Source organism: Micrasema longulum, unplaced genomic scaffold, assembly GCF_059751315.1.
Source record: "Micrasema longulum isolate JH-2025_06_02 unplaced genomic scaffold, ASM5975131v1 h1tg002336l, whole genome shotgun sequence".
Taxonomy (NCBI): Eukaryota; Metazoa; Arthropoda; class Insecta; order Trichoptera; family Brachycentridae; genus Micrasema; species Micrasema longulum.
Genome location: NW_028279486.1, coordinates 115,099 through 359,107, shown reverse-complemented (window position 1 = coordinate 359,107; position 244,009 = coordinate 115,099). Strand labels below are relative to the sequence as shown.

The 244,009-nt window shown below is 31.3% G+C and overlaps 6 protein-coding genes and 1 long non-coding RNA gene across 15 annotated transcripts; 4 read left to right on the top strand and 3 right to left on the bottom strand.

Annotated features, from left to right (window-relative positions):
• The first annotated feature begins 11,460 nt into the window (after positions 1-11,460).
• LOC148272424 (uncharacterized) lies at positions 11,461-14,691 on the top strand. The gene is made up of 3 exons (XM_088240061.1): positions 11,461-11,669; positions 11,794-13,527; positions 14,229-14,691. The coding sequence occupies exons 1-3, from the start codon at positions 11,649-11,651 to the stop codon at positions 14,475-14,477; spliced, it is 2,004 nt and encodes a 667-aa protein (XP_088096187.1). The 5' UTR covers positions 11,461-11,648; the 3' UTR covers positions 14,478-14,691.
• A 12,123-nt stretch (positions 14,692-26,814) lies between these two features.
• LOC148272423 (heat shock factor protein-like) lies at positions 26,815-46,894 on the bottom strand. Of its 4 annotated transcripts, none has more exons than XM_088240057.1 (10): positions 46,636-46,894; positions 45,290-45,745; positions 43,653-43,850; positions 42,588-42,801; positions 41,873-42,075; positions 41,300-41,694; positions 40,718-40,786; positions 36,839-36,944; positions 34,915-35,002; positions 26,815-27,204 (listed from the first exon to the last, which is right to left on the bottom strand). In XM_088240057.1, the coding sequence occupies exons 1-10, from the start codon at positions 46,738-46,740 to the stop codon at positions 27,005-27,007; spliced, it is 2,034 nt and encodes a 677-aa protein (XP_088096183.1). In that variant the 5' UTR covers positions 46,741-46,894; the 3' UTR covers positions 26,815-27,004. The 4 variants fall into 4 exon arrangements, with proteins under 4 accessions (XP_088096183.1, XP_088096184.1, XP_088096185.1 ...); XM_088240058.1 differs by having other exon boundaries at positions 26,870-27,204; positions 41,873-42,057; XM_088240060.1 differs by lacking the exon at positions 26,815-27,204 and adding an exon at positions 31,982-32,172.
• An 8,766-nt stretch (positions 46,895-55,660) lies between these two features.
• Positions 55,661-61,364, top strand: Sc2 (trans-2,3-enoyl-CoA reductase Sc2). Its single transcript, XM_088240056.1, has 5 exons — positions 55,661-55,772; positions 55,854-56,215; positions 58,907-59,123; positions 59,645-59,837; positions 60,656-61,364. Exons 1-5 carry the CDS (start codon positions 55,767-55,769, stop codon positions 60,781-60,783), a joined length of 906 nt encoding a protein of 301 aa, XP_088096182.1. The 5' UTR covers positions 55,661-55,766; the 3' UTR covers positions 60,784-61,364.
• LOC148272420 (cilia- and flagella-associated protein 57-like) lies at positions 61,081-78,184 on the bottom strand. Of its 5 annotated transcripts, none has more exons than XM_088240053.1 (22): positions 78,020-78,184; positions 73,935-74,084; positions 71,003-71,285; positions 67,893-68,009; positions 67,573-67,736; positions 66,884-66,999; positions 66,653-66,758; positions 66,400-66,535; positions 66,117-66,321; positions 65,798-66,015; positions 65,565-65,713; positions 65,075-65,489; positions 64,857-64,997; positions 64,522-64,662; positions 64,296-64,439; positions 63,910-64,141; positions 63,596-63,789; positions 63,085-63,181; positions 62,588-62,757; positions 62,332-62,514; positions 61,778-61,972; positions 61,081-61,673 (listed from the first exon to the last, which is right to left on the bottom strand). In XM_088240053.1, exons 1-22 carry the CDS (start codon positions 78,034-78,036, stop codon positions 61,545-61,547), a joined length of 3,702 nt encoding a protein of 1,233 aa, XP_088096179.1. In that variant the 5' UTR covers positions 78,037-78,184; the 3' UTR covers positions 61,081-61,544. The 5 variants fall into 5 exon arrangements, with proteins under 5 accessions (XP_088096179.1, XP_088096177.1, XP_088096178.1 ...); XM_088240051.1 differs by lacking the exon at positions 78,020-78,184 and adding an exon at positions 75,554-75,709; XM_088240052.1 differs by lacking the exons at positions 63,085-63,181; positions 78,020-78,184 and adding exons at positions 62,842-62,938; positions 75,554-75,709.
• On the top strand, positions 64,894-67,076 carry LOC148272421 (uncharacterized). Its single transcript, XR_015824849.1, has 2 exons — positions 64,894-64,952; positions 65,450-67,076. It is a non-coding gene; the product is annotated as an uncharacterized LOC148272421 (long non-coding RNA).
• A 5,819-nt stretch (positions 78,185-84,003) lies between the features above and the next one.
• LOC148272419 (uncharacterized) lies at positions 84,004-128,349 on the top strand. Of its 2 annotated transcripts, none has more exons than XM_088240064.1 (5): positions 84,004-84,538; positions 123,502-123,611; positions 125,157-125,331; positions 126,617-126,836; positions 127,257-128,349. In XM_088240064.1, the coding sequence occupies exons 1-5, from the start codon at positions 84,360-84,362 to the stop codon at positions 128,232-128,234; spliced, it is 1,662 nt and encodes a 553-aa protein (XP_088096190.1). In that variant the 5' UTR covers positions 84,004-84,359; the 3' UTR covers positions 128,235-128,349. The 2 variants fall into 2 exon arrangements, with proteins under 2 accessions (XP_088096190.1, XP_088096191.1); XM_088240065.1 differs by lacking the exon at positions 84,004-84,538 and adding an exon at positions 118,484-118,524.
• A 558-nt stretch (positions 128,350-128,907) lies between these two features.
• LOC148272418 (HEAT repeat-containing protein 3) lies at positions 128,908-139,326 on the bottom strand. Its single transcript, XM_088240062.1, has 8 exons — positions 139,111-139,326; positions 138,765-139,016; positions 137,466-137,574; positions 136,866-137,378; positions 135,302-135,557; positions 132,928-133,210; positions 129,930-130,229; positions 128,908-129,319 (listed from the first exon to the last, which is right to left on the bottom strand). Exons 1-8 carry the CDS (start codon positions 139,249-139,251, stop codon positions 129,206-129,208), a joined length of 1,968 nt encoding a protein of 655 aa, XP_088096188.1. The 5' UTR covers positions 139,252-139,326; the 3' UTR covers positions 128,908-129,205.
• Between the last annotated feature and the right edge of the window lie 104,683 nt (positions 139,327-244,009).

Sequence of the window (244,009 nt, the reverse complement as noted above, 5' to 3'; positions counted from 1 at the left end):
TGACTTATGACCTGTCATTGGCTGTTTAAGTGACCGCATTATACACTTTGTAATATTCACTACTCTGCCTTTGTTTAAACATTCATTTTTATAAACCACCTGGTCCAAGAAGTACAAAAATTAAAAAATATTTTCTAACGTTGCCTGGTAGGTGAAATAAATTGGTCAGATTAATCTCACACGCATCAGGTTCTTTAAATTCACGATAAGTCAACATATTGAAAAATTAAAGAAATATGCATATTCAAACATAGGCAGAATTTTGAATAATACAGTGTGTAAAATGGCCACTTAAACAGCCAACGACATGTCTTAAGATCTGTTGATGCTTATACTTCCATATTCCCTTCTTATTTATGTTTTTCATATCTGTTGTAATATGTTCATACTGATAACTTCCTAGAGGGGGGATTCTACAAACATTTGGACTAACTCAGCATAATATTAAATATCGTAATTCCTTTCAAAAAATAGTTTATTTAACATTTTACTCGTACACAAAACATACATAGAAATACGTACCTAAAGGTAGGATTACACTTTTCACTTTTCATTACACTTTTCTTGTGTTTTGTATTGAGGTCTCGTATGTCGTGATGGCGAGTTGAGGTAGGATTACATTGTTGTGTCTTGTTGTGGAGTGGTAAGGTGTGTTGAGGGCTCTCCTCTTGTTTTTATACATCATTCATTGTGTTTGCTTAGCTTGCTTAATATGGTTGCGTAGCCGTGAACAGTGACTCAATACGCAAGAGCATTGCAATTCTGGCCGTATAAAATACATAGAAGTGATATGCGCCAGGTAGCTCCTCAACACACTACTCAACAACATGACATAACAATATAATCTTGCCTTGATTAACTTGATTGTGCCTGTGTAACATTTATCTACTCCTAATCATCTAATAAATTATTCTAAAATTGAACTTCTTCCGAAATAAACATAATTACTGACAACTTAATACGCTGAATAAAATATATCAAACGTAATTACTACTTTTAAAATGCAAGTACCGAAAGCCCTTAATTCGTAATTTTTCCACCTGAATTTGTGTACAACCCCCATCTCATTGAGCCATGGGTACATCTCAGGAAAACGTCGCCGGTAATTTGAGAAGGGTTTGGAGGGGGTAGACTAATCATTTGACAAGGGTTGATGAAAATATTTCATAGTTATACAGATGAGTTAACGCATTAAAAGTATGCTATATATATATTTTTTAAATGCTAATTTCCAAAATGCACTTTATCTTGTAAAAACATAATTCGACGTTGGAAAAAGTACAATCCTCGTCTTTTGTTTGTGTTAAATGTACGTTAATTTGATGACAATATAAAGATAAATCTAAACGTGACCTTAAAAATGAAGATATATATTTTTTAATTAATTAATTCATATGTTTAATATCCAAATTCAACATTTTATAAAAGAAATACATATTTTGGTTCAAAAAACAAAATAAATAAAACGAAACAAAACACTTCACCAAAAAAGAAAAAACCTAACATGTAATATGTTAAATAAGCATAATCTAAATGTTTTTAAATAAATAAAGATAGGTATGTAATGCCAAATTTAATATTGAAAAAATGTATAAAACGTAGTGAAGTTTTGAGTTCCTTAATATATGGACATTCACATATATTGTAATAAAATAAAAATCTAGTAAAAAAATAATCTAGATACGCTGAACTCGGTGCAAATGCAGTGCCCTTTGCAACGTTGGAAGCAGATAGGGAAATGTTTTTTATGCTTTTTAACTTTTTTAGAATATGCGGGTTTATTTCTGTATTTCTTCCAACCAACCTAAAATAATTACATTGTCGTAAAGTAATTTGTGATTAAACCCTATTAAATTATTATGATTATGATTTTTAAACACAATAATACACGTTTTAGTAGATAGTATATACATATTTATAAAATTAACATTTTTCACTATAGTTTATCAAAAGATTAAATATTTTTAACCTACTAAAAGTACAAAAGCAAAAATATATATATTTTTTAAATTCGTATTTTATTAGTGTATACATATATTTGATGAACAATACGTAACGTTACAATATTTTGAGTGTGTCCAAATGTTTGTAGACAAAAATTAAAATATTGTAATAAAATCAACTGGTCTAAGAAGAAGAATGTTGAATTAAATACCTGGTAAAAGAAGAAGTATAAAAATTGGAAAATTGTTTTCAAGCGTTGCCTTGTATGTGAAATAATTCGATCAGATAAATCTCTTCACAACAATAAAGGTGTGAGCTCTTTGACTTCACTAAAATCTACAGATATAATAATTGAAGGAAAATGGATGTTCAAACATAGGCAAAGTGAATGCTACACAGTGTGACTACTAAAAGTTAGTGACTACTTAAACCAGCCAAAGACAGGTCATAACCCCTGTAAATGCCTAGACTTCCATATTTCCTTATCTAATATGTTCTCCTGTTGTAATTCGTTAATACGTAATGTCTTTTTTGTGTAAATGTTTATGCTTTTTAATATTATTTTTCACTGTTTATAGGCCAAATAGGGGAAGCTGGTCGAAGATGGCATACTTCAAAAAAAATGATTTTAATATAAATTTAACTAAAACATCTTGTAGTTGATTATCGTAAACTGTTATATTATGTATAAGAACACTATACAATAATAATATTTTTTTTAAATAAATATTAACTAAAGTTAACTCCACTTGAAAAACCATTTTACCCAACCTCCAGGGATAAGATGGCATACTAATTTTATTTTGGTAAAAAATGCAATTATTAGGAACATTATACTTCTTAAGCATTTTTTTTACATTAGTCTTTTACCACAGCGAACTTACGCTTACGGGGGGACAAACATCACAAACGTTTTCTGTAGCCCAATAGATACCGCATGACACCACAAACGGCAGAGCTGGTAGCAAAGCCTCCATTCTAGATATCCAAAATAACTAGAAGGCTCTAAGAAATAAATGCAAGCACCTTCATCTTCGGAGTCAATCTGACCTTTTTTTGCTAAAGGACGATGATACACGGATTCGTTTACATCGGATGCTAAATGGCACACTCGTATGCCTCGTAGGTACATATTGTTTAAAATAATATGTATATTATTTTAATCATTAACTAATATATTAAAACTTTTCATTATAATATTAATTTAGTTTCACGGTCATTAAATAAAATTCTAAGTTTTCTTCTATCTTACGCTGATTAACCACGAAAAGAATTAAAACTTCTACGCCACGTGATTTTGAAAGAGCTGGTTTAAAAGAAACATACATGGTTTGACTCCAAATCTCTTTCGCTTCTTGGTGCCAGACTAGTTCTGACAAGAAACCATTTGAGGACACAACCCCGACAACTAATTATGTATTATATCCAATAAGAATTATGACTACCATGCCATTTCAGGTACTATGCCATCTCAGACCACCTATCCCTAAATAAATAATTCAACAGTTCCTACCCCAAGTTTTTTATGATAATTTTTCAAGTAATGAATCATTACTATAAAATCATTTGCTTTTTACATAGATAAGGAAACACAGAAAAGAGAAACACGGGGAAATCATAAACACTGAACCAATTTCAGTAAGATGAGATTGAAATTCGCAAAAATTTCCAATCTCGCTGCCTTTGAGGACATCATTAATCTAGACGTAACAAACTTTATTACTCTATGGTAATTAAAGTGAGCGAGCAAGAGTGTCTATGGCTGTGCCGCTCTGACGTCACACGCTGGCATTTTTAGAGCGCGCCCCGCCGGGGAGTATTCCCCGGGGGGCCACTCGACCCCTGCCCCCTCGCCCCCGCACCCGCCCTGGCCCACCTGGGGCCCCGAGGACTGGCGTAAAGGTTTAAGTGTCTTCTCTCCTGAATTTAAAACTGACGGTCGGTCAAAAGTTCACGGCTAAACAGAACTGCGATAAATTATATTACAAAAAAAGATCAGAACTTTTCATTTCTATATTTTGTATGATCTGTGTCCAGGTGGATGAAGAATACAGTTCTGTGTATGAAATAGAACCAAAACTCTGGACGAGTGCTTTCGACTCGATGGCTGCTCTCAGGTAAAAATCCTGGCTGAGGAAATCGAGTGGAGATAAGTCCGCGTAGTGGTTGACATGTTCGCCCACCATTCTTGAGGTCCAGAATTCGATTCCTGGCAGGGTCGACGTGAAATATTGACGGTTAAGGTTTTTTCAAACTGCAGCATTTCATTGTTTCTGGAATGGCACCTGATGCGTAAGACTGATCACCTTACTTGCATGTAACAGATGATCGAACTATGCCGCATTCGGTTTACCAATGCAGTCCTCTATATACTACTGGGGGCGGAAAGGGGATGATGATCATGGTATTTTTTATCTCATAATTATCATCATTCCCTTTCCGCACCAAATGGTGCATTAGGCACTGCATTGGTACACGAATCGCAGCGTATCTTGATCATTTTTTGTAACATGAAGGAAGGATGATCAGTCTTACGCTTCAGGTACCGGCCCAGGGCATATATTCTAATAATTCATAATATTCTACTGTGAAAACACCTTTTTAAATTAATATTTAATAGCAACCATATCGGGAATCGAACCCGAGACCTCTTGCGTGGCAGGCAAATGTGCTGACCATTACACCACGAAGCCGACAAATATTTTATTTAATAAAAAAAAAATCTAGGAAAAGAACATTTTTTTTCTTATGAATTACACAAATATTATAAATGTTTTTAAAACATATTAAACAATGTTAATCGGGTTGTGGTAGAGCGGGGTACGAACCTTGAACCCCCTGATTTATGATTCCGTGGCACTACAACGAGACCACACGTTATCAACATACGCTTAGTTATATTTGTGTAATCATCACTTCCCTATCCGCACCGAATTGTGCATATAGCACTAATTGCAGCGTATTTTGACAATTTGATACACAAAGGCAAGATGACCAGTCTTACGCTTCAGTTTCATTACAGGGATCATTAAATATTACGGTACCCTGCTTGATGGAATCGAACCCGGAACCTGAAGCATGGTAGGCAAAAGCTCTAACCAGTAGACTACGAGCTCTCTTGTCTCCACTCGATTTATTTTTTCGGGATTTATATTTGAGAGTTAACCAGCTACTCGAAAACACTCACCCAGGATTCTGATTCGACTTCACTAATAGAACTGTAATTTTCATTTCTCTCGGACCCGGAATATTTGTATTCACAAATTCACATTCCTATAAGGAACTGGGCCCCGATTACAATGGGAAGTTAACAGAGTTATCTTCGACTGTCTATAAAGAAAAATCTATGTTTGTGGGCGAAAATAAGTATATTTGCATAAACATTTTCATCGGTCACATATAATTGAACATGTTTAAAAGAAAAAAAATGTATGCATATTCTTCTTTTCGTACAGAAAAATAAATTTCATTTTGTAGATAAAATTGAAATTAATCGGGGTTAATCCCATTGTAATCGGGGCCCAGGAAAGCGTAGTATTGCACTTATCTTCAGGAAAAAACATATTATTATTACATCAATAACACAACTTCAGGGTATATTGTTTTTTTTTTGTCATATTATCTACTAGTAATACCATTACGCCACTTATCCGTATGGGTAGGCAGAAAAAATTACCACATGCGTCGATCATCAAAAAATTACCATATTATAGTCAGCATTCGCATAATAACAATAATCAATTAACCTTGTATATTTATATGTTTATTTAAACTTTTGTAAAATTTAAATACATTTTTACACATTTGAATATGCCTAATCATCTGGTGACATAATCATTTATTATATCCACAATTTCTATCACGGACCTTTTCTTAAATACCTATCATTTTAATGCAGGTACTTATATCATTTAAATAATAATAAAAAATAAGTTTAATGTCGTCGGCATACTGATAAACCCTCTAAATTTTAAAATTTTAGAAAGCTTATTAAAAATGCTTCAAACTGAAAAAAGTTTAAACTGTCAGTAGGGCCACATCTTGCTAGAGGGTATGATTATGGGCAACACTATGGACTAGTCCAACTCGTTAGCGTTCACGTCGCGGACCCTGGGCAATGGGATCTCACCCATAACGGAGTGATCGCGGTAGGTAACGAGAGAATGAAAGGCAAATTTCTGGAGCCTCAAAACCAACCAGCTTAGGGAAGGTAACCCCGACAGAAAAATCCACCAGAGAAGGCAATGGCAACGGATCACTCTGGTCATCTTTACCCAGGAACCACTATGGCGAGTACATCCAATAAGCAGTTGTCCTGTCTGCGGAATATAATGGTAGCGCAGGACCGAGATGCTTTCTCTGTGGTAATCGCCAACGTCGGGGGGACCTGACAAGGCACCGCAAAAAAAGAACAATTAAAAATGCAGTTATATGTCTTTTTCGGAGCTTTATCAACTTTTATGTAAATCCTCCAAGGTTTAGTTTCAAAGTTATTAAAGAAACCATTTAAAAGAACTAAGATCGTTTCATGAGTATGTTAGTGTGTAGTATGTATCATGTCCAAAATATAGTGAAAAGACTTGTTGAATCAGACATTCAAATTGATTTTTCTTATTATTGTCAATAATGCATTTAGAGGGTTATACCAGTATACCGACGATATTATACCGCATAAATTAAAAAACGTTTTTAATCGATGAAAAAAAGTATTATTTACTATCTGTTCGTATTTTCATTTGCCGATAACATTTATATGTTTTTTTTAAATTAAGTACCTACCTACTTGCGTTGAATGACATTATTGTTTTGTTTACAAACAAATACCAATGCCTTTTGGTCACATTAAAATTGATAATTATTTATGAATCATTATTACATTTATGAAACAAAATGAAATGTCAACATAATAAAAGTAATTAAACTCACGTTTGAGAGACCTAGGTTTCGCCTGTTTTCGGCGGGACATACCTCCCGCCTTCGCTACCCACGTGGGTGCCAGACTGTCAATCCTCCCAACTTTCCACGTAAATCTGACAGCAACTTCTTCAATCCTTCACCACTTCACTACATAATCAAAAACAATGAAAACCAATAGCCAAAAACTGCACAACGACATCAAATAATATGTAAAATACCGGGAAAACCGCTATCTTCCCGCGCGAATACGATGAAATGTCAAACTTTCCGGGTTCGTTTGTTTTCAGGCGGCACTCGCTTGTTTCGAAGGAAATTTTGAGAATTTGAAATACCCCAACGTGAAGGGTAATGCCGTCCGCCCGCGCGGCACAGGGCGCACTGACGGGAGTCGGGAGTTCGGGAGTAGCGCCCAACAAGTGGGACGGAATTGACGCGCGTGCGTTCCATTCATGCGACCCTCGTCTTGAACAGATGATGCTTAGAAAAGTTTCAAATTTCCTTTCGGTTGGTCGTACACGAGAGCGCGGTGTATTGGCCATTAAAAAGGCGGGAAATTGGTTACAAAAATATAATTCGGATTTCCAATAAGAATCTAGGGTGAGATAGGTTTGTGTAATGGAGAAAAACATGTTTATCGGATGTTTATTGTTTAATGGCTTATTTTAATATAATAATTTCTACATATTTATATTGATCGTCAAATCCTAAAATTATAATACTATGGCAACATACATAATGATCAAATGGCAGACTTTTCGCCAAAAGAAATCTCTTCCAGTCAATCTCAAATAACAACCTATAACATAAAGTACAAAGCATTGTTAGGTAGGTATCTAAATAAACACATGTACTGTTCTTTCAAATATTGAATAGCCTTTGTTTATGTGAGTGTAACAGAAGGTTTTCAGTGTACAGACTTAATAGCGTAATAGCCTATATTAATGTACTGGTGTCTGTAAATTAAAAATTTGAAAGCACTGTACCTACTCGCTAACATGATTTTAGCAAGTTTTTGCGTCCTAATGATTACTTTCATACTTATATTACCGTAATTATTTTTATTTTGCCAAAGTAAACTGAATACTCGTGTTTGAAAATGAGAGTCAATTTGTGGTAAAGCGGAAAACAAACTTCAAATCTTTTACTTTAAACCCCACTTCGTAATACTAGATGCCACAGAGCCACAACACGCCTCAGCACTTCTTTTTCTTTTTTTAAAGGAATAACCCTATATTCGAAATTCGGAAAATAGTAAATGTGGAAATTATGAAAAAATTAACACAACACCCAGATCAATATTTTTCTTGCATCTTGCGAGAATCGAACCGGCGACGCTAGTTTCACAATTAGCCGACCGTGCCACGACGCCCTGGTTAGGCGGCTTCTTCTTCATCCTTTCAATAGAACCTATGGATCTATTTGTACCGCTGTTTCCTCTTGGGACGCCGACTGCAACTATCGCACTACCTCTTCGGGGATCTGCCTGGGAGTCTGCTTCCTTCGGGGTTCCCTTGAAGTGCGATGCGTGGAAGTCTGTCCTCCGCCATTCAGTTGACATGTTCACTCTAGTACCGCCTTCATTGTCTCCCCCATCTTACAATATCTTCCGTACCGCACGTGCTCCGAACAGCAGGATTTCTCATGCGATCTCGCAGCGTGTTTCCAGTTATAAATCTGAGAGTTCGCATCTCAGAACTTCTCAGACAAGATTTTGTCTAGCAAGTGTCCGCCATTGCCTTTATTCCGTAGGCGGCTATTGAACTAACGTGTAACACATGTTTTGTACATTCTCATTTTACTGTCTAGTCTCATGTGCCTACTCGTATTCCTCCACACGGTATTACCGGGGCATTGTGATATTGCTGCAGCCTGCACCGCGAATTAAGGAGTCAGTACAAAGTATAAAAAATATATTTAAAAATCAATTATACTTAATATTGTAAACAATAATAATTATTGTGAACAATATTAATTACAAATAAATAAATAGACCAAAACATACAAAAATATTACTTATACCACCATACGTGGAACATGGTGCAGCATACGTTGTTCAAAAAATATATATAAAACATATTCCAATGGAAATAGAAAACTTAAAAAAATTTGTAAATCTCATGTCCATGGATACCCTTTTTCATAAACATACTCCCCAGCGAATACGAATTCGTTATAGTACGATTTTACAAAATCCACCATTTGCCACAATGTTTTATATTCAAGGTGAATGAAACGGTCTTATTTTAGAAAATAAATTATCAACGAGGACAATTATTTCCACAGAAAAAGAGACAGCTTTAGGATCTAAAGCCTAAAAAAATCTTCAAACTCTTCTTCGGCTGGATAAATTTATATGAAAATGATATGGAAGAAGACATCAATGTGGAAATTAATATTGGAGGCATAATTGAAGATGTTAGTCGAACAGAACGAAGGGCTTGAAGGTTCTGAAGTTGAAGATATTTAAGTCTTTTGGAAATCCACGATGAGCCAATGACGAACGAAGAACTGGAAGAAATAAATTGCAATAATAATACGAGTATTTGCCAAGAAATTAACGTGGAATCGGTTCCCGTTCAAAAACAATTGACCTTAAAATTACTCGAAAAGGCCCTTTCTTTCCACAATCAATGTCTTTGAGTTAATAAATAATAATGTGCGTTTTCGTTGTTTAAATTGTACTTTTGTTACAGATGACCCCGTTGAGTACGAAATTCGTTGAGTACGATTTCGTCAGGAACTCGTATTTTTATTCTGTCACAATTTCGTTTCGTCGGTTCGTTCGTATCTCATATATCCATCTCACTCTAATTCAATTAAAATCGTATTCCGCTCTCATAAGCGGGAGCTTATGCGATTCGAATGAATTTGCAAAACGAAATAATTAGAGAATAAGGCCTCTGTACCTAAATATTTTTTGTACATTGAGTAGATATTATTTAACAAATACGTGACTCGTAGCATATTATCTATCTATTTGAATGTTATTGTATTATTTCTAAACCTTTAACACCTATAATTATTGTAGAGGAATTATTGTGGAATGTGAAAATTTACACAGTGTGTAAAGTGGTCATTAAAACCAGTTAACAACATTTCGTAAGCTTTGTAAATGCCTAGATTTCCACACTCCCTTTGGTTTCCACAATGGTTTCTTTGTTGAGATATGCTGTTGAAATAATATAATAGGTATCTTAAAATTAAATTTTAAGAGAGTTCAATTACAGTACCTTTTAGTTTACAAAAATCTGGACACACTTAAAACACATATTTTCAATAATTGTAGCGTTTGACAAAAAACATAGTTTTAAATTAATTCATTTTTTGGTTTTAAATTTCAGCTCAAATAAATATTTTTTTTATTTATACAGAAAATCTACGCTAAAAGGGATTATTCCTAATTATTTATAAACAAATAAATTATTAAGCAGGTACTTAACTACCTAGGTATTCGTGTATTTTTTCGTGCGAGTAATTTTTCAGTATTGTCATCATCATTATACTCCCATACACATCCGACGGTGCATAGGGAACCACATTTTTAAATCAAATGCAGTGCATCTCGATCACCTTTTATATGTATAACGATAAAATAATCAGTCTTATGCTTCTGGTGCTAGCCCAGGGACAATGAAATATTGCATTGTAAAACCACATGTTAAAATATTTCATGTCGACCTTGCCAGGAATCGAACCGGGACTCAAGTATGGTAGGCGAACGCGCCAACCACTAACTTATTATCTTCACTCAATTTCTATTTTCAAAATTATTAGCTGAGGGTTAATCGAAACACTCGTCAGAATTGGGGTTTTATTTTGTACACCCAACTGTATTATTCATGGTACCCGGACACGGAAAATAAATAAATGCATTTTACCAACTTAATGTTTTTTTTTTTAATTAACGCTGTTTTATTGTGGCACTTAAACCGGAACATCAAAATAATTTATATTGGGTTTATACTTAAATACCATAAAGATAATTTTAAAATACTTATTTTCAATGAACATATTTACTCAAATTAATTTTGGTACAGTAACATATATTATTTTCTTATAATAACCACACAAGTATATCTCGTTGTTTACGAATCCCACGGTGACAAGGGATATTTTATATTTTTTGTTCGGTAAGTTATTAGAGCATATCTAAGAAAATAATCTGAGCTGGCTTGAATAATATACGGTAAATGCCTTGAGTAATAACACGCCACTGGCTAAAAAGTCGCCCATGAGGAGATAAACCACTATATGATTATTAACCACGAAGTTAGCTACAGCTTACAGCAATATAATGGGCCGTGGGTACTCGACTCGAGAATTCCAAACATAAACTTAAACCATTCGTTACAAGTTTGTTGTTAAACTAAAAACCAAACTAAAACCAATCCAAAAGTTTAAAACGCTTTTTTTCTATACAATGAGCTGATGGGCTTCTCTTTTGAATTATTACTCTGACGTAAACGAATTGTATTTTTTTTAATCCTTTAAATTTATAATAAATATCTCAGCTCCCTCTTTAAAAAAAAGTTCTTACTCTTTGTCTAAGTGGCAACTAAATATATAACTTATCAACCTTAAAACATGTTTCTTTAAGTTATGTCATGTGTCATGTGAAACATGACAGGTAGAGATGATGTTGAATGTCAGTTTTTTTGTCATTTAACCGGATTACGTGAAGTTTACCGTACTTATAAGATTGTATTAATAATGAATCGTCGTTTATTTACATTTACACTGTGATAGTGCTAATCTCAATTATAGTTAAACAAATCTATTCAATAAACATGATGGATATTCCAATTGAGGTAAGTACAACAATAAATTTCTTTGAAATTTGCATTTCTCGATTCTTCAAGGTAACCTCATTTGATATGATATTGTCACAATACTTTAAAATTATTTACATACTACCTCCTCTTTGTTTTTCAGGTACTTGTTTACTTATTTAAATATTTACCTCATTCAGATAGACTATCTGCAAGTCAAACTTGTAAGTTGTGGTATGAAGCTATATGCGACAAAGCATTTACCAACAAGCAAGTTATAAAATTTGCAAAAATAGCTCTTCAAAATGACTGCTATCCTTGTAATATATACAGCTCTAATTACATTCGCACATTTACTCATTTTTCCTTCGAAGAAATGGATATGTCAAATCCAGTTACCGAGTTTTGGAATGAAAATGGCGGTAATATAAAATCCCTGAAATTCGACCAATGTGACATGCAAGAAAAGGTATTTGTTAATATTGTAAATAGTTGCCCAAATTTAGAAGAATTGACGATCTGCTACTGCAGAGAACTTTTTATGTCCGCTAGGCTTTTTGAAGACTTGAACGAAAATTGTCTCAAGAGACTTAAAGCTTTGAACTTGCCCACTAATCGGTATTTATCAGACGCCCTATTTCACAGATTACTTTCTACTATTGGCATTGGCTCCTTGCAGGAACTAGACGTATCAGACTGCCCGGTCTCCTTTCACCCCGGATTATATAAGAAATTTTACCCATTCGGAATGTCTCAAGATGGAACCAAGACTCCTTCCGAAAGTGTTCTAACATTTGTCTACATACTGAAAATTTTGGAATCAAATTCTTGCAGCATTAAAAAACTAACTTTTAATAAAACCCTTATAGATGGAGGTGCTCTTAAGGCGATTTCCGAAATACCAGATTTAAGGTTGACGCATTTGTATATAAACCAATGCGATCAATTGAACCTCGATGGGTTTATGTTCTTAGCTCTGCATCAACAGCACTTAGTTGAATTGGATATTGGAAAATGTTCTAGAGTGACTGACAAAGTCCTCGTAGCCATACGAACTTATTTAACTAATTTAAAATTTCTGCGTATCAATGCTTGTAAAGATATAACTAATTTGGGAGTTTCCGAATTGTGGTACTTAGAAAAGTTAGAAAAGCTTGATATATCTGAAAATGAAAATATTACCGGTGATGGTATCCAAAATGGATTGTGCCGAGAAATTAATTACCACCTACTTGAATTGAACATAAATTCTTTAGACCTGGAGGAAGAGACTGTTATTTTACTGTCGGAAAAACTACCTAATTTAATATATCTAAATGCTAATTACTGTTTCGCTTCCATCACAGATTGTACCGTTCAATTAGTTTTTGAAAATCTTGTATATCTTCAATCTCTGCATATATTGAAATCTCAGGTGTCAGATGTAGGTCTCACCGGAATGGGCATAAGTCAAAAGCTTTCTACATCAAAGTTGCCTCAAAAAGGTAACACGTCTTCAGAAAAAAACATCCATCAAATATCTCTAAGATCTCGAGCGGAAGAAGAAATCGTTAGAGACGCAAGGAGAAAACAAGACGTCCAAATCATGTGCGAAAATATCCTTGATGAAACAGTTCGCGGATTTTCAATTTCCCGGCTTAAGAACTTGACCAATTTGGACATCAGTGCGTGTAATAAGATAACTGATGTGAGCCTTATGTATGCATTTAACTTCGTCCAATTGAAATATTTAAACCTCAGTGAATGCCAACAAATAACACACATAGGACTGGACAATTTAGCCACTAATTGTCCTAGTTTAGAAGTCATTGAACTCCGTAATTGCTTTAACACTAGAGATGAAGGTGTCAAATTTCTCGCTTCAAAATTACACAGACTGAAACATCTCAACTTAAGTGTGAGTATCTACATACAAACTAACACTATTATAAATAGGTACATAATACTTAAACAAATTTTTCTTTTACTTCAAATTCTCTATTACTACTTTTAAAAATGTATTCAAATTGAAAGCGCCCTTTTATTTGAAAAATTCGGTATATGGTTTTATAAAATGCAAAACACAAAGATTTTTATGCAAATATTGATTATATGTATAAATTTAGTGTCTTAAATTTTTATCATCCCTATTACATCGTTAATATATTATGGAATATAATGAAATAAATCAACCGTACATTAAACTCAACATGACATAAATAATTTTAAAAAATTAGATGAGTATATACTTATACTAAACAAATAAATTAAAAAATTTAAGTATTTTTAATGTCTGCAATATTTTTTTTGGTAGTAACAAAAGTTATTGAAATATCTCTACTATGTAATAGTACAAAGAAAAACAATATGTATTTTTTTACTTTACCTTCTTTTGTTTCTCTAATTTCATTAGTTAATGCAATCCAAATTGAACATCCGCATGTCAGTTGCGTAAATGTATATTGGTGTGATAGAAAATTTAATATTACTTTGCCTTCAATAATATTTTATAACTGTATGAATTATATCTGAAGTATCTTTACTGCATATAAATTATAATTTTATTTAAGTGTCTAAGGATATAATTATACATTATTTATACCCATATCTTGTTTACAGGGATGCAATCTCCTTACAGATGGCAGTCTTTTTGCAATAAGAGTATATTGCAAATGTCTTCATTTCTTAAATGTACAGGGATGTCGCAATATTTCTCCAGATGTTGCTAATTCATTGTCCTGCATACCTACACTTCATACAGTCCTTATTTCTAAACCAGGCCCTTATGTAAACGAGGGTCAGAAATACAGTGTACCATCTCCTCCGTCACTTTCTATATTTGCTAAATTTAAAAGGCGAATGTTTTAAGCTTTAAATATATGTTTTAATAGTAGATTTGCTATCCTTTTTTCAAAGTTGCTCATCACTATTTTAATATTATAAATGTATATTGTAGCTATGCTATGTATTGTTGCTATAAACAAGATTTATGTGTATTATTTTATGAAAATTAAAATTAGTAAATAAGAATGTAGACTAAACATAATCATATTGAATGATTAAAAAAATATATTACATAAAAGTTTTAATCTTCTTCTGACGATCATCACTGTCATGCTTACCAACAGGACACCATTTTATTATTATAGTCTATTTTAAAAAATGTAATAAAATATGTTAGTGTTTATAGATAATTTACTAGATTTATCAAACAAAGGGTCCATTAGTGATGAAACTGATAGTGGTTTGGCCCAATACCGGATATTAGGCAAGCTCCTAAGCCGGATAGCCAGATATCCGGCTGCCGGATTTTGAATTTTTTTCATAGTTAAAAACACAACTTTTAATGGGCATAAAATAAAAAGGGGTTTAAATGTTTTCGTGATATTTTTTAATGACTAACTTATTAATCAAAGAGTTGCATGTCAATATGATTTGTAAGTTTTTTAATTAAATAATTGTAATGGTTTTGGGTAGTTTCACCCGTTGTGCTTTATTTATTTTATGTAAATATATTTATAATGAAAAAATCATTTTTAATAAACATTTTTTATTAGCCTGTTAAATTCCTTTTCTAATATTGAACACTGACGAACTTTTTTATAAAAAAAAGATAATTTCTCAATTAACGAGGATTACTTCCTTTTTTCCAAACACGCCCGATATCCATAAATCAATTTAGTGGCGTTGATTTCATGCAATTTTTGCAGTTTAATGAATATTAGGTATCCGCCCTATATTGAGCTACTATCCCGTATCCGGCCAGATATTAAAATTACGCCAGATACCAGATAGTTGCCAAATATCTGTTTCATCTCTAGTGTTCATTTATTTATCTTCAGAAGTTGATCTTGAGTTGATGATGCAAACGTAAGCTACGACAAATGAGATTATTCAGTAATCAGAGATGATCCTCTAGTTTTCTCTTATTTAATTGTGCTTGTTGGAAAGACTTCCACTCACATAGTATTACAGATAATTATTTTTATACAGTACATAGTTGATAAAAAAACATGAAACATTACTAGTTTCCTTCAAAGTATTATGTTAAAATACACTCGTGATGTGATTATGAATAACTATCAGCTGATCGATCAATTTAGTCAACTCAAATCTCCCCCATTCATTATCTCATAGCAGATGGAGCAATAATTGTGATATGTAGAAAGTTTATTAGTAAATATATCAATAAAATAATAAAACATCTTACAATGTAATATTTTAAAATTATTATTATTTTTTTTAAATTCATGTTGCTTGTGCCTCAATTATTGGGTTTTAATTTAAATGAATAGTATTTATGAAATAATAGTTATCTAGACTAAGCTGTACATAGAATGCAAATATTTTTATGAATCTATGACACATTTATTCAGAACTTACCTAATTTTCTGTGATATTTTAGTTCCCATATTTTATTTTCCTAGTATTCTTAGATGTTCATCAAGTCACTTAATAGCTTTAAGATATAATTATACAACATTGTATCTACTTAATTATTCACATACTTTGTTGGGACAGTAGTTTTAATAATGTTATTTTATTCCTCTCGTAATGTATTTTCAAATGAACAAAATCTTTCTTTTTGTGAAATAAGAAGTAAAACTAGTGAACTGTGATAGTAAAAAAATTATAAAAATACGTGACAAATCCATAAGCAAAAAGTCCGACTTTATCAATCCAACCGCTTTTATAGAAGTAAGATTTTAAAAGGTGTAGATGAATATTCTTGATATCCATTAAATGATCTACAGAGCAACTATTAAAATATTTATTAAGATTATATTCATATATATAGGTAGTTCTATGTTGATTTCCTTGCATATTCAGTTTTTCTAGGCTGTTGCAAAAGTGCATAATATATTTGAAATATTCATAGCTATGATTTTTTATAGTAGTTATTTATGATGTATTTTCGTAATTTCTTTATTAAAATAATTGTGAAAAATATTTATAGATATATAAGCCAAAAAAAAAGAAAAGATAACACTGAATATTTTTTAATTACATCATTTTTTAATGGTTCGTGTCCAGTTCTTATTGAAATTCTATAATCATTGTATTTTGCCTTCATTTAGTTTTTTTTTACAAATTTATTTAATTTAGCCTTAGCACGCCTCTGCAGCAAGGGAACTTATTATTTGAATACAAATTCATAAAAACGAATCTAATACAAAATCTTAGGCTTTTTTAATGCAAAATGTGGTCTTGTTAGTGGTAGCGCATTTGCTTACCATGCATGAGGTCTCAGGTTCAATTCCTAACATAAAATATTTATTTATAAAGGTGTTTTTTCACTGCAGTATTTCATAGTCCCAGGAATGGAACCTGAAGCGAAAAATCTTGCATTCATGTATATAAATGGTCGAGATTCGCTCTGATCGACTGTGAGTACCAACAAAGTGACTGATGCACCACTAGGTGTGGATATGAGAATAATAATGCAAAATGACCAAAAAAAATTTGCGTAAATCCGTTTTTTGTATATGATTTATATATTAAACTTCACCTTATTTTATGTTACCTACAAACATCAAGTTGAAAATTCCAAAAAACATACTGTATTCATAATATGTCTTAGCCGGAATATATATTAGCTAGCCGTATTACAAAACGGCTAAGTATTGTCAAAGGGCTACCTAACATCTAGCCACATTATCAATACTTGATATTCTACTATTTAACTAGCCATATTTAGCTGCTATATTGATTGATGAAAACTTTTTATCTTTTAAAGTGATCGATGTAGGTACTTTTATTATTAAATTATAATAATATTATTGTGAGCAAGATAAATACTGTTTGATCTGTACTAAACAATAATTATTGCTTATTCAGAAACATAAGATAAAACCCTAAACTACAATATGAATTTAGCATTTATTATTACATGATAATAATTTGTTTAATGTTTGTGGTATGGTTTTTCTGCCCAAAGTCATATTAAATAACATTTCCACCAACGATTACTTCAAGTAGCAGTAAAATAAAGAAAAAGGGACAATCAAATGAAACATTATGGCTGATTGTTAGGTCAGCCGGAACGAATGAAAAAATACTCATATGTAGCGTGTGTTATTCAGCCAAAATGCAATTCAGCTATTCGTCGATTGGCCCTTTTACAATATGAAGCCATTTTGTAATATGGCTAGCCAATATATATTCTAGCTGCGCGTTATTATATACAATGTGTTTGCAATAATAGCAGAAAAAGGAAAACTCTTTTCCGACAGATATCTTCTCAGTAATTATTACTAATACCATGTTTTTTATTACCTCTCAAACTCTCAACATAGAAATGTATGGATAGCCAGTTCATTAAAAGGCCAATAAATTTGTATTATTCAATTTGGTCGACAATAATATAAGGTGCGATATTTAATCTCTATATCTAAAAGTTGGTGTTTACAATGTCAGAGCCTTTTATATTAAAATTAGATTTAATAAAATTTATAATATTATTCAATACTTAACCCATATTCAACAATATACTTATGTTTTGGTATCTATGCTTATGCGGGCTTGTGCAATACTTTTGAAATACAAATGTTTTTATTATTTTTAATCTTACAAATATTTATGATGAAATCCAATGCCCAATGTAGACAATCTGCTACATACCAGTAAGAATCAGTGTATTAAAATTATTTCAAACATGTTTATCACTCAGTGACTAGTTAATTATATTGCATACATACTAGCCATTATAATTTATATTAAAAAGTCGCCACTAGGGTAGAATTTTTTGATAAAATTTGAAACAAAAAATCAGTTGCATGTATTCTGTCAAAAGTGTAATTTAGCTTAAGTTCAAAGGGTGATTTCTTTGTTTTTTTTTTTTTTAATTTGAAGTTATAATTGTTTCCGCAACTTTCATTATTATATAAAAATATATTCATAGAATTGTTATTTCTTGTCTTCCTTACATTCTTGTATTATTTATCCTTTTAATGCTCGATGTAGCATATTGTTCACATAAACTAAAATATGAAATTAAAACTGAAAAAAATTAACTTTTTTTTTTCATTATTTTTCCCAGTACAGTAGTCCCGCTATTCCGAACACGCGTAATCCGAACGTCCGGTTAATCCGAACATGCCCTGGAACTAAATAATTATTTTTATGTTAAAAAAATATGCATTTCTAAAGGAATTATAGCTTAAAGGGGTGAAAATGAGTGCATGTTGTCAAATCAATTCAAAAACAAATTGAATATTTATTAAATACATCTCCTTTATCATTTTTGGGCTCATCATCACTTCCTCCCTCCTCACACACCGCTGATTCATGAGTGAAAGCTGCAACTATGTCGTCATCAGAGCTCTCACCGTCTGCTGACATCCATTAGTTGACGTCTGCTGCAACTGCTTCCTCGCAACCAGGAATTGTCTGCACTAGCTGCAGCAGATGTTTTCCATCATGTTCTGCTACATTGTCTTCAAACTCAAGGGTTGGCCATATTTTTGTTAAAGATTTTCTTAACATGTGGACTGTAAAGTTCTCCCAAGATTCAGCGGCCCAGTAAACAACATCCTTAATGTTGGTTCTTTTTATTTTTTCAACTAAAGGAATAGCGTCATTTTCAATCAAGTTTCGCAAAAACTGCTTACGCTACTTTAGTTTAAGTGACTGCAAAACATTCTGATCTATAGGCTCTAACAGAGGTGTAGCGTTTGGAGGTAACATCAAGTTACAATAGATGCTCAACGCAAAAAGCAGTGAGTTGCATATCGTGGGTATATTGGCAAAAAACGTTAACTTAAAAATATATTTTTTTTTTTTTATTTTTTTTTTTTTATTTTCTTTTATTCAGGAAACATACAGTACAGTTACAAAGTTTAATATTTTACACAATTGGACTTAATTCTAATGGACCAGTGAAGTTTCCATATTAAAAAGCAATTAAATCTAATGTTAATTATGAAAGTATAAAAAAGAGAAGGAAGGAAAAATATGCGGATATGACTTAATGATGCAGTTTTGTAAAAATTTTAACGCTCTACAAACTGGCAAAATACACTAAGTCGTTGAATTTCATATATCTGTAATTTTAAAAATAAATTTAAGGTCAAATTATATACCGGGTATTTTATTCATTCTTATTTATAAAAGCTCTAAATAACTTAATATTTACTTAATATAAAATTACGAAACGGAAAAATTAAAAACATGAACACTTGACATCTTACTATATTAAAATAACATATAAAAGAGTAAAATTGGAACAAAACTTAAATGCTTGAATTCTGAAAACAGGGATTTGAGAGTTGTTTTTGCCAGTATACCCACGATATGTACTGTAGTGTAATGACTGTTAGCCGTGAACTGCATTAGTGTATTATTGTATTATTACATCGATAAAGAAGTAGTCTGTTCCGAAAACGTATATCTACATACTATACGCCCCTAGTATGACACAAGAGACTCGTTCTTTCACTTCCAAATGCCTTATCACGGTTATTTCGGCTAATTCAAACAAGGTCCGGTTCCAATTAGTTCGGATTATCGTGACTGTACTGTATTTGCATCAAAAAAACATTTATAAAAATATGTTTTTAGTTAAAATTAGAAAAATTGGGCATTGAAGGGTTAAAATACTTTACATCCATCTCTATTGTAACAAATTTTTTCATGATGTTTTCTTTTGTAGTTTGTAGTACCTATATCCAGTTTGGAATTTTTCCTGAGCTTTCATCAACCTAACTAAAAAGATGTTGGTACTGTGACGGAAAAATGTATTTTTTGGCAACTGATCAATTTAAAAGTAATTTTTCTCAAAACTTCGAGACTGTGGATCAGTTCTTTTCCCCATCAAGACAACAAAATGCGGTAAAAATTATCCTGGAAAAAATATTTTATCGTTTTTTTACATCTAATGTTGCAGAAGTATTATTTGAAAGTTATATTAATTATCGACTTATTTATTTTATACACAAAAAATAATCAGAGTGATACAATGTTATACATACCCACTAAGCATTTTATTGATTTTCAAAATTGTTTTTAAAAATATATATATATTTGTAATCATGTTATAATATCTGCTTCGTTTTTTTCCCTCATTTTTCTTTCATAATACACAAGGTATTACGTAAGACAGCATACCGTTATACTGGGGAGATTAATCTGAATTTAATTATCAATACAGATGCATGAAACCAGTAGGATATTTGTTTATGGTTGTGACAGCTCCTGGCGTGATTTGTTCCCACTCCTTAATTAGGAAATTAGTAATATTTTCGACAATAGTTTGCCATTTATAATAAAAATATAACTACAGATACACAATTGAATTACTTATGAATATAGGATAAAATCAACAGAAAATTCGATTAATAGCAAATTTATGTATGTGAAAAAGTATGGGATGAAAAACAAAATTACTGCCTATATTTTTTTTCTTAATTGATGTAAAAAAAATTGTGAATCTGATTAAATAAAAGAACAGCTGTTTTTTTTTGCATTGAACGTTATATTGAAAGAAAATATGTTTTTTTAGATAAAATAATAATCTTTTAAAAACACTATTGTTAAAAAAATATTGTCGGCCTCGTGGTGTAATGGTCAGCGCATTTGCCTACCATGCGAGAGGTCTCGGGTTCGATTCCCGGTATGGTTGATATGAAATATTCATTCAAAGGAGGTGTTTTCACACCAGAATATTTCATAGTACCGGGACTGGTACCTGAAGCGTAAGACTGATCATCTTGCCTTAATATAACAATTTTTTTATCAAGATACGCTGCGATTGGTACACCAATATAGTGCCCTATGCACCATTAGGTGCAGAAAGAGATGAGATCATCAGATGATTGTTAAAAAAAATGGTTTTCACGTAACACAGGTAATACTTTTCAAAACATACATAAAAAAATATTAGTGCTGTTGGATTCCTACACATGCAAATATGATCTTTCGACCATAGTTGTTCCTAAATTTGTTTTAAAAAAATGTTAAAATCATGTTAATATTCTAACAGAGATGGCAAACTTGTTATTATCTGAGCAAATGTTCAGGGTATGATAATATGACTCAAATAAAATAAAAAGTTTGTGTTTATATATTTATTGTTGACATATTTCTAGTTACAATTCAGCCTTTACATACATGTCAGTATTTCATTAAACTTGTCCATTAGCAGGTTTAATAAAAATATTTCTCACCATTCCAACCATATAATTTACACATCGGTGTATGAATATATAAACAACTTTTATGTGCACTATGGCTAGTGCTTAACAAAATATTACTATTTAAATGTATTTTTAATACATATTTACATACAACAAAAAACATCACCGGTTTCTTAGCTATTTCATAGTCAGGTGTTATAATAAAATTACTATTACTTATGTATTTGAAGGCACTAGATGCAAAACTGGAAATCTCCAATGAAGTTACTGAGATACGTATTTGCAAAGAACAGACAATATTTTTAAGTGTGCAGCATTTCTACAGGGTGTTCTTTAAACCCTGTCACATCCGAAACCACGATGATCAGTATGGGCAAGAAGACATATTAGCATATTCAAAAGAATATTTAGAACACCGAATTTTTTTAAAAATAAAATATTTAAAAAAACAAATGGTTGCTTACTTCTGCAGGGGAGAAGCGAGGGGGGCGTGGCCATGTGGTTGATGGTGTATCTGACTCCCCCCTCCACTCTCTTCGCTTCTCCCTTGCAAACCATTGGTTTTTTTTAAATATTTTATTTTTGTAAATTTTATTCTTTCTAAAAATTTATTTTAATGTGCAAATATGTCTTCTTGCTCATACTTATCACCGTGGTTTCGGATGTGACAGGGTTTAAAGAACACCTGTATATTAATTACTAACAGTTTAAAAAACAGACATAGCTGGTCAATCTGAAAAAGGTGAATAAATCTAGTTTTGCATGTTAAGAAAGCAGTAATTTCTTAACTCGCTTGTTACAAGATAGAAGATGCATATGTAAATTTGCTAATTACATTAACAAAATGCCATAATTTGTTTCCAACTTAATGGCGTGTGTGATCGGCGGATTGTGAGATTTCTAATCACGCTTTGCCAACTCTATAAGGAATGCGAAGTTTGCAGCGTTAAGTATATACTTGAATCTGTTTTAGACGATTTAGGGACAGTTATAAAGCATCCTGTTATTTAGGTAGGTAGATTTTTACATAAACCTTATTTTAGTATTAATAACTCTTTTTAGTTTTGATGAACATTTCTATGTTTCCTTCTAGTGCCTTCATTTATCTCACTTTGTTTAAAATAAACACAACATGGCAAAAATACTCTTAGAAATTAATAAGACACTACCAAAGTGCTAAGTAAATATAAAAATGTCTAGTGAAGATAACAAGCTAACAATATTTATGCATTTTACATGATTTGTTTTTTCAAAACTCTGGTTTGACAATGACAATATTGACTATACAAAAATGGAAATTGTTATTTACTATATTATGATTAAAAAATAAATCTAATAATTGTAGCTTTATCATCTGTGTAGTTATTTTACATTTTTTGATAGATACTCTCGAATATTCAAATTTTAGTATAGTTATAAATAAATTATTTATATATTAGTTTTTTATGAACAATAACTTAATTCTAATCTAAAAGTAAAATGACGTTTTTAAACATAAAACAGATCATTATTTTACATTGTATTACATTTTAGCAACGTATCTCTTCAAATATATAAATGGTCTCCTATGCGCATTGCGTGTTATTGTAATCTTAAGATATCACATAAAATAGGAGTGTTAAGTTAGAAGTAGCAGTAGCCACTAAACGTAGTGGTTAACTGTTTCAAAATAATAAAGGACATACATAAATATCTGATAAACTAATTTTCATACAAAAAAGACTTGTGATATACGCCAATACATTAAAAATATTTTGCTACAAATGTTTTATTTTGTATTTTGTTTTTAGTTATTTTCACAAGCAACTTCCTCAGGCATTAGAACTTTAAAAGGTTTGAGTTGATAAATAAAGAAGGATGTTTTTGAGTAAAATGAAAAATTGCAGTATATTCTCAATACTTTCTTATATGTTATATTCTGTCACAAAGTTAATTGTCATAAATAGACATGGCTGCCAGATTCTGAGACAACGCATGGAATATTAAAATTATAATATATTATGTAACCCATATTATTGCGGTACTATTTTTTTTATCGTTAAATAGAAATACATATATACAAACTGTTATTTGTAGAGTATTATATTTTTCTAAGTGGTGAGGAGGTGATTTTCATAATAGAAACCATTTGTAATAAGTAAATTTCAAGAATTACTAAACTGCGGAATTTTTGAACACCATTACTAAATTTTATTAAATTAATCAATAGATTTTTTTTAAAAATGCAAGTTTGTAAAAGTATTTTATGGTAAGTATAATAATTTTATATAAAACTACATATTTTATTATTCAGTTTTAGACACAAATTTTAAAAACATTGCAGATAACACATCTTCGCTGTATATCTCCTTACTAATTGTAGTGATTGGATCTCTTTACATAAGTGACAAAATAACTTTTTATGATTTTACACATTTGTAAGACATTTGAGAATTGCCCTGTTTTTATGTTGTGTTATCAATGTGCTGTAGGGATTTCCCCATTTAAATTTGTTAACGTACAACTTGCGGTGGTGTGCATGAAATATCAAACCCATACAACTCTTTAAAATGTTAATTTTATAACTCAAGTCAATTCCAACTGTCAGCGGACGCATGCAACAAATTTTAAGAAGCCCATTAGTAAGTAATATGGTCCGTACTAAAGGACTAACTAGAACACGGATGTCGTCAGAACACTGCGAGTTCCATCACACCTGTCGCACACTGAGTAAAAATGTATCTTTATACAGATATGGATTCACTGTCAAAACATGTAGGTCTACCACCAATAGCGCTTTCAAAACAAATCAACTAACTCACTAACTACTTCACTTCGTTACTAACCAGAGAGCTACAATCACCAACCCTAAGATGAAAGATCAAAATTTTGGATTTGTAATTAAACAAAACCTAACCCAGTCAGTCTACTGTGGTGTCAAGGGCTTTCTCCAGACAGACTAGTTACTATTTATAACCAAGGATTTTGCACTCTCGGCTCCATTGTACAATCTCCTGTATTGTTAGTTGTTAACAAAGATTTTAATTTATGTTCTTTAAACATTTTAGATATTCCCGCCTGTTAATTAGGTAGTGTTGGAGCTTTTTACAGAATGGCAATTACTAACCTAACAAATCCATACATGCATAAAATATTCCCATTGATGTTTCACAAGTGGATTAAATAGCCAATTGCCTCAGTTTCCATATTATTTACAACAATGTTTTGAATTTGTCCAAATGTTTATAGACAAGAACTGGATTTAATTCCACTGGGGGTTGACCCCCTAGGGGGCTGCTAATATTAACATAATACAACAGAGATGAAGAACTTGAACAACTTCACAAACGTCGACAGATGGAAATGTTCTTCATCTCTGTTGTATTATGTCCATATTATTTTATTTTGGGTTATGATTCAAAGTAAAATTATAGCAATTCTTTTGTTTAAAATAATTATTTAAAGTTAACATTATCAAATTGAGTTCCTCAATCAACCTCTTAAATTAAAAAGGATCGAGTTGTTACAAAACAAATGTGAATTTATCATAGAATATGAGGCTGAGAGCTATCGGTGTCAGACCTATTTTTAACTATCACAATGTGAATCAAATTTGACATCCTAAGGCAATATATCACGCACAATTTTCAAAAGAACTACGGTAAAAAAATATATCAACAATCATAAACATCAACAGCATATTTATCTGCATTTGTGTATCTTAAACTTACTTTTAAGTGCCTAACAGTTAATAAAATATGTAGAATATAAAAAAGTATCTACAATTGTGAGCTCGAATTTCTATTTATCTAGAGTGTTCTGAAGAATTAGTTTCTTTTCGAGATACATTTTTTTATAGATAATCATATTAACATGTGATTTTACTCAGCAAACTCTATACATCACTGCTGTTTTTACAAAAAAATATCTTGTACAATTAAAATATACCAACTAGAAAATTTATTATTTATTTAATGAGGGCAACAAATTGATTTAATACAGACTCAAGAATTTTTGTTTAAAAACATTTCTTCAAAGATTGTGTCAAGTTCATAGGGTCCAAAATTAGACAAGAAATATAAGTAGTTTGTTTTTTTACTTCAAAATTCTTCTATTATATTTTAGTAGAAGGTATATTTTAATTAACATGGAAACTTTTAATTTATACTGCATTTTCAAATTAATATAACTTTGGTATATTTATTATTAGATATACATCGCAATATTCATTAAGTTTTTTTTTTAAAACACTTATAATATAATATATTTTATTGATACTTAGTGCCTTATACACAATGAGTTAGATAAAAGATTCTACAATTTATTTAATTTAAATGAAGCATTTTAAAACATGACAAGTAGACATATTTAAATATTGTAATAAATACAAATAATAATATTATCATTTCAACAATTGTAAATGCAGAATCGAAAATAAAAAATAATAAAAGATGTGAGATTTATTGAAAAACATGTTTGATTTTAAAACTTATAAAATTATTTTATTTGATAATGAAATTTGGATAATGTACACAAACATGTCATGAATTAAAATAATAATGTTCCAAGGTAAATTACACAAAAATCGGGCTACAAAACTTATCCACCATTATTATTAAAAACCAAATAAGCTAACGGTGTCAAGTTTACAAATTAAATATTTCAATTTGTGTACTAACACAAACAAATGTATGTTTACTTGATTCACTGATAGGCACTTACACATCGTGGACCGTAATGTACTAGACTGTTGAACGGATGCAGACTCAGATGGTAATAAAAAAAAATGTAGTTCGCTTTGCATGCGATGTATGAATATTTAAGGTAAATAATAAATATTTAAAAATAAATATGAGATATTTAGTCTCTAACTCACAAAAAAAAAAAAAAAAACATTCGAAGACTTACATAGTAAGACTCCAACTGATATTGTAATACATAACGTAATGCCACATCACCAAAAATACATTTTGTTGCATAAAAAAAAAACTTTAAAATTTAGTTAAACTACACCTTTAAATCTCTTAATGTTGATCATCATTACATTATAAGAAAATATTAATTTTAATTGTAAAATATAACTAGTAAAACTGTTTTTTTTTTAAAGATTTTATCTTTTATATTTAAAATCAATCAACTAACATTTTTATGAAAAAACAATTCAAAAATGAATTACAGATTTATTATAATATTTCTGTAAGTTATTTTTTAATAACTTTAAGTTTGCTGATAATGTTTAAATATAAGTCGAGGTGGTGTTAATGTTAATAAGGAACAAATATTTTACTTTCCCTTCGGAGAGAAATCCGGTTCTGCTAATCGAACTTGCGGTGTGTTGAGTGAAGAATCATCTGTAGGTGGGGTGACGCCTTTCTCCTGGTTTTCATGCCAATCTCCCGGCTCTGAATCGTTATCCAATGCAATGTCACCAAAATCAAAAAGATTTGTAGGTGGTACGTAAGAAATCAGCTGACTCGCCGAATCTGTAAACATAACATCACACAGATCATTAGCTCAATTGTTTACACATATATACCCAGAGTTTCAGGGTGCACAACTATCTTAGTTAATGGAAAAAATAATTTCATACGAATAATACATACAATAAATATTATATCTTTGATGTTAACATTTTTGTGAGTGTTCATCATAGGTGCCCCACTTAAAATGCAAAAAAATGTTTTTATACATTTGAACATGTTATTTGTTTACCCTGTAAAATAAATAAATTTGAACCAAATTTAGGTCCCGTGGCTAGTGGGCGAACTCACAGATCGAAGGTTCGAGCTCCACTCTACAACTTAATTCCTATTTTCTAATAGTGAGCTATTTACAACACATTTAAAATGGTCTGAAATTTTGAAAGAATGCAAATACTTTTTTCCAAAAATATACAAAAAACTGGCAAGAGCAAGCATATATAAAATTATATTTAAAAAGGCAAATACAGTTATTGGTGCATGCTCAGTTAAGGCGTTCAAAAACCGCCTGAACGTACACATAAACTTATTATGCCTCCTGTTGTATTTAAAATGCGGTATATCTAACTCACTGTATTTATTTATTAATAATTTGTTTTTTATTGTCCAAGAGCTAAAATCGATTTTCATAATACTGGAAAATATAAACAAACGACATTTTCATTAATATTATTCAAATTAAACTGGAATTGTAGGCGTACAATTGATAGTTTTTTTTTTTTTATCAAAGAGATGCCTTTCCATTTGTATCATAAAGCAAGTGCCATTATGTATTTTCTATTGTGTTGATATTTTACATGTTTAAAAAAAAATTGTTGGCCTCGTGGTCAGCGTGTTTGTCTACCATGCAAGAGGTCTCGAATTCAATTCCCATCATGGTTGATTAAATGATTTTTTAAAGGGTGTTTTCCCACTAAAATATTTTATATTTCCTGGACTGGTACCTAAAGCGTAAGACTGATCATCTTACCTTCATGAAATTGATCAAGATACACTGTGATTGGTGTACCATGCAGTGCCCTATGCACCATTAGGTGCGGAAAGGAAATGATGATGAAAAAAAATAAAAACACCAAATAGGAAACTAATCAACATTATTATGTCCAAAATATCGCAACACAAGCATATTGCGATATTTTGGACAGATACATTTTCCTAAAATATTTTTCACTAATTTAGAAATAATTACACACAAACTTTGGAAAACAGACGATCTAAATAAAAAAAACTGTTATTTCAAAATGAATGAATTTAGTTATAAATAATTCATATGAGCAGTCAAACTTGGTTTTAGTAATAACATTTAAAAAAAAACACTAATTGACAGTTATCTTAAGTATATTTTCATCATAAAAAATATTTCACAGATAAACCATAAAAATGTATTGTAAGATGAAAAAGATCTATTGCAATCCAGAAACATGTCAAATTACAAAAACATAATATACATATTAAAATGTTAAATATATATTTGGAAACCTGCTTAATAACAAACAAAAATGTTACAAATTGCAAAAATGTCAACTTAAGTATGGAAATAAAATATGGTATAGTTTTATAGAATCTATCTTTCAATGGAAATGTAGACAGTCTTCTGGTGCGTATTGTAACCAAGTTTGACGGTACTTTCATATACCATGGTAGATAGGTTTCTAGAAAATGTACTGTTATGTGAAACCGAATTATATTATGAGACTAAGAGTAGAAAGGAGGGAAACGAAAAGAGGGGTAAAGTCACAAAAAAAAAACTGAAATCAAATTAATTTTATTGGAAATTTAATTTATCGCTAGTGCAAGATGTTGTAACCTACAATTTTGGTGAATAGATTATGAATATTTTTTTTTTTATCATAATGTGCAGAAGTGGGAAAAATATTATATGCCTTAAAAGAAGTGTTATTTATTACTATCCAATATTTTGAAATTTTACATTTAAAAAAAATTGTGTCTCCTGTAAAATTTATAATTTGTGGGGGTTACAACATTTTGCAATAGGGTGAGCAAATATGTGCGAGTAAAACAATACTTTTTTTTTCAATTTATTAATTATTGGTTAGTTTTTCAGTTGAATGATACCATCTTGTCTCTCTGATTCCTTTTTATCATTTGCGCCTTCTGCCCTCTTCAAAGTCTATAATTTTAGTCATTATTCAAGAAAAAAAATTCTATACTTTTTACTAAGCCTCCCCGCAGTTTAATTAAAATATTTATTGATATAATAATCTTCATCACTCACTGCTCTCCTTGAAATTGACGTGATGTGAAAATCCTGAAGCCATTTTCAGCACCTCTGCTTTGCCAATTTATTATACCATGAGAAAACTTTAATTTTAATTTTTTGATGATTTTAAGTAATTTTTTATTTGAATTGATGATGACCAAATCTTTCCAACGTACATTTAATGTTGATGTTTTCAGTACTTTCAACAATAAGAATGTAATTTGAATACAGTGCTTAATAGAAAATTGCTTTCAAGCTTCTATGACACCAACTGATTTTGATTCAGTTAAATCTAAAATTCATTATAATCATCTTCTGATGTAGTAACTTTTAGGGATATAAAAGTATATCTACGTCCAACCAATGGCTGGATCAATGAAGTAGTGGTTGGTGGTAGAAGCGGATGTCGGGATGACTCTAATCTTGCGGGAGACCCGGAGCATTGTCTAATGATAACAGCAACTCCAAGTCCAAATTCTTATTCATTCGATGTTTTTCAACTTCTGACACAAGAAAACCATTCTCTAAATTTTCTTCCAATATGCGGAGATTTAAATATCAAAGAAAAAGCAAGAGTTTCATCATAAAATCCGCTGATGATACATTACTACGCAAAAAAACGATCTTAAGATACCTTAAATCCAGGTGCCATTTTTTTCTTGTTTCGATATGTATGTTTATATATGGCATAGTTATTATTAATATTGATTTCAGTGCAAACAATTTTTCGGTGTGTGTATAGGGTGTCCCACAAAAAAAAATGTGCTCATATATTTGTACATTTCGTTAGTTTATATTGTCAAATAAACAAACAAATGTTCATGAAAGTGTATACATAACTATAAAAATAAATCCGTGTTGTAAGTAAACTTTTTGTATGGAGGTTCTGAAAATTTCTGACTATGTTAGAGCGAAACTATGTGTTAAGAGGGTTACCTGTACTTTTTAATATTTTTTAATGAAAATATAATATCCCAACCGTCCATGGGCTATGTAGCTGCAAGACATGTTGGGACATTTATTGTACAGCACCCTTGAGGTGATTTTCACAAAAATGGTAAAGATACTAACAAAAATAATAATAACAAAAATGGTAATAATGATGTCCACAATAATAATAGCATATAGTTTTCATGCAGCATACACCATATTGGAATAAAACAATTTCATTTTACAATAAAATAATAATTATTCTATAAACAGATTTCGAAAAACAAAAATACTGAAGGCACGCTATCTATAAGCTATCACTTTGCAATCTAAGTTTCCGTAAAAATGTATACGAGTAAAAATAAATTGATCAAACATTTGTGGTATTTAATTTGACCAAATTCCTCCTGATTAAGGAAAATATTATATACCGCAACCACAGAAGAAAAGATAAACAATATAAAAAATATTTAGTCATACTTCTTCATTCGTAATGATGAATGAAAGATAAAACGGACGCCAGATTTATAAATATGAGTTGTTATTTTATTTATTTATTCATTACAACAGTAAATATATTACATAAAATAGTAACGTATCCCAAACTCCTGACCAAAAGCCCTGTGTAGTATATGAACGATCAAATATGGCAATTTTTCAAAAAACTTTATTCATTTTCCTGGACAAAGATTGAGACCTAGATTATTTTAAATAAAGTTTGTGGGTCGGTATTGTCCCTTACTTTAGCATTGTTTATACCAAAATATGTCTGTAAATATATTCCTTTTTCATATCTCTATCTTGTCAAGCCTCTAACTGTAATTTTTTTTTAAATACTGATTTTTAATACTAAAAGACTAAAATGTGTGCTAATTTTTCAAGACCCGGCTTTAATTTTAGCACACAAAAAAGCCATACTCAAAAGTAAGTTTCGAATGTATAAATAATTACAGAATATTAATTTTATCCACGGGAAAAGGCATTACATTTTTTTAAAACAATATATCTGCATGATGAAGAATGATTTGAAAGTGACAGCAAATAAATATCTCCTTCGAGCTGTAAAATATAAATCATTTTATATCCCAGTTTTAATAGTGAATAAAATGTTTTTGTTTTGCAATAGATGCACTGTTTCTTTTTGTTGATACCTTAAACTTTTGATTGCCAAAAAAAGATCTTATCTGGAATTATAAATCCTAAACGTTACATTATGCTCGCCTGTGGAATACATCAAAATAAATATTGGAAATATTTGAGCGACAGCATATTTAGCACAAAAATACAACAGCAAATAAATAGTTACTATTCGAAAGAATGAATTTTTTAGCATCTTAAAATATTAATTATCCGTGACCAGTAGTCAAAATATCGCAATTTCTCCATTACATATAGAAATATTTCATTTCAGTGAATTGCCTTTTATACTTCTAGTGATACATAGTTGCTCACTAAGCGTAATTATAAATCCTTCTTTGGCACTCAAGGGTTGATGAAAATAAAAAATAAATCTATAATTACAATTTCCATGACAATGTTGAGATTGCTGAATGTTTAATGTGTAACGTGATGAATCTTGACTGCTATGTATTCTTCCTTCAAGAATTTCAGTTTTTATCACACTTATTATTGATTGAATTTAAAATGTTTTATTATTGGTAATAATTTGATATTTAGAACAAAATAAACAATGTTTTAAATTTCCCAGTTTGCTGGTGAAAGGGAAAATTGATGCGGAGAGGACCCAAGAAACAGTTATGCAGAGGTAATGCTATTCAAAAGCCACTCAAAATCTATGAGGGGCAATTCATTGGTAGAATCTAGAAAAACAAAATACAATGTACAATTTCAAGGAACAAATTTATTGATAATTCCAATATAGGAAAATAAATTATTTTAATCCCTTACTGCACATTAACTATTATTTCTTCCATAACAACCAACTTAATAAATAAAATAGTGGTTGTTTTTCACTTTATTGCTTCACATAAAATATTTATGCAGGTGCACAAAATACCAAATTCATTCAAAATGTTCAATCACCAAATAACTAACAAATTAAGCATCTATGTATGTATATTCATTATTTAATATCACATAACAACACTTACTTGGTAACGCGGTAAAACTATTTAGTAATAATTAATCATGTCATTTAAAATCCAGTATAACACCACAATTTCTTAGTACTGAGGATATTTACTTTAATCCGAAAAATGTATATCACACCTGCTTAAAATAGAATAATATCTATATTATGTTTTACAATGCAGTAAGAGGTTAGATATCTATTTGAAGAAGCATTTCCCAAATACTGATTATTGTAATACTGGTAGTATTAAAATACTAACTTCGGGCATAGAAAACCTTTCAATTAGTGTAAATGCTCCATGTAAAAACATGACTAGTAATTAAACCATAGGATTTTAAAAACGTGTCATGACAAAATTAGCATTCTTTAATAATCGGCTTGAATAATTTTAATAAGATAAAACTCCCCAAACTTTTTCACCCAATAATGCATGGTTAAAACATTTTAATGCTTTTAAAGAAGAAGATACTACTTTTTTTTCAACACTTAGGTAAATTAATTTATATTTTGCAATTCTCTCTTAAAAAGTTATGACAATATTTTGGACCATCAGGGAACGTTTAAATAAACTAAAAATATTATAATACAGTTAACTGACTTATGTCCAAGCGACAATGCCTAAAAGTTCAATAAAAACTATTTATTTCGTTGCAATGAATTTTTTTTCTTTGATCACACCAAAAATATTTGACAGATAAATGTTTCGATAGTTGGAATAAGAAATTTAAAAATTCTTTCTAGTAAGATTACGCTAGAAATACTTTTCTAGCGTAATTGAATTATTAAAAAAAAATTACAACCTTAAGGTGCTATGATTTTGCCACTTTTAAAATTCCTTCTGAAATTTGGAACTTATGTGTAACATCAATGTGATTTATGGCTGCGTTTATATAAAAAATAAGTAATGTATGGTTTCAAATATCCGATAAAATTACATTGCATTACGTGGTGATTGCGGGCATTTATGATGGCCAATTACATTTTAGAGAAGTTTTACTATACAATGAAATGTTGATCACGACAAGTCCGTCAGAGAATGAAGGCAATTACCCACAAATTAAAATGTCACTTTCTTCGCGCTAGCAACTTGTCTATTTAATCATACGTCATTGGACTAATATGCATATCACAAAACAGGCATAGTAAAAGTTGTAATTCATGTCATTTCTTACAATTTAAATTTAATCGACTCTTAAAATCTGATTGAAGTGATCATCGGGTCAAGTGTAACATTTATCCCAAAGTTTTAACTACTAAAATGAAAGAATGTGGCCAAAAATTATTTAAATGATTATAAAACATATGAAAAACTAGCAACACAATTTCAGAAAAATTTTAGAACAGTTTTGGGCATTAAAACAAGTAAAGGATTGATCTTCATTTCTAATTAAAAAGTTCCATGACCTCTTAACGAAAAGGGTGCCATTTTTTTTCAATGTCATACACAATAATACCCATATAAAACCATGTAATGGATTGATAGATATTTCAGTGAATATTATGACAAAGAATTTACAGAGCTAATGACCTGTCATTGACCTTTTTTATGATTTTTTTTATTATTATGATTTATTTCACAGTTTTATGTTAAATAGATGTCAAAAGTTTATTTATCAATTATTATTTAATTAAAATTTTTGGTTTTTCTATTATTTGTATATTTATAATCTTATTATTATTTTTATATATAGGATTCATTGAATCTCTTATAATTGTCAATAAATAAATTTCACTTCAAAATTCACTTAAAAAGTTTTTTTCTATTTACTAAAGGATATTTTTAATTTAATATATATGTATATATATTTCTTTTGTTGATATTTTTTTTGGTATTGTAATTTCAAATATGTTATGAACAAATTTAATTTAATATTTCATTTTTCTTTATTAAGTCAATTATGTCCGCTCAACACAGGTTTTTACCTTAATAGCTGAAATGTAATCAACTCAAGTAATATGACAGTTATGTAAGATTAACCATTGTATATATGTTTAAACACTTATATTTATCAATATTTGTGTTGCAAAAGAGCTGGAACCTTCATTGAGGCGTGTGAGATTATGCTATGGGAATATGTTATATTGTGTAAAGTGATTACTTGAACTAGCCAATGACAGGTCATAAGCCCTAGACATCCACATTCTCTTCTCAAAAAGGTTCTCCATCACTGTTGAAATACTAATCAATCTTTATTAATTCATTGAATCCAATATTTGAATATAATAATTTTGACATACTGAAAATATTGTTAGATACACAATTATTTGGGAAACACTACTCAAAATACCAGAAGTCAAAGACTAATGTAATATAGGTGCTTAAATTAAGGTGCATAGGTTACATAGGCATAAAATGGGTTAGACAATACATATATTATGGCATTCATTACATAAGACAATACATATATTATGGCATTAAAAAAATATTTTAAAAAGACAAAACGGTCACCTAGTATTATATTGTACATACCGTCAATGGCTTCCTTAGATCTGTCAAGTGTAATTTCTGCTGGGTTCATAGGTGGTAAATTGTAGAAGGGCTCATCTTGGCTGAACAGCTATATTTAAAAATAAAACATTATTAACTTAGATCATCAAGCATTTATCCAAACATTCATCAAAACAAAATAATAATTAATAAGTGAAAGAGCTTTGATAATTCCATACAAGCGCATAAGTCCACAAATTGAGAGCCAAAAGAACCCACTGGCATTTATATATTTTTTTAAAACTTATTCTATCATCTCTAATCGAATGCTTTACTAAAGACCGGATTATATGCAATATAAAAAGGCTAAAATATGCATGAAAAATGCTTAAAATATGTAAGTAAAGTGCAAAAATATGCACCATAAAATAAATAAACTATTTCCTTTTTTTTTTTTTTACTAGAAAATATTAAAGCAATCTTTATTTTCAACAATGTTTGTTTTTATTAACAATAATGTATTTTCTAAATTTTCTGTTGTAAAGTTGGGCCTTCCTACCAATCAAAATATTTTTATAAATTGAGAATGAACTGAATAGGTTCCATCTTGCTAACATGATATCTGTTGACAAAACAAAGTGTCTAACAATATCTAAACAGCCTCTTAGGTGCAAACTGATTGTAGACGATAGATCCATAGAACAGGTCATGAAATTCAAGCACATTCATGAGATCCCAGAAGGACGCCGACCACCGAGGAGGAAAGTTGGATGTCTGCATCGCAGGATCAAGAATAATATGAATATCCTGTTTAACAGATCGCAAAATCTATGAAAGAAGAGAACGAATGTTTCACATCCACCGAGGTCACCGGGCAGTGCTTGAACGTAGGTGCTATATTAACGCATATTGTCTCAGGCAAAATTTCACCTGTTTCATTAATAAAACTATTGATTTGACATAAAAATGAAGTACTGTTCATTGATCAGCATAGAACAAACAATGGCCTTAATTCTCCGATGACCCGTTTTTGGCATATTGTTAACTCGAGACAAGATCATCTGGACTTTTTTGGTTTCAGTTTACAACGATTCAAACGAGCACTAAATAAATAGTCCAGATCTTGTCTTGATGTCCCTTGTGTTTGTCAATGCTTTTTTTCTTCTTTTTTGATGTTTTTAAGTGTTCTTATATTGTAATATATTTATCACTATGAATTATATAAATGGACAATGTCCGTAAATAAATAAATAAATAAAGGTTCGAAGCAAAGTTTGTTTTGTAAAATATTTTCAAACTTTTCTCTAAGTTTATGCGGGAATATCTTTGGCATTTCGGAGTTCAATTGTCTTGCACGGTTCTCTCAATGTGTTTAACTGTTAAGACCAAATTCGTACGGATGCTAATAGTGCTAAAGAGCTCATATGTACCGTGCATTTCATCGTTTAGGTCAGCTACAACAATTAAAATCTGTAAAAATAGCGCAAATACAGGTTTCTGGTAATATATGCTAAAACCTGAAATAGGCCAAATATGCAATTGCATATAATCCGGTCTCTACCGATTACTTTTGTGGTTATGCTGGCTATAGCCATCAAAATTGTGTCTCGCATTAAGGAAATTACTGGTATAGTTGTCAAAATCTTATCTCCAATTTGAAAAATGACTGCTATAGCCGTTCGTCGTAGTGAAAAGACCACTATGGCCTACGTGAAACTTAAGTAATAATGAATAAGAGTGAGTAATAGTAAATAGTAAGAATGAAAAAGTAAGTAATGCTAAGAGGAGATATTGCAACTAACTTTCATTAAAATAGATTTAAACATATCTGCTTTCAGCAGCTTGCTTAAAATTATAATAATTGTGTGCCTATAAAAAAATAGTCAGCATAAGTGCCCCAGTATGTTATTCAAATAAGATTCACTTCAACCGGTGACGTCTCGGGTGAATAATAATTAATACATACCCCTAGTAAAGTGTTGGCATCAAAAGAGTATGAATCACTGCGGAGTAATTCCTTGAGACTCTCCAAGTCTGTTTGCATGGAGTCCAGATGGTCATCAACTTCTTCACTGAAAATAAAATTGCATCAAATCAATAAATCAAATATAAATAATAATTGTTTGAAAATTTTCAATAAGAATTTGTGCATTTTACTTATAACCCAAAGTAACTAAGATGAGTATGGTTAAGTTAAATAAATATAAATTAAATCTAGATAAACCATTATCTCGAGAGACAATTAAATTCTTAGAGAAGGGAAGCTCTGTAAATAATGTCATTTCATTAGCTTCTCTAGGGATTCTTTCATGTCTGTTAAGATATCTATGGACTCTTAAGATGAATGCTACATCCCAACTTAAAACATTTTTTCCACTGCACTCAGAACATGGAAGTAAAAATACTGTCATACATATCGTACCCACATTCAGCGTGCCACAAGTCTAAATACGTCAAACTAAGAAAAACGATTTTCAAAATTTTGACAATTGCTACTTTTGACCACAAAAATTTACTCAAGATAATTATACTGTAATATACATTTAAGTTAATTAAAGAATATTTTTAATTGTTAATTTTGACAATTAATATGTCACATTTCGTATTATCGCAGTCTTGACAAATTATAAGATCATAGATAAATGTCATGTGAGAGTGCCATTATGCACTCTGAGTGCGGTTATAATAAACATTTTAGTTTAGCACAGCGTACTGCATTCCAAATTGTATGAAGTGTCATACTTGACACAAAACACAGTTTTTTATACTGATACCCTTGACTATTTATTTATTTATTTACGGACTTATTCAGTGCATTCAATAATGGCAAATACATTTCCTTATAATACATACAGGTACAATTGAAATAAAATACAACTAAAGAAAATTAAAGCTAGGACAAAAAAAATAAAAAAATTACTACCGCAAGACAAGATCTGGTCTATCATATCTATTATGACACCCTTAAGGGGTGCGTCTATGATCTATGGACTCCTTCGCTGTCACCGTTGTGTTTTATTTTTTTCGAGCTTTTTGACACTAACAAACCCCAAAGTAATACCCTGTAGCCATGCCGAAAGTTATAAAAAGTGGTATAAGAGAGACTATTCTTAAGGTTAAAGCATTTTGTGAAAGGAAACTAAAAAATAATGGGCCATTAATTCCATTTGAAAAAGTGAATGCTCCAATTGCTGCTATGATCGGTAGGTGTTGTCATACCTTAAGATTAATTATCCTACTTTTACAAAGACATTTTTTGAATACATAGATTTTGTGTAGTAAATAAAAAATAAAATAAATATATTCGTGTAAATGTGTTTTATAAATTTACTATCCATTTTTTTTTTGTAGAAATAATGTTTTTTTTGTATGTGTATTTAAACGGTCTGTTCAGAGAATTGCTCTTGAAGGAAGTAAAGCCGAGGCTTCTTCAACAAAAAAACTCCTGAAAAGAAGAGGAAGAGAAAAAAACTATCAAAATTGACAACTTTTATTACTGTGCCATCAGACAACAAATTCAAGAGTTTTATGTAGTAAAAAGGGAAGTACCTACCATTCCTAAACTTCTTATTGATCTGAGAAACTATATCAATTTTGAAGGAAGCCATGAAACTTTAAGAATGATTCTTCTGGAAATGAACTTCAAATTTAAAAAATGTCACTAAAAGAGCAATTATGATGGAACAGAATGATATCCAAGCATGGAGAGAACGGTTCTTATTCGAATTAAAAATGAAACGATTAAGTAATGATAGACGACCAGTCATATACCTTGATGAGACATTCATCCACTCATATTCAATGAAATGGCTAGTTGAGAAGCTCTTTCCAAATTTACTGGAATCATAAATTGTTGTTATGGACAATGCTCCATACCATAGCATCAAATTAAATAAAACACCAACTCACAACAACAAGATACAAGAATTGCACAACTGACTATTGGAAAACAATTTATCGTACCTACCTACAATGCGTAAACCGGCTCTTTTGGAAAGTATTAAACTTAATAAAAAGGCTCCAGAGCTGATTTGGAGCTCGGTTAAAAGAAAGGTTGCAGAAAAGAATATTGGAAGGGAAAAAGCAGAAATCCCAAAATTGATTGAAGAGGCATTTCAATCTATTACTTCAGCGGAATGAAAAGCACACTGTGACCACGTCATCCGTGTAGAAGAAGAATAGGATAAAAGAGATGATTGCCTAAAACTCGATGACCAATTCCTTTTTTCACTAAATAGTGACACTGAATCAGACTCAGACTCAATGGAAAGTGAAAGTTTTGATGATGGTGATATGTCAGGCATTCATTTGTTTGATCACACTTATAATTCATTCTTATTTTTTATTCTATACTGTATTTTATGTATATACATGATTGAATTCTATTTAAAGAAACAAAAAGCTTTAGTTATTTTCTGGAGACGTATTCTCTTAGTTGAAGGCATTTTTTAATATTCCTATAGATTTTCCATAAGATACGTCTTTCATTCAATATATATTATGCATATGTGTCTATTTTTTTTAATTTCCAAAATTCCATACAATATCTGGAACCATTTTAGTCTGGCAACCCTATAATATACTTCAGCGCCCTCCGATCACGCCAACTTATACTTGTGGGTCTGTAAGAATATTATGTGTAGTAAAAATAGCAATATATCATCTTCTGTTACCATTTTCCCTTATGTAGGGGACTAAACCCCAGCTCAAAATAATGCATTATTTTAACCTAATCTTATGGAGTGTGTATCAGTGTCGTCAGTAAGTATATTTCATATTATATATTAAATAATGAATTGTTCACTGTTGTGAACAATTCATTATTTAATAATAATTATAAACTTAACGTGTTATTTTTATAAACTTAACGTGTTATTTTCTCATTAAAATAGTGGTGGAATAAGGATGGTATTCCCATCCGAAATATACCACTATACATAAGTGTAACTTTACGCCGAGTTCATAAGTATGGCCTAAATGTCTTTCTTCGCATTCACTCATACAAGCAAGCAATTTTTTTTTTTCATTTCGAATTGATTATATTTCTTCCTCTACTAACCAAATTCTTTTTAATAAAAGCAAGAAACACAATAATAAAAACCTCCAAATTTATAAAAATATACTAGTAAAGTAAAACAAATGTGTTTAAATAATTCATATTTCATGGGATAAAATTTGCATAAATAAACACATTCGTACATCTTACTTATACCATACACCACATTAGTAATAGCCAAAATTATTAGTAATGGATTTTTTTTTTTATCAAAAACATATTTTTATTAATTTAACATATTATAAAATGTATACTTTATTTCAGATTTAATACTGTCCACCCTCAATTTATAATTTATTCACAAAGATTCACCTTATAGGAGAAAGATCTAACAATGGAGAAACATATTATTCTTTTAAATATCAAAAAGAAAGAATAACGTAAGAAATATTTGGATATGTTTTGATTGGAGGATTTTGAAATATTGATATATTATGAATATATAAAAATGTACCGCTTCACCCACACAGAATAACATAAATAAGGACAAATAATTATACCAAAATTACTGATATTTTTATTTTTAACTAAAATTTAAGAAGTTGAAAACGTAGGTTGATAATTGAAATTCTTTTTAGAAAAAAAGAAATATAAACCCAAGAGTTGGTGAATTCGTTTAATCTTGGTTTTAAAACAGAATTTATTTAAAAAAGTAGATGTGATGTAACATAATATGCACATTATGCGTGCCGACTTATAGCAGACGAGTCCCTGTAATAAATTCTTCCTAAAGCGCAACCATTGTCAACATATTATGTAAATAGAGGGTCAACTGTATTTATGAATTACTTGAGATAATGTTGTCCTGGTAGTTTCTTGGATTTTCTTTCTGGACAAAGGGATGCAAATTCCTTCCTCCTAAATATAAAAAGGTTTTCTATAAAATATCTCCACGATGCATGCTATCGATGTATGTATAATATTTTTATGACGCATAATAAATTAGATAGTTAAAAAAATGCTATGAAATTCACGCATGAGGTTAAAAAATGCAGTACTTGTATTAGAGAAAGAAACTAAATACTCTTAAATTATACATCAATTTATCTTTGATATTGTTATAAATATGTAAACTTACACTGAAATAAAAACATTAAACTTTGCCATACATACATGGCATGTGAATTTGTTGAAATTTGATTGATTTATTAATGGAAGTGTTAGTTATATTATGTTGTTTCAAAGTTCACAAATTGGAAATTGACGATATTTTCCTAGTAACGAATTTCAAACCCTAAAACCATTTGACTAAATAACTAATTTACGTATTTTATATTACAACAGACCTTTATCCCAAAACTGACTACTTGAAAAAGGAAGTTATATTAATAGATTAATATAAAAAACAGTACTTAATAAAATAGCACTTACACTGATTGAAATCTGTTCAGGGTTGGTCTTGTCTGTTCGGAATTTGCTACTGTTGCTAATGACATATTGGTCCAATCATCCTCCTCGGGATAAACAATTTCTTCTTTAATATTCTTTACCAAAGTATTGTTTTGTGTCTTTGATTCCATTTTCGTTTTCTTGCCTTTGGTTTGGGTTGCAGAAGTGTTCAGATTCAAGTTGGGATTATAGCTACCCGAAGCGAGGGTTGAAAGGTAATTCATTTCGGGAGAACCTTCATTGTACAATTCGTCGGAGGCATCCTGTAGAGCTGACAGAGCTGCTTGCTGATTAACATCGGATAATGAAACCGGCACTCCTTCTTGAGAATTTGTTTCATCATTGTCGAATATATCATTTGGAAGAGTAGGTGTTGGCTAAAATATTACAAACAATTTATATTTTTCTTACTAGGCATAATAATTTTAAAGATACACTTTTGATATGGTAATTCAAAAAGGTTATCTTTGATTAAAATTCAATAATAATTACTGAATTCAGGAACTAATATCGTATCAGTTTTGGGTAAAAAAAAGTGAAAAACATATGGCATACCTGGGTTGATGACGTTATTGTGCAGGCAGGTACAGATTTCGAATCCACAGTTTGTTTCTTTAGGTTTTTTACATTTGTTTTAAGGTGTTTTCCTTTATCAATAAACAAAGTATGCGGCATTACATTTTGAGCTTCACATCGCACATTCATGGGAATTTCTCCTGTCAACATTCTTGTATCGAACTCTGGTAAGCAATCAACATCTGAAATTAGTATATATATAATTTTACTAATTTAATTGGCATTCACTTCATAACACTTCATGATAAATCATTATGAAATAACATTTAAGTTTATTAATTTTAAAAATGCAACTTAAGTTTTGGGAGAGCTCTCCTCCCATTGACGGGTGATACAAAACTAATATTATAAAGACAGTTTCATATAACCCGAATGTGGGAAGAGCGCTCTCCCGAAACTATAGTTGCGGATCCCCGTGAATAGTTCTCGCCCTCCAAGCCCAGGTTTATAAAGAGCCTGGCTACTGTGTGGAAGTCGAGAATTTACATTTTGCTAAATCTCCCCCTCCAAGCCCAGATCCGTAAAGTATCGGGCTATTAGGTAGGGGGCGAGCTCTTTAACATCCTCAGGTTTAACCAGTGGTCCCCCGAAGATGAGGCTCATTTTATGATGTAAAGCATCACTGTGTACCATCAAATTATATAACTGTGTTAGAATAATTTTTAGATTAGGGAAGAAGCTGTGAGAAACGTACTTATATCGGGGTCATCCACATCCTCAGATTCTATGATGACTTCATTAGCTGATGAGTTGGAAAAGGCGGGGGAGGGAGAAGCGTAGGAGTGGATAGTGAGGGGGCTCTTGGGAGTGCGCGGGCTGCTCATGGACTGGGAGGCTCCACTCACTCTATGCCTCCTATTCTCCGAGTGTTCCTGTTCTGCCACCTCGTGAATCGTGGGCCCCGTCTCCTAAAACAAACCAACACAAAAATCAACCTCATCATGCTAGTACATATCATCATGATTGTAGAACGACGGATGTGCAAAAAATGCGATGCTGGCTTTCTTTTTTATTCAATATTGAAAGGGTTTCATAAAGGCTTTATATTCCAGGTTTTAAAAAAATTTAATAAATATATCTAACCTAAGTATCAAAGGTATACTTTTGTACTTATCAAGTTGAGACATAATGTGAAAAAAAAAATTAAACTGCTCTTATGTAAAATTGAAGAAAATCACATGCGTAATTGTTCTATAATCATGACGATGTAATCCCTTAAAATATTTCATTTTGATGCAATTAAATAATATAAATCCCTATAAAACCATAATATTGATATTATTAAAATTAAATATTTGAAGCAATAACTTTGTGATTTAATTTTATTACTATTATTATTTTAACTTTTTTTATTAATTTTGAATAATCTTCCATTATTGGAATGCCCTATGCTGAATAAAACATTTAACACTTTTATTATTATTTTTATGTCTCCTGCTGCTTGCCCTACTTAATTATTATAAAGATATTACGAGTCTTTTGAAATCAATTTATGCAAATTACAAGTCAAGTGCACATTGATTATTGTATTATTTGAAAGACGCAGCGCAGGTAGAAGGCGCATGCTAAAGGACTCGCGTGACTGGTTCTATAGCAGCACTCAGTCCTCGTTCAGGGCAGATGCCAAGAAAGTGAGAATTGCTGTGATGATTTTCAACCTCTATCGGGGAGAGGAAAGATAAGAAGATTTGCAAAAATCAAAACCTACCACAGTTTTAAAATCCACATCATTTTCATCCAATTCATAATCAAAACCTACCACAGTTTCAAAATCCACATCATTTTCATCCAGTTCATAATCAGGTTCCGGTTCAAGTCGAGGACTTTTAGAGTTTCTTCCTTCGTCTTCATGATTATGTGCAGCATTGTTTATCATTAACTGGTAACGCCTTTTTACACCAGATTTCAGTGGGCCATTTCGAGTAGGTTGCACAAGTGACATCAAGAACTGGATTAGCTGTAAGAAAGAATGGGCTTGTTGAGGAATTAATTGTGCAATTAATGCTCCGTTTCATACAAATAAATATTTTTAAAGATTGTATTAGCACTGCATCAATGGCATGATTTTCATTTGCTAGAAAAATATCTAAACCACAGATGATTTGACAAACTTGCAATGAAAATATCTCATTTAAACTGAGTGTTTACTAACGGGGAGTGTTTACTAACAGGGAGTGTTTAAATGTGCAGTTAAAACTGACAAATGTCTGACAGATATTTCCTATAGTTAAAAAGTTGCCAAAAATTAGTTTATTTGAAAACATTTCCTGCCATTATAAATTATTACTACTGTGGAGATAATATCACTAACCAAAAGTTTGTTTTTTAGCGTCACATATTTTTGTGGGTTGTCACATATAATATGAATGATTATATTTATCCGTGTCAAATATTAGTCAAAAAAGTTTTTTTTAAATTCAAGTGGTATAATCACATTAATTGTGTTAAGTACAGTACAGTGAAGAAGGAATAACAAATAACATTATGTCATAAACAGTGTTTACATTTGATTAAAAATTAAAAATCACAAGATAACAATTTGATCTACAAATTATTCCTGAATTAGGAAGAAAAAAAAAAAAAAATTTTTTCAAGAGTTTCCAGATATAAAAATACTTATGGCATCTTCATTTGGGTACAAAAAAAAACAAATACATATCACGATTGGTGAGTCATAATGCATAAAAAATAGTCGCCTCTGTACAATTTTGAACCATAGCAATTCTGATTCAATTATCTGCGGGTTACATTTTACCTTTTTATATTATTTATTTGTTTACTAGATTACCAAAGTTTACTTTACTAGAACCAAAGATAGCTTTTGGTACTTTCATTGATAACCTTACATATAATTATTATATAATATGGAAACTTCACTGGTCCATTAAAGTAAGGTCTAACTGTGTAAAATATAAAACTATGTAACCGTACTGTATGTTTCCTGAATGAAAGAAAATGAAAAATAAATAAATAGCTTTTCAACAATGAGATTGCAATGAATTCATTGACATATTTTTTTACAGATACCTAGTTTAAAATTTTAGTTATTTAAGTACACCAAGAACTTCATTCTAAATATATCAATATAGTAAAAAAGTAAAGCACTTATGAAGTAATTTTTTAAAACGGATTTGAGAAATATGCAAAATTACCAAGAACTCATTATGGGACAGAACTTGGAATTACCAAACCATAATAATATTTATAAAGAGTAAAGATAATAATAAAAAACAAACTAATAAAATTCAGAAAAAAAAACTATCTTAGAACAAACAAAACACTCTCCACATATCGTCCCAAATAATAAATCTCTGCAACAGAACATTCTGAATTTTTATAGCACTCTGGCATGATTTTAGCGATTCTTAAATAATAATTTTCATTAACAGTACTTACGTTATTAACAATTTGCTGTTGTTTATTGTGCTTCTGGCGCAGTAGGGCAATTTCTCTCCAAAGTGCTTCATTCTCGTGTTTCATGACACTGAAGCGAGCATCCAGGCTCTCCTGCTTTCCCTTCATCTGTTTGACATCCACAAGAACCTTGTTCATAATTTCAGGTCTTATATTTGGCTTTTCTTCCCCAAAATTGGAAATCTGCGGCTTGGGGTTCGCTATCTTCCTCCTGATATGTTCCAATAGATAAGGATGACCACAATGGAAAAATGGATGGCTGAATTCTATTTCGTCTCTCTCTGATTTCAGTCCACCGTTTTCCACGGAAGTGACTTTATGAAATCCATACATATTGAGTTGTCTTATGAAGCTCGCCATGTTGTTGTGTTTGTAATATAAAGGTAAAAGTTCTCTAGCAAAATCGGATTGATTTTGGATACTAAACATTTTTCCCCCCTGAAAAAATATTAAATGAGCTTTAAACCTAAAGACATCAGGAATATATTTACTGAAAAATTGTATAATAAATAACATGTACATGTGCTGCTAGCTCACATAAAGCGCAAGAAGACACCTGTTAATTCGAGGAAATTGATTAACATAACATTATATTGTTGAAAATATCAAGTTTGAATATCAAATTTGATATCAAGTTTATTTGTTTGAAATGTGTCCTTGATATTGATTGCCCGATTTGGTAAAATCCAAAACAACTAGCTAAATATAATATAATATACCCACACAATAAATATATTAGAATTATGAAACCAATCAATTAATTTTGATATGTGCTTTCCATTCAATTAGCGAATATACCTACAATAACAGTAGCAAAAACTTTTTTGAATTATTTATTGTCGGAGTTAAGAGTTAGTGCAGCTCTATTTACGGTTTCGTTTTGTTCAGTTTTAAATTATCAACAAAACCAAGTTTTCATTTACCTTCTGCATAGGTGTTTATACTCTCAATGACATTTATAACATGTCATTCTCGTGTAATCTGTTTTTAAATATGCATAATCCGCGTGGGATTAGTGTATGTAGAACTGCATAAACATAAATATTTATAATTTTAGTGAGATTAATTAATAACACATTTAAACGGGTGAAATATAAACATTTATTCGCAGGTTAGGTATAACACACTCATGAATTGCAGAGAAATTCTAGTACGCATTATCTGCGTGAAGGGTATAATTCGATGTCAATATCAAAAACACGCAGATTTTGGAATGAACACCGGATATGCAGATATATTCTGCTGCATATTTATTAATGTTTAAATACACAAAATGTATAGTTTTAAAGTTTCCATGACCAGTTTGGTAAACATGTTCACATACTTACAGGGGACCATGATATCAGATGATCAGTGTCAGGATCGTCGACCAATTTCCACAACTTTGCCAAAAAAGCCGGAACATTGGCACCAATTTCTACAACTGAACGCATTTTAAACGAAATTGTTTGTTTTCAACAATATAAATACAATTAGGAAAAACACCGCAGAACGCGACACATTTGGACAAATACGAAGCGATATGAAGTACGTAATAGTTGACGCAATTCTACCAAAAAATAGGCGGGTCAGGTTGACCAACATCAAGCTATGAAATTTTACTTATATAATAATAAAAATATTCTATGGAAAAAAAATGTGACGATCTCTCAGAGTAATAATGCGTGAACCTATAGAGAAGCCCTATCACTATGTTTCATAGAATGCAAGTGATGTTAGCAACAAATTGACGGCCATTTCGTTTTATTTGACAACATAAACATAACGGTTCGATCGGATGCTTTTGTAGCTGTGCTTGGCTTTGTTTGTAAATAACTTGGATATTTACATTATAATAAATAAAAATCGACTATGGTTAATTGCAGTATGTTTGGTTGCAGCAGTAGGAGGGTCAAAGGTGTTAAAGGATTCAGTTTTCACGGGTAATTGATTTCAAATATTTTCCTATAATTTACATTGATTTTTGGCATTTATTGTCCCGACACGTATATTATGTTGTTTAAAAACTTTCATTATAACAAAATATTTAATTCAGATACTATTTTTTCTCAATTTAGAGAATAAATTTGTGAATTAAAGTATGTTTACTGTTGATAATGACAGTTGATTATGGGCAATATGTCAGGGCCGCACTAGGCATCCATGTAAAGTTTGAGTTTTTATCGAGTAGAGGTCGCTTAAAATTTTACTCGAAAATAGCAACATTAACCTTGAAATCGCATCTAAAATGACATGTCCAAATTTCAGGCCGCTACGACCCGCTACGGAGATGTGACGGATAAACAAACTAACTCAACACAGGACTTTGGCTCCATGGAGTTGGGATGATTTATGTCTCAATAAATGTAACATAAGTATATTGTGAATTAAAAAATAAATACACATATATTTTCAGTTTTATAAAATAAATATAAGTGAATTATAGAAAAATACATTTAAATAACCCTGCAATGATAGTAGGTACAAATTTAAAAGTAATAACAATGCAAATTAACATCCATTTGGCAATTCTCGGCCTGAGTACGGCCCATTGTTCTGCTGTGAACTGTAGCAAACTTAATACCCAATAGTCATAGAATGGTTTTCTTACAACCTTTTTTTCTGATCAAATGAAATTATCAGTCAATTAATATATTGTCTATAATATTTTGTTAATTAGTGACATTATTATTGGATCAAAATGAAAAGTTTTTGAGTCTTTTTTATGAATTGTGGAAACTTATCTTTCACAGCTTCGAAAAAAAATATTTTACCTAGAATTTTACTTAGAATCTCATTACTTTTATTTCAGTAAAGAAATTCTTGTATCAGTCAATTTATTTCTTACGAAGACGTGAAACATATCTGGAAAATTAATTTTGGCCATATTCAACAGTGTTCAACAAGATTTCAGAAGAAGTGCAATTGAAGTGTATGATGTTCTTCTACAAGCATTTCGTCACTATCTGATTGACTGGATGAATTGCTTCACCGTTGCCGTTCGAGGACGAAGCCTCACATTTATTTCGCTCATTTTTATAAGAAAATATTTTAGGAGAAAATAACTTATAAATTTATGAAAACTCGTTCATATAAGTCATAATATTTTTTTTTATATTCCTAAATCCCGTATGTTGAAGGTAAATTCCGTCATCACATTTTACTATCGTTGGTAAACAAAATTTTCCTTCTGTTCTGGAAATACTTGCTAAAATGCTTTTAACGATGTTTACTTTATATTATCCATTGTATAGTGTTTTAAAACATATTACCCTAATTATCGTAAGAGCTTTTTCTAGTATTAAGGCAAAATATTTTTTACAGGCCCTGTCTCAAAACTTTTTAGAAAACTTCTTTTCATTCGTTAAAAAATATATATTCAACAATAATCACGTATATAAATGTATCATAATAATGGACACTCAGTGATACACAAAATTACTTTTATCATTAAATAAAGATTTTAAAAACGAATATATATCACAAAATTAAAAAAAAAAAACAGCTTCACGGTTCCACTACTAATTTCTTGGAATTTTACTTGAAATATAATGTTTGCGTATTTGATTTTACCATATAGAAAAAACCGTTAAAATTTATCAAAGGTTTCCAAGTTATTGAGAAAAATATGGACAGTATATTTGCTGATCAAAGTCGCCTTACGATTCAAATGTCGCCCCATTTTACTATTGATACTGGCTTCAATGTTGGCGAGGAGGAAAAAAGCATAGACAAAAATGCGGGTTGTTTTAATTTCCATAAATGGCATTACCAACATTAAAATAAATGCATGGTTCGTGGTGTACTGTTAGGTTGATTGGTATGATTTAATTCAATACCAACCGAATAAAATAGCTTTTCTGAGACATAGAATCTTAGAGTATATACATCTTAGAGTTCGTACATTAGAGTATATACATCTTAGAGTCCATACTATTCTAAAGTTTGTAAGAATTTTTGAAAAGGGGGCGTGGTCGTTTGTTTAGTGAATACGCTTTTCGTTTCCAGATGTTTTTTAAACAGGGTTGTCACAAATGCACGACTTTAGGCGATTTTTTAGAGATTGGTTGGGAGTAGGGAGTACAATAAAAACGTTTATTTTAATTAAGTAACAAGTTTACGAAAAACATTTTTGATAAATAAAAGTAAGCAATAATAAACATTACAAATGACATTGTTGGGTAAATAAATTAATTTAATCAACAAATATGAAATTACGTATAATAAAAAAGTAAAACTGCAGTAAAGTAAATTTATTGGGTTTGAAAATTAACCAATTTGTTAAAATCTTGTCCTACTCTGACGGCAGGTTGTAATTTACATCTTTAAAAACTGGTCAAACGGGGTTCTAATTCCAAAATATTTTCCGAATTCATTGTATGATTTGAGAACGTGGTCATAAAAATACCATTCAAAAATAGCACAGATGTATTGTCATCTCTTTTAGTTACATTCATTAAACGACAATTTCACATTCTTCCAGTGAGATAAAATGAGAAACAATTATTTCCAGATGTCGCTTGACTCGGTAAAAAGTCTTCGAGTTTGCATTTCTTGAACATTTAAAGAAATATTTGGATTTAAACGATTGAAAAAAATGTTTAATTTACTTAAATTCAATGTATAAGGTATTTGAATTACACAGAAACAAATGCGATAATAATTAATTTGGTAATGTATCCAAAATAAAACAAGTTTATTGGATTGTTATTCTACTTTATTTTTTAGAAAATATACAAAGGGTATATTGTATATATACAAAGGGTATATATACAATATACCCTTTGTAAGAACAATTTGAGAATGACGCCTCTAACATAGACTGGAAGGAGATATACGAAACGGACAATCTCGATATATGAGTCAACTCTTTAAACAGTACTATCATTGGCTTGTTTAATACCCACGCCCCTTTAAGACAAGTGAAACTGAAATATCCCCCAGCTCCTTGGCTTACCAATGACATTTTAAAATTGATGGCAAAACGCGACAAAGCTAAATCAAAACTAAAATTAATCAATTCTGTCCTTGGCTGGGAAAAGTTCCGTACACTCAGAAATCGTTGCAACCAACTATGTCGGAATGCTAAAAGAAGACATATTAAAGATTCACTTGATAATCTATCTTCCGCACGTTCTTGGAACTTCCTCCATTCACTCGGGGTGGGCAAAGCTATTTCCACTGTTGATAAAGGTAGTTCGCTGAACCTTAACGAACTAAACTTGCATTTTTCTACCCCTCCGGTGGTGATTGACGAAGCTTTAAAACGCTCTTTGTTACATGATATGAACAATACACAAAATTCTAATGTCCCTCAATTTCGTTTCTCCGTTGTCAATGAATCAGAAGTATCGCGCATTCTGCTTTCTATCAAAACTAAATCCTTCGGCAGCGATGAATTGAGTTTGTCGATAATTCATATGACTTTGCCTTTTACTTTATCTATTATTACTCATATTATTATATTTTCCCTCTCATCTGGTTACTTTCCAACCCAATGGAAATCGGCTTTCGTTATTCCACTTCCTAAAAATGGCTCCCCAGCATCCAAAAAAGATTATAGACCCATCTCCATTTTGCCTATCTTTTCCAAAGTTATTGAACGAATAGCTTACAAACAAATTAACTGTTATCTGACACTTCATAATCAACTTGATCCTCTACAATTTGGTTTTCGGGCTGGACACAGCACTACTACCGTCTTAGTTAAAATAACTGACGACATTAGACAAGCAATGAATGATAAACGTCTAACGCTTTTGGTCCTACTTGATTTTAGTAGTGCTTTTAATTCTGTTGATTTTGACCTGCTTCTCGCTAGACTTAAGTCCTTAAATCTATCTTCATCCGTGATTAATTGGTTTTCAACATATTTACGTGGCCGTCGTCAATGCGTTAAAATGGCAGATGTCTTTTCAGATTGGATTGATCTTACCGCCGGTGTGCCACAAGGGGGGGTACTTTCTCCACTTTTATTTTCCCTTTTTATCAATCCAATAACAAAAAACCTCCCCTGTTCGTACCATTTATATGCCGATGATTTGCAATTGTATATTCATTTCGAGCCTGTCGACATTGTTGAAACACAAAGAGTAATGTCACTTGCACTCGACCATATCTCTTCATGGACAAAAAAATATGGACTTCTCATAAATCCAACAAAAACCCAAATTGTACTTGTTGGTAGTAAACAAATGTATCCAAAAGTGAATTTTTCCACACTTCCTCTTTTCAAAATAGATGGTACAGAAATTCCATTCATGACTTCAGTCAAAAACTTAGGTGTTATCATTCATAAGCATTTAGAGTGGCACGATCAGGTTAACGAAGTTAGTCGTAAACTTTATAGCAGTTTGCACTCACTTAAAAGATTACAGAATTTCTTGCCAATTAATGTTAAGCAAACATTAGTCCAGAGCTTACTTCTTCCACTCCTTGACTACGCGGATGTATGTTATCCAGATGCTAACTCTGAATTGCTTGATAAGTTAGAACGATTGCAGAATATTTGTATTCGTTTTATCTTTAATCTTCGCAAATTTGACCACATAACCGAGTATCGCACGCAACTACACTGGCTCAGTATCAGGCATAGAAGAAACATTCACATTCTATCACTTCTTCACAATATTTTAAATAATCCCACTTCGCCTGTTTATCTGAGAGAGCTCATCCAACCTCTTTCACAACACGGACTATCTCTTCGTTCTAGTAACGAGAGAACTCTTTTAATACCCCGTCATCGCTCTAATTTTTTTGCCTCCTCTTTCACAGTAGTAGCCGCTCGATTGTGGAATAATCTACCCACTAATGTTAGAGACGCCCCTTCTTTATTTACATTTAAGTCAAGATTGAAATGTCACTATCTAAATATTTAAATTGTTCCTTTATCCTTCTTCTTTCCTTCCCATCCCCTCTCCTCTCTTCATAGTAAAGTGTTATTTTTTTTTATACATATATTTATTTTTGTTAATCTTTGCTTTTAATTTTTGTATAAAATTGTAAGATTCAATATGTCCATATATTTATATATTTATAATTTTCTCAAACTGAACGGTTTGGGTAGGTAGGAAGAAATTGCCTTAAGGCAATATGCCCGCCCTTATATGTATATTTATTGTATATGTATATAAAGTGTCAATAATATATAAAGGGTTTTATGGACGACCTAGAAAATAAAGTATTGAAATCCAAATTTTTCATAAAATATAATCTACTATAAGAGATTTGTTGATGATGTTTTAATTTGTTGAAAAGGAACAGATAGAACCCTGGACTCATTCGTTAGTTTTTCAAATTCACTCTGTTAAAAAAATTAAATTCACATTAGAGATCGAAAAAGATAGAACCATAAATTTCTTAGACCAATCTATTAGTCAAACATTCGAAAACAAACACAATTTTAAAATCTATAGAAAACCTACGTTTACAGACACCACCATTCATGCATCCTCAATGCACCCATGGACACATAAATTTGCAGCATACCATTCCATGATGCATGGGTTAATAAATTACCCATTAGATACAGAGTCATTCAATCAAGAATTAAATACAATAAAAACGATAGCAAAAAAAATGGTTTTAACCCTAAAATTATAGATTATATTTTTAAAAAGAAAATACATACAAATAACTTAAAATCAATTTACCCCAAAGATTAAAATAACTTAGACAAGAAATATAGCTGCATAGAGTATCTGTGAAATATTTCAGAAAAAATCTAAAAAATCTTCAGAAACAATAATATTAACGTTGCCCATAAAACAAATAATAAAATAGGGAAAAAATTTAAAAATTGTAAAGAGAATATAAATATTCTGGATAAAAATGGCATTTACAAATTAACATGCGAGGAATGCGATGCCATTTATATTGGTCAATCAGGCAGATCTTTTAATATTATATTCAAAGAATATAAAAGTGCATTCTGCAATTTGCAAAACACCTTATAAATAACAAACATAATTTAACAAACAAAAACAAACAAACCTGAACTATTACACATAGAAAATAAAGGCTATAGACTCAATCTGTTAGAACAGCTAGAAATAATAAAAAATGACAATAACCCTGCTAATATACTTTTAAATGAACAGTTAAACCTAGTTAATTCACCTTTACTTAATATTTTCAAAAATAAAAACTAAATTATTTATAATTGTAAATTTGTTATTCCATATTATGTACGAGTATAATAACTTTTTTATTTTATACCTACTAAATATATAAAAACTTGTAATGTTTCCAATAAATTAAATTAAAATGAAATAATATTATAAAATCTGAATGTATTTTACCTTAGTTGACATTAAACATGAATGAAACCTGTGTAAAACACCAATGTAGAATTTCAACAATAATTTTTAAAATAAACCTGTATAAATGAAATCAATATTTTTTATAATTATTACATTAATTTTAAAGTCATACCCTTACAAATGTTTTGAAATAATGGAAGGTTTTCCCCAATACAACCAAAATATTCCTCTAATATGAGTTTACCCTTATTGAATTTTAATTACTCTACTTATTTTGGCTTGAATCTACAAACATAAAATAGCAATTATTTTTAGTATATAAGGAAACTTTGTAAATATTTAAGTTAGTTTGTTTGAAAATGTCCTAACAAGACGAAACGCGTCACAATATACCCTTTGTATATTTTATAAAAAATAAAGTAGAATTACAATCCAATAAACTTGTTTTATTTTGGATACATTACCAAATTAAATATGGAATTCTACCAATTGTCTGCATACACAATATATGCGATAATAATTGCTCAAATGATAGTTAATGTTTGTGGGTGCATTTATGTAGAAAACTACCAAAAAACGAATTAAGGGCGTTCCTCACATATATTTTATTAAAAATTTTCGGAAAACAAGAACTGTATGTTGGTAGATGATGTAATAAGGTATATGAGAAAAATAATTTAAAAAATAATATTAAAGTCGAAAATTTCAAACCCCGTTTAAAAATGAAAAAAGGCTGACGAATTTCTTCTTTTAATAAATAATAAAAAAAAACATGTGATGTGTCGTTGATAGTTATTTAATATATATCTAATTAAATTAATATTTTAATCAAAGTTTTTATTTGTATGTAGTAATTCTTATATTATCTTCATCGAACCCATGATAAAATGTGATTTCGCTGTCACTCATCCGTGTGGAAAAATGCGGTAACGTGTTTAAAAAAAAAAAAAATATTTAAAAAGAATCATGACAAAATAAGTATAAAATTACAAATAGTTTGTACACACACATAATTAATAATAACGTTTTTACCTCTCTTAAAGAGTGAAAACTCATGTCTAAACACTCTCTAAAGAGGGAGTTTGTTTTACATTTATTTTTATAGTGTATATACATATACATACATATAAATTGATTTTTGTTTTTCACTCACACTTTCGAATAGTATTATGTACGTGTGACAAGTATGGATAAAAAACAAAATAAAAAATCAACCTCGATTTCAAAATCGGATATATGCTCATTGATTTGGTATTAAAAAATCACTTGTCTGTCAATCAACCAATAAAAGCCCGGGATTTGGGTCATGTTGCAAATAATCTGTCATTGCTGATTGTGAAATAAAAATACCAAATCAGCTTAGTTTCATTACGTAAAAGAATTGTTTTGCACAAAAGCAAAAAATTTGCCACAGACTTCCTATCCTAGTAAAAAAAAAAGTTAGAGTTATGCTAGCTTAAATTCATCTACGATGTATTATGTAACTTTATGACATGTGCAGTGAGATGTATTATGTAACTTTATTAATGTTTTTATGTAGATTTCTAGGTCGGCATAATTAATTAGCACTAAATACGTTAAACAATTATCAAAATAACAACAGAGCGTTTGACAGTTCGAAGCAATACTGCCCGCGTGCGTAAAAATGAGCATCATACAAATTCTGAAATCGACTACAAAACAAAAAATGAGGACACAGATTTTTTTGTCTCTCTTTTTCCCATTTAGAACATATTGTAAAAAATGAGTCAGCTATAATAGGCAACATGCATTGCATTGGTAAAATGTGTTGTTATCCCTCTACAGATTTATATACTCTAAGCATTGAATATTGTAAACGATATTTATGAATGAAATGATTGATTTTCAGGACTTTTATAAACACTAAAAGAGTCTTTGAAAAATCTTTTATATGTACAGTATGATAAATCCAATATTCCTCCTGAATGATAATACCCTATTATTTTCTAGGACAAACAAAAACGTCCGCCACCACTGTTAGTCATAAACAATCCCTTTGGTGATATTATTATATTATGCAAATTAATCCAAATCCAAATATTATCTGTGGTTTTGAGTTTTCGTGTCAGGTTGTCAGGTAGTCAAAGTATCTGTAGTCTGTGGTCAAAGTTCATTGGCGATGTTGGCGATCGTCACGAAATATTAAATCAAATATAAAATTTGTAATTTGTAGAAGTGGACTATTCTGCAGTCTGATTATGGAGGTATTTAACGGCTTGTAATTTGCCACTTATTTCAGCTTTCTTCACAAACATGTAATATCAAACGTGCGTGTTTGTTTTTAGGTTGAAATTATTAACTGTTACAATTCTAAACCCCTTGGACGGATTCAAGTCCACCCGGAAACCACTATTAATGATGTTAAGAAGAAAATAAGTGTGTTAAAAAATGCCCCCAACCCAGAACGTCAATCTATTCGTTTGGAAATAAAAGGAAAACCGTTGAAAGATAGCGATACTATAAAAGCAATCAACGTTTCTAATTCAGGAAAATTGTATTTGAAAGATCTCGGAACACAGATTTCTTGGACAGCTGTTTTCCTCGCAGAGTATGCAGGACCTCTCGCCGTATATTTGTGGGTTTATCAAAGACCCTGGGTCTTTTATGGAACTTCTGATGGTTCCAGTCCTATGTCAGTAGTTACGCAGTAAGTACTTGAATGAATTGAACGTAAAATCAGCCATCGCAGATTAGCTTGAACTTTGCTCAGTAGATATTAAGAATGTGTTACTAGCACGAAAAGGAACTAAAATGATTTCCAACTGTGGTGTCACTTACCTTGCGATATTAAATTAATTTAATTTCTATTGTTTTATCTTAGTCTTCAGTGCTACCCTTGTTAAAAAAATATTAAAATCTGTTTTCAATTGGATGGCATCTGCTTCTAGTGTCCATCATGATCCATCACGGGGGTTAGTAATGAATGTGGCAGAAGAAAATCAGTATTACTTATTGTGTTTCATTCCAAAAACTTGAACTCTGTTTTATAGCCCAAAGAAAGTAAGCTGTGTTAGAATAAAAAATATAATTTGTTGTTTGTATTTTATAGAAACAAAAATTATATACATTATCTTTGTTTTAATTCAATGTTTGTGCAAAAGAAAACATTTTGTGAATTCAACAGTAAACAGATTTTTTAAAGCTACATGTAAAGCTGGTATTAGATATTGCAATAAATGTTACCATAAGTTGTACCTTTTCTTATACAATTTCTTTTATTGAAAATTGTGTGTCGTATATTCAACGCCATTGTGCATGTAGTAATAAGCATATTACCCAGTACACAACGAAGCTTACAATTCATGATCATGATTCTTTTTATTCAGAGGCCTTACACTTAAACGTTTATGGTAATGCAATGTAAATAATGCATGAAATGAAATTGAGTAGTTTGTAGGTACTGTCAATGTGGCCTTGATTATACTTTATTCATTATATTGGTTTGGTATTTTGTTGACCTTTATCACCTTACACGCAACATTGCCCCTTAAATTAGTCTTCCTCTTTCAGCTTATTAAAAAAGCTCAAGATATTTTTTAAATATTTATTTTGTTTATTCATAAAATAAAAAAAGGTATATGTCGCTAAAATATCAGATAATGTATAATAATGACTGATTTTCACTCCGGTGAAATGCTATACGAGCAGTTTAGAGGTGGTAAAAAAAATGTAAATGCGGTTTTAAAACAGTGATTGCGCCATTTTCGTTATATAATACCTCGAGGGCGCTTTACAAAGTGATTATATAAAGAAATAAATTTAATTTTAACTTTTTAAATTTTTAATTTAAGCAAAACAATTTACTTTGTTATCACATTACCTTCAAGGGAGGTGTTTCCACAACGGAGTAAAATATTAAACTGAAATAGTGTCATAACCAGTTGCAACCTTTAAGACATAAAAAAAATAAAAATAATAAAACTTCACTGTTTTTAAAAAATTGTGAGCCTACACTGTTTAAAAACAACTACATTTCAAAGAAACCCTGTTTAAATTTTGCTGGGTGTTCTTTATTAAGTTTTTGACCCATCCATCCAGACTCCATTATCAAAATTTACATACAGTACTGAGGCACCTAATCAGCTCGCAATCTCTTTGAAATGCCGACCCTGCCGTTCGATCCTTTTTGATATTAATTCATAATTTGCACCTCATAAACACATATCGCTTGCTGGCAAAAAAAGTGTAAACACAAAAATCTCTGTTTTGAAAAAATTGGATTCTTATGATTTTTTAATATTTACCTTGTTGATTATGTAAAAACTCTACGAGTTTCATTATTGAAATTTTATTTGCAAATGACTTGTTTATTTATATATCATATGGCTTGATATTTTATTTTTTTAAAGTTAAAGTAAGCGATATGCCTTGAATAATGAATACCATATTTTAAACATAACACATTGACGAAGTAATATAAAAGTGATATCAAGTTTACTAAGTGGCTTAATTTTAGTGTAAGCTCCCATAGATAATTTAAGTAAAGAAGCCCGCCTAATTTAACTAACACGTGCATCCACTCCATACAATAATATTCACAGTTTGCGCTGACAATTTCTTGTAAACGCCGCTGCGGTGGTGCGCCGGAATGAAACTTTTTGATAATCATTTATGATTATTTGCAGCTCATAAACGCAATAGATGAAACAAGTTTTTTATTTATTAAAAACGATATTGATATTTTAGCATGGGTAATTAATTATTATAAATGCTAAATTAATATTAATGTAACATATAATACACATAATATCCAAATGAAAACATAATTATAGGTATAAATTAAATAAATTTTGTGAATTTAAAGGTCTCTATTTGCATTTAATAAACGTTTTTAGCTAAAAAATATTCATGTTATTCCATAAAATAAGGTTCCTATAAAATACAACAAATAATAATAAAAAAAACATTTTTTTGTTTCTTAATTAAAGAAAAATTGTTGTTTTTTTATTTATAACATAATATTTAAAGCGATAAAAGTTTTTTTTTTTTAAAGGTCTTCACGAAATAGTGAAATGGTAACTGTTATTGCTACTTTTATAAAAAAGTCAAATGCCCATCTCTAGAGCAGTTAACACCAGTTGCTCAGACATGATTGGGGATTGTTTAGCGATTTTGGATAGGCCAAAAGACATGCAATACTTTTTGGCCCCGTGGTAGTGTCGCGAAGACCAAACCAGAGGTCCGAGATTCAATCCCCGCTCTTGATTCCCATTTTCTAACACACCCTACTCACAACTGACTGAAAACAACTACCAAAATAAAATATTTGGGTAAATAGAATGTGAAAATGCTTTGATGAAAAAATATGCATTATGTAATGTTATTATTAATGTTTCAGTGTCGCAGCTGCCTGTTGGTCAATTCACTATGCGAAAAGATTATTTGAGACAGTATTTATTCATCGCTTCTCCCACGCCACTATGCCAATATTAAATCTATTTAAAAACTGTTCCTACTACTGGCTGTTTACTTTGTACGTAGCATATCATGTGAACCATCCCCTGTTCACGCCTCCCTCACAAATTCAATTTCTAGTTGGGCTATCTGGATTCTTAGTAAGTATTTATGTTTTTCATTCAATGTTAATTTGTAGCATTAATTTTGTGTTTTTTCACCATGCCACATTAGACTTTAAATTAGTTTGTGCCCACGCAATCGTAAAACATAAATTAATTTTTAATTTATTACATAGTGTTGTCCTTTAACTATTTTTTTATAGGATGACTTTAAACGATATTTTATAATTATTGCAATATGGTAGGCATTATTATTATTAGTATTATATATATTTTTTCCACTTTGAAACTTATTCTTTCGATTAAAATTATTTATTTGTTTAGAAAAAAATCTTATTAAAGGTATTCAATGTTCCAGTAATGAAAACACTTTTCCTGACTATTTGAATACCTTTCATAAAATTACGATAGAATTTACTTTCTATTTATGGAGATTTCGTAATATTGTTCATTTGCGTAGTACTTGTCTTACTGAGCAAAAACCATCAAGCTCACTTGACAGGTTTCCAACACATTTTTGTGTAATATTTAATTAGTACATATTTATTTTGATTTCTTAGCTTTGTGAACTTGGTAATCTCAGCACTCACGTATTGTTGAGAAATCTTCGCCCTGCTGGCTCTACAGTCCGTAAGATCCCAGTACCGGATGGCAATCCCTTCAACTCGTTGTTCAACTTTGTCTCTTGCCCCAATTACTTCTACGAATTTGGATCCTGGGCCTCGTTTACCATCATGACCCAGTGTATTCCAGGTATGTAATATATAATTATTATAAAAACATTAATAGAGAATATGCAATATGCGTACTTGGATTTCTAGTGTGATTTTTGATTCCAACATTTTAAAATCAGTATTAATACTGGTCATGTTTGACCACGTTTTTTCTAAAATTATGTGATTTGTAAAAATTAATCTATTCATTCTTAGAAATTATAAATACTGTAAACTTATGAAAAATTTCTGTGTAGAAAGTTTGTACAATTATTTTGGTCATTTTAAGCGCGATATTATAATGACCATTGTGAAATTAACCAAAATTTTATGAAACTATATTTTTTATAGAACAAAAATATTTGGAAATTTTTGTATTAGTAGTTTCTGTACGTGCATATGATGCATTATTTTATCATTATTATCTTTTAACCAATATTACTTTCCAATATTAATCTCAATTGCGATTAAAAGTTTCAAGTCTGCCTTCTGGTGTAATGATCAGCGTGTTTGCCTACCATGCGAGAGGTCTCCGGTTTGATTCCCGACATGGTTGATAAGAAATATTTATTTTAAACGGTGTTTTTACACTAGAATATTTCCTAGTCCCTGGACTGGTACCTGAAGCGTAAGACTGATCACCTTACTTTTATGTAATGAAAATTATCCAGATACGCTGCAATTGGTGTATCAATGCAGCGCCCTATGCACCATTAGGTGCGGAAAGGGAATGATGATAAATTGTGGCAATAAGCATCCATTTTAGATACACCACAAATACAATAAAAAGTTGCTTTGCCAAATGTGAAGTTTAGCTCAGAATAGGTGACAAATGAAAATATAAACAAATTATTTCAGCTGGAATATTCACACTAGCCGGTGTTTACCAGATGAGCATGTGGGCTTTAGGTAAGCACCGAAACTACAAGAAGGAGTTCCCCAACTATCCCAAAGGAAGAAAAGCCATAATTCCATTCTTGCTCTAAATATTCAGCACACTAGGAATTCAGAAAGGTGTGTGGATCTAGTGTTCCCATTAGAATATTGTACTCCTAATGCTACTATTATTCATAACGTATTTAAAATATTAAATAATATTTTTTGGGTGGTTGTATTAATGTGTAAGCATTATTTTATTGTTTGTTGGTTAATTTTTGGAATTGAGGGATAGTATTTTTAGTTTTTCTTTTCATCAAATTTTAAAAAAATGTGAATGTTGTTATTTAAATTTAAAAAAGGTTGTTTAAAATATTTGTTTTTTTACTTTACATTCCAATCCTGGGCATCAAATTTAAAGAGCTTCTTTTTAGCTTTAATTACCTGTTGATTTGCTCAATTAGTGGTAGAATATGATATGTTAAACTGACTAATATGCTTAATTTTCTTCGAACAAAGTCTGAATTTTTTTCTCTTGATAATTATGTACTACCTTAATGCTTTTTGCATTTAAAATATTCAGTTAAGTACATGACATGTTATTTTACATCAATATAATCTTAAATGTGTTTATTTTGGTTATTTTTTGTAATTGTTAAAATTTTAATACATTTTGTTTACACAAAAGAAACTAGTTATTTTATTTTGATTAAGTGTAACATATTTAAGTAGCATTTTCATATAAGCTTTTTCATCAATAATATGTATTCTGGGTAATTTTAAATAATTTATTAATTTGAATCATCAATTTTAATTTCATATTATATGCTGGTTATCGTAAGTTACTTATACAATGCCAATGAATAATGATTCAATTCAACTCTTCTATATCTTCAACATTCAACTGTATAGCAACATTTTCAGTAGAACGTTGACATTGTAATTTCAATAAAATGCGTTGGTTTTCTTCCCTTAGCTGCTGAATAATTGAGTCACGCTCCTAGAAATCAAACAAATTTATAATAATTTTAATTTAAAAGTAACAAAAAGATTTTTTTCTTAATAACTAACATTGTATATTAAAAAAAAATCTTATTTACTCACAGATAATTTTATTTCAAAGTCATTCATCATCTTATCATGATCCCCACAGGCTTTTTGTAAAATCAAATTTGCTTGTTTAGGGGTCTTCCTCTTTGCAGAAATACCGAGCAATGCCTTCATATCTGTACACATGACCTTAGTCTCTTTTAGCTCGGTTCTAAGTTCATTGATTTCTGCTAATAATGTACTGTTCTCCTAAAAATACAATATTTTTTACATACATATCGCCGTCGATATTGAGGGACCGTTCTCTAAGTATACTGTAGAATCTGCATTTTGCGAGGTTTACAGTAGAGCAAAAACAAACCTTGATATTTTTTTAAGAAGCTATCAGATACTGTAGAATTGCCATACATGTATCTCATCGTATTTCAATAGTCACGTGTTTGGCAATTCAACAGTATCTGATAGCTTCTTAAAAACACTAAGCTTTGTTTTTGCTCTCCTGTAAACCTTGCAAAATGCAGATTTGATAGTATACACAGGGACCGTCGATACATTTACACTCGTTTCAGAGTGCTTTTTTAGGCTGTGTGATTTTTATAGATATCTACCTCCATAATTCTCATTACTTCTCCTTTCGAACTGGATGTAGTCCCCTGTAGTTGTTGTGTGAGAGCTGCTATTCTTCTCTCTAAATGATCTCTCTGCCTAGTAAACTCTAACACAACTTCTTCTTCGATTGCTTTTTCATCTGTGAAATCCACATCTGACATATACTTTTGCTTAAGCACTGCCTGAAATCAATATGACCCAGATTATACTCGGCGTAATAACAGAGTTTAGTAAAAAATATTAAGGAATCCTCACCCTGACTGCTGATTTAAGTTTAGCAGGATCTTTGATGATGGGGGACAATCTGAACAAATCCACTTGTATTTTTTTTAGAACATTCTTGAGGCTTGTGTATCTTTCTAATTCATGTTCGATTTCTGTGTTGGCTGCCATCAACTTCTCGTTCATGACTCCTAGCTTAAATTCTTAAAAGAAATATATTTATATTCATGTTAAAAATCAGAACTGTTTGAGACTAATTTAAGGGTTATAAACCGTCAAAATTATACCAGTATGAGCCTTTTTCTTTATTAATTTCTCCAAAGATCCTTCTAAATCAGTAACTCTGCACTTTTTGTCTTCAATTTCCAATGCTTTTGGTTCTATCTATTGATACAAAAACAGACAAACTTAATTTGATGATTTTGTATTAATAATTGTTAAGTTCATATTTTTTTAACACAGATTGGACAAAAAGATTCATGAGGTATAATTTTGCGCTTTGCATTAAAATATTGTACAAGTGTACAAACCCGTGGTTGTTATAGCATTGACTAATCTTGTCTCCTCGTTCTCCATGTCTTCAATTTGTAAATCTAGCTCTTGGATTTTCCTTTCTTTTGGTGCAATCTGTATTAAAAATTATACAATCGTGAGGAAGTTCAGTACTACAGGAAATTGAATGTAAAAAATGTTTTCCTGCACACAGTAAAAATTACAACATATAATTGTACTGTGAAGTTTCTCTAAAATGTATGAAAAAAACAATATAAATGATTTTTATAAAAACAAACTACTTTAAATGACATCACAAGTTGATGGATATAGTGTTGTGATAAATTTTCAGTTTTTGGGATGCCAACCCACCAACAAGACAAATCACCTGTGAGAGTTCGAAATAATTGAAATATCACAAAACTTTCAAAAATCGTAGCGTTCCTAAAAATAAAAATACCACTGAACTTCCTCATTGAAACATGGATACATTACAACATTTAAATTTGTTTTGATTTTTTAAATGTGTTTAATACAAAGTCTTCACACCTGATTCTTCAGTTCATTTATCTTGAAATTCAGTACATATTTATATTTTTCTAATTCTTGAGTTTTAAGTACAAGTTCTCTGATGTTATTTTCCTTAGCCTCTATTGTGGCATCTCTTTCACTAATATCTTTTTTTAAGTCAGTTATGTCTTTCTCTAAATTTTGTATTATACCTTGATATTGTTTGTGTTCAGCTGAAAAAAGATTATCTTGTGAATAAAAAAAGTACTATATTTTTAGTTGCATAATATATGTCACGGGGAAACCAATAAGTGGATGGGGTAGTAGAGGAAGTACTAAATAAATATACCCACCGTGCATTAGATTGACTTGGTGTTTAAACTCCTCGATATCCCTGTGTGCAGAGTTCATTTTCTTTTTTAATATGCCAGTTTCTCCTTTGAGCCTGATGTTGTCGTCTTTTTCTCCTTTCAATTGTGCTTCATAATTCATTTTCAATTCAACAATTTCCCTATCCGCATCATTCTCGATAGAACTTTTTATGTATTCGTGTTCTTTGGCCTCTAATTTGTTTTTGTGTTCTAACTGCAACATTTTTATTGATATTTATGTCAAATTAAATACCATAAAAAAATGACCAAATCAATTGTGTATGTGTAGTAAATTATTCAGGAGCTTATCAATATGTGAATGTTAAGTAATATTTTAATGGTTGTTTTAAATGGTGCGTGAAACGAACCTCCCCGATTAAGTTCATCTTTTCTGTAAGTTGTGCTTCGTACATGTCACTCATCTCTCGTAATGCCAGCCTTTTGCTGTGTGCCAATGATTCTAACTGTTCTTCATAGTCACCTCTCATCGCTGCATTTTTGTCTTCAAGGGCCTAAATTAAATTTTAATTGATTTATGAACTGTTATGTGCACTTATAATAATACTATAATTTAAAATGATTCAGAGAACTTACCTGATATTTATTATACTCTCCGATAAGTTTGCCGTTGAATTCAGTCTCTATCTGTTCTTGTTGTTTCTCATAATCGTGCTTCATTTGAGCTATCTCATCATAAATAGTATTCATATCATGAGTATGGTCGACTTCTAATTGCTAGTAAAAGTATTTTTTATTTATTACATACAAAATTCATAATTGATGGAATGAAACAATGCCTTTAATAATGCATATGTAAATATTCATGCATCTTACTTATATTCGGTTGGTTCATTTATTGAAATTGATAAATTAAGAATACAATGTTTTGTAATATGATAACAACACTATTAGTATGCAAACTAATGTACCTCATTTCGTTCCTTCAACTCTTCGATGGCATTGCAGTATCCAGTGTGAACCTGATGTAAGTAACTCTCATTTTCGGATTTCATTTGGCGCATTTGGTAAGCATGTTCTGTTTCTATTTCATCAATCCGAGTAGACAAAACCTGTTAAGACGATCTATATTTACAATATTATATTACATGAATATGTGTCCATAGTTACGCTACAAAATACTACTTACGGCAATCGTAGTAATGTTGTTTTGTAAACTGTCCTTTTCTATCAGTATTTGTTTACAGTATTCGAAGTCCTTTTCCATGGCTATGACTTTTCCTTCAATATTGGTCAGTTTCCAAATACACAATGTAGCGTCATCAGCTACAGTTATGAGGGTTTGGTCATCGTAGGACAGAGCTAGACTAGTGATGTTATTGTTGTGCATATGGAATTCCGCAAACACAGCTTTGTCCAGTAGAGGGAACTGTATAGACGCCAAGTTACCGAGTCCACCAGTTACAAAGATCATTAGATCGGATCTAGCCAGCACCATATTATCAAGCTTACAACCTATTATTTTCAAGTTTCTTATAATATCATTGTTACTGATTTCTTTTAGTTCCCCGTCTCCTCCCACAACATATGAAGATTTACCATCACTGTAAAAAAAACATGCATCAAATTCATCTTATTTTGTCTTTTCATGATTTTTAATATTAAAAACTATTATCTACCTTCTAACTGCACAGTCGGTAAAATCATTCTTTTTTACTATTACTTCGCCAACTCTTTTAGCAGTGGTCATGCACCACTCGTAAACTGCCCCCTCAGATCCGCAAGATATCAATTTGTCATCTATGGCTGTCCATGATAAAGCATTTATCTAACAATGAAAGTAACGTTTTATAGTTTCTCTGAAGTCATAATACAATATTGCCCATTCCAAACATTTTCATGAAGAATTTACCATTTCGTTATGCCCTTTGAGATTGAACACGTTGATAAATGATACGGATGAAAATATTTGAATAACTGCACCATTCGCAGCAGCAAAAAGATGTCCATTGTCACTAAAACGGCAAAGTTTACAGTTTCGTATTGGGAACTCTCTCATTTGCTCTAAATCATCAATCAAAACAACCAAGTATTTTAACTTGTCAGAAAATCCAATGATGACAAATAATCCTGTAAAAAAAAATGAAATTGGAGATTTTACAACTAGGAAGTTCGTAATTTTCAAACACATCGACATCTTTCGTAATTTGATATTTCGATAGAATTATTACCAGTTGGATGTAAAGATAACGAGTGAATATCCTCTTGGTAAAATTTAAGAAGCTCCAATTCTTCTGTTTCATAATTCCAAATGCGAATGCTTCTATCTAATTTTCCTGATGTCATGAATATGGGTTTCCACGAACAAACTGTCAAACAATTTATGCAACCATGATGCAACTTGTGGCCTAGCTCTCTAAATGGAAGTACAGCTGTCTAAAAATAAAAGAATATTCAGTAATGATCCAATAGTCCTTTAAAAATAATATTTAAATTTGATTCCGGAATCCTTACTTGATTCATATGCTGTTCAAAAAGTCTCGCATAATATAATTGAGATTTCAACGTTGTTATCAATAAAGCATCTTGCGTGGGATTAACTGACATAAATTTTACAACATTTAAGTCGACATATGCATCTTCAGCAATTCTAAATGGCCAGAAATAAAAATCAATAGATTAACGCAATGCAGTAACTATTTTGGACATTAAACATATTATTAAAAGAATCTTCTCTATCAAACTACACATTCAGTCAGTACTCTACCTAAATTCTTCATCCATCACTTTAAATATATTTCTTTTCACCCAATCGTTTGGAGATTCTTTTTCAAACATATGGACTATTCCATTCCCACAAGAATAGGCAAAACCTGAAATTGTTTTTGATTTACATAAGAAGAGTTAAATTGTCAATACAAATTTAAAAAATAGTTTCATATTGATAAATAATGGTGTAATAATTACACTTGTCTTAATTATAAAATAGCATATTTACCTTTAGTAAATGCTGTCAAACACCTTACTTCATACTTTTCGCTCTCTACCGAGGATACTGTCTCTTGAGAAGGTTCAACTTTTATTTCTTTTGTTTGCTCAGTTTCTGGTTTTGGTCTTGAATTATGAAAATAATAGAATGCAATACATAAGGTTTGTAATTATTTTACCTATAATACAAGCAATTGAATGTTTGACTTGTTTTATTTTATACCCTTCGAAAAATATTTCTACACTTTTATGTCTATTTCCACATGTGGATAATACAATAGATAAGACAATATAGTCTCGTCCCAGTTCCGTGAACAGCCTCGACCACGCAGGACAGAATGCTGGAGCAAAATGAAAATTTGGCCCCAGTTCACACGTGAGTGCAACGAATACGAGTACACGACTGCGTTTATTACGAGTAAGTTCGCTAAAAAATGCACGGGAGCGACGCGTACACTTTGAGAAAACCGCTATTGTCATAACGCGTCAATACGAGGACAATGCGATGGTGGGGGTTATCATTGTTCAGTGGAGATAGCCTGTCTGTCTATCTCCGTGACAATGATTCGGAACAATTTTCTGTCCTACAAATTGCTGTTTACACGTGGACAATGGTCGAGTCCTGGGACAGAGCAATATTGTATTTTCCATGTGTAAATGGCCTTTTCGCAGTATGTTTTTTCATCAATTTGTACTTACTCATCTACTTCCATTAATTTCTTCATACACATTTCTGTAACTTCAAATGCTTTATAGATGCAATTAGTTCTTAACTCTCCATTTTCAACAACCATTAACATGCCAGATTTAGTACCAAATAGTACCCTGTCGGGAGTCACCCACATGCAGCTGGTTATTATAATCTATAATGTAATATAAACATATTTTATGACACAAAGTGAATATTATTGAGTTATACTCATAATACCCATTTTAAGGATTGAAAGAAGACAGCTGATAACAAAAAAGACAGATGATATGTGCAAATTAAAATGACGATAAGTATAATGTCAACTTACATTTTCAGCCTTAGTCCAGCCCCATTGCCTCCACACTGTTTCAGAAACATTCATTAATTTAAATGTATAGGGTCCTGTTATAACGACAAGTGCAGGGTCCGATGGGTTGCATGTCACCTATTGAAGTAAAGTGAAATAAAAGTAAACACAATGAATTGTGAACAGCCTATTGAAGTGACAGCAAATTTGTCGCCACAGAATGGGAAAATACGATTCGGCTCTGTATTTGTTTTGTCATTATTTTATTTATTAAATATTTTCACATAAAAACAAAACACGTTATGGATTTGAAATTCTAGTAAACAGAGAACAGTTGGCAACACGGTCTACTTTAGTCAAAATATAACGATACCACGCCAAATCGACATCTGGGCCCCGATTACAATGGGAAGTTAACATTTATCTTCAATTTTATAAGTAAAATTAAGTTTTCTATATGAAAATCAGAATATGCGTATAATTTTTCTTCTAAATATGTTCAGTTATAGGTTACCGACGAAGATACTTTAAATGTTCATGCAAATATACTCATTTTCGTACACAAATATCGTTTTTTCTTAATAGAAAGTTGAAGACAACTCTGTGAACTTCCCATTGAAATTGGGGCCGTGGAACCAAAACTTACCTTTAGTAGTCGTTAAAATTACATTCTTATCATCATCATCCCTCTTTCCGCACCCAGTGGTGCACCGAATGCGGTGTAGTTTGATCTTCTGTTACATGAAGGTAAGGGGATCAGTCTTACACTTCAGGATCAATGAAATATTGCTTTTCTAAAAACCTTAAAAAATAAATATTTCACATCCGTCCTTCCAGGAATCGAACTAAGGATGTCAAGAATCGTAGGTGAACACGTCAACCACTAAATAACGAGGCGGAATCATCTCCACTCAACTTCCTTAGTCAGGATTTTTACCCGAGAACAGCCATCAAGTTAATAGCACTCATAAAGGGTTCTGGTTCTATTTCACACACAAAACTGTATTATTCATCCGCCTGAACACAGAAACATTATTTTTTTAATGTTTTTTTATTAATATATTTTTTAAAGTACTAAAAACTATTAGGGATAGTTTCCCGGTTTTAAGACAGTAAACATAATAAAAAAATTGTAATAATTTTTTTATTATTTGTTTGGTTGCAATTTTTTATTTTACCAATTAGTATGACACTTTGGAAAATAATTGATATGCTAGTGCATCTTTTTTTAATATTTTCTAAAAGTGGAAATGTTTCTAGCTTCCCCGAGATTTTCTGATTTAAACTCATTAAACACTTTTAAGTGATATTCCCAAAGGCGTAGGAGGTATGTTCCAATCTCACAGCTTTATTAATTTGCCACCTATATAATTTTCGCTTGAGTTATCGTGACTTTCGTTTGATGTTTAATCATTTAAACTATAGCATCAGCATCATATCATCGTAGGGGTAGGCAAAGAGGAAAGCAGCCCACACCGCACTATATTTTTATACAAACCTCGTTTCCTCTTCCTATACATTCATGCACACACGCCAATTATTACGAATTTTAAAATGTCAATTTTTATTTATTGTTTCAGCATGTACACACACAGAAACACACACGAGTTTAATATTAGAACACTACCAGTTTCAGGTATTCTGAATTACCCATCATCAGGTGTAAATATCAAATGTCTATTTTTGCTGTGTCTTTCGCTTGTTTCCTTTATCTGACTACATCATTTGTGTTGTAAATCTTATGTCACTGTGCATTCGCTGTACTGCCGTCATAAGCAAAAACGCAGATAATTACAAAAGTTATATTATGAGATATGACACTTTTTAATATCTATCAAGTGAATTAAAAAAAAAAAAACTAATTTATTATAAGTAAAAACACAGTATGTCAATTGTTTCTAAAGCATAAAACCTGTGTGTGTCATATCTATACTGACTTATTGCTTATGAATCTCTAGATAAAAAAACATTGTATCGCTTTTAGCACTGAAATATTTTTTTACTGCTCATTGCTATATACAGATGGTTCGAAATGTCTTTAGAACATTAACCCATATTTAACTAATTTTGGAACTTTTGACAAAAAGCTGGCTTTTTGCTTATGAAAACAGTATACATGTCCAAACCATCTCAGTATTTTGTTGATAATGCTTTTTTTCAGTTTAAGTGCTGCAGAACAGCATTTATTCGGTATATTTTGAAATATATTAGGTTCAGTCTACAATAGCTACCCTTCGGATACCTTTCTTGTGCTTTATTTATTTATTGTTTCCTTTTTTGCATGAGCACTTGGCAAACTATTCAAACTCTTCTTAATGTTTATTTTTTGTAAAATTGTTGATACAATTTCAAGTTGCTAAAATTCCACTCGTCCATGCGCTTTGTAGCAGTAGGACGATTGGCAATCTTGCTTCAATATGTAAATGTTATCAACCATAAATTTTGGAAATGGGGTCTAGAATTTCAACAGTCCATGCGCTCAGTAGCTGCAAGACTTGTTATATTACTCTAATTTTTTTTATGAGTTTTTTTTAATGTTTTTATTTTAATATCATTCAAACACTACTTCATTGTCAAATTAAAACAAAATGTAAAAAGGGGCCAGATTACTTACCGTGCATGCGCTCTGTAGCTGCAAGACGTGCTGTAACCTAGCTCGTATATGTTAAAATTGAAATATATCATAATTGGAAAGGAGGAACTAGAATCCCAATCGTCCATGCGCTCTGTAGCTGCAAGACGTGCAGGATACTTATTTATTTTACAGCGCCCTTCAGGTGATTTTCACAAAAATGGCGCCATATAAATTATCGAACTATATGTAATGAATTACCCACTAAGTCTAGAGACTTTTCGATGGGACACAATTTTTTATATACATATTATGCGCATATAATATAGATTTATTAATTACTTTTCAAAGGGTACTATGAAGTACTAGGAGGTATTTATTTTTTCAGTTCTTTTTTCAGCTTGTCTCGGGCTTATCGACAAAGTTAAGAAAGGTATACAAAATCACTTAATTTAACTGATGATAATTTTAAGATAATCGGAGTGAGGATTCAAGAGAATTGGAAAAACATGGAATTAGAATGATGGAATTACCGAGATAAAAACATTAAGATACCCACTTGCGTAACCATTCCTGTTCCATTAGGGTTCTGCGCTTTAGTTTGGCTCTCAACTTTTCCATTTTCCCAATTGTAGTAATACAGCATCCAGTCCGGCTCTCCTGTGATAGCGACCAGATACTTGGAGTCACAGGTGAACTGGACGTCCACAAACTCCTTGCTGGTTGTCCCATCACTAGGAGTGGTCAGCCCCTTCTTTCGTTTGAGGGTTGTCAGGTCATAAATACTTATCGTAGGTTTAAAGCTATTAGCTTCAGCCCGCTCGTTCAATGCTATGTATTCACTAAAAGTAATCAGAATTAGACAAAGAAATTGCACTCCCGTCAAAAATACAAATTTGAAAATCGGATCTGTTACTGATTTTTATGATGCAACACTAAATTATAAGTGGCATGTTTTGTGATTGGTTGTGCTAAGGTCGCGATATAAAAAAAATGTTTTAATAAAAAGGCCATAGAATAAAAACAACAGTGCCCTCAATCATCTTACAAAGGTACCCAACTATTTAAACAATAAAAAAATCAATGGACGGCTGTGTACTGTAGAAATAATAAAAATCACTTGAAAATATTATAAAAATACATATAATTAATAAAACTGTAGGAAATGTGGAAAAAAAATTGAATTCATTAATTTCGTCATTTAGCATGATTTCAAAAATGATTATATTTACCTCGAAGAAACATACCAAATTAAAAACTCAATTATGCACTATTTTTAATTTTGGTCGTAATTAATGTATGGCTCACGCGAAAGTCAAAAAAATATTCTGATAGAGATTAAAAAAAAAAAAAAATTTAAACTTAATTGAAGGCATCGTTTAGAGTTTAGAGCAAGGCTGTTTACCCTTTTAACAGCCGAGCCAAACGGATGATTCAGAAATCTTTGGCGGGCCAAAGAGTTCGGCAAAAAGGTTTTTTAGGGCAAAATGATTTTGTAGTTCAGTGAGTTAATTATTTCAGTCAAACTGATTATGAAGGGATTGATAAAATATTGTATGTGTCATTTCTTACTCTCGAAGTCTTGAAATCTGCTTTCAAACGACTGCAACGGAATTTTGTAACTTGCTCATGCGGGCCATTAAAAATTCGTAGGCGGGCCACAATGTGGCCCGCAGGCCTGGGGTTGAGCAGCCATGGTTTAGAGTTTAGACCAGTGTTGGTTTAGACCAACACCGACAGTAGGTATGGGTTTAGACTAACTTATGCCAAAAAAATATGTGACACATCGTGCTACACTGTAACTTGTAGCATCGATGAACATGGTAGGTTCGAGTAGGCAGTGTAGAAATTTACATATCTTTACATATTTATGTAGGGTAATTCTAGGGGAGACCGGAGACGGTGATAGAGGAGAGATTGCCGATCAAAATATTTCCACCTTTTATTACCAGAGCGTAGTGCCCTTTTATGTCAGTCCGAATGCTGTCAACTTTGTAGCAAATCAAAAGATGAATAGAGGTAGGTATTTGAACATTGTTTTTCTGTCACTTTCTCGCAAATGCCTCCCCGATTCGGAGCGAAAAAGATAACTGCACATCGGACTGATTTTGCATAACTACAATCAACCGTTTTTAAAAATTATTTATCATTTTTGTATAAGTACCTACCGAACGTTCAAAGACGGCAGATAAAACGGGGCGCTTTTATGGGTCTTTGGATGGTCTCGTATAAGAAACAAATTATAAAAAAAAAAAAATAGAGACACACCAATGGTACATGGTATCTGAAGTGTGCCAAAAAATCACTGCTCTAGTACCATAATCCAGGGAGAAAATACGAGAGTATGTTTGTATGAAGAAAAGTCAACCCGCCTTTCCTCTTCTTAACCAAGAAAAGGCGAGTAATTAAAATTTTATTGTATGCTCATGGTCGAAATTATTTAAGAGCAATTAGTGACGAAACTGTTGACGAACATAGATATATTTACAATGTTTTACGCCTAGGTTATTTATATAGGACTATACTATAGTCTTAGCTACAATATAACCCAAATTTTTATTGTTGATTTGAATAGAAAAAAAATAGGTGGGTCATCTGCCTTAAGGAGAGGCGACCAAGTTTTTTCGAGGTGGGCTGGCTATACAATTTAAAACTGTAAATCATGGTTTTTAATTGCATGTATGTCACATACATAAATATGTGTTGTTTCTGATGCCTAACCAGTGTGTACGGGTAAGCGCGGGAAAATAGAGTCAAATGAAGGAAAATTAATGACTGGTTGGGAAACAAAAACTGTTCTGAATTTCAGTACAGTTTTTGTGCACCTAGCGAAATCAATCAGAAACGTCACCCAAATGGTATTAATAATTTATATTGCCATAAAGAAAATACAAATTTGAGTAATGTGACTAAAGGTAAATGGAAGGGAACGAATAAAGGCAAAGAAAACGCGTCCTGAGTTGTATGGCTATCTTACTTTAACTAGCTGGCCAATATGGTCATCTTAACACTAATACTAAAGGTGAGTGCCAACCGACAACCAAAAGGTGGCCGCAGTGTTTTAGAATATGTTTTTTTCGGTTTCTTAACATATCATTTGTTTGGCATCATTGCACAAACATGGAAGAATAATGAATAAAGACTTGATCAAAAATTAATTCGCTGTTTTATTTGTTATAGAGCAGAAAATATTCAATCCCAAAAAAACTACGACCGTCTCTCCTAGAATTACTATATTCCAATTAGATTTATTTTTTCCTAAAATCTACCTATATATTTTAATTAAAAATAGATTCTATTAATGAATACTACGTTCCTTACTAGGTATCAAATGTTTTGCAAGGAGTTCGAGTAAATACCTAATTGAAGGTAAACGATAATTATCAATCCATAACATAACATTATGAGGCCTGGCCCATTTTCCAGCTTTGGCTGTCAATGAATGTGTCCATAAAAACTAGGCAATGATTTAAATGAAATTTTGGTCATACCGGTTCGGCGATATTGCTATGGAGTCGATGACTTTATGTTTATCAGGTAATCTGATGAAGCGTTGGTGTTTTTGTTCATGGTCGTGCAGGATTAAGACTCCACCAGCTGGATATATTACCTCCGTGTCGTTCACATAGTGACAATTTCCCCTGAAACAGTGTTACGTCACTAAATTTTTAAAATTTTACTAGAGTCAGTGCCATCAAGTTGAATAACCAGACATATATATACACACATATGCAAATAAGGAATTATCTAGTAGGCCTTGTAAAATTCACCCTTATTTATTTATAATGGATATATTTTATAGCGAATGTTTGTGAAAATTACCTCGAAGGCGCTGTACAATAAACATGTCTAAACGTCCAGCATTATCAAATTGTGGTCTCGTGGTAGTGGTAGAGAATTCGGATTAGAAATTCGATCATCGTTTTGTACAACAATTATTGCACTTTTTTAGATAATAACATTGATTCCCAATGTTATAACATATCATAAGTCCGAAGCAACAGTCAGATGAACCCGCAAATATGTTAATACATTGAATACATTAATGTTTTCAAATAATAAAATACTGAAGTTAGATAGTTTGCCTATTTGAAAATGTAGTATGCGTAATCTACTTCAAATAATTTAATTCATTAAGACCCTTTGCAAACCTAGAAGTCCGACAATCTCTGAATTTGTTTTTCAGAGATATCTTACTAACAGCTTTGGGTTAGTGATATGTAGGTATTATCATATTTATTAACGACTACTTGAAGATTAATATTATGTATCTTTTTTGGGTGATACCGTGTATGTTGGATTTGATCCGACGTTTCGGCTACCATTGCAGGAGCCATCTTCAGGGAAAAACTGTGTGTTTTATAGAGAAATGTATGATCAAATCCAACATACACGGTATCACCCAAAAAAGATACATAATATTGATAACAGTGACCGTGAAAACCTTCGCACCTATTTTACTTGAAGATTGTGTGAAAATAAAAATATTTAGAAAAATAGTTATTTCTTTCTTGATGTTAATAAAATAATTGGGCAAAATAAAAAAAAACGGCGAGATATATATCAACAGTAAAAAGAAATAACTTCAAAATACGGCAGTAAGTAGGCTAGTTAAATAATAATATACCTACATAATAATTATATTATGTAATAATTTATTCACACGTTTGATTCGTCTAATATTTTGATTGATATAATTATTTAATTCAAACACAATATTGTTATTCACTTTATAATTTATTTATTGTGTATCACAACAGATTAGGAGGCCCAATTACAGCAAAAAAAATGTTTTTTGGTGTTCTCATCGGGAATAGAACCCGTAACCTTCTGTGCGCGGCCTTAACCAGTACACCATGGAGACTGCCAAATAACGTTTTCTGCACAAATAAGTTTAATAGGTTATTCGTTTTTGGCGTGGTTTCGGATTAATGTAATTTAAATTATCTACGTAAATACCTTTATCGTAAATTAGGTACGTTGTAAGTTTCTTTCATTAGTGCAACATAATATTATTCAGTATTTATTTAGAGAACATATCGTTTTACAGACGACATTTGCAATTCTGGAATATGGCTGGAACATATTATATTATCAAATATATGTTTACCTTATATCTGTTCTCAGCCCATAAAATGCACGTGCCTGGATGTGTGGAGGCGCCATTTGCAAAGATTTTTTTAACTACTTCTAAATATTCTTCATTTTACGTTTAGTACTTTTTTACATTCAGACATCTTGGAAAAATGAACTTATAGAAAACAGTCTTCATCGCCATAGCAATCGAGTTGTTTTCTGATTGTTTTAATCGATTCGTTGTGTATCTACTTTTCCCAGACCTTTCTTAGATTTTGTAAATCAATACCATAATTATTTGATAGTTCAATTTATTATCATGAAAGCTTTCTGTTTTTCAAAGCATATTTAATCAGTTTCTCAACACTCTAAATTCAATAAAAAATATTTAGGCATCCGGATGAAATCAACGAAAAATATTTGGGTACATAGAATTAAGATTAAGATATACTTAATTCTATGTGTGGGTAGATGTGTACAAATTTTTTTGTCCATATAATAATAATTGACTGTATGTAAATATGCAATATTTTTTAATTGATTTCTAAAGGTTGCTGTAAAATCCAGTGTGTCTTATAGTAGTACCTATCTGTATATTTTTTAACCTCTTGACTTGCTGAGTTGCAAAAGAAGCTAAAATGACTATTTTCAAATATTTTTTCATTCAGATTCTAGATTCTAAAATGCATGGCTACGATTGATTGAATATTTTTTTAGATGTTTAGATACCTAAATAATTTATTTTGTTTAAAAGTCAAACACCTCTTTGCTTGTCAATGCTAATTTAAAAACGAATTTTGATTCCCATTTTATTGCAAATGAGTAGGTATTGGTCTTAAAAAAAATAAATATTATATTATTATTGACTTCCGTAGAAGAGTCGTGCAGAATATGGAATCAAAAGCTGCAATTAACAATACTTATGGGTTAAAATAAAATGGTGTGTATAAGCACAGTTTAAAACATTTTGAATAAACAATGAGAAAATACGATCCAATGCCCATAAATTACCACATTATTTCAAATACGTCAATCTACGTAAGTTAAATGTATTTTTATTCAAATAAGTGAGCCAAAATACAGATTGCAGTCTTTTATTCTGTACTGTGCTTACAATTCATTAATCTTAGTATATCCACTGCCTACGTACTTAATACATTAATACGTATATCATTGTAATGTATATTATAATATATGGGTGTTTAGTATATTTGAGAGCTAGCTAAGAGACGTATAATACATTAAAATAATAGATTGTGGGTGCTGTTTTAAAATTAATTTATTACGTATCTCCTCTGTCTTCTAGCGCTAAAAAATAAAGAGCGTATTCGAATATCTTAAAATCACGATTAAAATTTTTAAAAAGGGCAACTCAAAGGAGTGTTTTTTTTAATGGTTTTATTTTTTAGTAGGCTATCAAACTAAGCAAAAAAGAATAAAATATAATATAAATGAAACATTAGTCAGTGTGTAATAAGTTTATGTACCTTTAATTATGTTCATGTTATTATCATATCGAAATTGGAATCTATCTACCATATTATGAAAATCCCTCTCCTCCACTCTTCCACTCTATTTCATATCTAATCTAATCCCTTAACCTTCTTGCTCTTTTTTCTCTTGTCTTATGTAATGAATTATTTTTTCTCTTTACTGTGTAACATGTTCTCTCATTATATTTATGAGAAATTTTAATTGGATGTATGTACTATTTTTTATATTTTTATATGACAACTATCGCTTTTTCTAAATAAAAATAAATAAAAAAAATATATATGTAAAGATATGATTTTTTGATGTTTTGTAATTTTGAAATTACTCCACCCGTGACGTCACGAGTTGTCGTCGGTGTAATGTAATTGATTGCTTATTGTTCACAAGAACCTTTGACATTTAAACGTGGCACTGAACTTCTTTATTCAACAGACACGTTACAGGCGCGAATAAAATGGCATTTGAATTCGTGGGAAATTTCCTATCCAGATTTTATTATCAACGGACCTTCAATGTGATATAAATTAGAACACGTGACGTACCTAGGACCCACCATGAACAGACACCAAATAATGAGGAGGGTCAGCTCTACAGGAAATTGGATGCAAAAAATGTTTTCTTACGCGCGCTAAAAATTAGAGCATTAAATTGAACCGAAAAGTTTCTTGAAAATACATGAAAAAAATAATAAAAAATAACTACTTTGACGACGTCATTAGTTTATATAAATCAACCAATGATAAGAGAGTTGTGAAAGATTTCCGGTTTACGGTAAGTCTACGGACCAGCCGGCAGAACTGACTGAGAAGAAGCAGAACAAAACTTGAGACGTCACACGCGGAGTAATTTCAGAAGAACAACACTTTAAAAAAACAAAGCGCTGGTAATAATGCGATACAAACAAATTTATTTTTTACTTAGTTTAATAGTCTATTGACAAATAAAAAAAATAAAAAAACCACTGAACTTCCTCATTAAAATGGACAAAACACATATACCGACTTACCAAAGTAATGGCGTCATTACTTAGCCTCTACGACGAAATTGAAGACTCGGTGCCAAAAAGGAAATAATCATGATGTACGAAGCCTATGTTAAAAGCAAATTGAGCGACATGATCGTCTTCTGGGAAACCGGTAACAAGACAAATATAACAACCCTACATGACCCCTACGACTGAACTGTACGAAAAAACACGCCAGTTTGACATAACATACTTGACAAAAATGAGACATAAAAAATATACACAAAATTGCAATGGAAAACATAAAAGACGTCGACATAACAGTAACCGAAAATACAGTTTTGTGCGAATTAATGGAATAAGAGTAATTTTTGTAATTTTTTACATATATCAACACTCATAAATGTCAATTTGACAGTTGTTGGACGCCAAAAATTATGACTTACAATTAATCAATCTTTTGGGAGCTCATATTGGTGTTTGTTGGTGTACTGTCTGTTGTTTTTTTACATTTTCTTAATAAAGAACTAACAGTGTTTTTGAGTTGGTTTGAATCATGGATATCACGACGAGGAAAAGGGAAAAAATTATAACTTTAAGTGATTATACATCAATGACTCAGAAGGAGATTGCAAATGAATATTTTGTGAGACAGGGAGCAGTTAGCAAGGTTATTAAGCAGAAACGAAACAGGGTCTGTTGAAGCAAAGATAATAGGGAAATGTGGAAGAAACCGGAAAAGTGTCCGAGATGAAATATCTTCAATCAGAAATAGTAAGTTAAACCCCAGAAAAACACATTGCAAACTTCAACGAGATGTGTCAGCCACTGGGGTGAGGATACATGACTCAACAGTATGAAGAAGACTAATTGAATCTGGAAGAAAAGCAGTTCGACTACAGAAGAAACAACTCCTGACGACACCTATGATGAAGCAAAGGCTCATTTGGGCTAGAAAATATACCAAATGGACTGTAGAAGACTGGAGGAAAGTGCTGTTTTCAGATGAGACCCACTTTCTCGTGCAGGGATATCGCACAAATTTGTTAGAAAAAGTGGGGATTAAAAACTTACTGTGGCTCATATTGACCAAGCGGTAAAATATCCTGTGAAGATGTTTTGGGGCTGATTATCGTATATGGGGACCGGATCGTTAATACCAATAGAAGGAATGATGAATAGCCTAAATTATAAAGCTCTATTGAAGCAGCACTTGAGTACAGAACTGAGTAAATGTTGTCCTAATGGTGGGGCTGTATTTCAACAGGACTCAGATCTTTGTCTCGTATCGAAGTGTATGCTTAAACATTTCAATGATAAAGAAATAACTCTTTTAGACTGACCTGGAAATTCACCTGACCTTAACCTTGGCGATTTGTAAATCTAGGATACAAAAAATGGACTGCACCACCAAGAAGAAGATGGTAGAAGCTGTTATTCAGATGTGGTTTCGAGATGACAGAATAAAATATAATTGCCAAAATTCAATTGATTCCATGCCGAAACGTGTTCAGGCTGCTATAAAAGCAAAAGAAGGACATAATCCTATTAAATAAAAAATATTTTATGATTGTACGTCACCTGTAACTCGTATTTTATGATTACAAGGAATTTTATTTCATTGATTAGCACAATACTGTATAATAACAACAACACCACCACAGTAAAGAAGCATTGACAAATACGGGACAGTCAAAAATACTGTACAAATAACAACGACTTACCTATCTACTACTGGTGGATTTTTAAAGCTGGCGCTTTCGCAATACCTACACAAACGCATTGTGTAGTATATGTGAATAAGCTCATGGTATGACATCGCACGACATACGCATTATGAAAATAATCTCGGTCTCCCTCGCGCTTATGAGCGTGACATACACAACTATTGCTTTGTTAGTTGCTAATTATATGGTAATAAAATATACACAGGACGCTTCTGCGTTTGTCTGAATTTCGCTGCGATTCTTAGTGGTAAAAATATAATAATATGTATTCTATGTACTCGTATATGTATTAAGCTATGGATTAAAAACACTGGCTCATAAATATATAGTTTCATTTTATCAAATCATGTATAGGTCGATTCTAGTGTTAGTCGATTCAAAAATCTTGATAATATATTAAATGTTTTTAAAAATCTTTTATGGATTAGAGCGAAAAAAACAATCACTCAAGAAACTGTCATGTATTTATTTGTTTTTAAATAAACATGTTTTTTATTTAATATTTTGAATTCGTTATAGTAATAATGAATACAGTGTAATTAAAATGCACGGTACAAATTATATTGGAGAAAATATGCACACACACTTATTGATAAACAATAAAGAAATCACATTTGATTAATATTTAATATAACCATTTTTTAAACTAACTTCCTGTAGATTTAAAATGCGTTTGTGTGAGTTTTTCAAACGCGTCAGCTTTAGTTAAACAACCAGTACTTCTTGTATTGAAGACAAATTAAAAATAAAACATTAAAAAGTACTGCTTATTCACTAAATTGGGTTGTATTTACGAATTAAACGACAACATATATATTATCTCTTAATCTGTTTTGTTTTTCACAATGGGAAGTTCAGTGTTACGGGAAATTGGATTAATAAAATGTTTTGAAAAATAGAGCATTAAATTTTACAGCGAAGTTTCTAAAAAATGCATGAAAAAAATAATAAAAATGAACTACTTTGAATGACGTCACAAGTTCTTCCGAATCAACCAATGATAGAGTATTGTGATAGATTTCCGGTTTCGAGAACTTGTAACGTCACGGGTGGAGTATTTTTAAAATTACAAAACTTTAAAAAAACATAGCAATGAGAACTTCCTCAGTCCAGTGCAGTGTAATTATACAATTTTCTCATTACACTAGAGAGACGATGACATTTTTAGGCATAGCATTACGTCTTTTTTATATATGTTTTAAACTTTTTTATATAGGTTCAATACCCGTTGGGGTTACATATATTATAAAGTCAAGTCATGTTATTTTTATAACCATTTGTAACTATTAACTATGAAACGAATAATACATTATTTGTAAATTTGCGTAGTTGTGAGTTGGCGATAATTTTCATTATTGGAGTTTGAGGACAAAGGCAAGCAGGGCAATGAGGAAATTAAGTGTTTTTATTTATTTAATAATAAATTATTAAATTAAGCTTAAAAATTAATTAAAATTGAATTTTTAAAATTTTTGTGTATCACATTGTCAGCACTATAATTTTTTAAAGTTTTGTATTTCTGAAATTACTCCGCGTGTGACGTCTCAAGTTCTCTTCCGCTTCTTCTCGATGAATTCTGCCGATGGTCCGTTGACTTACCGTAAACCGAAAATCTTTCACAACTCTCTTATCATTGGTTGATTCACATGAACTAGTGACGTCATTCAAAGTAGTTCGTTTTTAATAAAATATTTTTTGGTACATTTTCAAGAAACTTTGCAGTACAATTTAATGCTTTAATTTTTACCCCGCGTAAGAAAACATTTTAGTATCCAATTTCCCGTAGGGCTGAAGTTCCTCATTGTCTTAGTATTTTAACATACCTATCTGCAGTTTAGTTGTTAAGAACATTTTTATATCCATCGGGATCACGTTTCGTCAAGATTATTTTTCACGCTTTATTTCAGCCAATCAAGCGTAGTAAATTGTATCATACTATTCCTTTAAGAAAACAAGCTGTAATAATTATTAATTATCTTGCATATCAACATTAATAATTGCCAGTAGCAGTGTGTCAATTGAGAAATACGAGTGCTCAAAAGGAACACTTGTTATTTATCACAGTTCCAGTATTAGAATAATACCTATGTACAAATGTATAAAGGTATAAAAGTCGTAAATCAGAACTGATTAATTGATTAAACATGAAATTAATTGATTACTTAAAGGTAATGTACCTATATGAATGCTTTCATGACATAATTAATTTGGTACATAACATTAAAAACTTTTATAAACATTATAAAATTGTATCTTTAAAATAAATAACAATAAAGAAAATATATTTTATCACGTATTTTTGTAATTTTTTTAAGGTACAATATTTGCATTTTAATCATAACCCAAACATATTCTTTTTTAGGTTTTTGCCTTTGAAAACCATTGTGCTTCTTTAATTATTTATTTTATTAACTAGTGAATTTGATGAGTTTAGCTTGTGAAATATTCCATTTAAAAAAATCTTTCAGAGTGATACATTTATCTTTAATTTTTCAGGGTTTATTTTCAATTTTTTTTCATTCGTGGTCCCAAATTTTCTGGAGGCCGTTTTCAAAACATATTTTCAGCGTTTCTTTTTGGTTTGTACTTGGTACCGAAGCTTTTTTTTCAGGTCCCTCTTATGAATTTTAATGTTCAATGTATTTCATAGTCCTAACGCTCCTATATACCTGCGTGAAAAGTTTCAACGCTTATCAGTTCATAGTTTACCTCTTCGTTCTAATTCTCAAAGCACTCTCTTAATACCCATACACAATTCCTCTCTCTTCTCTAACTCATATAGTGTCCATGCCGCTCGACTGTGGAATCATCTCCCATCCACCATCAAAGATGTTACTACATTATCTCTGTTTAAATCGCGCCTGAAGAAACATCTCCTTTCTCTTCCTTAATCTCTCGTTCTTTCCTCTTTCCTCTTTTTTCCTTTTCCCCATTAAGTAATGGTATTGATTCAAGGTAATTTATACACATATACATATATTTCTATTTTTAAATATCTTTAACTTTTTCACCTTTATTTTCTTTTGAATATGTTTTAACTTGAATTATAAAAATAAAACTTTTATTTTATTGGTTGGTTGGAAGAAATTGCCATTCGGCAATAAGCCCGCCAATGTACAATTAAAATTCTATACAAAAAGTTAAATAAATAAATAAAATAATAGACCATAAGAATACTATTGCTATGCTGAATTTCCACGACGAAACTTAGTGAACAAGTTTTATTTTACAAATCTAAAAGCCTAAAGGAAACATAAAAAAATTCTTTCAAAAGTTACATGAAAAACTTTAAATACATTTTTAAATCATGAACGGAAGAAAATTATTTAGAAATCAAATTAATGCACGGCTTAAAGTAATCCATTATTTTTATCAATAAGTTATTGTCATTGCTAATTTTAATTGACTAATATCTGGTTCGTGCATTTTATTTCAATTAGGTTACATGCAAATAAAACCAAAATGTAATAAAAATACGATTTCCTTTATTAATTTATTATTTCTGTGAACCGTATGCAATTTTTAATAGAAATAAACGTTTGATCTTATGTACCTATTTATGTTACAACATAGTATATGTAAGACAGATGATGCAGAATCGTAGTGTTATTTATATGAAAATAGAAATGAGGGACTACACGTGGAGAATGCAACGCGTGGGTATCCAAAATACATTATTTTCAGTTCTGACACTAAATATAACCATGTCTACTGTCTAGTATTTTAAAATTCAACCAGAACTACGAACTCAAAATGCACCGAATTATCACGACGCTTTCTCTGTTTACTGACCTCTAAATTGCAGCGGAAAAGTGATGCACTCAAAATAGCAACCGTATTGAAAATACATATTTAGAGAAATAGTGTCTGATTGATATTTACATTCCCGACGGCTATTATTTTATAATAAATCATGATATTCGAAATACTATATTTTTAAACGCAAATTAAAATAGTTTAAATCTTGTTTATAAAAATTATTTATCCGGAAAATTGTTACAATCATATTTGCGGGTATGGCTTACATTCAAACAATCTAAAGTGAAATTTATTTTACTATTACTCGAGTTCGTGAAATAGCCAAACAGTTTTTGCGACAGCGGTTGTTTTATTTTTACTGAGGATCAATGTAGCAACCTTTCATTTGTTTGTAATAAAATGATTTATATTGGCGTAAATAAGTGCCCGATGTCTGATTTTGTCCACCCGTTCTTATGAATTTGGGTATAAAGTACCTATAGTGTTTATTTTCTTGGCGTCATGCGTCATCAGCACACCATCGGCATCGACTGTGTATTTGTCGATCGCCGCTACTGTGCCGTGCCTGCCGCGCTAAATATTACATGTACGTCTATACTGCTTGCAGAGTCGTGGAATAATTCATTCACAGTCAGCTCTTCAGTAAAAGAGCATCGAGCGACTGCTAGCGATGCGAACGATTCCGCAAATGTATACAAATTTCTGTACCTACCGAGTGAATTGAAGGTTATTGAATTCAGTGTTCTTTCGTGTTGATACAGTTATCAGGGTTCGATAAAGACAACCGAGTCTGAATTAGTAACATACTGATAACAGCTGATAACAGATAGCGAGAGGTATAGGTGTGATGTGGTGCTGTGTGCCAGTGTAAGAGGAAAGTGTTGTGAAGAGTGAAGATGACAACCTTGGGGAGGGAGAAAAAACTGTCCATCAGCATCTACGACTACCCGGAGCATCTGAACCCCTTCAACGAGGAAGACAATGTTGGGAAACTGCACTTCTGGAACATCGGGAAGAAGAAATCGCGCAGCAACAGCTTCAGCTTGACCGGTTTCAAGGACCTCAGAAACACTTGGTAATTTTTTTCCACCTTTCTTCCATACATAAGCATTGTATCAAGTTGGCATGCAATAAATAATGTACTAACAAAAAAATAGCCAAATATCATATTTTAATGCCGAAAATTTGATATGTTGAATTTTCTTACGGAAGAAAAATGTAAGTATTTTTTTACTGATTTTCTTCAGTTTCACATTTTTATAAAAAAATTATTCACATTGAAAAATTCAAGGTGTATGAATAAAAAAATTGAGTTCATTAAATCGATTTACTCGTTCGTTCAAAATTGGGGGGAAAATTATCTGATCTTTTTTAAGTAAAAAATACGTTTTTATGATTTTCTTATAGTCGTAAAAAACTGTATTACAAGTTCTGGTAGAGCGGGATTCGAACCTCTGACCTCCTGATCCGGAGTCTGCGCACTACTCACGGGACCACAACCAGATTTCGTAAATAACATAAATAATTCACAGGGGTTCCGAGTTTGTTTTATGTCGGTGAGATGACGATAGTAAGAAAATATTTGTCAGGTTTGGGTGTTCTGTTCTGTGCTGTAATTCTCACTGTTAGTTCCTACCAATTTACCATTTAGATTTTTCAACATTAAGTCCTGAAAATATACATAAAAAATTCACTATTCAATCGATAATTTGTTTCTTCTTCTGTATGTTTCTATAAAATAAATCATTATTTCGAATACTCAGATACAAAAATTTGTAGGTAGGGTCTATCTTATCACATTTATTTTTATATTAATAACTAATAACTTATCTAGATAAGGTAATAACCCTAGGGTTACATAAATGTTTGGTTTTTATTTAAGCGTATTATCATGATTGGAATTACTCGTCCAATAATTGGTATTTAATTTATTGAATTGAAAATGACATCAATAGTGCATGTTTAAGTATGTAATACAATGAGCGTTATACATTGACCCGCGTGTCAGTAACGAATCATCTAATATCTAATCCAAATATACCATAAATTTATTAACGATAACAAACTCAAGATACGAACAGAAATGCGAGTAGTCATAAAATCAAATAACTGTAATTATTGGAACTACGCTCACCCTATAATCCAAGCAACCTACATTCAACTGAGATTTATAAAAACATGTATAAATTAAAGTCAATTGTTTATTGCATATGTACAAAGTAAATTTTAATGCTATTATTTGTGTAAAAATAAATAAGTCAAGCTTAAATAAATTGTAAAATGTATTCCTCGGCACGGGTTTTTCTAGAGAGGAATACACTTTTAATTAAATTATATATATTGACGTACAATATTTGGAGTTCGTTCAAATCTTTGTAGACGGATACTGGATTCGAACTGTCTTGTAAAATAATATGTAATTGGTAATTAATTTATAGTTTCTTATCGTCTATTTATAGTTTTTAAAAATGCTTTATTGATTAAATCAGCATTCACTTTCGTAACACTTCATTGTGTTACGAGGCTATAACCACTTATTTGGGACGAATTATCTCCAAAGACGCGTAAATAAATAGACACCTTACTAGCGCGTAAAAGATGGCACTTCAATGAGTAGGTGATTGCATTTCTTGCATCACTTTGGTATATATTTGCATATATATCGTGATCTCTCTATCTCTATCTCAATGTATTTTATTTTTTAAATTTTGAGTGCAACGTAATATTTGCTTAAGTTGAGATGCATTTAGTAAGGAAATAACGTGTCTGTTTATTGTTTGTCAATAGTTATCTCTTGAAACATTACTGTAGTCGCGTTCATTAAATAATATAATAAAAGAAATAACATAATATTTTTTAATAATTTTGGAAATTCAATTGAAAGACAAATTTCCATAAATGTAATTTTTAAATACATTGAATCGATATATATTTCAACAGATATTACGATAAAGACCTATTTTTGAAAAGAGAATATGGAAGTCTGTTTAAAAGACCACTTTAAAAACTAATTTACACTTTATTTTTATTCAACAAAAGCATAAAAATACATGAAAAATTCTTTCAAAAGTCACATAAAAAACTTTAAATACATTTTTAAATCATGAACGGAAGAAAATTATTGTGACATCAAATTAATTAATAATAATTATTATAAATAATTTATTCGCATTGCTAATTTTAATTATTTAAATTAAAGTCAACTGTCAATAATAATATAATATATTTCTTTCCAGTTTAAAAAAAAATAGTCACGAACGGTTTAGAGCTTACATAAAAAACACTGAAAAAAAAAATTTTTTTATTCATTTATAAATAATTGATTTATTTAAATTTATCTCCATGGAACTAATTTCCTGTGTTGAGTTGGGACGAATTATATATTATAATAACATACAATAACAAGAACATCATTATAAAAGAACACGAAAAATATACTGCTGATTTAATTTTAAAAAGGCTGGTTGTGGACTGGGCGTGACCGAGGTTCAAACCCTGCTGTACCACAACATGTTTCCGATTTTCTAACACGGTTATTTACGACTAAAAGAAAATTGAAATACTTGGGTAAATCAAAAGAACGCAAATACTTTAATAAAATAATGTAATATAGGTACCCACTCCTTTCGAGAAGGTATATAAAAAATCAGTCGCGAACAAAAACATAAAATTGTAATTCAATTAAAATAATATGAGTAAAAACATCAGTAGTTACTAACTATGAAGCGTCTTTTAAAATAGTATTTTGTCTAGACGTTTTACTTACATGCGAGTACTTATCAATTCTCAGAACAAAGGTTGGAAACTTAATAACGTCTTATCCGCGCCAAATGGATTTTCCTTATTTTCCTTGGGTAAATGCAAGTTGTTTTTTCTTCGTAAGAACTTAAGATTAGGGTAATTTAGAGTTGATGTAAAATTACGTTATTTAGGGACTTTATTTGCTATCTACACGCTTATAATCACATTTTGCAGTTTAAAAAATATAGTCTGAGAGCAGAATGAGAGCTCAAAGTATGTTTTTTTTTAATAACGCTGTTTTTAGCGGTGGAATTTTGTAACTATTCTGCACTATTAAATAAAAAAAATGTTTTTAAAAAAAGTATTTTTATTCTTTTTTTTACCCAAATATTTCAATTTTCCGGCTAACAAATTGAAACTAGAGTAACCATGGCCCCGATTACAATGGGAAGTTAACATTTATCTTCAATTTTATCTACAAAGTAATATTACGTTTTCTTTATGAAAAGCAGAACATGCATACATTTTTTTGAACACGCTCATTTATAGGTTACCGATGAAGATACTTTAAATGTTCATGCAAATATACTCATTTTCGTACACAAATATCGATTTTTCTTTATAGACAGTCGAAGATAACTCTGTTAACTTCCCATTGAAATCGGGGCCCAGGTTATGGTAAAGCGGAATTCGAATCTCGGACTTTTGGGCGCCGATTACAATATTGTCCATAAAGTAAAATCTAATTTTCAGAATGAATTATTTTAAATTCCAGGTTACTGACAAAGATACTCAATTTTTTAAAAGATATACACATTTTCACACAGAAAATTCGATTTTGTTTCAAAGACCATTAAAGATCACCCTTTTAACTTCCCATTGTAATTTGGTTAGAAATTTACGACACTGTAACCCGACCATTTTATCTCAATGACATTATTTCTTTTATTTTCATAAATTATACAACCTATCAAATTAGTTACAGATTTCATTTTTAAAGCAAGCACTGACACGAATCTGATAATTTGATTTTTTTAAATCGGACAATAAGGTATTATATCATAAATTAGGGATATGATTTTAAATGTATCAAGTATTTAAATAATATTTTCATAATGAAGAACTTCAGCCCTACGGGAAATTGGATTTAAAAAATGTTTTCTTGCGCGCGGTAAAAATTAGAGCATTAAATTGTATGGCAAAGTTTCTTGAAAATGTACGAAAAAAAAACATTTCAATAAAAACGCACTACTTCGAACGACGCGACGTCACTGGTTCATATAAACCAACCAATGACACGAGAGATGTAAAGGATATCCAGTTTGCTTACCGTAAACGAACAAATCGGAAGAACCGACAGAGAAGAACCTCTGACGTCACACGCGGAGTTATTTCAGAAATACAAAACTTAAAAAAATCAAAGCTCTGATAATACGATACATAAAAATAAAAAAACTTTTTTTGGCTTAGTTCAATAGTCTATTAAATAAAAAAAAATATAATACACTGACATTCCTCATTGTGAACATTTAACTATAAATATGTAAAGCGAATGTTTTAATTTATAACTTTATATTTGAAGTGTTAAGGTGATTTTACACTAGAATATTTCATAGTTCCTGGATTGGCACCTGAAGTCTAATACTGATCACCTTACCTTCTTGAAACCATCAAGATACAGTGATCAGATCAGTGCCCTACCCACCATTTGGTGCGGAAGGGGAATGATTGTATTTTAAGATTTAAATTGTTAGGGTATTTTTGAATCACACATTCGTTTGAAGGCGAAACATTGAGGAAATTCGGTGCCACGGAAAATTGGATATAAAAAATGTTTCCTTGTAAATTTCATCGATACCTATAATATTTTCAGATATTTCTATTTTTTTAATTTTGTTATTTTAAATTTCTCAGCCTCTGAGGTCTTGAGGTCTCTTCTCGGTGAGTTCGGCTGATTGGTGAATTCGCTTCACGTAAACCGGAAATCTATCACAACACTCTATCGTTGGTTGATTTGGAGGATTTAGTGACGTCGTTCAAAGTAATCCATTTTTATTATTTTTTCGTACATTTTCTAGAAACTTCGCGGTAGAATAATAAAATGCTCTATTTTTTCTCTGAACTTGTCACTATGTCAAAGCATTTTAATTTAAAAAGAAACAAAAAGCAGTTTAGTTTTTAATATTTTTACGCGTATCATTGATCGATTGAAACATTTCAATATTATTAGTAACTAGTACATAATTCGTTATTACAATACTAGTCAGTATTAGGCATAGAAGAAACATTCACATTCTATCATTTCTTCACAATATTTTAAATAATCCCACAAAATCATATACAAATCAGAAAATGGTTCGAACCAGTAAGGATTATCAAATCATTTGAAGATATCGGCGACACAACTCGCAGTATTCTTGAAAACGAGCTCGTTTTCAACGATAAGTATAATTTAATTGCGTATTCATCGATGAAATAATACTCAAAGATGAATCATTTATTGAATTAGTCATTGTCAGCTCTTGTTACACCCTGTTAATTGGAATGCTGGTCTGACTTAAGCAAATCAAGGCCGATTATTCCACCCTTACAGATCCTCACACCATAGTTAGAGTGGTTGAAAGGAACATGCCATTTGCAGTAAATACTCGAATAAGCTATGGACATAATAAACAATTTACCATAATAAACAATTTCTCAACAAAAAAAACAATCTATGGGGTCACGTCTCTGGTATAGTCACTGAATAGGTAATAAGACTTAATTATCTGTCGGTTTATCCAAATCGTGTAAAAAAATCATCGCTCCAGTGTTATAATTCATGGAGAAAATACGTCTGTAAGAAGAAAATTCCGCTTAAAAATAATATTTTTGACTAATTTCTAGCAATACCGACTTCAAACATAGGATTGAATCCTTTTTTTAACGCGAAAATGGAAAATGTCACATTTTTTTTTACCTTTTGAAAGTAATAAAGGTCTAAGAAAATATTGTCTAGTAAAAAAAATCTGCTAATTATTAGTAGCATAAAAAATATTTTTAAATTTTGAATTTTGGATTTCCGCAAAAACGGTCATTCCATTGGCCACGCCCCTAATACGTCACGATTCGTGTTTATTTGTTCCCGGCCATTCAAATTTTTTTGGAACATTATCACGAATCTTGACGTCACAACTGTCAAGGCCAAAAATGTTGCGGTTTTCTAGCGACGTATTTTTTAAAAGTTTTTTTTTAAATTTATGTATAAAAATATTTCTCCACAATATCCATATTGATTTTGAAAATACAATTAAGTATTCTAAATCTATTTCACATGTTTTTATCGGTATTCGTAGGATGTAATATTTCCCTATTATGAATAATGTATTGTGACCTCATCAAACGTACCTATTTATAAATTCTCGTGACTTATTACGCGACCCTATTATAATGATGTAATTACTTATATTTATATGTAAGTTAGTAGCTAAAAATACTCGGTACATTTCCACATGTTTATTCGACCAATTAGCGCTTTCACCCTTTAATATCTTCGGACTGGTAAATATTATACAGTGTAAGGATAATTTATCTCAAACGAAATATTATCTAAAGTGGTAGGTACAGACCCTATTATAAGTAGAGTATCTAAATATGATTACAAAGAGCAAAGGTTAAATATAGTTTCAAAACAAAATGAAGGGTGCACCGTTCAATGTGTACTCGTATAGTACTGGGAAGGTCAATTGCTCACCATTTTTTATAGCCTTTCCAAATTTTCTTGTTGTCTTCTTACAAACCCCTTACCCGGCCCCACATTCTACGCATTCCTTTCCTGATCATAAATTGTTTATTAGGAAATTATTTGTGTAAATGCATTTATATTTGCAATGAGGAAGTTCAGCCCTACTGCAAATCGGATTTAAAATATTTATTCTTACGCGCGGTAAAAATTAGAGCATTTAATTTTGTGAAGTTTGTGAAGTTTCTTGAAAATGTATGAAAAAATAATAAAAACGATTTTAATAAAAACAAACTACTCTCTGCAAGACGTCACTTGTTCTTCTGAATAGACCAATGATAAGAGATTTGTGATATGTTTCCGGTTTCTGATAATCAACTGACAAATTAGCGGAACTCGTCGAGAAGAAAGGGAAGAGATCTTGAGACGTCACACGCGAAGCAATTTCTAAAATACTAAAGTTTGAAAAAATTACTAATAATACGATACACAAAAATTAAAACGTTTTTTTAACTTAGTTTAATAGTAACAAATGAAAAAAATATATTGAAACCAACTTCCTTGAACTGAACTTCCTAAAATTTAAGTATTTTTTCTTTAATGTTCAAATTTGGACCAATTTTTCACCAGCATATATATTTGTACATGAAGTTTAAATAAATAACTATAATAATTACTAATTGCATTTGTCTTTTTATTCTTATTTCTCTAGTAAATTTGCTTCTTATCACGGTTATCCGATATAATTAAGGCCGTTTGGAGCAAAGAGAGTTAACCTAAAAATAAAAAATAAAACAGTAGTTGCGTTTTCGTTAAAAGGGGTAATTTTATTTGACTTTTTATAAAATTTAGTTTGATGGAAAGGCAAATTTTTTTATTTTTTTTAATTGTTGTGCAACTGGCCATTTGTTAGTAAGTTAACTGTGGACAGTAGGCACGTAGTAGTGACGGAATAATTAGCATTGTGAATTCGTATTGAAACCTGATTAACGTCAAGAAATTAATGAAATGCTAATGACACACGGCATTTCAGTAATAACATGCAGTAGTTAGCATTTAGCAATTTAGGAAATGGGTGTAAGAACTATAAATATGTAGCTCACCAACCCGCCAACCCCAATCTGAACAAATAAATCAAACGAAAAAGCTATGGAAGACAAAAAAAGTTTGAATTTGTACATTTCTTCTGGGGAAAATTAATAATTAGAGCAAAAAAACACTTGTTATCCATTGATGTTTTTTGATAAAACTCCATAGTTAATGATTATCCCAATTTCGGTCCAAAAACTCCCAAAAATGAAGTGTTTAGCAAACTAGTTGTAAATATTTATGTTTCTGTTCCCTGTTAAAATACTTATTTGATCTTATCTCCAAAATATGTTAGGAATAGTATAAAAACTGTAAATGTTGTAAACAATTCACCAGTCTTGAAGATGCCTACTTAGGCGAATGCGCTCGTTGGTCAAAATAATAAAAAGTAAAACTAAACCAAGAAGTTTCACTGATAAGCTTTTTTTATAATTTTATCATAATCATTAACTTGTAATCGAGTTTTTTAGAGGAATATTTATCATACCTTTGCAGGTAATTAGATACAGCTACCAACCTATTGAAAAAAAATACTGGTATTTTTTTTCTATCCTCAAAGATAAATATATCATTTAAAAAGGTGTGCATTAATCCAAAACCCACTATTGCACCTTGTAAGTATATTTTTTCTGTAATGATTTAAATGTGTACTTTTATCTTGAACGCTTCTGCTACAAAGGTATGTGAACTGCCCTAATTTCTGCTAATAATTACAGGTGTAATATCTTCTGCACACAGTTTACTTAGCATACTGTTATGAAAACTATGTTATCATAATAATTATATTAGTTAATTATTTACACAGACCCGTGCATTATCTTATCAATGACGAAGTTCAGTTTTACAAGAAATTGGATATAAAAAATGTCCTTGCACGCTGTAAAAATTTGAGCGTTTAATTGTATGGCGAAGTTATTTAAATGACGTCACAAGTTTTTTTTAAATAACCATTGAAATAGCGTTGTGATAGATTTCCGGTTTCTGGGAAGTCAACCCACCAATCAGGACAACTCACCGAAGAGAACTAGTGACGTCACGCGCGGAGTAATTAAAAATGTACAAAACTTAAACAAATCGTGGCGATGATAATACGATACATAAAAAAAAATTAACAAAAAAATTGGCTTACTTGGATAGTCAAATAAAAAACAAACTACTTGGATAGTCAAATAAAAAACAAAAACAAATAAAAAATCCACCAAACTTCCCCATTGAACATCGAACCGGTTTAAACATAAAATGTTCTAAAAAAGTACGCCTGACTGCTTAATTTTTGTGTTTAAAAAAAAATATTGGTAATTTGGCGATAGTTGATAGTAGAATTTGTCAAAAGATGTTTTTATCTCGACTACAGGCAAACATATTACAGTGGGGAATTACAACACAAAACGTCCCAGTTTAAAAAAAAAATATTACGGCGCACACCGTGAATAAGTTTTTTAATTGATTTTGTGTATAAAGACGCATGCTACATTGGCGTATGAAAAAACACTCCGTGCGCAAATCGTATTTTTTAAACATAATATTATGTTGTTATCAAATTGATATTTAGTACTATTTATTACCAAGGCAGTGGCGTTTTTGATACTAAATTTCTAGTGAAGCTCAGATTTTAAGGATACGTATAATACGCGTAAATGTTAAGTAGGTACCTACAGTAAATAACACAGAACGGCCTATGTTTGTATATATATATATATATATATATATATATATATATATATATATATATATATATATATATATATATGTATATATATATATTGATAATTTATATAGCGCCATTTTAGTGAAAATCACCTAGGCATCTTTGAGCATTTTTAAATTGGTTGGTAGTTTTTTAATTTCATAATGTGTTGATATTATGCGAATTAAAATTTATATTAAGTACTGGTGAATAGCAATGATTTCTTAGTGAGGCTCAGCCTCACTCGCTTCATATGCTCCTTCGTCCCTGTACCAAGGGACTAAAAATTATAGCTTTTTAAATATCATTTGAATATAAATTTGTATTGCGTTTTGATATGCTAATATTTGTGGAATGCTGTTCATTTTTTAGTCAGTTATACGAGTACGTATGTAAACAGTATACTATAAGGAAACGATGGTCGTGAAAATCCATTTGTTCATACAGCATATTGAAAAGAACAATGGCTGGCTCATCGCTAAAAAGACATTTTTACTAATTCAAAACTAACGCGATGGTTAATTGGAATTGGACTAAATTGCAAAAAAAAAACATATGCATAGTGTAGGGTCATAGAATTAAGAATAGTCCAGAAGGAGCGTAGGATCATATTTGAATACATCGGATTGTGTCCAAATAACCCTCCACTTTGCTCCACTTTCATCGCGCACATGTCGCCGCGTAATGTTGCCAGATCGCGAAAAATATAATCATAACACAAATGTAAGATAATTACATTAAAATAAAAAATCAATTTGTTATTTTCTCTAAAATTTTATTGTACACACAGAAACATTGATTGACACAACAGGGTAGATAATTAAAGGGTCATTATTAAGATTAATTTATTTTCATAAACATTAAACATAAAAAATAAAACAAATTTTACTTAGATAAAACCGATATTTTTGTGTCATAATAAATAATATTTTATCTTTTGAAGATAATGTCGGTCAAATGTCCACCACGCCGTTGTTTAATCCGAGAGGATGAGCAAAGTAGCCTAACAAATTTGCCTACCTTGGCAACACTAACAAAATGTCTATTTTGTTTTCTTTGACAATATGACAGATGGAAAAATAATTCAATTTTTAAGCAATGCATTTGCTACTTACACGTGTATTTGCTACTTATACATGAAAGAAATGTGATCCCACCCTGTTTCTTGTTGATCCCAGATGAATTACTACATTTTAAAACGACACAACACGCCATAGTTGAATTCAAACCGGTAGTTGCTTACTGAGCGACGTCTACAAAGAAACTAATGGGTCAAAACGTAAAACTACTACTTTAAGAGTAGTTTCATCGCCTTCTGTTGGATGCGCGTATGCTGTTTCTGGACTATTCTTAATTCCATGGTGTAGGAATTGTTTTCCAAATTATTTACTTTATATGTATTATATATGAATGGAAATAAATATTAACTGTGTTTTGAGTTTCTTCAAATTTTTGTAGACAAGCACTGGATTCAACCCCCTAGAATGCTAAATTATTAATTGGTTAAACTAACTGGTATAATAAGAAGTATAATAATCGGAAAACTGTTTTAAGGTGTTTTAAAGTAAAAAACATAATCCAATATACAAAGCAATTGAAACATTACATTATTCGACAAATTTCGATTCCTGGTGAGAACACACAAATTAAAACGAGAGTTTTCTCAAGTCTGGGTATTCTGTGATGTAATTCACCACTGTAATTGGGCCTCCTGGCCTGTTGTGGCGCAAAACTAAATAAATAAAATACACAATTGTAATAATAATCAAGATTTCATATGTAAAGTAAAATTAAGGTAATTAGTTAGTTATTAATATTAGTTGTTAGTTATTAATATCTCGTTTAAAAATATTCATAAGTAAAAATTATAATTGCATTAATTTTCTTGAATTATAAAAACCTTTCTCTCAATAGTTATGAATTAACTGAGCTATAAAATATTTATTTTTTTTTTTTGCTAATTTCTATTAAATCATTATTTTGTCCAACAATGTTTTGAGAATGTCCAAACGCTTTCAGACAGGCTAGATTATCTCTGGTACTACCAGGTAAAAGAAGAAGTATACAAAATTGGAAAATTGTTTTCATGCGTTGCCTAGTAGGTGAATTGGTTCAGCCGGATGAATCTCACCCGCATGATAAAGGTTTCAGCTCTTTTACTTCACAAAAGTCAACAGATGGAAGAGTTGAGGAAATGTAGATGTTTAAACATAGGCAGAATGGTGAACGTTACACAGTGTGGCCACTCAAACTAGCCAATGATAGATCGTAAGCCCTGTAAATGCCTAGACTTCCATATTCCCTTCTTAAATATGTTTTCCCTCCCTGTTGCAACAAATTTAGTTCTTCATTTCTGTTGTAACGTGTAAGGTTGTAAGTATATATGAATATGTGAAGAGGAGAGGGATTTATGTAATATTGACAAAATATTTAAAAATTAACATGATTTTCAGTACATTTACCGTACCTAATATATTAAAAGTACCTATACATAATACCAGATTTATATTTTTTTGACGCTGATACCATAAATTTCATTCAGTATCACATAAAAAAAACAACATGTAAAGAATTAACAATGGGTCATTTTATGTTTTGTTGTTAACATTGAACCGAGACAATGCAGTCTCACGTATAGTCATAAAAATAACATTTTTAAAATAAAATTATCAATAACAAGCGATTGAATACCCTTTGAATAAATAATTAAATAAATATGTCTCAACGGTTGAGATTCTCAACTACCATTTTTTTTTTAAATTCAGGGCCCTAACTATAATGTGAAGTTTATAGATATATTCGATTGTCTATAAAGTTAAATAGAATTTTCTGCACGAATATTTTGTATGATTTTTTTAAAAACATGATTATTTACAGGGATGAAGAATCTATTTACAAAATTTATACACATTTTTCTTTAAATACGTGTCAGCATTTATTGTGTGCAACAGAGTCTCCGTTGAATGCGATAATTATGAATTATAATATAGATATTTAAACATATTGTGTGTATTATTTAAATGTCCGTAGATGGATGAAATATTAACGCAATGTTCTTTTTTCACAATAGGGAAGTTTATTGCTACGGGAAATTGTTTTCTTACGCACGGTAAAAATTAGAGAGTTCATTTGTACATCAAAGTTTTTCGAAAATGCATGAAAAAATTAATCAAAATAATTTTAATAAAAATTAACTACGGCACAAATTTTCCGAATCAATCAACGATAGTGTGTGATAGATTTCCGGTTTCCGGACAGCCAACTATCAACTATTAAAATTCTTAAATTCCACACAAGTCATGGTCAAAATAGTTTTGTTTGCAAAGATACAAACAATTATAATAATCTTCCCAATTAATAAAAACTATTTAAACTATTATATCCCTAAATAAATTTAAAGTTTTTTTTAACCAGAGTACAAACAGTATTCCTATTATAGTATGATTACTTCTGTTTTTCAGTTTATTTCGTATACATATTTTTTTCATGCTCATGTATATTCGAAATTATAATTCTTTAAATTAATAAATAACTATAATAGTGTACGCCACTCTCAAATCAAGAGCTATTCTCTTTTTTGGAAAGTTACAATTTTAAGATTTACTAAATATATAAAAGTAGATTATAATAGAAAAAAAAACACGTACCATTTTATGTTATCATATTAATAAATAAAAAATAAAATAAAGTCTGCAGAACTTACCGACGAGAATTTGCGACGTCATGGGCGGAGTAATTTTAAAATTACTGAACTTTAAAAAAAATATTTTTTTAATTGGCTTAGTTTAATAGTCCATAAAAAAAAATTAAAAAAAATAACAACTGAGCTTCCTCATTCTGCATGCATTAGATTAAGAACCCTGAACAAGTGTTTTCGACTCGTTAGCTACTCTAAAAAATCCATTTTGAATAAACTCATTTTGTTACTCGTTATTGTGTAAAATCTGGCGGAACTCAGACAGCATAAAATGAATTTTTACCCGGATCGATCTTATCTTATATACCTACTCATGTTTAATATGGAGGTGGAAATGTTTTGTTACAGATAAAAAAAATACTTTTTTTCAAGCATCCATTTAATCCTTTATTTATGATTGTAGATTGCGTATCTAAAACATTGAACGCAAAACAAATATAGCTACAATAATTTATACATATATATAAAAGGCAATGTTCGTATGTGTGTCCTCGATGCACTAAATAACTACTGGACCGATTTACTTGCGGTTTTCAGCGAAATGTAGATCTTTGCCAATAGCATTATTATAGCTAGTAAAATCTTCAATTTATTAAGTAGAAAAAAGTTACGAGCGTAAGTATTTTTTTCTATCCATTACCAGGGTTGCATTCGACTAGAATGGATATAATAAAAGTAGGGGAATATTTTATATTTTAGCGTATAAAAAAGTTATTTATTGAATGTTTACAAATAACATTAGATTTTATGGATCCCAAACAGATTATATCCTTAAATTCGTTGTAATTTCTACCCCTTAATATATTTTTACTAGATTTTTGGTAATACTAAAATAATATTAACTGACATTCGATACATTTTCGAAAATAGCATTCCTTGATTAATTAAGTTAATGAGAAGAGCACAGTTTGACATTTGCGAAAATAATCATGTATATCAAAATGAATTATTTTATGTTTTAGAATTTAATCATAAATCATACCTAAGTTCCTACTTATCAATGAACAGTTACAACATCTTTTTTCATGACAATGAAACGTCGATTTTGTCCATTTAGTTGGGCATAAAAGGTCCGAAATGAAGTTTTTTTTTTGCATAGCATCGGGGAGGCATCTTTAATACAGTAACAGGAAAACAATGTTCAAATACCTATTTTTCAAAATTCCCTGTCCCACATATCTACACAATTGATGTAATTCGAAACACAAAAATTATAAGGTCTAAATACAATAATTAATATCAAAGTTTCAATTGTGTTCATTTAATATATATAAACGAGTATATAATCAAATCTAGCAATAGCAAAGCATTGCCGGATTCAGCTCGCAATAAGTATAAAGGCAGGGCGGGATCGGCCTAAAACAATATGTTTTTGAGACCTCATATTTCAGTGGATTACTATAACACAGTTTTTAACGTAAGTTTTGTATACTATGTTAATTACAATGATTGTAGGTTGTAGAAATAGTTAAATGCCTATGAAAATTGCAACGGAATACATTTTTTTACCGATTTAATCTACAGGTATGTATATTTAAATGTTTCCCATTAGGAAGAGATAACACAATGAGGATCTTCAGCCCTACGGGAAATTCGATACAAAAAATGTTTTCTTGCGTGCGGTAAAAATTAGAACATTAAATTGTACGGTAAAATTTCATCAAAATGTACGAAAAAAATAAATTATTTTAATAAAAACGCACTACTTTGAATGATGTCACTGGTTCATATGAACCATCCAATGATATGAGAGCATTGAAGGATATCCGGTTTGGTTATCGTAAACGAACCAATCGGAAGAACTGTCATAGAACAACCTCTGACGTCGCACGCGGAGTTATTTTAGAAATACAAAACTTTAAAAATCATAGCGCTGATAAAACGATATATATAAAAAAAAATTGGCTTAGGTTAATATTCTTTTAACAAATAAAAAAATAAAAAAAGACACTGAACTTCCTCATCGTATACAAAAAATGTATTCACGCTCGGTAAAAATTCAAGCATTACTATAAATAATTGTGCGGCAAAGTTTCTTTAAAATGTATGAGAAAAATATATATTAAATAAATAAAACGAACTACTTTGAGTGACGTCACTAGTTTTTCCGAATCAACCAATGATAAGCGAATTATGATAGATTTCCGGTTTACGGTAAGTCAACTGACCAATCGGCAGAACTCACTTTATTCGTCACACGCGGAGCAATTATAAAAATGCAAAACTTCAAAAAAACATAGCGCTGATGATACGATACATAAATTATTAAATAAATTGGCTTGGTTTAATAGTTTATTAACGAATAAAAAACACAGAAGTTCCTCATTGATATGTTCCTTAATGGGGAGTGATATCTCACAATGATGTCGTTTCTATTTTTGGTTAATAAATATTTCTAAACTTAATAATAAAGTAACAAAATAAACAGTGATTTCAATGAGTGACATATAAAAAAGAATTAGGAATATCGATCTTAACTTCTTCCTTAAATATTTTATATTCTTGACTGTATTTTGTATTTTCTTTATTCATTTCCTTTATATTGACCTGTTGTTTTTAATTTGGGAATTAAGATATTTCCATCACTATTTTATTATCTGCCGGGCGGGTGACGATTACAGGCATGTGTATGAAATATAACCAGAATACTGTACGATTGTTTTTGACTCAATGACTATTCTCGGGTAAAAATCCTGAAAAAGGAAATCGGGTGCAGATAAGTCCGTCTCGAAGTGTGGTGGTTGTGTGCATTCGCCTATCATGCTTGAGGTCCCGGGTTCGATCCCTGAACCTTGCATAGACCACTGACTGAATTGATAACCACAAAATTGTGCTACAAAGTGATAGTAATAAGATTCTACTATTGTCAAATATGTTAGGCGATGGACTTTCAGAAAACAGAAATTAGTTAGGTAACTCACAAATTGATGTTTCGTTTCTGTTATGCTTAATTATAATTATATTATAGTGGTAAATATATATAGTACATACATTATACATTAATATGGTTTGTGTATTATACGCGCTCAAGTCATACACCCATCTGCTTATCGATAATCATGACAGACATCAAATTTATTTTCTACTTCCATCAATAAAACATACATAGGTATCATTTATGACGTATTAATGTTCCGAATTAATATCTACACGTATTATTTTTTCATTTAAATATCTATCTATTAATATTTTTAAATGTTCCCTGTAGGTATGTAGATGTTTTAAAATAAACTTTTTATGACAACCATGTAGGGAATCGAACCCGAGACCTCTTGCATGTTAGATAAACATGCTGACCACTACACCACGGGGCCGATGACATCTGATATTTTTAAATCATTAGTTACATATTATATTAGTCCAGATGAATCAAAAACATAGCTAAACTCCAAACTCGCAGGGACATGGCTGACGCCATTTTTATGTATAACACTTTAAATAACATAATATATTGCCCTAAGATTCTATCACTTATTAATTTTAGAGTTCCAGTAACACAGACCAAAACCCAATCTCTATTTAAAATTTCTAAATCTTACACTAAATCTTTTCAAAATTCATTTGTAAATAGAACCTGCAATATGTGTAATCACGAATTAAATTGTATTGATATTAATAACATATCTTTAACTACATTTAAAAATGAAATTTCCAAAAAAATCCACTTATGATGTTGCGCCTTAAATCCGCAGCCTATATTATGCAGGTTATGTGCAGTTCTGTTTGTAGGCACATAATAAATATACACTGCATGGTCAACTATAGTTGTATTATATACTATAATGTGCAACTGTGTGACCAATATTCAATAGTAGATATATTTTTAATAATATGCATTACATTTACATTTTTAGTAATATTATAATTTGTGTATGATTAATTATTTTATGTAATGTATAATTTTTATGTGACAACATTTACAATAACCTTATTAAGTGGAAGCCTCTAATTGGACAATATTACGATGTACTAATTTATTTAAAATATTTTTCTTGCTTTTTTATCTTTTATTTAATTTAAAACATTTTTTCAATCCAAAGTTTTTTTTTCATAACGGTTATCTTTCGAACTTTCTTTTTGACCTAAGTTTTTTTTCGTTACGGTTATTTTCTAGTAAAACTTAACTTTCAAACTTTCCTTTTGAACCCAACTTTTATTTTCTTCAGAACTGTTGTTTTTTTTTTTAAATTTAGTTTTTTACCATACAGATAGATCTTTTTATTTTTTACATGAGTTTATTTTTTATTAATGCATTCTAATACTGTAATAACACAAGTTTTTTTTTTTATTCTTTTTTTTTGTTATGATTTGTTCGCCGCTGTTATTTTATTTTGTAAAAGTTACGTCGAACCGTAAAAAATAAAAGTTATTTAAAAATACAAAAATTAAAATAATTACGAAAACATCGATTTCATTTCTAAATATTTTCTTAATGTAAGCATGAGAATCAACATGTTAAGTGATACCTTACTAAAAACTAAACATATATATATATATATATAATATAAAGGGTACAGGCTTTATAGCATGAAAAGTGACATTTATTATTTATATAATAAATGTCACTTTTCATGTGCTTTAAACTAGTAATGGCATCTGACGGCAGTTCAAATCATCCATATTTCTGTTTAATAAAATTTGACACTAAGACTATAGGTACATAAAGCGTTAATTTAATATGAATGAAAACTACTTTTGATCATATAAAATAGTATAGGCTACTTACATCAAGAAGGTTCATTTATGTTTACAAGTTTATTTTAATGCCCGAGCGAGAGGTTTCAAAACCTTTATACCCTTTAAATGTACCTAGGAAGCAAAAAAAATGTAACCATTATGTATATGTCCATATTCTCTACTTTTAAAAGTTTTCAATTCCGGTTGAAATATCCATAAATCTTGATATTACTTAAGTACTTAATGTAATATTAAAATAAAAATTTACAAGATGTATATAACTGTCCAAGAAAAAAGGTATTGAGTCGTGCCAGAACAAAATTCGAACCTTAAAAGTCGAATCTCTTATCCGGAGTCCGCAACACTACCATGGAAACTTATTGTTGCTGTACTATATTTTTAAAAATACTCCAAATAATAACGAGCTAAACATTAGCTAAATCATAGCGAAGATAATACGTACAGCCTCGCATCGTAACAATCTTTTTATTTCCACAGTGTTATTCATAGAAACATACAAATAATCCAAACAAAAACAGATAAAGTTTACCTAATTATAATGACCTAATGAAGGTAACACCTTTAGCGCTGTTTACTAAATTTCTCATAATAATAACAAATATGATGTTGATTGTGCTGCACTTAATGTGTTTAGCAATCAAGTCTCTAATAACACGATGAAAGTGTGTTAGGAAGTTTGACATTAGCTTGCAATGACGGCGTGATGATGTGTTTAAACTTGTCGTTTATGTTTTTACGATAAGCAGCAACGATGATGCCATGAATAAAAATAAACTGTTACTTCAGAGGCTTGCGGGTGTGGAATCCATTTTGGGTTTCTATTGTAGCATTGAAAAAATCATAGATACGAATATGCAGTGATCAAACATGCATGACCATAGTATTTACATATATTATTATTGCTTTAAAACGAATTAAACGCTAGAAATTTAATGTAGGTAGGTTCAGTGCGTTCTAAGGAGGGGCAGTAGACTGGCGAGCACTCGCGAGTTAGGTATTTTATACGATGCACAAAAACACGTTTTTCGTATGTAGATATTTCAATAATACCTCAAGCGACACTACGTTCGTCTAGCTCCGACGTTTATCTCAGAATTCATTTTTAAAGACTAAGTTTACGTTCGACAGAAAATAATTATTCACTCGGTTCACTCCAGACAAATTTAAATGAAAATTGCCGACAGAAAAATCAATGATAATTAAGATTGTTTAAATAAATGACAGAACAAATACCCATTTCCTACAGCTAAGCCATGTTTTAGCGTTTTTGCCCATATTTAATTATGATTATTTGTGTTCACTTATTACGAGTAGGGGAGACCGAGGAGGGTTGAAACAGTTTTTACATTGCCTATTACTTTTAGCCTAAAATATACCTACCTCAATGAACTTCATATTTGAACGTGGTCAACTTTAAACACTATATAATTTAAACAAAATAACAGTTTTAAAAAATCAGGGTCAGTGAGAAAATCGGCTAAAACTGAAAAAACTCCCTGCGTTACAATTCTCCTAGTACCGAGGTAAGTTGAAACAGAGGTCAAGGTAAGTTGTAACAGTTTGGTATTTGGAGATTATAATTGTTTTTTTTTTAAATAAAAACAATACTCTCTTTAAAAATACGATAAATTATTTAGAAAAATACGCCTGAAACAAATTTAACTGCTGTAATCAACCGTTGGTATGTTCATCAATAAAAATATATTGGTTAGGCTTTATCGTGCAGTAATAATAAATTATAGCAAGTCTTTCGTACATCTTGATTGGGCATTCTGAAACAAGAACAATTAAGAATCCGGTGTCCAAATTCACACCACAAAACATTGTAGTAATAAAATAAATAAAAGAGGAGAGTTGAAACAAGCTCTTTCAACTCTCTTAGACCCAAAAAATCAAGTCTTGTTCAGAATAATGGCGAGCTATAAAAAAACAATCTCACGCTTTAAAACTTGAATAGTCAGTGCATATTGGATATAATATCACGTCAGCGTTCACGTAATACGTATCAAATAACAGGCTATCAAAATACTGGAGAAAAACTTACTTTCGGAATATTTTTCCGTCCAGATGTCGTATACATATAACCACTCTCTGTAGACTGCTTTTGCTGACTCCATCAAGCGGCACGTCGAAAAAACAATAAATGCGCGATGTTCCCAGTTCACCATCGATCATAGATTTCTCGAAGTCGCCATTGTTTCAACTTTCCTCATCAATTTGAAAAATATTTTTATATTTTAAACAAAATAAAATAAAAATTAAATTTTAAGTAGAGATGAAGCTTCATAGAACGATGTTTTCAAATTACGTTCCGAAAAATGAGCGTTGTCGCGTTTTTAATTCTACTACGCGTTTTGCACGCGTAGTAGAGTAAAAAGACTGTCCATGCCAGTTTACTGTGAATTCAAAGCAGTATGTCGCGACTTTTTACGCTGCTTCACGTTTACTGACTACAAGTAAGGTTCCGGAACTTAGGTTGAATGGAACACAGGACGGGTGCTTAGTGCTGCAAACTTAGAATATGCATCACAAATATGGAATCCTATGTACAATGTGCAGATATCACGCATCGAAAATATTTTTTAAAAAATCGTAAAGTTCCTGTGTTTCCGGTTGAAACTTGAGTTTAAATCCGACCAGTATATTCATATATGTAAAAAACATCACCTATTGTTTCTGCAAAAACGTCGTGAAATAGCGGATATAATTTATTTACTAAAAATTGCCTCTGGTTCATTCGACTGTCCTGAACTACTTTGCAAACTTTCTATCAATGTTCCTTCCAAAGTTTTAAGAAATAACCCTCTTCTTCACATACCTCTTGTTTCATCTAATTATAGGCAAAATTCATATTTATGTCGAACTTTTAATAATTTTAATGTAATAAATAAATCATTTTACATAGATTTATTTGCAAATAATCTTAATGACGTACGGCGTTTGCTTTAGAAATAATTCGTGGTATTTTTTCTTTTATTTTGAATTTACACTAAATTACTATTCATTTTATGTTCGAGAATCTTTTTTAACTTACTGTGATGCTACTTGTGAAAACCTTTAATTGGCTTATTTGTTTTGTGATATATATATATACACGATAATTATAGCTGTTGGTTATCCAAAAAACTAAAATAAAATAAAACCTATTGCATACATATATGTGTAACAAGGAATGGAGATCATCTTTGGCTTCTCCTGAAAAAACAACAAATGGCGCATAGGATTCTATACCTCTTACGTACAGAAATGTATTGCGTATTGATCGCAGCTTATGACGAATCGGTTTTCGGACGAATGTTTTTTGTGAGCAACGGCATTTTTCCAGTACCTTCGTGTAGAATACATTTTTTCAACACTTCTGCATACTTTACTCATTATCGTCGTAGGTCTCAGGTATAGGTACAGGTTTTTCTAAACTAAAACAGTAAAGTTGTTGAGCTTGAACGTATTTTGTTTCTAGATTATATTATCTAGTGTAGTTGTATTCCGTGTGCATACTTCAATGCAAATAAAATAGTAATTTCCTACTTAGCGCGTGAATACTTTGTTCCAAGTAGTATAATCAGTGTTGTTCCTTTGTTATTTCATGTGTTTCTGTGAGTGGAGTAGGTACTTGTATCTCGTATTATGTTTATACTACTGGCCACTGACATACATGCATAATTCTCGGTCAAGTGGGATTGAATCAAGTCCAAAATACACCACTTCTGCGGAATTTTAAGTGCGCATTGTCCGTCGAATAAAGAACTCGTTCCATTTCCTTCGCTTTTCTCGTCTTGACAATGTGATAATCGTGTAAAAAATTAGGTTTCTTTTAAAATATTTTACATTCTGAGATTTTCCTCTATTCTAATTGTTTGTATTTTTATTTTAAAGCACGTATAAAAAAATCAAACCAGCTCATTTCTTCTCAAACTGCCTTTTCGGTTAGTTTAGTTATTCTAGTACTCTTTGATCAAAACAAAGTGCAGTACAGTAGTTTACTGCATTATTTAAATATTTTACGCTGAATCGAAGCATGTAAGAAAAATTCAATATACTCAGCAATTGGTGTATTAATAAGGAATTTCAGTACTACGGGAAATTGGATAGAAAAAAAGTTTTCTTAAACGCGGTAAAAATTGGAGCATGTTTGTAGTGCATAGTGCACGGCGAAGTTTGTCAAAAATGTATGAAAAAATGAATAAAATCTATCTTTGAAGTACGTCACGAGTTCTTGCGAATCAACCAATCAACTGCATCGCTGGTATGTGTTGTGACAGATTCCCGGTTTTCGGGAAGCCAATTCACCAGTCAAGACAACTCATCGACGACAACAAGTGACGCCACGTGCGTAGAAATTTTAAAATTAAAAAAACTTCAAAAAATCATAAAGATAACAATACGAAACACATTTTTATGCTTATTTTTATTGTCTACTAACAAATTAAAAAAAACACAGAACTTCCTCGTAGTAATGTACCGTCGAATCGAAGGGAATCGAACCCGAGACCTCTTGCGTGGTAGGCAAATGCACTAGACATTTAACCATGAGGCAGAAATGTATTATTAGGCCCAGTAATTGATATCTAGGTACTGTAAGTAGATACGTTTTGTAATTAAATATATAGTATTTTTGAGCATTGCTGTATTCCTAACTAAATGATTATTCAATAGTATTTTGAGTTTGTCCAAATGTTGGAAGACAAACACTGGATGACAACCAACTGGTCCAAGAGAATATTTTAGAATACTGGTCCAAAAAATATTTTCAGGCGTTGTCTAGTAGGTGAAATAATTCAGTAAGATCAATATCACCCGCATCAATAAAGGTTTCAGCCATTGACGTCAATGGTTTCAGCTCTTTAAATGAAAAAAATTCAATAGGTGGAAGAATCCAAACAAAATTCGATAGTTAAACATTAGCAAAATGGCGAATGTTACAGTGTGTTACCACTTAAACCAGCCAATGACAGGTCATAATTTATTTATAAGCCTCGTAAATACCTAGACTTCCATATTCTCTTCGCTAAATGTTATTCATCTCTGTTGTAATATGAGTATATTAAATGATTCTTATTACCTGAACACTTACGCTCATACAAATAAACACAAACACACCCTTTTACATTTATATATATATATATATATATATATAATTTTTTTGCAGTACTTAGGTATCTACATAAAAAAAAACACTTGTAAAAATAGTCGTATTACGAGTATTTGATATATTTTAAATCTTTAAAACAGCTAAATATATGTAGGGATGCAAACCAGGCTGTGGTCCCGTGGTAGTCTCGTGGATTCACGGATCAAGTTCCGAGGCTCAAATCCCAGTATGTCACAACTAGATTCCCATTTTTCCAGCACAAGTTATTTACGGCTTTCAGGAAATGGTCTGTAAAATGAAATATTTGGGTAAATAAAAGATCTCGTGTATTTCTTTTTACATTAAAAAATATATACACGAAGACAAAAACTTTTTACGCAAAAGTGCGGTAAAAAAAATAAATTTTTCAATTAACGAACCTAGAAGCTAGTACCTACCTGCATATAGGTACATAGTAGAACGCCGTTTATCCGATCTCCTGTCATCCAGATTGTTAAATATTCAAATCGTTAGTAATCAGGAAATTAAAAATAAAAGAAATATTTTTAATTTTAACTTTGCTGGACATGTATAATTAAGTTTTCAATGTGATTCCAATTCGCTGTTTCAAAAACAATGAAATCAGGCACTTATTAATCCGGATAATTGGAGTTTTACTGTATTGTTTACTGTAGCCAGAAATACAATCCTATGTAGAGGAGCCGCTGTAATGTTTCAGTAGATAAGATAAAAAGATTTTTATCGTTTGTAAATCAATAACAAGGCAATGTTATATAAATTTGATAAGGTTCTACCTAAATTTGTTGCAACAGAAAGGGAAACCATTTTGAGAAGCGAATATGGAAGTCTTGGTATTTTACAGGGATTATGACCTGTCATTGTTGTGGTCCTGTGGCCTAGTATCTCGGACTCACGGACCAAAGGTCCGTGGCTCGAATCCCGCTCTACCCCAACTTGAATCCCATTTTTTAATAGTGAGTTATTTACAACTCGTTGAAAATGGCCCTCAAAATGAAATATTTGGGTAAATCATAAGAACGCAAATATTTATTTTTTCTTAAAAAAAAAAAAATTGTCTGGTTTATTTATTTATTTTTTTGTTTTTTATACACACTCTTTATCAAAATACAATTCCATGTTCACTTTGCCCAGCTAACAAGGGTACATACCCCGTTCCAAGCTAGGCAATTACATTTTAATAAATTATAATAGTTAACAAATTAATATAGAGCACGGACAAACAAAATATAAACTTATTCGTATACACAATTTGATACATATACATACAGACATACACATATATACACACATATATATGTATATATACACATATATACACATGTACATACACACACACGTACACACATCCATGCGCATACACATACATACATTCATAAAAACATAGACAATTTATTTATGGTTGTCATCCATAAATATATATTTTTTTAAATTTTCCTCATTTTTTTTAGTTTAAGTGGCCACTTTACACACTGTGTAACATTCACCATTCTGCCAGTGTTTAAACATTCAAATTTCGTCAACTCTTCCATCTGTTGACTTTTGTGAAGTAAAAGAGCTGAAACCTTTATCATGTGGGTTAGATTTACCCGGCTAAAATAATTCCAAATAAATAACCATGAAAACTGTTTTCCGATTTTTATACTTCTTCTTATACCAGTTAGTTTAATCAACAATGAGTTCTACTAGGTTCTATCTAGTTTCTTTAAGCATTATGAAGAAATGGAAAAAGTAGTATTCGTACGCAATCAATGTAAATAGTAATATAATACACCACGATTTTACATTCTAAGTTTCTAAATATAATAATGGCATGTATAAATTATTACGAATTACATTAATTACCTATCGGTTTGGAGGTATCTACCTACATTAAATTATGTCAAAAAGTAAATATTTTAATCAATAGTGATATGAAACTGATCATGATTACAAATCTAATGTATATAATTTCAAAGATAAACAAAAATTAAGTTTATCTGTGAATAGTTATCACATAATTTCGCTCAAAATCAACTGAGCTTGCATAAATAGATAACCATGAAAAAATCAAAGAAAGGTTATGAATTTAATTAATTCAGTTTTTTTTTTTTTTAGTAAATAAATATTTGCGTTCTTATGATTTACCCAAATATTTAATTTTGAGGGCCATTTTCAACGAGTTGTAAATATCTCACTTTTAGAAAATGGGAATCAAGATGGGGTAGAGTAGGATTCGAACCACGGACCTTTGGTCCGTGAGTCCGAGATACTAGCCAGAGGACCACAACCCGATTCAAAATTTAATACACAAAAAGCAAATAAGTGTGTATATGAAACCGGGATGTGGTTCCGTGATAGTTTTGCGGAGTCACAGATCATAGTTTAATATACAAAATGTTTTTTGTTGCATTTTAAAATAGGCAGTATTTAATTTATGTCAGGTCGGATTAAGAATACAACTCTCGTTCTAGTGAAATAGAACCGGATCCTGAACGAGTGTTTGACCCATGTTTGAGGTCCTAGATTCCATGCAGGGTGGACGTGAAATATTGCTTCCAAAAGTGGTTCTTCACTGCAATATTTCAACGTTTCTGGACTGGCACTGAGCCGTAAGACTGATCACTTCACCTTTTATGTAAAAGGAAACGACGATGATTTGTGTTGTTTATTGAATTTTAAAATAGGCGCTATCTCTAATGTGTGGTCGTATCGAGTTCAGAGAGGTATGCAAGCGTGGTGTTTATTGGTTCATGAAATAACTTAACAAAGGTAATCTCGATAGCAATGAAGCGTAGTAAAGAAATTCACGACTCTGAAACAATACAACTGGCTCACATTTAAGAGCCAAGGTTATACTACATGGATGCCACAAAGCTGGACTTTATTTTGAGTACACCCAAATCCATATCGACATAGACAAATACAGGTTTTTTCCCGTTCGGGAGTTCACCAATATTGTATTTTATTTCACGATTTATTTAGAGTTCAAACGTTTTAAAATAAAATGCAAGTAAATTGTATGCGAGGAAGCAAGTTTTTATGTATTTAGCTCTCCATAATCCATACGAATTTAGTATTCAAACCACGCACACGTCACAGAGAGTCAAAAAATGCCATAAGTGAGTATAGTGAATGTTACACAGTGTGTTAAGTAATCACTAAACCAAGCCAATGACAAATCGTAAGTTTTGTAAATGTCTAGACTTTCATATTCTCAGCAGCTTCATATCTTTTGATAATGATCTAATATTAAAAATGTAAAATAAATAACGATTGATTGTGACATATACAGCTTAGCCACTCTGTTGTGCATGTAATAGTAATGTAATCTGACATACATGTAAAAGTTTTTTTTATAATAAATTTCATAAATGGTACATGTTTTTTATTATTCTTTATAAATCTACTTTTATACATCTAGTAAATGTTATAACTGTATCTCTCCAAAAAAAGAGACTAACTCTTGTGCTTGGAGAGTGACTTACACTGTTATAGTTATTTATTTTTTAGAGTTCATATAATTTTTAATATACGAGTACCTGAGAAAAAAAAACGTAGGATATATAAAGAAAAAGAGAAAATAATAATACATTTATACTAATTAAAATTTAAAGCAGTTTTTACACTTGTTCAAAAAATTTCTTTAGATTTACTTTGAATTTATTTATAAATATATTAGTTTTAATAGTTTTTAGTTCATTGGGGAGATTATTGCAATTTTCGATTTTCACCATGACTTGTGTGGAATATAAGGATTTTAATATTATTTTGGTATCTGAGTGACTTGTTCATCTCAAAATCTTTTATTTTTTCTTCTGTATAAATTTGTATAATGGAATTTATTTTATAAATAGAATCTACTTTGTGAACTTTAATGAATTTATATAGAACTTCCGTATTGAATGTTGAGGGTTTCTTTAATAGTTAATTCATCTTTATACTATTTTAAGAGGGTTTAACATATTGGCATATGCACCACCCCATCCAGTAATACCATATTGTAACAAAGATTGGACAATTGAGTAATAAGCTATTTTTAAATGATTGATTTTTAAAATATTCCTTAATCTAATAAATATGTATATACATTTTCTAATACGTTTAACTAGTTCACTAATATGGTCTTTCCATTTTAAGTTTTGGTCTATGTATAAATAGATAAATAAATTGATGTTTTCAATCCCGCCATCGAGCAATCTAGAATTTAGACGAGTATTTATATTGTGTAATAATAGAAATAAATTTACAGGTAATATATAATAGTTAGATAATAATTCACAACCCAAATTTTCATCATTCATAAGTACAAGAATATACATTTTGTTAGTTAAAAATATGTATCTCACTGACGTATAACGTATACGGTATAGTAAATGGATACGTTATTCCCATACTAGCTACATCGGCAAAGACTGCGTTGCGCTCTGAGGAAGTTCAGTGCTACGGGAAATTCGACATAAAAAATATTTTCTTTCGTGCGGTAAAAATTGGAGCACTATCGTAAATTGTACGTTAAAGTTTCTTGGAAATGTATTAAAGAAATAATAAAAATTATTTTTATAAAAAATTTGTGACGTCACACGCGGAGTAATTTTAAAATTACAAATTTTAAAATAAACTATAGCGCTGATAATACGACAAATATATTTTTTTAATTGGCTTAGTTTGATAGCCAATCAACAAATAAAATAAATTTTTAAAAACCACTGAACATCCTCATTTGAAAAAATTATATATCAAATCACAATATGCATACAAATATAATATACATGTAAGAAATAGATGCAAGAATAGCGAATAGAAATGCCATTTATAACTTTTCTTAATACTGTTTTCTTTTCTTTAAATACAATCAGTCTTATCATTACCTCTATCTTTATTATAACTCAAATCAATTTGATTATCTACACACTTATTTTATATCATTTATGAAAGATGGTGGGGTTCTATAATTGAGAATATAATTATTTGAAGAATGATACCAATGCTTACTTACAAATTGTACGTATTTTATGAATCCTCGTTGAACTTCCAAACATATTTTTTTTTAGAAACGCTCTTGTAACGTGTTATAATTATACTTCATCTACAAAAAAAATAGTTGGCAAATTGATAGAAAAAAGAATATTCACTGGCAACATCGTTAGACACAATAAAGGTATTCGAGAGTTGTTTTCATTTTAATCGTGTTAGTGTTTATTGTGACATGCTATTTGGATCGTATACACACCTATATTCATGCAAATACATACCTACATCACCCGTTTTTGTAACACTTAACCTTCAATTAAGTTTTCTTTATTCACGTATTATTTAAGGTAGCTTGTTCCATATTTCCTCCCCCATACTTCTAATCTTGCATAGCTCGTGCATAATCTACTAATATTAACAATCCTACACATGAAAAAATATTAAATCTATCTGATATACGCAAACCCACGCTTCACTCCTTATAAATATAAAATGGTGTACCGACTCCTACGTCACTTCTCTAATTGGGCAATGAACTGATGTAGCTGTACTTTTTATTAAAAATAATTTATAATATGAATTCGGTTTTCAGACAGTAAAAATTTTCGTTGAAAATAAATTATTTGGGATAGTGAGTTGGTATCTAAAATCAAAGGTTTACATTTTCATGCATTGAAGTATATAACTAGAGTAAGCATGAGCGTTCGAAATATGGTCCCTCAACCTGCTGCCAATTGGCATATGTTTGATAGAACGGACTTTAGTCTGTTGCGAGCAGTCCCCGACTACTTTTGAAATTTTGTCTCCTCGCAATTACTAAAATGCTTATATGTACGCTAAGATACTGCACAGATCGATCTGGAAATGGTATAATCTTTCACCGGTAAGCAATGTTCTTATCTTAATCAAAAAAAGTTTTATTAATATGTTCGTGAGTTGTCTCCTGTCTTTGTCCTGCTCAGTTATTTGGGCGTATAGTGAAACGACAAACAAAGGTGACGCGAATATAGTAGACCAATGTTAACAACCCGTGCTTTTTACTGTACTACGTGTTTTGCTTGCCATAGTCGAAGTGTTATGACGTGACGACACTTGCTCCCTCCGCTGGTCATTCACTTTCCTTTGGGGACGACTTTTTAGCTCGGATTTGTATGGAGTGTCATCTCTATATATATCTTGTTTTAATGTGTATTTTTGCAAATTTGAAATGAGGTGAAGTGACCCAACTGACGAAATAGTAAAACTTAAGTATTCAAAGTTTATTCTCCATGAGCTTTTGCCTATTTTTATTTTACAAAACTTTTTTGATATTTCTAATTAATATGTAATGTGATGTATTTTTTTTTAGATAGTTGTATAAATAAAATTTGAACACCTGGTTATACCTTAACTAATAAACAGTATATATATATATATATATATATATATATATATATATATATATATTTATATATATATATATTTACAAAAATACTTTTAAAAACAAAACATTGCTGTAAAATTCAGACGCTTTCCGATGACACTATCTACCTATATGGACGTTTATTATCCCACGAATCGATGCGATAGACCCAGCATCCCTTATCTCTTTTGGCAATCATTCATTCATTAACATCTAAAGTCCTTTGTGATACAGATTGTTTTGAGTTGCCTGGATTCTTGTTTTTGGGAGTCTGAAACCTTTTCTTCGCCTCGTGGGATAGCGATGAATTTCGTTATTTGGGTTCGTTATTAATATGCATGTTTTGTACATTAAGAATCGGGGAATAAAAGTTTATATATTACAGGTACTAATTACAGAAATGTAATATAAACAACGACTTTACTTTACCTTTTAAATGTCGATTGGTTCACTTCACCTGCAATGGGCTCAAATTATGAATGTATATAATGCATGGAAATGTAATATAGAAATGCTTTGATATAAGACGCGACAAAACAATGGGCTAAGAAATTCACAAATTATCATTTTTATTCGTATACTCACCTACGTTTGAAATAATATGACGATTCGGGATTGTTTTATTGGTGTAATAAGTCTACACGGAGAATCTACAAAAAAACAAAAAGTGTTATGCAAATAAAAACACCGTGGTGTAATGGCTAAGACGCTTGCCTCACGCACGGAGTGTTCCGGGCTTTTTTTTTTAAGTTTTAAAATTAATTATTGAAGTATTTGTATTTCTGAAACAACTCCGCGTCAGAGGCTCTCTTCCGCTTATTCTCGATCAGTTCAGCCCATTGGTCCATTGACGGCAAGCAAACCGGAAATCTTCCATAACACTCATCGGGTTGATTCACATGAATTAGTGACGTCGTTCAAAGTAGATCGTTTTTATCAAAATATATTTTACAAATTTTTTCGTAAATTTTCAGCAAACTTTGCCGTACAATTTAATGCTACAATTTTTTTACGCGCGCAAGAAAATATTTATTATATCCAATTTCCCGAAGGGCTGAAGTTCCTCTTTCACTTTTTTTTTCAATTTGTAAAAACGGTTCTTTATCCGTATGAAAAATATATTATACTAATTGTGATTTGGTTAAATAATACTAAAATCAAACTACATATCATAAATAACCTATGATTTTAATTTGAAATATTACATTTGATTCGAGGTTATTTTTTTGTTAAATTTATCTTTGCCAACTGCTGGCAAATAAAATATTTTCTCAATGCGAATAAAACACTTATTTTAAAGCATGACCTTTAATTGCGGCACAAATAAAGATGTGCGAGTGCATACACTTGCCTTTTTATTTAAAAATCTGAGTGCTTGGAATATCGCGGACCAAAAATAAAACCGCTTTCGTACTTTTTTAGCTCGTTTTTTTCCGGCTATTCGGACATCTTTATTTGTATGTACATAATTTGTTTGTGTAGCTGTTCCAACTTGTATTCAAAGGAATAGAAAATTACAGAAAAAACTCAGATATCGTCATCATTCATTGGACTTTGAACCCAATTCGAAATGAGTGTTTATAATAATCGATTGCGCATAATACCTTTACCTAATTATTGGGAATTTTACCAAATTAAAAAGCTTGAACGAAACGTGCTCGAACAAGCGTTAGTGTTCCGATATATTTCCAAAAACGTGTTCAGTTAGTTTCAAATATCGTTTGTTACGCGGGAAAATAGGTTCATTTGTCGATTCTGCAATAATTCGCTACAAATATCAACCGAAGTCCTAAAATTAGACGTTTATGTGATCATTGTTCGTTAGTCAGCATTGCTGGAATGGATTATAGAGATGATTTAACTCTATTCATAGCGAGGAACGAGCTCGCTGAAGGTAAAACATTTTGACACCTCGCCTAGGTGACGTTATTTCACATAGCAACTGTGATTTCCAGGGGCATGCATGTTATATTATACATAACAAAATAATTTACAAATGTACGTTTTAATGAAGAAGTTCAGACCTACAAGAAATTGGATATAATAAAAGTTTTCTTATGCGCGGTAACATTTAGAGCATTAAATTATACGGCAATGTATCTTGAAAATGTATGAAAAGAATAATAAAAAATAATTACTTTGAACGACGTGCTAGTTCATATGAATCAAGCAATGGTATGACAGTTGTAAAAGATTTCCGGTTTTCAGTAAATCGACGGACCAATCGGCAGAACTGGCCGAGAAGAAGCAGAAGAGAAATTAAAATGAAACAATCGTAGCGTCAGCGCTATTATCAGTAATACGATACATATTTTTTTAGCTTAGTTTAATAGACTATTAACAAATAATACAAAAAAAAAAAAAAACAATGAAATTTCTCATTGGAATACATAAAATAAAGACACCGTAATATTCTTAATTAATCGGCAATCAAGATGGGCATTATCGATGAATTGAACATACCTACCTAAACAAACCAACTGCAGATTGATTGGTTACTTTTTAAATAAAGCTGATTAAGACACAAGGTCATTTTAAAATATGAAAATACTTGTAAAAAAGCATGGACTCATTGTTACTATTAGGCTTTTGTCGAGAAATTTAACTGAAGACAAAAATAAAATAATTATTGTAAAAATGATTGATTGTGTCTGTCATGTACGGTCCGTTTCACACGTATCGCGCCAATCCACTCGGTCCGGAAAATCTAAGGTGGGTGGATACTTATTTATTATTTTCTTTTTTGGTTGTATTTATTTAGTTTCTAAAAAAAAATTTTGCTAAAATAAATCGAGTAGAGATTAGTCGGCCTCATGGTGTACCGGTTCGTGTTTTTACCTGTCGATTGACATATGAAATGTTTTAAAAATAATTATTAATAAATCCACCCTATGTTCTTTAATGGTACCGTGCTATGTTGAACGATCGACTTAATTAGCGGATAGGAATATGAGCTCTATTCTCTAAGTATAATTTCGTATGTCTAAAGACGACGAATTTTAACATACGAAACATAACGAAACAACATAACGAAAGCTTTAGCTTGGGGCGAAATTGATGTCTTAAATCTTCGGTATAGTAGCATCTCTCTAAGTATTACTTACAAACAATGTGTATGAGGAAGAAAGAGTTAATATTTCTCGCTTATAACTTCAATGAAATTCATTGAAATCGCAAAACATGTTGAAAAAATCACAAAATTTTAGTATTATTTATATTCACAATAAGTTTTTCTGGGTTATTATGCCGTGTGTCGTTCGTACTCTCTACCGACGTTTCGGATCGCGTTACAGCGTCCATCATCAGGGTTGATGTTGATGTTGCAACCCTGATGATGGACGCTGTAACGCGATCCGAAACGTCGGTAGAGAGTACGAACGACACACGGCATAATAACCCAGAAAAACTTATTGTGCATCTTAACGGCCGTGAAAATCTAAGAAGTTTAATTATTTATATTATTTTTCTTTTATTTGTAACTAAACACCGTTTAAATGTCACATTGTAAAATTTTAATCTTTCAATTTAATAACAATCAATAATGTTTCTCAATTTAATGAATTACGCTATATACAAAAAATAACGTATGTCAATTTTAAGGTTACCTATATAGACATCTATTCGGTATTAGTAACAAAACAAAACAAACTTTACAAATGTCAAGCATCTAACGAAATCTAAGTCAATCGAAATTGATAATTAAATATATTTATTGATATATTATTTGATTACTGTGGTGTTTTAAACTCGGAGTTTGTTATATAAGAACAAGCTGCAAATAAAAAATGTTTTCTAGGCGTCATGAGACTTTTAAAAGATAATATTTAATGTAAATAAAGAAAGGCAATTCTTAGTTATTACACCACTCACAAATTGTTGAAATTAGCATCGACATTGGTCATAAAAACAATATATTACTGAACTTAATATGCCATTGATAAAAAAATTGTAATGTGGTCTGCCATGGGCTACGATTAATGACATTCTGTCCATACAATACCCATAGAAGCGATATGCGCCAGATAGCTCCCCAACACACCACTCCACAACACGACACAATAATGTAATCCCCACATAGTTCAATGTGGCGAACACAATTATTTAGTCTATTATGAAAAAAAAGAGCATTTGAGATGATGTAACTTTCATTCAAAACGGCGCTGTGTAAATCGACCATTATTATTATTGTATTATATTTATAAAAAAACATATTATACACATAAAAACATATCTTCGTGATCTCTCCGTGATTCGTTTCCATGAAAATCGTCTACCTGCCAAGTCATAGGTTTTCCGTTCGGGTTCTTAAGAAATGTTTTTTTGAACATTGCATCTCGAGAACCTTAATATCGAAAACAACCTTAACATACCGAAAATACATAAATAAATAAAATACAAGTACGTATTCCACCGTGTGATTGGGTTAAGTTGAGATTTTTGAAAACCACATCCGTAGGTATTTATTTAATTCCTTTACAACCGTATTTTTTTTTAATTGTTAAGTAAATTTATTTGACTTTTCTGAAAAGTCAGTGCACGCCCCTGTTACATTTGTATCGATTTGCCATTATGTACCGGCCGGGAAACTTGAATAAAGATTTAGTAATGAGTTGTATAATTTGCATATAATCGATTGTGTTTAGGTATATTTTATATGTAGGTATAGGTATTTTTAATCGATTGTGGACGTTACATTCTATATTATGAAGTTACACATACCACATACTACATGCTTCGGTCACTTTGATAATATTATTAGGTGTGTACTCTGGACTTGGGCGTTTCGGGACTCGGAACAAATAGCAATATACGAGTATATAATCAGCGCAAATTATATTAGATTATTGTTTTATATATTATCTGAAGATTTAAAGATGTTCTAATTCTATAAAAAAACTCCAATTTATTGCGTCATTAGCGGTGATTTCCGAATGAATATGCATGTGACAGTTCTTCCGTATTGGTAAGCGAAGTTCATTTCTTACCATCAAATAACATCCATACTTGGGTATAATCATCATTCGCTTGCGCGTACCGAATGATACATAGGGAACTGTGAATAATACCTGGGAATCTTAAAGACTCACACCAAACATCTGCCGTTCCATGAAACGTTGTGTGATTTAATTTTTTAGAAACTCTTTACCGTAAGGGTTGTCGTGAGACTCTATAGCAGTATTTATAATTAACTATGTGTAATTTGTCGGCCTCGTGGAGTAGTGGTCAGCGCGTTTGCCTACAATGCAAGAGGTCTCGAGTTCGATTCCCGATGTGGTTGACATGAAGTATTTTTTACCTCAGAGTAATAATGCGTAACCTAGAGAGAAGCCCTATCACTATGTTTCATAGAACGCAAGCGATGTTGGTTTGTTGGTTAGCAACCAATTAGTGGCCATTTTGTTTTATTTGACAACATAAACATAACGGTTCGATCGGATGCTTTTGTAGCTGTGCTTGGTTTTGTTTGTAAATAACTTGGATATTTACGTTATAATAAATAAAAATCGACTATGGTGAATTGCAGTATGTTTGGTTGCAGCAGTAGGAGCGTCAAAGGTGTTAAAAGAGTTAGTTTTCACAGGTAATTGATTCCGAATATTTTCTCATGATTTACATTGATTTTTGGCATTTATTGTCCCGACACGTGTATTATGTTGCTTAAAAACTTTTCTTATATCAACATATTTACTTCAGACACTATTTTTTCTCAATTTAGGGAATTATAGTATTTTTACTGTTGATAATGACAGTTTATTATAGGCAATATGTCAGGGACGCACTAGACATTAATATAAAGTTTGAGTTTTTATCGAGTAGAGGTCGATTGAAATTTTACTCGAAAATAGCAACGTTAACCTTGAAATCGCATCTAAAATGACGTGTCCAAATTTCAGGCCGCTACAACTCGCCATTTCGGAGATGTGACAGACAAACAAACAAACTCAACACAGAACTTTGGTTCAATGGAGTTGAAACACAAATATTTATGTGTAAATTAATAAAAAAATAAACACAAAGATGTATTTTCAGTTTTATAACATAAATATAGGCAAATTATAGAAAAATAGATTGGAATAACTCTGCAATGATAAATACACAGGTACATATTTAAAAGTAATTATAATGCAAATTAATATTTATTTGGCAATTCTCGACTTGAGTACGGCCCATTGTTTTGCTGCGAACTGTAGATAACTTACTACCCAATAATCATAGAATGGTTTTCCTACGTTTGGGCTCCTCTCTAGGTTACGCATTATTACTCTGAGGTTTTTACACTAGAATATGTCATAGTCCCTGGACTGGCAGCTGAAGCGTAAGATTGATCATCTTACCTTCATGTAACAGAAATGATCGAGATACGTTGCGATTGGTGTACTAATGCAGTGCCCTATGAACCATTAGGTGCGAAAAGGGAATGATGCTGATGGTGTGTAGAATATTGTAATGTAAAACAACATTTTGTCTTATCGAGTATTAAACCCTTAATGATACGTCTCTCGGTATAATGATTAGCACGCACGAGGTCCCGGGTTCGATTCTCGATCGAGTATAACCGACGCAAATACATATATATTTTTTGCCTAAATTTATTTTATTTCCGCGTTTCATTGAAAACACCCACTCACATACAAAAAATAAAAGCAATATTAATTTATCTATTGTGTTTTGCGCATTTATTTATTTTAAGTGCCTTGATAATGCTAATTTAGAACCGGCTACCTAAATAAATTAGAAGTATTAGATACACTTTCGAATGAATTTGCTCGGTTGATCGATTGCGAAAATAATAAATTTAAAATCGAGGGAAAAACGTTTACTGGTCTGGCGATTACAATAGACTAGAAGACATGCAGCGGATTTTGGTAATACAGTGTTCCGGTAGGTAAAATAAGACACCCATGATGTTCATTGCATAAATACTAGAACCAAACATAACCTGTAGGTACAAGATATGCGATAAATCAGCACAATGAACGATAAAAATAAGGATATGAGTATAATCGGGCACCTACACAATGGTAGTATTTTCGGCGATAGATATTCAAAAGTCAAACATCAAAGGTGCCTCTCCGAAATTGGACAAGTTATGTTTGTGTTTGTGAGCATATCGGCCATGCGGGAGCAATACACGGCTCTACAGGCCTCATTAGGCAGACAACATATCATTTTTTACCTTTTTGAGATATTTCTTTGTCATTTTAGTAAATTTTCCACATACTGAATATTATGATTTATCACTAACAAAATTTTGAAAGTGTGTATAATCCAATGTAACATTATTTTGTGTCATCATTTTTATTCCGTTGTTCTGTAACTCAAATATTTTTTGAAAACTCTGCGTTGAAAAGATCGATAACATTTTTTTTTATAAAAAAAAAATTGTACCATAAAACAGGTTTTGTTTCTGCCTGCTCGATTATATCAACTTGTAGGGAAATTGATTCGTACCAAGTATATAATGTCAATAAGGTTAAAAATACACAAACAAATAGCGATTCTCAAGGGCAAGCACCGCGAAATATTGCTGAGCAAACATCCTAAAAAAACAATATTTCATATAGTTTTTGCTAGGAATCCAATCTCGGACCTTTAGTACCTACGGTAGGCGAATGAGCTAATCGCTTCATAACAAGGCGGTCTTGTCTCCACTGAATTTCTGTTTTAAGCATTTTTATGTGAGTGAAAAACACTCACCCTGGATTCTCATTCTATTTTACACCGAGAACGGTGTGTTTCATCCACCCGGACACAGGAAATGTACTCCCAGTAGAACTCACTGTACAAAGTAATAAATTATTGCCAATAGAGTCGCCCGTATAGAGAAAAACCGTTCTATGATTATTGACCACAAAGTTAGCTATACAGGGTGTTCTTTAAACCCTGTCACATGCAAAACCACAATGATCAGTATGGGCAAGAAGACATATTAGCACATTAAAAAAATATTTAGAACAAAGAAAACTTTTTTAAATAAAATATTTTAAAAATCAAATGGTTGCTTACTTCTGCAGGGGAGAAGTGAGGGGAGCGCGGCGCAGTGTCAGACTCCCCCCTTCCCCCACCTCGTTTCACCCCTACAGAAGTAAGCAACTATTTGCTTTATTTGATATTTTATTTCGTTCTAAAAAAATATATTTATGTGTCAATATGTCTTCTTGCTCATACTGATCATCGTGGTTTCGGATGTGACAGGGTTTAGAGAACACCCTGTATATTACAGCAATACAACGGGCCGTAGGTACTTGGGTTGAAAATTTCAAGGGCAAACCGAAACCGTCCATTACATGTTTGTTGTTAAACTAAAAACCAAACAAAAAATTTGGAACGCTTTTGTTCTATGCAATGGAGCTTAAGGGCTTCTCTAGAGAATTATTACTCTGAGACTCAAACCCATATACACATATACATAGATAATAAACGCAAACAATCCAAATATAAGGAAACAAAGAAAAATGTGTTGTTTAAGCAATAATCATAATAACTCGGGGACCTACTTTAATAGTGACGCATCGCTGGACATTGGCCATGTGAGATGTGTAAGACAGTTCCATCCATTGTGTGTCAATAGGCAATTAATCCAATGATGCACTTTACTTTGTTAAAATAACTGTATCTCTTTATTAGTACTCTGCAGCCAGTTCCCCTAGATCAGCTGCTCGATATTGTATACCAATTGAATGAACAATTTAGATCTCTTCTGTTAAGTAATTGGTAGCATTCTAAGTGCCATTCTACTCACACAATAGGGTTTTTTGCAAAACAATTTATCATTATATACCAACGAGGGTGACCATTTTGTTTTGGTTGATATAAAACAATTTTGAGATTATATTTTTCTGAGTATTCCAAATGAAATGGATAAATTAAGGAATAAACATATAGAGAAAATAAAACAAAAGACCCATTCGAGTCTTACAAATAGGTTATAAAAATATTCAATATAATGTTACCTTGTAAATTTTAATATAAAATAATGAAATTATAGGCGTTAATTTTATTTTTATTTGGGATTTTTACAGCTATTACATAAACAAAATAAGTAGAAAAATCTTAACAATGCTAAAGCCAATTAAAAAAATCCACTGTAAATATAATGACACATAATATATAAGAAAAGAAGTTTAGTAATTGTATTTGTGTGACGTTTGTATTCATGTGTATGTGAATGTGTGTATGCGTGAATGAATGAGGGAGAGGATACATGTGCGTGTGGGAATGAATGAGGGAGAGGGTGCGTGTGTGTGGGTGCATAAGTATAAAAAAATAATTGTTTAAAACTTGTAATTGTATTGAAAATGGTACAATAAAGAGCTTAGTAAAAAGTTAGAAACCTTTTTGTTAAAATTCAAATCAAGAAATGATATAAATTGTTTTTTTTTTTATGTATGTTAAATCTCAAAACCGTATTCTGAAAAAAAAAAAGCATTTTATTTTAAAATTTAACTGATACACATCGAATGAATAATGTGCGACGAGTCCTATACAATACGGTAGGTAACCACAAAATGCAGTAAATACGAAATAATGACAACAATAATATAAGGTTTGACAATACGCGAACGTTGATTCAAAACGAACACACAAATGCATATTATATGCACCTACATAATATATAAATAAGAATGACATATAAGTTTGATAGAAATGATTTGGATTATAAAAATCAGGTGTCACAAACAGTTGGCCCGCAGTACGGGGATACATAATTATATTAAAAGATCTTCTCACTATAAAACTTATATTTGTTCAGGGATAGAGAGCAACGGAGAAGAGGATGCGGACAAAGACAATTTATAGTTTAGTTAATAAGGTGATAATTCATAAAAACAGCATAAGGGATTTATGATTTTGTATCTTTCATTTTTTTGGCTTGTGGAAGATAACTGCCATCAGAAATTGTTGAAATTTTTTACTTAAAATTATTTTTTGTTTTCAGGAGTTTTAAGTCATTCACCAAAAAAGGACGCCGGGAAATTCAAGAAAAGGCGCAAAAAACATCCAGCAGTGCTACAAATAGTCCAATTGTGTATAGGAAACCTTTAAATGGTAATTATCTAAGTATCTCAATTTGTTGCAACAAAAAAGGAAAACATTGTTGAAAAGAAAATATGGATGACTAGGCATTTACAGGACTGTCCTGTCACTGTGAATAAAAGAGCCGAGACCTTTTTAATGTGGATGGGATTCATCTGGCTGAATCGAACTAGACAAAGCCGGCAACTATTTTTATACTTCTTCTTATACCAGTTAGTGTTATGAAAGTAATTACCAGTTAATGTTTTGAGTTTGTCCAAATGTTTGTAGAAAAGATTAAAGCTCTTTTACTGCACAAAAGTCAAAAGATGGAAGAGTTGAGGAAATGTGGATTTTTAAACATGAATTAATGTTGAATGTTACACAGTGTGTAGTGGCCACTTAAACCAGCCAATGACAGATCACAAGCCCCGTAAATGCCTAGACGTCCAAATTACCTTCTCAAAAATGTTTTCCCTCTCTGTTATAACAAATTTAGATCTAAATAACTCCCTAAGTAGGTTATCCAGCCTGTCTACAATAATTTGATCATACTCAAATCATTGTTGATCTTAATATCTGATTGAGTTTTACCGAATCTTTCTTTTATTAAATCAAATCTTTATAATATAATATTAAAAGTCTTTATATCATTATTACAAAAAATATATCTATAAATAATTCTGCTGATGCCTTTCATCTCCTATGCTACAAGCCATTGAGGTCCCCGGTCTTGTCCAAGAAACTTCTCTACTCATCACTGTCAATTTCCAGTTTCTGATGCCCAATAACCCAGCATTCTTTTGAACACAATTTAATTTAGGCCTACTGACACTTTAATGTTCTATTGGTTTTTTAAAAAGTAATAGTATAGATCAGCGATTGGCAATTGGCAGCCCACGGACCAGATCCGGCCTGCAATGTGCTCCATTCTGGCCCTGCGGGCCCCTGTTCAGTTCCTAAACGGACCACAGTAGTACATGAAGCCCGGCCGTCATCAAGGATTTCACTTTATTTTTTTGTAAATTAGAATTTTAGTTGGCATATTTTGTATTCAAATGTCACTTCAAATTGTATTCTTTCATCATAGCAATTCTTTAATTGCATATTGGGCATTGTTTTAAATCAGTTGCGTTTGGCTCGGATGGGCACGAGTAACATCTACAGTCACGTGGTCCACAAGGAAATGGACATATTCATATGGCCAGCCACCAAAACTAATTGCTGATCACCGGTATAGATGGTCAGTTATCTCCATCCTTGCGACATGACTGACCTGACATGCCCAGTGAAATAAGTTGCGCATAAAACAAATAGTAATAAAAATGATGGGAAGTACATTGAGTATTATGCGTTTCCAATAGGTTTATTAACAATTGAAACTGAAAGCATGGTCATGAGGAGAAGCAATAGTACAAAATAGTATTAAGAGATATAGTTAAATATGTTTTATCATGGAGATTATTTTTTGAGCATATCAAACTATAGATGCTCTCAATATCAATGGCTTACATTCAAATTTTGTTTCTAAGCTTGAATCGAAGTATAAATCTTAATTGTGTTGTCCATTATTTCCAGGTAATTCTTCAAGTGTCCAAACCTTAAATAGAGTAACAGAAAATCAGCCCCAGGCTAATAGATATGTGTACTCAGGATCAGTCACTCCTTTACCTCGAATACGAGTTCATGAGAGAGGAAGTATTTCCAATACTCAACCAAATGAAATGTATCTCTCTCCCGGAAACCAGTCACGGTAAGCCTTATTCATTTATCAATGGTATTTTTCTTTAACACTTTAACACTACCTTCTTCAATGTATATTTATTAACACTACCTTCCAGGCACAATTATCTTAACACTACACAAACCAAGCAGTACCTAATATTTACAAACGGTACTGGATTAATTTTTCGCTTAAGTGTAGTGTAATTATTAATCTTTCTCATTATTTTCCACAACATGTAAAAGACACTGTATTATTTAACTGTTTTCTGATTATTTTGATCATTTGTCAAATGAAGAAAACATCACTCTTCAGAGAAATCAGTTTGAATTTTCACTTTTAATCAGAAGAGTTTATTTCTAATAACACTGAAGTTTTGCGTGTACGCATTTTGGATCATCAGACTCAAACACCATTGAATTAAAATTACTTTCGCTGTCAAATTGTTTATTTCAATTTATTTATTTTTTTAAATTATGATTTTAAAAAAGGAGACTTAAACAGCTTCCTTTTTCAGTGTAAGGTAGCATCATTATCTTTCGCTTCCTGCATCTAATAGTGCATAGGGCAATGCATTAGTACGCCATTTGTAGCGTATCTTAATCATTTTTGTTACATGATAGTAAGATGATCAGTCTTTCACTTCAGGTGCCTGTTCAGGGACTATAAGATACTCTAGTGTAAAAACACAGTTTTAAATAAATATTTCATGTCGACCATGTCGGGAATCAAACATGAGACCTTTTGCATGGCAGGCAGACGCGCTGACCATTACACCACGAGGCAGATATACTTATTTTTTTTATTACAAACATTTATGGTTGAATAATATCACTTTTTAATTTTTTTTACATCCATCATATTCTTCCAGCAGCCTTTAATGATTTTTTTTTTCAAATGTGTACCCACACACAGGCCATGCCTTTGAGTTTTTTTTTGGTTATGTGATACTGTATTTGTATAGTTTTTTTCAAAAAGCAAAAAATTTATAATAAATTAAAAAATCTATGGCATATGCAGTGGCGTGATAAAATGGAAATGGATTTATATGATACATGGGATTTCGTCCACTTACTGATCATGGGATTTTGTCTTCATTTTTTATAACTATTAATGATAATGACAATAAATGTTTATTATTATACAATAGTAAACTTGATATTATTTATGACAGCAGCAGTTGACATAAATGCTTGTTTTTGGAGAATATTGACAACTCTTATAGCAAATAAATACCAGTTCACAAAAACTCAAAAGAACTCCCTTCTTCTTGAAGATAAATGTCAATAAGTGATGATGATTTTAACAATTTCAGAAGAACCAGTGCTCCTGGAGGCAGTGTACTGGACCATTCTCTTCCTAGTTTAAATGAATTAAAGGTGGAAAATCATGGCTCGCAGACGAGTTTACAAAGCAACACTCCATTTGAGAAGAGAACAGGATCCATCAGGGCTTCCTCGAGGAAGAAGAGACGGGCCCCTCCGCCTCCCCCTCCTCAAAGAATCAGCAGTATACCTGACACACCATGTATTGTTGTAAGTAATGCGTTTATTAAATAATTTATTTATGAAAAATACATGCATAATGTACTGAATTTTTTATTCAAATGGTCAGTTTTGACTGGAAAAATGTTTTTTTTTTCTACAAAGAAACTTCTTTTAAGTATAAATTAGTTGTGGGATTTAAAATAAAAGAAATTATTCTAATCTTTGTTACCTTGCTAATAAAGATATTAGAAATAGTCATTTTTAATTATATTTTACTTAGAATAAGTTTAGCATCAAAGAATAAAAATATTGCAATGTTTAATGAAGTCTTTATTGCATGTATATGCCAATGTCCATTTTGACGGAAAATTCATTAATGATTTTTCTCAGTATAGGTTTAATTTTGTCCATGCAAACTTAATGGTGTTTGTATTTGAAAATGATAATTATGACATTTTATTATTTAAGGTGACAGATACTGCAACCAACACAATTCACGAAACAACCACAGATGATATTGACATAGATGATCCTTCACTTAATGTTGAATTGAAAATTGTAGAGGATATTGATGGGGAAAAAAAAGAAAGTGATTCTGATAAAATCACTGCAGCAAAAACGGATATAAATGAATGTGAAAAAGAAATAGTGAAAGACAGACATTCGGTGGATACACCAATCACCAAAATTGAGCAACCTAAAGATGAGATAAACGAGTGTGTTTCTGTCTCAAAGACTGAAAACTTTAAAGCCAGTATTTCTATTGAATCTGATGACTCAGTGTTTGAACATTCAGAGAAGAAAGAAGAAATAATAAAGGAAGATATCAATTTTGTTTTACAAAAAATTTCAGTTGAGGATGATTCCCCCGAAGAATTATTTCAAAAGGTGGATATAGTAACATATAAGAAATCTATAAGTACAGATACTCAAGAAGGCGTAAATTCAGATGATGAATTAAAATGCCATAATACTGATTCAAATAATATTGAATTGGCTAACGTAAGTGAGGATAATCTTAACAACAATTTATCTGATTGCAAAAAAGCACCAGAAATCAATGCAGATTCAGATATTCAAAAGCTAAAGTGTAAAGTAATTGACTGCGAAGGAAAATACAACGTTAATCGTGCATCAGCACGTTCAGAATTCTTCCAAACGGACAAGATCAGTAATAATAAAGAAGACATAATAGAAGTCAGAGAAAAAATAGCAGAAACTAATACTAATTATCAGAGACGAACTGTTTCTGATATGAAACAATTATTTGATAATCCTAACAATAATGATTCTAAAGTTTCGTCAAGTTCTGGTCTTAACTCTCCCAATCCTATTCCAAAACCACGAAGAACTCGTTTAGAATCTAAAAAGTCAAGTTCTAGCGAATCTTACAAGGCGGAATCACCATGCTTCGACGTTGAGGAAAAGCCGACATTAAAGCTGTGAATTTGTATAATGAATATGTAACATAGTTTCATTAGCGATGAATAAGTTCTATTGCAGTTGATATAATGTAACTTTTTTAAATTCTGTGATTGAAGTAATTTATATAGATTTGTTTTTTTAATTATATAATAAATTATTACTTATTACTGGTTTATTTAATTCTCTAAACTAATGGAAAAAAAAGATAACACATAATATTATATGACAAGCCTAAGATTAAAAAAAAACAGTCCTGCTACCAAATACAAAAACAACTTAGGGACAAAGGCACTATAATTTTCTGGCACCTAAACTTTGTTTTATTTAAGCTTATTAGTAAGCACAACAAATAACACTGTTTCAAAACTCTAGTCCATAAATGGATAGCTGAAAGGACTAGAAAGGAAGCCGAGGAATATGTCTCATATCTCAGAGTATAATTACATGCATTGAAAGTATTTTCTTTTTTTCTCTTTACTTTTTATATATGTATTTTTTTTTAAATTTCATTTTCCTTGTTTTTTGAAAAATCATATTACATTAGACTAAAATTGTAAATGATGTGTACACTTATGTATAAAAAATAACAATACATTTGACACTCTGGAATGTGCCTATATGTGAGTTTTGTTAAGTTTTTAAATATTTTTTATTATTTTGGGGATAATTGAAATAAATAAATAAAACAAATACATTAATTAGTAATTAGACAATCATTATTGGTAGAAATGCTGACCTATTCCTTTTTGTTGAAATGGATTCAATTAAACAACTATGAGATATCACTCTGATACAATAAAGGTATCTAATTCATTTAAATGCATAGGAAAAAAAATTAAGAGGCAAAAACCTTATATCCATATATAAAACATGTTATCTTAAAACGATTGATTTGTATTTTGACACTGTACATGGTATTGTTATAAAGGAATTAAGAAAATTAAAATGTTTTTAATCATTTTTAGAAGAATAAACCAATTCCTCAACTGTAATCATCGTATATTTGTGATTCTTTGTTTTTTGTAATCGATAAATCTGGGCAAATTTGTAACAACAGTGCTCACAATAGCTGAGTGATCTCCCAGTGTCTTTTTTTGTTGACGAACCTAAAAAAAAAAAAATATTTAATTAAATACAGATACAGTAAAGCCTCGATTTTACATTCCTCAATTTTAAGTATTCCTGCTTTTTACAGTTAAATATTCACGTCCCGTTTTTCTCCATACATTCAAATTTAAATATTTGTGTCAAAGATTTTTACGATTTTAATCACCGCGGTTTTACTTTAAAAAGTTTTCGAAATTCATTAGATGTGTCAGAGTCAAAATTGTGTGACCAAAAAATGGCAACGGTGCCTAAACTGAAGAATAAAAGCAGAATAACAACAGTAAACCATTGACTCAAACTAAATTCAAAATGGGTGCAGTGTAATTGATAGACCTTTTGTTTTGGTGCCTAATTTTCTTAAAGGCTATTTTTTGCACTGTATTTTGATAAATTTTTCAAACAAACACACCCTTAGTGAAGTTTTATAAATATATTTTATAATCTGATCCCAATTTTGTGTATGGTTAGTTTACATTAAATCCTACATATATTATACTAAATTGTGACACGGAGTTGACACACATTGAGGAAAAAAAGGTCTCTATATAAATAAATTGCGATGCGGAAAGCTTCGAAATATGCTATAAAAAATCATTCTTAGATACTCACTTTACTTTTAAATGTTGGTTTGACTGAATTGAGTTTGTTGATAAGTCCTATTTTGTGGGCTAGAATATCTGTTTCATCTTCAGAAAACAAATCCATAACAGTGTCAATAACTTCAGCTAACAACCAACACTCGGATTCCTTGAACATTCGGTCTAGTAGAAACTCCGCAATGGTCAGCAAAATATCAGAGGAACTGTTATCAGCTCCCTTTACAAGAATCAACCCGACATTTCCAATCATCCGAGTAAGATTAGCTCGGATTTCCGAGAAGGTACAAGCTTGAATCCCTTCTAGTAGGAACTGCAAATAATAAATGGAATTTAAATTATCATTAGCATTCTTCACACTTTTTAAAAGAACATATTAATTGCAAAATCACTTAGTTTAGTCATCACCATCCTAATTTTTCCCTTTCTTCTTTTGCATAGAACACAGCATTGGTAAACAAACCGCACTGTATTTGAATCATTTTGTTACATAGAGGTAGTTTACACCACTGGACATTCACTCAGTTTACTTAAGTAAATTTTTATTGGTAAAAGTAAAAATAAGCAATTTGATGTGAAACACATAACACTGAAGTATATTAATTTTGATATAAAACATAAAAATGTAAAACATTAATAAAATATACTTTTTGATAGTATGCAGAAAAATAAAAAATATAGACGCAATACATCCAATGACTGTGAGATAATTTTTTTTATTGATTTAGAAACCTTTACGTAACTGTATAAGGCAGGGGAAAATCGTCCATGTAAGCGATCAGCTTACCATTATATTTGACTATCGATAATAATGTTTTATAGTAGTTTTAAGTATGGGAAAATGAAAAAAAAAACTTATATTTATGATAAATTAACGTCACCGTTTATATCTTCCATAAAAAATAATATAAACATCTATAAGTGCACTCAGCGCCCAGCCCAGCCCGCTCCCAGTGGGTGAAAGAAACTGGCCGATTACTTCAGCTTATTTCTTCACACAAAACCATAGAAAAAGAAGCTGTGTATATACTTCATTACTTTTGTATATGTACACGCAGATAAAAATTATGAAAAAAAAAAATAGCTTATGAATAAAAAAAAATCACCATTTGACACTGGTATAAGGTAGACACAATAGAAGTATGACACCCTTATTAAAAAATATTGTGAGCATATAACCATTAAAAGTATAAAACAATAGAAGTATGAAGACCCCAATAAAAAATATTGCGAGCATAAAAGCATTAGAAGTATGACAACCTTATCAAAAAATATTGTGAGCATATAAGCATTCTCCAAAACGAAAGCCATTTTCAGAAGTGTACATGTTTGGATTTTTTCCGAGGGAAGAGACCATTACAGGAGACTGCTGCGAGACGTTGCATAGATTTATATACTATTAAGCGTGTTGTCCAGATGTTTATTAAAATTTAGTGATAATTTTTATTTCTAGTATTCTTCAATAATATGCATGCTTTCACTTTCAATTATGTTGTATCGCAACTCAACACAGTGCTCTTGGCCTCAGAGTTAGGGACACGTTATTATTTTTTTTAAATATGTATGAATAAATAAACAGAGATAAAGTTAAGTAGTAATAGATCTTTAACCACTCGATTGGCAGACTAGCAGGACGCAAAATGTACCCCAATTGCCGAGCATTTTTAAGCCTTTTTTGCAATTGTAATTTTTATGTGAAAATGGAATATTTTGTTTTTCATTTCATTTTCATTTTTTTTTGCACCACAACAGGCCAGGAGGCCCAATTACAGTGGTGAATTACATTACAGAACAACCAGGCTTGACAAAAATCACATTTTTAATTTTTGTGTTCTCACCGGGAATCGAACCCGGAACCTTCCGTGCGTAAGTCAAGCGTCTTGACCACTACACCACGGAGGCCATAATAGCCAATGAATTGCAATTTTTGGTTGGCTTTAATATAAACAGTATATTTACTTGCAATAATATCTATATAAGATTATAATACGAAGTTCTTAATCATTACTGAAAAAAATTTAAAGACTGCATCATAAAACTGTGCATTTTTTCAATAAAAACCATTGTGGATATAGACTATCAAAAAAGTAGTAAAATAGTACAGTATTTATACAAATACTGGATAAAATAGGCTGCTTCTGGTCTATGGCGTTCATTTTCAAACCAATCTACCTGCTTGTGCTAATTTGTTTGTAAAAATCGTAATTTTGTTTCATCATATCAAGTATTATATATTCAAGAAAATATTAAGTATTAAATACATTTTGCAAAATTGCTTACATTGAATTTATTCTGCAAACTGTCACTTTATTTAAATAAAACTATCGAAATACTGAAAATGGTGGTGATTTTATTACTTGAATCTATCCCTAAATACAATCAATAATGAACAAATACTTGCATTTATCATTATTTTTATGAAAAAAAAACACTTTTATTTCTCAAAAAATCGGTTTTTAGCACTGTTATGATGACTGTGTTGTTTGATGGATGGTACTTGCTACTTAATCGCATCGCCTCGGATGTCGACATATTTTACGACAGTGGGCCTTCCCTTAGGAAAGCACTTTCTAACTTTTACATTTTGTTTTATTATTTTAATAACATAAATATCTATTGCAATTTGTGATCTATTATTGAATTTAGAATGAATTGGGTCTATTTTCTGTAATGTTCTAAATATCTGAATAAATAAATGGTAATAATTTATTCAAAGATGGTATTATAGTTTATTCAAAATAAAGAATGCAAAATCCATTTTAGCACCTAAAGTCCACCATAACAAGGAAAATAAGAAGAATTCTGCGTAATTATTTTGAAGTGCAGGTCTACGCTCCGGCACTCAATGGTTACCGAAATTGACAGCGCAGATCTGCACTCCAGCAACCGAGCGGTTAAAAGAACTCATATTCAATATGTCGAGACACATAAGTAACTCATTTAACAATATCAATATCTAGAGTTATGGGAGGTTCACTATTATATTTGTTTTATTATCTATACAGACATACCTTAATATCATGCAGAGATAATTCCTTAATGAGCGCATTGTTGATAAAGGATCCTTCTGACCCCTGAGGGTCAGCCTTGAGCCGGTCAAGAGAAGCTCTCATCACAGCGCTGGCGGACTCTAATATCTCTTCAGCATTGTACGGCTCTTGTTCTTTGAAAATTCGCTTTCCTGTGTCAATCCAGATTTTATATAATTCCTCTGGCCCTCCCAATATTTCTATTGGCAGATTAGAAATCAGATTGTTCATACACAGTAAAGATCTTGCTTGTAATATACAGAGCCTGCAAACAGACATTTTTAAACTTAAATATGGTTATGTATAGTATTTATTCTAAAGGTTGTATTGTCGCGTAAGCTGAATGTAAAAAAAAAACTTGATACCGATGCAATACATCCTATGTATACATTTCTCAAAAACTGTAAAGTCTGTAAAAACTGTAACTTCTATTCTCTATGTCAACTAAAACTGTAACCTCTATTCTCTAAGTCATCATGTGATACCTGATTTTAAGATAAATTTGAGACGCACAAATAAGATGACATTAAAACCACCATTAAAAAAATAGTTTTTCTCCTCTCCCTTCTGTAAAGTGGTATTTTTGCTAACATCCGACTTATTGCATGTACCAGTGTAGACCAGTGATAGTTTTAAGAAATAATAATCTAAATTATATGATTATTAAAATAAAACGGTCAAAAAAATATTTTTTATAATTATTTGTTTTACACCGAATCTGGGCATTATGCAACAAACCTGTATCAATTCATTTGTGTGATCCTTAAATATGGTGATTGAAAATAGATAAATAAATAAATAATTAATTAATTAAACACACAAAAAAGCACTCTAGTTAATGAATAAAAATTATCATCCCAAATATGACTGTGGGAAAAAATTATTTCAAAAAGGTGACATTATAATTTATTCTGGGTACAGAAATTTGTGCTAGAAACACAGTTTTATAAACACTTATTTAATACATTTAGTGATCATTATAAATACCAATGGCGAATGGTGATTTTATTTACAGGTAAGCTATAAAAAAATAACATACATTTGTACCTACATAGAAGGTACATAATATAATGGAAGTAATATATACTATAAATTAATATTATTCTTTGGTTCTGTGTGATACACAACTCTTGGCCATGAAATCAACTCAAACAACTTATTTTGTGATATATTATATTATATAGATATATTATCCATTACTTTAATACATAACTCATTAAAAAATAGATAAAAATAAGCATTATGAATTGTGTCGATATTAGGTATTCAATTGAAATGTCAACTGGCCAAATTGCTCTAGAAATTAATAGTGCTAAAAACGGCCGCGTCGAGCGCCATATGTCCTGCAATATGACGCATAAAAGTAATTATGGTCTTATGTCAAGAGTACCATCTCTGGAGTTTAAGGAGAGTTGAATAAGTTTCTTGGCTCACAGCAGACGCTGAGCGCGCTTTTTTATTATTTATATTTATATTAGGATATAAATACAAACGGTGGAAATGATTTAAAATAAATAGTGATTATCTATTTGTTTTTCTGCAAATAAAGTTACAGTATAACATTTTTATGGCTAGTAAAATATAATGGTAAGTTGCGCATAATCGCTTCTATACACGGTTTGCCCCTGATAAATACATATAATTAGCAAAATAAAATACACATGAATTTATTAAGCATCATTTAAAATTTTATAGTTAATAAATATACAATGATTTTTGTGTATAATATTTAAAAATTTTAAAAAAAACTAAATTTTGAAAAAAAAAATTCTAAGTCAACATGAACACGATCTCAATACAAAATCAGACTCCCATTTAGAAAAAAAGGCAAAGTCACAAAATTTTATTTTATATACGGCAGAAATATATACATATTATGAAATGGAAAAAAAATGTATGAAGAAAAAAAAAACTAAATTCAAACAGAAGGTTGAGAAATATGTGTTAAATAACTTATAAACTAAACAAACTATGGCCTAAATTCTCCAATGACCCGCCTTTGTCGTATTGTTAACTCAAGACAAAATCTGGACTTTTTTGGTTTAAGTTTACAACGATTTAAACGAGCACTAAATAAATAGTCCAGATCTTGTCTCGATGTCCCTTATGTTTGTCAATGCTTCTTTCTTTTTTTAAAAAATATTTTAAACTTTTCTTTTATTGTAATATTTTAACCTTATAAATTGTATACATGGACAATGTCCGTTAATAAATAAATAAATATGTGCATTGTTATTATTAGAGCACACACAGAATATGTTTATGTGTGCCCTATTTCAAGATTTAAAATAAATAAAATAAAATATTGTGTCAATCTGAACAAAATTATGAGATCATTAGGTGAATTTGAACATACCGTTTATAAATATCTTTTCCAGTTTCTGAATCCTCAAAAATGTTCAGTACATTTTCGGCAGGTAAAATGGATTTTCCCATGATTTTGGATACAACACCATTACTAGAAATATTTTCTGTGACTTCCACGGGTAACTTTTCAAGCGAGTAGGAAATTTCTGTTCCATTATTCCCGCAGAAGGTTGTTGCATTTTCATCCTCCAAGTCTGAATCCATATCTGATACACTTTCTGTTTCCATGTCGTCATCTTCCTGATCTAAAATTATTTTTAATATGACATGTAACATAAAAACTGCACGAAAAATACATTATTTCATTCAATTAGGGATAGGGACAAGGTTGTCAATTTTTTTTAAAGTACGAAATTAGCAAAAATTTACAAATCTGCTTTCCTTCCATACTCTTTTACTTTTATTTGCTTTTTATATATATTGAAAATTTTAATGTTTTTCTTATTATGTATTTTTGTATAATTTAATTTAGTACGTATTGTTATTTGGCATATGATTTATTGCTCCTATTCCTTATATTTCTTACTATAATTGAGTGAATTTCTAGAAAACATAACTCAATTATCATTTCAATTATGCTTTTATATCTATATATATGTATTCTTTTTCTGTTGATTTAAATCATGCTCTTATTTTGTGTTATTTTTTTTTAATACTACTATATTTTACTATTATTTTGTTGATTTTAATGATACCACTATTTTGTATATTTGATTATGTGTGATTCTTAATTTGTATAATTTATATTTTAAAAATTATTTCTGAATATCTTTTTTGCATTGTATTCTTTGGAATTTGATTATTTATTACATTTACCTTTTTTCTAGATTGTGATTCTATGTCATTATAATTTGATCTAATTAATTTTACTATGTATTTTTATTATTATTTATTGTGGCTTGACACGGGCATAGCCTAAAAAGCCTTAATAAGTTCATAAATATTTCATTTTGTAATTTTTAATGAATAAATAAATAATAAAAAATTTAAAAAAATTGTTCTGTAATTCAAAGAATGGACCTTCTACATAATATACAAATAATAAATATACATCATTTTATGAACCATTAAACTTGATAAAGATTCAGTCAACTCAGCAATATAATATGTATATATATACAATATAATATTTATATGTATACAATATCATATTTATATGTATATAAGTAAAATTCCACATTAAAAGTTATTTTTTTTTTCTTGTTACTGTTAGGAAAATGGTAAATATCCTTAAAAAAAACATATTTTCTTTCAACACAACAGGCCAGGACGGAGGTCAAATTACAGTGCAGAACACCCAGGCTTGGGAAAAATCACATAAAAATTTTTGTGTTCTCACCGGGAATCAAACCTGGAACCTTCTGCGCATGAGTTAACACCACGGAGGCCACCAAAGTTTTTTTTTTTTTACGCATTTAGATTTCATAAAACAAATAAGTACATCATATAAAGTACTTTTTAAAATAAATAAACATGTTAACCATTATAATATTATTATGTACTGTGGAGGTGCAGTATTACTACGGAAAATAATATTTTAAGTCTAGGTATACCTTCGCATGAGCATAGATTAGTCATAATTTCAATGGCTATTTGCTGTGCATCTATTAAATGCTTTATGAGGCTCAGTTGGGAATTAACTTCTTCTTTCTTTTTGTGGTTTGTGGAGTTTGTTTCGGTCTCAACTAGTGGCAATATGCTAGAAATTTGATTACAGCTTTGTCTTAAATCAACCGACAATGTGGCATTAATTGTTTCCATTATTTTATGAACACTTTCTGCCGGTAATGATTTTATGTTATTTGATTGAATATTCAGTATAATGCCAGCTGCTAATATTCGTACCAACAGAATAACAGACGTCCCTTGTTGCAGATTAAATATGGTTCTTATGGAATCTTCCCCTAACATCTTCATCTCATTAATCGCTTTTGGGTTATCTTCTGTTATGACAAATAAACAGTGAAGGATTGCAGCCACCATTTCATTACCAAAAGCCTCAATATCTAAACATCTTGTCAAGATCGATATTATATTTGAATCATTAAAATATTTCACTGCTGTTCCTAGAAACAATCAAGGGAAAATGTTAACATTAAATTTAAATTGAAAAGGCACATTGATCAGTCTGCTTTTTTGTTGAAATTATTTACCCGAGCTTTCACAAAGATTCCACAGTAAATTGACACAGTGCAAAAATGTATCAGCATCTTCATCCAGTTTGCCAGAATTAGCTTGTTTTGGAGCCCAATTATCTGCATACTAAAAATAGATATTAACATTATTTTATGAACATTCCAAAGTACAGGGTAGGGCAAAGCAGACTGAGTAGTTTTAAGGGGTTACTGCTTGGCAGCGTTCACAAACCCTACCGATTTTTAAACATTTTGTCATATGATAAAATTTAAATCTAAAAATGGTTTATCTGTTAAATTTGTAACAAATGTTTTTTTTTATGACACAACAGCACATGGTTTTTGGGTGGACAATAAATCTAGAAAGTTGAAAACCATGGCGTAAATATTTTTTTGAGGTCTGTAACTCTGGACACCCCCTTACCCTGACAGCGATACTTGGGTTGATAATGAATCTACCGATATATTTTTCAGAATCTACCAATTCTTGCTTGATGGAGGTTGGGGATGCTGCTATTCGGGCTGGAGTTGAGGTAGGCAAGTATTTTTACCAACATTCAGTTTTAGTTATTACCACGATTTGAATTGGAGTGCTTTGAGGTTTTGTCATGTGCGCGTTTTATGAAATTAACCATTCAGTTATTGCCACTCAAAGGGCTTTTTTTCGACACTATGGAATTCTGCAAGCCATTTCCATCCCTTCTGCTAACAAGATTAAATTTTAGATTCAATAATTAGAAGAAACTGGAAGTACCCTAAGAGAGAGTGGACATTTAGCACCCAGAGCAGTTAAAACCCCCGAAAATGTTGGATAGAGCAGCATTTGAGCAGTCATCAAAACACACTCATCTCGAAAGCACAAGGTTGCTTTAGGTATGTCAAACCGTTTTTTGAGGAGAATTCTTCGTAAAATTTTGTCATTTCATCCCTACAAACTAATGCTTGTTCAAGAACTGAATGTTACTGACTACGCAAATGCTAAAATTACGGTCAGAAAATTCATCAGCACATCCCTCCGAGAGCAACAACAAGAAAAACAGAATTTAATCTTTAGATAAAAATCAATACCAAAAGTAATTCAATGAAAGTGAATAACATACTCGCATACATTTTTTGGCTAAAATAATATAAATAACACTTAATATTTTGTTTGTTGGAAGAAATTGCCATTTGTCAATAAGCCCGCATTGGTACAAATATATTATGTTCATATATTATATAAATGAGGGTTTTGACAAAGAACACTGATATTAATACCAATTATTATTAATATGGTATTGACTAATTAGCGAAACTCTTGACTAAAGAATAGGATACCTTTCTGAAGAATTCAATGAGCGGCGTCATTATATCCTGCCCCACCAGGTACTCGCAAGCATCCAGGCCGAGTGCTGAGAAGTTTCTTAGTGCTCCTGACGTCACGTTCCTCACAGTTGGGGTGGTGTCCACAAGCAGAGGAGCAGCAATACGAACTATAGATTGCTCAACCAAAACACTCTCATACTCCTTAGATTCTAACAACATGGACAGTGTCTGCAGGCCGCAAAGCTTGTCTTCTTGATTTGGAGACTAAAATTTAAGAAATATTATTTAAGTAAACCGCTCAGCGTCACTTTCATGAAGTATTAATATCACATATAAAATAATACAATTTTATTTTAACCTGCAACTGTTCCTTAGCGGCTTGTATCGATAACTCGTTAGGAGTTATTTCGGACTCAATGACTTCATTATCCGTTTCATTTGAATTGCCGATTGGATTACTGTTTCTTGGTTTGTTACGATTCTTTTTTATTTTACCCATACTGAACAGATATAACGAAAGCAAACTAAATAAATAAACGATTGACGCACGTGCACAACTTTAGCTGTCAAGTATAGTTTTTCTTTTTCATCTTCTTTTTCTATTGGTCATAATGATCATCTATGGTGTAAACGTCAAATGTACAAAATGTTGAATTTTTTTACAAAGGCAACACTACCAAGTGTTCAACAATTCAAATTAGTGCGCGCTAAAATAAATATATTTTCTCGCAGTCTACAACATTTTCAGCCATTTAATTTAATGAAAAATTACCCACATGCACAAGAACAAACCATTTTTTATCTGATTGTAGGTACCTACCAATTACATAAAAATAATGATATGAATGAGAACTAAACGAAGAACAGATTAAGAATATACATAATATTTCATTTTGATTTGTACAATACAGCATTTTGATATGCTTGTTTTCTTCTGCGCTGTTTTTTAGACACACAAAGATGAAATTTTAGTTCATATGTATTACATTAAAAGTTCGATGCAGGTATTGCATACTGTAAATGAAATACGAAGCTGGAGAACTTTCAACGCTTTTAATTCGTTACCTAATTGAAACGTTAAAACTATTAATATTTTGAGTATGTCCAAACGTTTGTAAACTTATACTGGAATTAAACCATCTTGTGATTTAATCTCAAGAAATTAATATCTCAAGAGGGAAGATGAAGGAATTATTCAGGATTGTGAAGATGACTTAAAAAAAACCTCACAAAAAAGTTTACAAATTGATGTTGCCTATGAGGATGCATCAAATAATGTGAAAGGATGCCTTCTTTTAGATATATACAACTGCTTAAAATAGTGTAGATCTGGAATTCACAAATATTAAGTTGAATGGCGAATGCAACAATATGTAAAGTGATTCTCCCCATAAGTTGAATTCCCCAATAATTACTTCATCTCGGTAAGATATGTGTTTATAAAAAAGTTATTTCCTTTGTCTCTTTTGAGATTATGGTCTATAAAGCTTCTAAATGAACTTCGATTTCGAATTTCTAAGTGTCGGTTTATTTTAATTTTGCGGTAGGTAATGAAAATATTATGGTAAAATCAATTAATGCTCGCAGTCTGCAATTACCACATCAGTGTAGCTTTTACGTGGTTTACATATAAATCTTAATTATTCACTTCTAAATTTTGTATGGAATTGTTAAGACTGCAGCGAAAGTACTCTCTCCACATACCCGAAAACCGTTTTAAAGACCGATGGTCTTTCTATCCGTTTCGCTCGTGCTAAAAAATTAAATTATTTTGTCAACAATCGAGACAAATTTATTTATTTTTGAAAAATCAATCTTTGAAACCACGAATTAAATTGAATTTAACTCTACTGCTTTCATTGCCCTTTTCACTGTGAGTCTGGTCAATCATATGGAGGATTTATGTCGGAAAATTATTATTCTTTCTCATGACCAAATTGCAATTACACAGTAGAAAACAAATATTGATACACCTGTATAATCTAGTTGCAAAAATTAATTATCATTATGGTATTTCATATACATTTAACAGGATCGATTAAAATTATTATTACAAAAACTAGACTACCTTACGACCTACGTCTGAAAATATTTGACTTCATTCCATCTTCATCCATACTAATATTATAAATGCGAAAGTGTGATTGTTTGTTTGTTTGTGTTTCTTTCACGTCTCAACGGGGCGACTGATTGACCAATTTTTTTGCACAAGGATAGCCGGAGACGTGATAACCAAAATAGGATACTTATTTTCAAAAAAAAATACAATATATCAACAATGAGCAACATTATTTTAAAATGTGTTGGCGGTAGATGTCAAAAATAATCAATTCGAAATTAATCATCAATGTTCACATGCTTTATCTATGGTTAGTTTGATTTTGCTTTTTGTTTTGGTTTTATAGTAGGATTTCGGATTTTCGAACAAAGTAACGATGCCACGTCACCATAGACTAACTGGTCGTCATTTTTCTTTCATAGCGATAGTTGGAAGACCAAGCTACTCTCAACTTTCAATCCCGATAAAATATATCATTCAATCGGGACAGTTGTTATTAATAAATGAAAAGTCTTATTGATAAATGGCTCAACTAATTACCTAATTACTTTTTAAAAATCTCCCTAATATCACGTGAGCGAAATAAAAGCTAATATTTTCATTTCCTAACTTCTTTAAACTTTTCTTATCAAGTGTAACCAACACTATACCGAGTGAGAAAACAAATATCTTTCTTGTAACTCACGAGATTGAAAATTTCACATAAATTTCAAAGGAAAAAGTTTTCATTTTCACATTACTTTAAGTTATTTTGTACGAGATAAAATAATACCACATTTCCTCTAAAAATACTTACGTAGTTTCAGGATTGAAGACAAACGATACAGTTTTTTTAGTTCAATGCCACGACAGTTTATTAATAATTAGATTATTAATGATTAATTAATTAGATAATTAGTTGACAGCTTTAAATACTTGGGAGTTCACATAACTGAGGATGAAAGTATGCACAAGGAGCTCGCAACCCGCCTAGGAATTGCTGGATCAACTTTTAACATGCGTGTTGTCTGGAACTCTAGTCTATACTCGGTCAAAACGAAATGCCGATTATTCAACTCTTGTATAATGCCAGTACTGACAGTGCCAAACTTCGGAGTTTTGAGAGTAAGTGCTTGAGAAGAATATTCGGTATTAGGTGGTTCGATTTTGTAACTTACATTGAAATCCGAGAACGGACGCAGCAGCATCCTATAACGAGCATCTTGAGGATGCGGCGGTGGTCCTGGCTTGAACACGTGCTGCGCATGCCTTAGGAGAACCTAAACCCAAGTTGCCTTTTTTTTAAACCTGCGGGCTAACGCCGTCCTGGAAGGCCGTCGATGACGATCTTTCGACTTTATTCGGCGGAACTATGGGGCGCTGAATATACGTGGGAAGAGGCAAAAATACTGGCTGGCGATAGGGTCTCCTGGAGGCAACTGGTGATGTCCACATGCTCCACTTAGGAGCATATGTGGAAAAGAAGAAGAAGAACCATACTTGAAATTTGACAAAATCTTTGTTATGTGTAGACCCCCTGACCATAAACATGGATATTAGTGAATTTATATTTTTAATAGTGGTAACTACTTAAACTCTCAAAGTCTCAACGATGAACAAAATTGAGGCCTTCGAACTATGGTTGTGCAGAAGAATGCCGCGAATCTCATGGCTTGATCGTATCTTCAATGAAGAGGTTTTAAGCATCATGATAAAGAGAGGAAGTTACTGACCACTGTCAAAAGAAGAAAAGCCTCATACTTTGATCACGTATTTCGCAATGAGAAGCATGCCCTTCTCCAACTTATAATGGAAGGAAAGATAGAGGGCAGACCGGGTATGGGACGAAAAAGAACATCATGGCTCAGAAATCATAGACAGTGGTTCGAAGTGCTGGATGCAGCAGCGTTGATATGACTATCCCAAGGATTGCTATTATGAATCTTCTCACGAGGATAAAGAGTGGTTAATTTTAGGATGTTTATTTTTTGCATTCGACTACTCTTTGCTTCGTATTTTATTTATTTATATATTATACACAATCTTACATATATATACGCACACACACATTAAAGAATGTACCATAATTTAATACATAATATGATTATTATTTCGAAACTTCGCTGGTCTGTCTTTCGACTTTATCTTTATTATTTAATTTAATTATCGTTGACTGTATGTTTCTATAAAATAAAAATATAAGTGGCGAATAACCCAGGCTTGAGAAAAAACACAATTAATGATTGTATATAATCTTGCAAGAATCGAACCTGGATCTCCGGTGAGAGAGACAACGATCTAAGCCGTTACTCTACTGCCGACGTGTTAGGAAGTTAAAAACTTGTTTTTTACCTTGTTAAATCAGAGTAATAACAATTATCCTTTATAATTTCAAAGCACGACACCACCAGAACATTAACTGTAAGGGAATAGGTTAAAAAAATTAACACCGTAATGCGTTTTTGATACAAAAATAATGAACCGAAATTACAGCTGTATGAGGGCTGCATTCGGGAGAGCGTGAGGAAAAGTGGTTAAATAATATTCTAATGGAGTAGTCCTACTGAGAATGTGTTATCCACTAATATTATAATTATACTATTATTTTTATCACCCCGAGGTGTCTTACATTCCCGGCATGCGGCATCCCAGATCACGGGATTCTTGGATCTCGGCTAATTTGAAATGTGTTTTCATGCATCAGGAATATACCTTACCTAGTTTTTCGTAATGAGATATTAAATTACATTTACTATCGCATATATCTTCAAATCATGAATTATGTGGATAAATTAAATGTTTTTTTGGTTAGTTGGTTCTGACGTGTCGTTTTAATTTTGGGGAAAAGAAATATAATAAAATAATATTAAACTGCCGCATATTTCACGTCAGCGTCGTCCGCTTATACCAACGTAATATTGCAACAAAGAAAAACAACAAAAAATTGAACAAACAAACATTTTTTATAAAATTAAAGAATTATGTTTTATGCCAACATTTTTTTTGTAAAGTTAGGAAAATGATAACAGATACATGTACAAATGTTTGAAGACAGAGCTGGATTTCACTTCCTAGGAAAGTAATCAAGATTAAAATTTATTGCAACAAAGGGGGAAACATTTATGAGATGGAAAAATGGAAGTCTAAGCATTTACAGGACTTATAACAAGACATTAATTAACGAAGAAGAATATTTAAAAAAAAACGTGTTTTCAGGCGTTGTTGTCTAGTAGGTGAAATAATTCAGTCAGATAAATTTCATAATTTTTAAAATATTTTTTATTAATCAATATATTTCCATAAATGGTACAATTTTTTTTATTCTAATACAAATCTACTTTTATATATCTAGTAAATGTTAAAACTGTAACTCTCCAAAAACAGAGACTAGCTCTTGTGCTTGGAGAGAGACTTACACTGTTATAGTTATTTATTTATTAGAATTCATATATGTACATGTTGTACATATATGTACAAGTACATGAGAAAAAAAAATTATAGAATATAAAAAGAAAAATAGAAAATAATAATACATTAAAACTAATTAAAATAAAATGCAGTTTTTACACGGGTTCAAAAATAATTCTTAAAATTTACTTTCAGTTTATTTACTGATAGTTTTAATAGTTTTTAGTTAATTGGGGAGATTATTGTAATTTTTGATACCTTTGAAGACAAAGCTATTTACACCATGACTTGTGTGGAATATAAGGATTTTAATATTATTTTGGTATCTGAGTGACTTATTCATCTCAAATTCTTTTATTTTCTCTTTTGTATAGTGGAATTTATTTATTTTTATTTTTCTACTGTATGAACTTTAAATATTTTACATAGAATTTTCGTATTGAATTTGAGGGTTTCTTTAAAATTACTTTAATAATTACAAAGCAATTATTGAACCACACGTTAACTACTGTAGTAGCATTTTATTTTTATCAAACAAAGAAAACATAGATAAACTAACTGTATTACAAAATAAAGCCTTTAGAATCATTTTGAAAAAAAACAGATATACGAGGGTAAAGTCGATGGTAAATGAAATGAAATTATTAACATATAAACAAATAATATTTTACAATACAATGATATTTGTTCATAAAATTATAAACTCTAATAAAAAAACAGAATTTTGGAAAAAAATTGATCGGAACCAGCATGAACACGATCACAATACTAGAGAAAAGAACAAAATTAGACTTCCATTTAGGAAAAAGGCAAAGTCACAAAATTCAATTTTATTTAAAGCAATTAAAAAGTATTACGAAATGGAAAAAATATTTATGAAGAAAAAAACATATCAAAATTTAAAATAATGGTCAAGACATTTGTGATAAACAATTTATAAATTAAATATATTTGCAATGTTATTATTAGAACACACATAAAAATATGTAGGATATGTGTGCCCTACTTTAAGATTTAAATAAAAAAAAAAAAATATTTCTATTTTTTTAAGAGGGTTTAATATATTAGCATATGCACCACCCCATCCAACAATACCATATTGTAACATAGATTGTACAATTGAGTAGTAGGGTGTTTTTAAATGATTGATTTTTAAAATGTTCCTTTATCTAATAAATATGTATTTACATTTTCTTATACGCTTAACTAATTCCATTATATGGTCTTTCCATTTTAAGTTTTGGTCTATGCATACGCCAAGATATTTCATTTTATCTGTTGTATCTATTACTGAACATCAATGAAAATTTCAGCTATTTTGCTTCACAAAAGTCAACAGATGGTAATGTGGATCTTCCAACATAGACATAATGGTGAATGTTAAAGAGTTTTTTTATTGTGGCCACTCAAATCAGCCAATGAAACCTAGACTTCCATTTTACTTTCTTATAAATGCTTTCCCTCACTGTTCCAATAAATTTCGATAGTAGGTAAGCTAATGTTTTTGTTTTTATTCTTATTTTCTATAAATAGATAGTCGTTCGCCCTGTCCATGAACTATAAAATTAAACTTTTAATTGTTGAATTACAATATAATATAGATGGCAATACAAAACATTTGTGAAACGTCTCTTCAGAAGACTGCAATGAGATTAAATGAGCCGGGAACGCTCCTAATGGAACTGTCGTCTGCAGACAACGCAGGTAGGTTGGTAGTTGGTCTATTCAACCAGAACTCAACCAAAACCCCTCATTATCCACCTAACAAACTATTATCTTATTTCTAGATCTGGTCTCATAAAGAGAAACCATTTAGTTCATTCGTGGTAAAACTATATTTTCATGTTAGCTTTATATATTTTTTTGACAATCCGGCCTAGAATATTTATGGTCTGTATTGATCAGTTTTATTATTTTTATTTGGCCAAGAATATCCGATTAAATCATTTTTTTAAATCGTGTCAATCGAAGCTAGACTGGCAGTACATAACGTAGTTTTAGTCCCGACGAAATACGATCTCTTAAACGAATATGTGAGAAATCAATGGCAATATATTATTATGACAGGGTTACGAATGATAAGATCAGGGAGTGCAAATTTGAGACGGGTGTATTTGATAAGTCACTGAGATGGTTTTATCATACAGTACGAATGGATGACTAATAAATGGTAAAACATATATGTCGAGAATGAACGGTAATGTAGGACGAGGACGATCAAGAAACACTTGATAAAATAATCCAAAACCTTAAAAGGCTGTTTTCAACCTGATTCCCATTTTATAATAGTAAGTTATTTGACAGGCGGCCGTGGCGCAGTTGGTTAGACAGCCAACTGTGAAACTGGCGTCGCGGGTTCGATTCCCGCCAGTTGCAAGAAAAAAATATTTTCTCAATGAGGAACTTCTACGGGAAATTGGATACAAAAAATATTTTCTTGCACGCGGTAAAAATTAGAGCATTAAATTGTACCGCAAAGTTTCTTGAAAATGTACGAAAAAAATAATAGAAAATATTTTAATAAAACCGCACTACTTTGAACTTCGTCACAGGTTCATATAAACCAACCAATGATAAGAGAGCTGTAAAGGATATCCGGTTTGCTTACCGTAAACGAACCAATCGGGAGAACTTAAAAAAAAAATATATATATTTATTAAATCATACAGTTTTTTTTTGTACTCCAGGAGTAACAAAAAACTCATTTTGGGACAGAATAATATTTACACAAATGTATGGTAATACTAATAATATAGTTACAAGTAATAACTGATAAAGAAGAACCTCTGACGTCATACGCGGAGTTATTTCAGAATTACAAAACTTTAAAAAATCATAGCGCTGATAATACGTTACCTACGTACATTTAAAAAAATAAAAATATTTGTCTATTAACAAATAATATTTTTTTTAAACACTGAACTTCCTCATTGGTCTGGGTGTTATGGTGTATTTTTCATAACTTCCTTCTAAATCTTCTCTTTCCCACTTGCTGACAAGTTTCTAAAATAGAGGGGTAGCGGGTTATTTTATTCCTTAAAAATAAAAATGTATACTACTATTCTTTGAAAATGGGCCTTGAAATTAAAATATTTGGGGAAATCATAATAATAAAAATATTTACTATGATATTTTTTTAAAAATCCGCCTTATGTGTGGCGAGTGCATTCGCTTAATGCCGACGTGAATTAAATACTCTATAATTGGTGTACTGCTCTAACATGTGCAATATATAGAGATGATGATACTTTTGTCAAGTATTTACGTTAGCTCAACGCAGGTAATATTCGTATTGACAAAAGGCCGAAATACATACAGTTACCATGAAAATAATGCCCAACAAAATTTTTGACTGAAAGGTACAAAATACGATAGTCAGAATAATTCCGAACAAAATACGACGATGTCAGAACAATTCCCAACGAATTATGACGATTGAGAGGTATAACCTTGCGAAGTGCCAAGGAATGACAAATTACATTTGAATACCAGAGTAATGTTTGTTGACTGAAACGAAAGTGCGCACGCGCCCGCGGCCAATCGGCCCAAACAAAGTTTTTACTGCGGAAATTTTCATTTGGGGCGCAATACACCCCTAGTATACTCGTATAATCTACCCTCAAGTCCTTAGTAGGCGTCGCGACGTCCCGTAGAGAGAGCGTATCGCACATTATAAAAAAAGCGCTGTCGGGTTTGCTTACGTATTTGGAATTTGAAACTTCATGACAACTGTCGTACTTTAATCAACTGCATAAAAAACAACACATTTAAAAACTTTTAAAATAAAAACTCTTTTAAAAAGTAAAAATAACATTTATGTGTTATTAACGTTTAGGTACGTTTGCTTAAATATTTTTTCATTATATTTAATAATATTACTGTTTTAAAATGGTTCTCCTCGCGTTTTGAATTTTTGTGGTGCATTGTTTTTGGTTTTGATTTTCAATTTGCTACTGAAGTTTTGAAAATATTTTCCAAAATTCTGTCCATACTGAGCAGACGATTTCGGCTGAAGCGGTACACACGGCTTCAGTCTAATGAGGTGAGTTATATTTATATAATTTAAATAAACAAACAATTTTATTGTTACCTTTAATCATTAAATGTTACTGCAAAACCAAAGCTTATATTTCTTACTTAACTCTGTTTAGCGTAAAATTTGTATTTAAGTCACATATTTACATACCTGTATATTAAATTTAGTTTTCATTATAACATAACCAATATTCATAATTATTTTATTAAAGTATTGTATTGTTTATTTTCGATCTCTAAAAAATATCATTTTAAGTTTATATGTTAAGATTCATGACCTTATAAACTATAATATGTGTATGTACGAGTGTATATTCAATGTTCAAAATACATAATGTATTATTTCTTTAAAAAAACTACTTAAAAAAAGTTATTTCCAGTCTGAATACATAAAATTACTCGGTAGTAGGGTTTTTTTTAAGGTGCACGTAGGTACCTACCACGTCATACGAATTGGTGCAAAAAAAAACATTATTTGGGACTTACAACTACAAATTAATCACCTAACTATTCCATGGATACACCAGCTGTCAAATTATGTTAAGTTGTGTGTTTAAAAACTTGGTAATTTATTTATTGATGATATATATACACCAAAAGGGCTTTTGCATGATAGGTATAAAATTAATATTTAAGAGTTTTACGGTTTAATAAGCTAACATGTAGGTACTTATTTAATATACATCAATAAAAAAAAAGTGTCAAATGATATTATGCTTTTTAGATATAAAGATAAAATGCTGCATATAAGTACCTATGTAGGTACATAATTAAACGTTTTTGAATCGCTATTTTTTAAATACTGTTTTAGGGAAAATTTTGAGATTTACCGTAGGTATTATTTCATTGTAAGTAAGCAATATATAAATAATTAGAGTGATTTTTACAGCATTCGAATAATGAAAATTATTTTGATTTTATAGCCGTAAGAATTTTTAAAAAAAGGTGTAGGTACGTATTTCGTTGGGCCGGCAATATCTGTTAATTAGCTTAATAAAACTGTTAGTAAAATTGTTAAGGGGATTAATAAAACAATATACTTTTGATTATAGTTTTTTTTATTGATAACAAAAAGAAAAATACGTAACTTATTTTTTTTTAAATATCAAAATTGTGTAATTTTAATGAGAATTAAAAAATACTTTCAAGAAAGAAAATTCATCTAGATCATAGAATTAAGTATAGTCCAGAAACTGCTTACGCGCATCAAACAGCAGGCGATTAAACTACTCCTATAGTTTTATGTTTTGACCATTACTTTCTTTGTAGACATCGCTCAGTTCGCAACTCCCGATTTGAATTCAACTATGCTGAGTTGTGTCCTTTTAAAGTGTAGAAATACTGCTGGGATAAAAAAGAAACAGGATGGGATCACAATTCATGTGGTAAATGCATTACTTAAAAACTTAATTATTTTACCATCTATCAGATTATCAAAGAAAACAAAATTGACATTTTGTTAGTGTTGCCAGGGTAGTCAAATTTTTTACTCATCTAATGAGAGAACAAACGAAAATTGGACCTCTCGGATTTAACAACGCCGTGGTGGACATTTGGCCGACATTATCTTTAAAACATCAAATATTATTAATTTGACATAAAAACATCCGTTTTATGTAAAATAAAATGTTTTTATTTTTATGTTCAAAGTTCATAAATTCAATTACACTTATTTAATGTCCCTTTGCTTATATATTATTATATATTATGTTGTGTCAATCAATGTTTCCGCGTGTACAATACAATTTAAGAAAAAATAACAAATTGCTTTTTAAAAAATATAATTATCTTACATACTTGTTATGATTGTATTTTTCGAGATTTGGCAACATTTTGCGGCGACTTCACCCATGCTCGTGGCGAAAGTGGAGCAAAGTGGGGGGTGTTTTAGACACAGTCCGATGTATTCAAATATGATTCTACGCTCCTTCTGGACTATTCTTAATTCTATGATCTAGATATTGCCGGCGTAACGACGATATTCACGATTGTCAAAGGTTTGTTGGTGTAACTTGGCGAATGGAAGACCGCGTGTACGTGTGTGCGTGCAAATGAGTAACAACCAAAAATAGTGCTCACCATTGTCCATTGTTTGCCATGCTTGTTAAATCCGCAGGGAATCACTTTCATATTAAATAAGTCGTCTATAAACATGAATGCAATGCTACGAATAGTACTCACGCAAAGGTCTCCGATTTCGTTAAATGTTTGAAATATCGATAATACTGTGTTATTTAGAATTGATTGGATATTCTATTGGAAGAAATCTTAAATAGGCATTAGGTGCATGATATTCTTCCATTCCTGGTCAATTTAATGGCAGTGGGGATTCAGTATTTTTTTTGGTCAGTTCATCTTCTAGAAAACCGTCCGCGCTCGTTTATCCTCAACTGTCCCAATTACTACCAGCTTTTTGAGACTCCCCTCGTATTTTATTGCTATGAGGAAGTTCCATGTTTTTAGGCTACTAAACCTTTACTAAACTAAGCTAAAAAACATTTTTGAATTTCGTATTATTAGCACTATGATATTTTAAAGTTTTTTTTATGTGTGACATTTTAAGTTCTCTTCCGCTTCTTCGCGGTCAGTTTTTTTTTTTTTTAAATATATTTGGACTCCTGTATTTAGTAGCCTTAAGTGTCATGTACAAGGCTAAGGTACTCGGAAAAAAAAAAGTTTTTGTTTGTCTTGGAAATGGGATGTTCGATCACTGATTTTGGTTTATTACCTTTATGAGTCCAATCACCATTGTTGCAAAGTTCAAGAACAATGGCGCGTGATAACTAATTTTTACTACAGTGTGGATATCTGTTAAGGATATTCCATCTTTCCTGCATTCTGCTTCAAGATTATGGCGTTGCAAACTGAAAAATGGGCACTGAAATAACAGATCGCGGTCAGTTCTGCCGAGTGCTCCGTTTACGTTAAGTAAACCGGAAATCTTGCACATCACTCTTATCATTAGTTTATTCATATGAACTAGCGACGTCGTTCAAAGTAGTTTGTTTTTAATAATAAATTAAAAAATCGTACGTATTCAAGAAACTTTGCATCCAATTTTCCGTAGGGCTGAAGTTTCTCATTCATTAAATAAATATCAATATAATAAAGAAGAGATATATCTACGTTACACTAAATTACTATGCACACATTGACAATTTGAAATCCTCTTGGGGAGTTTTTTGATGCAGGGATCTCTTGCCCCTTTGTCATTTTTAAAATACTTTTATACGATTTATGCATTGTATTTATATTTTATGTAGAAACGGATGAACGTCAAAAAAAATATTTATGCGTTACTAAGGTAGTTCATTTTGTAATTTACAAATGTATCAATAAAATTAATTGAAATAAAAATACTTAAAGGTGTAATGTTCAAAGTCCATCAAACGTCTTTGCCCATACACTTATTGTATGAACCTTGGAATAGCTTCCCTATTCTTGATTTGTTCTTATTCAATACACCGCACCATTATAGTGATTTCACAATAAAGCGATTTTATCGAAATTGGATTAATATTTTTTATGTTAGAATAGGAATGCGGAGTGTTTTTATCAAACTCAAAACAATGCCGTTTCAACGTTTACATATTATTTATAAATGACTTGTGTATAAAATTATATTTTTTAAATAAATAATCAAGAAAATCCAATATATCAGCTCGTGTTAACAGGTTGATATGAAATAATTTAGACAAAAGTATATTTCACAATTAATTAATTTAATGTCCTAATATTAACTTAAATCTAACTATCTGTAACCTACATAATATATTTTATCGATATCAATATACTATATGCAATACACTTTTTAATAATCAACTTGTTTACTAGATACAAATTTGCAAATTAGATTGAATTTAAATAATGCTATTTTTTTCTCTTATTTCTTCATATACGAGTATATATCTGTACGCCTAAACAATAAGATCTTCGCCAAATGTAAGTAGTCTCAATATATTCCCAATGCATGAAATTTTTAGTGCCTCTTGTCATAATAAAACATTTCACTCGGCGTTTTCCCGCAAAAGGAAAAGACATGCCCTAGAATATTTTTACGATCAAATATGAGTTTATGCACCGCTCAGAAAACAGAATGAATAATTAACCCGCCCAGGTTTTACTGTCACGTATATCTGGTATAATATAATAACTATGTTTGAAGGCTTAGCACTGGAAGAAAATAATAAAAAGTACTTTATTATGTATACATTCGCTTTGAAGGAGAGAGGCGTGTAAAGAAAGAAGTAAATTTTTGTATTCTTTCTACTTCTGTAATTATTACCTATTTTAAGTACCAAAGGAACAATATACATAAGTTAATATTCCTCCCTTGAAGAACACGTTCAGTCAAAGGTGCGAGGATTATTTATCTGCTAAATTGTTCAATATGCTTCTCCAAAGAATTTAGTAGACCATAACAAAAAAACTTTCAAAATGAATTTTAAAAATGTATTCGTGATTTTTTAATAATGAAACAAAAATGAGCACTATGCAGTCTTCCTTAAAACAGGTTATTTCAGTGAGAAGAACTTAAAAAAATATTTTTAAGCAGTTTTTTCATAATGTTCCCATGTAAAATAAATACCAAAATCAAGATCTCAAATATGTATGTAAACACGCTTGGGGTAAATGAACCTAAAATATTTTTTATGGGGTAAACACCTAGAAGGAATGATTGATAGTTCACTGTCCTTATACATCCACTAATGACTGAACATAAAGACGAACTAACTTTCTTTCTCAAATAATTTTCCTTCCTTATTTTGTACTTTATTTGGCAAATGATTCTAACTATCACTTTTTACGCGCACATGTCGTTCAAACGTTCAATATTATTTAGAATTTAGATTATGCATGGTGGTCCTGTGGTAATGTCACGGACTCATGGATCAGAGGTCCGAGGTCGAAACCCCGCACTTACATAAATCACAATTGGTTTTGATTTTCTAACACAATTATTATATACGACTTTCTGAAAATGGGCACAAAATGGATATGTTTAGGTTGATAGTAGGAAAAAATAACTTTAAAAAAATAAATTGTTTATCTTAATTTTTCATGCCTAATATGTTGTCTAATATATAAAATTTATCAATCAACGGGTATAAATAATAAGAATAAGGTGTATAATATTAAAAAAATAATATATAACATTTAGTGGGACAGCCTAAACAAATACTTCAATTGAAAATATACTCTAAAATGAAATATTTAAATCAGTACACCATATAAAATATTTGGGAATAGTTATTGATAAATATTTTAAATGGACAGAACACATCGAATATATAACACAAAAAAATAGAAAACTTTCCCATATCTTCAAGTCGATACGTAACATCTTATCCCAAATTAAACTCAAACAACTAAATGTGTATGCAGTAGATAAAGAAATTGTTATTTTTGTTAATAAACTATTATTATTAAGAAGATACTTATGTACTTTATTTATTTTTATGCATCCTATTATATGCACATGTGTGACTAGTTTTAAAACTATAGTATTAAATGTTCAGTCATGTCTTAAATTAGTATAATTTTATTGATGTCAAATGTGTGTTCTGTGGCTTTGTATCATTTTAGGACAATTTCATGGTAACAATTTCAAAACTCCTCTCAAACATAACCATAATATTCGCTTCACGTAAAGTGATGGTTAAGTATTACTAAAACTATTCAATAAGTATGATAAATCCGAATTATTTAGCACCTAGCATTTTTCATTTGTTGCCAAAAGAACTCGTATTTAACATAGGTATCATGTAACAATAGCGAAATAAGCGAGTGGCTACTTGATTAAACGTTTATATATGAATAGGTATTAAACAAGGTTATTTGTGGGTATTAAAAAAAAAATCTTTCTTGCAATTTAAAAATAAAAAATAATTCATTTCTATGTATATCACTGATCTTTCCGGCTGTTAATTATATCTGTAAGTTCGCTGTTTTTATAAATTTAGGTAATATGTATTTATATAAATTTTCACCAACAAGCCACGGAAAATGACTTGATGGGATTTTGTTTTTTTGTAAAATTGAAATGTCATAAGTGTACAATGTATTTTAACGTTGATAAATAATTCAGTTAAAAAAATGTAAAAACATTTTCATATGCCAAATTATAAGGAAAGGGGGAGCGGAACAATAGGATTGCGAAATTAGGAAGTAATTGGACTCATTGGAATAATTATTATTATCCCCAAATCCTCAAAATACAAATTAAATTTTATATGTATACACTGTATACTGGAATGTTAATATGATAGAATTGCTTTTAAAACACTTACCGCATACCACATTCTCAAGAGTTGCATAGTATATTTTGGGTAAAAAATAAATATAAAAATAATAACATAAGTCCACAGACTACAAAAGTAATTTCAATTTGATTCGTACATTATTAATTAAAATAATTACAGATAATGATAGTTTCGAGTTTCGACGATAACGGCTAAGTATAATGGATAAGTCCAAATGTAACATCCAATAACATTACGTGTATTTTAATTGCAGCTAAAATGTCTGTAATTAGATCGCAGGGGACGAGGAGGATGTAATTATGGGAAACTAGCGTTTCTATTGACATGTGTTACCATTCACGTAATAATACTAAAGTGGTGTTTTAGATGTAATATAACTGACAATAATTATAAGCTTACAGGAATTGCTTTTGTACTTATGTAGTCTGTATCTTCAGGCATTTTACATCATCACTTGAAACTTAAAAGGAAACGTGGTCTAGCTTTTCTTCATACAGATGTATTCCTGTTTTTTCTCTCTAGAATATGGCACTAGAGCGATGATTCCTTTACAGACTATAAATATTTACCATTGTAGTGTCTCTATTCTCTTGTTTTTTATTTTTTATTATTGTCTATTATGGAATCGAGAACCATCCAAAAACCCTTAAAAGCGCCCGGTTTTATTTGCGGTCTTCGGACTTGCGGTAAATAATCATGATGATTATTTTTGGAAAACGCAAATACCACCGACTCAGAAAACTTCATTGTGATACTCTTTCTAAAAAAAAAAAAAAAAACAGCAAAATTGTTTCAGTTTTGACGAGCAGATAACGTGACAACGATTAATCGGCTCTGTTGATTTTAATTAGGCATATTAAGTCCGATGTGCAGTTGTCTTTTTCGCAGAGTATTGGGGAGGCATTTGCGATAGAGTGACAGAAAAACACTGTTGAAAACATATAAATGTGTAGCGTAAGATATGAATTCATTCATAAAAAATAAAGCTAGATTGAAATCCGTAACGTTTATAAATATGCAATAGTATTTCGTTCTTAATATTAATTTGGTTTACAAACAACGAAAAATATTATTCAAAACCGAAATAAAAAAGAAGAAAGAAACTGTAAATGTTTCATCTGTAACGTGCAAACGTTGATAAAAAAAACTATTGTTTTGAATGTAAAACCAATATGACATGTCGACGGCAATCCGTCACCGCGTAACTAAAATATAACCGTTTTAGAGAAGAGGATATTAAAACGTTTTTCTTGTGTATTCATTTAAATTATGGATTTTTTTAAACATCAAGGTATTTCAAAATATGATTTACGTATATGTTTAAAAACATCAATTTTTTACAGAACACGCAAACGTTTTTATCTCTCCTCTAAAGTGGTCCTATTTGAGTTACGTGATAATGGATAGCCATCGACGATGTGTTGAATAAACAAATTAATAATTATTAGAAGTCATTTATATAAAATTATTATACAGTTATAAAAACGCATACTGCATACATTTCTTAAATCTCAACAATCTCCCATCAAAATGTCAATCTCCGCGCTTTCAATACTATTTTACTATCTGCACATCTTTGTAATGGATTAAAAACCATACATTAGGTATACACTGGACTCTCTTTACACGGTGGATAAGTTCCACACGGTACCGTGTAAAAAGAAACATATAAAAAAGTATACTAAAAAAATTACGCTGTAAAAAAATTATGCTAAAAAAATATACAAAAAAAATAAATTATGTATGGTAGGTAGGATTCCCTGTATAAAATTTAATTTGATCACATATTATACTACGCATATTATACGTGCGATATAAGGCATTTCAATAACGAAAAGTGTAATTTCATTACTACTACGCATTGTTATATATTAATTTTCAAAATCATTTTACTGTGTTATGTCGAAAACGTAAAAAGGGAGTCCAGTGTATGTGTTTTATAACAAATGTATCACTTGTAGCGGTGGACACTACATTTTAATATTAAACTTCAAAATATAACTCCTTTATACTGAGATTAGGCCTAAAATCGCTTGTTAGTTGGTAGTGGTTAGTGCTGGTAGTAGATATATATTTTACCTTTGTACCAAGCTTCCTTAGTTAAAAATCTCACGTCCCTGACAGTAAAAAATATTATTATAAGAAATTCTTGAAAATGGATTTGAGTAAAAAAAAATGAGAATCTCTCTAACATGTACATAGAATATTGTTTTATACACGGCACTTATGTACTCGTATGTACATAAGTAGGTTCGTCTTTGAAAAGTCTCACTATGCATTGTGCATAGCACGCGAGTCGCGAGTACTTTAGTTTTTCCGTATAGACTTACTTGAGTGGGGAATATTAGCCTCATCAGTTGAACAACTGTGGGGAAAGTTTCCCACACCCTCACTTCAACCCCTAACTCGTGGGAAACCAAATACAGATGACTCTCGAATAGAAAAAAAAACAACGACGGATAATGGAACGCACGATAGTACGAAAATTAATTATATTATTTTCAATTTTCTACTTTGATATTTTGTTCATATTTAAAGCATTTACTTTGTGGCCAAACAGTTCAATAAATGAAAATGAATTTTCTCGTTTTTATTGACAAAAAATTTGTTCTGTTAAAAGCACTATTTTTTTTATATCTGTATTCTCTCAGTATACTTTACTGAAATTTAAAACAAGATGCATCCTACACACAGGACACGCTTTTGTGGGATTTTTTTGTAATAGTATGTTTTGTATTTGTAACATATGTATACCTATTGTAAAATCCAAAGAAAAAATTATAATAAATATAAAAAAAGTTTATAACTTTGAATTAACAAGATCTGTATAGAATTTTTAAAAAACATGTACCTTTTATGAAATTTATCAAAAAAAAACTGAAACAGTCTAAGCCACTCTCCAAGCACAAAAGCTAGTCTCTTTTTTAGAAAGTGGCAGTTTTAAGATTAACTAAATATATAAGAGGAGATGCTATAGAAAAAAAACATGTATGTAACTATATCAATTAATAATAATATTTATATATTATAATATTTGTCATTATTTGAATATAACCCATAGAATTAAGAATAGTCCAGAAGGAGCGTTGAATCATATTTGAATACATCGAACTGTGTCCAATAATTCTTCCTTTCGCCGCGCGCATACTTGAAGTCACCGAGTAATATTGCCAGATCGCGAAGAATATAACCATAACACAAATGTTAGGTAAAAAAAAAACAATTTGTTAATTTTTCTTAAACATTGATTGACACAACAGAGTAGATAAGTAAATGGTCATTTAATAAGAGTAATTACATTAATGAACTTTTAACTTAAAATATAAAACAAATTTTATTTTACATAAAACGGATATTTTTTTATAATGTTTAATAATATTTTATGTTTTAAAGATAATGTCGGCCAAATCTTCACCACGGCGTTGTTTAATCCGAGGTTCAATTTTCATTACTTCTCTTATTATATGAGCAAAGTAGGTTGAAAAATTTTACTACTCGGACAACACTAACGAAATTTCCATTTTGTTTCTTCGACAATCTGACAGATGGAAAAATAATTCAATTTTTAAGTAATGCATTTGTGACAAACACATCCATTTGATAATTACACATGAAATGTGATTGTATCATGTTTCTTTAAGATCCTAGCAGTATTTTTACACTTTAAAAGGACACAACACGGCATGGTTAAATTCGAATCAGGAGTTGCGTACTGAGCGACGTCTACAAAGAAACTAATGGGTCAAAACGTAAACCTGCTCATTTATGAGTAGTTGAGTCGCCTTCTTTTTGATGTGCGTATGCGGTTTCTGGACTATTCTTAATTCTAATGAATGATATAACCGCTTCCGACTTTTCTATGTCTACCGTACCCATATCTTCGTCAAATAACCTTTCAATGTTCTATTTATATGGTCACCCTCTATCTAGTAAATTCCTACCTTCCCCGTTAAAGAAAAACTATTGTTCCCACAACATAAAACATTTTTGTTATAATCAGTGTACGTTAGTGTTTGCTTCTAAAAGCGTGTGTCCTATCAGCACGTTTGTTTTGTATGTTCATGCAACCACAGTGGTGAAGGTGTAGGTTTTGAATGTTGGTATAATTAGTGTCCTGACGAAGAGACGGGTACGTCTCGAAACCGGTAGACACAGAAAAGTCAGTAAGTGGTTATATAAAAATATTTAATGATATTTAGGATATATTTTTACTACTCAATTTCACACACAGAATAGAATTTCTTGCCCGGACACGGTTTCGCCTTTCACTAAACTTCTTCAGTCTTAACCTATAAGGGGTGTATTAGCGTTTCCCTTAGCGCGTGTGAGGGGGAAGGGGGTAACAGGGGTGGAGCAGGATAATGGCCTCCTTAGGCCAGTGGATGTGGAAACTGGCCACGACTAGATATAACACAGACTGACGTGTTTATGGAGATAAAACATTTAAGAGGGTTTCATTTCCTGTTATGAGCAAATTTTTACCAGAAAACTCCAACGTCGAACTCGTCTTTTGTGTTTTCAGCTTGGAATATTAAATATTTTAAGAAATATGTATGTAAAAAGACTACAAATATGTAATTTTCACACCAAACGCAGCGTTACATAAATATAAGGTGATTAGTACGCCCAGTCAAAAAAACAATGAAATATTGCAGCTGAAAACCTCATGTTAAATCAATATTACCTGTCCACCTCCCCAGGAATTGAACCCGGGGCCTTCAGCAGGGTAAACGAATGCGCCAACCACTACACTACTAGGCGGCTCCACTTGATTTCCCTTTTCAGGGTTTTTATCTGAGAGTAGCCATCGAGTCAAAAACACTTATCTATGACTCTGGTTCTATTGCACACTATGATGGAGAATTTCGGGGGCGAAGCACCCATCCAAGCTTCCTCATCCACCGACCAAATTAGTCAAATCAAATAAGAAACAAAACCAAAATTAGACTAAAAATACTCTCTTTCACATGGGAAATTGCGCAAAAAGACAAACGTTCAAATTAAAAGCCTTTTTCGGTCAACATTTGTTAATTAAATAAAAACATTGATCAACCTGCAGCAAATTCTGTGACATTCGAATTTCATAAAGAAAGTTTAAAAAAAAAACAGATATGAAGAATTTCACAAGGACGCGTGAGTAAAAAATTATAAATGGATATTTTTTTTCAAATCTAGATCAAATAAAATATTTACAACATTACTATCCGAGAACATTCCTACATAATGGTTGCTCGGATTACAAAGGGGTTGAAATATTAAAATATATATATTGAAATATTCCTATTTTGAAATAGAGCAAACTGTCTTCATTGGAGAGACGTAGAATTGAGATGGACCTTATGTGCATTTTCAAAATACTTAATGCTATAAGTGATGTCCCATCTCTGTTGCAATCAATTTCTTTTCATGTTCCCAACCGTGTCACCAGAAGTCAAAATCTGCTATTTATAAAATATTCTAAGAGCAACTTTGGTTTTTATGCCCCAATGTCCACAATGTGTAGATTAGTCAATTCATCGCACGACTTGGAATTCTTTGGGATAGATCTTCCGGCTTTTTGTAGATCTCTTCGCGACTAAACAGTGTGGGATGAAGTTGGATTGGCATTGTTTAGCTCGAAGTCTTAGGTCTTTCGTTTTTATGAATATATTGTGTACTATTATTGTTTTGCCCTTGTTTGCCTTTGCTAAATAGTTTCATGTTCTTTTTGTTCAGTTTCTTGCATTTATGTTTCTTCATGTAACTGTTGTAATTGGCTTAGGCCGTAAATATAATAAATTAATAATTTAATTTCTCATTATCAATGAGAATTTAGTTGTCTACGCCAGTATTTAACATATAGGTCAAACGCAATAAATGTGCCAAATTTATTAATCGTAATAATTCACGTAATCAAACTGCATCTCAATTGATTTGAGATTATAACCATTATATTAAAAACATGAGAGTTAAAATTTTTCAGTCCAATATCTGACACGGCGATCAGCAAAATTGTGATCCACCTTTGCGCGTTGGATCGCAACCGGGTAAGGCGCTGAGTCAAATAAAGACTGAGTTCAGAAATTTACTTTGAATGGTGACACTAAGTGATGAAATGATTGATCTAATTTCTCGAGGATCGCAAAGAAACTAGTGAGATGATCACAATCGTAGCTTCATAAATTTTAGAGATGACTGTCGCGTTCACTCATTCTTGATGCTTTTTTGTACGAAATATATTACATAACATATTCTGCATGTGTATTTTGTTTTCACCATAACAGGCCGGGAGGACCAATTATACAGATGAATACGGAGACTTGAGTAAAATCACATTTTTATTTTAAGATATCACCGGATATTGAACTCGGAACCCCCTGTGCGTAAAACAAGTCTTCTAGCTACACCGCGATGCCACCCCTGTATTTTTCTATAGAAACTGCCGCCGCCTTTAGTCGGTTTTAATATTCACGTGATCACGGAACTCGTGCCTGGTGCAGTAAAAAAACCCTCAAATTAACACTTCATTATGAACATTGTATTATATTATCAATGGAAATTTTCTAGATTTTGAAACATTTTTACTTTATGGTGCGAATAAAGGTGAATACGATTTCGTTATCGGTTCTGTTTTCGAATGGCCCTCTCCTAGGGGACTTCCCCCATTTCCTGTTCCTCCACCCCTCCCACTGCCTCGCCGACCTCCCCTTTCACCCAGCGCTCCCTTAACAAGTAATAAAGGGTGACATTTACGATGATTCCGCTACACTCGGTTTGAAAGCCTGACTCACTTCTTGCTTGTATCGAAATGTTGAATGTTCTAGGTTCTAGCTGTGTGTTGAAAATTTCTACAAAAAAGAGAAGAGAGAATTCGATGAAAATTATTTCACACGGTTTTTTAATATTTTTTTTCAGTTATCATGTTTTATCTGCGCCCAGGGGGATGAAAAATACAGGTATGTGTGTGAAATAAAACCAGAACTCCGGTCGAGTGTTTAGTCGTGTGACTCGATGGGTACTCTTAGGTAAAAATCCTTAGAAATAAAATCGAGTGGAGATTAGTCCACCTTATAGTGTAGTAATCCGCGTTCATTAACTCTGTTTGATTCTTGGTAGGGTCAAAGTTGTAAATATTTTTTTATGAGATATTTATAAGTGTACTAGTTTTTATTTATGTAAAAATACTAGGTAATACTGGAAAATACGCATTGAATATACATAAATCAATATAACTGTACAAGAAAAAACAGTGTAAATAATATAAATTGGGACAATTTCTTATTTTATTTATTTATTACAAAAGTACATAATTATATTACATAGTTTCGTGACCTGTTCATGAAAGAGTATGGATACAACCAATTGCAGCATCCATCATTGTTCTTTTTAGGTATTTATTTATTTATTTGACAATAATTCTACTCTGCGCTACTTTACGGGCAGCTTAACCCATCACGTATGCTATGTTTGGTATCACAAATTCGCGGGCCAGAAGGAGCATTATCTAACTAATGATGGCCTTTAAACTTCTGAACGGGTTAATTTGTAATCGCTTTGGAGCGCATTAAATTATATTTACCGAGAAACTGCTTAAGAGCTAGGCAACACAGACCATTTGTTTTTGATGAATGCATGACCAATTTACCGTTGATTATGCCAGTAGGGAGGATTATTGGCTTGTTAAACAGTCTACCGAGAGAGGTAGATCTTTTCCATGCTAGGATTACCAGTTTTAGACTTTCATCTCTAACTATATATCTTAATTTATATTAGTGACTTCTTTATACACATGTTTGTAGATATTTTATTTCTTCACATTGTTACTGTTTTATTTCAGTTAAATGTTACAGTTGACATTGTTTGCTATAGTTTTTATGGACTACTTGTTGTAAATTTGATTTATTAAAACATGTTTTTGTAAACACTATTCATATTTATGTCCAGTGTAATTGTATTGTACATTTAATTGAATAAATAAATATATCATCAGCACAAAAATGTACCGTATTCCAAACTCGATGAGACCAAAACCCTTTGTTGAGTTGGGATACAACATCATAATATAATAATTGATAATAAATTAATTAATGCAATGTCTCAAAACAGTCACCAGTAATGATCTCTTTTCTTCGACAAAATCCAATTTTGAATATTTCTACTGAAGAAGGCTTTTGTTTTGGAAACCTTATATCTTGGGTATACAAGGAAAGCCGGCTAACTGCAAAAAGCCAGTTTTGCGTAAATTGAATTTAAAGTTTGGTTGATCATCAAAAATCAAGTTTTGTGTTGTTTTCAATTTTATTCTTGAAACATATTTTTATACATTACAGGATTTATATGAAATAAAAAGCAACAGAATTTTGAAAAAAAAAAATTAAGTAAGATAAAAAAATAAAAGCCGCATTTACCTGATTTTCCTTGTGAAGAAATTTGTGGTGGTTGAGTTAGCCGGTGACATTGTCTAACTGAATTTGAGTTGTATCAAATTCAACACTGTCTTCATCTTCAGATAAAGCATCTATCACATCAGCGGAAGTAGAAAGACTCTTGTATCAATGATGAAATTCTTCGGGAATGACTCCTGTTTTGTCAAGTCTTTTTTAACATGGTTTTTCGCTGTAGTAAGGTTGAATTAAGGCAGACATTTTTACTTCAATGAAAACAAGCAAAACTCACATAGTAGTTGTTTTTATGTTTAACTTTGGATGTGATATTTTTTTAGTAACGAAAACCAGACAAAGGCACTTAACCGTTTTTCCTTGTATATTCATTATTACAAAATATAAACTTCAATTGAAAAATAATCACTTAAAATCATTTAAGTGATTTTCTTTGTAAAGATTTGAGAAGAAAAGCTATATATACGTTTTTACTCGCTCTACAATTATCTAAAACTCAGTTAAGGCTGTAGTCGGTAAGTTGGATCGTACGGTTTGCCGCCGAATGCGTAAAATATACCGCTTCAAGACAAACTCATTTAACCGATTATACCTGAAGATAGAGGATAACAATTTGAAGTTAAGGGTATTCATAACTCAAATATGCCAAAAACGTAATTATCCAGTTTTCCTTGTATACCCACGATATGTTCATCCGCGACATTGATCACTCTTGTGACATATTGTTAAAACGGTGTATGAATAAGTACAAATGCAAAAATTGATTTCGAAATATGTACTATAATATTAGACTGTAATTATTGTCGTAGAAATAAAAAAAAAAAATGTCACTGCAAGATTTCATTGTGGCTGTACTGAATGTTAGCCTAATCACCATAGCTTTAAGTAACATATGCATAACATAAATTAGCTGCATTTGAAATGCCAATGCAATGTTCTATGAACAGCTGGGTGCGGAAAGGGTAATGGCGATGATGAAAGTGAAATTAATCAAGGTGTTCAGGAGTGGACGAGGTGTGAAGAATACCTCGTCCTAGGAGGAGGAAAATTTAGTAAGTGGATTGTATTGTTAGGAAGGAAGGTTGCGCAACTCCACTAACCTGCTGATGATGAGGCGGGATTAATGCTAGAACCTGGCTGGTGAAGCTGGCGGTCGTGAGACGCTGGCACAGCTCTTTGATGAAAGATTTTGAAGAAAGAAAACGCACTTCACTCGTAGAATGTTATTTGTGTAGTGCTAATATAACACTCACACGTATAATTATTGTTACATGGAGTGCTCTAGGAAATGGGAAGGACGAGTAGGTAGGTATAGATTAGGTTAAGCGTTGGTCCAAACAAAAGGTAAACCAAAAAATAATTTTCATTTTTCACACTAGCCAAATCTCGTTTAAACTTGCTATTCAATAAATAGTTTAGGATTCTGACTGCTGTTTAAATATCTAAGTTAATTTGAAAAAGAGAAAAATAAATTCATAAATATGTTAATGTTAAATATGTTTATATACGTATGACTAAACTTTTGAGTTTTATAGTTTTCATTATTTTAGTTAATTTAATTTTTAATTTTAAAGGTTTATTATTTTCCTCTTAGCAAGAAACAGTTTGTATTACATTTGCATTAAATATACATTGCAACAATACCAATAAATTAAGAAGTTATGATTTTTTGCCATTTCTAATTAATTTTGTTATTTTTATACACAAGTATGTTAAGAATAATGTATTGCATAGTACTATACTATAGTACAATGTATTAAACAACTGTGAAATATGTTTCAATTTTATTGTTTTTGTATTATTTCATAATTTTAGAATAGAACATTGTTATGTTTCAATGTATTTATGCTTCTGTTTTCGAAAGACATTAAAATTTGTTATGTGTACACTAAATACTGTTATTATTATTTGTAAAAATATAATAGACTATGTTTATTATAGAACTAAATAAAAAAAATAAAAAATCCCACAAGTTATTTGCGACTTTAAGGAAATGGTCTGAAAATTTAAATGTTAGGAAAGATTATAAATTACGACGAACATTACGGATTTGCCAGCTATTAGCAGGAAATTGAAACACGTTTACATGTCTTCTGAATTGGATTCCATCATATACCCACTACACTCCCCTTTTCTCCTACTTCCGGTCCTGAAAGGGTAAAAGGAAGACGGAAGTTGGAGCTCCGTGTAGCGGGAGTTTTCAGTGTGAGGTTCGCAGCCACTATAGGGTCTGACAAAATTTATTAAAATACCACTATTTAGCAATATCCCCGATAAAAAACTAATGAATAATAACAAAGTTAATAGCCCAAATATAAATGTTGTCCTATTATACATGTTTATCGTATTACATTTTTAAAAATATATCTCATCCACTATCCATTCATTCCATCCTTATTAAACGTATTTTTCGTATAAAAAATGAACGTACGCGTCTACAAGGATTAGAGTACCAACTTCGAAATATAAGAAAAGGACGTGTGAATTGAAAAATATTTATCGAAAAGTACCAACATTGAATCGATATTATTATTTTTTAATGGCGTTTCTGTTTCTTACGAATAATACAAAAGGTCCATTTTTGTATGATTTCTTCCAGTGTCTTCTCGTCCTACCGTTTATCTGCTGATTCGAGGCGTTCGCTTACTTCTTATTTTGTCACTAATAAGAATAGATGTTAATGTTAAAAACACGAATCGAAAAGTTCGTAAGTCGTCAAAATTTTCTCGCGATATGTGTTAACCCTTTTTACTCTCTACCCACGCGGGTATGCATTTTTGATTGATTAGATTATATACTTACACACCATGTGCATTCCGTTTTTAGAACGCATGGAACCATTGGTTCCCCTAAATTTAGACAAATAATATTTCAATGCAATTGTTAACTAAACAAAATATTTTATATCGTTGATTTGAAGGTAGTGTGAAATTCTATAAAGGTTGATCGTTTTCCAGAATATTCTCCTGTATTACTCTTTGAAGAATGTTTTATTTTATTTCTTTTGGAAGTGCCTACTCCTAGCAAGCATTCCATAATTTTAACTGAGGTTTCATGTCTCTTGATTTGAGCTAGTTCGGTGAATGCGTTTGTAATAAAACTCAGCCATATAATTTTTAATTTATTTATTTAATTATTTTTCATTTAAAAATGGGTAATATTTAAATATATATTTACTTTAATGATGTCCCCTTTTCTCTGGCATTTTTTTTTTTTTAAAAACCTATGAGTGTAATCGGCTTGAGTTTGATTTGAACGTCGCGTCGCGTCGTCCAGGATTCACCTTTACATTTATACTTATTATTTATCTTGTCCTTGTTGATTAGACAACCTTTCCATTGTCTAGGATAAGTTTGGTTGATAATATAATTGATTTTAGTTCAGTGGCTATCCATACCACGTAGGTGATCTTATGAGCATCTACATGCGTAAGGGCCACAGCGTTACAATGCATACGAGTATACTCGACTAAATGTCAGAATAATAATATTTTATCTGAGAGATTATATTGTTATAGTTGATCCAGAGAGAGTTCATTATGTATTTGTAATGTTTGTTACTTTTTTTATTTTTGAATTAAAAAAATAAGTCAATGATAAAAAATTGTTTTTAATTATTGTTAATTTATAATGCATCATATTTTTTACTCTGCTTTTGTTTATAATCGACAAAAGTAAATGTGTAAATACGTCTATAAGAAAATATTTTGTAATACCTATGCTCAAAGAGATTTTCCCAAAACTCATATACAATAAGAAATGTATTGAATGTTTTTTAAATACAAAAATAAATGTGATGTAAAATATATTGAAAAACGCATTATTATTAAAATATTTTAGATAAAATATCTAAATTTATTGTAAGAGAGAGAGAGAAAACATTTATGAGAAGGGAATATTGAAGTCAAGGCATTTATAGGGCTTACGACCTTTCGTTAGCAGGTGTAAGTAGCCACTTTACGCACCGTCTAACATTTATACGTCCATTTAAAAACATCCGCCTTTCCTCAACCATCTGACATTTCCTCAACTCTTCCAGCTGACTTTTGTGATGTAAAAGAGCGGAAATCTTTATTAATGTTATCTGGCTGAATTACTTCGCTTACTAGGAAACGCTCGAAAATACTTTTAATTTTTATACTTCTGTCTACAAACATTTGTACATAATCAAAACATTTATCCTACAATATGTTCAAATTACATTTTCAACATTTTCTAACATCCGAGTTTTTTTTATCTATATGTATTCATCACTCTATCCATATATCTCTTTCTCTCTCTCTCTCTCTCTCTCTCTCTCTCTCTCTCTTTCTCTCTCTCTCTCTCTCTTTCTCCCTTTTCTTCCCGCCCCCTCAACACTAGGTAGAGCTAAATGTTTTCGATTCAAGTGTTCGAATATTGAATGCACGCCACCTACCACGGGGAAAAGCAGTAGTTTTCGTTATGGTACACTTTTGAGGTCACTCCCTTTCAATGGTGCATTCAATCTGCTCCCTTTAGGGTAATGTTACCACACCTTTCATTCCGAAATGCTTCAACATTTTCATTCCAGCACTCGGCTGACTTTTTCCATGAAGCGGGGGCAATGCGGGCTTTTACTAAAAACATATATTTTTTTTATTTTATAAATTTATTGCAAAAAAATTAATTACACACTTAATAACAGTGAATCTATATAAAACTAATTAATGTATAATGAAAACGAAGTATTCTCTGTTTATGATAGTCTCCATCTAACATGGCTCAGCCTGTTTGTTCTAAGATGGAGATTTTTTATCTTTAGAGCATAAGTAAGTAGTAAGTAACCTTTTTTTATATACGTATAAGTATATGTAAATGTATGTATTTTTTGTTTGAATTCTTTAAAAGTAATTTACAATTTGCTTTTTAATTCAATTACTTTTCTTATATCCATGTATATTTTTTTCTTTTTTACTATGTAAAGTTTCACTTTTTATTTTGCATAGCAGTATGCTTTTTATTGTTTCTACATGTATAAAAAAAAGCGTTGTTTATCTTTTAAATTATTACTTACTTTGTTTGTACTTACCTGTATATTTTTTGTAAATGCCCCTTGGGCGTAATGTAAAATTAAATTAAATAAACATTTAAAAAAACAATTAGTCCTACACTAATAAAACAATAAAATAAAAACTAAAACTACTTAATTATATATGTCTAGCTAATCAAATGTAAGAAATTAAAAATAATACAATTATAAAGTATATATATGTGCCAAGAATACATGTTACTTAAACATAAATAATATAGTATAATATATAATTAAAAAATATATAAAGCAATGAATTACATAAAAAGTAATATAAAAACCAATTATATAAAGTTCTACGTGTTTTGATTTACATATATTTAAAAAATAAAACTTTCGCTACACTATTTATATGTGCGGTTATTTTTATTTTAAAATTTGTTTAACATTATGAGTATTTTATATTTGGCAATAAATCATTAAATATTTTTGGAGCAATTACATTATTTTGCTATTTACCAAAGGCGGTTGATACAAATGGGACAATACAGTTAATTTGTGTTGCTGAACGAGTGTTTATATTTTGTTGGGTTCTTTTGACCTCACTTAATTTATCATAAAATTTAAGTAGTAGGCACCTCACTTACAATTGTCTTCAAATATCTGGTTTAAAACATTTGTTTTTTTTATTGAGTTGAAATAAATATTTTTAAAAGCACTACGATATATCTTTGATCTTCGTAAATTCGACCACATAACCGAATATCGCACGCAACTACACTGGCTCAGTATCAGGCATAGAAGAAACATTTACATTCTATCACTTTTTCACAATATTTTAAATAATCCCACTTCACCTGTTTATCTGAGAGAGCTCTTCCTACCTCTATCACAACACAGACTATTTCTTCGCTCTAGTAATGAGAGAATCCTTTTAATACCCTTTCATCGCTCTAACTTTCTTGCCTGCTCTTTCACAGTAGTAGTTGCTCGATTGTGGAAGAATATGCCTACTAATGTTAGAGAGCCCCTTCTTTATTTACATTTAAGTCAAGGTTGAAATCTCTCTGAATATTTAAGTTGTTCCTTTATTCTTCTTCTTTCCTTCCCATCCCCTCCCTTCTCCTCTCTTCATAGTATAGTGTTATTTTTTAAGTATTTTTATTTTCTTAATCTTTGTTTTTAATTTTTGTATTAAATTGTAAGATTCAATATGTTCATGTACTTGTAATTTTCTGAAATTGAACGGTTTGGGTAGGTAGGAAGAAATTGCATTAAGGCAATATGCCCGCCCTTATATGTATATAAATTGTACATGTGTATAAAATGTTAAATAAATAAATAAATTTTAAATTTGGAATATTTGCTGAAGAATACAATTCTGCGTGTGTTTTCCACTCGATGCCCATGACTTGATAAAAACTTGGTAAAAAATCTAAATTCCTATTATTTTTTGTAAAGGCGTAAAAATTTTACTGTCTTTTTTTAACAGATGATCTAGGTACGCTGCATTTGGTTTTCCAATGCAGTTCCCTATGCACATCCTACGAAGCTTTTATTGATGCAGGTTATGTTCTTATTATAATATTTCTGGCCGTCCCGAAAGGCCGTCGATGACGATCTTTCGACTTTATTTGGCGGAATTAAGGGGCGCTGGATTGACGTGGGAAGAGGCGAGAGTGTTGGCTGGCGATAGGGTCTCCTGGAGGCAACTGGTGATATGGCTGGTCCACATGCTCCACTTTGGAGCTAATGTGGAAAAGAAGAGACGAAAAATATTTCTAAATTAGTTGCAGCAGAGAGAAAACTTTCTTGAGAAATAAATATGAAAGTCTAGGCATTTAGAGATCTTATGACCTATCGTTTTCCCTCTGTTGCAACAAATTTGGATCTGAGTAAATCCCTAGAGAGGAAATCCAGCCAGCCTGCAAACATTTGGACATACTCAAAACATTATTGAATCAACTTAGCTGTAAAAGAAGAATAATAAAAACTTGAAAATTGTTTTCAGGCGTTGCCTAGTAAGTGAATCGGTTCAGCCGGATGAATCTCACCCACACGATACAGGTTTTAGCACTTTTACTTCACACATGTCAACAAATGCAAGAGTTGAGGAAACGTGAATGTTTAAACATAGGCAGAATGGTGAATGTTACACAGTGTGTAAAGTGCACATTTAAACCAGCTAACGACAGGTCATAAGCTTCGTAAATGCACAACTTCCATATTCCCTTCTCAAAAATGATTTCCTTCTGTTGCAGCAAATTTTGATCCGAATAACTCCCTAGGGGGAAAATCCAGCCAGTCTGCAAACATTTGGACATACTTAAAACACTGTTCTTCTTTTTTTATTACATCTGTTTTTCCGCCATTCTTTTCCAACATTTTAGTACAAAAAAGCCTTTCACCATACTATGAAAATATTTTTTTGCATCGACATAAATTTGTCTTTGGTTTTAGGTATGATTTGATAATTTTATTTTAAGCAATACAAATGCATGTTTATTATCATATATATAAATTGTCAGTCAAACATCATATGCTCCAACTAGGGAGCAGTCATGGAATGATGATAATGTGTTACTTCAGTCTTTAGTTATTATTTTTGTTTACCTTTATTAATCGTTGATTAGTTATTAGTCCCGGATTCCATTTCTGGTAAAGTCTAGATGAAATAGTAATTTTACACTGCAGTATTATGTTTGTATTCCTTAGAAATAATTTAGTTAACTTTCCTCTGTGCGCAGCTGACAGAGAGTCCTCTAGGACTCAATAACAGCTGCGAGTAGATGGTGGGCTTTAGGATCCCCTCAATGAAAAATTGGCGAACGCGCTTAACACTAGACCACGAGGCTTACTGACCCCTTTCTAAAGAAGTAACTTTTTTTTAAAAGTACACATTTTTTAATTCAGTAAATGGCAGACAAATTTCAATCTGCGCCTGTCGACGGCTACTTTCATTAAAAGGAAAATTCCGAATTCAAATTAAAAATCAATGCGCGTATAAAATATTCAGATTTTAAAATGGAATAAATTTGTGTTGCCAGTAATTCTGCACGCAACGCCTACTTTCTGCCTTGCTAAGACTCATTTTTTTAAAAGAAATTTAATTATGAATTCAGTTGGCTTGAGTTTTCTGGGAAAGTCGACTGGTAAACTAATTACAAAATCTCATTGCTTATAAAAGCAAATATTCTGCTCAAAGAACGTCGTAAATCTGTGAACAAAATTACCATTTTTGCTTTAAAAATACTAGGATTAATCAGGATATGGTACTAGATAAAAAAAATGACTACCTGTTTTATGATTGATAGATAGAAAACATTTCTAGTGATTTTTTAAACTGACTCAAAATATAATGTCTGTATTGTAAGGTGTTTTGCGCACTGCAATATTTTATTGTTCCTGGACTGGAACCTGAAGCTTAAGACTGATCACCATATCTTTCTGTAATAGATGATCGAGGTACGGTGCATTTAGTGTACCAATGCAGTGCCCTATGTACCATCATATGGGGATAAGGGTTTGATGATGATGATGTCTCATGTCTGGGTGTTTTGTGATGTTATTTACCACTTTGATTGGGTTTCTTAGCCTGTTATATTTATCCGGCAAGTTATTTACGGCTTTTAGGAAATTATCAAAAATTAGTATTATTTGGAAAATAACAAAAGACTCAAATATTTATTTTAAACTGTATATATCGCACTATGAGAATTTTAGTATATTAAGTTTAAAAACAGAGTTTGAAAATATGAACATAAAGTTAGAAACATCATTATCAAAATGATTTTAATATTTTTGTTTTAGAAATTTGGAATACCCTAGGGGTTTGGTTTTTTTTATCTAATAGACTAAATGCACCAATAGTATTTATCATATTAATGCAATAGCGTATCCTTATAACACATTAAAGAACTAAACCTGTTTAACCATTCTTATAATACGTTATGTTGTTAATACCACTTTGCGGTATTTAAATTTTTATTTTGAGATACTACTATTGTGAAGTAATAAAAAAAGCAAAAAAAGTTATAAAAAATAAACGCATACTTATCTAAAAAATGACTCATAGTACGATATATTGAAATACGTATGTGTTGACACCTGTATCTTTTATTTTTTACACAAATTTGAATCGATTACGTTTTCCTAGGATATTCTAATTTGATATGAGTCCATTTAAATCTTTTAACCTTTGTTTATTCGTGGGTGAAATAACGTTTCCAAATAAAATATTCTAGGGTGCCAACTAACAATTGGCGGCCTCCGTGGTGTAGTGGTCAAGACGCTTGACTTTAACACGGAAGGTTCCGGGTTCGATTCCCGGTGAGAACACAAAAATTAAAATGTGATTTTTCTCTAGCCTGTAATTGGGCCTCCTAGCCTGTTGTGGTGCAAAAATAAATAAATAATAAATAAAATAAACGACGTTTCTGTGTTTACATTGTTCACCGACACTAACTACACTAACACATTAACACCGGATCGTTAATCATTGGAACGTACTGTAATTGTTCTTTTTTAAAATATAACATACATTTAAAGGACAAATTAATGATTTTATTTTTTATGGTAAAAATACACAATTTAAATATTGAGGAAAGAAAATCTAAAAAAAAAATTTTTACTACCCATTTAGCTTATATAACCAAGAAAAGGCATTTTTTTCCACGACCCACTTATATACATATTTTTGCAAGGTTAAACTTGTCATGTCTGTCATTGTATAACTGAACTCATTGTAATATTATATTTTACATTGAAAAGGGCACTTGTGCCGTAAAACAAATTCTGGCCGTTAAATAAAACGGTTAAAAAAATCGGTCACTAACTTGTATATTTTTTTCTTACATGCTCAATGATCGACCATTGACTGATAAAATCGTGGACTTAGGTCTCAGCGAAAATATATTAGGGGAGGTACGCCTAAGAGTGCGCTGTCCATAAGAGTACGCGCTGTTTTTTTATTTATTTTATTTTATTGTGACTTTTTTAACTTTAATTATTTATGTACTTTAAAAAAAAACTTATTACTACTACGAGACTTTATTAATATTCTAGTAACATTATATTCGATTAGATAAATTGCATCTATCTTAAATTAAATTTTATTAAAATTAATCTCATATAAATTTTAATTAACTGATTTAATAACATATAGTAAAAACTAAATTTTGGTCTACATTCAATTTTTAATTTTTCTTTTGTGACTATTGGTGTTCACATATAATTGGGGAAAGATGTTTAGTGTTATTATTTTTTATTTTATAAATTGTATTTATACTGTGATATTTTTACTGTTTATGAACTGAAAATAAATAAATAAATAAAATACCATTCGTAAACAAATGCTGTTATATGGGTGCGAAGGTTTTCACTGTCACATTTATCAATATGTTTCTTTTTTGGGTGATACCGTGTGTGTTGGATTTGTTCCGAGGTTTCGGCAACCATTGCAGGAGCCATCTTCATAGTAAACTGTGTGGTTTCACTCAATACTCCACTCAGTTTACCCTGAAGATAGCTCTTGCAATGGTAGCTGAAACGTCGGAACAAATCCAACACACACGGTATCACCCAAAAAAGAAACATATTGAAATGCTGTTACCCAAAAAAAAAGAAGAGTGAATGTCTCTGGTCTTATCTAGTTTTATTTTTAAATTGAGAAGAAATGCGGTCTGAGTTTTCTTCAAAAACGTATTCCCGTATTTTCTCCCTGGATTATGGCACTAGAGAGCAATGATTTTTTAACACACTATAGACATTTGCCATTGTTACTAAGTTTGTTTATTTATACCAGGGCTGCATTCAACGATCATGCAAATGCTACCAAACATTGAAGGATACTCGTTTTTGGTTTATAAAAAAGTGTACATTTTAACGCATTCATTTTTGATGGATTCCAATCAGATTCTTTCCTTAAATTCCTTATGATTTCGACCCATTTATCTCTTTTCACTGGATTTTGGGGAATACAAAAATATAATAACCTTATATTTATTTATTTTTTTAAACGTATTCCTATCAGTGCAGCCCTATAAGTAAGAAGAGCTTCGCAATTGCACCGCATTGCTAGGCGTAGTTTGACGTTCACAAAAACAAAAAAATACACTTGAATATGAATTATTCTAAGCTTTGTTACTCGTGGACAAATACTTAGCAATGAAAAGTTACACAATGTTTTTATAATGAATATCCGAAAGGTTCTTACAAGCTTTCATGGTACAAGCAGGCATTTTGATTTTAATTCTAAACGTCACGTCTGGCTGGCGGTCGAAAAAAGCACACGACTGAGCGTTTGGGCACGAGTTAAGTGTCATCATTTTTGAGGGCTCAGGGCATGTTTATTAATATGTCAATGCTTGTATGCAATACTCTTGTATATCTATGGTCTTAGTTTCTTGAACTAATCGATTGAAGGGAGATGTAGTGTCTTTCAAAAAAATGGGTGGAAATGAAAGTGACAGCGTCGGCCTCGTTGTGTGGTAGTCAGCGCGTTTTCCTACTATGCAGGAGGTCTCGGATTCGATTCCCGACATAGTTGACATGAAACATTTATTTTAAAAGGTGTTTTTACACTAGAATATTTCATAGTCCCTAGACCTGATGCGTAAGACGGATCATCTTACCTTCATGTAACAAAAATGATCAAGATACACTGCAATTGGTGTACCAATGCAGTGCCCTATGCACAATCAGGTGGGGGAAGGGAATGATGATGATGATGAGGTAGTGGGTTTTTTTGCATAGTTTTAAGTGTTATTTTTTTAGCTATGCTAATGATTTTGTGTTATTTATTCTATTGTAGCTGAGGTAATTTTTAATTTTACAGATATTTTCAACTAAAATAGTTTGAAAAAAAAACGTTTTTTAGTTAGTTATTCTTAAAAATCAAACCTCATCTTTTGAAAAGAAGGCAACGATTTACAGTAAAATATTAAGTTTATTCAGTAAATAAAGATAAAAGATCTTTCCTTTTTTTATTTTCCTAAAGTCATCAATTATTTGTTCACCTGACTGAAGACGTTTTCTGCTGTCCTACGATGGGGTAGTTTGGGGTTGATTTAAGTGGAGGGGAGTGGTGTGTAGTGACTGAAATGTGCTTTTAGTTTTCCTTTATTTGAGATACTCTTGCAAAGTTGGGCCCAGAAAATACTTATCGGGGAGCTAAAAGCGCCCAAAGAGCAATGCACTGCACTAGATGTATAGAAGTGCACATGTTGACTAAAAACGCGCTACACATGTTGATGTTGGCACATTCGCCCAAACACAATATTAAACAAAATATTGTTTTATACAGTAATCAAATTATTGCATATTTTTATTATTTTGTGTAAAACGCTTAACGTGTTTTTGCATCATTTACGTGCATCATCATCATTCATCATCATTTCATCATCTGGCACTGCATTAGTACATCAATCGCAGAGTTTCTTGATCATTTATGTTACACGAAGGTAAGATGATCAGTATTACGCTTCAGGTACCAGTCCAGGGACTATGAAATATTTTAAAGTAAAAACACTCTTTTAAATAAATATTTCATATTAACCATGTCGGGAATCAAACCTCAAACCTCTTACATGGTAGGAAAACGCGCTGCTCATGCACCACGAGGCCGACAATATTGGTTTCATTTTTTGCATAATCCTTCCCTATTATGTTAAAAATATATCAAAATTATTAATATATTGTTTTGCAGAATTCTTTCAATAATAATTCACATTTATCTTTGCTTTTCACCCTTGCAAACAGAAAATATTACAATTCATCACTCTACAGCTTAATAATATGTTCGTCAGATTGCGCGTACGCTTTTTGCTATTTAGTGGCTTTTTTCCAGCCATACCCACAAAAATCCGAATTTCGTGCTTCACATTTATTCCCCCTCCCAACTACTCGCTACTGATGGCGCGACATTAGACAAGTGCTGTTCAACGTGTCACAGCGAGAGCAGCGCGATATCATACAGCATCCTCTATTGTGTTCACATATATCGTATTTGTTGGACCAAAAGACGCATTTTTTTTATTTGAAAATTCAACCAAAAATTAGTGTGTCTTATAGTCCAAACCATTTTTTTTCTAAAAATTGATAGATAAATTTTAGAGTGCGTCTTCTGGACCGATGCGTCTTATCGTCCGCAAAATACGGTAATTGATGAAAAATATCTAAACATAACAAATTGTGCTAATTATACTAATGTCGTTGGAATTGTTTGTTGCTCGTGAACCATAATATTAGGTCTATAACTTAAAAACCGGAATTCGACACTAGATGTCAACACTTCTGCATGCGCCGTAGCAAATCATTAACATACAATATTTCATTTTGAAGCTCTATTTATAAGCTGTCAAAATCAGTCAAAAGTGTTTGATTTGCTTGTGCGCATCATATTTTTTCAATCATGGTCAATTTTGAAAATTGGCGAAAAACACACTATTTGAGGGAAGTTTTGCTGAGTCTGCAAAAAAAAACTGCTACCGAAATTCATCGTTCGCTCGTGGAATTGTATGGCGAACATGTTCTTGTGAAATCACAGTGTTTTGAGTGATTTCAACGCTTTAAAAGTGGCGAGTTTGATATCAAAGACAAAGAGCGGCCTGGACAGCTGAAAAAGTTTGAAGTTGAAGACCAGGGAGTTGTGTATTATGAGCTTCTAAAACCGGGTGAAACTATTACTGGAGAGCTATACCGATAACAACTAATTCGTTTAAAGAGAGCATTGAAGGAATAACGACCAGAATGGGAGACCAGATAATACATTGATTTTCCAACATGACAATGCTCGGCCACACGTTGCTCAACCCGTTAAAAACTATTTGGAAAATAGCGGATGCGAAATTCTGCCGCACCAGACTTGACGCCTTCTGGCTTTCATTTGTTTCGGTCGATGCAGAATGCACTTTTCAGAATACGCTTCTTTTCAGTCCAAGGCATCAAAAATTGGCTCGATTCGTTCTTTGATTAAAAAAATGACTGTTTTTTTTGTGATGGCATCCACAAATGGCCAGAAAGACGGGGAAAGGTTGTAACTTTCGACGGACAATACTTTGGATAACATAATTGTTCAAGATTTTCTTTAATAAACGCTCAAATTTCCGAAAAAAATTCCGGCTTTTAAGTTATAGACCTAATATAATAAACAATAATTTACTTGAAAGTGCAGTGCCCTTTTTGGAGAGACGGACGTTACATATGGATCATTCCACCCGCGTACTTGTCGACTTTTTCAGTTCACGGCTCTTGATATTCATGAGCAGGCCATCGCATTGCCGTGAAGGCATCACATAAGCCAAACAGGTAAAATAAAAACGGATTCGGAATGTATCACGTAAAGGCTGCGTGACGAGGGGTATTTTATTGTCCTAAATAAATTGAAGTTGATTGGTTTCGCCCACAGGGGGTGGGGAGTGAAAGAAAAGCAAGGAAGGGATGTATTAGAGAGTGAAAGAAACTTTAAACCAGTTCTATGCAAGAATAATCATTTATATTTTGATATGTAAAAATCATTATGTTCTTCGGGAAATATCACATTTTTTAAACATTTTTTTTACATTTTTAAGTAATAAAGGTATATTAAATACTGTCCAGTAAAAAAATTTTTTTTTTCGCGATCACTTGAATTTATCTCTACTACTTTCACTGCCCCTTTTACTGTGAGTTGGACAAATTATATGTATGGCTTTGTCGGATATTTTTATACATCCTTATGATAATATTGCAAACACGAATGGTAGCAAAACTGTATAACTAAACTATATGTAATAACTGTATCATTATAGCCTATGTCCATTATAGTAATTTTATTACGTTAGATATTATTTATTTATTTTTTACATAAATACGTGTATATATTTAATACCAAGGAATCTATATAAAACTAGTAGATTTGGAAATGAATACAGAAAGTCCTCTGGTTAGGATAGTCTCCTTCCTACATAGCTCAACCAGTTCTAAGATGGAGATTTTGTATGTTTAAAAAAAAAGTAGTTATAAGATCATTATTATCGTTTATTCAATTTAGCAACTACGACACCCTTTATGTAAGTCACCAAAAGATTAATCCCATAATCATGCATGTAGCACAGCTTATTTAAAGGTTATTAACTACATTTATACTATCCATTTATTTTCATCTTAAATCTTAACTCTTATTTTTAAAATAAATTTTTAAAAAATGGTTTCTTTTTTGCCAGACCACACGAGTTACAAATGACGAGTAACAAAATTATAACTAAGCAAAATGATCACTTAGGATGATATTTCTCACACGAGCGCGCCATGTATCGTTAGTACCTAGCTTAACATAATATTTTCCCGCCGTCTCGCAATTTCCCCCCAATAAAAGCGCGGGAAGTGGACGCCATTCCCTTAAGTAAACGAACATCTTATGAACTCCGTGGCGCCAATCTCGGGATAATGGGATTCCCGAGGTAAATCTTGGCCAAACAAGCCGCGGGAAAGCGAGGGAAGAGGACAAAGAGAGAAATGAGACTGGAGGCTTATTCTATCACAATTTCGTTTCTTAAGTTCGTTCGTTCGTCATATATCCATCTCACTCTAACGCAATTAAAATCGTATTTCGCTCTCGTTCCCTCTCATACGATAAGAATGAATTTTCGAAACGAATCAGTTACAGGATAAGGCCACCGCACTTATCAAAAGTGGAAACTACAGTCAGAAGAATTATTTAAAAATTATTCGTGTAAGATTTTTTGTATTTTTTTTATTCAATTGAAAATACGTTAATTTTGAACTACGCAAAACAAGTATGTTGCAACAGAGAGGGAAAACATTTTTGGGAAAATAATTTGGAAGTCTGGGCATTTACAGAGCTTATGACCTGTCATTGACTGGCTTAAGTGGCCACTTTACACACTATGTAACATTCACTATTTCCCTCTCCGTTGCAACAAATTTAGATCTAATTAACTTCCAAGGGAGGAAATCCAGCCTGTCTACAAATATTTGGACATACTCAAAACATTTTGATTAAACTAACTGGTATAAGAAAAAGTATAACATTGAAAAATTGTTTTCAGGCGTTGCCTAGCAGGTGAAATGGTTTAGCCGGAGGAATCTTACCCACATGATAAAGGTTTCAGGTATTTTACTTCACAGAAGGCAATAAATAGAAGAGTTTGGGAAATTCAAATGTTTAAACATAGGCAGAATAGTAAATGGTACGCAGTAATGACGTAATGGTACGCGGTAATGACAGGTCGAAAGCCCTGTAAATGCGTAAACTTCTATGTTCCAATCTCTAAAATGTTTCCTCTCTTTTGCTATGAATTTAGATCTAAATAACTGTCTAAAGGAGGAAATCCAGCCTGTCTACAAACATTTGGACATACTCAAAACATTATTAAAATACAAAAAAAAAGCTATTTCGCACATCCTAGGTATATGAAAAAATTAAAAACTGAGCAGCAGTTTTTTTTATATTAAAAAAAATATATGTATGAAATAAAATCAGAAACCTGGACGAGTGTTATAGACTCGGTGGCTACTCTCAGATGAAAATTCTGAAAAGGGAAATCGAGTGGGAAAATATTCCCTTTGTATTGCAGTAGTTGGTGCGTTTGTCTATGCTTGTGGTTCTAGGTTCGATTCCTGGCAGGATCGACGTGAAGTATTTGATAGAGCACTGATTAATATTATATTAATGATAAAGCACAAATTTTTCACTGCAACATTTTACTGTCCTCAGACCTGAAGCCGAACACTAATCTGCTTACTTAAATGTAAAATATATTATTAATCAAATAAGCTACATTTGAAGATTCAATGAAGGTGATTTGAAATATTTTTTAAAGGACAATCAAACCAAACCAATTTATTTTTTAAAACCATACAGATGACAAACAATAAAATTGTTCCAAATTTATATTTATGCTTTAATTTTTATTATTATCGGTATGTTTTCCAATGTTTCATTTCTTAATTACAAATAGCACATTTTCTAATTATATTTATGCTTCAGTTCATTTTGTTATCGATATGGTTTCAAATTTACATTGATGTTTCATTTTCTAATTAATAATGGTATATTTTCTAATTTATATTTATGATTTAATTTTTACTATTACCTGCATGTTTTCTATTTTTTGATGTCATTATTAATATTTGAACTTTTTAAGCATAATTTAATGAATTTAAAAAAAACACATGTAAAAAAGAAGGTCCTTCCTAAACACAGGAATTTCCTAGCTAGTCGGGACCTGAAACAAAAAAAGAACATTTAAAACTATGAAATACATGAATTATTAAACTTAAACTAATTTTAAGATCTAATCAACCTTGAAATTTTTAGTCATTTTATTTTTTAACCCAGTATTTTTTTATTTTTTTCAATTAAATTTTTTATATTTGTAAATTGTTTATAACCTCAGTGTTTGTATCCCTTGAGCGTCAATAATATTTTTAAAAATGTGTATCGTACTGATTTTTAATCGCCATGATTTTTTATTTTTGTAATTTTGACATTACTCGGCTCGTGACGTCACGAGTTGTCGTCGGTAAGTAGTGCTGCTATTCAAAAGTAAAACCCCGCAGCCGTCAAAATAGACTAAACGTTGTAAAAAATGGCCACCCGGAAACTGCAAATATATCACAACACACAAAAAACGATATGATTGATTGGTAATTGTTAACTAGAACTTGTGACGTTTTATAGTTCATTTTTATTATGTTTTCATTCATTTTCTAGAAACTTCGTTGTACTATTAAATGCTCTCATTTTTACTGCGTGTAAAAAAACATTTTTTATATCCAATATCCCGTAGCACTGAACTTCTTCATTAGATTAATTATATTTCACGATTTATTCAAAATGTTTGCTACTCGTTACTCGCTATTCATATTATGCAAAATTAGGCTATCACAACATGGGCTATCTCTTCGTTCTAGTAACGAGAGAACCCTTTTAATACCCATTTACGGCTTTAACTTTTTGCCTCCTCTCTCGCAGTAGTAGCTGCTCGATTGTGGAATAATCTACCCACTAATACCAGAGACGCCCCCTCCTTTATTACGATCTGAATATTTAAGTATTTTCTTTCTCCTCCTTTTTTTTCTCCATCCCCCCCCCCTCCTTTCTTCATATAATAGTGCAGATTTTAACTTAATTTTTGTTTCTAAAAAAACGTATATATATTTATATATATACTTAAAAATTCATGTTCTGATTCTCCACATTCCACATTAGAATATCCTTCCTGATTCCAACAGTTTAGCTAAAATAATTTAAAACATTAGCAGAAAAATCTTTTTTTTTTAAATATAAACCTTGTATATTATAAGCAAGGTAAAAAATTATGCAACTCCCATATAAAAAAATAATAAAAAAATACATGCTATGTTTCATAATAAAATTATAAGATTCTTTATTAATTTACCTAGATTATGTATATGTATATACTAGTTATTTTCTCGAACAGAACGGATTGAGTAGGTAGGAAGCAATTGCCCTTAAGCAATATGCCCTAAGTAATATTTATATATTGTTAAATAATAAAAGAAAAAACAAATAATAATGTTACAAGTTCCTCTCACGCTCCCCGCACGTTTTCCTAGCCAAGTTCAGAGACAAACAAGTTGCAGACGTGTGACGAGGTGACTGTCAAATACCTTGTAGTACCTAAACTGTGTAATGTGCAACTCTAGTGATAAGTGATAAGTTTATTCTTTGTTACTAATAGTGTTGCTGTGCCAGCACCCCCCAGATAACAAGACTTATTTTGCGATGTGTCAGATAAAAACTGCAGGTTAGTGAATTAATTATTCATTTCCTCCCCGCATATGTATATTTATCCTCTTGTTCGCCTAGTTGCATCATCACCCGTAGAACCTCGTCTAAATCCCCACAATAAAGTGAAAAAAACATATTATAAATAAAACAAATGTTCGGTGAAAGGAATCAAATATTAGTGACCGATCGAATTGGAACCGATCGAATTTTAGCCGAGATCGAAACCGAATTTTCGCTTCTGTTTTAGTTTCGGCCAAAACTAAGAGCAAATATTATTCAAATAAGTGAAAAGTCACTTTAAAACTCCAGAAATCAGGCGTTTTATTGGTAAACCTTTCGAGGTCATTAAAATAAGTGTTGCACAATAATAAATACTTTATCGAGTCTATTTTTTTAAATCAAAAACTTTGTTCCAATAAAGGAAAAAAATTTAATGTATGAAGCATATGTAAAAACTAAAATATGTTATATGCAACTACTATGGGGAACAGGATATCAAAATGACATAAACAGACTACAAAGACAGCAAAATAAAATATTAAAGTTAGTATATGACCTCCCCTATCTAACAGCAACTAAAGAACTTTTTGAACAAACTAAACAATTAAACGTAACTGAACTCTTTAAACCAGAATCTTTAAAATTTATTCATAAATTAGCCACTGATGTAATTGTAGACGAAGAATTAAAACTTGAAAAAAATTGTAGTAAACATGAACACAATACGAGAATATCAGAAAAATATCATATACAATCTTTTAAAACGAGAAAAGGACAATCGAGACTTATAAACCATGGACTGAAATTATACAATAAACTACCAGACAAAACTAAACAAAAGACTCAGACAACCTTTACAAAAGATGTTAAAATTTTGTTAAATGTATGTAACCCGTAAGGGTTTATCAATAAAATTTAAATAAAAAAATAAATAAATAAAAAAAATAAAAAAAAATAAAAAAAATAACAGGCATAAATTGAATGTTCTAGAGATAAATATAATTCAACAAATAACCACTCCTTTAATTTTGAAGATGAAATCGAAATATTACATTTAAATAATAAAACTAATCAACTAAATAATTTAGAAATTCTTGAAATAAAAAAAACCGTCAAACAAAACTTGAATATTATAAATAATCAATTAAACTTTGAAGGCTTTGAAGCCCAGTTTTAATATTTTCCCAATAAAAATATCCTACCTAAAACACAATTACCCCCTCCCGAACATAAACACAATGAGGAAGTTCGGTGTTTAAAAAAAATTTTTTTGTTAATAGACTATTAAACTTTAAGTCAAAAATTATTTTTCTTAACTTTTGTACATCGTATTATCAGCGCTACGATTTTTTAATGTTTTGAATTTCTGAAATAACTCCGCTTGTAACGTCAGAGGTTCATTTCCGCTTATTCTCATTCAGTTCTTCCCATTGGTCCGGAGCAGACCGGAAATCTTACATAGCTTTCAGATCATAGATTGATTCACATGAACCAGGTGACGTATTTCAAAGTAGTGCGTTTTTATCAAAATATTTTTTATTATTTTTTCGTAAATTTTCAAGAAACTTTGCGGTACAATTTAATGCTCTAATTTTTACTCCGCGTAAGAAAACATTTTTTGTATCCAATTTACCGTAGGACTGAAGTTTCTTATTACCCTCTGCTCTATCCTTATCCACACCCACTAATCTGTTCACACTGTTCACTGTTTCTTTTACATATTCATGTTTAGTTATTATATAATCCTGAAGAGGGCAACGTGTAGTTGCCGAAACTTGTCGGTTGTGTCAATAAAAGGTGGTTCATATAATAAAACAAAGTGGTTTTATTCATGTATCTCTAAAATATAACAATGATTCACAAAGATATGGCTACAAATATCAAAAATATAAATTTAATGAGTCAATTCGTATTTTTTTTTCGCTTTTTGGTTAGTTATTATTTTATACGCATGCTATAAACTTCAATGTACCTACGAGTATAACAGTTGTTCAATGTACGCTATATGTAATAAAAACTTTAACTTATTAAATTTACTATAAAAGAATTACGAATTATATATACATAATAAAAAGCTCTATTAACTATTAAATATTTTTAGGTACTTGGCCGAGTCTTTTATCATCATATGTTGTTAAATTTTCAGAATTTATCTACCATATTTTTCCAATTTTATTACGAAATACATGATTAAATGCAAATTCAAAAAAGTTATCAGTTTAAAGGAAAAATATTATAAAATGTCATACTGTCAAAAAATGTTTTTACTTACGTAATTTGATGAGATCAAATAATTTTTCTCTTGAAAACAATATTATGAAGTGCATTATTTTTTTGGCATTCACTTAAGTGACATGGTGCATTTTCATTAAAACACAACAGTGTTATCTGTCAACTTCGAAAATACAAATATATTTAATGACCCAGAAGTCAGAAATCAACAGATGTCACAGATTATCCGATAGTTGTACAATTCTACATTATCTCTGAGTACGCTAGTCAGGAGTGCTATTTATAGATTTTACCTCTTAAATAATCACGCAAAAACTCTATCTATCTCTGTCTTTTCATTTTGTCAAACATAGTATGAAGAGTACGTAAGAAATTGACGAACTTACAATGTAACAGGATATTTTTTTCAATTGCTTTGTCTTGAAGCGGTATATTTTACGCATTCGGCGGCAAACCGTACGATCCAACTTACCGACTACAGCCTTAAAGAGCTTAAGATTTTAAAAAGTTTTTATTCAATAACTAATTACTTGAATGGACGTTAACCGAAAATCTTTAATAAAGGCGGCTTACATGTCGTAGTGATTAAGACACTTGACTCACACACAGAAGGTTCTGAGTTCGATTCCCGGTGAACCCAAATATTAAAATGTGATTTTTCTCAAGCCTGGGTGTACTGTATTGTAATTTACCACTATAAAGTGCAAAAAAAATTGTGCGAGTTTTTTTATACACGAATAGTAATGTACATATATTTAAGATTTATTTATTTATTAGTGTATACACGGCACAAATGCCTTTTATAAAGATAAAAATAAATACAATTAACATACAGTGTTCTATTACAAAATTATGAAATAATATAATAACAATATATCTATACATATTACACAGTTGTTTTATAAATGTTCTATATAATAACTTTGGGATTTTAATACTTAACATACTTCGAAAAATAGTAGAAAAATAATAAAAATAAAGATAACGCGGTATATTCGAAATAGCAAAAATCATAAATCACTTAATTAAACATTTCAAAAGACTTCTTGTAAAAAATATTAAAAATGGGCGGCGGAAAAAATCGAAAATGCCTAACCGACGCGTGCGGATTGCGGATATTCATAATGTAATCCAAAACATCCCGACCGCAAGTTTCGGCTGATCCGTAAATTAGACGAAACATAAAACGGCGGCCGAAACTCGTTTTATTGGTTGAAACTGACCGAAATCGAAACCGAAACCGAAACTTCGGTCGGTCATTATAAAACATTCATACATGTCGCCTTTAAAAAAAATAAAGACAATGTTCACAACTCTGTGATGATGAAATATTTTGATAGCTCAGGGGACGGACGTATCATATTTTGGTTATCACATGGTTTCAACCTCGGGTAATAATGCATAACCTAGAGAGGAGCCTAAACGTAGGAAAACCATTCTATGACTATTGGGAATTAAGTTAGCTACAGTTCGCAGCAAAACAATATCCGTACTCAGGTCGAGAATTGCCAAATGGATATTAATTTGCATTGTAATTACTTTTAATTATGTACCTGTGTATTTATCATTGCAGGGTAATTCCAATCTAATTTTCTACAATTTGCCTATATTTATTTTATAAAACTGAAAATACATATTTGTGTCTATTTATTTTTTTATTTGTGCATTTTATTCACAATATATTTGTGTTATATTTATTGATACATAAATGCAAACTCCATTGAAACAAAGTCCTGTGTGAGTTTGTTTGTTTGTCCGTCACATCTCCGAAATGGCGAGTCGTAGCAGCCTGAAATTAAGACACGTCATTTTAGATGCGATTTCAAGGTTAACGTTGCTCTTTTCGAGCAAAATTTTAATCGACTTATACTCGATAAAAGCTTACACTTTATATAGATGCCTAGTGCGGCCCTGACATATTGCCCATAATTAACTGTCATTATCAACAGTAAACATACTTAAATTCACAAATTTATCCCCTAAATTAAGAAAAAACAGAATCTGAAGTAAATAAGTTCATTTAAGGAAATTTTTTAAGTAACATAATACACGTGTCGGGACAATAAATGCCAAAAATCAATGTAAATCATGGGAAAATATTCGGAATCAATAACCTGTGAAAACTGACTGATTTAACACCTTTGACGTTCCTACTGCTGCAACCAAACATACTGCAATTCGCCATAGTCGATTTTTATTTATTATAACGTAAATATCCAAGTTCTTTACAAACAAAACCAAGCACAGCTACAAAAGCATTCGATCGAACAGTTATGTTTATATTGTCAAATAAAACAAAATGGCCACCAATTGGTTGCTGGCCAACATACCAACATCGCTTGCGTTCTATGAAACATAGTGTTAGGGCTTCTCTCTAGGTACGCATTATTACTCTGAGGTTTCAACAATCTACATTAATTTATGCCATATCCCTATATTTAAAAAAAAGTATGCGTATAAATAATAATCATTACTTTTGCCTTTGTCTACACACGTATCATCAATCTGCTATCGCTTATTTGGTGAATCTATAAAATACACATAATATAGCCGCTACTATAACCTAATGAAATAATTGAAATTAACTAGCTTTAGAACAGATTTTATTAAGTTGGACGGCAAATTGTGAATTGCAAATGTAAAAAAATAGATAACATAAACATTTTCTTTTTGGTTATCTTAAATACGTACGTAAATTGTTAATATAAATATGAAACAAGTAATGTTTAAATTACTTACTATGTGATATTCCATGTTAAATAATTTAACAGAATATTAACTTTACGAAGTCTGAATACAGAACGCGACTATCTGTTTAAGTAATGTTACACAAGAAAAGTACGTAGGTAGTAAATTAGTAAATTTAATATGTACACAATGTATCTTCATAATAATCAAAAGATCAGAAAAGAAGCTCGATGTATTCATTTGATGTTGATCGACGGAACCTTCAATTAAGTCAGCACCAAAGCGTTTTCTCCCGAATATTTTACATTTATCTCTGAATATTTTTAGCTTAAGTATGTTCTCAAATCCTTGTATTTTCTGGTATTTTTCAACATCCCCTTCGTTAAATTGAAGAATTCCGTTTACTTTCGAAAATACGAAAGAATCGGATAATAATGGGAGCATCTAGTTCCCTTGTTGACAGACAACTTGACGGGGAAGATTTCGAGAGTTCATCTCGTGACGTGCACCTTGCTTCGCAACTAAAACCCTCCAATTGGATTCAAGAAAATAAACTATAAACGTACTCTGTTCGTTTCTCTGAAAATGCCAACATCAACGGCAAAATCCCCTATTTTTTGGTTAAATTATAATTAAGTTATTTTTATTATTTATAGTTTTTGTGTACATTTGTTACATTTTTTATTACATAATATATTACTTTATTTATAAAAACAAAAAATCCCACATAAGCATGGCCTGTGCGTGGGTATACTGCGTGGTTATAAAATCTATGGCGTAAATGCATTTATAAATACAGGAAGAAAAAAACACAAAAAAAAAATAAAGTTACATTCTGGTTTTAATTATTCATTTACTAGGGTTCGAACCTCCGACTTCTGATACGTGAGTCCGCGACACTAGCCACAGGACCATAAACCTAACTGTGAGAAACATAACAGATATTTTATTTCATTCGTAAATACTATCCGGTCTATTGAATTATAATTAGATAAATATTTTTTTTTGAGAAAATTTTCCATCATTCAAAATTATATAAATAATAATACTGCCAGCTAGTATCGTATAAATGACACTGAGTCCATAGAAATAAATATATTTTCAATTGTAGAGGGCAACGTAATATTTGCTATATCTTAGATGCAGCTAGTATAGGAATAGCGTGTCTATTTATTACGTCAGTGGTGGATACAGTCTTAAATTATTAAGGTATTTTTTTCTCATTTCGTAACCGTCTTTTTAAAATGTGCATTACGGCGTTTCGAAACATTTTTCCTTTTATCACGATGAAGAGCAGACCATATTTCTGTCTTGGGTCAAATGGAAAACGCATATACTTGTAACTTGTCAGTCGCTTTGGAGGCCTGAAGGGAGCGGCCGCGCCCCCCGGGAGCACCTATTGTCAGAAGCGAGTTGGGGTTGAACGGTGGATGGTTGCTTATTCAAATACAAAAGTCAACAAAATATGCCATGGAAATAATGGGATTGAATTTTCGTGAAAGAAAAATTCAAAGGGGGAAAACAGCGCCTAATTCTATCACTGAAACATTTTTTTGAATTTTTATTATTTACGTTTTTACGAATGACGTTTTAATTTTGTAGAATAACAATAAAAGAACTGATAAAAATATAACGATATGAATGTTGATGGATGGTCATGGCATGACCGAATTCAAAAAATACTTAGAAATACTTGTCAAAAGTCCGTCAAAAATAATTGGCGTGGGTGCAAGAAAAGATGTTTGAATGTAGAGAAAGCGAAGTCTTGTACGGAACAACAGCGTGATGATTTGCTTGTTTGTTCGCAAATTGAGTTTTTCTTGAAAATGCGAAGAAAATATTTAAATAACAATACAACATTTTCTGACATGCATTAAATTTTTCCTTTTCAAGATATTGATTGGTATGTATTTCAACGGAGATGGAGAACAGTTTGATTAAGGATATTGAAATGTGTATCGATCTTGAAAAAAAATAATTTAAAAAATGTACCTGTGCTAGAAAATCGAGAACATTGGTTGAGTCTCATTTTAATATCCATTGGCACCATTTTTATAAAATGAAAATACTGATCTGTAAAAGAGATTTGCAAAAGTTTACTTTACCGTATTTGAATTTGGAAAGAAAATTTGTTTGCATTGTGACTGAACGAGTCCCAAATATGTATCCTCTATAAAATCGGATCTCGAAGAATGAAATCGTTTTCAGGTACTTCCGTTTTACGAGAGCCGGTGTTATATTTTGTATAGGATTTATATTCAGGCCGTTAGGTAAATCCAAGCAGCTGTGGCGAGTTCCGGTTCCATTTCCCTCCATAACTTTTGCGGAAAAGATTTTCATTTCCCCGCAAATTCTTATCTCGAGCGGGAAACGCCCGCCGTCTGCAGACGAAGGCGAAAAAAATCTAATGCCGAGTGCCGAATAAAAGGATGCTTGAAATATTTTCAATATTGGATATTTCCATCGGGTATTGGTCGCATTTAGATCACGAATAATTTAACATAATTCTGTGAGGACTGAACATTATCTGCAATACAAATATAATCAATTCACAGTGTCCAAAAACTTTGTTTCCTTTTTCATTTTTAGAATACAGTTATGTGACTTAAATACGAGTTGACTCGGTATGTGTTCTCAGGTGAAGAGAAAATCAAGTGGAGTGGAGTCTAAGTCTAAGTCCCAGATTTGATTGTAGATGAAATATCGATTAAAAATGTGATTTTAGACTGCAGTATTACGCTTGTATTCCTTAGAAATAATTTAGTTAACATTCCTCTATGCGCGGCTGACAGAGAGTCTCCCCGGAATCTAAAACTTGGGTGAGCTTTTGGATCCCCTAATGCATTATTGCATCGTCCCTAGACTGGAAACTGAGAGTTAGTCTGATCACTTTACCTTCATGTAACAAATGATCGAGATACGCTGCGATTAGTCTCAATATAGTGGCCTTTGTGGCTGGATGGGGGGTAATGACACTGTTAAAAGGAAAATATTTCGCAAGTTTTCTTTATGGTACGAGCTATTTTAATTTATATTAATTGGAACAATTACCGCCATTATCTTATCGATTTGCATGTTGGTGTGATTGGCGTCCTGACTAAAAGACGGGTACGTCTCAAAACCGATATACAAAGTCTGTCTTAGTGATTACATATAAATACCTATTTACTCACATTCTACAGACCTTTATAGTAATATTTAAAGTAATAGCAACATATAAAACACAAAGACGCAACAAATTAACATCTCATTCAAGAAACTCCAAACACTGACAAAATAAATTAAAAAACATACGAAATGATCGCTTACATTTTAAAACTGTTTTTACAGATAGTTTTAAAAAAATATTAAAACATATTCTAGGTATGTGCTTTCAAAACTTCACATAAATTCTGCCCCAAAAAAGTGAATTATACGACTGGATGCAAGACACTAAATTCATCGTTGTGTTCCATTTTCCAAGACAGATATCCTCCTACGTTCTGTCTCCTGCCATTCTAGACTGATCCTGCATCTTCATCTAACCATCAGTCAAGCTGTGTCAAAAGCGTACAACGCTGTAAGAAATAAAAATAAAATGTTGAGAAGGAAAGAAATGAACTGGGTGAGGGGATTTGTAGCACTAAAGAAAACATAACTTTTCTTGATACAATTTGCGGAGATTATATTATATATTTACCTTCGTCTCTTGTTACTTCTTTTTAACTTAACATTCATGGATACAAACAATAGACCATATTATTGTTATTAAGAGGAAATACGGCCTGACTTTTCTTCATTAAAATTAATTCCCCTTATTTCTCCCTGGATCTATGCACTAGAACCATAGAATTAAGAATAGTTCAGAAAGAGCGTAGAATCATATTTGAATACATCGGACTGTGTCCAATAATTCCCCCACTTAGACACACTTTCGCCGCGCGCATACTTGAAGTCACCGAGTAATATTGCCAGATCGCGAAGAATATAACCATAACACAAATGTAAGGTAAAAAAAAACAATTTGTTATTTTTTCTAAAATTTTATTTTGCACTCGGAAACATTGATTGACACAACAGAGTAGATAAGTAAAGGGTCATTTAATAAGAGTAATTGAAATTATGAACTTTGAACTTAAAATATAAAACAAATTTTATTTAACATAAAACGAATATTTTTATATCATGTTAAATAATATTTTATATTTTAAAGATAATGTCGGCCAAATTTCCACCACGGCGTTATTTAATCTGAGGTTCAATTTTCATTATTAACGTAGGGTAAACATTTTTACTACTCTGGCAACACTAACGAAATTTCCATTTTGTTTCTTCGACAATCTGACAGATGGAAAAATAATTTAATTTTTAAGTAATGCATTTGTTATATTTATTTATTTATTTTATTTATTTATTTATTCACACTTATTATCAAAATACAATTCCATATTCACTTTGCCCAGCTAACAAGGGTACATACCCCGTTCCAAGCTAGGCAATTACATTTTAATATATTATAATACTTAACAAATTAATATAGAGCACAGACAAACACAATATATACTTATTCGGATACACATTTTGATTCATATACATACAGACATACACATATATACACACATGTATATATAAATATACACATATATACATATGTACATACACACACACGTACATACACGCATGCGCATACACATACATACATTCATAAAAACATAGACAATTTATTTATGCGAAACTTCATGGTTGTCATCTATAAATATATATTTTTAAATTATTCTTTATTTTTTATATTTTATTTTTGACATCCAGTAAGGTTCTCCAATCCGTGGCATGCATCAACTTTTCTGACTCCCTACGACCAATGTCATGAAAGAGCGAGGTCAACACCTTCCGTAACTTGACAACACTCCCGTCTTTCCACGATTCTGGCAAAAGGTTATGGACCTTTTTGCCTACGTTATAGTGTTGTCTCGATGCCAGAACAGTGTTGACCCCTTCACTTAGTATCAGATCCCTATTAGAGTATCTTGTGTTATGGTTGTGGTTGACGCTTGGGTAAATGTCTCTCTTTATGTGTGTAACCACTACCGTTCTCAATATATACTGTTGAATAATATTCAGTACTCTGAATTCTTTGAAGAGCAAGTCACTTGGATAGCGAAATGTTTTTTTATATACACATTCATTAGCGTTTTACACATGAAATGTGGTTGCATCCTGTTTCTTTAAGATCTTAGCAGTATTTCTTCACTTTTAAAGGACACAACACGGCATAGTTGAATTCAAATCAGGAGTTGCGTACTGAGCGACATCTACAAATAAACTAATGGGTCAAAACGTAAACCTACTAATGAGTAGTTGAGTCGCCTTCTGTTTAATTTGCGTAAGCGGTTTCTGGACTATCCTTAATTCTATGACTAGAGCAGTGATTTTTTACACACATTGGCGTGTCTCTATCATTTTGCTTTTTTGATCAATTGTTTATTAGGGGAGCTAGGACTATCCAAAAACCCAAAAAAGCGCCCAGCTTTATCTGCCGTCTTCGGACGTACGGTATACAAATATGATAAATAAATGTGGAAAACGGAAAAGGTACCGACACAGAAAATTTTATTATGATACTCTTTTTTAAATTTATTTTATTAATAAAAGACGAGTGATACTTTAATCCACAAATTTGTAGTATCCAGTGACCGGTTTCTTTGCTTTCTTGACATCTTTGAGACTGGTATCTTTGTTAAGGAGTTCAATGTATTTATACAAAACAGAGGTAAGGATAGATAATTCAAAATATCTGAAAGTAAATTAAATAAAGTTATTTTTATCTTAAGGATCATTATCAAAAAAAATTCGGGTTAACTAAGGAGTTGATATTATGAAATTTTAATGAGTTTAAGTATTTTATCTTTAGTGTCCCATCCTTCGTGAGTGTTTTTTGTGTGTGAAACGATGGGTTAAAAGTCATTAGTAAAATTATATTACAATGGGTATAGTAATGGAGAATGCACATGTGTTATTATTATTTTTTTTTTTTTTTAAAAAGAAATATTTGCGTTCTTATAATTTACGCAAATATTTAATTTTGAGGGCCATTTTCAACGAGTTGTAAATAAAATTATCTGTTCATTAAGTAATTATCTCAAACAAATTGGTCCAGTTTTAAAAAAACCGGTCGTTTAGATTTTATACTATTTTTAATGTTTGGAGTCACTTACTGTGAAATTCCACTTTTCGAGATAATACGTTGTTCTTGCAAAGAAGCGATGTATCCTAACAGCACGTTGGTTTCACATTTTTGTGCAATTACCGAGGTGAATTTAGGAATTTACATGTTAATGCAAATAGTGTTCTGAAGAATAGACGGGTACGTCTCGAAACCGGTAGACAGAAAAAAGTCGATAAATAGTTATATACAAATATTTACTAACATTATTCATTACGGTGATTTTTGATAGAAACACATCCCAAAATGTTGGTTTGATTTTAATGTGTTTATACATCAATGGGTTCTTTAAGTAAAATTAACTTTTTTCCTAATTAATTATGTTCAAACTAACTTCTCCGGGAGAGATGGCTTATGATCCCGTCATTAGCGTTGCATCATCCCTAGTCCCAGTTTCCAGATTAGCCGTATAAGTCGCAGTTCATTTAACCCCCTCGGGACCGTCCCGGTGATAAATGACCCGAGCCTGGCTTGGCCTGGTTACCCGACACGACTCGCATTACTCACGTCTCGCGTCACGTGACGTGGGATCCGCCGTCTCTGCCCTCGACCCCTCGCTAATCCCACCCTGCCATTTTGTAAGTAAAATTTCAGAGACTACGAAAAATTGTACCCAATTTTTTTTTTGCAACTTATATCGATAGTGGTCAGATAGAACCTATAAGAAAAGGTATGTTTAGTGCGTTCGAGTGTAAAATAACCCTATGTTAACGTGTAAGAGGCGGAACGTTTTCCAGTAAAATATTCTTGTGTATCTACTAATTTATTTTTAGTTATTTATTTATTATAAATACGGCCTAAGCCAATTACAACAGTTACATGAAGAAACATAAATGCAAGAAACTGAACAAAAAGAACATAAAACTATTTAGCAAAGACAAATAAGGGCAAAACAATAATTGTCTACAATATATTCAAAAAAACGAAAGACCTAAAACTTTGAGCTAAACCATGCCAATCCGGCTTCATCCCACACTGTTTAGTCGCGAAGAGATCTACGAAAAGCCGGAAGATCTATCCCAAAAAATTCCAAGTCGTGTGATGAATTGACTAATCTACACATTCTGGACATTGAGGCATAAAAACCAAAGTTGCTCTTAGAAGATTTTATAAATAGCAGATTTTGACTTCTGGTGACGCGGTTTGGAACATGAAAATAAATTGATTGCAACAGCGATGGACATCACTTAAAGCATTAAGTATTTTGAAAATGCATATAAGGTCCATCTCAGTTCTACGTCTCTCCAATGAAGACAGATTAAGAGATTGCTCTATTTCAAAATAGGAATAATTACCCCTTAGTAATCTGAGCAAACATGCCACTTTTCTTAGAAAACGGTGTTGGACAGACTCGATATGGTCAATATGAGTACTGTAGAATGGAGACCAAATAGGAGAAGCGTATTCTAGATGGGGTCGAACTAGTGAGCAATAAAGAGTTTTGATGGTATTAATATTTTTGAAGTTCGCCGTCACTCTATTGATAAAACCGAGTTAATACAAACTATATATTCATAAACATATTACAACAGAGTTGAAGAACATTTAAGAGAAGGTGATATAGAAGTCTAGGCATCTACAGGGCTTATGACCTGTCAATGGCTGGTTTAAGTGGCCACTTTACACACTGTGTAACATTCACCATTTGGCCCATATTTGAACATCTGTATTCCTTCACTTCTTTCATATGCTGATGTTTGTTTGTAAGTTAAAGAGCTGAAACCTTTATTTGTTTACTTGGTTCACCGACCGGTACTAACTCATTAACATAGGGTCATCGAGCGCACTGAACATTTATAAGTTTTTTAATTTTAGTAAAACACTCATTTTGTCATGATCATAGAACAACGACGCATTTTCTTCAACTTTACACAAGAGCGATTAAACTTTATGTAGCTACTTGATAAATTCATTATCCTAATACTTGGGTTAGTTATAGATATAAGGCATCAAATGTTATTTTTGGAAGAAAACGGTCGACCCAACGTCGCGTCGTTGGTAATTAATTTGGGAATATTGTTAATATTTTTAACACGGGTGATTCACAAATCTACAGATGTCTAGAATTTCAATTTTTAATGGATAATATTTTATGTTATTTGTTTTAATTTTATTATGTGTACCAACGATAAACGATGTTGTCACAGATTGGTTTGAGGTCACCACCAAAGTTCGCCAAGATTGCGTCCTTGAACCGTTCCTTTTTATAATCCTTATGGACTTAATCCTTAGAAAGTCGATTCCGCTAGATCGAGGAATATCCATCTCTCCCTCCCAGAAACTCTGCAACCTAGAGTATGCCGATGATGCGGTTATAATTGACGATTCAGTCAGGTCACTGTAGATAAGCTAAGTAGGTACTCCGCATGCATGGGTTTAAAAATCAATATTGCTAAAACCTATGTACTATGTAATCAAAATCCCCTGACTCTGTCAAACCAAATCATCGAAAAGGTCGAGAGTTTCAAATATCTGGAAGTATACGTTACAGAAAATGGCAGCTTTCAAAAATTACTGGGAGTGCGGTTAGGAGTAGCAGACGCCACATTCGAAATCGGATATTTACTCAGTGAAAACCAAATGCCGCCTTTATAATGCCTGCATAACACCTATTCTCTACGGATGGGAATCGTGGTACCTCGCTATGACCCAAAATAGCAAAATTCTGAGTTTTGTGAATAGGTGGCGCAGAAGGATCTTGGGTGTGCGGTGGTTTGACTTTGTGAGGAATAAAGTAATAAGAGAACGGACGCAGCAAACTACGGTGACAACTATCGTCAAGCGGAGGTGATACGGTTGGCTAGGCCTTAGGTCATATACTGCGGATGCCTCTTGAGAGCCTTAACCACGCTTGCCTACTTTACAAGGCATAAGGTTTTCGACGTCCTGGACGTCCTGCTGACAGTTCGCAGGCATTCTGTGTCAGAACTTCGGGACGAAAACCTGATTTGGAAGGACGCGAAGGAGTTGGCAGCCGACAGAGATGCATGGAGGCTCTTTGTGGACACCGTATGCTCCAACTAGGGAGCGGACATGGAATGATAAGTAGTATCAATGTACGTAGTAGGCATATTTGAATTTTTTATTATTGTAGATAATAAAAGGCGGTAATCTGTGTAAAATAAATACATTTTTTTCCAAATCTTAAATACAAAGCCTTTGTAAACCTCTTTTTAAGATCAAATATCAAAAAACTGAATGTCGCATTTTTCGCACATCCGTCGTTGTTCTACGATCACCACGATATGAGTGTAGTAGTTAGGATTTTAATCCGTCAGCCCCCTCAAGGGTCGCGTCGGCCCCTATCATTCCTTTAAAAGTAGTATAAAAATGAACTGTTTTGCTTTTAAAAAGGCAACGTAAGTCGGCCATGGACATAGTATAAATCAAAACTTTAACAATTATTCTCTGAAAATATCGCTATAATGTGTGTAAAATAATACTATTTGTAAAAAAAAAATCTCATTATTTCCTGAAAGAATTTCCCGCTGAAGCAAACATCGCTTTAAAAGCGTGAACTTTTCATTTAAGGTGACGTGACTTGGTTCTGTAAGCGGTTGCGACTGCCTCATGCCGCCAGCTTTTCCGGGTTAAGTCCGCTAAATTTGCCTCATTAGCGCCTTACGCCCGCACCCCCGGCCGCGCCCTAGACGAGTACAAACCTACTTCTGTCAAGCAATTACCGACGGCTATCATATCGACAATCGACATAAGAATTAAGAATAGTAATGTTAATATTAATATGTTTGGGTTTCACAGTTGACAAAACAAGCTATCTCGTGATGACGCGACTACTGATAACTCAAATATCAACAATATTTTTAGTTCGTCCAAATTTTTGTAAACTAGGACTGGATTCAACCCCCTAGGGAACTGTTAATCCACCTGGTCTAAGAAGAAGTATAAAAATTAAAAAATATTTTCATGCTTTGCCTAGTATGTAGGTTAAATAATTCAATCAGATGAATCTCACCCGCAACAATAAAGGTTTCAGCTCTTTAACTTTACAAACGTCAACAGATGGAAGAGTCGAAGGAATATAGATGTTCAAATATAGGCAGAGTGGTGAATGTTGCACAGTGTGTAAAGTGGCCACTTAAACCAGCCAAAGACAGGTCATAAGTCCTGTAAATGCCTAGACTTCTCCATCTAGGCATTCCCTTCTGTAAAATGTTATTCATGTCTGTTGTGATATGTAAAATAAAACACCATCCTGCCATCAACAATTTACATAGCAGCTTAATAACAATGTTCGCACTTGTCGGTAAATACCGACGCAACACAAATTTCTTATGGATAAGTGTTGGTTGAGGACTTTTAACCGACGTGATAAGAATCGTTATAAACATAGTGATAAACATCTATGATTGAGCACCAGAGCCCCGATTACAATGGGAAGTTAACAGAGTTATCTTCGACTGTCTTTAAAAAAAAAAAGATATATTTGTACATTTGCATGAACATATCTTCGTCGGTAACCTATAATTGAACATGTTTAGAAGTAAAAATTGTATGCATATTCTGCTTTTCATACAGAAAACTTAATTTTACTTTGTAGATAAAATTTAAGATAAATGTTAATTTCCCATTATAATCGGGGCCCAAATTTTTAAAATAACACGGAATAAAAAAAAAACAGTATTTCAATTACCAAAAAAGGTGAGCGTGAACTGAAAAAGTGCAGTGAAACAAATAAAGTGACACAAACGACAATAAATGCGCGTTGACAGCGAAGAAATTTTGACAGTTAACCCTTTCAGACATTAATTCATTCCTGTGGATGTAGATTTTTTTTTTTTTTTTATTTACTCGAAGACATTTTGATTTATTTTAACATTTAGAATATTTTGTATTTTATAAAATATTAAAGTTACATTTTTAATGAACAATGTGTGTTAAACTAGTAATCAATCGAAAAAGTTTATGTTACATGCGTTAGTATTTTACAATCTATGTTTATTGGATTTAATTAGATTAATTTACTATTAATATTTAAAGCATTAACTTTGTGGTCAAACATATAAGTAAATGTTATTTAATATTTGTATATAACCACTTACCGACTTTTCTATGTCTACCAGCTCAACGTCAACAACGAAGAGACGGGTACGTCTCGATAAAAGTCATAATATTATAAAAGTCGGTAAATGGTTATATACAAATCTTTAATAACATTTAGTAGTTTAATTAAACTAATTATATTGAAAACTTGACTTTAATACCATTCAAAAGGACGACCAGAATTCATTTCAAAACAAACAATCCAGCCGGAAGTCAACTGTCTAACTTAATAAAATAACTTTTCGGTGCAATGCCGAAAAAAAAACATGTACTTAGAAATACCAGTAATTAAAAAATAAACTCGCCGCTTTTAATATTGTTAGGTACGGGAGTAAATAAATCTTAAATGTCGTGTATATTTGAATAAACCCCAGGGCTGAAACGGTTAACAGTATCACCGGCGTGAAATGTGCGCGCAGATCTAGATTCAAACATTTGTTGAAAAATAAGATATGATGTAATTTATAGGAATTTGACCACAGGTTCAACTCAATTTGAGTATTATATGACACAATATTCATTGAGTCAAATCTTGCACAAGATTTCGTACCATTTTCTGATCCATCTAATACAAATTTTACAATATTTTTATTAACCACCATTCCGTTGGTAGTATTCGATAAAGTTAACATATTTTTAATGTTGTTGAGGATGATATTCCGATATTTCATACAAATATCCGATTTCGTACTTAAAAAACCGAGTTGACTTTATCGATTTGTCTGTCGATAGCTATTCGTAAAACCACTTCATAGTTGCTTTTACCCTAATATCTTTAACTTAACCCTACCCAAGTTTTAATAATTAAGAGCTCTTTTAGGCTAGATTGGCGAAATGTTTGGCAAATCGCTAAATAAGACGAGAATTTCATTTGCATTTCAATTTCTATTGAACTGTGCAGCTTTTACGCTTTCGGATTCTCGATTAGAGTCGGCCTAGTGCAAATTATCTTCTTCCTTTCTTGGGATCAATTAAACATGCTAACTTGAACTATTTACATAAAAAATAAATACCGGCGTTGTTATGATTTACACAAATATTTCAATTTAGGGGCCATTTTCTTCTTAGAAAATGGGAACATGTCATAGAGCTGAATCCGAACCTTGGATCTTTTGGTCCGGAGTCCACGATCCGGGACACTACTCCGGGAACACAACCCCTACTAATTTCCTCAAATACAAATAAAATGGAAACAATCAATAAACCCAATGTGTAAAAGGAAACATTTGCTCTATTATTATTTACCCAAATATTTCGATTTTAGGGGGCATTTTCAACGAGTTGTAATCAGATTGTGGTCCCTTGGCTAATGTAATCGGACTCACGGCTCAAAGGTCCGTGGTTCGAATCCCACTCTATCCCAACTTGGTTTCAATTGTCTAATAGTGAGTTATTTACAACTCGTTGAAAATGGCCCTCAAAATAAAATATTTGGAAAAATCATAAGAACGCAAATATTTATTAAAAAAAAAAAAACTAACTATTAGAAAAATCAAGTTGAGGTAGAGTGGGATTCGAACCTCAGATCTCTACTCCATGAGTCCGCAACACTAGCCACGGGACCACAACCCGATTCAAATAATAAAAATATAATAATTTTGATTATATATTTGATATTTTACTACTCTACAAACTAATGGTAGAATCTTTTTATTTCGCTCGTGGACTAATTTCAGCGCGTTTGCCTACCATGCAAGAGGTCTCGGGCTCGATTCTCGACATGATTGACACTGACAATATTTATTTAAAAACGTGTTTTTACACTAGAATATTTTATAGTCCCAAGCCTGGCACCTGAAGCGTAAGACTGCTCATCTTACTTTCGTAAAACAATAATGACCGGTTGGTGTACCGATGCAGTGCCACATGCACCGTTAGATGCGGAAAGAGGATGATAATGTCTAAATTATCATGGACAAGTCCTATATATAATTACAGGAAAGAGAAAAATCACATCTTTTTTTCTTATCCTACCGAGAGTCGAATCAATAACGGTTACATCTTTATAACTTCATTGAAAATGAATTTATTTGTCTTTTATATTTGTACGTTAATTTATCAAATTCTGAATAGGCTTTATAGAAAACACTACTGTAATTTTGTACATGTTATACCGTGATGTGAAGTTCAATAATAAGGCTTATTGTAGTTGACTGTGGTTTATTCTAAATGCTTATTATATTGTGGTAAGAGAGCGACTGTTTGCTAGGAGAGACAAATCTAGAATGACTTGCCAAGCTGTGTGGGTATGCAGACGATTGTAGATATATTGTTGTCACCAACAATATACTTACATTCCTTACAGTACACAAATCAATACAACATTTATCTGTCATTTATTGCATCAGAGAGAGAGAAGTCTATGGATTTACAGGGCTTGTGATAGAACTGAAATTTATTGCAATAGAAAAATAAAATATTTTTTGGAAACGAATATGGAAGTATAGTCATTTACAGGGCTTAAGACCTTTCATTTGTCACTTTATGCACTGTGTTAACACTCACCATTCTGCCTATGTTTGTTTTTTTCTCTACCTGTTGACTTGCGTGCGGAGGTGACAGGGGGGGCGTATTTGTTTCATTTGTGAGTAGACCATGTCGCGGCACGCGATTTTTATTCATCATTTCATGACATTCTGTGTTACTAATAGTCCATATTAGTAATTAGTCGTTATTTGTTTATCGTACATCATGGCATCATTAAATAAAAAATCGCCTATTTGGGAAAATTGTGTGATTTGTTGTGAAGATAATAAACTGTCTGTGTGTTGGTTGTGTAACAAGATATTGCGAAATAATATTTATGAGGAAAAGCGCAATTGTTTGCTATCAACACATGCTAAAAAAAATGTTTTCGTTCATCATAACTTACCACTGATAGATTTTTAAACATTTTTTTAGATTTATTTATTGATGACAATATATTTTATTTATTTATTTATTTATTCACACTCTTTATTAAAATACAATTCCATATTCACTTTGCCCAGCTAACAAGGGTACATACCCCGTTCCAAGCTAGGCAATTACATTTTAATATATTATAATACTTAACAAATTAATATAGAGCACAGACAAACAAAATATAAACTTATTCGGATACACATTTTGATTCATATACATACAGACATACACATATATACACACATGTATATATAAATATACACATATATACACATGTACATACACACACACGTACATACACCCATGCGCATACACAATACATACATTCATAAAAACATAGACAATTTATTTATGCGAAACTTCATGGTTGTCATCTATAAATATATATTTTTAAAATTATTCCTTATTTTTTGTATTATATTTTTGACATCCAGTAAGGTTCTCCAATCCGTGGCATGCATCAACTTTTCTGACTCCCTACGACCAATGTCATGAAAGAGCGAGGTCAACACCTTCCGTAACTTGACAACATTCCCGTCTTTCCACGATTCTGGCAAAAGGTTATGGACCTTTTTGCCTACGTTATAGTGTTGTCTCGATGCCAGAACAGTGTTGACCCCTTCACTTAGTATCAGATCCCTATTAGAGTATCTTGTATTATGGTTGTGGTTGACGCTTGGGTAAATGTCTCTCTTTATGTGTGTAACCACTACCGTTCTCAATATATACTGTTGAATAATATTCAGTACTCTGAATTCTTTGAAGAGCAAGTCACTTGGATAGCGAAATGTTTTTTTTAAGATGACTCGGATTAAAGATTTCTGTGCAATTGCTACAGGTTCGAGGGCGGTTTTTGTGCAAGCTCCCCAACCAATTAGACCGTAAGTCAACACAGAATTTGCCAGTGCATGGTATAGGTGTTTCAAGTCCGGGACTTTAAGTATATTTCTAAGTGGGATGAAAAAATGTATTTAGCGCTTATATACATACATAGTTTTTTTAAACTATACACATAACATTACATTACATATTTTATTCGTACGAAATATTCCCAAACAGCAAAAGTGCTGGTATGAGGGGATATAATATATTATAACACAATAGTTTTAATAAAAAGTCGATAAAAAAAAAAACATCACATATCACTCGTCACACGGGCTGGGCTATAAGAACTGTTTTATTTAAGTGTTTTTAAAGTACGTATATGTTTTGTATATTTTTAGGTCATTAAAAAAATAATTGTTAAAATTTATTGCCGTATACACAAAACTGTTTCTTTTTCTGTTAGACCTAGGTTGTTCTACAGTTAAATTATTTGACGCTCTTGAATTTATTTTATGTGTATTGTAGTTTAAATTCAATTTAATATTTGTCTTAATTTTATCCTTTTTCATCTTAAATATCATCTTTACCTGTTGTGGGTAAATTAATTCATCTAAATTAAGCATTTCTGTTATTCTAAATAAATTTATGGTTCTAGTATATTTATTAAAATTTAATGTTACTTTAAGTGCTTTATTCGTTGTTCTTTGTATTGATTCTTGCATTTGTTTACTACATTGCGACCATATTATTAATCCATATACAAAATGTGGAAATATGAAAGCATTGTATATCATTAATTTTGTACTTTTATCAAAGACTTCGGCTCTTCTCATTATTCCAATAATTATATTTATATTAAACCAATAATTTGTGATTAAAATATATACATTTTTGAGTGATATGTGCCCTTATTTAAAAATATTTTTAAAAGTAGCCGAGTAGGCCGAATGCTGAATTGTAGCCGAATATTCGTGGCATCTCTAGTATTGAATGTTGCCACTGTATCACATAAACAAGTATCTATCCTATCCTTGTATATACATACTACATACATAGTGATATTGGTATCCCGAGACGTGACCACTATTTGTACTTTGCGGGTGACAGCCGTGCGGGGATGGGTGGGTGGCTGGTGGGTGTTGGGGAGACGGGGTGACGGGGTGACTGCTTGCGCTGGAAATTAAGTGCACGCAAACTGTCACTAGTGTTGCTTCTTTTGTCACCATTTTCTGACAATTTACTCTCACACAGTTGAAAATGAACACAAAAGAGCTGAACTTAAGGCCCAAGATACAAACTAGCGTGCCGTTGACGCTAGGTATTTTATCCCACATCCCGTCTAATATGTATTTTTTAAATTTACGATTCAAACCGACGTGCGCTCAGCTCAAAATATTTCTCCGATCTGATAGTTAAATTATTATACTATTACGTTTATTTCGGCGCGCTGCCGCCGCCGCCGGCCGTGTCAATACAGTTTTCTGTAGAGACAGGTGACTAGCATTTCGAAATATTTCCAAAGTTTGATTGAATTACAAGGAAAATTAAATTACCTAGAAGTAGTTTTGATATATTTAGATTATTAATATTTTTTAAAACTGCTAAATTATTGTTTTTACTTTGCCGATTTCACAAAGGTCGCACAAATCCAAACGATGCGGTAAAATTAGGGTAGATTGATTTTTATTATATCCTTTTTATTTATTTTTATTTCTCAGGTAAAAATTCTACAAAAGAAAATCGAATAGAGATTAGTTGGCCATATGGAGTAGAGGTTTAATGCCATTAAATAAACAAAATATATATTAACACATTATAATATTATGTCGGCCTCGTAGTGTAATGGTCAACGCGTTTGCCTACCACGCAAGAGGTCTCGAATTTGATTCCCGACATGGTTGATACAAATTATTGATTTAAAGGGGTGTTTTTAGGCTAGAATATTTTATAATCCCTGAACAGGTACCTGAAGCGTAAGACTGATAATCTTACCTTCATGTTTACAAAAAAAAAAGTTTTTTTATTTATTCTTTTATTATATGGCACAAGTGCTTTTCACAATATAAAAATACAAGTAGATCAGTTAGATGTACATTTTTTTTTATAAAAACGTGGATATATAAAAAGAAAAATAACATTATTTATTTATGCTTTATTAAGTAAGTTCACAATATCTTAAGAACTAATATAAACTTTTAATAATAGTACAATTTTTTTATAAAAATTTCTCAATAACATATTTTTTCAAATTAATTAAAAATATTTTGATTTTTTCTATTTTCTTTATTTCTTCAGGTAACTCATTGCACAGCTTTAATCCCTTGTACAATGAGTTTTGAGATTCTGTTTTTCTCCTCATTGGTAATCTTATCTATTTTTTACCCCTTGTTTCAAATGTATGACATATGTCAGCATACAAAAGATTAAAATAGTCTGTATATCATGAACATAAAATGAGTTAACAACTGATCATAAGCATAAGTAGTTTTTGCAAATTAATGGTTAATCGTTAATTTGAAACATCATAAAGTATTTATAAAGAGATGATTTGAATTCACAAAGACTCACTAGTAATAGTTCTACATTATCTCTGAAAGACTCCAGTTAAAACAATTATCCAAAGTTAAAAAACTATAAAACTTCATTAATTATCTCACAATACGCACATGTATGTCAATAAATGCTTACTTTGCTATATTTTTTCCGAAATTCAAATATAAATACCTAAATTCCCCATTACCTATTAAACACTTAGCCTTCCCTTAATATTGGTTTTTCCCTCAATTATGATTAATGCACATGCTATAGTTCGTAAGATTATTCTTATTTTCTAATTAAGTACCTTGAATTATATGACTATATAAGGACATTCAATCCATCTAATCTTCACATTCGTTTGAAAATGCCCTAACAAGGCGAAACAATTGTCACGAAATTTGTTTTTATTTTTTAAATATTTTTAAAAATAAAATGAGGTGTTCAGTAGACTCAAATCGGTCTTTGATTATTTATTAGAAATAATATTATAGTTTAAATATATAGTTCTACAAAATAAACACCAAATCAATAAAACTTACTAAAATTTAACACCGAGGCTTTTTATGTTTAAATGTTCCTCCCTTCGATGTTTCAACGCAGCACCCCTATAGCATAATACTGCACTATGGTACACGACATGGTGTATAGTCTATTCAGCGGATCGTGTTTACATCGAGCCTTTGTCTGGCGTCATTTGTTTTCGATATCAATGACACGTTCTGAGTCCTGATTCTCCCCAAGCCTATCCACCGATATTATTATTCTTTCTCTCTGAATATCCGCTTTATTTCCATTACATTTTGAGCCCCCCTGAGCCCTCCACCCTCTGCCTCCGCCCCTGAAAGCGGTAGGTGTTGACTACAATGAAGAGCATTGATTCACAATACCATTTCCAATAACACGCTCTCAAATTCTACATAAAACCCTTCAATATGAGTAGGATTTTACGTGTAGGGTGACGGCGCCAATTTTGGACTAATTATCTTTTTGTAAACACACAATTTAAAATGTTTTTGTAATAACTGACGTAATGTAGTAGCTTGGTCCCAGAAACAAATGGAAAAATCCGTGGCAGAACTTATTGTGCCAAACAGCTATGAAACATGGCCGTTTCAGGCTCGATCTGATACCGTTTCCACAGGATTTTTTTAGCACAGTCTTTTAAGAATCCCGGTACTTTTGACTAGATGGCTATTTCGATTGAAAATTAAAAATTAAAAAATTGAGAGAAAGTTAGTCCACCCCATAGTCAAGTGATTGGCGTGTTTGCCTACCAAGCTTGAAGTCCTGGGTTCGATTCCTGGGGGGTTGACAATAAATATTTGTTCGTATGGTGGTTTTACACTGCTGTATTTCTCTTTCCATAGACTGTCACCTGAAGCGTAATATTGATCACCTAACCTCCCTGTAACGGATGATCAAAATGCATTTTTTTTATTTGCTGCATTTACTTTAGCAACTCAGTGCTTCATGCACCATAAGGTGCAGATAAGGGTTTGAGGATGATTATAAATTTAAAATATTATATAAGTTAACCCTTTTGTGGCTATGATGTCACATGAGTCTACATAGCATACAAAATTTGATATAATATGTCTCTTATTTTTGAAAATAACGTAGTCGTATTTTACCATAACTGGCCGGGACGTTTTTTTGTTGTCTTTCGGCGAATCGATCATATCTAATCAATTTAATCCCAGTCAGTGAAGAATTCACTCCCCTCTTTTCTCAATTACCTTCTTTCAGCACAAAGGTGCTAGCGCTATCAGATTACAGAGAGCTCCTTCGAGCAGCTTTTCGCGTTTGGCAACGAGCAATTTTTCAGTGTATGTGGGCACCGCCATGGAGACTTATGTTCTCAGATGCGGTGGGCGGTATGTGGTGGGCAAGCCATTACAGGCCTGGATTATATGACTATTTTTGCAAATTATAGAACGTAGATTATTAAACAATATAATATATTTATATGTGTATAAAAATATGTCACCTTCTTGTCATAATCCTTTTTTGGTGCCACCACCCATTCAATCATTATGGAATCGCGGATATTCCGTTTATTTGAACAGAGTTGAGAATCCGATACCAATCCCATTTATACTAACAGCCGATCTGTGCATTGTGCGAGAATGTACTATTGATGGATTCGTTTTTGTGCAATTAAAATGAAGGGCTATCGACCATTTTGTAATGTCACAATATTGTGCCGCCTCACGGTTTGCTGTGACGGCGGGGGGTAAACATTTCACCATTTCACGAGACATTCCGATATTATTTCTCGATCCTTCTATGGAACGCGGACGGATGTAACGGCTATATTTCTGATATCAGACAAAAAATCTATTGAAGCCGTGAAATAAGATTTCACGATTCCCCCTATCGGAATAAAATAACGACAGTATATTTTTTATTTATTTATTATTTTTACACACGGACATAAATATGAATTCGCAACTAGAATTTCAGAATTTTTTGTGTGCTTTCAGACAGGCTTCGAAAGATATTTATATAATGACCTATCTCTGATAGGGGACATAAGAGTATAGCTGCAAAAGTGTAACTTTTAGTAGAGCAAAAAAATATATTATCAACCAAATTATTATTTTGTATTTTTATGTTGTTTTGTTAATAAACTTTTATTTAACATTAAAACATACATAAAGAAATAAAAAAATAACAACTCAGGTTGAACTTGCCAAAAAATAGTCAGGCAGTGTTTGGCAAATGTACAAAATAGAAACGAAAATACAAAACAAATAATCAATAATAATTTATCTACAGAACTCATATTTTGTGAAATGCGTTATTATTTCAAAATCATTTCATTAGAGTAATTTGAACAAATAACAGAAATATTCCAAATATACTACTTGAACCATTAAATATGGGACAGAAATGAGCTATTTATCATACTAGAACTAACTTATACGTACTATGTGTACCACTCAATGAATGATAGAAATGAGTACACTTACATATATTACTGAAACCATCATGTACTATTTGGACCACTGAAAATATGACACAAATGCGCGTATTTATTAGCAATGCACAAAATTTAATAGGCATTTAGTTGTTTATTTATGTTTTGAGTAATCGTTTAAGTGTACTGTTAATACAATTAGTGCAGGCATACACAAGAAACATTTTTTCATATCTAATATATAATGTCAATGTAATTAATAATTCAGTAGGTGTCATTGTTTTTACAAGACATTCCCGCGGATTACATAGAAAAAATAATTTAAACAAAACGTTTGTTATTATCTTTCTAGTGACATTCTACCTAGCTTTAGGGATAATTATTTTTACCGAAAACCATTGCCATTTCACAAAACGATGCGATAGATCCAGCATACTTTATTTCTTTCGGAAACTTGTTTTTTTATTTATTTCAACAACAATTCAAATACAAAAATAACAATAGATAAAGTCATATTGAAAATAATAGATATATAAAATTTATATTTGTAAAAGAAAATTCTTGACGGAAGTTCATTGTAATTTATTAAAGAAATAAAAAATATGTAAAATCGAAAACAAAATCATTTAAATAAAAACCCAATAAAGAAAAACATATTCCAAAAAATTATTAAGGGGTTAAATCAATAAAAAAATACACAAAATTTAAACAACAATATCATACATATGAAACTAGATATAAAAAAAGATAAGATTGCTGATGAGGAGAAAACAGAGTCTTAAAACTCATTGTACAAGGGTTTAAAACTGTACAATGAGTTACCTGAAAAATAAAATAAACAAGGAGCCTTGAAATGTTTCAAATTAATTTGAAAAAATATGTTCTTGATAAATTTCCGTATAAATAGTCATTTTATTCTAAATCTATAAACTAATATTTAAGAACCATCTTAAAGTGTACTAACTAACCAACTAACTTAATAAATCATAAATAAATAAAATCTTTAGACCTTTATAGTACAGATAATTCTGTTTCCTAAAATAACCATATAAAACCGCCGTAAAAGTAGTCCAAAAAAGCATCTTTAAGACAATGTTTTGGATGCCGACAGTCACAAGTTCGGTACTTGTATTCCATACGATGTTTTCAAAAATTTTAAACGGGCTTTACTATGTTATTGGTACAAACGTAAAGACAAAACCAAAGCTAGAAACTTAGAAATCATTGAAGAACTGCAGTTGGTACCATGAATCAAAACATATGATCAATACTTCCACTTATATCTTGGACCCAATGGTCTATTCGAAAACTATTCTCTGTTTAAAAAATAAATCGATCAAACTAAACAAAAATTGTAAAATGTCTTCCTCAATTATATGACATATTGAATTCTTGTGAAGAATCAAAAAAATGAAAATAAAAAATTGCAAATATTGTTTATCTCTTATGCTCCATATTCCAGAATTATATTTCTAACTGTTTTAAAATCCGATTACAATTGTAAAAACAACACTCCCGGGACCCGGGATTAGGGAGTACGAGAACACGGGAATACGGGAACGCGGCAGACGAGGCGAACAAAACGCGCGGCGGAATAGTCTGGAACAATAGAGTCGAGGCGTGATTTGTTTCCAAATACCCAGATTAAAATGTCTCCTATTCTTCTGGTCTGGCAACACAAACTCTGTGAGGGACTGACATCCGTTCTCAAGTGATCTATCATCTCGTGTGAACTCTACCTACTGCTTGATCTAGTGGAAGATTTTAACAGAGCAGGACTTTCTAGAGACGTAGAGTAGAAATCACAAAGTAGGAGACGCCTCACATCATTTATTTATTTTATTTGGAAATAATTATAGCATTCAAAGCACAAGCAAAACAAAAATTCGATTCAAATTAAAAAATATTGCGTCAAAATATCACAAAACAGTATTATACATACTAAACGAGTATTATGACATTTAACTCCCATACATTTTTAAAAGAACTATTTTTTTATTTCTCCTTGATTCAATTTAATCTGAAATTAATCTTTTACAAACTATACCGTTTAATTTTTAAAGTACCTTTTTTTAGAAAAGTCATAATTTCATTTTTTTTAAATTTAATTTTCTTGACCACTACACCACGGAGGCCGCTTAGTAATATATAACTAATAAAAATTTTATATTTGTATTTTTTACACACAAGGCCCGAAATTCTTTATTTTTTCCCTTTATTATGGCCTTTACCATTAATTGAATTTAATTTCTGTAAAAGAATAGTATTTTGTTTTCTTTGGTTATCATTTGTTTATATGTATTCATTTCAAGTGTATGTTCTTTATATTTATTATATATTAAATATGTCAGTTTTTCTATATTCTTTCCAAGAAGTAAAATTAGCTCTACACAGCTTATTTACTGGATTAAAAAATATTATAGATTTAAGGCCAGTTTTCAAAAATTTAAAAATAAATTAGAAAAAATATTGTTTTTTGTATCTATTTTCTTATTTGTACCTACCAGCTAGATTTAAGGCATTTTTTAATAAATTCATCATTGCAAATCTTCCTTGGCAGTCTACGTCTCATTTCCATAACACTTTGTATCCCGGAGCCGTGTAAACACGTGATTATATAACCATGCGTTGTATCCCGATCCCGTGTTTTCACGTGGTTTACCAGCTGTCTAAAAAAGTGCATTTTATTGACATCTAGTGACTTTTATCAGTATTTTTTTGCTTTTGGTAAACCACGCGAAAACTCGGGACCGGGACACAACGCATGGTTATTACAACCATGTGTTTACACGACTCCGGGATACAATGCACAAAAAAGGAGTAAGGCCCTGTATATTTGCGAATATTGCAATGCACAATGACACTCTCCATAAAAGCCAATGTTAGCAAAACTATCACACAAAAATGACTTATTTCGAATAAATATGAGAAGTTTCAATTGATTTAACCTAGTATTTTCATAACTATGACACTTTTAAGAAACTCTTAACAAAGCATGAAATTTCCCAAAAATGGGCGGAGCACAGAGTAAATTCTCAGATGGCATAAGGGACCATCTGTATTTTTGTCTATGTTTTAGTTTTCAAAGGTTTTAATTAATATTTCAGTAAATACACGCAGAATTTATTTTTTTTAATTAGCGTCATTTAGAATGGTAATTTATTATTGAAAAACAACACTAAAATATTTTAGTTTGTGGATTGAAGTCTTGAAATTGAGACGTATTTCAGCTCTCCTGAACATTTTTGAAAATTACAGATGGTCCCTTCTGCCATCTGACTACCGATGTGTATTCGGCCGGTGCTCAAAGTGTTAAGATAAGATGAATCCATTCATTAACTTATTATCTAGTGAAGTTTTTTCGAAGTCTGGCCCTGGTGTAAGATTATCCAATGATACGAATCGGCGTATTGTCACAAGGAACACCCAGAAGACGTGGAATGAATGATGAATGGCTGATACGTGCCCCTCTGACGGAAGCAAATAGCGCAATGAATGAAATTACAAAAAAATCCATCGCTATATAAACCTGAATACCCAATCACGGAAACGACAAACTACAAACGTTTGTCAACAGCCTTTTGTTTAACCCCACTTTACAGAACAACTCAGTTGTTCGGTAAATGTATGAACGTTTGAAATTTATGTGCATTTAACCTGGCACTCGTTTTGATATCTACTTCGTTGAACTATTGAAAATGGAGGGGAAAACACTTTTTAGAGTTACTTAAAAAATATTACGACACATTATTATACTCGGTATTTAGAAATACTTTATTTATCAAGAAATGATCGGCAGGAATCAAGTATTAATCGAGTATTCAGGCGCGTTCCGTCCATAGATACTGTGGATGCGGTGCGGTGAATCCCTTGAAATTTAAAAAATAATATGAACTTCACAAAAAAAAAATTATAAATACGAAATAAAACCTTCAAATATGAATTCCTAAAATTCTCCTTGAGAATGTTCGGGTGCACGCGATTCAAACAATATCTTTAGTATACACACCTAGCTACATATTATGCGTGTTTCCTACATCAACGTACGTACTGAATATCTAGGTATCTTGTTCTTGATACTATTTGTTGTATACGCGGGATGCTGCTTGTCGAGTTGCGTCTAGTTTCCATAGCATTTGTCTAAATTTTCGCGCATGCGCTTTAGGTTCATAAGGTTTTAGATTTCTCTTTCGAGACTCGGAGAGATAAGAAGCATCCAACTTGAATAATGTAAAGAAAAAACGACTCTAATAACGTTTATCATAATGTTTGAAGTAGCGCATTATTGACACTTGGCCCAAATTTATGAACAATTGTTTCGGGTCTTGTTTTAGGTGTGTTGATGTTTATATTGTTATTTCCTTTTCTCATCTACGGGGACCGTCCTGGATGACCATCGATGGCGATCTTTTAGCTTTGTTCAGCGGAATTAAGGAAGAGGCGAGAGTAATGGCTAACGACACGGTCTCCCAAAAGCGTCTGGTGATGTCCACATGCTTCACTTAGGAGTGGAAAAAGAAGAAAAGAAGAAAATAAACAGCTTCACCTCTAGACGCGCCTGTGCTCCATCAATTTATTGATTGTCAATTAATAATTATTATTACTCTAATGGACAACTTATATAGCTTATTAAATAATTCTGAATAAACCTACTAAAATAAGGAACATTATGGTTTTTTGTCAGCATCCTTACTGATGAAAGTCACCGCACGTGCCTGGTAATAATATATAACATATTCTTCCAACAGAGGTGAATCAGTTGAGAATATGGAAGTCAGAGCTTATTATATGTCCTAGACTAAACTATCATCAGAACGGTGGTATCGTTTGGGCGTGAGGCGTAAACAATAACTATAAAGCCTGCTGAAATGCTGGACATCTTTGAGGGAATAGTGCTGCGGGAAGTCTTGGATCTCGTAAATAATGGAAAAACCTGGAGATTTAGAGAAACCGACGAGCTGTTCAATATTTATAACGTTTCTAAGCTCTCTGTACACATCAGGCTAAAAAGGTTGAGATAAGTCGGACATTTGTTGAGAATGTCATCATCACGAGTAGCAAAAAGAGTTTTAGTGGGCACCCAGGAAGCAGAAGTTAGGTCGGCAGACCTAGGCTGCGATAGATAAATAAAATAATAAAAGTACTTCCTCCACATACCCGAAACCATTTAAAAACCCGTGGGTCTTCCTATCGGTTTCACTCATACAAGAAAAACTTTTTGAAAATTTTCAATTTTATGTATTGCGATTTTCATTTAATTTAACTCTACTTCTTTTTTTAAATTTATTTTTGCACCACAACAGGCCAGGAGGCCCAATTACAGTGGTGAATTACATCACAGAACACCCAGGCTTGAGAAAATACACATTTTAATTTTTGTGTTCTCACCGGGAATCGAACCCGGAACCTTTCGTGTGTGAGTCAAGCGTCTTTCACTGTCCCTTTCACCGTGAGTTCGGCAAATTATATGTAGGTCCTTTGTCGGATATTATCATTTATCCTCATAACCATATTGTATACACGAATAGTAGCAAAAACTGTATTACTTGTATCTCAATGTCCATTATAGTCATTTTATAAATTTAATTAATCAGATTAGATTATTATTATCATAATTCAAATTTCCTAACTCCGACGACCTTCATAATACTAAGTCACCAAAAATCATGCTTGTAGCACCGGTTATTTAAAGGTTAGGTTATGTAGATAACATATTCGTAAAAAAGAATACATCTCAACTACTAGAAGTATCTAACTGGAGGCTTGGAGGCGAAGTTGATGGAGGCAAAGCTCGATATGGGTTGTAATGCCATCGAAGAAGACGAAAAGGCGTACCGCTTTCAAAGAAGAAGAGTGTAAATATGGTTTATTAACGTAACATATTGAAATATGTAGAAGAATTATTAATTTAATAAACGTGTTATTATTGCCCTGTAAAAATATATTAGCTCTCTGACAAAACATGTTAGAGTAAAACTAGAGTGAGACAGTTAGGTATAAATTTATTAGTGTATGTAGGCAGGTAGAGCAAAATGCCAGTGGATTTATTATGTAGCTGTATTGAATCGTGAAATCCGCCTGAACAAACAGCGAAATCGCTCGAATATCATTTTCCGTCGGATCTGTCAAGCGCAGGTAATTGCGTCCGAGCACGCGGGCATGCATAAGCAACCGGGCGCGGTCAATCTGCGCGGTAAGTATTCTACCTCCATGTGGGAATACCTACAATATACCTGTGTAGCGCCCGGCATGTGATGCAATGTGCTGGTTCCGCTGGTTCCACTCTTCCCACCCCCACCCCCACCCCGTCCCATTGTACATTATGCAAGCCCTAATGGAACCAAGCAATGAAAGGAATCTGATTTGTGTTGACAGTAAGTTTTCCAGGTAAGGAGAGTTATCCTAATACCGAGGTATTTCTGCTTCATAGTGGTGCGCTTTAGCTACCGTGCACGAGATCCTAAGATCCCTGACATTATTAAAATGAAACTATTATTTAACGCATTGCTTTAATTCATTATGGTGGCACTTAATATAAAATCACCGAATCCAAAATACCCAAAAACATACAGGGTACTGAAGAACAAGGCAGGCAGCCAATAGGTGGAAAATAATGATCTGGGGGGCGATTGCAACCGATGTCTTCATCTGCATGTACCGATACGATACACTTAATTATTCAATCTCCATCAACCTCGGTATTACGAAGCCAGCTCTACCGACATGTCGATACGTGTTTTCAGATATGGCTACCGATGCAAAACATTTTTTTTTCATTTCAAATGTTAAATGATCTGACGCATGCGCTGTAACTACTTCAAATTTTCCTAACTTGAACCATCGTTGTTTTAATTGTGAAATTTTACCCCGCCATCAACGTCAAAATAAATTTTCCGTAATTTTTTTTCGTATTTTAAGCAGTTATCTATAGTAAAAGGACGCACTCCAAAATGGTGCTGGAACCTTTGATAGCTTTGGGAAGATGTTAGCTTGATATTGTTGTCTTGGTGAATAAAATAATATATAGTTTTAAGAATAAATACGTTTTAGCTGTCAATAAATACATATTTTCATCCCAGTACCGACATTTATTCAGCTTGGTTATCAAAATTACAAGGAAACATTTATTATTACAATTGTTTATATTGTACTACAAATTTCAAAAGAAAGACAAGGTTCTTGCCTACAAAAATTGTCCTGAAAACACTGTTGATTAAAACTAGTCCATGAATAATTATAAAAATATAAAATATTTTGCGTTGCGTTGTCTAGTATACAGGTGAAATAATTAGAACCAACCAATGACAGGTCATAAGTCATATTAAAGCCTAGACTTCCATATTCCGGTTGTCATAAATTAATTACTTTTTTGTATTACTTAAAGAAATAAAACAAATTGTACGGTAAGTAACAAAGTGTATGCAAAGCGGTAATAGGTCACTCTACCTAATGTTCTCAACGTGAATCGCACTCCAGGGAACCTGATTTTCTAGGGGTCGCTTTTCACTTCAGAACCTTATTACGTACCAACTTATACAAAAAAAAAAAAAAAAATTTTTTACATATTTATTACAGAAATTTACATTGAATATTTTATACAATAGATAAATTGAGTGGTAAAAGTATACATGCATATTTATTTTTTTGCTGGTGGTTTATCTAAACTGCCTAACTAAGGATAGCTTTGCCATTCTAAGGCAGTAAATAATGTATTTTATAATACAATATAAAAAATAATTACAATTTTATTATTATATAAGTATACTAGCTGACCCGACAGACGTTGTCCTGCCCGAACGTTGGCTTGCCTTGGAAAAATACTTTTTATTGATAAGTATGTAGATACCTGATTGAATTCCAAAACTAAAAATTGTTAATATTCAAATATTAAATTTAAGTAGGTACTTGTTTATGGTTGAATTCTGAAAGATAAAATAAATATTTTTTCAAATATGGCAATATTTTTACAAACGTCAAACTCCGATCGTCTCACCAACAAAGTGGTGTACTTATGTAGGAATACGATTTTTTAAAATGTATTGAATTTAATATTATTTTAGTGTTACCAAAAATCCAATAAAAATAATAAATAAATGGGTAGAAATTATAAGGAATTTAAGGAAAAAATCTGATTGAGATCCACAAAAAACAAATGATGTTTGTAAAAATTCAAAAACAAACTTTTTTTATACACAAAAAAACAACATCTTTCCATTTTTTTGCAAATGCATTCTCCTCGAATGCAACCCTGATAGATAAATGAATAAAATATTTATGCTCCTAACTTTTTTTTTTACATTTTCGATTAAAGATTTTAATGTCTACGAACACGCACTGCGCAAAGATCTATATTTCTTTGAAAATCAGTAAAGCCGTTTAGGAGGAGTATGGTGACATCACACATATAAGATAAATATTTTTGTGGAGGACGGCCAAATACTGAAAGATATTCTACACGGAGAACTTTCTGATGCCAAAAAATTCCACGGTGGTCAGCAATTGCGATTTAAAGATGGGACACGAAAACTTTTGACGCCGATCATTGGGAAGATCTTGCCAGGGATAGAGATGTGTGGAGAGGAGCCGTAAAGGAGGGAAAAACGAAACACGACGACCTCTGGCTCGAAAGTCTGAGACTTAAAAGACTGCATGGAAAGCAACTACTTTCTGGAGGCCCCGTCTCACAACCTGGATGTGTAAGAGATGTGGCCGACTGTGCTAGTCCCGCATAGGATTATACAGACACTGGAAAAGCTGTTTTACCCAATCTTCAAATTAAGTGATACATCACCATAGTCTTCCTAAGACAAACGGCTGCCATATAGACAGAAAAAATATCTAAGTATCAATTTTTAAATCAGTAATATTCGTAAGCATTTAATAAAAGTATTTTTTACATAAATTCTCGAATTATCCAATCAGTTATTCGAGGCGTGTATTTTCAGCCCGGCATTTGTTTTTATTGGTGCAGAAGCAACCAAGTTTTCTAAAACATTATTCATAAAATCTCCCATAACTTTTCATTACTCAACGCAGAAAAATACGAAGAGGAAAACATACAAAAATATGAAAAGAAGTAACTCCGGATTATTTGTTCGCGAGTCGTATTTACTTATTTACCTGCGGGAGTTAAATTAGCAGTTAGCTACGTTTCATAACCATGCCAACGTCAGGGGATTTTTAACAGAACTAAAGAGAAACGAATTATTTTTCTAAAGCCCCACTTTTATTTCAATTTCCTTTACAAAACTTGTAGAATTGTACGGCTAAACTTTTCAAAGGGTTTGAGCTTTGGCTTGACTAAAGTTCCTCGCTTGAGAGGGCCCCAAAACGATAAATGAAAATATTTACCTTTCAATTTTACTTTATACATACTGCGTTTAATTAAAATGTTTTCACCCTGTTAACTGTTCCGATTTAAACGTTTTGGTTTTTTTTTTGTCGTCAGAAAACTGGTACTATTAATGTTTTGTTCTTTACAAACATTTTCATATTTGTTTTGGGTAAATGAAACTATAATGCAGTGAGTATCTTTCTAAGCGTTAGTCATTTTTATTTCACGTAAGCAAATAATTTACAGTATGCTACATTACCAATGCAGTTTTCTCTGCACCATTTTTCTTTCAGATATATGTTGAAAAAAAATGTATTTAGTTATTTTGTCCATTGGAGTAAAATCAATAATGGTATTTTATTTTAAAAAACATGGTCCTGTTTACTTTTTATTATAAATTAGACATTACTAAAATGACGGCTAAAAAACGGGACGTTCTATAAAATACAAGACAATGAGGAAGTTTATTGGTTTAAAAAATATATATTGTTAATAGACTATCAAACTAAGCTAGAAAAAAAGTTTTATTTTTATGAATCGTAATCATCATCGCTTTGATTTTTTATAATTTTGAAATTTAGAAATTCTACTGTCCTGTCATTTGAAAAATGAACCCCATTCGTTTGAAAACACGCTAAATATGGCTTTCCGGAAACCGGAAATACGAGTATATAAAAACACACAGTTGATTGACTATTCCAAACAGCTGTTTTACTAGAACTGGTGACGTTTTAAAGTAGTTGATTATTATTAACACGTATTTTTATTTATTTTTTCTTACGTTTTCGAGAATCTTCGCCGACCAATTAAATGCTGTAATTTTTTACCGCGTGTAGAAAAAATATTTTTACATTTATTTTCCCGTAGCACTAAACTCTCTCATTGACCTAGATATTATTATTTACTTGGTTTGTTTCTTTGTGGTTCTCAATATGTAGTATTTTTTTAATGTTAATATTATTTATGTCCCGAATTGAGTTGTTGTAACTCCTGGGAATGTAATTCAACGTATTATACTTGTACGTATTACTTCAACGTATTACTTTGTATTATATAATTAATAAATAAATAAAAAAATATAAGAAAATATAAAAATAATTAGACGGGCATCGTGGCGCAGTTGGTTAGACGGCCGACTGTGAATTTGGAGTCGCGGGTTTGATTCCCGCCAGTTGCAAGAAAAAAATCCATGAAAGATTTTCTTCTCAATTGGTCTGGGTGTTGTGGTGAATTTTTCACTACCTCCTTCCATATCCCTTCTTTCTCACCTGCTGATAAGCCTCTAAAATAGAGGCTTAGCGGGTAATTCCTTAAAAATAAAAATAAATTAAAACTACAAAAATTTAAATTAATGTTGTATGATTTTCACGAGAAAATACTGAAGGTACATTATTACTTTTAATATTGTGTAATCGACCTCTCTCAGGGGTGCTATTCTGAACCACTCTCGCGGCACGAGAAAGCAGTATTTTGTATGTAAATGCACGAGATAGTACGGTCGCGAGAGCGTTTGGAATACCAGCCTAGATCGACTAAATACAAATTTGGTAAGATTATAAATGTTTTCTTGTATTTTTTAGAAATGGTTATATTACAAATTACAAACCTTCCGGAGGAATTTTTATGGTCCCAATAAACTTTTAATCGTTTATTCGATATTCCTATAGCAGTCATTCCTATTTCAATCAAATGTAACTCGATGTCTTTATCAAAAGACATCAAATATTTGACACCATTTACATTCGGATAGTAATTTTATTTTATTTTTATTATCCTGGTAGAAATTCTGAGACCATGACGTAGTTCGTTATATAATTGAATATTATTTCAATAAAACAAGAACCTAAGTGAAAAGTCAAGATTGAAGCAAACTACACAAGTTAGTGTAATACAGAAACTTCAAGTTTGAGTGAGGCGAATCTTAAATTAGTGGTAACTAAGGAAGGAAGTCGTATCTTGTCTCCAGGCTTATTCTGTCACAAGTTCGTCTTATATCCATTTCATTCTAACGCAATCAAAACCATATTTCGCTCTCGCTCTCTCTTATACGATACGAATGAATTTACGAAACAAATTAGTTACAGCATAAGGCCACTGTTATTTAAAGATATTATATACAACCACGACAGAATTTATAGCATAATCATTACTATAATTGCTCCAAAATTATTTAATGATTTATTGCCAAATATAAGACTCAAAATGTAAAACAAATTTTAAAATAAAAATAACTGCACATATAGTGTAGCGAGAGATTTTTTTATGAATAATATATGTAAAATATATGTAAATCAAAAAACGTAGTACTTTATTTAATTGGTACACATATTATTTATTTTTTATGTATTTCATTGCTTTATATTTGTTTTTTATTATATATTATACTATATTATTTATGTTTAAGTAACATGTATTCTTGACACATAAACATACGTTATATTTGTATTTTCTTAAATTAAATTTCTTAAATTTGATTAGCTAGGCATTTCGAATTAAGTAGTTTTAGTTTTATTGTAATTGTTTTATTAGTATAGGACTACATATGCTCTAAAGATAAAAAAATCTCCATCTTTGAACAGGCTGAGCCATATTAGATGGAGACTATCATAATCAGAGAACACTCCGTTTTCATTTTACAATAATTACAAAAGAGATGAAGAACATTTAAGAAAAGGTAATATATAAGTCTAGGCATCTACAGGGCTTATGACTTGTCAATGTCTGGTTTAAGTGGCCACTTTACACACTGTGTAACATTCGCCATTCTGCCTGTATTTGAACATCTATATTCCTTCAATTTTTTATCTGATGATGTTTGTGAAGTTAAAGAGCTGAAACCTTTATTTATGCGGGTGAGATTCATCTAATTGAATTATTTCACCTACATACTAGGCAACGCCTGAAAACGTTATTTTTTCAATTTCTATACTTCTTCATGGACCAGGTAATTTATCAACAATATTTTGATATTAATTACCTTTTCTTAAATATTCTTCATCTCTGTCGTAATATGTTAATATAAACAGCTCCCCAGGGAGTTGAATCCCGTCCTTGTCTACAAAAATTTGGACAAACTCAAAATATTGTTAATAATTAGTTCTATATAGATTCCCTGTTATAAAGTATGTATTATGTATACTTTTTTTTTGCAATAAATTTATAAAATACAAAAAAATATGGTTGGTATTCTATGAAAACTTTACTGTTTTGACTTGACAACACTATGGAAAATACTAAAGTGGAAAAGTTATCCATAATATCACGTAAATCTATTTACTAAATAACGTATTTTTCCATACACTCCAATAGACAGTTATAACAAGAATTTTAAGATTATTTTGACGGTGCTTATTCACAAGCATTTCGGTTATACTTCTCTTGAAAGCAATTATTAGTATTTCTCGAGAATAAGGTTAAACGCATTAAATTTCCTTTCATCGCTCGAATAACTTACTTAACTTAACTTTTTGGTGAATATTTTCCTCAACACGAAGAAGAAATGCCTCATGCCGACGCGACTAGACGGCATTTTTATAAGAAATCGGTTTAGAAATTCAAATCGTGTCCCAGTTCACATTAAATTCCACCGGAAGAGGGATAATATTACGGGAATGGAGGCTCGTGTATCCAACTCACTAATACTTTTACTTCAATTTATTCCTTTCTCGTCACGAAACCCGACATTTTTCTGTTTTACTCAGTTGACGCTCTTTGCCCTATTTACGAATATTAAGAAAATCCAAACACCCATGTTATACCGATTATTACAGACATGACCATTAGCTTACTGCGTATTTTTAGCAAACAAACTACGATGTCTCCCCGTACGGGTAGGCGGAGAGAATGGAATGCCACTTTACTCCGTCTTTGCATACCTACAGACCGAGGTTTCTGTGCATATCTGACATAATATATACATCTTGTCATGCAAACACGACGATTTTTCCAACTTTAGACATATATAGTCATTAACCATCAATATAAAATATGTACGAAAAAATACATAAATTACACGCAGAGTTAAAGGAGATGCAAACACCACCATGTCCGAACATGCACAAAAATTAGGTTGATAATATTAAGCGGTATGTTGCAGAATATGTGAGAGGGGGGTCGGGAAAGGGAGGGGTTTAGAGGTGAAAGTGTATTTTTGTATTTGCATGTTGATGTTGTGAATGACCTGAAGAAAAGACATTTAAGTCTCGAAGCCGGTAGACGTAAAAAGTCGGTAAGTGGTTAAATACTAATATTTACTAACATTAAATAAACTATTAGTTGAATATGGTAATATCAATGTTTGCTGTATCCATAATTAAAACACGTGTTTTACTCAATTGGTATATATTTCCTTACATTAAACAAATTTAAAGAAAATGCTAGAACCCTAATTGAAAATAATAATTATAATTTAATCTAACTGTACGTACCTAATCTTTTATTTTTTTGTACTCTATAGTGTAATTAATTCATTTGTTTGAAAGTAGAAATCAGGGAGGGCTGATCTGGGGTTACTCCGTATGGATCCGCCGGCGAAAAGATTTTCAAGTCCGAGTAAACAAAAAACTTTTTCTTTTACTTTTTTATTATTTCATTATTATTGTAATATTTTATTTATTTTTTACGTGTGAAATGATGCGGAGTGGCTTTTTAAAGGCACGTTTTTTTTTCTTCATTTTTTAACATTGTATTTAATAATGTGTAGAAAACTATAATTGGCCTATAATATTGCTTTACTTGTAAATATTTTTTTTGTTGTTATAATGGCTGTTGTTTTCTTTTAATAAATGAAATAAAAATAAAATAAATATTTTCATCGTAAATCATTTTAGTCGTTCTTCCGCTATCCATTGGCTTTACTTGTCTGGGCTAACGCAAGACTTCTTTTTATTAATAACTAGCTATTAGCTGGTTTAACAAACACTTTTTTCGTAATTAATTACAGACGCTATTTATTTTGAACTTTTTCATCTACAAAAAAATAACCTCCTCTGATTTTTTAAATATACACATTTTAGACGAATGCAACCCTGGAAAATCGATGAAAACACATAAGTGCTTCTAATTTTTTTTCTAATTAATATATTGAGGATGTTATTATTTGTAAACCTTGAGAACGTAAATTAGAAAATTTTGCGAAAAATCGCACGTAAATCTGTCAAGTCACTTTAATTTTTTTGCGAGACAACACGGCGATTCATTTATATATATATATATAGATTTTTTTACTTATTTTTATTCAAACAAATACATACAAATTACAAAAAAAACCTATTCCATACATACAACATAATGGAAAGTGGAAGCACGTACATAATTCAATAACAGCAAAAATAAAAATTAATTAATTTCTACATAAATGTAAGATGATTAGTCCTATACTTAAGATGCCAGTCCGGGGACTATGTAATATTCTAATGTAAAAACACCATTTTAAATAAATATTTCATGTCCATGTCGGGAATCGAACCTGAGATCTCTTGCATGGTAAGCAAACGCTTTGACCGTTGCACTACGAGGCGGACAAAAATAAAATCTTGTGAAATAAAACATATAATACATGAATAACATATTACATTCCCAGGAGTTATAAAAAAAAACTCATTTGGGACGGTACATAAAAAAAACATATTTGTTACATATAACACAGTATTATACACTATTTATAGAAATTTTACTAATAACTAATCTTTTTTTTTTTTCTTGACATTTTATTCGTTTCATTCGTTTTATTAATTTTATTTCTTTCATTTATTTAATTTATTAAATTTACTTCGTTTATTTCGTTTATTTCGTTTATTTTGTTTATTTCGTTTATTTCGTTTATTTCGTTTATTTTGTTTATTTAGTTTATTTTACTTATATTATTTATTTTATTTATTTTATTTATCTTATTTATCTTATTTATCTTATTTATCTTATTTATCTTATTTATCTTATTTATCTTATTTATCTTATTTATCTTATTTATCTTATTTATCTTATTTATCTTATTTATCTTATTTATCTTATTTATCTTATTTATCTTATTTTTCTTATTTATCTTATTTATCTTATTTATCTTATTTATCTTATTTATCTTATTTATCTTATTTATCTTATTTATCTTATTTATCTTATTTATCTTATTTATCTTATTTATCTTATTTATCTTATTTATCTTATTTATCTTATTTTTCTTATTTATCTTATTTATCTTATTTATCTTATTTATCTTATTTATCTTATTTATCTTATTTATCTTATTTATCTTATTTATCTTATTTATCTTATTTATCTTATTTATCTTATTTATCTTATTTATCTTATTTATCTTATTTATCTTATTTATCTTATTTATCTTATTTATCTTATTTATCTTATTTATCTTATTTATCTTATTTATCTTATTTGTCTTATTTGTCTTATTTATCTTATTTATCTTATTTATCTTATTTATCTTATTTGTCTTATTTATCTTATTTATCTTATTTATCTTATTTATCTTATTTATCTTATTTATCTTATTTATCTTATTTATTTTATTATTTTTTTTTATATATTTTTTTTATATTTATTTTATTTATTTTATTTATTTTATTTATTTTATTTATTTTATTTATTTTATTTATTTTATTTATTTTATTTATTTTATTTATTTTATTTATTTTATTTATTTTATTTATTTTATTTATTTTATTTATTTTATTTATTTTATTTATTTTATTTATTTTATTTATTTTATTTATTTTATTTATTTTATTTATTTTATTTATTTTATTTATTTTATTTATTTTATTTATTTTATTTATTTTATTTATTTTATTTATTTTATTTATTTTATTTATTTTATTTATTTTATTTATTTTATTTATTTTATTTATTTTATTTATTTTATTTATTTTATTTATTTTATTTATTTTATTTATTTTATTTATTTTATTTATTTTATTTATTTTATTTATTTTATTTATTTTATTTATTTTATTTATTTTATTTATTTTATTTATTTTATTTTATTTATTTCATTTATTTTATTTGTGTTTCATTTTATTGAGACACAAATCCTCCACACAAACTTCATGAAACCAACGTACTGTGTGGATTTGGAACGAATATTGTTAATGTGTAACACTTTAAAAATCAATATCACCATTTATATTGTACAGAACAAAAACCTCAACTATCACTATTAAAAATATTTCATTGATACACTTTTAACATTTACTATTCGACTTTTTGTTTTTTAGTTTATTGGGTAGTTTATTAAATTAGATATGGCCAGTATTTTCCAAAGCCGTTATGTCGAACTTCGTTGAGTGAAATTTAGATGCATAAAAATTTCTTGATTTTGTCGTTTATTTTTCGTCTCAGTCTTACACATTTGTGCTTTTATCGTTCATAGATTATGGCCGCAATTTAAGTATTTTGAATTATAAACTATTGTATTATCATCATCATTACTGTAAAATGTGCCATATTTTTCCCTAGTTAAAGTTAATGTATGGAATCCTTTGCTTTACTGCCCTGCTGCCTTGCAGAATACTCGCAGGTACAGCGGGGGTTTTAACTATATAACTTTGTTAAACTTCCTATCTTAAACTTAAACCCTGTCTGCGTAATCTATTAGTGTAAAAGCACTGAAATCATATAGATACCTACCAGTTTGGAAAAAAATAATAAATATTTTCTGACTCACGGGGAATATTCATTCAAATCTTGGTAGAGTTCAGAACAGCTATTTTTTTGCAATAGCATACTAAGATTCGACTTTAAAATGTAAACAGGGAAAACCTTTTAAAGAGCGGCGAATACTATCGCATTATTTTTTATCTGTTCTTTTATCTAAAGCTCATGGCAGATGCTAGAAAAGCGGACGCGTTAAATTTTAAGCAAAGTAAGTTCTCCATAGAAAAGCTATCTAACAGTTCTGTATTGTGTTTATAAGTGAATGTGAATATTTAATGTTCAGTGCCCAGGTTCAGGTCCGAGCCATGTTGGCTGAGTTCATATTGGTTGCATAAAACAGGTAATTTAAAACTCTTACGACATAACAATCAAGAGTTCTCCTGGGCCCAAAAGTGCCAGCGGATACGGCGCGGCGGCACGCGTTATAAATACAGTTCTGAAATGTACTAATTAATTTGTGTTTTTCATAACTAGTTCAGTTCATAACAGTGGAATTAATTTCTATTTGTACATTTCATTACGTTTATTTTTTTGTTTATTCATTTTTTTGTACATAAAATAAATTGTAATTTGGTAATTTCTTCAAACTAACCATTGAAAAAAAAATTTAAATAAAAAAAAAATATATGAATATATATAAAAATAGTAATAACTGTATAAGTATATAAATAACCTTAAATGAGTACTATTACTCTATGAGAAAAAAGAATAAAGAAGCAAAAGGAAAGGAGATATTGAGCAAGAGAAAGGAGATGTTTCTTCAGACGTGATTTGAACATGGATGCTGTAGTAACATATTTAATAGTAGATGGGAGATGATTCCACAGTATTATAGTTGTGTCTAAATCAAACTTAAATATGTACAAACGAAAAAATGTGTTAATCTGTAAATTATAAAAAAATATATCCCCTTTATTAGGGAAGGAAAATAGTAATATTTAGATCAGGAAATTTTCATTGTCATATTTCTGTGTAATCCATAAATCAAAAAAATAATTACATTACCACAAATCTCCATGGTTAATGGTTCGTGTAGTAACAAAATGCCACAAATAATACAAAAATCCTTTTACTGTGTCGTAAATAATATTGTTCCGCTGTGTTGGGTGGAAAAAATCCCAGAAAATTTCCCCGTCTATTTTTTTTTTCTTTCTTTTATCATCTGTAGATGGGGACATTTACTGTGAGAACACAATACGTTTTGATTATTTTAGGTGTGTTAAGTAAATACTTCATTAGTCGGCCTCTTGGAGTAGTGGTCAGCATGTTTACCTACCATGCGAGAGGTCTCGGGTGCGGGTTTGATTCCCGACATGGTTGACATAAAATATTTATTTGAAAAAGTGTTTTTACACAAAAATATTTTATAGTTCCTGAACTGGCACCTGAAGCCTAAGACTGATCATTTTACCCTCATGTAAAAGAAATGATCGAAATTTTCTACAGTTGGTGTACCAATCTAGTGCCTTATGCATCATTAGGTGTGAAAAGGGAATGATGATGATGTTTTTCCTTCCTTTTATTCGGACCCAATGCCATGTAATGTATTCAGAAAGTTGTACAGAAAAAACATCATCATAATCATTCCCTTTCTGCACCTAATGGTGCATAGGGCACCAAATGGTATACCAATCGCAGTGTATCTTGATCATCTTTGTTACATAAAGATAAGATGATCAGTCTTACGCTTCAGGTACCAGTCAAGGGACAAATAAATGTTCTAGTGTAAAAACACCCTTTTAAATAAATATTTTATATCAACCATGTCGGGAATCGAACCGGAGACCTCTCGCAAAATATCAACTAGTGCATATTTTGAAAAATAATGATTTGAAAATTGTGCATAGGGTCTATACTGATACATCAAATGCAGCGAAACTCGATAATTATTTATATAAAACAGGGCAGTCTTAATGTCCCCAGCACTCTCCGTCTCTGCCCTCTGTATCAGGGAAAAAACATTTCAAAGAAAACCTTTTTTTGGGTCAGTATTTGATTCAGGCAGAGGGAAATTCGTAGTGCAGCCCAAACACTTTATTTTTTAAGATCATTCTTTTGCCGTAGCCGGCTCCTCTGCCTGGAACCAATTGCCTCCATACTTGCGTAGCATTGACAGTCTCAGTCAGTTCAGTTTTCAGATGGAATATCGCTTCTTATCGTTTAAAAATAAGATCAGTTCAATATGCATTGGGAGCCTAGTTAGAATGAACGGGTAGGTTTAGTAGAATTGTATTTTTAATATTTTCTGCGATAACTTTGTGTATCATTTTAAATAAAATTTGGAGAAATAAAACTTATACTTTGTTTTTTGATGCACTCACTTTATTTTTACCAACTAGTTTCGGTAACCAACTGTTACCTTCTTCAGGGTATTTTTATAACTACAAAAGTAAGTAACTATAAAGGTAAGTTATAAAAATACCCTGAAGAAGGTAACAGTTGGTTACCGAAACTCGTTGGTAAAAATAAAGTGAGTGTATCAAAAAACAAAGTATTAGTTTTATTTCTCCAAATTTAATAGAATTGCATTATATAATCACAAAAATGGCGCTATAGTGGCGAGATATTGATTTTCACAATTACATGGGTGTGAGTCAATGCAGAAAAGTAATCCAGTAAGCGGACACGAGAAAAACTTAAGAACTCTTATTTAAATAAAAACTTTTATTAAAAGAAAATCATCTTACTCTAATGAAAATTCTCCACCTTTTTGCATTCATTTTCCTACCCCGCTTCTAAGGGAATTCACAATAATTATTTTTCTATTTTCCCTTGCGTAAAATAAGGCCTGCATTCCTTAGTGCACAGCCATAAATAAAGGGAAGTTAATGGGCACGGGGCAACAGGAAACGGAGTTATTACAAACCCCGAAACACGTCGTACTGAAATACCACAAAAGGGTGGAATTCTTGCGGTTTGAATAAACTTATTTACGCTTACTTGGGAAAATATAATATTTCGTGCTCTATAGAAAGACGGTCTCACAGCTAGCCACTAAAATTGTGCCAACATTGTAATTTGTTCACTGTCTAGTTTAACACAGCTGGCTTAATGTTTCTATAACAATGATTCCCAAATACAATTAGGCCCTCGATTAAAATAAAAAGATAAAAGATTTGTAGATGTTATAGATTACATAACTCGTAAATCATTTAAACTGCAGGGATTTCTTAAAAGAGTAACAAAACGCTTTAAAAAATCGGAAACTGTAATATGAGTTTGATTCACATCGCAGTAATCTTGAGTATGCATCATGCGTCATGCGTATGGAGTCCGCAATATCAAAATCATAAAAACTCGATAGAATTTAGTCAAAAAAAGTTCTTAAAGTACTTTATATACAAGTGTCGCAAAAGTCATCATCCTATCGAAGATGCCATAATTTTTGCAAACGGCGGCAAATGTCAGTTCTGCTTTGAAATTTTTAAAGTAAACACATTCAAAATACACATTTAAAAGACATGAAGCGCTATATTCCTTAAAAACGCGGAAAAGGTGATCAAGTTTTTTTCAAAATAATTTCTCGGTGGTGTTGGCGCAGCGAGAATTTAGGCGCAGATTTATTTTATTTTATTTTATTTTATTTTATTTATTTGGATAACCAACAGCTATAATTATCACATATTTATATAACAAAACAAATAACAAATAAGCCAATTACAGGTTTTCACAAGTAGCATCACAGTAAGTTAAAAAAGATTCTCGAACATAAAAGGAATAGTAATTAAATGTAAATTTAAAAGAAAAGAAAAAAATACTACGAGTTATTTCGAAAGCAAACGCCGCACGTTATTAAGATTATTTTCAAATAAATCTATGTTAAATGATTTATTAATTACATTAAAATTATTAAAAGTTCGCCATAAATATGAATTTTGCCTATAATTAGATGAAACAAGAGGTATGTGAAGAAGAGGGTTATTTCTTAAAACTTTGGAAGGAACATTGATAGAAAGTTTGCAAAGTAGTTCAGGACAGTCAATTGAACCAGAGGCAATTTTAAGTAAATAAATTATGTCCGCTATTTCGCGACGTTTTTGCAGAGGCAGTAGGTGATGTTTTTTACATATATGAATATACTGGTCAGATTTAAACTCAAGTTTCAACCGGAAACACATGAACTTTACGAATTTTTTTTGAATATTTTCAATGCGTGATATCTGCACATTGTACATAGGATTCCATATTTGTGATGCATATTCTAAGTTGCTTCGCACTAATGTACAGTAAAGGATTTTAAGTGTCTTTGCCATAGTGAACGACGTAGAGCTACGCATAACAAAGCCAAGCGCACGCGATGACTTTTTTATGATGCTGTCAACATGGGTGTCAAAAAGTAATTTACTATCATGGAAGACACCTAGATCCTTTACACATAATGAGCGTTGGAGGTTTTGACCCTTAAGCACATAGTTAGTACGTAAAAAATTTACTTTGCGACTAAATGTAATAACTGAACACTTAGAAGGATTAAGGTCCAAGCAGTTGGAGTTGCAGTAATCCTCTAGACGGTCGAGATCTGACTGCAGATCAAAGACGTCAGCTGGGGTCTTGATTGTTGCAAAAATTTTCATGTCGTCAGCAAAACAAAGCAAGCGCGAAGAGGTAAAGCATTTATCAATGTCGTTAACAAAAATTATGAAGAGCAAAGGTCCCAGAAGAGACCCTTGAGGCACCCCGCTGGGGACCCGTACCCAACTAGAAATAAAATTATTAACCACCACCGCTTGCGACCTGTTGTCTATATAAGATGAAAACCATCTGAAGAGGTCACCTCTAATACCGATTTTAGTTAATTTTTTTAATAGTAATTTGTGATCGATTCGGTCGAAGCATTTACTGTAATCGGTGTAAATAACGTCTACCTGATGACCACCGTCCATTGAATCAGTAAGGTAATCATTAAGTAAGATTAAATTTGACACAGTAGATCTCCCTTTTAGAAAACCATGTTGAGATGGACTCAGTGAGTTTTTAATGGCGGAATATAGTTGGTTATAGATTATTCTTTCAAATACTTTAGACACTATACACAGTTTAGAAATTGGTCTATAATTGGCAATGTCGGTTTTAGGCCCTTTCTTGTGGACTGGTGTTATAAAAGCGGATTTCCAAATATGTGGGATTGTGCATTCTTTGAGAGATCTTTTGAATAGCAAAGTGATCGGTACACATATAGTACTAGCAGAATTTATGAGAAAACATGCGGGAAGGTGATCAGGTCCAGCTGATTTTGAAGTATCTAGCTTTAAGAGTAGATTTTTTACATAGTCTGTGGTAATCACTATGGAATTAATATCTGAGGTATACACATGAGACGAGGTAGATGAGGGATTAGTGGAATTTCTCGATTGGATACTAGCTGGATTTAGAAAAGTGGAGTGAAAATATTCAGAAAATGCGTTGCAAATTTCAATACCAGTGTTTACTCGCATATTACCTAATACAAGACTATTAGGAATACAGTTAGATTTGGATTTGGACTTCACATACGACCAGAAATTTTTAGGTGAGTCCTCGATGGACTTTTCCACGAAGGCAATGTAAGAATCGTGACAATCCTTTTCAAGATGTTTGATTCTATCACGTAATAATTTAAAAGTTATTAGATTGGAGTGATTGCCGTAAGTCTTATATTTTCTTAAGTATTTATCCTTTTCTTTAATTGCTTTTACTAGCGCGGGGGAGTACCATATAGGATATGAACTGTTCAAAGTCTTAACAGCGGGTACAAATTTATCTCTCAGATTTGTAAAAGTATTGTAAAAAAAGTTTACGGATTCGTCAAATGATCTAATTGAGAATTCAGTATGCCAGTCGATGTTAGAGATTGTACTATTTATTGAATCAAAGTTTGCTTTATTAAACAGATATTTAGTTAGCGGTGCAGGCTTCAGGTAAGTAAGTTCAATAAATTGAGCATTAATGAAGAGAGCATTATGATGCGGGTCAATAGGTACCAATGGGTCCATACATTCACTAACATTAACAATGTCATTAGAAATTACCAAATCTAGGATCCGTCCGTGCTTATTAAAAATTCCATTAAATTGCGACAAGTTATGTGTATTCAATTCATCGATAAGTAGGTACTCATCGTGACTTTGAGCATTAGAAGGCAAGTATGAAACATTATCAGTTGAAAGCCACTTAATACCGCTCAAGTTGAAATCACCTATTATCAAATATTTGTCAAGCGGGTTATTAGAAATTGTCATATTTAACTTAGAGAAAAAATTTATCAATTGGTCGGAAAAGGAATTGCCTGATTTTTGTTTACATAGGTATAGAACACATAAGTGTAGTTTGGTGCGCGTGCGGGTACCTGCGAGATTAAGAGATAGCGTTAGCCACAGATCTTCAGCGCTGGAGTTGAATGTCGGCTGGGCAATAGCTGATATTTCTTTACGTACCGCTAGGAGAACACCGCCGCCCCGCGACTGTCCCGTTGCCGTGTAATCCCGATCGCGACGCCAAACCATATAGCGGCTGTCAAATAGTTCACTATCGGAAATGTTGTCGTTTATCCACGTTTCGGATAGAGCTATAATATCGTAACTAGATATGCTTAAATTACGTTGGAATATAGTAGTCTTAGAACGTAATCCCCTTACATTCTGGTACAGTATATTTAAGTTGGTGTTAGCCATAAGAAAGATCGTAAATATTAATTAACATAATTATTAAACAAATTAAAATAGAAACATGCGAGTATTGATTCCGAAGATTACCGGTAAGTAGTTTAAGCAGAAAAAAATAAATGTAATGTGTTAGAGCGGGCGAGCGGATATAGTTTGCAATAAATGTGCGAATAAAAGAGACATAAAGATGTAGATACTTGCGTTGTAGATAAATAAAGTTAAATTGTAAGTAAACATATGAGTATATAATAATATAATAAAGCGAGCGTTTGCTTTCGAAAACAGGGGTTACAAACACATTCAAAACAATCATTGACAGTAATGCGAGTACACAAAAAATACATAAGGAAAGTGCGAGCGATATAAATAATAATAAACATATTAAACGAACTTGTTTAAATCGGTCTCAGTGTTTATAATGTGGACACTCGAAGTATCATTCAATCTTGCATGAATTTTGCCATATTTTACCCAAATATACTTATATCCCTTTTCATCCTTCAACTTGGATTTGGTCATCGTAAGGAGTTTCTTGGTCAACGGAGTAAGATGGTCGTTTATATATATTTACCGGTCTTTCGACACCAGCTGGGCAAACACTACGGCATTTAGCCGCTCGCCTAAAAAAGTATGGGACATACGAGATGTTGCCAGATCTGGCTGGCCCCGGAGCATCCACTCTGCTGAAAATATTACGGCTATGGCTGAAGATATCGCAGAGGACCCTGGAATATCAACCAGACGACGTGCCGCGCAATTGGGCATCAATCGGTGGTCTTTACAGAGAATTTCGGTAAAAGACTGAGGGATGTTGCCTTACAAAGTACAAACAGTACATCAGCTGCTAGCCGTTGACCGCCAAGTGCGTATTACCTACTCTCAAGCCATCTTAAATGTCAACCACGAGACAACTTTTTATCGTCAATCATCATGAGCGATGAGGCCCATTTCCATCTCTGTGGATATGTGAATAAACAGAACTATTGCTTCTCGGGCACTGAAAATCCAATTTTAACCCATGAAGAGCCATTACCTTCCCCCAAAGTTACTGCATGATGTGGTGTTTACGCTAGGGGCGTCATCGGGTCTATTTTTTTCGAAAACGCCGCAGGCCAAACGACTACTGTGAACGTCGAGCGATACAGAGCCATACTTAACGACTTTCTTCTTCCTCAATTGGATGAATTGAGATTGAAGATTATGTGGTTCTAACAAGATGAAGCAACGGCGCATACTGCATGAGCCACAACCAAGATTCTGAGGGCTGCTTTTCCGGGTGGACTAATTTCTCGTTTTGGTGATTTGCACTGGCCGGCAAGATCACTCGATTTAACCGTTCCAGTCTTCTTTTTGTGGGATTTCTTGAAGTCGCGAGTCTAAGCCAACAAACTTCAGACTCTTAAAGCTCTCGAAGAGAATGTCTATCAAGAATGCGAAAACCAATCTCCAGAATTTCCGGAAAGAGTGATTGAAAATGCCTTAAATCGGGCCGGCATGGTCATCAATTCTGGCGACGGCCACTTGACTGATATAATTTTCTCGACTTGATGGAAAAAAGTTAAGACATCAAATAAGCACAATTCAAAAGCAGAACTATTTTTTTTCATTAAAAAAAATTACAGCCATAGAACATCGGGTGACAACTTTTCCGCCACCTTGTATAGGTTCCGAATTTCTAACCCACGTTCAAATTCAAATAATGAGCAACTTCTAACCCCTTTTCATTTAAATTCCCTGACAAAATGCCGCATTGTTTTCGATGTGAAATTTCTCTTTAAAATATTAAACTATGAAATAGCCTCCTCAATAAAATGCAAATAGATGCGGGATCGAGAACATTCAGACATCGGGACATATTTTAAATTGCCTTTGATTTTAAGTGATGCAACATACCACACAGCTGAGGCTCGCATATATCGGAAATAAAATGTACTGCCGAAATAACAAAATCGACATTTTTAATGATACTCTTCCAAATTTTCGGAATAATCTCTTAGGAATAAATTGTAGTTAACAAGTACACATTTTTTATTGTATTGTATAAGAAATTTAAAAACAAAACAACAACAAATTTAATTCTATCTACGGGTATTTTGTGTAATTCTAGATTTGAAGATATATGTAATGTTACATGTTAAATTATATCGACAAATACCCACAAATTGTATGTTTTCTAAAATGAAATAAATAAATAAAATAAATGCAGTATTCTCAAACTTTCCTTGTAAAATTGTAAAATTTTCATGATCGATGAATCATTTTTACTCATTATATAATCAACGGTTAAGAACCAGTGGAGTATTTTATTTATTTATTTATTTTATTAACATAAACGGCAAATCTGCCTTTTACAAAAATTGATAGTACTAACATATTAAGCTTATTATTTTTTTTTTAAAACACAAATTTCCTTTTACCCAAGATTTATAAAAAAAAAAAATAACCTTAAAATTATACAACATATTCAGTAGAAAGTTTAAACAATTTAAGAATAAAATGCAAAAAACAAATAAAATAATAAAATATTTTAAAATAATATAACAAGAAAATCGTAAGTACTGTTTCATACAGCTGGGCAAAGTGAACAAAAATTGTATATATTATAAAATGTATAAATAAATAAATATAATTACCATTCACTATCTTTGAAAAAGTTTGTTCTATAGGAACAATACCCTACACTAAATATATCCGATACGTGGGAATAAGTATTACCGAGTTCATGAAGTCTGTTCAATACGGCACAACAAGTATACACTGTCCATGAATTCTTGCTACAAAACGGTGGCACCTATCTAGTCATTCTTCCAGGCACCCTGAAGTTGATGAGAGATAACAGTTCAGGGCAATCCCATATTGAATTTACAATTTTGATTATTTGTTATAATAGGACTGGCATACGTCCCGGTTCACCGGAATATGTCCCGGTTTTAATGACTGTGTTTCAGTGTCCTTGTCTGAGTCATTTGTCCCGGTCGATTTAAAATTTAGGCATACGAAAAAAATATTTTCAGAAAATATTGTGCATATATAATATTTTATATTGATACGCGCACGCACATTGAACGTGTGTTCTCATTAATTATAATTTAGTGGACAGAAGATGAGCACGATTCGCGTTGTACTGAAACAGAGAAAAGCATAATTCAATGTGTTGAACCACCAAAACCACTTGTATTCAGTCACTTAACGTTCTTCGTAGTATTATATCTCCTTAAACATCCCCAGTTAATCATCGCCCTTTATAAATGAACGCAGCATCTGTATCTTATCGCTGATAATAAAGATAGAGAGGGTATGTGTTTTTACTTCCCTGTTTTACTCATATTCACTGTTTAATAAGTTTTTTAGCGGGTACTGCGACCCGCTAGCACGACTAACGTAAACACACTAACACGAATCTGCCCCAAAAGCTTAAAATTATTAGAGTTAACAATTAGGTTAACTTTATAAAACCCCCACAGCATCAAATTTCTACTACGTAGGTACTCAAAACATACAAATGTATTTTTCCATATTCCCTTCTCAAAAATGTTTTTCCTTTTTTTTGCAACAAATTTTGTTTTTTTTTAATACACCTTTATTAAACATTAAAACACACATAAAGGAAAAAAAACAGAACAATTTAGATAGAGATATGTTTTTATTTTATGTTTCAAGGAACCGTCTTGTGCTTATGTTAATAAATATTATGTCTCTTTAAGCACCCCGCGATCATCGCCCTTCTTACCATTTACAAAAGAACGCAGCATCTATATGCGAATCTGATGACACTAGATGAGAGGATAGATAGCCCATGGTATTTTCATTTCGCTGTTCCACAGAGTGACAGATTCACCCTTCATATTATATCTCAACACGCAGTGCGTTAGAAATTTTAGAATTCATTAAGATTTTCTTTGCGTAACTCCGTGATAAGCTAAAGTGTCATTTCAGCTTTTGAATCTGAGAGGGGAGTTTGTAATTCAAACCTTAATTTTTAATTTTTAAAAAATAAACTACCAGTTACGATGCAAAAGGGTAGGTGTACTATATAAACGTAGGTAAAGGTAGGCGGCCTCTGTGGTGCAGTGGTAAAGACACTCGGCTCACACACGGAAGGTTCTGGGTTCAAATTACTGTGAGAACTCAAAAGTTAAATGTGATTTTTCTCAAGCCTGGGAGTTCTGTGCATTGAAACTGGGCCTTAAGGCCTGTTGTGGTGCAAAATAAAAGTAAATTAACTTTTCGTAATGATTAACTGCTACCTATGTAATATCGGATGCATTAGAAAATGTTTAATAACTAATGAAAATTACGACAGAATTAGTTAACTGTGCAGAATTACTTAGTTTAATATCAATACATGTTTCAGCCAGGATTTGTAGACGGTACCACCGGTTTTATGTACCAATAAGAAAAACGCTGTATGTTAAAAATGCTTTTGTTTCATGGGACTTTTTCAGTGTACAATTCCAAGTTTAACGACATAAACTACACAAATATCACTCTGTCAGATTTAAAACTGACACTTAAAATGCATTATGTAACTTGATAGACAATAGATTAATAAATATGTACATCTCCCTTTCACTCCTTATCCTCTCTTCATGCATCCCTGTTCTAATCCCGCCCCATTTACTGTAAATTTTGAAGAAAATATATATGTATATATATCTATCTTTCATTATTAAAAATACATATATATTACAAAGAATATTTTTATATCCATGAACTATATAATATGTATTATATTTTTGTACAAATTGTGGAAATCGGTTATTGGTTCTGAGTTTATACAATATATCTGTTGTTTACTATAAATATGTATGTACCCTTGTTAGCTGGGCAAAGTGAATATGAAATTGTATTTTGATAAAGAGTGTGAATAAATAAATAAATAAAAAATTTGTACAAGAAAAAAAAAAAAAAAAAAAAAACTGTTGGTTTCCCAAATAAAAAATACATATAAATAAAGAGTGTAATAGACTTATGTAGGACATGTCGGTACAAGTAAAAATAGTCATGTGTTTAAATTATGTAAAGAAAAGAAATGTAATAAGCGTTTTACACTTGAAGCAACAATAAAAACGTTTAAAAAATTAGAAGACAAATTAAAATAGGATTAACCAGTTTTTTTTCTCCGTGAATGTTAGGTTAGGTTAGGTTTGTGCATATCATATATTTTTTTAAAGAGTAAAGATATTTTTTTCTACATCGCATTGCAGATGAATAGGCGAATTCGGCGTTTGAAATAGAATCAGAGTCCTGAACGAGTGTTTTCGACTCGATGGGTATTCTCAACTACTGGCAAGGATGATAAAAATATTCAAAGAAAAGTATGTACATATGTGTTTAAAAGGTGGTTTTACATTGCAATATTGTATTGTTTCCGGAATGGCACCTGAAGCCTAATCATCATGTCGTCAAAAATGATAATACACTGTGATTGGTGTATCGATCCAGCGCCCTATCCACCATTGTGTACGGATAAAAAGTAATGGGTACAAAAATCAATAATTTAAGAGCCTTAATCGCAAAATTTTTCAAATTCATTTGCTGAAAATAATACCGTCTTTCGGAATTTTTGCATTTTAAAAATATTAATCAAAAGACGGATGCTGAGATTGCTGAGTCAAGATGTCGTGAATTTGACTTCCGATTCTTTTGATTAATTTTATGAGAGAATATCAATATTGGAGGAAATTCAGAACAAAACTTACTTTATTTTTTTGGAATTAATTAATTAAACATCAATCAAATATTTGTGACCCCGTCACGTACCGGATGAAAGATGGGCTGCATGAATTGATGACATGTTTCACGGTTGTAAATGCGCTAATTGCTTAATTAATATCGCTTTGAACTCCAATACAAAATGATTACAAACACTCACCTTATATTGGGGTCCAAACCTTATTCTTTGAACTTCTTCTCGCGAATAGACTCTATCGGAGCTGGATAAACAGGGTACTTGATATTAAGCAATCTCGCGCGACGAAATCATGGGTTTCATAACTTAAAACCCAATAGACAATTGCGCGGTGCAAGGATCCAAACATTTCAATGGCGATCACTCAAAATAATTTATTAATGGTCGCACGTATACACAATCATATTATGCACTCGCGTTGACAGTCAAATACCGCATTGCCGCAGATAAAAAGCATGGTTACCCACATATGAAGTTGTAAGTTGTAACATTTGTTCCGAGTCCAAGCGGTAAGTTTGAATTTGGCAATGCAATCTTCATAGTAAATGTGTAAACCTTAACCAAAATGTGGCTATAACCAAGAACCTCACAGTCCTCATTTGAAGATCAAGGATGAAATTCGTTGATTTTATTTTATTATTACATCGTCTTATGACAAAGAGTATGAATGTATTTCAAGATAGAAGTGTATGGCAGTTAGCAGTCCATCCTCTCTGCCAACCTCTACAGAGAAATGGCGTGATGGTTTGAATTATATTGAATTTTGATATGAATTTCTTCACATTAATTCAATGTCGCTGTGTATTTTTATATCTTAATATGAATAGTTTTTTTCAATTGCGTTATTTGTATTATAAGTGTAATGCATAATAAATTGGTACGAATTATTTTACCATAATATTTACATGTTATTTTGTTTATGACCCCAAATCAACTCAGCACAATAAAAAGGTTCCATTGAGTTAGACCAAAGGGGTAGTTAATTTTGTCGTAGTGACTGAAGGGTTGTTGAAAAAATACATAAACAAAATATTATCTGATTTATCAGTATTTTCAAATTGTTTAAATGTTTATATAAAAGAAAAGGACATCACATCGCTAGAGAACTATTTAGATTAGGTACAATAAGGGTTGAAAATATTTTTGAGGGAATATGGAAGTTTAGGCACTTACATCGTTTATGACCTGTCATTGGCTAGTTTTAGTGGTTACTTTTAACACTGTGTAAAGCTTACCATTCTCTTTTTGTTTTTTTTTATTCAAATAAAAAATATAATTACCTATACAATTTTACAACTAAATACAATTTTTATATAAATTATATATTTTTTTGTCCATAATGGGGAGTGACGCCTAACAATAATTTGTTCATTTTATTTTTAATTTCTCAGTATAACATGTAAATTACAAAAAAAATATGCGCTGTTTTTAATCAAAAAAAGAATTATGAATATAACTGTTCACTTCTGTCTAAAACATATAGTACTCCTGACTCTACTTTTAATTTCCTTTGTTCATTTCATTAAAGAAAAATATTCCTTTGTAAGTATAATAATGTAAGGCTGTACTTGTTTTCAATTTCGGAATAAGAATAAACCAGTTTTTCCAGGTCGTATATTTACATTTTGTGATGTAGAGACACTACTATTTATTAACATATTACAATAGAGATGAAGAACATTTAAGAGAAGGTAATATAAAAGGCTAGGCATCTACAGGGCTTATGACCTGTCAATGGCTGGGTTAAGTGGCCACTTTACACACTGTGTAACATTCACCATTCTGCCTATATTTGAACATCTATATTCCTTCAATTTTTTATCCGTTGATGTTTGTGAAGTTAAAGAGCTGAAACCTTTATTTATGCGGGTGAGATTCATCTAATTGAATTATTTCACCTACATACTAGGCAACGCCTGAAAATATTATTTTACTATTTATTTTATGTTGTCTACTTGTTGCTATTTATGTTGTCTTTTTAATTTAATTTAATTTCTTTTTTAATAATGATTATATATTGATATATCACAAAAAGCGGCTTGGTGGTATTTTTTTATTAACTAGTTATATTTATTTTTATGTATTCCTATATTATTTGTATTTATAAATATATTTCAATAAATAAAAAAATATATATTGCCTAGAAAGTTGATAAAAAATACAAAAGTAAGCTAAATAAATTCGCATGACTATAATAGATGTATGGAATATCATTTTAAAAACAATGATTCACCATGGCGTAAGTCGTCAAGTTATTGTAAATCTATCTTTTTTTTTAATGCTAACGTTTTTCTAGCAATTGTTGATAACTCCAAATATTGTGATTTCGTATCAAATTATTTTGTCGATAAATTATTATAGATAGTTATTTCATAAAAATTTTCCAACACGTCCATTAATCCTTGGGTTTTTCTCAATGTCAAATTTTTCACTACTCTGGTAATCAACTGTCAAGAAAATAATGATAAATTACGTGTAATAAAAATGGAGTGATTTAATTTCCATTAGTTTTGCTTTGAAATATAACGTTTTCACTACATTTATATCAATATATTGTGGTTGTTTTCACACTGACATCTTTCCATGAACCATAATCGATTAAATGGCTAAATTATCTGAGAAATCATTCACCTATTTCATTGCCGTTATTACCTTTGTTCGTGGTAGGCAATAGCCGAATAGTTTGGGGAAGGCTTCAGTTGACCGATCAGGGTTTACTTATTTTCGTCTATCACGCGATACGTCAAGTTTCCAGTCGCCAGCGCCGCCCCGCGAGAGTAGCTTTTCCCTCAACCTATTATTTGAATAGAACGAGAGAGTTCCGGCTTCGCTCGCGAGGGTCATTAATTTATAATGTGAAAATTGCTACTCCCAGTAACGAGTTGTTGAGTTATACCTCGGTTCACCCCTTCTGTACGAAAGCGGTCGTTCAAAAAATTCACAATGTTTTCAAGTATTGAGTTATGAAAATTATATGAGCGGCCGTATGTTGAAAAATCTCAGTAATTAGCGAATAAATTCGTGATTTCATGTAGAAAAAAACATATTTTAAATAATTATACGTACGTAAATATCGTGAAGTCAGAGTTCACCGCTGGTACATTTGCTGCATTGATCAGGAGCGAACCGTGTATAGAAGCGATTATGCACAGCTTTTTATTACATTTGACTAACCATAATAATGTTTTATTGTAACTTTATTTACATAAAAACAAATAAATAATTACCATTTATTTTAAATCATTTCCACCGTTTGTATTTTTATCCAAATATAAATATAAATTTTAATAAAGCGCGCCCAGCGCCTACGGTGAGCAAACTAGCCGATTATTCCAGCTTATTTTATCATACAAATAAGTATACTATATTTTGAATGTTTGAACCCCAGTGCGGGTTTTTTCTGCTAGATTAAACTTGCAGATTACACAAATTATTTGAAGATTCTTGATTTGGAAAACAGTATTTCAAACATTGTTTCTTAAGGGCTATTTTTCTTTGAGATGGTACTTTTGACATAAGACCATAATTACTTTCATGCGTCATATTGCAGGACATATAGCGCTCCACGCGGCCGTTTTTAGCACTATTAATTACTAGAACAATGCGGCTAGTTGACATTTCAATTGAATACCTAATATAGACTGGATTCACAGTGGTATTTTTTATTTATTTTTATATGAATTATATATTAAAGTAATGGATAATATATTTATATAATATAATGTATCATGAAGTTACATCGTTTGAGTTGATTTCATGGATGGGAGTTGTTGTATCACACAGAACCACAGAAAAATATCAATTTATAGTTTATATTACTTACATTATATTATGTATCTCCTTTGTAGGCACAAATATATGATATTTTTATAGCTAACCTGTAAATAGAATCACCATTCGTCACTGGCATTGATAGGCACCAAGTTTATAATTGAATGGACTTATGCGAAAATGTGTCAAGCTACAAAAGCAAAAAAAAGCGTTTCGTAGTATCAGACTCATTATCCAAAAATGATATAGTTACTTTGAAAAAATATTTTGACGAGTTTAGATTTACAAATTCCCTGTAACACGAGCACCTTGATGTGTTCACCAAAAACCTGCAACTGGACTAAAAACAATGTACCACTGCTTTAAAACGCTTAACGTATTGTTGCGAATTGAGATCAATGTGTGGCTAACATGATAACAATATTGCAAAAATGTGTTATCCCCGCAATAGACGGTTTTTTTTCCGGAATTGCTGAAAAGTTTTGCTTATTACAAACGGCAGCTATTTTTTTGTAATTTGGGGATCCTGATAGTCTTGTCTGGTTGTCTGAACATCTGGTTTAGAATTGGAAACATTTATTTCTTTTTTTTTCTAATGTTTACTCATTATCTATCACAATAAAATATGTCCTATCAATAAATTTGAATTCAAATAAAATATAAAAATTTTAGATTTTGCATATAATTTTTTTTGGGAAGTAACAACAATATTTTTTTAACAAAGGTAAAATAGCAGTTTTTTGTAAAAATATGATATCACAATTTTCGGTATTTTTATGTTAGAAAATAATAAATATATATTTCTTAATAGTAATTTGTACATACCAAACATAACAGCCAAGCTAAATAAAAAATCGTATTTTTGAAAAATGCGCCTGATGCTAAACATCAATTGGTTGGGGGTGGTGCGAGTGACACAGTTTTAAATAGTGTGTTTGTTGCACAAAAATCCATAATTAAAATAATACTCAAGAGTCCCGATACAGACATCTACTGAAGAAATATTCCATAAATCACAACTTATGATACCAAAACAATTATACGCTAAAACAATACTCACAGATTCAAAAACTACTATTACTCAAATAAAAGATATAACGCCCACAATACATCACATACAAATAATATAATCACTAGATCCTCAACACAAAAACAACTTAAACAAATACCACTTTCGGAAAAAGGGATTTTGAGTATTATTCAATTAAAATCTATAACCTACTTCCACTATCTATTAAAACAATTAGTAACGACAAAATGTTTAAAAAGACTATAAAAAAATGGATAGTGGAGCTAAGTAGAAGTAAAATGTATTGTCTCGTTCACCCATACCAATATTGAATCAACTGCTCCACAAGTGTATAGCTTATGTCAGGTTTTTGTTATTTTCATTGTGTATTTTGTAATATAAATAATATAGATGTATATATATACCTAGTTTTTAAAGCTGTCTGAATATTTTGTTAATCATCTCTGTTTTTTAAGTTAGTCTTCTTTGTTTATTCTCAAATGTAAAAACATTTCGAAAATAATATTGTTAAGTGTCCTCGGCACAGAAAACCCCAGTGAGGTGACATTATTTTTATTTTTAATTATAGTTTGTAAGAGAAAAATATGAATAAATAAATAATCTCAGTTTGAGGTGGATGTGGCTTAACACATTTTTACACATCAATCAACACAATCCATTCATAAAAATAAGTTTATGCAATTATTTAGTATTATTCCTTTAATTTAAACAATATGACGTGTTAGTTTTTAATTTCAGAATATCTAAGCGGCGTTAAATTCCGGAAAAGTAATACGCTGCAAGTCAGCAAATAAATGCTAATAATGGAAGAAATTAAACAAAAATGGATATTTGGAATACGCGTACTATTGTGGACAGCGATAGGGTCTACATCGTTAAGATGAATAATCATATTGCTATTCTATAAACCCTTGGTATTCTACGACCCACAAATTAATAGAATTAGGAAGCAATCCATTAATTATAATATAAAATTGTTTTACACAAACCATAACCGGAAATTTACTGGCATTTGCATATAATTAAATCACGCGATAAATAATTCATAGCCTAGTACAATTTCAAACTAATTACTTATATAAATATTTCAGTGCAATCCATCCCAACAAAGTTTTCAGCGGCGCGGCGTTTGCAGCTCGTTTCATTATTAAAATTGCGAGGCCTTTAATTTAGCGAAATGCCATAAACTACGGTTTGCGCAGAAGTTGGCTTTAACAACTGACAATATTACTTGGTAATACCATGGCGTGAGTTGGTTACTACTTGCTGAAAATACTAGCATTGTGAATAATTAATAATTTATTCATGTACATTGTACATACAATAGCAATTGCTAAAATAACCGTTAATTTAAATTTATTCATTTATTTATACTTTTACAATGTGTGTATTCTTTTTTTTCTACAGTATATTGTTCCCTCTCTGGGGTGTCCCGTGCCGAGGGAAACATTTTACAATAAGTAAAACATGCCTTAAATTAGTTATTTAACAAAGTTAACATAATAATAAAATAAAAACGTAATTAATCGAATAACCTTAATTATCATTAACATAATAAGCAATATAAACTAAAATAATCATAAAAAACATAACTAATTTTTAGACCTGTAGACCAAATTTCGTAAACACTACACAAATTGTTACTTATTTGGCTTGATCCACTCATTGATCCGTGCGCAACCCACCTCCGCTATCCATTTCTTAAAAGAAATTTTATATTGTGAGTACTTATTACTTGTCCTTATGGATAATGGAAGTAGATTGTTCACTTCAACCGAGAAGTAGGCCAATCCTCTTTGACCGAAATTACACCGAAACCTTTTTTAACATGGAGGATACATCTCTCAATGTACCGTGTTTAACTCTTAAAAGACTGTGGTAAATAATTCCTTTGCGCGCGGTGATGTAACATCGTGTTACCACTAGCAAAAGACGGAATATTCAAAAGTTCGGACATTTAAAAAAAAAGACATGGGTACATGCTGTTCAATAATTCCTTTTTCGTAATAGAGAAATCATTTAAAAATCATAAATACGCCGGTTACCTTACATGCGTGCGTCCTCCGTCATCGTCAATAACCGAGTGAATCTTTTTCACACAAACATCGCCCACAGAGCAGCGTCTCTGTCCTCTGTTATGAGTTTTATCTCCGTGTTCTCCCTTACACATATTTATTGCGGTATGGCGTCACGTTCATTCTCCGCGTAGCAAGAATAAATACTTTTGTGTCAAAATTCAAAATAGTTATACAAATTTTACTTTTCAAATCCTGTGTGAAAATGTATATTTGGAGATTGCAAAAAATACAACTTCATTATTTTAAAAAATAAGAGAGATATATCAAGTCTTGTATCGTATTTGGACTAGTGTGACATCACATCCATACAAGAGTTAAAAAATAAAATTGAAAAAAAACTGAATTGTTCATCATTATTCCATTTTCGCATCTAATGATGCATAGGGCACTGTATTGGTACACCAATCGCAGCGTATCTTAATCATTCTTGTTACAAAAAGGCAAGATGATCAGTCTTACGCTTCAGGTACCAGTCCAGCGACTATGGAATATTCTAGTGTAAAAATACCTTTTTAAATAAATATTTCATGCCAACCATGTCGGCAACCGAACCCGAGACCTCTTCATGGTAGACAAACGCGCTGACTATTACAACGCGAGACCGACAATTTTTTACCTATTCAAAATATATTATACTTTAATTTGATTAAAAAATATATCATTAAAAAAATATAATACTTTAAAAAATCGTAACAAAGATTATTCGCAGCTATTTTTTTTCCTCCACTGCTGGATAAAGGCCTCTTCCAAACGATTTCACTCTTTTCCATCACCGAACCCGAAATGGTTCCTGTGTATTTTGAGCATGC

Excerpts from the sequence above, each read along its gene's own strand:
- LOC148272423 (XM_088240057.1), bottom strand. The coding sequence starts at position 46,740 with ATGCGTTCAGTTGTAGAAATTGGTGCCAATGTTCCGGCTTTTTTGGCA. Across the intron at positions 41,695-41,872 it reads CAATAACGTCATCAACCCAG|CCAACACCTACTCTTCCAAA; the intron begins GTATGCCATATG and ends GTAATATTTTAG. Across the intron at positions 36,945-40,717 it reads CCAGGACAACATTATCTCAA|TGAAGAAGTTGATGACCATC; the intron begins GTAATTCATAAA and ends TTTTATTTTCAG.
- LOC148272424 (XM_088240061.1), top strand. The coding sequence starts at position 11,649 with ATGATGGATATTCCAATTGAG. Across the intron at positions 11,670-11,793 it reads TGATGGATATTCCAATTGAG|GTACTTGTTTACTTATTTAA; the intron begins GTAAGTACAACA and ends TTTGTTTTTCAG. Across the intron at positions 13,528-14,228 it reads TGAAACATCTCAACTTAAGT|GGATGCAATCTCCTTACAGA; the intron begins GTGAGTATCTAC and ends TCTTGTTTACAG.
- Sc2 (XM_088240056.1), top strand. Across the intron at positions 56,216-58,906 it reads CCTATGTCAGTAGTTACGCA|TGTCGCAGCTGCCTGTTGGT; the intron begins GTAAGTACTTGA and ends TTAATGTTTCAG. Across the intron at positions 59,838-60,655 it reads CATGACCCAGTGTATTCCAG|CTGGAATATTCACACTAGCC; the intron begins GTATGTAATATA and ends AAATTATTTCAG.
- LOC148272420 (XM_088240051.1), bottom strand. The coding sequence starts at position 75,609 with ATGGCGCCTCCACACATCCAGGCACGTGCATTTTATGGGCTGAGAACA. Across the intron at positions 67,737-67,892 it reads GCTGGACTAAGGCTGAAAAT|ATTATAATAACCAGCTGCAT; the intron begins GTAAGTTGACAT and ends ATTACATTATAG. Across the intron at positions 63,182-63,595 it reads TAAATGAACTGAAGAATCAG|ATTGCACCAAAAGAAAGGAA; the intron begins GTGTGAAGACTT and ends TTTTTAATACAG.
- LOC148272418 (XM_088240062.1), bottom strand. The coding sequence starts at position 139,251 with ATGGGTAAAATAAAAAAGAATCGTAACAAACCAAGAAACAGTAATCCA. Across the intron at positions 135,558-136,865 it reads TAATCTATGCTCATGCGAAG|ATCAGGAAGATGACGACATG; the intron begins GTATACCTAGAC and ends AAATAATTTTAG. Across the intron at positions 129,320-129,929 it reads AACCAACATTTAAAAGTAAA|GTTCGTCAACAAAAAAAGAC; the intron begins GTGAGTATCTAA and ends TTTTTTTTTTAG.
- LOC148272419 (XM_088240064.1), top strand. The coding sequence starts at position 84,360 with ATGACAACCTTGGGGAGGGAGAAAAAACTGTCCATCAGCATCTACGAC. Across the intron at positions 84,539-123,501 it reads AAGGACCTCAGAAACACTTG|GAGTTTTAAGTCATTCACCA; the intron begins GTAATTTTTTTC and ends TTTTGTTTTCAG. Across the intron at positions 125,332-126,616 it reads TCTCCCGGAAACCAGTCACG|AAGAACCAGTGCTCCTGGAG; the intron begins GTAAGCCTTATT and ends TAACAATTTCAG.